Below are 288,358 nucleotides of genomic sequence, written 5' to 3'. Positions count from 1 at the left end.
ACAAACAGAGCAAGTGCAGACAGGTTGATTAACTCCCTCCAGCCCCCATCACAGAACCAATGAGGGTGTTAGAGTATGACTCCAAGTTCAGTCACGGTCTGCCTCACCCTGGAAGCTGTGTCCACTGACGTTAAGCGACAGCCACAAAAGACATAATGTCATTTCTTCATCATCTAGTAATAAAATAATCCATCCTGGAAAGGGCCTCAGACAGAAGAAGAGAAGAAGAGATCCAAGGGTCTCAGGAAGTCTTCATGAAGAAGATGAGCTAGGTCTTGGAAGGAGGGTGAAGATAAGGAACGATTTTATTAAGCAACTACTATTCTAATCACTGGAGGCCCCTCTCGCAGAGCTTTTTTCCTGTACAGCAACTCTGGGCTGGAAAAATGTCAATCTCTTTCACATAGGAACCATGTGAGATATAGAGAGAACTTGGCCTTCCAAAGGTTCTTGTGCACTCAGGGCTAGAGCTAGGGTGGATGGATGAGGTAGAGACCAGGGGAGGGTTGGCATCCTGGGTCATGGATAGATGGCATGTGCTAACATGGGATCTGATGATCTATGGAATGTCCAGGAAATAGTACGATGCCCTGCTGACCTGGGTCCAAAGAAAGTACAAAGAGATACTAAAAAGGTGTTTCCGAAGCAGATGCGTAAGAGGCCCAAGATGATATCTAAGAGATAGTTTGATGTGGTGTTAGGATTACTGACTCCTATGAGTGAATGATTGAAATGAAGACTTGGTCACCAGTCTGCATGATGGACTGGAAGAGCTAACTGGTATACTGTCACCTTGAAAGTCTATCACAGAGACTAGCCTGCTTTGGTGGCATCTGCCTGGAATCCCACAACTCTGGAGGTGGAGGCAGGGTGATCATAACTTTGAAGTCAGTCTGCTACATGGAGAGACTTTGTCTTTAAACCAGAAGGAAGGAAGGAAATCACAAAGAGAAGTCAGAGGGACCTGAAGAGATGGAGATAAAAGGAAAATACAGTCATTTTTCTTTAATCACCTAAGGTGTCTGGTTGGCTCTTGGGTTTGTAGCTGCTTGGTGTGAGCATTCTATAGTGAACTAAAGGACTAGTGGTTGGTAGAATTCTAGAAGGAGAGGTGTTCTCAGTTTGCCTTACAGAGTTCCTTAGACTACTAAAAGAACCCCCAACACACCGGGTGCTTCAGTGTTCTGCCATCCTCTCCATGGACTGAGACACAAGTCTCTCTGGATTCTCCGGACTCCCCTTCTCCATCATCTTTTAAAGGCCCCAGGTCTTCATTTGCCTTTCAGATGTCTTCCTCGCCCTTGCCAGCCTTCATGGAATTCATCTGATCTTACAGAAAAATTATTTAAGTTCTCTTCGGGCAGCTTTGTCCAGTTAGAGGTCGTCATTAACATAAGTGCAGAGACAGTAACTCTCAAAGCAATCCTTTCTCTGTTTTAACACATTCTTCCTACACAAACGCTTTATCTTGCCTTTCTGTTTTGTTTTTTGGTAGAATAAACTTTCTTTGGGCTACTCTGTTATTTGAAGATACAAACCTATCAACCACTGTGCTGTCCTCAGAACATTCAGAGAACACCAAGGGTTAATGTCTCCCTATCAGTGAGGTTCCGACTAGCTGGCCTTTGCAGCTGATAGATGTTTTACTTTGGCCTTATAAAGACATTTTATCCGCTGGAAACCCTTGTCGCATGACAGGATCAAAAATAGCCCGCTGCAGCCTCTGCTGTCCGTCACCACATGCAAACTGGCAGGAGAGGAGGTTCGCTTAGCTGTGTCTGCACATTGTGGACATATCAGCTCTGGGGACAGTGTTTTATACATAGCCACACCTGTCACCAAGGGTGAGCCCGTCACCTGATCTGCCACAGAGGTCTGAATGTGTGCCTGACCGCGCCTGGTTTCTGATATGCAATTAAGAACATCTCCAAGTGTCCTCAGAAACGCTTGGTGACAGGGTTTCTGCTGGCACTGGGAAAGAGCTACAATTCTAGTAAAATGGAGTGTATTTTTATCTCGGGGAGACAGAGTTCACCACCCTCTCTGATAAATTCATCTTTTCCGTGGATGTTCTTAACGAGGGCTTCCAGTAGAATTCTGAAGAGACAAAGAAAAAACAAAAAACTGCTTTTGAAAAGCCTGACCGTGATGATGTTTTGTGTCGAGTTCTTTAGAATTCGAAGACAGTTATTTGTGCTTGTGCTACTAATAAGTTGGTTTTGTTGACAGCCAGATAGCATGCCTGTGTTCTATTTTTAGAAAGATAGGGAGCTGTGAGGGAGATTCGTTTAAAGAAAGACAAAATGAGCCAGATATCCGAGGTAGCACTTTATAAATGGGCGGTAACAAGTGGCAAGAACGGCAGCCACAATGCACAGATCTCATAAACAAACCTCTCGTGATTCATTTTTCTAAACAAGACTTAAGTGAGGTCCTCAGGTCTGTCCTGTGTGTGAGCTGCAAATGCAGCGTTTAAAATGATCCTTGATTTTTGTTCCATGTTCTTGGCTGTTTTCAGGGTGACCCATAACCACAAGACTGAACTGTACAAAATGCTAGCCAGCTGGGCAGATTGAAGGCAGATAGACTAAGAGATCAATTTCTTCTGACTTGGAGGCTAATGTAAGAGCTAGTGGACGTGCAGAGTAAGCGTCACCTTGCAATGTATATCTCCTAAGTCTCTATTAAGCTTCAGAGACATTTGGTTGTGTTTTCCTGTCCCTAACTTTTCCACCAACCTCATCACCCCCAATCCCTTTCTGTCTGTCTTGCATAGAGACAAGCAAGCTGGCTGAGCCTCAGTTGCCTGATAGTCGAACAGGTTTGATTGACTGTTCTGTCTTTATGGAAAAAAAAAATTAAAGTAAAAGAGAGAGCAAAAGCGTGCTGCACACCTCTTGGGGAATCACCGCTGGGACTGTTAGTAGCATTTCGGTAGCTTCCCACAACAGCCTCTGTGAGCCGAGTGAGCTGCACTACTGTCGTTTGAGGGGTGTTGACTGCTGTGTTACCACACTTGTGAACTTTTACACTCCTGGTTTGGGGTTTTTTGTTTTATTTTGTCGCCTGCTTCTTTTGTAATTATGATTTTTAATCAGGGTGACTGAGGTTGCCGAGAGATTAATGTGTGCTGAGTCTGCCTAGCGATTTCAAATAGGGTTGCCATGATAGAGACCGCTCGGAGTCCATTCTCCCGCTTACAGCCAGGCCACTACTCCCCCAGAACTGTAATATCAGACAACCTTCTGAATCCTGTATTCACAGCGCGAAGTTTTCTATTTGGTGGCCATATCTTGTTTATACGAACTCGACAAATCCTCATAAAGCCCCTGTTAAGTCTCTCTTCCATACACAGCCTTGGTGTGTCATGATCCATTTTACAAACCTGGCATACATGATACTGCATGATTCGAAGTCCTAAGTGAAAATTCTAACAGGGAGAATGCCATTCTGTTTTTCCTGATGAATTCTTTCGAGGGTGCATCAAACGGACCTCTAAAAAGCAGATATTATGGCAACCCTATGTTGATAGCAACCACTAAATTTGAGTTTGTCTCCATCTCTGAGCAAAGAGTTCCACTAGAGATGACTGTTGTCTGACTTTGTTTCTCGTTTCTTAACAGGATCCCCGCCCACTACGTCTACCCGCAGGCTTTTGTGCAGCCTGGAGTGGTTATTCCCCACGTCCAGCCCACAGCAGCTGCGGCTTCCACCACGCCGTACATTGATTACACTGGAGCTGCCTACGCACAATACTCAGCGGCGGCGGCAGCAGCCGCTGCAGCCGCTGCCTATGACCAGTACCCCTATGCAGCATCTCCAGCTGCTGCAGGTTACGTGACCACTGGGGGCTACAGCTACGCTGTCCAGCAGCCAATCACTGCTGCGGCACCTGGGACGGCTGCAGCTGCAGCCGCAGCTGCTGCAGCTGCAGCGGCCTTTGGCCAGTACCAGCCTCAACAGCTGCAGACAGACCGAATGCAGTAGGACCAGCCGTCTGATCAAAAGTCAAAGGGTTTCTCTTTTCCCTCCCAATTTCCCAGTTTTTAGTAGTGAATGAGAGGGTTAATGTTGACTTTAATAGCTTTAAAGGGAGAAGGCAAAGCTATCGGGAAACAGCGGAGGCATTACTTTTTTTCACACTCTGGGTAGTGCTGGGGATGAAGAGGGGAGGATGGGGGTGGGGGGATAGAAGCAGTTTTGGAAGTCAATCCCAAAGAGCCTGAGTTACACAGATAGCCGCTAGGACACGATGGCAGGGGTATCAAACGGGACTTAACTTTTGTATGGGGATTTTTATTTTTTGCTCTTTTTATAGTATCAGGGAAGCAAACTGCCTTTTCCAAGTTAGAAAATGCTTTGTGAATCTAGTTGAACCAGGGAAAATGGAGTGAGCAATATGTAGCTTGGATTCTGTGTAATAGTAGATTTTTAAAAACAAACACAAACAGATGGCAAAAGCGCTGGTTGTCCTTCCTCGCAGTCGCCACAGCGGCCTGCAGAACTAAATGGGCATCGAACAATCAGCTGAAGAGTGTGGCAGTAGGTACAGGGGCAGGCAGGTACCAAAGCTGTTTTCTCATCTGTCCTGTGGACTTGTGGGATTGTGGAGCGACTGATACTGTACCCGCCCACCGCTCAGACAATCAATGGCACACACAGTTCGGGAAAGAGTCCATCCCTTGTCCTTGCTGGAGGAGCTTGTCACATTCTAATCCCTCTCCCCAACCTGTTTCACTTGGGGAAACTTTCATCTGCTGGTCGGGCTTCCGCCACCACTTTTCTATTTATTGTACGGACCGGGGATCGTGGGTAAAGGCAGGGGAAGTCAGCGGATGCTCAACCCTTCAGGACCGCCTGGAGGGCCTTTATTTTCTTCCCCTGTTTTAAATAATTTTACACTTTTTAGTATCTATTTCAGAGTCCTATTTAAAACTATTTATTAGTGACTGCAGTACCTAAGACAGCAAGGTTCTTGACATTACAGGTCTTTGATGGTTGATGATCATGTACTTTATAATGTGCCTTAATAATAATCCTATTTAAGATATTTATTTTTAAGTTTTACTATGCTGCACTCTAAAGGAAGGAACTTTAGACGTGACACTGTAAAATTATGTATTCATCTCATGGCATAAGTTATTTAGTAGGTCTAGATGTAGCATATTAAATATTAACCTATTCAACTAAAGATGTTGGCTTGGATTTATTTAAATTCCTATGTGCACTGTTCAAGAGGGTACTCCTACCTGAACGCATCTGAGTTTATTTTAGTCTTGAGATTTTTTTGCTGTTAAGCAGGCTATGTTGCTGGTTCTGTGCTTCCTTCTCTTGGTTGTTTTGCCGCTGAGGATCTCCTCAATCGGGAACTCGTGACTTCCCCACTTTCCTTGTGTAGTGCGTGTAGTTTATTAAAATACGGCTTTATATTTTCCTTCTGAAAGTGCGATATTTGCAATTTTTACTCTTAAACGAAATTGAAATACTATTTTACACTGTATTGGACTTTTATACTTGAAGAACTTCATACAAGGGACAACAGGTTAGCGTTTTTATGGACCTCCTCCATTGTCACTGGATTTAAGTATTCCCATGCCAGACAGTGGTACGCAATGGAGACGTGGCTCTCCTGTACAAATTATTTATTTGTTGTGTATATCGCTTTATAACATTTCAGATCTTCTAATCTATTCACTTGTATTAAATATAATTTTTAAAAACTGCTGTTGCCGTTGGTTATTTCTAGTTCTGCAGGAGAAAGGAGTGGGTCTCTGTAGGATGAGCTTTCTCATTTTGAGAAAGGCCGACTGTGAACTCTTGATGCAACCCAGGATAACCTTTAGCTTTTGATACTGCCCTCACGAGCGCTGGCAGTGCAGGTGTGCCCTGCCACTCCTAGGACTTCTCAAATTTAGGACAAGCACTCTACCAACTGAGCTACATCCTCAGCCCCCAGCTTCCAATCCCCCGGCCCCCTCCTTCTGAAATAGTTTGATTAACTATGCCTAATGAAAAACTTTCTGTGAACATTAAAATCTCTTGGGGGGGGTCCTATTTTTCAACCTTTAAATCAAATTTTACTAAATATCTGCCTTATGTGTATCAATAGACTAAACTAAACCCTAAAGGACCATTTGTGTCACTGAAACTGACAATAGCTGGGAAGGAAAAAGGGGTGTCACCAATCCAGACCTGGATCAGGATAGTGCTGGATTCAGATGAACTAAGGGCTGGAGCTAGCCTTGAAATTTCCTAGACAAGCCAACAGATCCAAAGGCCCTTGCTTTTTTGTTTAAGGTACTAAAATTGAACCCGGGGCTTCACATGGCCTAGGCAAGTGTCCTACCACTGAGCTTTATTCCCATGCCCTTTTGTGACTTCTGACAGACTCTCATGTATACTGGGCTGACCTCGAACTCACTATGGAACAGAAGATGACCTTGAACTTCTGATCTTCTGTCTTCAACTCCTAAGTGTTGGAATTGCAGGTGTGCACCACCACAGTTAATCTATGCGGTCCTGGGGTTTGAATCCAACCGAGGTCCATCCCCAGTCCCAGCTTTCAATTTTCCAGACACAGTCCCACCAAATGGCTCTGGCTAACTTTGAACTCACTCTCTAGAGTAACTTTAACTTGAGATCTGCCCACCTTAGCCTCCCTATAGGCCTGTACCACCAGGTCCCAAATTACTTCTAGTAACCCCGTTTTCAGTGATATTTTCAGACTTCTTCTCTAGCGGATTGAAACAAAATGCCAGCCCATAATAGTCCTAAAAGTGTTCTATAGAAGCCCCTTGACGCAAAGCCTAAGATGGAGGGAGGCAAGTCATGGAAGTGATTGCTGCCACGCGCTGTAGTGATGGCCAACCCGATGGAAAGGCCCCAGTGCAGCTGTTTTACCTTCTAACAACAATGCAGCAATGCCTGGTAAGGTATGCATTAGAAAGTCAAATGAGCAATATGTGTTTAAGAGTCGAGGGAGTGGCTATACTGATTATCTTAAGAGTATGTGCTATTTCATCTTACTGTGCATACTTCATGAACTCTTGGTCCTCATGTCTCCCAGATCCATGGTGTATCTTAGGCGACAGAAAGATGTACAAAGAGGTCATCATGTTTTCGAACCATCCTCCCATTTGGAACCCTTGCAGGTTCAAATGTCAATTGTCTTTCATTTGGAAGAAAATGTAGACAGTTTATCCCAGTGGGAAGTGGCAATGGACTTCGAGATATCAACAATCAGTAGAATCATTTCTGAGCTGCTTAATGCACTAGTGACCCTTTTAATCTTTCAGATTTAGGAAAGGTCACTTTGGTCCTCAGCAAGACATCTACTGCTGAACTTGAAGTAATGTTTGATTTATTGATTAAAAATAGGTCAGACAGTTCCAGGGAAAGCATATTAAAATAGCCAGACTCAGGGAAACCAAAAGTCTACCTATTCTAGCGAGCCGGTACATTTCCTCAGAACATTTCCTGATGGATAGTGATAGAAAGATTGGCACTTTCTAATGCTAATGCATAAATTTCTAAAAAGAAATAAAAAACAATATCCAATACAGAGAAAAGCGATACAGTGATACAGCGTCTCCATCAACCAGACAGGCCACAGGTATTTGAGAGGACCGCGTGTCTGAGATAAGGTGAGGAAGGAGTCCTCTACTTAGCATAGTGAGTTTCTCTGCTTAGCGGTGGAGTGATAACCTTGGTGCCGTGAGTTAGTGATACCTACCGTAGTTGCTCTGCCTCTCATGCCATGTGGAGTAAATGATGAAGGCTCTGGCTTCTCTCTTCTGCAGCTCATGTTGAGATTCAGTTCTCTTTGGGAGATGTTCAGTGGTGAATGCAGATGTGATTGTCGAGAGGACGAGGCTCTGCCTTCACCCAGTTATCCATTCACGGTTTGTGGATTGATGGGTGAATGACCTCTCTTCAAGTGGGTCTGCTATAGAAGTCACCGTGCTTAAGTCGTGTGAACTCCCATTCTCTGACCACAGGATGCCCTGCAGTGCCTTAAGGGTGCCAGCAAGAAAGCCATCACCATATGAGCTCCTTCCGTGTTAGACCTTAGCATGAGCCAAAGCAAACCTCATTTCTTTCTAACATGCCAAATCTGGGGTAGTGTGTTATTGGCAAGAGAAAATGGACTAATGAGGTGGACTAACTGATAGGAAAACATTTTAGAAACTTTAAAGTATTGGGCAAGTGAAAATTAGACCGATACAATGTAGTTTGGGTTTTGTTGTTGTTGTTGTTGTTTTATATTTTTTTTGTTTGTTGTGTCTTTGAGAAAGGGTCTTGTGTAACTCAGACTGGCTATAAACTCTATGTAGCCAGTGGCGACCACAAATTGTTGATCTTCCTGCCTCCACCTCCTGAGTATTGGGGTTCAGGTGTGCACCAACACATTTGGTTTTGTCCAGTGCTGGGGATGGAACCCAGGGCTCAGTGCATGTTAGACAAGTAGTGTTCTACCCACTGAGCTACATCCCCAGCCCTAATGAGGTAATATTAAAATATTAATTTGGTAGCTGGCTTCCACCATCTCGTTAAAATACCCTTCTAAAGAAGACAAGAATTGTGTTTCATGGTGTTCTCTTAATTTCATCCCAATCTAATAATAACCAAATAGCCAAACTGTACAATAACAGCAATTCAGAAGTAACAGTGAAAAAGAGGGAGAGTCTACCATCTAGGGGAAGAGGGAGCAGACGCGAAGATTACAAAATACATCTCTTTCGCAGAGGCACTCACTATATTTAGTCCCTTCCTCGCTCCTGTCAAATGTTCTTAATTCCTTTGGAATCTTAAAAGCATTCATTAAGATGACAACCCAAGGCTTGGAAGGGGCAGAGGTGAAGACTAACAAAAAATAAATAAATAAATGCTTTTTTCATGCTTACTTTTGTCCTCGCTTCTCCTTCAAGAGTTCCAGGCTGTTTCCATGGAGATTCTAACTCTGTTTTTGCTTCAGCACTTTGTATAAAAGAGACTCATTTTGGGGGTTTGGTTCTGAGTGGGATTTTAGTTCAATAGTGATTTTTTCTTTAGTCATTTGTTTGCATGACAAGCTCTTTAGAAGTTCTGGTATTTTTAATTGGCATGGTAATTTTACCAATTTATGGGGTGAATATGATGGGTTTTTTCTTGTGTATATAGTGTTATAATCGAATCAGGGTAATGAGCATATCTGTAATCTCAAAATAATTATCATTTGCTGTAGTGATAATATTTAAAGTTCTCTTGGGCTATTTTGAATATGCATCACTTGAAGGGCCTAAGCTATTTTGCAATATACATCATTTAAGATTTCCTGTCAGTAGATGTGTGAGCTGTGTACCAGCTTCACACACCTGTTTTCCTAAGGTCATGTAAAGTTTTCTTAGACAAAAAGAGGCCAAAAGTAGAAAAAAAAAGTTAAGAAGTTATACAATAGATGGCCAGGACTTCTGCCTGCCTAAGACTTTGCGCTCTTGGACCTGTGTTTCCCCTGTTGTCGTCTAAGGTACATGCAAGCACACACATACGCACATCCTCTGATTATCGTCCTTGTACTCTTTTATGAATCGGGCTGTTTCAGATTCCACATACAAGTGAGATCAGGAAATATTTGCCTCTCTGTGACTCTGGAGTTCAGATATGTCTTCTACAGTCATTGTGCTATCAAAAAGGAAGGACTCCTTTTTAAAGACTAAGTTATATCCCTTGCTGTATTGATGTAGGATGCCCTTCTGTTTGTGTGTTGCTTTTATTGGTTGATGAATACAGCTGCTTTGGCTAATGGCTTGGCAGAGTAAAGTCAGGTTAGAAATTCATACAGAAATAGAAAGAGAGAGAATAGTTGGGGTCAGGGAGATGGCATGTAACTGCCAAAGGAGAAAGACACACTGGAACTTTAGGAACCTTACCGGTAGGCCACAGCCTCATGGCAATACACAGATTGATAGAAATGGCTATTAGCCAAACAGTATTATAATTAATACAGTTTCTGTGTGATTATTTGGGTCTGGGCAGCCGGGACAGGAAAGCGCAGTCTCTGTCTACACTGTATGTATGGCACCTTTGGTCCGTTCATTTGCTGATGATACCTAGGTTGATTACAGACCTTCACTAGTATGGAACATACTCCAATAAACATAGGAAGCAAATGTCTCTTCAGCACACTGCCTTCGCTTCTTTTGACTGTATACTCAGAGTGGAATTTCTGGATCATATGATAATCCCATATTTAGTTAACTGGGCTCTTGAACTCATTTGCAAAGGTTTAGGCATTTAAGAAAATAAATAAATACAACCACAACCATTTTAATCTAAAGCCTCTAGAAACAGTTATGGATATAAATGTGTACACACACACATACACACACACACGCGCACACACACATGCCCAAATACATGAAAACACACACATACAAAAATAAAATAAGTCATTTGTGGCTGAGAGTCTCGGGCCCTTAATATCTGTATTTGTACACTCTGCGTCTCTGTGTCAATAGTTGACAGACCTATGGAGAAATCATGGAAACTTTGTGAGGAATTGGCCTGCCCCTGCTACCCATCAACTGTGTCCAACGTTCTTGTGTTTCATCCTCATAATAACAACTGAAAGGCAAGCTTGCCCCATTACTCCATCAAAGGAGTCAAAGGCAGCCGTGAGTAGCCTTCCCAAAATTATCATGGAGGGATGGCTCAGACCCAGATTTCAATGCTGTTGTGTAATATTAGTTTAAGATGTGTTACATTCATTGGTGCTGTGGAATATCTGCTTAATGATGCAAAGATGTGTTGCATTCTTTTATGTTGCATTTGTTTAACTCTGTAAAGCTGCGCTACTTTGCCTGCCTGCAACACCTGACTGACTAATAAAGAGCCGAGTGGCCAATAGTTAGGCAGGAGAGGGATAGACAGGACTGCCAGGTAGACAGAATAAATAAAAGAAGAAGAAAAGAGAGAGGAGTGAGAAAAGGAGAAAGAGAGGAGGATGCTAGGGGCTGTGAGCGGAGACTGTGTTTCATTTCCTGGCTACCCAGACCCAAATAATCACACAGAAGCTATATTAATTACAACACTCTTGGTCTATTAGCTCAGGCTTCTTATTAACTAACTCCTACATCTTAAATTAACCCATTTCTATTAATCTGTGCATTGCCACAATGCTGTGGCTTATCGGGTAATGTTCTGTTCTGGCGTCTTTCTCCTTCAGCAGCTACATGGCGTCTCCCTGACTCCGCCTACTCTCTCCCTATATGTCTGTTTAGATTTCCTGCCTGGCTTTATTCTGCCCTGCCTTAGGCCAAAGCAGTTTCTTTATTAACCAACAGTAATAAAAACATTTATAGCACACAGAGGAGAATCTCACATCAAGGGGCCAACTGCCCAGCTACACAATCAGCCACAGAATAAGAAGGAAAGAAAGGTATATAGAAAAAAGAAAGGTAAAAGCCCAGAGGCAAAAGGTAGATGAGATAATTTAAGAAAAGCTTGCTAGAAATAGCCAAGCTTTGGCTGGGTGTTCATAAGAAAGAATAAAACTCCATGCATTTATTTGGGAGCTGGGTGGCAGGACCCCAAAGAGCAGATGTTAAAAAAAAAACAGATACACAATATGGTGTGTACTGTGGTTTAGAGCTATACTGTCCCCAGGAGGACATATGCTACAAGCTTGGTGGCCAGCTGACAAGTTTGGAAGAAGTGGTTTTATCATGAGGACTCTGACTGAGTGAATCAATGTGCTAATCCACTGACTGTTTCACAATTAATGGACAATTGGGAGGTACTGAAACTATACAAGACAGTGCCTAGTCCAAAAGGCATGGGCCTCTGTGGGCACTCCTTTCAGATCGTGGTAAATCTTGCCCTTCCCTAACCTCTCAGCTTCCTGGTTGCTTTGAGGTCAGCAATCTCCTCTACCACACATCCCCAACACCATGATGTTCTGCCCTGTCTGGGGTCCTAAGCAATACAACCCATCAACCATGGACCAGAATACCCTGACCTAGGAGACAACATGAATCCTTCTTCCCATCAACCATGACCAGAATACCCTGACCTAGGAGACAACATGAATCCTTCTTCCCATCAGCCATGGACTGAAATACCCTGACCTAGGAGACAACTTGACTCCTTCTTCCCTTAAAGCTGTTTTTCTCTGGTGTTTGTCACAAGGATGGGGGAGGAGTTAGTACAGGGTGACTGACACCAGTGCTGTGCTCACACCAGCTCATATGCTGGGCTCTGTCTCTCTTTCTAAGAAGCCCTATGAACTTCTTGTGTGGTTCTCCAGAGTTACCGGTTCTACCTCCCACCCCAATCAGGCAACCATTGGCAAAATGGAGAGAAAGTCCCTCCATGGATTTGAAACATAGAAGAAGAGACAGAAGATTCCAGAAGTTGGTAAGAGACCTTCAGCATTTTTCAAATGAATTGGCCTCATTCACAAATGCACACTGATTTTTAAAGACCCTTAATTGTACTTTGGGCTCCTGATTCTAATTTGGGGAGTGTATTTATTACTTTTTTAAAAAAAACCTTCTAGTGTAAATTGCACATCAATAATAATTTAAAATGCTCCACGTGCTCCCTCATCTCGCAGTGGACAGTGTTGACATCTGGCAGGATGATGTCACCCACTAGAAAAATGTAAAAGGGAAGCAGGAAAGAGAGGAATAGTCTCAAGTCCCAGAAGGACTCGGAGGGAAGTGTGGGTGTCAGGTAGCTGTGAGCATGACATGGCTCTCCTGGACACGCACTGGCTTGAGGATTTCTCTGACCCTTCTACAACCAATCTACATCACACGTGTGTGTTGTAGAGGAGATGTTAGCTGTAACTGCCATCAAACTGAGTCCTGTCTTACCACTGTTCCTTTTACTTGATGTCTCTGGATTTGGGCTACTACCTGCTGAGTGTTCATTTGTGCCAGATAGTGTATATGCTAAGGATCTTAAATGGCACAGCAGGCTCCCCATGTCACCTTCATCTTAGAGAACGGTTTATGTAATTTACCCCAAGTCACAACTAAAGACGGCCGAACCGCGGAGAACGACAGCCGGGTGTGAATGGCAGCTGCTGCCAGGTTGTCTTGGCAAGCTTTCCTTGTGTTTGTAGGAACTGTGTCAGAAAGTCTATGGAGAGCTTGATAAATGAGCTTTCAGTACTGGGTTTGAAACTAAATTTGAGGAGCCCACGACAAGTTCTATACATGATTAAAACACTTAATAAGAACCATGGGGCATTATATTTTTCTTTCGTTTCTTTGGCAACGTCTGTTTCCTGACGGTACTATTTATTTCAATAGCTAGTCAGCCATGATGACCTCAATCGGCCGCAAATTTGGGAAAATAGATCACTGTTGTGATTAATGATGAGAAGTGTCTGTAAAGCAATAGATTATAGTAAAAGTAAAATAAAAATAAGGACAAGCCAGGCTGGGGAGACATTTCAGTTGGTAAAGTGTTGGCTCCACGAGGGCCTGAGCTCAATCCTCACAGCCCACAGGAAAGGGGCCAGGTATAGTCTCCTGCGCCTGTACTTCCAGCACTAGGGAGATGGAGACGGGAGCATATCTAGGGATTGACAGACAGCGGCCTGCCTAGCCTGAGGCAAGCCCTGGGCCAGCAAAAAAAAAAAAAAAAACCTGTCTCAAAAAAAAAAAAAACAAACAAACAAGAGATAGTACCTGAGGAATGGCATTCAAGCTTGTCTCTTGGCCTTCACATACACAGGCACATACGTGCACGTGCATTCACACACATGTACCTGCACAAGAACACACAAATAAAAATGGATACAAGTCAAACTAAACATGAGTTTGTGCCAAAGGCTGTAGAATAAGGGAAGCTTTAAGCAAAGACCTTTGATGTTAATGATAGTAACATTCGATTTCTACGCAGGATAGAAGACCAAGCTATGTGGATCAAGGGGGGCTCGTTCGGAGCACCTCTGTTACAGTTAAGATGGGGCAGTGTAGGAAGGAAGGCCACTGGAAGAGCTAGGAGCAGGCAGGACCCTAACTTGGGGAGAGTTTGTGGAGCAGACACGTGTGGTCTCCCCAGCACACACATTGCATGCCTGCCTTCCAGGCGCATCAAGAGTCTCGAGCATCCACGCTCTTGGAGCAGTTGCTCTTCTTGTTCCCTTTGGCACATTTTCTCAGCTAGCACAGCTGCTTATCCACTCACGGCCTCTCCCTGGCGACGGCTGTCCCCTCAGCTGCTGGGGGCCGTGTCCTTTAAATCTCTCAACTGTTGTCCCTACCTCTCAACCCTGGCTTCTTTTATCTGCAGGGTTGTTTTTTTTTTTTCTAATCTTTCCCAGATGCCACAATGGCTGTCTCTGGAATCTCTCAGAGTGAAGTGTTTCAGCCGGGAGATAGAAGGGAAGGAGCCCCCATAACGATGTGTTTTCCAAACGAGCCATGAAACTACCAAGAAGAAAGAATGTCAACTTAGGGGCAGCCTATGCTCTATGAATAAAACCCACATGCTTTTATACCAGGTTGAGATCCCCACCAGAGGCCCAGAGAAATGTGGTGTGATAGAGGGCATTGGATTATCTAGAATGAGACATGGCTGCCCTTAGGGACACAGGTTGTGCCTGAGCCGGCCTGAGTCCACCACTCCCTCAGCTCCAAACAGGGCTGGCCAGAATCTCCACAGGATCCAGAAATGGGAATGCTGGAAAGCAGAGAGAAATGTCACATTGGAGTCTGTGAGATGACAAGAAAATCTGTTACCAACTCTTCTCATTAACTCCAACCTTCTTCAGTCGGTGTGATTGTCATCCTTCCGAGTAGAGGTTTCCCAGGTTTTCTTCATGGTATGAGTTATGAATGAGCTAGTTTTTGATATAAGGTTATTATTAAGGAAGGTTGCAAACTTGCCAATAAAGACTTAAGGACTCCGGCAAGCAGAAGCCAGCAGAGAGGGGCAACTCAGGTTGCATACTGTTAAGCACAGCTAGACTTTGGCTTGGCAATGGTGACTCCCTAATCACCACTTAAGAAAATGCCCAAAGACAAATTAAAGAGGTCAGTGCATACCGGCAGCTCTAGCCATTGGGAAGCTGAGGCAGGGGGATTATGAATTGGGTCAGCCTGGGTTACATAGCTAGACCCTATCACAGGAATTAAAAAAACAAAAAAAGGAAAGATGAGAAAGACTTAAAGACGGCAGATGTCTTGGAGAAAATGCTGAGACTGACCAATATTGCTTTCTCCTATATTAGCAGGAGAAACTTAAACAAATTTATTAAAATACCTTTGCATTAATAGCATGCTATTAAGATAATCCTTATCCTAGAGAATGACTTCAGCTACACAGAAGTTGTTCCCCACAATATAAAGAGATTAAACGAGAAATTTTTGTATGTTTAATTAATTCGAAACCTGGGATGGGAAATGTCAGCACAGTAAGGCCTGGCCAAGTTGACTGAGCTGTGTTGATAGTCTTGTTGCTATCGCTTGTTGCTGTCCTCTTTCTGTTCTGTTTGTTTAACTAATAGGCTTATTGTGACTCATAGAAGCATGGGTGACTGTCATGGAGGTTACATCACCAAAAAGTCTCCCGCAAAATTTATGGAAGCTGTATCACCAAACAGTCCTTCGACTAGGAATAGTGTATTCCTCCTATAACCCCGGGGAGAGGCCTGGTGAGCCTCCCCTCCATTAAGCAATCTTCTTAATCCGAGCTAATTACCGCATCTGATGTGTTCTGTTCGAATCTGCACTGATTAAGGACTGACACACTTAGCTATAGGGGCACGCACTACACACACACACACACACACACATGCACGCACGCACTATGAAGGACCCTCAACCTTAGTAGTCTAAAAAGAATACTGCAATGTCACATGAACTCTGCCAGTGAGCCACAAGCTCAGAGAGGACTCGGTGGGACAGCACCCCGCTCTCCTCAGCATCAGCTCTGCAATCAGAAGGGACGATTTGGGATGGCTGAGGACATCATCTTGAAAGTGAGCTTCCAGCATCCTCACTTGGCATCCCCAAAGCTGTCATGCTTCCACATCCAAGAGCTGAGCACTCCAACACTTAGTACTTTCTGGGGACAAATGGAAGCCGCATCTTTCCTTGGCTTAGTAAGTAGTGTCATCTCTGTCACAGTCTCTGCATTCAAATTAACTCACTAAGACCTTCCTAGGCTGAATGGGACACTTGGGCCAAGACTTTAAATGGGAGCCATTCGAAATATTTCATTTCACCTTTTAAACTATCATATTAACAACATAAATTCACAAGATTAAGCTTAATACTCTTTTTTAATACCTTTTTCATTGTGGCATCTAATTTGTGGGGGAAAAAAAACAGCTCTTTCTCTTTATTTGACCCCATTTTCCTTTTCCTTCTCCACACCATCCCTCTTGATGCATCCTAGACAGGCCTTGAATTAAAAGATGGCCTGGAATTTCTGATCGTCCTGCCTTCCGAGTGTTAGGATTACACCACCATATGTGGTTCATCAGGGCTGGAGATCAGACCCGGAACCTCAGGCATGCTAAGCAAGCGCTCTACCCACCCTACATTCTCATATTTGAAAGGTGGAAATTGGTGTGCTGAATTACATACGTCAGAACCCCAATCTGTGCAAGAGGTTACTTCTCACCCAGGACTAATGAGTTCCAATAATAAACTAGAAACCACGTGTTACATTAAACAGTCATCGGATGTAATTCAGCACCTAACTCTGGGGATGACCAACTTACTGGATGTTGGGGTATCAGGGTTTTTTACCTTGGGAAAGGCAAAAGCTGCAGGCTCAATGCTTGCTCCACTGCTGCCATCATCTTGCACTTGGGACAGAATCTGTACATTACATCTTACTTCTATTCATCTCAATTTGGGCTTGGAAGCTTCAGTGGTGCCAGCACTGTGGTATTGGCTCAAGTCCTTCCTTCTTCCCCCATGGAGCAGCTCCTAAGGTAGTCTTGAAGAGGAAATGGAGAAGCTAATTGGGCAATCAGGGTTTGCCAATCTGCTTTATGTTATAACTGAGTTCCTAGACCTCTGTGCATCTCAGTAATATCCACAAATATACAAAAATAAATTTCTAAAGGAAGAGAATGAGGACATGAGAAATTGAAGAGAAGGTATTTCGGTACAATCAGATTACAATCAAGGCTTGTCCAGGGAGAACTCCCTGGTCAACCCAGGAGACATCTAGTAATGGCATCTGTCCAGGACAATGACAGTTACTACCAATGTCCCTTTCTTCCTTTCCCTAGATCACCTGATACCTCCACTATTCACCCATCCAGAGAAAGGTTCTGTCTTTAAGGAGTTGCTTGAACGCAGCCATCCTCAGAATGAGTATGCTCAGCGTCTACCATGGGGACATCTGTGCCCACCAAAGTGGGTAGTGCTTGTTTAGGGTGACAGGAGCCCTTACCTAACAGTGAGACACATCAATAATCAATGGCCCCACAAAGAAAGAACCCCATAAATAAGAGATGGTGCTGTTTAGAGAAGACAGGACCAGTGGGGCTCTTGTTCCAGAGAAACAGGATATGCTCAGAGTAGCACACCACTCTCTGAACTTTCCAGTTACATCACCAGATAGCTTAGATCAGAAGCACCCAACATAGTACTGCCCATCAGCCAGCCAGGTTCCTTGGGGTCAGAGTCTGTCAGAGACACACTTGCCTAGAGAATTTTTTCCTCCTCAGGACTGGTCAAGGGCACCAAAATACGTTGGCACAGTGAGCTTTTTCCCTCTCACTGTTCAAGCAGAACTTTATCTAGGTGGTTTTGCATCCAATGTGGAAGACTAAAAGCCAACACAGTTCCCATATACATTTTCTATCCCATTTAAAGCTCACCATCTTCCAGGTCTGTCTAGTTTTCTTTTTGGTAACGTTTAATTATTAATTCCTCCTGACTTGTAGGATCAAATTTAAGACTGCATTAATAGATTGCTCACTAGGGAGTTTGCCAAATTGCGGCAGGACAAAGTCATTCGAGCCTGCCAACTACAGGAGTGGAGCTGGAGGCAGAAGGGTTTGGAATGGAGTCTGCGCTTCACCGTGTGTCCGCTGTGGGACCTCAGGGAATCACAGCTCCTCCTCTCACCTGAAGGGGTTTGATGAGTCTCACCAAGTGTGAAGACACAAAGCTTAAAGCAGGGCAAGTATGAAGAAATAGATGCATGTTGGGTTAGGCCTGTTGTGTGTGTCTGTGTGTTCATGGGTGTGTGTGTGTGTGTGTGTGTGTGTGTGTGTGTGTGTGTGTGGTATGTGTGTATATGGGGGGGCACATGTCCACATATACATACCTGCATGTGGATATGGAAACCAGAGTCCAGTGGCCCAGTGTCAGATCAGAAAGCTTTCTCTTTTTTTTTTTTTTTTTTGTGAGGCAGAGTATGTGGTTTGAAAGAAAGTGGTTGCCAAAGGGAGTGGCACTGTTAGGAGGTGTGTCCTTGTTGGAGGAAGTGTGTCACTGTAGGGACAGGCTTTGAGGTCTCTTTTGCTCAGGCTTCCCTCAGGGTGACTGTCAGGTGACTTCCTGTGGCCTGCAAGATACAGCACTCTCAGCTGCAGCACCACGTGTGCCCCACACTGCCATGCTCCCCATCGTGATGATAATGGACTGAACCTCTGAAACCATAAGCTGCCGCCTCAACTGAAAGTTTCCCTTATAAGAGTTGTCATGGTCATGGTGTATCTGACAGCAATAGAAGAAACCCTAACTAAGACCCAGGGTTTTTCAATGATTCTGGTGATCACCATTTTGGCCAGACTGGGATCTACCTGTCTCCATCCACCCAGAGCAGGGACCTAGGTACAAGTCATCACTCCCAGCTTCATACATGGGTTCTGGGTCTCCAAACTCAGGGTCTCACGTGTACATAGTAAGCACTCTGCCGCCTGAACCATCTCCCTTACCCCGTGTGAGATATCTTTAATCACTGTTTTCTGTTGACCCAGCAAGTGTTTACCGAATGTGTAATATGTTCTAGTTATTGGTGACACAGAGCTAGAAAATGACACAATCTTGGTACTCTTGGAGCTGCCATTTTAGGAATAGAGGAGACATCCCCCAATATATAAATATGTTTTGTTTTGTTTTTTGTTTTTTTTTTTTTTTTTGGTGGTTGAAAGAAGTAACACAGAATACAAGAGGAAAAGGGATGGTGACCAAGGGCAGAAAGGGGGCTGGCACCCTCTCCGTCTCTCAAATGACATTTAAATAAAGAAGAAAAGATAAGAAAGCAAGATTTGTGAACACTTGAGTGAAGATTATCCCAAGAACAGGGAAGCACTTGGTGAAAAGCCTGAGGCAGGAGTGTGACTGGTGTCTCAGGGAATGAGCAAGGAAGAAAGTATGGCCAGAGTGGAGAAGGATAGGAAAGTGTGGAAGGAAATGGGGCTGGGGCAGGGGTGGTGAGGAAAGTACAGAATCTGACAGCCTCTCAGGGCACTCTGGATTTACCAATGTGATGTTCTACTTGACAGAACCTAGAAATTCCCTGGGGAGAGAATCTCTCTCATTTATATAGGAAACCCCAGCTCACTGTGGGCAATGCCATTCCTACACAAAGGGTCCTGAACTGAATACTTCCCCGGGGAGAGAGTCTCGCTCATTTATATAGGAAACCCCAGCTCACTGTGGGGAACACCGTTCCTACACAAGAGGTCCAGAACCAATAAGAGTGAAGAACAGAGCCCAAGCAGCAACCAAGTGCTTTTCTCCGCTGAGAAAGTATGGCTTCTTTTCTCTTTGCTTGTGACTGTGAATGTGAGATGACTAGCTGATTGAGGTTCCTGCCTTGACTTCCCCACATGATGGACTGGATCCTGGAACTGGAAACGCAAGTGAACCCTTTCTCATCTAAGCTGCTTTTTGTCAGATTATTTTTATCACAGCAACAGAAACAATTATACCACAACTGGCAATGAGACAGAAGGAGATCAGAGGGCTGCGAGCCAGGAGGATGATGGTAGGGCCCTGTTTCAGAAGGATCACTTGCCCATAGTGTGAAGGAAAAGTTATCAACAGAGTAGGAAAATAGCTAGCAAAGGTGTGCCAGTCCCCCAGACAAGAGGGGATGGGTTTTTGTGGACTGGAGTGCCCATAATGAACGGGTAAAAAGAGTGCATCCTCCTTACATAGTTTAGTTAAGGTGCCACTGGGATTTGCACATAGGTAAGGTGTAGGGGTTGAGAACAGAAAAGACTCAAAGATGCCTCCAAGTTTGTGGCCTGGGTTGCAAATGTGTCATCAGGACGACAATAAAGGAAGCCACAGACCACCTGGACTCCAGGGAAGAATGAGAAATCAATTGACAGATTTGATTTGGACATAGTGACTCTGAAGTCTCTGGAAGAAGGTGGCTGGTGGGCAGGCTGATGTCTTGGTCTGCAGTTTAGGGAAGGTACCAGAACCTGGGACAAAAAAAAAAAAAGTGAGACCTTTTGCAACCGATTGAACAGTTCCCTGCCACATTCTGGCTCACTTCCTGAGCACAAAGTATGCTTCCTGCTTCCCTGAAGATGAGCATAGCCATATGACTTGCTTTAGCTAATGGTGTGAAAATCACCAGGTCCCGTTTTCCCACTGACGGAATGGCAGTGTGATGGGTGTCCTGGGCCCCTGACTGAACACAGGGAGCAGATACTCTTGTTGATTCTTGATGGAGATTCTAGAGCAAGACAGAGAAAAAAATTATTTAAAGTTATTGAGACTTGAGGATGGTGTGCATAAAAGTGTATATGAGACATAGGCATAGACTGGGATGCACTTAAAACCATGAAATTAGATGAGATCACCTGTGTACAAAGGTGCTGAGAGCTGAGTGCTCCAGTCACAACCAGATAGTAAGAAAACAGAGGAAACTCCAGGGAAGGAAACTGCTCTCTCATAAGAGACTTCAGAAAGCCACCATCCTTCCTGTTGGGCCTTTGCTGGACACTGATCATGCTTTGCGTCTTGGTCTTGAATTTTCCAAACTCTAGAACTGTGAGTGACCCGTATCTGTTATTTCTGAGAGTCGAGTCGGTGGTGCTTTGCTGTAACAGTGCAAACAGACTCGGTCAAAGCTGCTCAGGAAAAAAGAAATTAGAGGTCAAGTGAAGAAACTGTCTCGTGGACATGTCAGCTGTGTCCAGTGCAGCCTGCAGACTGAGGCCAGAGCTGTGCAGCTTGAAGCAATTGGGCACATCTGCCTCTCTTGGTTTCAGAAATGACAATGGTAGGAGAGGTGGATGGCAAATATAGACAAGAGAGATAAAAGAAACTTTTCTGTTCAAGGGAACAGAGAGGGGGAGGAGGTCAAAGAAGGGCATTTTAATATAAAATATTATTAAGCTGTAAGTGTAGTTCAGTTGGTAGAGTACTTGCTCAGAATGCACAAAATCCTAGGTTCTGACCTAGCATTGCACAAATGAGGTTTGGTGGCAGAAACCTATAATCCCAGCACTCGGGATGTAAAGGCAAGAGGACCAGGAGGAATTCAAAGTCTCCCTCAGCTACGTAGAAAGTTCAAGGCCAGCCTGGAGTACAGGAGACCTTATCTCAAAATTAAATTAATTGCTGAACAGTGGTGGCACAAGCCTTTAATTCCAGTACTCGGGAGGCAGAGGCAGGCAGATCTCTCTTAGTTAGAGGCCAGCCTGGTCTACAAGAGCTAGTTCCAGGACAGGCTCCAAAGCTACACAGAGAAACCTTGTCTCGAAAAACAAAACAAAACAAATTTAAAAATTAATTAATTGACTAATATAAAAAGATAAAGGATGACCAATTTTGTAGTAAAAAGAACAGGAACAGTGTGGAGGAGAAAGAGGAAGAAAAGGAGGAAGACAGGGAAGAGAGAACCACCCTGGACCAGTCAAAGCCACACCCCAGTACATCCCTGCATTCAGTGCCTATGACTTCCCACTGCCATGCCCAAAATAAAGGCTGAGAGAGATAAAGCCCAGTGAAGGATGAGCCACCAAGAAACTCTGCAAGGCTGTCTGCTACACCTGCTCCTTCAAGTCAGAGGCACAGCCTGAAAAGACCCCCACAGAGAAGGGAGAGAAAGGACCTAGAGGGAAAAGGAGGAAAACTGAGTCTGGCGAGGATGGAGCAGGCCTCAGAAGATGCCAAATAAACCAGGCACAGAAAGCCCGGGGCGCTAGAGAGGCCAAGTAAAGTGTGTGCATTTTTGATAGCTTGTGCTTCTGATGACTGTGCAGTCTGAAATCCTCTGTCTTATCCCATTTTATAAAAATGCAGAATTTTGTTTTATTAAAAGAAAAAACTGTGTTGTTCGCACACAGTACACTTCCTTGTTTGGAGGGTGTCCTGGTTTGCTTTCGGTTGCTGTGATAACACCATGACCAAAAGCTGCGTGGGGAGGAGACGGTTGGTCTGGCTTGCATATCCAGATCACAATGCATCACTGAGAGAAGACAAGATACATACTCAAACAAGGCAAGAACTAAAGCAAAGCCATGCAGGAAGGCTGCTTGATACTTTGTTCCCTGTGGTTTTCTCAGCCCACTTTCTTACACAGTCCAGGACCATTTGCGCAAGGGTGGCACCACCCACAGTGGTGCCCTCCTGCATCAATCATTGATCAAAAAATGCCCCCAAAATTTCATGCAGTCCAGTCTGACAGAGGCATTCTGTAAATTAAGATTTTTTTTTTCCCAGATGACCCTAGCACACTAGGAAGGTAGGGGTGGGATTTGTCTCTGACCAAAAGTCACCCAAACCAGACTGACATGGGTAATTGCTTTTCCCCGGTAGAGTTTTCAAAGACTCCACTTGGGACCCAGGAGGATTGCCTGATAGTGACACACCTGGCCACCTTTGCACAAAATTCCTTGTGATATGGGGAAATACGCAGAAGTCATTCTTGGGTCCTCCCCATCTCCATCATCATCAGCACCTGCCTCCATCAGGTGTCAATCATCCTCCATAAACACCCCCTGTGCGGAGCACCGCTGCATGGCCTAGTGGCTTTGTGCATTCATTAGGTTGTCCATCCAGGAAGGGGAGGTTGGACGTTGTTGAGTGTTGCTAGACACTGTCTGCCCAGGTATGACCTCAGGTGACTATTTTCTCTTTGTTGTCCTTTGAAAATCCTTTATCCTAATAAAATTCCTGAGTCCTGACTTGAATCAACATTCTTCTTGTCTTTGTGTCTTCCAGGTATCTTATTGTCACTAACAACCCAGGACCAGTTAAAGTAAATTCCTCCTTTAAGGGAATATGAATTTTTCTAACCTTCTACCAACCATCAGAGTCAAAATACATTTTCGCATTTTTTTTTCTTCTTGCATTACTTTATCATGGCGTTCCCTTTACTAAACTTGCCGTCTCACCCTCTCAGTTCATTCTCTACCTTTCTTCCCTCTCATGGTTTCTAGTGCATTTGAAGATATACACAGCATCTAAGATGGCAGCATGCTTACCGTGAATGTTTGCTTACTGCTTGCTCCCTCTTCGGGGAAGATAAAATTCAAGTGCAATGAGCTGTACAAACCTGAAGTGTTTTAATTCTGTCAGGAAACCAAACATTACCACAACTCAAAAATTGTCCACAAGTCCTTACACAGAGTTAGTCCCAGCACCACCTCCAAAGCCATAATCATCAGCTGCTCTGTCCCCCACTTTTAGATTGATGTTCCAGTTGTAGGATTTCATACTAAATACAATTATACCATTTTTGCTCTGTTGTGCGAAGCTTCTTTCCCTCACCGTAACCATTTTTCTTGGTTGGTTTTTAGCCTTATCTGTGTCCCCTACATAGGTGGGTATTGCATTCCTCTTTGCTGATAGCTAGTGTTCTCCTGCATACAAACCACAGTTTGTTTTTCCACTCTCCTGTTGATGAACATTTTGGCGGCTTCCAGCTTTAGGTTATGATAAACAGAGCTTCTGTGAAGTCATTTTCAGAACCGTGTTTGTTATTCTTGGGCCTGGAGAGTAGGATTGCTGAGTCATAGCAGGGGAATTATGATTAGTTTTCGAAGGATCTGCCAGACAATCTTCAAAAATGGTTGTGTTATTTTATATTCCCTCGCCTGCACTGTCATATAAGTACTGCACGCTAAGTGATTGTGTCACACACTGTGTGTGAACACTGGCTTTTCCTCTGTGTGTAGTAGTTGCACTTCTGCCGGCTCTTAAGAACCACTCTTTTAAGTTGGGCAGTGGTGGCACACACTTTTAATCCCAGAACTCAGGAGGGAGAGGCAGGTGGATCTCTGTGAGATCGATCGAGGCCAGCCTAACCTACATAACAAGTTCCAGGACAGCCAGGGCTGCACAGAGAAACCCTGTCTCGAAAAACAAAAAATAAAACAACAAAAAAGACAGAACAAACAAACAAACAAAAAGATCACTCTTTTCCCTGAGTATCAATTGAGAAAAAAAATTCCCTTAGATAAAGCCAGATACAATGAGATACATACACAAACACACACTCTCTAGATGATAGATAGATAGATAGATAGATAGATAGATAGATAGATAGATAGATAGATAGAAGCTCTCCCTTCCCAAAGCTATTCCCATGCCTTCCCTACCATACAGGGGGCCAAAAGAGAGCTCTCCCCTCCCTTAGGTTGCTTCTTGTTAAGTAACTTTGGATATAGTGTCATGAAAAGTAACTGATCCACTTGGCACTGATTGTGTCACAAAATCCATATCCCATAATTATTACTATAGACACTCAATTGGACCAGCTCTGTGGAAATTTAATCTAAAAGTGGGGGAAAGCAACTGATGATTATGGCTTTGGACGTGGTGCTGGGACTGACTCTGCTTAAGGACTTGAGGACAATTTTTGAGTTGTGTGTGTGTCCTAACCTACAATATGAAGTGTGTTTGTGCTATCATTCCCTGCAATACTTGGTGTACCTGTCCTTCCCTGTAATACTGTGTGTGTGTCTGTCCTTCCCTGCAATGCTGTGTGTGTGTCTGTGCTATCATTCCCTGCAATATTGTGTGTGTCTGTTCTTCTGTACAATATTGTGTGTGTCTGTTCTTCCCTGCAATACTGTGTGTGTGTCTGTCCTTTCATGGAGTACTGTGTGTATCTGTTCTTCCCTGCAATGCTGTGTGTCTATGCTATTGTTCTCTGCACTCTGCGTCTGTCTTAAATTCCATGCAATAGTCACATCACCCTTTATAACTGGCATTACCTCAGTTCTTCAGCCTCCTCAGTCCTGCTCACACGAGCCCACACGCCAGTGTATACCCCAAAGCTGCAGTTCCTAGAATACAATTCTATGCCCCCAAAAGGTTTTCACCGTCTTATTTCCTCACCCTTATATACCCACTCTTGGGAAATCTCTAGTCGTCCTTCAAAATAGAGCTCAGCTGTTGCCTTTCCTCATCGTAGGCTATATTGCCTGAGCCATTCTCTTCTCTGACCCAGCCTTGCAGCACTGAAATCACTGAGCTTTGTTGGGGTCTCTGATGGGCCCAGACTCAGGCACGCAACCATCCCTAACAGTATCCCTAGAGTAGCTCCATGATTCCACCCTTGCGCGTCATTTTTCTCCTAAGGAGTACCATTTCCACTGTCAGCTTTATGAGCTTGGATTGCGATTTTCCCATCATGTTTCCCCCTGACGCTTTAGGCCACGCTTTTTGTGCTTCTTTTATAGGCCTGTAGAGAAGGATTTAATTAAACCGTACTTAATAGAATGGCTGCCTCTCTGCCACAGGCAGAGCAATCTGGGCTTAGGAAAAAAGCCTCAATACTTGGTGTGGCGATGCTCACGTAAGTGTGGAAAGGGCTAGGAAGATGACCCTATGGGTAAAAGGACTTGTTGCAGGAGCACAGGGACTTGAGTTCAAACCCCAGGCGCCCATGTAAAAAGTTGTAATAGGTGTCTGTCTGTAACCCCAGCACTGCAGAAGGCAGAGACAGGAGCATCACTGGGGCTTGCTCACTGCCAACCTAGCTCCAGTCTCAGTGAGAGACTCCGCATCAGGGGAATACGGTGGAGAGTAACAGAGCAGAGGACCCAAGGTCCTCCTCTGGCCTCCACATGGGCACATGTTTGTGTGCCCATGCACATGTATACACATGCACACACACACACACACACACACACACACACACCTATGTACACCCCACAAATAATAATAAAACAAATGTGACAAAAAAAGGCAGACTGGCATTAGTCTGGGGATATGCAGCTCTGAAATTCTGTAGCCTGTCTTTTGTACTTGTAACCTTTGGTGACCAAATGGTTGTTAATGCTCCAGATGTCACATCGCCGATCAAGGCAGGAAGGAGGGCGAGAGAAAGACCCTGGCAAACACATCCATCTGCTGTTCTGTGGACAGAAAGTGCCACTAGGCGGTTCCTGACAGAATTCTGATTTCTCGAAGGCCCTGACACATATTATAGCTCAGTAGGCAAAAAGCTGCTTTTGGTCTTTTAAACTTTTAGAGTGGGGGGTTGGGCGGGGGCTGGGGAGATGGATTGGTGAGTAAAGTACCTGCCTTGCAAGCAAGAGGACCCAAGTTCAACTCTAGCGCTCACATCAAGACCTGGGTGTGATGGCGCACTTGTAATCCCATTGATATGGGGAGATACAAACGAAAGGGTCCATTGAGGCTTCTAACTGCCTAGTAAGAAGCCCCAGGTCCCAGGGAAGGACCTTGTCTTAAAATAATACACACACGTATTACACACATGCACAACACACAAACACTCCCACATAGATTTAAGCACGCACACGCAAAAGCAGGTTGGAATATTGCGTTAATGAATAGTGAACAAGAACTACCACAAGAACCTGCCATTTAAGACAAGATTTAAAAGCCAGGTGATGGCAGCACACACCTTTAATCCCAGCACTTGGGAGGCAGAGGCAGGAGGAACTCTGTAAATTCAAGGCCAGCCTGGTTCTCAGAGTGAGTTCCAGGACAGGCAGGGTAAAGCAGTGAGACCCTGACTCAAAAAAAGCAAAAAAGAAGAAAGGGAGGGTGTAAAGGAGAGATGGGGATTTTACTGTGAAGTTTGCTATGAGCTCTAATCTCAGCACGATGTAACAATGAATGGCTCCTTATTGAGAATTAACTAGATCTGTTTGACCTGCCTTGTGTGCTGTGTGTGTGTGTGTGCATGCTTGCATATGTGTGTGTGTGTGTGTGTGTCCCCACTTACTTTGCATTTCACCGATAGTCTGAAATTGCCCTTAGATTCTGGGAATCTGTGAATCCAGTCATGAGCTCCATTATTTTGGCATTAACCTCAAGGTAAAATTCCACTCTTAAGCTGCCCTTTATGTCTCTGCATTCTTCACCCTTCAGATAAAGAAGATTGGATGAAGCCTCCAAATGCTCCGAAGATTCTGAAGGGGTGAAAATGGAAGCGTGGAGAGTCTATGTGTTCCATATCATCCTTAGCAGCTTCAGTGAAATGACTGACGATTCCCAGAGTCAGAAATAATCCAGACTTAATTGGCCAAGGTATTTTAAGGTTCCATCTTTTTCTATTTTTCTCCTGCCTTGGTAAAGCTAGGAATTATGCTTCAAGCATTGAGAATCTTGGTTCAGTAGTTACTAAGACAACGTATTAAATTAAAAAAAAAAAAAAGACTCTCCCAGTTCATATACCAACATCCTAGTACTGTGTTTCAGTTTGTCCGGGCACCATGTCTGTTCTTTAGGGTATAAGTTAACACTTCCTCTCCTCTAGGCAGAATTCTTCAGCCATCATGAAGAACCTCCCTCCGATTACACACTATGGAGACAGGTTATCTGTTTGTTAGTGTGTACTCAGGCTAGCCTGACCAAATCTCAGCAAATACAGTAGTCAGGAGATGTCTGTTGCAGACTGGCCCAGGCCCCGACCCAACATGAGAGCCCCACAGCCCTTCTATAAAATAATGAATATTCACAGAAAACCTGTACACATCTCCCCTTACATTTCAAATTATCTTTGGGTTATTTCTGATAGTAATAATATGTAAATCCTGTATCATTTTCTATGGAACCACTCAGGATATCCAGAGAGGAAAACAAAAGCCCATCCATATTCAGAACCCACATTTTTTCCTACATGTTTTGGGTCCCCGTTCGGTTGCACCTCCGGCTACAAATGTATCATGTGTAGATGGCTGGCTGAAGCCTGAGATTTTTGTCTGTGTGTTTTCTTAATTCCTTGTGAGGCACGTGGGGTTGAGCTTAAACTACAGGCCACAAGTTTTGGGGTCACGGAACTAAACAAGGAAATCATCAAACAATTGTCAACAGAGAAGGCTTCTGAAAGTCCAGACCTCTAAATCAAAATTGTGATGAATCTGAAGAGCTCCTGGCAGCACCCACCCTTGCCCCCTGGCTTGGGGAAGCCCGGGGTTCTGAACACACCACACTCACCCTTTGTACCATACATACCACCGCAACGTACAACACCCAGAAACACCTCGGCTCAGACCCCAGGCTGTTCCACTTTAGGAATTGCAGAGTTTTTACTGCGCGGGCAGTTTTCTGCTCTTAGAGAAACAAAATAGCTTAACTATTGAAGGCTTGTAATATTGTCGATCCTTGGTATCTGCGTACCCAGCTGGTGCATCTTTCAATTAAAAGGCGTCAGACTGTTTGGTCTTGAAAACCATTGTTTGACTCCCTGACTTAGGTTTTATTTAAAAAAAAAAAAAAGTTGGATGGATTTTTGGCTTGGGATTGGGACAGAATTGTCAACATTGTTCAAGACAGGCCTCGGCGCTACCTCTGCTGTTTGTAGTATGTGTTTATGCAAAATAGCAATCTCAGCACTGACCATTTATGGTAAGACATGAATCAACTCTGAAAATGACAAATATCATTTATAACCTTACATTTTAGTCAAGATTTAATTCTTTATGTAAAAACAGCAAAGCACATCCAGGTATCTCTTTAGTCTGCAAATTTGCTGTCGTTTTTTATAAATTATGCAAATAGATGTATACTTTAGAATTATTTAGAATTAAACTTCTCTATGACTTGTTATCAGTAAACATTTTATTTGTGTACCTGCTTTATGCGCCTTTACTGTCACATAGATGTGAAGGTTTCCCAGGTGTAACAAGTGTAAAATGTTGTAGAACGTGTCTTAAATCCGAGCAATGAAGCTCTGGCAAGTGCGCCAGATGATGTGAGTGAAGTCCTCTAGTAGAATAGAACTGATCTCCATGGAGACGCAAGCCTTCCTAAGACACGGGAGCTTGGGAGCAAAAGATGCCTTAAGAGCACAGGACTCAACCTGTTTGATGTTCCCTACAGAGGAGGGAAGTCACAGAGGAACGAATTCACTCTCTCAAAGCCAGCTCACAAGGGAAACTAAATCCCAGCTCTTCTGCCCGGCTCCTGAAGATTAGGCCGTGGGCTTCTTCCCCGGGCTTCTGTCTGTTCCTGTGCTGGATGTCAGGTGTGCTGCGCTGGGTGCTAGAAACACAGAGGAGACCGAGATAGGGACTCATCAAAGAACTGGCAGTATTAGGAACCTACATGAGGGAAAAGAGAAGTGGAAAGGTCTTGATTTAGAGAGGGACGGGGGGGGGGGGGGGTATGACAAACTGAATGGGCTGGGGATGTAGATGGGGTACCGATGGAGTGCGTGGCAGAACGTGCAAGGCCCTGGAGTCAATCCCAAGGACCAGAATGATTTTTTTAATTTTTAAAAAGTGTGTGTGTGTGTGTGTGTATAGTATATGTGTGTATGGTGTGTGTGTGTGTCTGTGTGTAGTATATGTGTGTATGGTGTGTGTGTGGTGTGTGTGTGTGGTATGTAGTATTGTGGTGTATTTGTTTAGTATGTATGTCTACGTGTGTATAAGTATGGTGTGTCTGTGTGTTTGTGTGTCTGTCTGGTGTGTCTGTCTGTCTCTGTGTGTCTCTGTGTGTGTGTGCTCACGCACACACACTGTGTGCAGGGGCACATTTGGCACGGTGCACATATAAAGGCCAGAGAACAGCTTCCTTTGTAGAGTGAGGTCTCTCCTTCCCCCCTTGTGTGGACTCTGGGGGTGGATCAGACATTGCCAGACTTGTGTGGCAACCATCCCACTGAGCTGACTCACTGGCCCCAGAGTTATCATTTTCAAGGGCAGAAAGTAGCGTTGTGAGCATCAGATTGAAGAAATGAATGTAATTTGCTGGTGGACAGACTGAGTCAGGTGGAGACATTTGTCGTGGGGAGATGTCTGGATGACTGGGAAATGTCATGGTAACATATGAGTGATGCTTTGAAATGATGCCATCTTTTAATTGCAGGCATGCCCTTGAACTGCCAGAAAATTTTTGAATTGAATATGGCTCGTTAAAATGAGGTTAATGAATATCAAAGTTTTGGCCTTATTTTGTAGAAAGCGCTTTTCTTGGTTTATGATTTAAAGTGTCACAAGAGCAAGCAAGATGGCTCAGCGGGTGAAAAGCACCTGCGGCCAAGCCTGAGGACCTGAGTTCGATCCCCAGGACCTACATGATAAAAGAAGAGGACCAACTCCTGCACGTGTCCTCCTCATCCACACTCACCATGGCACCCGCAAGTGCTGCACCCACACAATACAGATGTGTGTGCAAAACAAACATTAATAAATAAACAAAATCAAATAAAGTGTCGCGGTAATGATCATAAGGGCTTGAAGAGACTGCATTTGCACCATTTCAAGCATGTTTGATCTGCACCATGGCACAATATTCAGTTCTATTTGCCTTCTAGACAGCAAACAAAACAAAAATCCGTGTCCTCAAGGAGTTCAGAGCCTACTTAAGGAACAACCACACCACTGATGGCAGACACTGACCCCACTGTCTTACTAACAACTACTGGCTATGGTCCAAGACTCCAAGAAAAGGCACGCCAGCACACAAATCAACTCAATGACGAAGTGATTAAGTTACAGAAGAAATATGTTCGTACACTCACCACCAGTCCTACTGGTTCCTCTCTCTCTCTCTCTCTCTCTCTCTCTCTCTCTCTCTCCCCTTCCCTCCCTCCCGCTCCCCCCACTCATGCTACACTGCACACCATCTTGGTTAGGATTAATGACACGTGACTGAGACTTCATTCTGCTCACATACTAAAATGGAGAATTGGGAAAACGGCTCAGAAGTTAAACATTTGCGGCTTCTAAATTATCAGATTATCCACCGAAAATTTTATCCAAATTACCTAAATATCTGCCTTGATTTCTTTTGTTCATTTCTGTAAGTGGACCCACAGGGTAAGATTAAGTCAGCCAAAGGAATGTGTGTTTACCTACTTATCTGGTACACTGGGAAAGGAAGGTATATTTATCCAAATCTGGGTTGCTTAGCAACCTCATCAGCTTTCCATTCTGGTTAACTAGCGGTGGATGGAGCCTGACAGCGTCGCAGGCTCCAGCGAACATTCTCATCTTCACAGGAGGCTGAGAGCCAAGGTCAGCAGCTGAGCTGCCGTGACAGTAGAATCAATGCTTTTTGTGTTTGTAAAGTAGCAGGGTTTGGGATGTGAAAGGGGCCTGAAGTGTTGGTTTCATCTCAGTGCCGTCTTCGCTGCAGCCGTAAAGATCCAACTCTACCTGAGCATCTGCCAAAATTAGTGAACTACTAAGTTCAAACCTTTACCCCACAAGCACCGGGCTGCTTAAATTTTAACAGAAGTCATGGCTTGAAAATACCAACAGTGTTTAATCATTTTTGTTTTATGATTTTTTTTTGAATGGAAAAAACACTATCAAAGTTTACCTGTTATTTGACCCATAGCCTTCTTTCTAATAATGACCTAAAAATCTCCCCCATCAGTTATAGTTGACCTCCTGGTGATACACAAATTAATAGAGATGGGTTAAATTAAAGCATAAGAGTTAGCCAGAAATATGCTTAAGGTATTGGCCAAACAGTATTACAAATAATATGATTTTTGTGTGGTGATTTCGGTTTTGAGCTGCTGGGCAGCTGGGAAACAAACAAGTGGCCTCCTACAATACTTAACAAGTGCCCTGCAAGAACCAGAGAAGAAAATTAGGATATATTGGCTATCTTCATTGTTAACTTGTTTAAATGAATTGATAATTCAAAGATTGTTAATACAAAGATTATTGAGTAGGTTTTAGATGTCTGATACTAGTATAAGCTTGAATTATAACATGTATTTACTACATATATGGTAAATATATATTTCATATAAATGTATATATACATAAAAACAGGTTGTATATTGAGTGCTGCTGTGCCCATTTCATTTCTGTTGTTGTGGGAAAATATCCTGACCAGTTGGGTGTGGTGGCATAAGCCTTTCATCCAAGTATTCAGGAGGTAGAGGCAAGTGGTAGTTTGAGACCAGCCTGGTCGGCATAACAAGTTCCAGGGCAGTGAGAACTACATGGTGAGACCCTGTGTTGGGAAAAACAAACAAACAAAATAACAACAAAATCCTGACCAAAAGAAACTCCGAGGAAAAAAAAGTTTAGTTGGTTTACAATTCCACATTCTAGTCCATGATTGTAGGGAAATCAAGGCAGGTAAAGCAAACTGCATCCAGAGTCAAGAGCAGAGAGAAATACAGGCATGCATGCTTAGCACTCGGCTAGCCCCCTCTACTGTGATACTGTCCAGAGCCCAATGTCAGGGAATGGTGCCACTCACCAGGGACTGGGCTCTCCTACATTAATAACAATCTAGACCATCCCTCACAGACATGCGCCTAGGTCAACCTGGCCTAGACAATTCCTCACTTGAAACTTTCTTCTGAAGGGATTCCACGTGGTGTCATGTTGATATTTAAAGCTAATTTAAAGCTAACAGTCGTGTGTGCAAACACTAGCCTCCTATTTTGCGGAACAGGAAAGTGAGCCAGAGATGGGAACCAACTCCATGGCCATCACTGAATAGTTGCCAGGGCCAGAATCAGCTCTGATTCCAACCAGGTACCTTTCTTTCCCCCTTCTGCTGTCAGTGCTGAAGCCACGCTCACTACTGTTGTTATTCAGCCTTCGACTGTTTGTTTTCTGTGCGTTCATTCCCTCCTAGTTATAGTCCCATCCATGGTGTCTGTCTCTTGACTCTAAGGAGCAGCTAATTGGGGCAATTAGGTGAATTATAGTGAGTTAACAGGCAGCAAGTACATCCAAAGAAATTGGTCCATGAGTTTATGAAGAATCCTTAGTGCTCTGTGTTATCTGGATGCAGTGTGATACGTGGTATCCTTGTCCTGCTGCAGTTTCTTACACTGATCCGCCTCCTTCAACAATACACAAAAGCTCCAGAGCACAGATCATGGGTGGAGCATGTATGATTTCATATCTGTGTGTAATAAAGTTCTATTGCAGCCAGGCGGTGGTGGCGCACGCCTTTAATCCCAGCACTCGGGAGGCAGAGGCAGGCGGATCTCTGTGAGTTCGAGGCCAGCCTGGTCTACAAGAGCTAGTTCCAGGACAGGAACCAAAAAGCTACGGAGAAACCCTGTCTCGAAAAATCAAAAAAAATAAATAAAAAATAAAGTTCTATTGCGTGTTCCCCGGTCCCAGTTCATACCTTAGTGATGATACAAATTGAGGAGCCCCTGAACTGCCTTTCAGTTCCCAAAGAAAACACATACAATACAAGATTCGGTTGTATCCACTGAGAAAGATACTTCAAAGTACCTTCTTAGAGGATAAAAATTAAGGCATGTCTTTTTGTCTTTCTCAATTATCCTTTTCTGACCCTAACAAAATCACAATTAACTGGATAGCTATTGAAAGAATAACAACATGAAACAGATTAAAATTTCCAGCAGCATCAAAGTGTGTCTACTACAAAGGATGCCACTTGTGTTCCCAGTTCTCTGTGCCTCTTAGGGACAACTGCGGACAGTTACCTAGGTATTGGTCCACACAGGCAAAAACAAACAAACAAACAAAAAACAAAAAATGTGTGCATACATTTTCTTGAGTCTTTTCATGTCAAATGGAGTAAATTCTCCCATTAAAATATTATGTGCATATGTGTGTGTCTGCGTGTGCGTATGTATGCATGAATGCAAGTGTCTACCAAGAACAGAAGAGGATGTTGGATCCCTGGAGCTTGAGTTGCAGGTGGTTGTGAGCCAGCCAGTATGGCTGCTGGGAACCGAACTCTGGTCTTCTATAAGAGCAGCATGCGCTCTTAAGCATGGAGCCGTCTCTGACCTCCGGTTCTTTTTTTAAGCTGGCACTTTCCCATATGAATGTCTCTATTTTATTGCAACAGCGTCTTACAGGTAGGCATTGCTCTTTTCTTCCAGTTTTTACATTGAAACGCATGCTCTTAGTTATTCAGAATGTCCTGAGCTGTGCTCAAGGCCCAGCTGTGGCCCACGCATCGGATAAAAGTGAGCACCCTGAATCTCTGAATTACTCTCTAGGGTGGGTGCTTGTGGCATCTCTGTTTTCCCTGTGAGGAAACTGAGAAAAGGGCCATGAAGTCGCTTGTCCTAGGTCATGTGACTAGTAAAACACAACAGTCACCTGACTCAGGTGATTTTACTCAAGACTCCATGGTGACCTGTGCTGGGCTCTGCTTATTCTTGATTCCTGCAACCCAGCTGTCGGTGCCTAGAGTTGAGCTGCTGAGCACAAGTCATCTGGATGCTGGTCACAGTGGTGCAGGCCTTGGATCCAGCACTCGCAGGAGGAGGAGGAGCTGAAGTCAAGGTCAGTCTAGGCTTTGTCTGCAGGAAGGGAGGGAGGAAGGAGGGAAGAGAAGAGAAAACAAATGAAATAGGAAAAGGACCCAAGGTCAGGGAGATGGCTTAGTTGGTAAAACACCTGTCTTGCAAACCTGAGACCCTTAGTTCAGATGCCCAGAACCCACATAAAAGCTGGGTATAGTGCATGTTTGTAATCCCAGTGACATCAAGGTGGAAGACAGACACAAGAAGATCCCTGCAGCTCACTGGACAGCTAGCCTAGCAGATTTGGTGAAGTTCCAGGCCAGTGAGAGACCCTGTCTCAAACACCACAAAAGTGTCTAAGGAAAAGCACACACACACACACACACACACACACACACACACACTGTTCTTACATGTGTACACTTACCTACACATAAAAAAAAATGCTTTTCCTAAACCAGACAGTGGTTGCACGTGCCTTTAATCCCAGCATTTGGGAAGCACAGGCAGGTGAATCTCTGTGAGTTCAAGGCCAGCCTGGTCTACAGCGTGAGCTCCAGGACAGCAGGGCAGCCAGGGGCTACCCAAAGAAACCCTGTCTCAAAAAAAAAAAAATGCTTTTCCTAGAGTTTTATGTTGAACAAGCTGAGTGAGAAGGAAAGGTGAGGAAATGCTGCCGCGCCCATTCTGACAAGCTGCTGGCAGAGCGAGACAACAGCATCCTCCTGCAAACACGATTAGCTCCCTGCAAATGTGATGTCGCTTTAACCAGACAGGCAGAGGGGGGGGGGGGGCAGCGCAAAGAGCTGTGGCTTTTAAATCCTGCAGAATGGCAGCTCAGAAGTCCTACAGTTTTGACCAAAGCTTCATATGGCACATGGTTTTAAATGAATGGTAAACATAATCTAAGCAGGCATTTAAAGGGAGAGTTTGTGTCAAGAAATCTTGCTTTAAAAAAACCAAACACAGCAACAGCTAAAACACAAGCTCCCCAGACAGAAGACAGACAGTTTTGTGCCTAGGAACAGCTTAAAAGCCAAAGTACATTCAATTCTATTTCCTGGATCCATTGTTTCTGGGATGCCAATTTTGCATTTCTTAAGGATGCTCTTTCAGGTTGCCCTTAGTGATTCTGACTTCAGAGACTTGAGGAGCACCTTGCCTGTGTTTTTGGGTTTTCAACATGGCTCCACCCTCCCCTTGCCAAGCATCAAGTGTAAACTACAGCTACCAGCTCCCTTTAGCACATTCAGTGCTAAGTAGCTCTCTGCTCTAATTTGACCCCTGACCTTCAAGGGAGCCGAAGCCCTGGCTGGTGTGTTAGCTGTGGCATAAACGTATGTGCATTTCGGGAAGCCTGGGAGTGGGAATCACCAGGAGAGTGACGGCTTCCATCTGAGCGTGAGCGCTCTCTTGAACAGTTTATTCACTGTTGTTAGCTGTGGTGGAGAGAAATTTAGAAGATCATAATGAAAAAAAACATAATTAATGAAGAAAGTTCAATGCCAAGTATATGCACTGTTTGGATCGTCAATGGGAAGAGGAATAGAAAAGGATAAATCAATGGTTTCTAGGGAAGGACACTAACTTGTGGATCTGAGGATAGTTCATCACTTCCCAGAGGCATGGTGGCAGGAGTGTGAAGCAGTGGGTCACATTGCATCCACAGTTAGGAATTTGAGAGAAACCATCGCTTAGGCCCATTGTCTTCTTCTTTTCTCTTTTCCCCTCAGCCTGGAAGCTGAGTCTGGGGGGTAGTACCACCCACAAGTAGGATGGGTCCATCCTTGCCCATCGCAGGCATGTGTCTTCCAGATACTCTAATCCCATTGACTTGGCAGTCAAGACTAGCCATTACCCCTACTTCCATCTCTTGACACCCCCTCATGGGTGTTGTATGTCACCAAGCCTCCTATAAAAGACACACCTTCCGTGACAGATTTAAGCTCAGTGACCACTGTCCACCTCTGTATCATTCGAAACAGATGTGTGTGTCGTTTATTTTAACGTAGAATGAAGTTTATTCTGATAAGGTGACCTCTGCTCCAGACAAAAGAACTAAGAAATCGAGGCAATCGTAGCAATGGTTCCTGAGAAGCGTTTGGCTTCACCTTGGCCTTATGTCATTTACACTGGAAAAACACTGTGGAAGACAGCAACCCAGACCAAAAGACCAGTACAGCTCATCTTTCTGCATCATCCGACTTAAGGAGAGCTTTTTGTTGCCTTTAGGCTCTTCCACGTTCTCTAGGTTGGAGAAGCACAGACTCCATGGCAATTTTTCACAGTAGATCTGCCGATAAATTCTGTCTGAGGGAGAGACAATTGCCTTCTCTCTTCATTCTTGAGAAATAGCCAGCCTCGTGTCTCCTTATGAATTTATGTCATGGCCCACGCATGCTTCCTCTTTGGAAATTCTCCTTGGAATCGGTTATAAAATCGTACTCCGTCCCCCACGAGCTAATGGGCTAAATTCCCTAACAGTTATTCATTTTGCATGTGTATGAAAACCAAGATTTTACCTTTTTTATTACATTATCTTTAACAATGTATCCAAGTGCTATTAAACATTCCAATTCAAGTCATTTATAAAACTACTCAAGCCACCCCTTCCTTTCGAGCCCATAAAACGTGGTAGATTCTCTTTGCGAGAGTGGCGTATGGAAATGCAATGACTCCCCTGAGCCCTGCCCAACTTCTCCATCTCTCAAATAATTTCCTCCACAATTTCAAATTCAATAACAAAAAGAGCACCGAGGCATTTTCCACCATTTACCATCATTTATTCAATTCTCAAATTTTCACTCTGGAGAACAGCCATGCACGCATGTGAGTGAGATGCTCCGAGGGCCAAGTAAACTGACCTACATAAAGCGCAATCTCTGGGGCACGGCGGGTGCTGAGTAAACATTTATTAGTGGCATGAAAATCAAAGGTTGGCACAAAAGACGGCATACACTGGGTCAGATGGGCAGTAGGCTAGAAGAAACTCATGCAACTCCCCTACTCCAGCCAGAACAGAAAGGCTCTTTGCTTTGCTACATGAAGTAGACACCAAACAGGAGGGCAGCCTCAATGGAAGAACCCACCAATGAAATTAAAGTCTGATATCCACAATCATCTGGTAAAGGCTCCCCAAGAGCAGCTATGTGCAAAGGCAGAGCATGGACGTCTATCTCCAATATCCTCTCACTGATCTGCAGGATTACCTGTATGTCTGCTCCATAAATGTAGGTCTCCCAACCCAGATAACTTATGTCCCAGGAGACAGTAGGACCAGCATAAGAACTTTCCAAAATAGTTTTCACATGCTTCAAAGGGATCTCGGAGAATAAAAAATACAGCAAACATTAGGAAAATGGGAAAAATATTATCTTCGTATTCATAAGGATGCATGCTGTAAATTATCAACCCATGCATTTAAGAGAGGTCCTAAAATTTTCAGGGAAATGGCATTAGAGAAACAGTTTACCAATACTGGAAAGTGAAGAGAAATGAAGAAAAATTTTAAATATTAATAATGCCCCGTTTGGGCGAGCAAAGAAGTATAGAGAAGACTGTTTACCAAAATTTAAGAACTATGTATCATTGGGGAAGCTGACTCAACAGTCAAGTCTATTTCAATGAATCTGGATGGAGTCTGGTGTTTTCAGCCCTTACAAGTTCCCAGATGATGCCAGTTCTGTTTGAAGACCACGCTTCACAGAACTGGGCTCTAGAGTACCATCTTGCATGCGTGCGATACAAACTGAAGAAAACAGCCTTGGGATTTTAACAGCGTGTACCTCTTAATTCAGCAAAGCTATTTCCAGCCTCACCACCTGAGTTGTTTTCATTTACTTGAGAATGTATGTAAAAGAATGCTCTGCCCTGTTTCCAAAGCACAGAACATGGACAATCGCGTAAATGTCTACCCACAGCAGAGGAACCAGGTGAATTTAGGGAACTGAGATGGACACACTTGGGCGAGCCTTGGGTATTTTATTCAGCAAATATATTAGCTGCTTGTTCTCATTGTTGAGACAAAATACCTGACTGCAGCAACCAAAGGAAGAAAAGATTATTTGATGCATGGTTTGAGAAGGGGTACAGACCGTCATGACGGGGAAGGCATGATCACATTGCAGCCAGTCAGGAGAAATGAATGCTAGCCATTAGCTCATTCCCTTCTTTCCCCCGTTTTATTCAGTCTGCCTTCCCAGTGCATAGGACTCACCTTCAGCTGGGTCATCCCCCACAGCCACACCTCTATAGACAAGCATTCACTAATAGATTCTTAGGTGATTTCAAATCCACCCCAGCTGATAATGAGGATTAACCAACCATGGTGAGGAAACATGGAACATTAGCCAATCTACATTTGGAAGAGATAATGGGTAGATTGTTTCTTTCTCCAAACATGCCCTTTCTGATGTTCCTTCTATACCAGCCTCTAGAAAAAGAGAATCAATAGAATAGTTGCAAGAGGAAACATAACAGATTGGTTCACATGATCAAAGGCAGGACAGATCCATGGTGGTAGTCAGCAGGCCAGAGTGGCAGGAAAAAAAAAACCAAGTAGCCACTCAGTCCAAGAACTGGAAGCCTCATAACATGGGGACCCATGGAGCAGCCCCAGTCTGAGGCCGCAGGCCTGAAGTTCCCTGGAGAAGGAAGATAGGAGTGCACACTGGGAAGCTGGAGAAGCCAGTGGCTGCCAGCTGCCAGTGATGGTGGCAACAACACCCATCTGCACTCAAGAAGAGTGAAGCTTGCTCATCCTGGTAAGCTCTGCCTGCCTTGTGCTCACGTTCTATCCAGGCTGCTGCCCTGTGCTGGGCTGCTCACGTTCAGGATGGGTGCCCCCTTCAGCTACTGTCTTACACGCCAGACATCTCCAAAAACACCTTCACACAGAGGTGGAGCAGCGGCGGCCAGAGCGGCGGCCAGACACAGCAGAGCGACACCGCATACAGGAAGAGGCTTTCGGGGACCGGCTCAGTGGCAGACCCAAGCGGCGGGGACAGGCGTGCAATAAGGAGAGCAGATCGCCCTACTACAATTGAATCAAAGAGGTAGGCCTTTGGTTGGCCAGGTCACTGGCACACGGGGAGCCTGGTCCTGTCCTGAAGATCCTTCGGAGGGGTGAGAGGGTTCTTGGCCTGCAGCAGGAACCACGAAAGAGAGTGAGGGCATTTTGTAAGCGGAGCCCTTGCCCAGCAGGGAAACCTGATCCGGTTTTTAAAGGACCCATTGGATAGGATCAATAGGAGGAGATGGGCAGGCACCAAGGCAAGAATTCACCCAATAATCTGAAAAACAACATGAAAACACCAGAACCCAATGATCTTACAACAGAAGTATTTGAACAACCTAACACAGAAGAAGTGGAAAAAATCGACTTTATGAAGACAATAGAGTCCCTTAAACAACATGTAAAAAATGCCCTTATACAAGTGGATGAGAAGTATAACAAAAAGTTTGAAGAAATGAGTAAATACGTACATGATACCCTGGGAAACCAAGAAAAAAATGATCAAACAGGTTATGGAAACAGTTCAAGAATTGAAAACTGAAATGAAGGCAAGGAAGAAAATACAAACTGAGGACCAGCTGGATATGGAAAATCTAGGCCAATGATCAGAGTCTACAGAAACAAGCATAATCAATAGAATACAAGAGCTAGAAGAAAGAATCTCAGATGCTGAGGACACCATAGAGAAAATAAACGAACAGATCAAAGAAAACAGCAAAGCCAACAAATTCTCAACACAAAACATTCAGGAACTATGGGACACAATAAAAAAACCAAACCTAAGAATAATAGGAATAGAAGAAGGAAAAGAGTCACAGCTCAAAGGCCCAGAAAATATTTTCAACAAAATTATGGAAGAAAACTTTCCCAACTTAAAGAAAGATATTCATTTAAATATTCAAGAAGCATACAGAACACCAAACAGACTGGATCAAAGAAAAACATCTCCTCGCCATATAATAATCAAAACACAAAATATACAGGTTAAAGAAAGAATATTAAGAGCTGCAAAGGAAAAAGGGCAAGTAACTTATAAAGGTAAACCGATCAGACTTACACCTGACTTCTCTATGGAAACTATGAAAGCCAGAAGGTTCTGGATAGAGGTTCTGCAGAAGCTAAGAGACCATGAATGCAAACCCAAACTACTATACCCAGCCAAGCTATCGTTCATTATCAATGGAGAAAACAAGACATTCCAGGATAAGAACAAATTTAAACAATACGTAGCCACAAATCCAGCCCTACAGAAAGTAATAGAAGGAAAATCGCAACCCAAGGAATCCAACACTGCCAACACTGCCTACAATAACCCAGGCATCTAATGACCCTTCACGAGCACATCTCAAAGAAGGGAGACACACAATCTCTACTATCAAAAGCAATAAGAATAACCGGAGTAAACAACCACTGGTCATTAATATCACTTAATATTAATGGGCTCAATTCACCTATAAAAAGGCACAGGCTAAAAGATTGGATACGAAAACAGGAACCAACATTCTGCTGTTTGCAAGAAACACATCTCAACCACAAAGACAGGCACCTACTCAGAGTAAAGGGTTGGGAAAAGGTGTTTCAAGCAAATGGTCCTAAGAAAAAAGCAGGTGTGGCCATACTAATTTCTAACAAAACTGACTTCAAACTAAAATCAATCAGAAGAGACCGAGACGGTCACTTTATACTCATAACAGGAACAATTCATCAGGAAGAAGTCTCAATCCTGAATATATACGCCCCCAATATAAAAGCACCTACTTATGTAAAAGAAATATTACTAGAACTCAAGGCAGACATCAAACCACACACACTAGTAGTAGGAGACTTCAACACACCTCTCTCTCCAAGGGACAGGTCAATCAGACAGAAACCTAATAGAGAATTAAGAGAATTATTGGAAGTAATGAAGCAAATGGACTTAACAGACATCTATAGAACATTCCACCCAAATAGGAAAGAATATACCTTCTTCTCTGCAGCTCATGGAACCTTCTCAAAAATTGACCACATACTCGGGAACAAAGGAAACCTCCACAGATACAAAAAAATATCAGTGTCCACCTGTGTCTTATCAGATCATCACGGATTAAAGTTAGAAGGCAACAACCACGCTGCCCCCAAAAAACCGACAAACTCATGGAAACTGAACAGTCAACTACTGAACCATACCTGGGTCAAGGAAGAAATCAAGAAAGAAATTAAAGTCTTCCTTGAATTTAATGAAAATAAAGGGACAACATACTCAAACCTATGGGACACAATGAAAGCAGTGCTAAGAGGAAAGTTCATAGCACTAAGTGCCCACTTAAAGAAAACGGAGAATGCATACATTGGGAACTTAACAACACACCTGAAAGCTCTAGAAAAAAAAGAAGCAGACGCGCCCAGGAGAAGTAGAAGACTGGAAATAATAAAACTGAGGGCTGAAATCAACAAAATAGAAACACAGAAAACAGTCCAAAGAATCAATGAAACAAAAAGCTGGTTCTTGGAGAAAATCAACAAGATCGACAAACCCCTATCCAAACTAATTAAACGACAGAGAGAGAACACGCAAATACATAAGATCAGAAATGAAAAGGAGGACATAACCACAGACACAGAGGAAATTCAGAGAATCATTAGATCTTACTACAAAAGACTGTATGCCACAAAACTGGAAAATACAAAAGAAATGGACATTTTTTTAAATAAGTACCATATACCAAAGCTAAACCAAGACCAGGTGAATGATCTAAATAGACCGGTTACTCGCGAAGAATTAGAAACAGTTATCAAAAATCTCCCTTCGAAAAAAAGCCCAGGACCAGATGGTTTCAATGCAGAATTCTACCAAAACTTCCAAGAAGAACTAATACCTATACTCCTTAATGTATTTCACAATATAGAAACAGAAGAGTCATTGCCAAATTCCTTTTATGAAGCTACAGTTACCCTGATACCAAAACCACACAAAGACCCAACCAAGAAAGAGAATTACAGACCTATCTCACTCATGAACATCGACGCAAAAATTCTCAATAAAATACTGGCAAACCGAATCCAAGAACACATAAGAAAAATTATCCATTATGATCAAGTAGGCTTCATCCCAGAGATGCAGGGCTGGTTCAACATACGCAAATCTATCAATGTAATCCACCATATAAATAAAGTGAAAGAAAAAAACCATATGATCATTTCATTAGATGCTGAAAAAGCATTCGACAAAATTCAACACCCCTTTATGATAAAGGTCTTGGAGAGAATAGGGATACAAGGGTCCTACCTAAATATAATAAAAGCTATTTACAGCAAGCCAAGAGCTAACATTAAATTAAACGGCAAAAAACTCAAAGCCATCCCATTAAAATCAGGAACACGACAAGGATGTCCACTCTCTCCATACCTCTTCAACATAGTGCTTGAAATTCTAGCAATAGCAATAAGACAACATAAGGAGATCAAGGGGATTCGTATTGGAAAGGAAGAAGTTAAGCTTTCGTTATTTGCAGATGATATGATAGTGTACATAAGCGACCCCAAAAATTCTACCAAAGAACTCCTACAGCTGATAAACACCTTTAGTAATGTGGCAGGATACAAGATCAACTCCAAAAAATCAGTTGCCTTCCTATACACTAAGGATAAAGAAGCATAGAGGGAAATCAGAGAAGCATCACCTTTCACGATAGCCACAAATAGCATAAAATATCTTGGGGTAACTCTGACCAAGGAAGTGAAAGATCTACTTGACAAGAACTATAAGTCTTTGAAGAAAGAAATTGAAGAAGACACCAGAAAATGGAAAGACCTCCCTTGCTCTTGGATTGGGAGGATCAACATAGTAAAAATGGCAATTCTACCAAAAGCAATCTATAGATTCAATGCAATCCCCATCAAAATCCCATCAAAATTCTTCACAGATCTGGAGAAGACAATAATCAACTTTATATGGAAAAACAAAAAACCCAGGATAGCCAAAACAATCTTATACAATAAAGGATTGTCTGGAGGCATTACCATCCCTGACTTCAAACTCTATTACAGAGCTACAGTATTGAAAACAGCTTGGTATTGGCATAAAAACAGAGAAGTCGACCAATGGAATCGAATAGAAGACCCTGACATTAACCCACAAACCTATGAACACCTGATTTTCGATAAAGGAGCTAAAAGTATACAATGGAAAAAAGAGAGCATCTTCAACAAATTGTGCTGGCAAAACTGGATGTCAATCTGTAGAAGAATGAAAATAGATCCATATCTATCACCATGCACAAAACTCAAGTCCAAATGGATTAAAGACCTCAATATCAGCCCGAACACACTGAACCTGATAGAAGAGAAAGTGGGAAGTACTCTACAGCACATGGGCACAGGAGACCACTTCCTACGTATAACCCCAGTAGCACAGACACTAAGGGCATCATTGAATAAATGGGACTTCCTGAGGGTGAGAAGCTTCTGTAAAGCAAAGGACACTGTCACTAAGACAAAAAGGCAACCCACTGACTGGGAGAAGATCTTCACCAACCCCGCAACTGACAAAGGTCTGATCTCCAAAATATATAAAGAACTCAAGAAACTAGACCACAAAAGGCTAATCAACCCAATTATAAAATGGGGCACTGAGCTGAACAGAGAATTCTCAACAGAAGAACTTCAAATGGCCAAAAGACACTTAAGGTCATGCTCAACTTCCTTAGCGATCAGGGAAATGCAAATCAAGACAACTTTAAGATACCACCTTACTCCTGTCAGAATGGCTAAAATAAAAAACACCTATGATAGCCTTTGCTGGAGAGGTTGTGGAGAAAGGGGTACACTCATCCATTGCTGGTGGGAATGCAAACTTGTGCAACCACTCTGGAAAGCAGTGTTTCGGTTTCTCAGGAAATTCGGGATCAACCTACCCCTGGATCCAGCAATGCTACTCTTGGGAATATACCCACGAGAGGCCCTATCATACAACAAAAGTATATGCTCAACTATGTTCATGGCAGCATTGTTTGTAATAGCCAGAACCTGGAAACAACCTAGATGCCCTTCAACGGAAGAATGGATGAAGAAAGTATGGAATATATACATATTAGAGTATTACTCAGCAGTAAAAATCAAGGACTTCTTGAATTTTGCATACAAATGGATGGAAATAGAAAACACTATCCTGAGTGAGGTAAGCCAGACCCAAAAAGAGGAACATGGGATGTACTCACTCATATTTGGTTTTTAGCCATAAATAAAGGACATTGAGCTTATAATTCATGTTCCTAGAGAAGCTAAATAAGAAGGTGAATCCAAAGACAAACACATAGGCATCCTCATGAATATTAACTTTCATCAGGCGATGAAAGGAGACAGAGACAGAGACCCACATGGGAGCACCAGACAGAAATCTCAAGGTCCAAATCAGGAGCAGAAGGAGACGGAGCACGAGCAAGGAACTCAGGACCACAAGGGGTGCACCCACACACTAAGACAATGGGGATGTTCTATTGGGATCTCACCAAGGCCAGCTGGCCTAGGTCTGAAAAAGCATGGGATAAATCCGGACTAGCTGAACATAGCGGACAATGAGGAATACTGAGAATTCAAGAACAATGACAGTGGGTTTTTGATCCTACTGCACGTACTGGCTTTGTGGGAGCCTAGGCAGTTTGGATGCTCACCTTATGATACCTGGATAGAGGTGGGCAGTCCTTGGGCTTCCCACAGGTCAGGGAACCCTGACTGCTCTTCGAGCAGATGAGGGAGGGGGACTTGATCGGGGGAGGGGGAGGGAAATGGGAAGCGGTTGAGGGGACGAGGCAGAAATCCTTAATAAATAAATAAATTTAAATAAAAAAAAATATAAAAATTTAAAAAAAAAAAAACACCTTCACAGACACAACCAGAAAGTGTGTCTTACTGGTTTGCTAAGCATTCCTGAACCCAATCAAACTGACAGTCACAATTAACCACTCGCCCATATTAGCAACCATGCAGTACAGACGCCTTTGCATCTGGCCTTTGAGGTTTAGCTAAGCTGTGGCATGGAAGGATATTGCACTCTCAAAGTCAAACGCTGTGGTATTATTTGTCATTAATACCACATAGGCCAAAGCTTTTGCAAATAGTAATCCACGCAACCATTGATACATTTGTCGTAATGTGGGTTGGGTTTTAATTCTCTTGGCTAGACATCTAGGAGTGAAACAGGAAGATCACAGGGTTGAATTATGTCTGGCTTTTACAGAAATTGACAAGTCATTTTCCAAAGGGACCATACCATTTTACAGTCTCACCAACAGGACGTGAGAGCCACCTTTTCCACATCCCTGACACCAGCACAGGTTTCCTTAAACCTTTGTTTTTATAGTCATTTCTTAGAAAGTGTATACTTGCATCTTATTAAAGCTCTATTTGCATTTTCTTTCAAGTGTAATTATTAGTCATTCATATCTTTAGTAAAATATCTATTTGAGTCTTGTCCAATTTAAATAAATTACTATATCTTATTTTTTACTAAGAATTCTTTATAGATTCTATACAACTGTCATTAATTAGAAAAATGATTTGAAAATGTTGCTCTCTGTTTCCTGATCATCATTTTCTGAATGTCAATTTTTGTACAAGTGATAAATTTTGAATAAGTTCAATTTACCAATCTGCTTTAGTTTTGTGGCTTGTGCTTTTGGTATTTTGCCTCACAAGATTCCTTACTAAAACAGAGATGTGAAAATTTAGTCCCACATTTTTTAAAGAGTTTTTCTGGTTTTGTTTTTTTTTAACATGTGACTCCTTTTGCCCTTTTTTTCCAGTGTAAAGGTAAAATTCCAAGTTCATTTCCTTCATATGATTTTTTGCATATAAATGTCCAGTAGCTTCATTGTTCTCATTTGAAAAGGTACCCTTTTCATATCTTGACACTTTTGTTGGAAATGGATACGCCATAAATGTGAGGGTCTGTGGAGTCCCAATTCTATGTTTCTGATTTATAGTAGGGATTGTTTATGCCTTACCAGCCAAGTCCAACCTACTATATTTTTACAAATAAAGTTTTATTGAACACAGCCATGTGTTTATATGTTGTCTCTGCTGCATTCGCCTGTGATTGGCAGAGTCAGCAATTGCAACACAGCCCTCATCTGCTCAGATATTCACTAACTGGGTATACACTTTACCCTCACTCTACCTGGCAAGAAGCTAGTTAATGGAGGAATTTATTTTAACTCATGGTTTGAGGGCACAGTCCTTCACAGTGAAGAAGGCATGAAGGTAGAAGCATCTTGAAGCTGTGTAGCAGAAGCACAAGGATGCATAGTCACATATGAGTGGATCAAAAAGCCTAAAGAGGAGAATGCAAATTCATATCAGACTTTCTCCTTTCCCATGTTGTTAATTTCCTGACGTGGTAGATGTAGATTGGTCTTCCCCAGTTAAACCTCTCTGGAAATGCCATTAGAGACTGACGGGGAAGCCTTGTTAACCAATTATCTTTAAAAGGTAGAACCAAGTTAGGGTGTGGCTTTCTGTCGGACTTCAAATAGTCAGTAAGCAACAAGATGGTTGGCCATTCCATTGTTCACTGGCTCTTAGTCTTTCCCCACCTGGAGGGCCTTCACAGCTTTCTGCTGAGGTATATTGAAGATTCATAATGTAATTTCATGGATACAAATGTTCCGCTATTATAAATGCAAGAAGTATTGAATTCTAAAGTTGCTTTATCCGGACTGAAATCTCAAGGTCCAAATCAGGAGCAGAAGAAGAGAGAGCACGAGCAAGGAACTCAGGACCGCGAGGGGTGCACCCACACACTAAAAGCTGGCCCGGGTCTGAAAAAGCATGGGATAAAACCAGACTCACTGAACATAGCGGACAATGAGGACTACTGAGAACTCAAGAACAATGGTAATGGGTTTTGATCCTACTGCACGTACTGGCTTTGTGGGAGCCTAGGCAGTTTGGATGCTCACCTTACTAGACCTTGATGGAGGTGGGTGGTCCTTGGACTTCCCAAAGGACAGGGAACCCTGATTGCTCTTTGGGCTGATGAGGGAGGGGAACTTGACAGGGGGAGGGAAATGGGAGGCGGTGGCGGGGAGGAGGCAGAAATCTTTAATAAATAATTAAAAAATGCAAATTGGATGCCAAAAAAATAAAATAAAATATCAAAAAATAAATAAATAAAGTTGCTTTATACCCTTACCATATGTCCGCTGGACACTTGAAATACAGCTAACCCCTGAGCCTGTGTCATAGTTCAGCAAGTAAATAGCTTGCCACCAAGCCTGAAAACCTGAATTCACCTACCAGGATCCGATGAAAGGAAAGAACTGACCCCACAGGTTGTCCACTGACCTCTGTAGGTATGCTGCGGCACACGTGTGCCCTGCCCACCCCCAATCACCACAAATGTGCTTAAAATATCCAACTTGAGATGTGCTATAAGAAAATATAAGAAAAATATATCCCTCATGTTAAAGATAGTATAAAAACGTATCAGTATTGCAGAAATATAACTTATAAGAAGTAATTTAAATATATTGTATTAAATAAAGCAAATTAAACAATATAAAATAGGACTTAAAATATCTGTTAAAATATTAACATTAAATTGACCAAAAATTAATTTAACCTTTTTTTTTCGTTTTAAAACGTAACAACTATAAAAACTAACAGCGCATGTGTGGCTCATGCTGCAGTAGAACTGAACAATGCTTCACTGAAGGCACACTTGATTTTAGTTTAGAATTTGTAGAACTTCTCTGAGAACGCCTTTTGACACACCTGTGCCAACCTGATCACTTTTCCAAGAGAGAGTTAAATTTCAAAACACTAAGAGCTGAAAAGTCTCCCAGAATGAGAAAATTACATATCCATCACGGCACTGAATCGCTCTATTAAAGCATTATATAATTACATTGTTCTACGAGTTTGAAATCAATTCAAGAATCTCTTTAAAGTGATGAGTACTTTCTCCAAATAGTTTCTTGCTTTATGCCTCCCTAAAATATTTTAAATCGTATGAAATCAGGACAATAGACTTCCATAACACCTAAATAATCTTATAAGGAAAACGTAAAGGCAAGAAAAAAAGCATAGAAAGTCAAATAGTTTTTCTAAGTGTTCAAGGTTATTTATTAAATGTAGTAAGTTTTGTACTGGCTCATCTTTCAGTATCAGTAAGTCTACAGTTCAGAATCTTAAATGGGGTAGTTTATAACCGAAAAGTGATAAAGGTGACATATTTTCCTAGTAGGATAAAATGGGGGCATGTGATCATCTCAAAGGATCAGCAAAGCAGAGTTCATTTTTGAAAAGATAAGCAAAATTAACACACTTTAATTAAACTACCCAAAGGAAAAAGAGAAAAAGACCCAAAAAATAAAATTAGAGAAGAAAATGTGGGATATTACAGCAGATACCACTGAAACCCATAATATTACTATGAGTGTTTTGAAAACTGTATGTTAGTTCATTGAAAAACCTGAAAGAAAATGGACAGATTTCTGGGCATATACGACTCACAATGAACCGATAGGAATTTTTAAACTCTAAGTAGACCAATAGCATACAATAAAATTGATTCAATGATAAAACATCTCCTTAAAAATGAAGTGGAAAAAAAAAAGAAAAATGCTCAGGACGGGAGAGATCCATTGCTGGATTTCCATGGACATCTGAAAAACTATTAACAATTATAATGCTTCTCAAACCCATATATAAAATAGAAAGGGAGAAAAACCCTCCAAGGCCACCTCATGGAGTCTGCCTTACCCTACAAAAACTTGATAGGGAGACAAGGAAAAGACAACCACAGGCTAGCATCTTTAATAAGCACAACTGCAAGACCTCCAATAAATACTCACAAATTGAAGTCAACAACACATTGAAATGATCATGCGCTATGACCAAGTTGTTTTCATTCCAAACATTAAAGGAATGGAAGGAAGGGTTTAAGGGTGCAAGAATGGTTCAACACATGCAAAACAATAAACGTTAAGGAGGTATAGAAGTAGAACCAAAGACAAAAGTCTTATCACCATTTTAACAGGTGGGGGCATGGCTTTGGATGAAATTCTCGACATCCCTGATGATCCAGAATTATTCAGGTATGGAAAGCTCTATATGACAGAACATCATAACGGGCAGAACTAAAGACGTCTGCTCTAAAATCAGGAACAAGCCAAGAGCACTGCTTCTTACCACTCTTATTCAAAAGAGCTCTGGAAACGGAAGCCAAAACTTTGGAGGAAATAAAAAATAAATAAAAGGAACATGAATAGAAAAGGAAGAAGTTAATTGATCTTTCTTTGTAGATGATATGATTCTATACTTAGAAAACCGTAAGACTCCACCAAAAGATCCTTAGAACTGAGGACTGCAGCAATCTAGCAGGATATACACAAAATATCTACAAAGTAATAACTTTGGTATATATCAACAATGAACTTGCTAAGAACGGAAATAGGAAGTAAATTCTGCTCACAAGAGCCCTCAAAACAATAAAATACATTAGCGTGAACGTAACTAAGGGGATAAAAGACCTGCACAATGAAACTGGTCAAACACTGACCGAAGACATTGAAAACGGCATTAGGAGTTGAAAGATTTCTCATCTTCATGGAGTTGGAGGACAAAACCTTTAACATGGACATAATACCAAAAGTGACTTATAAGAATCCCCAAGAAACCAATTATGAGTGAGTACATCCCATATTCATCTTTTTGGGTCTGGGACACCTCACTCAGGATAGTGTTTTCTATTTCCATCCATTTGCATGCAAAATTCGAGAAGTCATTGTTTTTTACCGCAGCGTAGTACTCTAGCGTGTATATATTCCATACTTTCTTCATCCATTCTTCCATTGAAGGGCATCTAGGTTGTTTCCAGGTTCTGGCTATTACAAATAATACTGCTATGAACATAGTTGAACAAATGCTTTTGTCATTTGATAGAGCATCTCTTGGGTATATTCCCAAGAGTGGTATTGCTGGGTCCAGGGGTAAGTTGATCCCCAATTTCCTGAGAAACCGAAACACTGACTTCCACAGTGGTTGCACAAGATTGCATTCCCACCAGCAATGGATGAGGGTACCCGTTCCTCCACAGCCTCTCCAGCATAGGTTATCCTTGGTGTTTTTGACTTTAGCCATGCTGACAGGTGTAAGATGATATCTCAAAGTTGTTTTGATTTGCATTTCCCTGATTGCTAAGGAAGTTGAGCACGACCTTAAGTGTCTTTTGGCCATTTGAACTTCTTCTGTTGAGAATTCTCTGTTCAGTTCAGTGCCCCATTTTTTAATTGGGTTAATTAGCATTTTAAAGTCTAGTTTCTTGAGTTCTCTATATATTTTGGAGATCAGACCTTTGTCTGTTGCGGGGTTGGTGAAGATCTTCTCCCAGTCAGTGGTTTCTAGCCATAAATAAGGACCACGGAGTCTACAATAGGTGAACCTAAAGAAGCTAAGTAAGAAGGTGAACCCAAGGAAAAACATATAGTTGTCCTCTTGGCTAAGGGAAGTAGACCAAATTTCCGGGGAGAAAATGGGATCTTGGGGATGGGGTGGGATGGGGGTAAGGGGAGACGGGGAGAGAAAAGGTAGAAGGGAAGGAGGGGGGACCTGGGGAAACAGGAGAATTGGGATAAAGGAAAGGTGGATAGGGGAGCACGGAAGCACAATTCTTAGTTAAGGGAGCCACTTTAGGGTGGGCAAGAGACTTGACCCTAGAGGGGCTCCCTAGTGCCCAAGATGAGGTTCCCAGTTAGTTCCTTGGGCAGCTGAGGATTAGGAACCTGAAATGACCCTATCCTAGAGCAATACTGACGAATATCTTGCATATCATCATAGAATCTTCATCTGGTGATGGATAGAGATAGAGACAGAGACCCACACAGGAGCACTGGACTGAGCTCCCAAGGTCCCAAGGAGGAGCAGAAGGAGGGAGAACATGAGCAAAGAATTCGGGACCACGAGGCGTGCATCCACCCACTGAGACAGTGGAGCTGATCTACGGGGAGCTCACCAAGGCCAGCTGGACTGTGACCGAAAAAGCATGGGATAAAACCGGACTCTCTGAACATGGCGAACAATGAGGGCTGATGAGACACCAAGGACAATGGCAGGGGGTTTTGATCCTACTTAATGTGCTGGCTTTGTGGGAGCCTAGCCAGTTTGGATGTTCACCTTCCTAGATATGGACGGAGGGGGGAGGACCTAGGACTTAACACAGGGCAGGGAACCCGGACTGCTCTGTGGACTGGAGAGGGAGGGGGAGAGGAGTGGGGGGGAGGGGGAGAAGGGTGGGAGGAGGGGGAGAAGGGTGGGAGGAGGGGGAGAAGGGTGGGAGGAGGGGAAGGGAAATGGGAGGCTGGGAGGAGGTGGAAACTTGTTTTTTGTTTATGTTTTTTTTTCTTCTTTTCGCAATAAAAAAAAAAAAGAATCCCCAAGAAATTATCAACGCCATTCTTAGCAGAGGTAGAAAAACAAATCTAAAATTCACATAAAAACACAAAAGCTTCAAGCAGAGAAATCAGTGCTAATCAAGAAGATCACTACTGGGAGGGTTGTCACGCCTGCTTCCAAAATAAATGACAAAGCCATCGTGCCAGCGTGGCGTGGGCACGGAAGAAGACGTACAGATCAGTGGAGTGGAATAAAGAGCACAGCCAGACATCTGATGTTTCTTACAAGGCTGCTCGAACATGTGTTGGAGAAAAGACATCCTCTGACCAGTGGTGCTGGGGAAACCAAATGTCAGAGACAGAGAAGCTAGCCCTCCTTCAGCCTGTACACAAAGCAGTCCAAAATGGATCAGAGACTTTAATGTGAGACCCAAGATGTAAGAGCCGCTACGGGAAACCACAGAAGAAACAGTTGAAGATACCATACCGGCAGGCGATAGTTGACGAGAGAGGATTCTAGCGGGCAGAGAAACAAAAGCAAGGATTAACAAATGGCATTTCACAACGCTAGGCGGCTTCTTCATGCAGCCAGGTGAACAAGCAGTGACTGAACAACAACCCACAGAGTGGAGGCCAGTTCTGCGGCTCATCTGGAGAAGAATTAATGTCTAGGATATAGAAAAAAACTCAGAAATTAAATTAAAAGACAAAAAGCAGTCCAACTAAATACTGTCAAATAATCAGAACACAAACTTCACAAATGAAGTAAAAGAGGACCAGAAAATATATGAAAAGTGATTGATATTTTTATCTTCAGGAAAATGCAAGACAAAATACCCTGATACTCCATCTCACACTAGTCAAAATGAGTATTATCAAATGAATGAGTAAATGAATGAATAAAAAATGTTGTGGAGAAAGAACACTTATGCATTCTTATTGGGAATAGAAATTATTATAGCCATTCTGGAGAACAGTAAGGTATTTACTCAAGAAAACTAAAAATAGGGAGTATGCGAAGATGGATCATTTGGGACAGTGCTTTTCCAGAAAACATGAGGGACAGTGCTTTTCCAGAAAACATGAGGGACCAACTGAGTTCTAGTCCCAGCACTGGGTGTCACAGCCAGCACTTGTGACCCCAGTGCTAGGGAGGCAAAGACAGGCAGATCCTGGGGGCTCATTGGCCGTCCAGTCTCGCCAAATCCGTGAACTCCAGATCCAGTGAGAGATCCTGTCTTGAAAGATGGGGGAGGATTTAAGATGAAACCTAAAGCTGTCCCCTACTTCTGCATGCATGTACATTTATATAGACATATGCACACATGTACAAGCACACACACACATATACATACAAACACAACTAAAAATAGATCTATCGTATGAATAAGATATAACACTCCTGGATATTCATCTGGAAGAAACCTAGTCAGCATACAAAGGCCATATTTGTAGCCATGTTTATTAAAGCACTATCAGCAATCACCAAGAAATGGAATTAGCCTATATGCCAAGCAATATATGTACAGATAAAGGAAATACTGTAGGGCTGGAGAGATGGCTCAGTGGTTAAGAGCACAGACTGCTCTTCCAGAGGTTCTGAGTTCAATTCCCAGGCAACCACATGGTGGCTCACAGCCATCTATGATGAGACCTAGCGCCCCCCTCTGGCATGCAGGCACACATGGAAGGAATACCGTACACATAATAAATAAATAAATAAATCTTTTTTAAAAAAGGAAATACTGTATGTATATACATTTGAGTACTGTTCAAGCATTTAAAATAAACTAATGGTGTCATTTTCAGGAAAATGGAAGAGCTGAAGAACACCATTAAGGGTTAAGGGAAATATGCCAGACACCAAAGGATGGAACGAGATCTGACTCTTGCTCCAGCACAGATTAAACCAGACATTATGCTAAGTGAAAGAAGCCAGCCACAGAAGAGTAAGTACTGTATACGGCCATTTAGGTGAGGTGCTAAAGAAGACAAGTTCATAGAGACGGGAAGTAGAACAGTGTTGGTGGCAGCCAGAGGAAGGAGGTAAGTGACGGATGGGTGCCGAATGGGGACGGTGAGACAATTCGAGAAACATAGTGAAGGTCCCACAACAAGAACACCTAACCAGCTCACACAAGATAATTAAAATGGGAAAGTCAGCAGAACAAAAAAACAAAACAAAACCTAATGGAGAACAGTTTATTTTAAAAGAAAGTCTAATAGTTTTTGTTACAAAGTACCTTGAAATGCTGATACACAAGTAAAATTAAAGCAGCGGCTTTTAACTTCATTTCTAAAAGCTGTATCCTAGATACTGGTAACACCTACCATTGCTTCTTTACAGCAGCCGGCCTTGAGGATCATTTCTGTGACCAGCATGAAGCGCTTGGGGACGAGGGGAAGTGATCTGATAATCATGGCAGAAACAAAAGTCCCTTTATCTGTGCAATATGACAGGAGTCACAGGATAGATGTATGCATGCCACGCCAGCTCTTGTCAGACATCTAACCAAACACCTCATGGGGCCAGCATTACTGACATCTGCCGAGTGGTGTATTTTGTTCCTGTTCTTAGTAGCTCCCATCGCAGGCATTTATAGAAACTGGAAAATGTAATAGACTAAACAAACAAACAAACAAAAAACCAAAAACGATTACATTTCCATTGGCTCAGAAAAGAGAACTTTTTTTCCCATGCCGTGCTGTTATTGTTTCCTTCAGATAAACCTAAAATCGGTGCGTGCGTGTGCGTGTGCGTGTGCGTGTGTGTGTGTGTGTGTGTGTGTGTGTGTGTGTGTGTCAGGGCACACATGTGCTTGGATGAAAGACAACTTTCCAGAGTTAGTTCTCTCTATCCACTTCAGGTTGAACGAAGATAGTCAAGCTTGGTAGCAAGCAACCTTACCAGCTCAGTCATTTCACCCATGCCAGATATTTTTATTGAGATGCCAGTCATATGGCATAAACTTATATTTCATAAACACAGTCAAAGGGCTGGGGAGATGACTCATTTAATGAAACACTTGCCACACAAACAGAATGATCTAAATATAATCCCCCAGCAGACATGTAAAAAGCTGGGTGCTGTGGTGGGTGCCTGTAATCCCAGCTCTGGAGCAGAGACAGGAGGATCTCAAGAACTGGCCTAGTCAAATCAATGAGCTCTAGGTTCCATAAGAGACCCTATCTCAAAAAAATAAGGTAGAGTGTGTTTTAGGAAGACACATGACATAAGTCTCCAGCTTCCACACATATGCACAAACACCCACACATATGCATAAACACACAGACAAAAATAAATACATGTGCACATGCACACAGGAAAAAAGAACACAATTCAGTTTTGATTAGTATATCCACAATTATTCAAGTGACACCTAGAACATCTTCTCAGCCCCCCCCCCCCAACAATCTCCAGACCTGTGTTAGTAACTTTTCTTGACTCTGACCAAAAACTGACAAAATTCATCTTAAAGAACAAAGGATCTCTTTTTGTTTACAACTTTTGCATTAGTTCGACATGGTCAGGAAATCAGGGGTTTCTACAGTAGCATGAGCAGGCAGCAGCTAGACAGATAGATCAGCTCGGCGCTCAGAAAATAGTGAGAGATGCATGTTAATGTTCATCAGGCTTCCTGTTTCCCACTATTTATCCAGACATAGATTCCAGTTCATGGAATGGTGTCACCCAACCTCACAGAGAGTCTTCCTTTCTCCGTTAAGTCTCCTCAGATAACACCCTCACAGATACACCCAGAGGTGTGTCTCCTAGGTGATTTCAAATCTAGTCAAGTTGGTGATGGAGATGAACCATCACAACACCCCTTCATTATTGCTCACCATTGCCTTCTTTTCCCAGACCTGTGGCAACCACCAATTTACCTTCTTTGTGGATTTGCCTTCTCTTCACACTGTGTATGAATGGCGTCATACGAAGCCAATTCTAGAACAGTCTGTCAGAAATGTGTGCAGTTTTCATTCTTTCCCTTTCAAATTGATACCTTATCCTTTTGTCCTCACTGAGAAGTGCAGAGGACTTCTGCTCCAAGGGATGAATCATGAAACGAGAGTAAGGACCATGGCTGAACATTTCCAGTCAACGTGGAGAGTGTCCCGGTTAGTATCCATGTCATTTTGTCACAGCCTAGAATTATCTGTGGTGAGAAGCCTCAACTAAGGAAATGCCTACTGTGGACATGCTGGTAGGAGGGCTTGATAACTAATTGATGCAGGAGGGCCTAACCCACTGTGAGTGGCACCATCATTAGACAGGTGAGCTTAGGCTGTATAAGAAAGCTAGCTAGGCGTGAGCCTGTGAGTGAGCAGGCAAGAGACTGAGCCAGCCAATGGCACGCCTCAACACTTCTTGCTTTCAGGTTTCTGCTTAAGATCCTACCCCAACTGCACTCAGTGATGGACTGCATCCTGGACATATAAACTGAAACAAACCCTTCCATGCCCTAAATGCTTTTGGTCCTGTGTTTATCACAGCCACAGAAAGGCAATGAGAACTGATAGCAAAACCTCCATCATCATGTACTCTTGGACCTTTCTACCATCTAGAGACTAGATGTTTACTAGATGTTTAAACATGATTGGCTTACACTAACACACAAAATGAAACCTGCCTTCTGCTCACTTCCAAAGCCAAGAACTGGAAGAGTGAATGGACCCATGCCTGCTGTGAGTCTTCAGATCCACTGACAGATGCTCCAATGACTCACTCCTGATCAAGGGGCTTCCAGAGCACAGGTTGATAGCCCTTACTCTAGACAAAGGGAGAGAGCTGGGATTTGGGGCACTAATGCTGTATTTGGGCAGCTAGTTGAAGAACTGTTTCCAGAAAGCGCCCTTATGTAATAGATAATCTCCCCCACTGATAAATGCCAGTTTTCCAGTGGACCATGGAAAATTATCTATTTTGGGGCCACTCCGTGGGAGTCCACAAAGTTCTTGCTTGTGTTGTGAAGAGCCATGGAAATTCAAATCTGTGTCAGAATTTGCTCTCATTTGCAGCCAGTTCTCTGTCTTTGGGTGGGTTGGGTGGGTGGGTAGGGATAAAAATCTCTCAATGGAGATTTGGAATGAGATCAAAATAAATGAAAGGCTTATGTCGCTGCTATTCTTAGGGCACTGAGTGAGGAGAGCAAGGGATGATGAAGCATTCTGCATGACAGCTACTTCCTGACACTGCTTGCTTCTAGAATTATGGTTATTTACCATTCCAGTCTTTATTAATTCTCTATCAGAATTCTTGCAAAATACCTGAACAGGGAAAATATGGGATGCTGGAATTCCTCCTCAACTATAGAAGTATGCTGTGGGATAATGTTTTTGTACACTGTAAAGATTTGTTGCTTGTATTGACTTAATAAAATGCTGATTAGCCAGTAGCCAGGCAGGAAGTATAGGCAGGGCAACCAGATCAAGAGAATTCTGAGAAGAGGAAAGGCAGAGTCAGTCACTAGATGCAGAGGAAGCAAGATGAGAATGCTTCACCGAGAAAAGGTACTAAGTCACATGGCTAAACATAGACAAGAATTATGGGTTAATTTAAATTGTAAGAGCTAGTTAATAATAAGCTTGAGCTAATAATCTAAATAGTTTATAATTAATATAAGCCTCTGTGTGTTTCTTTGGGACTAAATGGCTGTGGGACTGGGAAGAACAGAAACTTCCATCTACAAATGACACCCAACAACTGGCGTAGAACTACATAAGACCTAAAAAAGCTTTAAAAAAGAGGTTTCTAGACCCACAAAAAAAATGAGAGCCAAACACAGCTTCTTGGTACCTTCATTTTTTCCAATAGGCTTTGCTTGCCAGTGGTGAGCAGATGCTTGGCTCCTTTGAGGAACAGCTCCCTGGCTCATGCTGGTGGCACAAATGGCTCTGGCTATTTCAGGAGGTCCTGTTATGGAGCACTTGAATGGGGTGTGTGGACAGTGTGCTGCAAATTACTTGGTAGTGACATGGACCAACTGCTTCCTAAGTTGGGGTGGCAAACATGGCTCCCAGAGCAGGTGGTAAACAGACTCTGTCATGCTGGAAAGCTAAGCAGAGAGAAACCAACCGGCAAAGTGACTCTGGTACTAGCCATGCCCACTTAACAGTTTAAAACAGTTATCAAAAAATTACAGATATACAATAAAGACAGATTCAGACAAAAATAAACCTTATAAAGGGGTCACAATGTGTTTAAAAAATGTACATAGGCTTAAGAAAAAAGAAAATAGGTTTAGGCAATTATAGAAAGAAATAGTTTTTTAAAAATAAAATGTCTTTTTTAAAAATAAAATGTCGCCGGGCGATGGTGGAGCACGCCTTTAATCCCAGCACTCGAGAGGCAGAGGCAGGCAGATCTCTGTGAGTTCGAGACCAGCCTGGTCTACAGAGCTAGTTCCAGGACAGGCTCCAAAGCCACAGAGAAACCCTGTCTCAAAAAAACCAAAAATAAATAAATAAATAAAAATAAAATGTCATCTTTAAAGAGACAGTAAAAGTAATATAAAATACAGATAGTCATAGATTAAAGTAGTAAAGATAATAAAATGAATACTAAAAAGTAATAGAGTAAAAAAAGCCATGTAAAGATGGAAAATGCACAGAGAATCTGGACACTGTATGTTATTGTGTTGTGTTTGAATTGTCTGACTGCTGAGGAAGAAGCAACAGCTACTATAAGACATTTGATTATAAATGCTGCTGGATTAATCCAACCTATATATTTTGAAAATACCTTGACTTCAAAATTTAAGTCAAAAGAAATGTTGCTTTATATAAGAGGTTTTTGCTTTTGTTTCCACAGGAAATGAGAGGCTGTGGATTCATTCTGGGTTAAGAAAAACAAGGTTTGATCAAGGAAGACTCCCTAAAAATTTTCCAATGGGAGTTGATGGTTCAGGCACATCAGGCAGTTCAAAGCCCCCTATAGCTCCAGCTCAGAGTCCTTTTCTGGTACTTGCATGTTTGTGGCATTCACACAAATGTACACACACATACACACACACATGCATACATGTATGCACACATGCACACACATTATTTATCAGTTAATCACTTATAATACTCTGTTTTTAAAACTGTGTGAAAGCCGGGCAGTGGTGGCGCATGCCTTTAATCCCAGCACTCGGGAGGCAGAGGCAGGTGGATCTCTGTGAGTTCGAGGCCAGCCTGGTCTATAAGAGCTAGTTCCAGGACAGGAACCAAAAGCTACGGAGAAACCCTGTCTCGAAAAATCAAAAAAATAAAAAATAAAAAAATAAATAAAACTGTGTGAAATAATTTTGGGGCTCTGTACATAATAAGTGAATGTTGTGTTGAAACTTTGGGTTGTATTCTCCAGGCATCTCATTTTGTGTATAGAAATGTTCCCAAAATGGATGGAAGAAATCTGAAACACTGAGCTCCAAAAATTTTGGATAAGGGATAGTCAACCTGGACTTGGAAAAAAATCTTCTATGTTATAGATAAACTATAGCTACAAAAATAAATAATTGCATTATTTGTATATTTGTTGTTTTTTAAAATATGAAATAAAACATAACCTCTTTATTATTTGGATGACTGGATGGATGGATGGATGGATGGATGGATGGATGGATGGAGATAGGGTCTCTTATATGCAAGGCTAACCCCAAATTCACTAGCCTTTTCAAGGGCAAGCTGATAGAGCAGTAATTTCTCACCAATAGGTAGCATTACGATCTTGTGACCAAGCCTTCAACATGTAGACCATTCAAGATCCGAACTATGGCACTTTCTCTGATACATCCTTGTTGCACTGCCCAACCATGTACAGTCAGTTGAGCCAATGCACCTTCACCTTTCTGGTCTGCGTTATTGAGGCTCCAGGTTCTCCTGCTTGTATGATCTCTCCAAAGTTAGAACAGAGGATAGTTTCTCAGTTGACACTGTACCTTCCCAACATTCAAGAAATGCCACATAACCTATAAAATATGCAGAAAGTGCCACATAACCCGCCCAGCATGCAAGAAGTGCCACATAAACTGGACATCATGGCGCACTCTTGTAATCTTAACATTTGAGAACTGGAAGCAGGGGAATCAGAAGTCCAAACTCATTCTAAGCTGTACAGCAAGCTCAAGGCTAGTCTGTCTAAACAGCATAAAACCCTGTCCACCACCCCCAAATATTACAAGTACTGGAAGAAATTCAATGCAAAGAAAGAACTCAGATTTCCTCCAGAAGTGTGCCTACTCCTACATCCATTCTACCATTACCATACCAAGAATATCTGTAGCACTTCTGCAGCAACCCATGTTTTCCAGCGTGTAAATTTCTACAGATGGTAACCTAGTGCCCCTAGATCTCAGACAAGTGTGCAGGGATGCAGATGTGAAAGCAACAAGCCCCTCTCATGTTTACTAAGATACAGTTTATATATATATATATATATATATATACATATATATAATTAGAGTGTGTAAATGATACTCATAGATAGATCTTAAGAAGATAGTAAAAGATAGATAAAATGATAATAGGAGAGATAGATAGATAGATAGATAGATAGATAGATAGATAGATAGGGTTTCCAGTGTTAAAGTTAAATTGAGCTCATTAATATACCCATCACTCACATTCTTGCAATAATTTGTGCTGAGAATATGCAGAGTATTCCCTTGGTTTGAAGCAGAGAGCATTTTACTATTGACCCTTTGCCATTCGGCTCAATACCCCTGCTGAGCTACTTCTTCCTGTTAAGCTGAAACCTGTTTATTTGCTTAAGAAAGGGTCTCCCTATGTAACTCAGGCTGGCTCTGAGCTTGCAATCCCCCTGCCTCAGAACTCCAGATTACTGAAATTACAGGCCTGTGCCACGATGCTCAGTTCCTAATTCCTCCCTGCTCCTCCCAACATCTCTCCTTCCATATGTTCATCCCTCCTCATGCTCCTCCCCACATCTCTCCTTCCATGTGCTCCCCACTCCTCCCTGCTCCTCCCCACATCTCTCCTTCCATGTCCTCACCCTCCTCCCTACTCCTCCCCACATCTCTCCTTCCATATCCTCACCCTCCTCCCTACTCCTCCCCACATCTCTCCTTCCATGTCCTCACCCTCCTCCCCGCTCCTCCCTACATCTCTCCTTCCATGTCCTCACCCTCCTCCCCGCTCCTCCCCACATCTCTCCTTCCATGTGCTCACCCTCCTCCCCACATCTCTCCTTCCATGTGCTTACCCTCCTCCCTGCTCCTCCCCACATCTCTCCTTCCATGTGCTCACCCTCCTCCCTACTCCTCCCCACATCTCTCCTTCCATGTGCTCACCCTCCTCCCTGCTCCTCCCCACATCTCTTCTTCCATATGTTCATCCCTCCTCATGCTCCTCCCCACATCTCTTCTTCCATGTGCTCCCCACTCCTCCCTGCTCCTCCCCACATCTCTCCTTCCATGTCCTCACCCTCCTCCCTACTCCTCCCCACATCTCTCCTTCCATGTGCTCACTCTCCTCCCCGCTCCTCCCCACATCTCTCCTTCCATGTCCACACTGTCCTCCCTGCTCCTCCCCACATCTCTCCTTCCATGTCCACACCCTCCTCCCTGCTCCTCCCCACATCTCTCCTTCCATGTGCTCACCCTCCTCCCCGCTCCTCCCCACATCTCTCCTTCCATGTGCTCACCCTCCTCCCTGCTTCCTGCACTCACCATTCTACTTTCTGCATCTATAAATTCAATGTTTTAGAGTCTATAAGCAGAATCTTTTAGTGTAGCTTTGGACATATTTGGGGTATCCTAAAAAGATAAACAGAGGTACCCTCTAAATAGCACCATCAAAAATCTGTGTGCTGTATCCCAAGTCACATGTGCTGACTGTCCTTCACTCAGGAATGTCCCCCTGTGGATCAGGTTCTTGTGCTAGCAGCTAAAGAAGCCAGAGACAGCTGGGGAGTTATTTTCTCCTTTAGTCACGGGATGATGGAGTTAATCTGGACACGAAATGTGGGGGAGAGGGGGAGGGACAAATGCCTTCTGCTCTGACCAGAAATGGGCAAGGTGGCTGCCTCCGAACTCTTCCTTTCCTGTAGATAAAAAGTGTACATAGCAAGGGTCCTTTCCCTCGCGGTTGGTGGGAAACAGCTGAATCCAATCACCAGACCCTGGGGTGTTAGAAAGGATAGGGTTTTTAATCAGCCTTATTGTTGCTTTTAGAGATCATTACAAAATACTGAATTGAAATTGCATTGTTTCTAAAAGCCGGGAAATCCATAGAAAGTAGAGCATTGTTTTCCAGGTCTGAGGTCTGGCAAGGAGAAAGGTTTGAAGTTAATCCCTCTTGTTCATGATTGTTGAACTAAGTCGGACAGAAACTTGGAGAGCCAGAGGTGTGTTCTGCAACAATGTCTGCATGTGTCCTGGCTAGGAAACTACCTGGCTCGAAGAAGCCATAACCTGGGAATTTTCCATGCTGTGATGGCTATCTTAAAAGTTGTAGGTTGTTTTAATTATGTATGTGTGCATATAAAATTATATACCTATACATAAGTATATATATATATATATATATATATATATATATGCACTTAATACACTTTAGGAAAAAATACATCAATATAATATTTATTTCATAGCTCACCCCTGACATATTTGTTAAAAGTAGTTGGGGGACAGCTGTAATTTCTCCTACTAGACTCGTCCAATCTCGGCCCACAGAGCCACATGCCATGAACGTGGTTCGGTACAAAACTGGAAGCTTAAGGCCTTATAAGCTATGTTGCCATTGTTTTGCAACTTCATTGTGAAGTTCTCAAGCAAAAACTTTGGAGATGACAATATTGTATTGTGATGTCAGAAGTCTGGACACACATGTTGGACAACACCTACTTTCCAGATCATTCTCTGGCTGCTGTGTGTCACATGTTGCGGTCAGCCGGCGTTGACTGCAAGTGCTCTATGTGTCGCATAAGTGGATTCTATGGTATTCACTCCACTTCAGAACGGGGTGTTTGTTTTGGCTAAATCATAGCCATAGCTGTCCGGGCTCCTACACAGTCTCTTGTCTCCATCTCGAGCTCAGCCGCTGCAGCAGTATAAACACTTTCCTCTGCCATACCTAAGGGAGACTGACAAGAAGACTCCACTTTAGAAACATAATTTTGAATACTCATTAAATATGTGTTTGTTTTTATTTTGTGCATATGGAGGCTTTGCCTGCGTGTATGAATGTGCACCAGGTGTGTGCAGTATTAGCAGAAGCCAGGAGAGGGTGTCAGGTGCCCTGGAATCAGAGTTAATGAATGGTCATGAGCTGCCACATTGGTGCTGGAAACCCAATCTGGGTCATCTGGAAGAGCAACACATGCTCTTTACCGCTGAGCCCCCAAAACCAAAATCTCATTCTCTTTTTAAACTATACATTATGATTTTACTTTTAGTGTACTTGAGAACAATACATATAAAAACACATAAAAGACATAAAAACAATTTATTCATTACTGTTCTTATGATTATGAGGTATCAAATACCTGACCAAGACCAATGCAAGGGTGGAGATGCGTGCTCTGACTTGGGTTTGGGCCTATGCAGTCTGTCACGGTGGAGAAGGAATTACAGAACAATAGGTATGGCCGTGGCTGTAGGAAGGTAAAGAGCTGTTTGCTAATAACTCCTCAGACCATCGAGCATCAGATGGGACAGAAAGTGGGGCTGGCAGCTGCTGCACGCAAGAGAGAGGGCCCGGTACCTCGCTGGCCCTGGTGGCACTGGTGAGGAAAAGCTGGCCCCGATGGAATAAACCAGTCTCACTCCTTGCCAGCTGCCACAGGCAGGAGAGCTGGACCCACCTCTAGCCTGAGCAAGGTGGGAGAGCTGGCCCTGATGGCTCAGGTGTAGGAGAATAGACAGGCTGACCAACTCAGCTGCCATCCGGGCCCAAATCCAGAACTTTGAGTTGGCCCAACCCAATATCTACCCCACCCATGACCTGCTGGAGCACGTGAAGGGGCTGGTCCTGCAGTTTGCAGGCACAAGGGTAATGGGTGGATGGAGAGTATTCATGAGCACATTCTGGGGGTCGGGGGACATTGTGTGGTATCCTTTCTTTCCCACTGAGTAATGACTTAAAATAAACCTGAGCTTTGAATCCCAGCTTTTAAGTATTTTGAAGGAGAAACTTCAAAAGGGAAAATATTTTAAAATTGAGAATCATTTCCTTTTAATTGAATGAATAGATTATACATTTCAAAGGCGCCTGGAAAAAAGAAGAGATTGCTATGAACTAAATTTTTTGGGTATGGCTCCAATGAGTCATTGGAATCTTAAAACCATCTATGGGTTTGTAAAGATCTGCTGTACGTGTATTTGACAAATATATCAATCTAAAATATGGAATTTGTGGAGTTCACAGTCTGCTAAAAAAAACAGAACAAAACAACCCCACAAAACTCTTCCCCTCTTCACAAGCTGGAAGTGGTGGCTCAGGCCTAAAATCTCAGCATTCAAGAGGCTAAGGACAGAGGATTGGCAGTTCAAGGCTGGCCTGCCCTTTGTAGAAAACTTTAAAGATAGATAAATGTATGGGATGATGGATGGTGATGGATGGATAGACAGACAGAAAGACAGACAAACAGAGCAAGAAGAAGATGGCTAGAAGCAATGGAAGAGGAGGGACATTTTCTAAACTGTCCTCAGCACAGAGGCACGGTAGGGTAAGAATGGGTGACAATGGCTTGAATACTCCAAAATAGCTAATAAAAAGAATCTTGGGTGTTTCGAACATTAAAAATGATGTATCCCTGGAATGATACAAACACCAATCCTGATATGACTGACCGTTACGTATTATGCCTGCCCTGAAATGCCACATCATACTCCCTAAATGATATCACGACTATGTGTAGGTTGAACAGTTCTTTTACTTTTTGGGATAAGGACTTACTTTGGAGTCCTTCTTGGCTTACAACGTGTGATAATCCCCGCCTCTACATCCTGAATGCTGGAATTATAAGCATGCACTGGTATGCCTGGTTTCTAGGAAGTAGTCTTTGAAACGTATCCAGAGGTCCCAAGTTCAAGAATCCTTGTTCACATGATAAATGAAACGTGTCATATTTAGCCTCTGTGGAGCCTGAGGAAGTCCACCGTTGGCGCCTTCTGTTTATAGTTCATCCATCGCTCTTCTGCACTCTGACTTCCCCAGACTCCAGCTATTTGTGAACGGATATAACCGTGAAAGTGATGTCACAGAACCATCACGCTGGGAAAAGGGGATGATTCCCTGTGACATCCGACCGTTTCACGTGGCCGATCCAGTAATGGAGAGATGTGGAGCCCGGAGAGGCTGTGTCTGTAGATGGTGGTGACGGACACAGGGTGATGGAGGTGACATGGAAGTGACGTGACTTCAGCAAGCTCTGCTGTACTTCACAGCTGCTCACTTGAGAGAGTTCTCAGCGTGGCTTCTCAGGGTCGCTCATCATCGCACTGTGGACCACAGCTGCTGGTTGGGAGACTAAGGTGGGGCGATTACTTTAGGCCCGGAGATTAAGGACAACCTGGACGTCTTTGAAAGACCCCAACAAACACACACACACAAGCACGTACGCACTCACATCAAATGACAAAAGTCTGAACTATTTTAACTTTGTCTAGGGGTCTTCACTTCTTTGACATGGATTCTCAAGGCTCCTCTTTCATTGGGCAGGAGAAGAATCAGGATTCAAGAGTTGAGTTACCAAGTTTCCCTCTTTGAGAAGAAAAGAATTCTCCACAGTCAGAGCTGTTAATTCTGCTGAGGGAGCCTGGGTCTTGCATGGGTTAGGCAAGACTTAGTATACCTGTCTGTCCGTAGCTCATGAACTTTGGAGGACTCCCCCAACTTTCACTACAATTTTCTCTGCCTTGCTGATCCTCATGCATACAGTCGCTCCCTCTGCATCCTTGTTCTACTTCTGTCTCAGTTATTGTTCTATTGCTGTGAAGAGACACCATGAGCAAGGCCACTGATGAAGGAAGGCATTTAACTCAGGGCTTGTTTACAGTTTCAGAGGGTTAGACCATGACCATCATGGCAGGGAGCAGGGTGACAAGCAGGCAGGCTTGGTGCTGGAGCAGTAGCTAAGCGCTTGCATCCTAACTACAGGCAGCAAGCAGAGGAAGAGAGTGAGAGAAGGAGGGAAGGAGGAAGGGAAGGAGGGAGGAAGGGAGGGAGAGAGGGAGGGAGGGAGGGAGGGAGGGAGACTCAGTCTCTCATGGGCTTTTGAGATCTCAACGCCCACCCCTAGTGACACACCTTATCAAAAAAAGGCAACCTCCTAATCTTTCCCAAACAGTTCCACCAACTGGAAGACCAAGAATTCAAACATACGAGACCACAGGGGTCATTCTCATCCAAAGCACCACTTTATCTTTGTATGAAAACTATTCTTTTGTGTGACAAAACTCTAGTTTAAATACATCTGTACTGAATAGGAGCAGACAATTCTCCTTTCCATCATTATTCCCTAAACCACACACTAAAGTAATTTTTACAGCCTTAAGTTACTGTATGAAGTATTTCAACCAATCTAGAGATTGCTCAAGTATACAAGAAGGGTAATTAACACGCAGCTATTATGAGATTTTTATTTACTCAAGGATCTGAGAATTGTCCAGAGTCTTTGAACTGGTCTCCCATGGATACTAAATCAGCTCAATAAAAGGGAGATGTGACAATTTTATTTCTTGATTGATTGATTGTGTGTGTGCATGTTTAAATGTCCATGTGTGAGTGTGTATGTGGGGGCCAGAGGATGTCAATCATTCCCCAAGAGGGACCTCCCATTTTATAGTATCTCACTCCCTGGATGTTAACAAGTAGACCAGGATGGCTGGCCCACAAGCCTCAAGGACCTGCCTGTCTCTGGCTCAGCAGCCCCAGGATTACAAGCAGACCTCACCATACTTAACTCTCTGACACGGATTCAGAGACAGGCAAGCCAAGCATCTTATCAACCATCTCCCCAGCTCGAACTCTCTCTCAATGACGCAGGCACAAAATTAGTAATAATTGGTGAGGTATCTAATTTTGTACTGATCATTTGTGATATGATAAATTGATTTCTTTCATTTTTTTCTTATTTCTATAAAATGTGCTGGTTAAAAGAAATCCAGCCAGACTCTGGGTCTAAATCTCAGGCAATATTATCCTATGATCTTGGTCAATAGCTGCACCTTTCTGTGGTGAGTTCTTGACATACAAATGGAGGATAATAACAGTATCCAAGTCATAAGGTTGTGAAGTTAATAAATATATAAAATACTTAGAACAGGTGATAGTATCACACATGGTAATGGCTTAATATTTTTTCAGTTATTTTTAATTAACACATCAATTGTAATATTTCTACTTAATTATACTTATTTCTGTGAAAAGGGAGAAAGATATTTATACTTATAATTAACAATTGTAAGACAGGTAAGAGAACTTAAAATAAGATTATGGTTCCTTTAATTTAAATGTCAATCTAGGATTGCATTTCTTAGTTAAATTTTTTTCTTTCTTCTTTTCTTAACATTTTTAAATTGATTTTATTGAGCTATGCATTTCCTTTCTCTCCCCTACCCTTCAACCCTCTCCCATGGTCCCCATGCTCCCAATTTAGTCAGGAGATCTTGTCTTTTTTTATTTCCCATGTAGATTTGATCCACGTAAGCCTCTCTTAGGGTCCTCACTATTATCTATGTTCTCTGGAATTGTGAGTTGTAGGCTGGTTTTCTTTGCTTTCTGTCTAAAGGCCACTTATGAGTGAGTACATGTGGCATTTGTATTTCTGGGTCTGGGTTACCTCACTCAATGTTTTCTAGCTCCATCCATTTGCCTGCAAATTTCAAGATGTCATGTTTTTCTGCTGTGTAGTACTCTACTGTGTAAACGGACCACATTTTCCTTATCCATTCTTCAGTCAAGGGGCATTTAGGTTGTTTCCAGGTGATTCTGGCTATGACACACAATACAGCTATGAACATAGTTGAACACATGTCCTTGTGGCACAGTTGAGTATCCTTTGAATAGATACCCAAAAATGGTATTGCTGGGTTTTGAGAAAGGTTGTTTCTTGATTTTCTGAGAAATTGCCACACTGACATCCAAAGGGGTTGTACCAGCAATGCAGGAGTGTTTCCTTTACTCCACAACCCCTCCAGAATAAGTTGTCATCAGTGTGTTTGATCTTGGCCATTCTTACAGATATAAAATGGAATCTCAGAGTTGTTTTGATTTGCATTTCTTTGATGGCTAAGGATGTTGAGCATTTCCTTAAGTGTCTTTCAGCTATTTTAGATTCCACTGTTGAGAGTTCTCTGTTTAGGTCTGTACCCCATTTTTTTGAATTATTTGCTTTTTGATGACCAATTTCTTAAGTTCTATGTATATTTTGGATATCAGACCTCTGTCCAATCTGGGGTTAGTGAAGATCTTTTCCTATTCTGTAGGCTGCTGTTTTGTCTTGTCGACCATGTCCTTTGCTTTACAGAAGCTTTTCAGTTTCAGGAGGTCCCATTTATTAGTTGTTTCTCTAGTGTCTGTGCTGCCAGGATTATATTTATGGAGTGGTCTCCTGTACCAATATGTTCAAGTGTACTTCCCACTTTCTCTTCTATGAGGTTCAGTGTGGTTGGCTTTATGTTGAGGTCTTTGATCTATTTGGACTTGAGTTTTGTGCATGGTGATAGATATGGATCTATTTTCATTCCTCTACATGCTGATATCCAGTTATGCCAGCACCATTTGTTGAACATGCTTTCTTTTTTTCTATTTTATATTTTTTGCTTGTCAAAAATCAGGTGTTCGTAGGTGTGTGGATTAATATCTGGGTCTTTGATTCGGTTCTATTGGTCCTCCTGTATGATTTTATGCCAATACCAGTACTGTAGCTCTGTAGTAGAGTTTGAAGTCGGGATTGTGATGCCTTCAGACGTTCCTTTATTGTACAGGATTGTTTTGGCTGTCCTGATTTTCTTGCTGTTCCATATGAAGTTAAGAGCTTAAATTTTTTAATCAATCACAGTTCTCTCTTGGTATCCCAGGGCTCTTCCACACACCCACACCCTTACTATAAAATGGTGCAGTGTTGCTTACAGCTTAGACTGTCCTATAGTATACTCCGATTGCTTCTAGTACCCAGTCAGTGGAAACATCACAGAAATAATTGCATACAGTAGTGCTTAGAGATTAATGACAAGAATAAAAATTGTACATGTTCCCTACACAGTTTTTATTTCAGAGATTGTAAGCCTGAGGTTGGCTGGATCCTTGGGTGTGGAAGCTGTGCAGGTGGAAGGTCAATAGCATTGGTATTCGACTTGCTGACAGTGCTGCATTCTGGGTACCCGGGATGTGAGCAGCACAGTATAACATCAACTATTTGTAGAACAAATGTTCTCGAGTCGTCTGCTGGTATAAATGACTACTGGTAATTTTCCACTGGGAACTTGTTAAAATAAAACACGAAGTCCTACAGTACACTGGCAGCAGTCTTTTGGTCTTTTGACTCCAGAAAAGGAGAGTTTGTGGAGCGACACCGTCATCTTCTTGGCTTCCTTGGGAACCAAGAAAAGCCTTGGGGAAGAACCGTTTGTTGTGTGTTTTCTATTTGCCTGGAAGAGACCTTACCAGTGGAGCAAAAAAAGATTGCCATCAAACACCAAGGCTCAGTGATCCCATCTTAGATCCTAGCATCCCTGGGGGGAGAACAGGATTTGCAGAGTGGTCTGGTCACCTAGAATAGGTTCATTTGGGGGAACACTCTGGAATGCAGGGGCTCTCCCTGTCCCCATCGGTCATGGCGACTGCTGCTTAGCTGAAAGTATTTTAAAAGACTAACTGGCTCCCATTTAATACACCGTTACAAGGGGAGAATTTTTCACCAAGCAAGTTCAGTGGTGGTTAGCATTCTGTGAATCAGTCAGAGGGCTAGGTGCTTTGGGACCTGCCAGAGCTGAATGCACTCACCTTCCTAAAAGTGTACATGGGGCTACAACCAGATGCCAGAGCATTAAACTTTGAGAGATGCCAAAGTGGGAGAGTCGGAGTGCCCCGGCCCTCTGGGCTGGGATCAGTGTTCTTACGAAGAGATTGGAGGGGGTAGTGGGAGATAGAGATGCTTGCTGCCAAGTCTGCCACCCTGAGCTCCATCTCTAGGACACACGTAGTGGAAAAAGGAAACCAACTCCTGCAAGTTGTCTTCTGACCTCCACATGTGTGCTGTGGCATGCGCTTGCAATTTATATATATATTTGTGTGTGTGTGTGTGTGTGTGTATACACAAAATATATAAATGTAATATTTCAAGAAAAAGGCTGTGGGAGCTCTCATCCCTTTTGCTCCTTCACCCTGAGCAGGCACACATCATTTGTCTGCTTTTTGCCCTTCTGTCTTCTGCAATGTGAGCAAGGGCGCCAGTTTGGAAACAGAATGTGAATTGTCAGCAGACACCAGTCTCCTGGATCTTCCACTTCCCCACCTCCAGGACCATGAGAAATTTAAATTTCTATATTTCACAGACTATCAGATATGTAGTCAAGTTGCCCAGCCTCAGGAGCTCAGTTATAGTAACAAATAGACTAAGATGAGATTCTGGAAACCAGAGTGTGTGTGTGTGTGTGTGTGTGTGTGTGTGTGTGTGTGTGTGTTGTGGTCGTGGGTCATGTGTGTATAGAAATAGGAGCGTGTGTGTTCATGGGTACATGTGTATGGATGCATGTGCATACGTGTGCACGTAGCTGCTATGGAGGTCAGAGGATAGCCATAGGTTTTGCCCCTCTTTATTTTGAGGCAGATGATCTGTCACTAATCTGAAGTTCTACAAATAGGCTAGTTGGACTGGCTGGCAAGCCCTGGGGAATTGCAAGTGTGCACCCCACACCCAGCCCTGGATTACAAGTGTGTACCTCACACCCAGCATTGTATAAGGGGTCTGAAGATCATGCTCAGATCTTCAAGCTTGCAGGACAAGCACTTTATCAACAAACCATCTTCCCTGCTCCAGACTGAGTTTTGAGGTTCTGGAATCCTCTACTATGTGGAGAGTCACAGACAAGAGTTCAGTCAAAACTTTTGCCCTACGTAAAGAAAAACAGAGATTCTGTTCCATATTTTGGGCTCTTTCTTTCCCCTATGACTCTTGATCAACACAGAGTGGATGAAACAGAGAAGAAACGTGGAGCTAGAAGAGATTAATGCTGGCCAGAATTCGCATCTGCTTCCTTGTTAAAGAGATCATTTGCTCAGAACAAAGGCAGGTTTAGGCCTGAGTCTCAGGGCGGGTCAACAAGCTTTAAGGAAGTCTAGCTCAGCCCTTTCTTCTTCCTTCCAGCTCCACCCACTTTCATATTCTGACCAAGAACATTATCCACGAAGAGGACTCAGTGATGCTTCTGTGGACACAGCCTTGAACACAGAAAATGTCACCTCTGATTCCTTGGACTCTGCAGGACTGGTTGGAAAAATGTGGGCCATCATTTTAGAGAGTAATGAAAAGACTCTTGGGATGTCTGTCCCTTGGAGACACACCACGCATGGGTCTTACGGTTGGTGGGACTAAGTGGGAAGCATGGTAAAGATGCTCCTGCAGGCTGCTTTTCTTTCTGGTCCTGTGAATCACCACGGATTGGCCATTGCTATATCAACTCTGCTTTTAAAAGTCGTTAGCAGTCTCCCAGTGTCTACTACTGAGGGTTTAATGTCTTGGGGTAGAATTGAAGGCCTCCTTCCATGTGACAGTCCTCTAATCCAGCTTCCTTTATGGCCTTATCTACCCTCCTGCTTCCTCTTCTCCATTTCTCTCCCCAACCCCTCTCAGGCACTGAGACAGAATCTTGCACCATCAGCCTAGGGAGGCCTCTAACTATGTAGCCCAGGCTGGTTTGAACTTGGCGCCATCTTCCTGTCTCAACCTCCTAAGCTCTGAGGCCATTCTCTCTTCTGTTTTTTCTTCTGCCTAAAATCCCACCTTCCACTTATGCTAGAAAACACCCCGGGCCCTCTGGACCCATCTGTCTCCTCTCATCTCTCCTTCCAGGAGCTCTGTGAATATTTTGGACATTCCTCACCATCTTCTCATTCTGTGGCTACATCCACAGTCTTCCATCTTTCCGTTACATTACAAATTCAATGACAGAACTATGCCTTCATTTTATACTCCACGGTACATCATAGTCTAATATAAAATCCAGCAGGTAGGCCTCTGCATCCATGGAGCTTCCATCCGTGGAGTCAACCAACCGTGGATTTAAGATATTAGAGGTGGAGTTGAACAGCTTCAATCATTGTCTTTGCTGCCCCCCCAGACAGTACATTACAATGACTGCTTACATGGCATTTCTATTGTATTGGGGACTGTGAGTCACCTGGACTTGATCAGCACTCAGGAAGGTTCCAGCAGTATGCAAATGCTATGCCATTTTACACAGTAGTCTTAAATATCTCCAGACCTTGTCAGTGGTGGTGCACACTTTAATCCCAGCACTCAAGAGGCAGAGGTAGAAGGATGTCTGTGAGTTTGAGAACAGCTTGGTTTACATAGTAAGTCCCAGGTCTGTGAGGGCTACGCACTGAGACACTGTCTCAAAAGTTAAACAAAAACCCCTCATTCGTTCAATGAAGAGATTCATGCCCAGTATTCCAGACTGTCCTTTTTCTGAAGAGGCAGTCTCTGACTCCCCTCCCCCTTCCTTTCTTCTCTGTTTCCCCTCTCTCTTTGCCTCAAAACACGTTACCCTTATACCCTTCCCAATATCCACTAAATAAACTCTGTAACACCCCCCCTCCAAAAATAGAAAAAAAAAAGGAAATTGAAAATCATTCCTTTCTAACTGATTATGCTAACCAGAGAGAAAAATTCCCAGGTCTGTAAGTGTGGACCATATACATAGAGGAAGGGGCATTGTCTACAAATAAACAGCTGCGGAAGTAGGATGGCTGGGGTTATATTTGTTCCTAAATAATCAGATGACTTTTTAAAGTTGGTATATTATTTTAAAGTTACTATTGAACAACATTGTAAGGAAGTATCAATTGCCCTGAATCTACAGTCTATCAAATGTGTCTGTAGCCCTTTATCCTTTACCTCGAGCTGAAGGACATTCGAGTTTACCTCATTATCCCTCTCTTTGCCAGGGTCATTGTGTATCACCCCCCAGCCAGTAGCCACTAGACCTTTCCAGACCTCTTTGCAAACCTGGAGGAAACGAAGGAATTTCCTGCTTGTACTGGTCATCGCCTCTGCCCTGCCATCTCTCTTCTCCCACAGCCCATCTGCGCCTCCTTCTCTGCTCCCTTCGTTGCCTCCCCCGCCCTCAGCTGGGCGCTCCCGGCCCCTCCCGCGCGCGTCTGTATTTGGAGCTGCCGGAAGCCGCGGGCGACTCTCCCCGCGAGCAGCGTGACCGGCTCGGGCTCCCGTGCAAGGGGGGGAGGCTGAGGCAGCGCAGGGCCTGCGGGACGAGGGCGCGCGAGTGACCGAAGCCAGCTTTGCATCACCGAAGCCGGAACCTGGGCTCCACAGCAGGTCAGGCTGGAACGCGCGGGGAACCTGGGGAAATTGGGAGGGGGGTGGTGGGCTTGCCTAGGCTCCTGGCGGGCGCTCGCAAGTTGCGCTCTCCGGGTGTGTGTGTGGGGGGGGGGGAGGGGGGGGGATGGCCAGGACGACGGGAAGAAAGGCGACGCGGGCTCAGGGATCTGAGGCCACCCAGATGTGAGGACTGGGGACACGAGGACCTGGGATTCCGGGACCCGGTGCCCGGGCGGTCCTCATCTGGGTCAGTGCAACCCAACGCTCTAGCTGCTCCCCTGGCGCTGAGGACCGCGAGTTCCCGGCTGTAGGGTCACCCATAGCCTGCCGGTCGACAGCCACCTCACCCTGGGGTGGTCTAACTTCGAGGGGTCTCCACTGCCCTACTCTGAACCTCTCACTGGTTCCTGGGTGGGTTTCATTGAGATGGTTCTTGCCAATACCACCTCTATTCGAAAGTGCTGGAAGGGAAGAAACCTGGCTTCTCTGCGGAACCTGACTTGAGACCATGAGTCACTTCTAAAAAATGCAAACGCAACTAAGGCTTTGAAGGGACCGCTCTGAAAATGGTACCCTGCAGCTGCTCCCTGACTGCCCCCAAAGGGGCTTGTTTGTGACATCAGCAATCTTGTCATCACTTAGGCTGTTGGTCGGCTATGCACATGAGAATATTTATTCTCATCAGCACCACAAAGAGGCTGTGCGTTGGCAATATCGGAATCCATGCGTCCTTTGAGTGAGTCTGTGTTTTTAGGATGTTCAGGAAGTGTTATTTAGAATTAGGTCCAAAAAGGCCAAGTGGTGGCGAATATTGAGCAGGCAAGATAAGGGGGCTTTTGCCTATGTAGTCAGCAGAATTCAGAAGCCCAGAAAACTTGGGATAAAACTTAGTTTATCAGAATTGCTGGCAAGCACTGGCATTTACTGCCCATGTCAATTTCATTTGTTTGTGCGGCTGGTTGGCTTGTGGGTGGACAGAGCCTCATTATAAAACTCCAGCCTGACCTCAGACTCCTACCAATAATCCTCCTACTTCATTCAGCCTCTTTAGTGTTGAGATTACAGGTACACATCAACACCTTTGCTTTCTGTGAGGCAGAATCTCACTCTGGACCTAGACTGGCCAGGAACTCCCCATTGGTCCAGGCTGACCTCAAAGTCACAATCCCCCTGCTCCAGTCTTCTGAGTGCTGGATTCCTGATGTGAGCCTCTACACCTGGCTAGATAAATTTTAATTTCGGAAACTTGCCTCAGAAGTCTTGCTGGCGTAGCTGGGACCACGTGGTGTAAGGGGCAGTGGTGCTACCATTTTGGAGTGGTTTCCGTGTGCTGGGGTTTGATTAGAATGCAGGCCTGCAAAGGGCAGGGAGGGGTTCTATAGTTCTGTGAGCTCTGCATGTTAGAGAGCGCATGGCTCGTACTGAGATCTCCAAAAGCTGGCAGAAATAATTAAATCGGTAGCTTGAAGCTAGGACAAGACTGCGCTTTTTTTTTTTCCAATAGAAGACTTATTTCTCCATGAATCCTCAAATCTGAAAATCCTTAATAAAATTAGGGTCAAGTGATGACACAGGATGAAGAGACTGTGAGAAACCGTGACAATTGCCAACCAGTCTCACAAGCAGGGAGTGAGGTTTTCTCCACTTGTCACTGAGAAGGACGTTGTTTGGCTTGTTGATAGGACCAGGTGTGGGATTTGCTATACTTCCTGGCCGAAGATCTGGGAAATTGGAGACTTTGCAACCCGTGTCGTCTGTTGAGTAACTCCTCAGATGTAAGTCAGAAGTGACCCAGGAGGGGTGGGGTGGGAAAGATAGTTCAGCAGTTAAGAGCATTGGCTACTCTCCCACAGGACCTGGGTTCGGTTCCCAGCACCCATATGGCAGCTCATAACCCTCTTCAGGCTTCTACAGGCACAGACACACACATGGTACACAGCCAGATGTATGGATAAAACACTTTCATAAGCATGAAATAAATTTTTTAAAAAAGCGGCCAAGGAGACTATGGCATGGAATGGTACTACCAAGTTTCATTGTATTGACAGATACTGAAGTTTACAGTTTAGTTTTCACCAGTAACAATTATTCCTGCTAACACACACACACACACACACACACATCATTCTTCATTTATAGGGATGAAGGACATGGGAGGGAATAAGCAGATTTTTTTCTCCTGACAGTAGACAGCTTCTTCCCACCTTGGGTTAGAGACTGATAGATAACCTGAGTCTCCAACTGCTTGAATTATGCCCAGAAATTAAATACTCACAAGAACAACATTAGCTTCTTTTAGACGCGATGTTTTATTTTAGACATGTTGCTTTGTGTATCTCCTAACAGATATCTTTATTATGAAGATAATTCTTAATTTCAATCTTAATTCATCGATTATACACCAGAATATGCCAAGTCTATGTAAGTTATAACTATTCTACTTAAAGTAGTCATGAACGTATTGCCAAGTTTACAAGTAGGACTTGGAAACGAGAGAGTTATGAAAAAATAACTCTCAAAACAGAAATATTTCCCGGCAGTGGTGGTGCACACCTTTAATCCCAGCACTCGGGAGGCAGAGGCAGGTGGATCTCTGTGAGTTCGAGACCAGCCTGGTCTATAAGAACTTGTTCTGGGACAGGCTCCAAAGCTACAGAGAAACCCTGTCTCGAAAAACCAAAACAGAACAAAAGCAAAAATAAAACCATAAATACATATCTCTAAGATCGCATATCTGATTAGGGATTTAGTTGTACATTATATAAAAAAGCCTTTCTAATTTACTAATAAAAAGAAGGCCTATTGTAAAATAGGCCAAAGAAGATTATAAATGACCATTAAAGCCATAAAAAGATGCCCAACATCATTATCCACCAGGTAATTGCAAGCCAAAACCACAATGAGATTTCATGTTATACTCACTACTGTGACTGTAATTTAAAAAAAAAAAATCAGATAATCCCAAGTGTTGGTGAAAGCGTGAAGAAATTGCTGATGGAAATATAAAATGATGTTTAATTTGAAAACTGTGGTCCCTTGAGTTAAACAGAGTTGCTGTATGACCTCGAAATTCCACTATAATAAGTCTATATTCAAGAGAAATGCAAGCATAGCCATGAAAAAGAAACATATACTTAGAGTTAGCAGTATAGCTCAGTGGAAGAGCATGTGTGTATCATGAGTGAGGCCTTGGGTTCAAATCCCAGTGCTGCACATAAAAATAAATTTTAAAAAGGAACAACAAAACTACACACAGGTTCATAGATGCACTCATGGTAACAGCTAAGAGGCAGAAACACAAAAAAAAATGCCCATCTGCTGATAAGTGGACAGGAAAATATGATCTATCTGTACAATGAGATATTATTAAAAGGAAGGCAGGGCTGGGGAAATGGCTTGGGACTCAGCCCTAAAGACCCGAGTTTGAGCCCCCAGCCCTCACATAAAAGCTTGCTGCAGTGGCTTGTGCCTGTAATGCCAGCACTGGGGAAGCAGAGTCCGTGAAAGACTGAGGAAGACATCTAACCTTTACCTCTGTCTTCCTCACATACTAGCACATGTGTGTGCACACAGAAAGAGGTGCACTACTGTATGAAACATGCTACTTGTGTGAACCTCGGTAGCGTCTTGCTAAGTGAAAGAAGCCAGGCCCAAAAGACCACATATTGCATGAATCCATTCCTAGAAAAATGTTTCTAAGAAATCTTTTTTTTTTTTTTTTTTTTTTTTTTTTTTATTTTTTTATTTTAATTTATTTATTTATTAAGAATTTCTGCCTCGTCCCCACAACCGCTTCCCATTTCCCTCCCCCTCCCCCGATCAAGTCCCCCCCCCCCTCATCTGCTCGAAGAGCAATCAGGGTTCCCTGACCTGTGGGAAGCCCAAGGACTGCCCACCTCTATCCAGGTCTCCTAAGGTGAGCATTCAAACTGCCTAGGCTCCCACAAAGCCAGTACGTGCAGTAGGATCAAAAACCCACTGCAATTGTTCTTGAGTTCTCAGTATTCCTCATTGTCCGCTATGTTCAGCTAGTCTGGATTTATCCCATGCTTTTTCAGGCCTAGGCCAGCTGGCCTTGGTGAGATCCCAATAGAACATCCCCATTGTCTTAGTGTGTGGGTGTACCCCTCGTGGTCCTGAGTTCCTTGCTCGTGCTCCGTCTCCTTCTGCTCCTGATTTGGACCTTGAGATTTCTGTCCGGTGCTCCCGTGTGGGTCTCTGTCTCTGTCTCCTTTCATCGCCTGATGAAGGTTAATATTCCTGAGGATGCCTATGTGTTTGTCTTTGGATTCACCTTATTTAGCTTCTCTAGGAACATGAATTATAGGCTCAATGTCCTTTATTTATGGCTAGAAACCAAATATGAGTGAGTACATCCCATGTTCCTCTTTTTGGGTCTGGCTTACCTCACTCAGGATAGTGTTTTCTATTTCCATCCATTTGTATGCAAAATTCAAGAAGTCCTTGTTTTTTACTGCTGAGTAATACTTTACCAACGGATCAGTTCTCTGTTAGGATGGGAGAGGTGAAAAAGGTATGAGGTTTTTTTTTTTCTTTGTTTTAATTTTATTTTTATTAGTTTTTTAAGGCTGGGTTTCTCTGTGTAGCCTTGGCTGTGTTGGCACTCACTCTGTAGACCAGGTAGGCCTTGAACTCAGAGATCCACCTGACTCTGCTTCCCAAATGTTGGGATTAAATATGTGTGCCATCACCACCCTACTTCTTTATTAACTTTTAAATACAATAATTTTATTATTTTTTTTAGAATTTTTTACATGCATGCCATGTATTTTACCACACTCATCTCCCACTCCCGCCCCTAACTCCTCCCGTATCCACCCCACCCTCTACCCTTTCCTAACTTTGTGTCTTTTTTTTTAATAGTCCACTGAGTCCAAGTTGTGCTCTCCTTGTACTCACGGTGTAGGTCTATCCACTGCAGCATTGTCAACCAACCAGGGCCCATATCCTTAAAGAAAACTTACCCTCCCTCCCCTAGAAGCCATCCACTGTCATTAACTCCTCAGTTAGGCATAGGGGCTGTTAAGGGCCCGGCCCCCACCATGCTAGAACAAAGACTGTCTTGATCATCATGGCTGCTGGGAGATCATGAGTACAGTGGTCCTATCCTGTCCAGAGGCTCTGTTTCACAGCAACCGCCCCACTCCCTTACAATCTTTTTGCTCCTTACAATCTTTCCCTCCTTTTCTCCATGGCCCCTGAGCCCTTTCTGAACTGATGGAAAGGTTCGGAAATCAGTGACAGTTTCACAAATCCGTGAATTTTTTTAAAAAATAATTGAACTGGACACTTCTAAGTATGTGTGTGTGTGTGTTTTGAATGCTATATAAATCTCAAACAGGCTGCTAAAGAGAATAGAGGCCTTTGGTGAGTGAACTAGGCTGCCGCCTGGCTTGTTCAGCTCTTTGCCTTCCCTTCCTGTGCTGCTCCCCAGCTCCGCCCAACCTTGAATGTCATGTTAATCATCCTGATTTAATTGTGAAGCAATTTTATAGCGTGTGTATGAGATCCTAAATGACCATCATCTAGATCTTAGTAGATTTCCCCTCTACTTGAAGGGTATATATAATCTCACCTTTTTTCCTCTATCACATTTTGTTTGTTCATTTGGTTTCTTCCATTTTTTTTCCTTGTTTGTGTGTTTGTTTTTGAGATCGCTTCTCAGATAACCTAGGGTGGCCTGTACTTCCTATACAGTTGAGATTGGCCTTGCCTACCTTTGCCTCCCAAGTACTGGGTTTGCAGGTGTGTGCCAGCATGCCCTGATAAATCTCATTATCTGAAAACTCACCATTACATTTTTAAGAATGATCTGCATTGCCCCATGAAAGTCATTGTTATGATCTTTGAGAAATATTCTCTAATCTCTATGGTCCTTGTCCAGCTGACAGGCATGTAAGTTGTTTGCCATGGTTTCCCTTTACCAAGAATGATGTTCTGGAGATCTTTCCTATGTGTCTTAAGAGTTACTGTGAACCCCTCCCCGCCGTGTGTGTGTGTGTGTGTGTGTGTGTGTGTGTGTGTATGTATGTGTGTGCAAGGGTACATGTTCACTTGAGTATGAAAATATGGAAGACAAAGAACAACCTCGGATATTGTCCCTTAAGCACTATTTGTCTCGTGTTTGAGATGGGGTCTCTCACTGGCCTGGAACTTACCTACTAGGCTAGGCTGGATGGGCAGGGAGCCTCAGGGACCCATCTGCCCCGTACCGTCTCTGGACTTTTTGACATAGGTCCTGGACAGACTTGGGCTTGGGGTCTCATGCTTGCAGGGTAAGCACTTTATCCGTTAAACTGTCTCCCCTTCCCTGGGCGAGGAATTCTAGTGGCATAGCCACGGACAATGTAAGCCTAGCTTCTTCATTCCTCCTACCCAAGATAACATGACAAGACCCAAGTTCCTGACTTTCAATCTATTTAGATTCTAGTTGTGATGCTGTTTTCTGATAAAGTTCACAAGTAGTCGTGGAGGAGATGGTTCCATGCATCAATTGCATCAAATAAGTGTGATCCCATAAGACTGGCTTTTTGTTATGTGAGTTTCATGTCTAAGGAAGTCTTACTTTGTGTTTGTCATTATAACTCACTTTCTTGCTTGGGAAAAAAGCATGGTTTCTTTCACTAAGAAATTATTTGACAAGTTTTTTTCCCTTTTCAATATTGCATAGGAACTGTGGAATCCCGAAAGGGAGTCCTTCGTTATCACGAATAGGTGTCCATGTTCATCTAGCCTAACTAGTAACCAGACATCTGTCTAACAGTCCTGGCTTCTTGCTGACCTCTCAAGCAAGTAGAGAAGGAGAGCAATGACTTAGTTTTTTAAGATTCCATCTGTGCCTGATGGCTGGATAAGTCAGGGAAACACTGAGGGTCCTGTTGGCCTCCAGCTGCTCCAATTAAAGTCCACACCATAATCAAACAGTGGGACTTTCAAGATCTCTGTTAATATGGAGAGAAAATAACCCCTGTTACTTTGTGTCATAACATGTGGAAATCCAGAGAACTCCGGGATTCGCTGGACATTTGTTTGTTGTTTTGAGTGACAGCTGTCACGAGGCCAAGAATGAGTACCACTGAACAGAAGCATCATCTAAGCCGTGAGTGCACATTTCAAAGGATCTATACTTGGGATGGCATCCCGATTTCCTGTCTTGTTCTCTGGTTTCTATTCACAGCGGACTCTCTGGTTCTACTAATTAACTAATTTATTTATTTATTAATTTTGGTTTTCTTAGACAGAGTTTTTCAGTGTAGCTTTGGAGCCTGTCCTGGAACTTGCTCTGTAGACCAGGCTGGCTTCAAACTCACAGAGATCCACCTGCCTCCCAAGTTGTGCTGGGATTAAAGGCGTGCGCCACCACTGCCCAGCGACTCTCTAGTTCTTATGAGATTTATTCTTTTTTTTCCCCCTCTAACAACAAGAATCAGTCAAACAGGGCCACACCAAGAAAACCGCTGTATTATTTACCTGTCTCATTACTGTAACAAAAGACCCAAATAATACAACTTAAGAAAGGTTTTATTTAGATCACAGTTTGAGAGTACAATCTATCATGGTGGGGTTGGCGTGTTGGGAGGAACAGGATGGTCACATTGACCAGGGAGAGCTTGATGTTGGTGCTCAGCTCTGTTATTCAGTCTGAGACCTCAGCCTCCTCGGTGGTGCCAGCCACACTTAGGGTGAGTCTGTTTCCTTGCTTAACCCAGTCTGGAAACTCCCTCACAGACATTTCCAGAGATTTGTCTTCTGGGAGACTTCATTCAAAAACAATGAAGGCAAAGTGGCCCATCAGTGGATAAAGGCGTTTGCTACCAAGTGTGATGAGCTCAATACTTGGAATCCACATGATGAGGGAGAACCAACTCCTGCCGATTGTTCTGTTCCACAAGTATGATATGGCTCCCAACCTAATCAATCGATGTGGGAAAATAAAACCACTTTAAGTAATACTGATGCCAGGGTACAGTCTAGCCAAACTGTACACTGAGGTCAAAGGGTGTGCTTGAGAAGAATAGAACTGCCATATTGAACACTTCTAAGCTTATGAAATAACCAGAAATACCTTCCTTGGGGTTCATAGGACATGGTTTATAATGCAAGAATGAATTTGTTTAGTGATATTAAATTTGCATCTTCCATAGGAAGGGGAGGTCACTGGAACATCCATGGGAAAAAGTCCTGCAGATTTATTTGTTTTTTGCATGTCTATAATTAATAATTATGTGTTCTACTCTTTTATTTCACAAGTTAACTTCTTTATCCACAGAGAGTTAAAATAACCTAATAAAAATTGGTGAGTGGCTGAAATAACCAAGATGGATGCATAGTTATGGCTCTCTCTAGATTTACAAGCCTCTATTTCCCCTGACACTGATGATTCAAATATTTTTGATGTTTTACCACAGTGCCATGCTTCTCGTGTCTCCTGGGGAGGTTTTGAGTGACATTTCTGTGACAGCATTTTTCATCCATCCCCATCTCTTTATTTAAGCATTACAGTGATGTAAAACAAAACAAAATTGCTGCTTCCCCACTTTAATAATAGGTGTACTTATCCACGTTCATGAAATAATAAAACTGATCAAAAAAGGTGGATTTCTAATAAAATGCTTCTGACTTCTGTTTAGTAATTATTTGTCAAAATTTGTAGTGCTTGTGTTTTGTGGGGTTTTTTTTAAGAAGTTGGGTTATAGGAATGTTAATAGCAACAATGATGGCAAAAGAGTTCTTTTTGTAAATTTTAGTTTCATAGCTTTTTTTCTTTTCATGTGTATGGGTATCTGCCGGCATGTGTCTGCACACACCTGCATGCGTGTGTGGTCATCTGCCAGCATGTGTCTGCATGCATCTGCACACCACCTGTATGTAGTATGTGGTCATCTTCTGGCATGCATCTGCACACCACCTGCATGCAGTGTCCAAAGAGGTCAGAAGAGAGCGTCAGATCCTCTGAGGTTGGCATTACCAGTGTTTGTGAGCTGCTGTGTGAGTGCCAGGAACCGAACCCAGGTCCTCTGGAAGAACACGTTCTGAACCACTGAACCATCACTCCATCCCTTTACACCACTATTTTTTATACAAAAAAAAAAAAGGAATGGTGGGGGTAACCAAAGATATTAAAGCAGAACATAAAAAAAAATCAAAACAGTCTCCTGCAGGACAAACGGAACTGAAACATAACTTCAAAACGAAAATGAAATATTGCAAAGTCACAGATGAAAGTTGTGAGTGCTGAAGAGGAGCCTGGTTTTAATCTTTAATGATGGTTTCATCGGGTGTGTTTCCGTGACAACACCCTTCACTGAACTGAACCCATGTACTGATTAACCTCTGGTGCTGCTGGTTTAGCGGGAACATTACTAACAGTCTTAGTGTTTATTGCGCCTCTCAAAGAGGGTTCATCCTAGCCTGTCACACTTCCTTACTTCCCTGCTTTCTATCTTGGCAATTATTTTTTCATTTGTTCATCTTTATTTTTTTCTCCTTTGGAGGGACTCGTGTGTGTGTGTGTGTGTGTGTGTGTGTGTGTGTGTGTGTTAGTCATCATTGTTTGAATCTATAAATATAAGTCTTCCATTCTAAATTTGTGAAATATTTAGTTATTGTATCTCTCTCTTTCTTTTTCTTTCTCTTTTCCTTTCCTTTCCTTCCTTTTCTTTTTTCTTTTTTTTACTTTTCCTGTTTAAGACTCTGCTGTCCAGGCTTCTTAGGAACTCACCATGTAACTCATGGTAGCCTCAAAATAATGGCTGACCTTCTGCGTCAGTTTGCTTTCCAAGTTCTGTAATTAGAGGTGTGAACCACCATGCCAGGATGTTATTTTTTCATTAAATAGGATTTCTACCTCAGTCTCTTTCTCCACTTAGGGGCTCCAGGGATGCTAATATGAGACCGTTGGTGCGGCCCTTATAGGCCTCTCAGACTCCATTTTTTTTCTTGAGTGTTTTTTTCTTTGTATTCTTCAGATTAAATCTTGTATCAAGTTGGAGGCACCTTCCTCAGCCGTCTCCCTTCTGTCGTCAAGCCTGCCCAGTGTACTTTTTGGTCCTTTGTTGTTGTAGTTTACTCAGTTCTATAATTTTCTTACAGTTTCTATGACTCCATTAAAAACTCCTGTTTTCCAGTTGTTTCTGGACTATTAGCTTCATCTCAAGCACAGTTCAGACAGCTGCTACAAATGTCTCTGGAAATTCCAACATCTGTGTCCCCTTGTGGTTGACATTTGCGAGTCAAGTTTTCTCAGGGTTGAGTGTGTTTCTTCTAGTCCCTTGCATGCCAAACCATTTTGATTTGAAACTTGAACATTTTAGGTTTTGCTTTGTGAGACCCTGGGCCCCTTGGGAAATGTTTTTGGCTGTTGTCATTTGGCTTATTGGTTTTGCTTGACTTTACCAGCCCGTTGGCTCTGTGTTGCATGCAATGGACGGTGGGTCCGGCATCACCTCTGCTTTCAAAGCCCCTGTGTCCCATGTGTGCACTATTTAACGATTGGTATTTTTACTCTAGCAGAGGTTTGTAATAGTTCAGTTCTCAAGGATTTGGGGTTTGCCCCCCATATTCACAACTCAAGGGTGAGTTGGGGTGTTCCCCTCAGCTCTCTACTCTCTGTGGTTCCTTCCTATACTCTCCTGTTCTTCTGCCAGGAATATTGGATTTCTCTTGGAATTTTTAGCTTTTCATCCTGCTGCAGTATAGTTTCCCAAGTCTGGGTTATTCTCAGGACAAAGCTGTGAGATGAAAAATAGCAGCCAGCACAGAAGACAGCTCAGAATGCATTCCCACGCGGTGTTCTCAAGCCAGTGAATGGTGACGAAGAGCTGAATTCATTCATTGGAAATAGGGAAACTGAGACTCAAGTTAGTCATCCATCAGATTCTCATAGATATGTGGGTTGCCACTGAAGGGGCTGTGTCTCAAGGTTCTCTGATTCTCATAATGTGTTTTCCACTGTATCACATGACAAGCCCTAGCTGTCTATAGGCGCAGGTCCCAGTTCAAAAAATAACTTACTCTAAAAAACGAATGGGAGTTGGTTTGGTGGAGGCAGGCGCTGAACCTGTCCCATGGAGGGAACATGAACTGGTGAGCTAATCGCTGTATGTACTCTGTTTTTCTGTGCTCTGCTCCGGATTTGGAGAAAGCATGATGTCAGTACCCTAAGGGGGATGTAGAACCCTGGAAGACTGCAAGTGGAAGGAAGTCCATGGTCATTTGGCCTTCCTGCTTCAGACCTGTGGTAGAATGATGCTTTGTGACAAGAATGAGCCCATAGATACCAAAAAGAAAAGAAACAGGAAGGGACCAAGCCCAGCATCCCTTCAACTTCCTTCCACTCAGCCCCACCTCTTCAAGTGTCTACCTTCCATTAGTACCATAGGCTGGGGAACCAAGCCTGTGACATAATTTTCCATATGACATTTAGGACCCAAACTTAGTGGTGGCTGCTGTGTAGTGATTCTTTGTTTTTAATCTGACAAATAAAACTTGCCTGAAGGTCAAAGTGCAGAGATGAGCCACTAGTTAGCCACATAGGCCAGGCAGTGGTGGCAAACACCTTTAATCCATCCCAGCACTCTGGAGACAGAGGCAGACAGACCTCTGTGAGTTCAAGGTCACCCTGGGCTACACAAGACTGAATCTGTCTAAGAGAGAAACAAAGCTCACACAAAGGTGATCCCAGCACTTGGCATTCCATGCCTTTAATCCCAGGGAGGTGGAGACAGGAGTGAGATGGTTGGGCAGAGAGAGGGATAGAAGGCAGGAGAAAACAGGAGCTCAGATGCAGTCTGAGGATTCAGTCTGAGCATGCAATCTGCGGATTCATAGAGACAGGATCGCCCTTCAGTCTGAGCATTGGTAGAGGTAAGAACTCTAGTGGCTGGCTGCTCTGCTTCTCTGATCCTTCAGCATTAACCCCTATACCTGACTCCAGGCTTTTATTATTAAGAGCAATTAAAATTTGTGCTACACTGAAGTTTGTTGTTTGTTGAAAAGCAAGATCCAGGAGAGGAAGTGAAAAATACAAAGGTGGGCTCCGTGGTGACATGAACATCATCTCTTGGTGAGACTGCCTGACTTCCTCCCCCTAAGACTGCTCATTACGGAAGATATTTCAGACTCGTGTTTCTAGATATAACCTAGCAGAGAGTGGAGTCTGGGAACAACAAAAATAAAGCTAATGTTTTTGTTGGCCCAGCAGGCATGATTGAGTAAAGACAATGATGGTGGGGGAATCAATTAACAATGGATCTCAGGATGACTTCCCTCAGTGACTGGTAGGAGAGAAAGTCACTGATGGACTCGTGCCTAAGAAAATTCAGCTAAGACAGAAGTGGTTTGGTAGTTGCACAGATGTTTCTAAATTCTTGCGTACCCATAGAGAAGTTTGTCCACTGTGACTTTATCTTTGCAGAGGACCGTTTTGTAAGTCAGTCCGTCACCCAAGCGTCATCAGGAGAAAGGTTTGGAAGCCTGCAACATCCTCCCACTTCCAGTCTATCTCTGGTTTACTCATAGGCTCATGCACACAGAATCCTATGGATGTGAATAAGCTTCAAGGAATCACTTGGGACTGAGGAGGTGACTTGGCCTGTACAGTGCTTGCTGTTCCAGTGTGAGACCCAAGTTCAGTCCTCAGAACCCATGGAGTAAATCTGGACCGGGTGGTGTGTGTTTGTAATCGACCCCAGTGTTGGGAGGTGGAGACAGGCGTATCCCTGAGAATTGCTGGTCAGCCAGTCCAGGCCAATCCATGAGCTCTAGGCCAAGTTAGAGACCCTGTCAAAGATATGTAATGTAGAAGTTAAGTGGATAGCTCAGTGAGCCAGAATGCTTGCTAGGCAAGCTTGAGGACTTTGGTTCAAATCCCTAGCTCTCACGTTAAGAGATGGGTGTGGCCATGCAAACCTATAACCTCAGCACTGTGGAGGTTTGGAAATGGGGTGGGTGGAGAATGCTGCCCTTTGCTGACTGCCAGCCTAGCACCATGTCACAAGGGAATAAAATGAAGAAGGATAGAGCAGGGCACCTGGTCACTTCCTCTCTCTTCTTAAACTGCATGGACACACAGAACCACACACCCACAACACACACAAAAATAAAGTCTGCATCTTCTGAGGAATGACACCTGAGGTTGACCCTAGCCCCTGCATTCTGCATGACACCTGGTCATGCAGAGGGAGAGAGAGAGAGAGAGAGAGAGAGAGAGAGAGAGAGAGAAACAGAGAGAGAGAGAGTTTGTGTCACCAGAGAATCTGCACCACAGTTGCTTCTCCATCCTTGATCTAGGAATGGGACCTTTGAACTGGCTGTCAGGAAGCCCTAAAGACCTCACTCTCTTCTATTGACATGGAAGCAATATCAAAGTATATATATTGAAATCATAAATAATAATAATAATAATAAAGGAGCTATGAAGGAAGCTGGGCTTGCCTTTGGCGAGAGCAAGCGCATACTTTTGATCCTGAAAGCCACTGTGGTCCCAAACAGGAAAGACTAATCTAGCACCCACTCTTAAATGGAAATTTCTCCTGTGAAAATCTGGCTTCCAGCTCGATCTGGGGCCGTGCCAGTGAGTAGGCAGTAAGGGAAAAGGCAGTGAGTGGAAGCCAATTCATTAGTCAATCAAAAATATTTATAGACCTCTCTAGGTGTATGGCACCGCGCTGGACTCAGTGGGAGGAGGATGGAGGGAAAGTGAGATCGGCCGCAACTCATGCAGAGCATCCTGCCTGGACCCTTTGGGAGACAGGGTGGGCATGTGCTAAGGGAAGAGACAGCACAGGGAGCACTGTCATTGGACAAGATGTCTTACAGCTGTGAGGATATAACCCGGACAAATCAGCCAGTATTCTTACACTGTTTGTGTGCTGCCATGGGGTGCCAGTGTTCAGAGCAGCTGCAAGAGCTGTTCTTACACTGGTGGGAGTGAGTGAGGGGAAGGCTCAACAGGCCCTGCTCCACTGAGCGGGGAAAGATTGACGTGAACTCAGGGGATGAGTGATGCTTTTCCAAAAGTGTTCTACAGAGATTGCTTGAATTCTTTGCGGGGTGCACGTGCGTGTGTGTGTGCATGCGCGCGCGCGTGTGTGTGTGTGTGTGTGTGTTCCTGTGCGCAGATACACATGTGTGCAGGTGCATTTGGAGGCCAGAGGACAACCTCTAGTGGCATTCCTCAGATGTCACCCATTATATTATTGAGACAAATTCTCTCATGGTCTGTAACTTCTCACGTAGGACTGTCTAACCAAAGCGCCCCAGGTATCAACATGGCTCCACCTCTCTAGAGCTGGAATTACAAGTGTATGCCACTACACCTTTTTTGTGTGTGTGTGTAGGTTTAGGGACCTAACTCAGCTCCTCTTGTTTGCTAGGTGTGGGCTTTACCTCCTCAGCCATCTCCCCAGTCCCTGTGACAGTCATTGTAAAAAATATGTGATTAAAAATTTAATTACAATGATGGGCGGTGGTGGTGCACACCTTTCATCCTAGCACTCAGGAGGCAGAGGCAGGTGACTCTCTGTGCAATTGAGGCAAGCCTGGTCTATGGAGTGAGTTCCAGGACAGCAAAGCTATATAGAGAAACCCTGCCTTGAAAAACAACAAAGAAAACCAATCTGATTACATACCATGCCTTTCATTTTATGGTAATCAACAGAGATCGATAGAGAAAATCTTGGTTAGAAATATTGGAAGAAGGGACTAGAGAGATGACTTAGTAGTTTAAAGCAGTTGCTACTCTTTTAGAGGACTGGGGTTTGTTCCCAGCACCCACATGACAGCTCACAATTGTCTGTGATTTCGCTTGGGGGAGGTCTGACAACCTCAGCTGACCTGTGTGGGCACTGGATACACACGTAGTGCACATACATACCTGCAAGCAAAGGGTCATATGTCTAAAATAAAATAAATAAGGCTAGAGCTTTTTTTAAATGTTGAAGTCATCTACAGCCATACCACTCTGAAGACGTCTCTGACCTTGTCCGCTCTCTGAGCTAAGCAGAACCAGGCCTTGTTAGAACTTGGATGGAAGAAATATTGGAAGAATAAGTAAAGGAACAAGAAAGAATGCAATATTTTTTAAAAATCCTTTCCACTGGCCAGATTTTCCCAGTGACCCCTTTACATCCAAATGGACCTCTTGCCACTGGGACGAGGACTGTCTTTGATATCTTGGCCAGCCTGTCTCTCAGTCTTTCTATGACTCTTTCTGGGAGTGACATAGCCAAGCAAACTTAAGCACTTTCCCCAGAGCTCCATTTTAGTTTCTTTTCTCATTGCTGTATGACAAACCAACAGGAATCACTTACAGGAGGAAGGGTTTGTTTGGCTCGTGGTGTGAGAGAATATGGTTTGCCGCAATGGGGGTGGCTCGGCTGCAGGAGTGTGAGGCGGCTCCCTCACACCTGAGCGGGCCAGGAAGCAGGGACCTCTGGCTCTCAGAACATGTCCCTCCTTTTCATTGAGTCTGGGACTCAGCCCGTTGCACCACCCACATCAGGGTGAGTCATCTCTGCTCAGTTAAGCCTCTCCGGAAACTCCCTCATGGACTTGTCTAGAACTATGTCTCCTGGGTGATTCTAAATCCATTGAATCCACAGTAAAGGTTAACCATTGTAGTCCCTCAACTAACAAGAGCTAGAGGATGGGGTGCATGACTCCAAACTCCAGGTCTCTGTGTTCTTTCCCCAGCTGAACGTGAGCACAAACATGGAGACTCTGTGAAATTCTCAAAAGTGCATGGGACCCTCCTTTCGTGGGAGTCTGTTATGGAAAGAGCACAGACACTCATTCCTTTTGCGTGTTGTATGCAGACTACACTGTGGACAGAGAACCCAACCATATCAGGGGCAAACGTCCCGGTACATTGAGGAAGGGCTTTGCAGAAGAGTCCGTGAGTGAAAACGGCGGTGCTGGTCATCTTTTCTGTTAGGAAACATTTCTTTATTCCAGGTCTCTGCTACTGCAGTACAGTCTGTGGGAGAGCACACACTTTCACAGGAAATACTCCTTTATTCTAGGTGTCTTTATTGTTGCAATTGCAGTCTGTGGGCTAACACACACTGGTTACAGGAAATCTTTGAAACCCAGTTTTTCCTTTTATTTGTAAAATCAGACACAAAGATACCATACAGAATAAGAATAAAGAAGGGAACTTCAGAGAAGAAGGTGACACCAGAGGCCTGGTCCCAGATCAACAGCATGCCTGCAGGACAACCATTTAGATGAGAGAAGGAGCCACCCTTCTCTAAGGGTATAGGAAGCACTTAGAGATTTTCCATTGTGCTAGCCTCTGTTGACTGGAGAGAAGAGCCAACTGGAAGAAGAGCCAAAAGAGCGGCTAGGGTTGGACCAGGCGTGTTGGCACACACTTATAATCTCAGTTCTCAGGAGACCGAGGAGGAGAATTACAAGTTTGAGGCTAGCCTGTGCTACATAACAAGACTCTTGTCTCAAAAGAAAAAGGAAAAAAAGAAACAGGGTGAGAAAGAAAAAATAAAAGAGGGGGGGAAGCAAGAGGCTGTTTTTGCAAGGAACCTCAAAGTTGGCTCAAGACACCCCAAAACCAAGGTCTCAGCACAAAGGAGATTTATTTGTCCCAGTGGGACAGAGGGCAGGGATAAGGGACAGAGACAGGAGATAGAGGAAGAGAGAGAAGCGGAAAGGAGCAAGGGAGAAGGGGAAGGGATATTTGTCCTGGAGAGACAAAGGACTGCCTCTGAATAGAGAGGAGAAGGCATAGCACACAGGAAAATAAACGTTTATAAAGGTTCAAGGGGAAACCCTCTGTTAGGATGCAGTGTTTAATTCTAACTGGGCCTGCTCATTAGGTGAGCTAAGGGGGGCTTTTGATTGTTGGACTTTAATGCTTTCATAGCTAGACCTTGGTAGTCAGCCTTGGGAGGAGGGATTGGCCAAATAAAAGAGTAGACCTTAGGGAGCTAGTTTCAGGAATGTAATTTAATGGTTTTTAGCAAGGCAGAGGGAACGGGGGCGACGGACAAGGCCTGCCAGAGCCACGTGCCCAAGTGGGCCAATGGCCCTTCGCTGTTAACAATAGGTTTAGGAAACCAGACCTGCCAGCAAATACTGACAGTGGACCTTACTACTAGATGTGACTCTGTGAATTACAGCAACCCTCTTACAAAGACGAACACAAAGAACGGTGTAGGCTCAGAGGTCTGGGCACACTGTAATCCCAGTACTAAGGAAGCAGGGACAGGAAGATTGTGAATTGGAAGCCATCTTGGACTCTGTTGTGAATGTCAGGCAAGCCTGGGCTATATAATGAGACCCTAACTCAAATAAATAGATAGATGGATACATTTAGCATGCCCGTGTGCACTGTGCACTGGTGGAACTCAATGGATAATGCCTTAAAATGGAAGAAAACCGGACAAGGCATAGAGATGAAATCATATTACTTGGAGATGAAAAGGTAATTGTCCAAAGAAATGGCTACAGCAATTGAAAGTAATTATCTCTCAAAATGAAAAGCTATGAGCAGGAAGCTATTGTGTTTTTGTAAGAATTTCACGCTGTGTTTTACAAAAAGGTGGACAAAGAAAAATGGGCAATGTTTTTGCCATGAAGAAATAAGTATTTGAGGATGTAGATAAGTTTAACCAGATCTAAATATTACACAGTATCGCATGATACCTTTTTGAGTCTGGGTCCATCCCACCTTGATAAAGGCAAAAATTAAACTTTACAGAAAGAAAATGAGGCAAGATATGGAGTCAGTGAAGGCATATATTTATAGGTGCATGAATAAAGAAATTGAGGAGAAGGCGTGTATTCAGTATTATTCAGCCGTTAAAGGAATAAAATCCCATCCCATCGTCTGTGCCAATGGTAGGAAGAAATTATATCAAGGGAGATAAGCCAGACACCCCAAAAACAAAACCCCATGTTCTCAGACCTATATGGAAGCTAAAAATACTGATTTCAAGACAGGAAAGAGCAGAACAGTGGTGACTGAAAGCTAGGAAGGGTGGGGGAAGAGAAAGAGAGTGGTTGGCTAATGGCTTCCAACATGTATAAAGAGGAATAAGACTGAGTATTTGTACTGGCTGGTTTCGTGTATCAACACAAGCTAGAATCACCAGAAAGGAAGGTGTCTCAGTTGAGGGAATGCCTCCATGAGAACTGTCTGTAAGGCATTTTCTCATTTAGTGATCCATGGGCAAGGTCCAGCCAATGGTGGTTGGTACCATTCCTGGGCTGGTGGTCCTGGGTTCTATACGAAAGCAGACTGAGAAAGCCAGTAAGCAGCGCCTCTCCATGGCTTTGGCATCAACTCCTGCCTCCAGGATCCTGCACTGTTTGAGTTGCTGTCTTGACTTTTTTCAGTGATGAGCATTACTGCTGAAGCCAAATAAACCCTCTCCTCCCCAACTTGCATTTTGATCATGGTGTTTCATCCCAGCAATAGAAACTAAGATAACTTGGTACCAGTATAGTGGGGTATTGCTGGGACAGACCTGAACATGTTTAGGGGAGGATTGTAGGAGGACTTTGGAACTTTGGGCTAGAAGAGTGTTACGATTTCTGTGGGACCGTGGAAGATAAGAATGTTGAGAGCAGTGGAAAGGATAAAATGAAGTTTCAGAAGGAAGTTTAAAGATGCTATCAAGGGCCATTTGTTATTTTGAATTAAGAGTCTGTGGTTCTGGTTAGCTGGGGCTGAAGAATCAGCTGTGATTAACAAGATACCGGAACTGCTGAGGTGAAATTTTGCTCTTCCAGGATGCTTGATGCTGGCTGCTGGAGCTAGGAAATTAGTGGTGATTAGGAAGAGACCAGTATCACTGAGGTGAAATCCTCTGGGATTTGTTTCCTGAGAGCACAGAGAAGCTGTGTTCCAGAGGTGGCCAAGGTTGTACCTTGGGATGGCAGTCAGACTTGGTAATGGGTAAGTATCACCCAGGTGGTACTGGTTTTGAAGTCATGAAGGGGTCATGGAGAGCAGCTGAATCTTAGCGCTGTGAGAGGCCAGGGGAGGCCATTGGTGAAGGTGCAGCCTCAATGACAGTTGAAGGCCCAGGACTGAAGGGGTCATGCAAAGAAGTTGAGGCTCAGCACTATGAAGAGAGCCTGTGAGAGGCTATTGGTGAAAGTACAGCCCGGTTGCAGCAGAAAACCCCAGCATTTTGGAGATGTCAGGACATGGGATGACCACCAAGAGCAGCAGCAGCTGTGGAGTGGAGCCGGCTGGAGCCTAGAATACAAGCTGTGTGTGCTGCGAGGGCAGAGCTGGGGAAATGACTCAGGTCTTTTGGAGGAACCCAGAAGATTGTGAGTGAATCCCAGACATTGGACAGCTGGAATTCGGTTTTGCTTTGATTTGATTGTAACTGTGCCCCGATACTTCCCTGTTGAAGTAAGAAAATATTTTACTGGAGCCCACAGTTGAGAGACTTTGAATTTCAAAAGACTTTGAATTTCAAAGAGGTTGGTTATTTTAAAGGGACTGAAATTTCAATGTGTTTGAATTCGTAAAGACCGTGGGACTTTTAAAGTTATTTGTGTTTTTGACATCAGGTCTTGGGGATGAATAAGAAAGGAAGGACTGTGGCTTTAATAATGATGTATCTGTGTGTCAGGCTGACAAGGGGCCAGTTGTGCTGGCTGGTTTTGTGTGTTCACTTGACACAAGCTAGAGTCATCAGAGAGGAAGGAGCCCTAGTTGAGGAAATGCCTCCATGAGATCCAGCTATAAAGCATTTTCTCAATTAGTGACCAATGAGAAAGGGCCCAACCCATTGTGGGTGGGGTCACCCCTGGGTTTGTGGTCCTGGGTTCTACAAGAAAACAGGTCGAGCAAGCCATGAGGAGCAAGCCAGTAAGCAACACCCTTTCATGGCTTCTGCATCAGCTCCTGCCTACAGGCTCCTCCCCTGTTTGAGTTCCTGTCCTGACTTCCTTCAGAAATGAACAGTAATGTGGAAGTATAAGCCAAATAAACCCTTTCCTCCCCAACTTGCTTTTTGGTCATGGTGTTTCGTTGCAGCAATAGAAACCCTAACACAGTATATTAACTGTACCTTACCACAACCTCTTGTATATAGTTCCTGAAGAACTAAGAGGGGAGCTTGAAGACCCAAGCACACAGAGTGATGACTTGCTGTGTAAGTGGCTAGAAAGGCTAACACAGTCCTGATTCAGTCGTACACAATCCTGAGTCCCCATACTGTGTCCTGTAACTGTGCTAGGTCAACTGAAAGGAGAAAGAATAGCATGGGAGGGAAAAAGAGAAGGGAAAGTTTAAATAAGAAAAATAATAATGCACCAAGATGGGTTTTCCATTGTAATTCATCTCAAGAGATACTTAAAAAATTAACTTACAGAGAATTAAAGATCAATGTTGAGTATGGGCAAAGCAGTGTGGATCTGGAATAATTTCAGGAGGTGAAATATCAGCTGATCAAGGTCAGCCTTGGCTACAGAGTTAGTTCAAGACCAGCCTACTCTACATGAAGAGTTCCAGGCCAGCCAAGCCTACATATCGAGACTGTTTTGTTTTTATTTTTAAGAAAGAAAATTACCCTCAAATACAGTTTCCTAAAACAAATCTTCAGGTGACTGGAATGATGGTTCAGAGCTAAGAGCACTGGCTGCTCTTCCAGAGGACCTCGGTTCGATTCCCAGCACCCACACAGCAGCTCACGGTTGTCTGTAACTCCCATCCGAGAGAATCCAGTGCTGTCTCCTGACCTCTGTGGGCAACAGGCGTGCTCATGGTGCATAGACACACAGACAGACAAAACATCCATACAAATTGATATAGTAAACAAACCAACTTTAAAAACATGACATGTCAGAATGTAACACTTTCTCCTTTGGCTAACCCTCCCTCCCTGGTCTGATGTGCTATAGGCAGTAGAGAGTAACCTATAGGACGCCTTCTTCATGAACAGGATGGCCAGAATTTTGTCGAGCCATGCTTGAGCTACACCGTCTGAGCCAGACTCCTGATTCTTTAGTGGGAGATTTGGCTTCCTGTTCTGAACACTTCTGATCCTTAAACTGTCTGTCATCTAGCTAACTCGCCCCTCACCCTGTTCCACTGGCCTCCTAACATAACTCTCATGTCTGACTCCCTTGCTCAGACCTATTCCTCACCAGACCCTGCTGTTCCATTTGCTGTGGCAACTCTGGGCCTTTCCCCAACCCCTTTAATTCCCTGCTCCTGTCCAAAGTCAGCTAAGAGCATGTTGAAATGCCAGGGCAAATAGACTGGAATGTGGAGAATCGATAGCCATTTTTTTTTTGTTTATTATTGATGGTCTGGATAGCAGCTGAGGTCAAATGTAGACAGAGTGAGAAAATTTGCGTGGGCTGCATGGCTACCTCAGATCCTGGTGTATACTTTCTCCTGTCTGTTGTCGAGTGTCTCTAACACACTGCTTCAGGATTGTAAAGCTGGAGGTGTCCTTAGAAGCTGTGACATGACTTGGTGTTTCTACACGAAGTGGCCTCTGAGTGGCTTTTAGACCACATTCCACAGCAATCTGCCTCAGCCTGCAGCTGATACGCTGAGTCCTGTTGTCTTTCAACATGGGTGACACTCACTACTAGATAGCTTGAGTCTGGAACCGGTTGAGGAGTCTGATTAAGCCGCAGGCTGGGAAGGCAGTCTCAAGTGTGAAATGTAACAGGCTCTCCCAAAACAGCTTGCCCCGATCCGGGAGAGCCAGAGGTGGTTTGGGGACCCGGGTAGCAGAGCAGATGCTTTTCCCTGCTATCATAGACTAGGTCCAGGGTGGTAACATTTGGCAAGTTTGACTAACAGGGAACCAAGATAACTGACCAGATGGGCAACTATTAAAAGATTTAAGGGGCTTTGATCATTCCCAAATGGCCTTCGCCCACCTATGAGATACCCAGTTCCCCTGCAAGAAGATTATGTAAAGGATTCAGTTAAACCTCTCCTTTCTTTTCCCCCTCCAATTGCAACAGCATCAGAAGCTCTGACGTGAAGAGGAAAAGAATAGCTGAGAAACTTCTAATTTTGCAGCCCCTTGGGATTAGATGCTGGATTCAGCTGTGCAGCGAGTCCTGCTCCATATTTTGAGAGAGCTGCTGCTGGCAGCTTCCAGAGCGATGGGTTTCCAAAATAGACCATGAGTTCTGCCTCCCTCTCTGGCTACTGATATTTGAATGCTGACGTACAGAGCTGGGCACATGGTTAGATGTAGTTAACCTTGCTTTTGGAATCTAGGGCGGTCTGTGAGTGTCGTATTTAAGCTGAAAATGCAGGGCTTTTCTCTCCTGGCTTCTGGGGGAAATCTGATGTATTCACGCATCCCATAACATAAGTGACACAGCTCACCCATGCTCCAGGGTAGCTGTGTCTGTGATTCAGAAGCATTCTGCCTCTCCTTTGCTCAGAATGAAAAATTGGAAATTTCATACACGTGGAAGGAACCATAGACCGTGGCTAAAGCAAGCATGTTTTCTTCTCTTTGGGGCAGTGGACTGACTTTTACCAAAGGCTGTCATAAGTAAGTGTCTAGAGATATAGCTCATAGACACCACTCACTTCATTGAATTTAGATGTTCAGGGTGGGAAGTCTAGGACTAGTAATGTTACCTATGGACTCAGTCAAATGTGTGTTTGGAAACAGAAAAGGATGGATGTACAGTCCCACTCTCGTCCCTGATGCCTCAGTCAGCTTCCCTCTCTACTCCAGCCAGAATAGTGGATAACGTAAGATCCAGTCTCTAAAAACCAGCCCACTGAAGACTAACGTGCATCTGAAAGTAATCAGTAGCCTCCACAAGGAAAACAGCCACCTTTATTCCTTTAAACTAAAACCTCTGCAATTCAGAATCATTATAATTTAAGATAATTTCACAGCGGAAACACTGAAACAAACTGACAATAATTAATACCAGGAGGTGATGGTATTTCCTCGCTTGCTAAATAATACCCAAGTCTATAAACTCACGTTTCACACAATTAGGTGAACAAGGATCATCAGTGGGTTTGGAGTTGCCTATGTAATCACACTTTAACAGAATTACTAGTACTAGTTAAAATGTGTTCCCACCGCTTAGCCTAGTAAGCATTTGTGGTGTTAATTTGGGGTTGTGTGTTTTTGGCTTTTAGGTAAGTGCTGTACAAAAATGGTGTCAGGCCACAACATTGGAAGCATATAGGCAGACAGCTGGAGATAATGGAAAGCTGGGTAATATATGTGTCTTAGGTTTTTTACCATGTTTTAAAAAAAATCATCCCAGGCATGGTAGCACATACCTTTAATCCCAGCACTGGGGAAGAAGAGGAAATTGGATCTCTCTGAGTTCAAGGTCTGCCTGGTCTACATTGCAAGTTTCAGGACAACCAGGGCTACATAGAGAGATCCTTGCAAATAAATTATAAATAAATATCTTTGAACTGAGTAGAAAACAAGCCCAATATAATTTTCGTTTTGAATAAGCTTTTTTTTTTTTTTAAGTTTCGGAGGATTTCATGACAGGGAGGTAGCGAAAGCCATTCTGAGTGGTGTTTATCTTCTCTCTCACGGTTCAGTGGGATGATGTCAGTTTGCTGATCCTCAGTATCTCACACAATCTCTCTGCCCATGTCCTTCTAGAATGGCAGACATGCTGGGACTGATGGAGAGACTGGAATGCGCGGTCAGCCGGCTGGAGCAGCTGTCTGCAGGTTCACGTGGGCCTCCTGGAGACTATGGAGAAGTTAATGGTGTCAATGGAGGTAGGGCCATAGCCTGATGTCATTACTGGTCTCTTTGTGGGTCACTTAATCCTGCCTTCCATCCTGGGAGTGATCCGTGGGAAAGAACGTGAAGGGTTACATTCTCCTTCTCCCACCAATACATGCAGATTTTATGCGCCACCTTAAAAAGCAAACTCTGAAAGTTTCAACCCTTAATCCACAAAAATGGTCAAGATCTGTGCTTCTGAAGAATGTAATCCGCAACCAAAGAGGCATTATTATTTTGTTTTAATGTGTAACTATATTATTGAAGTAATTATCAAAGCTAGAATAAGCATGTTCAGTTAGAATACAAACTGAAAAGGATTAAAGTGCTGTGAGTTTTCACTTTAAGGACATTATGGGCACTGCAGCTTTGGCTACATCTTGTCCCAGGTTAAGCCAAAAATGGAACAAGTCCATGCCCACAGCACGTGACCTGACCTCTGACCTTTCCTAGCTAATAGTCCTTTTGAAATGGGAACAAGTGCTGAGGACAGCTTTAGGGTTGGAGAGGTGACAGTAAATACCAGATAACCCATATAGCAAACTTCAAGTTATCTACAATAATTTTTCAGTTTCCTTTTTGAGTAAGATTGTAGTTTAAGAAGTAAAAAGGGAGGATACCCATTAAATTTGAATTTCAAATGGAGAAACTTTTTTGTATCAATGTTTCTCAAATACTGTGTAGCATATAAATGTATTAAAAATCTACTCATTGCTCATCTGAAATTAAAATTTAACAGGGTGATCTGTATTGAATTTGCAGTTCTGTTCTTGATCTGCACACACACACACACACACACACACACACACACACACCTAAGATGTGCCTGTAGTTTTATCTTAAGCCCTTTCAGTTGGTATCTGGACCTCATAAGCCTCATTTCTATGGCAATGACTTTCCAACTTTGTTTCACTTTGTCCTTGACACTAAGTGGCTGCAGACATTTCCTTAAGGGCTCTGACCTTCAATAAAAAGCCTGTAAGTGCACAAAATGAAGTTACAATCCAGGAGATAACAGGTGTCTAAATAAAATAAAGTTACAATCCAGGAGATAATGGGCATCTAAATAAAGAGGGAAAGCCCAAACTTTGACCCTCACACATTCAAAAAGGTAGCAGACAAAACTAAATTATTTCTTTTATTTAAAAAAAAAAATGGGGGGCGGGTGTGGGAAGATGGCTCAGTGGGTCAAATGGATTCAGATCCTCAGAACCCATTTAAAAGCTGGGACTATAATCCTAGCACTAGACGCAGAAATGGGGAATCCAGGGAATCTCTGAGCTCTGGGTTCAGCAAGGATCCTGCCTCAACTCAGATGGTGGACAGTGACTGAGGAAGACACATCAACTTCATACCTCTAAATGCAAACGCACATGCATGCACACCCACACACGTCCAAGCCTGTACGCGTATGTACACATCCCATGTGCACACACACATGTCCAAGCCTGTGCGCATATGTACACATCACATGCGCACCCACACACTTCCAAGCCTGTACACATATGTACACATCCCATGTGCACACACACGTCCAAGCCTGTGCGCATATGTACACATCCCATGTGCACACACACACGTCCAAGCCTGTGTGCATATGTACACATCACATGCACCTATACAGGCAAAGGAGAAAGAAATGTCCCGAGAATTTGATAGGCTAAATAAAATCGGAGGGCACAAAATTCAATTATTTGACATTTAGACAAATATTTTCTGATACAACAAATTATTTCTAATCAGTTATTGAAGCAAAGGTCTCCTGGAAAACTTAACCAACAGTTTATTTTACTTAAAGTGGGGTAATTAGGGAGGCATCTGAATGGTACCTGTTCCTAAAACATTTTATTCAATCTGAAGTAATGTCATTTCTTCCTCTTAGCCAGATCTGGTGATCCGAAACTCTGAAGCAGCCTCTTACCCAGCTGTGGGGGTGCACACCTAGAATCCTAGCACCTGGGGTACACACCCAGAATCTCAGTGCCTGGAGTACACACCTAGAACCTCAATACCTGGGGTACACACCCAGAACCCCAACACCTGGGATACATACCCAGAACCCCAATACCTGGGGTTCACACCCAGAACTCCAGCACCTGGGGTACACACCCAGAACCGCAATACCTGGGGTACACTCCCAGAACTCCAGCACCTGGGGTACACACCCAGAACCCCAATACCTGGGGTACACACCCAAAATCCCAGCACCTGGGGTACACACCTAGAACCCCAACACCTGGGATACAAACCCAGAACCCCAATACCTGGGGTACACACCCAGAACCGCAGCACCTGGGGTACATACCCAGAACCCCAATACCTAGAGAACACACCCACAATCCCAGCACCTGAGGTACACACCCAGAACCCCAATACCTAGGGAACACACCCAGAATCCCAGCACCTGGGGTACATACCCAGAACTCCAGCACTTGGGATACTGAGGCAGGAGGATTGTGTAAAATATTTACTAATTAATTGGGTTCCCCAAAAAATATAGGTACTGTATTATTATCCTACATTGCTCTATTATGTCCTATATTAAATAAAGCTATTTCTTTTACACTTCAAAGGAAATTTAGAGAAAGGACACAGGAACACAGGCCACTACAAACACATACCATCCAAACATCAAGAACTTTTGTTTATGATAAGTTTGGTGTTTGGGGGTTTTTTTGTTGTTGTTGTTTTCTGTTTTGTTTTCCTGGGTAGTTTCAGCTCCACAGCTGGAGAAATGCGTTTGTGTCCCTGCCCTGTGATGAGCATGGTCCTGGATGCAGGAGCACTCAGATGAATTATACACGGTCCTCATCCCTCCAGCATCTCTGCTCTGCCTCCGTAACTATTCAGAGTGGGAGATGCTTTGATTAAGAGACGACGCTCAAAGGATACAGTGTGGGGGAGAAACAGATCATTAATGGCTGCCCGGAGGAGGTGTGAACAGAGTCCAGGGATGAAAGGGGACTGGAAACATATTCTCTTTCATCATTTTACCTTTTGCTAGGCAGCAGCATCCCTCATGTTTCTGGAATTTTCTCCCCCTTTAAATATCCACAGAGACCTCTCACACCTCCCTCAATGACAAACTGGGTTACAGGATAACTCCCGTTCAAGGGGCTGCTGAGTTGTTTGGCCTGAGATGTGGGGGGCTGTCAGTCACTGTCCTCACCCCACTCCAACCCCTCCTTGTGTGTGGAAATGGACAATTGGGATAAAAAGGGAAAGAAGTCTCTCTCTTAGTTTTGTGAGCAGGGATGACTTAGTTGAAAAATAAAAGGGGCTTTGGTTTGGGTTTTAATAAACTACAAGGATAAATTTATCAATATTAAGGACAGAAAGTCAGGATTTTAGGTTTTCTTTCAGTTAATTGAAGAGCAGAGAGGGAACCGAGCTTGCTCGTTGGACTGCTGCCCCTCCAGCTTGCGCAGCGCATTGGCTCACCATGCTCTGTACAGATCAATCCCTGAGGAAACTCACTGACTCTCTGCCCATGCGTTCTCCCCCTGGGAAGTAAAGAAGGAAGAGAATTAGTGGTTTTAGCTCTGTTTCCCCTCTTTCCCAGAGTTCACTTGTCCTCTGAATTCCTGGGGACTCTGGGTAACTCTCTAGGTTGGTATTGTATCTGGGAGGCTATGGAGGCAGAAGCAGTGACTTCGAGGAACTTGGGTCAGCTCAGTTTGGGCATCTACCTTTTGTTTGATCTGTGCCTTTGACCAGTCGCCTGCTATCAGGACTCCTGTTCCCTTATATATAACATAGAGATGCCCCTGCTCATCTTGCTGGGCTTGGGGACGCATCTGTTACTTTTCTCATCGATGGAACAAAATGCCTAATAAAAACCAAATTAAGGACTTGTTTGAACTCATAGTTTGAGCCACAGCCCATCATGCCACGAAGTCTTAGTGGCAGGAGCAGGAGGCAGTGGTCACGTGGCAGCCACAGTCAGGAAGCAGAGAGATGAAACTGGCTGTCTCCTCTTCCGTCAGTGCAGGACACCAGCCGTGCCATCACATGTAGGGGCATCTTACAGTTAACCGTCTCTGGAAGCTCCCTCACGGACACACATGGAGGTGTGTCTGTTTGGTGGTCCTAAGTCCACTTGAGCTGATAATCAAGGTAATGGTCACGGGAGAGAATGAATGATGCTGAGGAAATTGGGCAGAAATGATTGTCCTCAGTAAACACGGGGCGTGTGGAGGAATGCCAGGCTGAGGAAGTGTAGCAGTGAGGATATTCGACCTGTGGCAAGCCAGTCCCAGCTTTCCACGAGACCACCCGGGAGTAATGGAGCCATTCTCTTCGGCAGGCGTGGCACCGTCTGTGGAAGCCTTTGACAAGCTGGTGAACAGTATGGTGGCTGAGTTCTTAAGGAACAGCAGAGTCCTTGCTGGGGATGTAGAGACGCATGTGAGTATTTCCTTACCCCCCAGACGATCCCGATGGCGTCACAATGTCTCTGTGGTTACTTTTCCCTTCACTTGTGCAGTCATTTACATATCTGCCCTACAAGAGTCTACCAAGTCAAGCGTCTGTGAGCACTGTTCTAGAAGCCAGGAGTTCAGGGATGAATGAGACAAGAGAGTCCTGCCCCACCCCCACCTCGTAACTTTTTACCTTTGGGAAACAAAAGACATGCATAACTATACAACCAACTGAGGTATTATAGGTATGACCTAAAAATTAAGGGAATAGACAATGATGTGGAAAGTTTTGAAATTGGGGTTGTTGGTTTAGGAACCGTATCTCAGGAGGTGACATTTGAGCAGAGATCTTAGTAGAGAGAGGGAGCGGGAGGGGTGGTTATGGAGCAGGGTGGTCCAGATAGAGGGGAGGGTTAGAGCAAACCCCTGAGGATGCTGGAACATGCCGTTCCCAGCAAGGCAAACAGCTGCTGGGGAAGGTGAATTAGGGAGAGAGGTAGCTTGGAACCAGAGCCGGATAGGACCTGTTAGTCACAGTGAAGGACTTCCGTGTATGCTTGGTGTGACAGGAAGCTACAGAGGGCACTGAACACAGGGATTAGCGTGAATTCCTGTCACTTTACAAAAAGCTCCCCCAGCAGAATTGACTCAGGCACCCTTTTTCCCCAGGGTCAGACTGAGGCTATTACTAACACCTGTTGGGATGTTTCTGTCATCAGAAAATAGAAAGTGTGGGCACGGAGGTGGTGAAATCGGAACCCCCGGGTTCTGTTTGTGGGAAGGGAAAATGGCGTGCCCGTCAGAGAAAATGGATTGGCAGCGGAGTAAACGTATGAGCTCTCATTCAAGCACCAACCCCAAAGCCATGCAAACAGACTTTCAAAGTGACCTTTGTACCCCCGAGTTCAGAACAGCGTGAGCCACAACAGCCAAGAGGTAAAAGGTGCAGAAAAGAAAATCCTGGTATGTGCTGTAAGATGGGTGAACACTGAGGACGTGGTGCTAAGGGAAATAAACAAGACACAGAAAGGAGTCCACTGCATGAGTCCATCTATATGAGGCATCCAGAGCGGCAAACTGATAGACACAGAGACTAGGATGGGGGTCATCAGAGGCAGGGATGGGAGGCAATGAGGAGTTGTCTAATGGGTGTGACCTTTCTACTTCCAAAGCCTAGAAATCCCATGGCAGCAGGAGTGTAATGGCACTGAATTGCTTGGCTAGAAATGGCTAAGATGGCAATGTGCTCTCGCCGTTTTATTCTCGTGTGTGTGCATGCTCATGAGTGTGTGGCTGCACATGCAGTGCTGGGAGAAAGAAGCTGAGTCAGGGAGTCGCCATGATTCTCCCATTCCAGACAGACGCAGGTTAAGATCATTCCTGGTAAGCCAGCTCTTGGGCTACACAGATTAATAGAAATGGGTTAGATCAATATGTAAAAGCTAGCCAATAAGAAACTGAAACTAATGGGTCAGGCAGTGTTTAAAAGAATACAGTTTCCGTGTAATTATTTCGGAGCATAAGCTAAAGCTAGCCATGTGGGCGGCTGGGTGCCGGGGACGCAGCCCCGCCGCTCCTTACTACAACAATGCAGCTGTGTGTGCATGTATGTGGGGCCAGAGGTCAATCCCGGGTGTCTTTCCTCGGGTGAAATCCACCTTGGTTTTGAGACAGGGTCTCCCTGGGGCCTGATGCTTACTGGGTGGAGTAGGTGGGCAGGCAGGCCCCAGGGATCATCTTGTCGCCCCTTTCCCAGCACTGGGTTTACAACTGTGCACATGGCTGGTTTTTAACACGGGTGCCAGTGATCAAATGTGTTGGTGAAGCCAGCCCTTTACTAGCTGGCATTTCTCGCCAACCCATTTTCTTACTGCATTCTTAAGTCATTATGCAAAGTAGTGTGTTTCATTGTGACATTTTCATACCTGTGCGCCACTCCACTGTGTTCCAGTTTGTGCCCCTCCCCTGCTGTCCCCCTCCGGGAACCCGTGCCTCGAGCAGGCTCCCTTCCTCAGATTTCCCTACTTTCTGCTCTTATGTCACAATATTCCACTGCTCTCTCTCCACGTTCTTAATATCTCTTCTGCCACTGTGATCCCCTTTCTAACCCACACACAGACACATGTACACACACACACATACACACACACACACACATACACACACACACAAATGCAATTTTCTTATGTTGTCTTCTAATGACTTGTTTTTTTCCAAGTACAGCCTGGGAGAAAGGAAAAAAATCCTAGAATCTGGAAACTCCCGTTAGAAGAGATCGTTAAGGATGTGTGTCTGATCTGCTAGCTAAAGACAGTTTTATTCCCCAGCAGTTAGTCACCGTTTACATTCATAGCAAAAACACCAATCAGGCCAGTTAGAAACTTCAGGATAAGTGAAGCATTGGGCTGCTTTTCAGGGCTCTGTCTCGGAGGATAGAAAACCAACTCTTTGTCCCTGTAGGTGTCTCTCCATCAGATGATCCTGGCAAAGACACTTTTGACGTAGGTTTATAGAAAATCCTATGCTTATGCTCACCTTACTAGACCTGGATGGAGGTGGGTGGTCCTTGGACTTCCCACAGGGCAGGGAACCCTGATTGCTCTTCAGGCTGACAAGGGAGGGGGACTTGATGGGGGAGGGTGGAAATGGGAGGCGGTGGCGGGGAGGAGGCAGAAATCGCGGGGAGGAGGCAGAAATCTTTAATAAATAAATTAAAAAATTAAAAAAAATCCTATGCTTGAATAAAGTCCTTTGAGATTAGGGAACCTCCTCTGCTGATAGTGTACTCAGCACTCAGCACTGGTCTTGCTGGGGGATCTGGTAACGTCACCTCACAGTGTATTTGTCTGCCACAGTTGCCCCCCACTGTTCTTAAATGTTTCTCTTGAAATACTCATGGGTGGAAAGGGGAAAGATTGGGTCCATCTGCGGTTCAGGGAAGTCTATTTTGAGACAGCCGCTTCCACGGTTCCTTACTCACAATGAACGCCACACGGGTGTCTTTACACTGACCCTTTGATATCTGGTTGTCTTTATTTCTATGAAGGTTTATATACTGTGAGATAGTGTTGAGTGTCTCATACTTGCTGGCACAGTCTACGTGGAAGCCAAATTCGCATGTCCCCAGTATGAAGTTCTCGAGTGATGCTGTCTCGGTGATTCCCGACCTGTGACCTTCAGTTGCTGACTTTATGTTTTTGGGGTAGGACAGTACATCTGATCTCTGGCTAATAGCATCTCACGAAGCCCTCGGTAGACACTTGAGTCGGAAAACAGGGAGGCTTAGAAATCAGTACTCGAGTTTGTGTTTTTCGGAAAGGGCAGCTTTGCAGAGTGAGCCCTCCCGTTGCGTGGCGAACAGTCCCTTTGAGTTCCTTTGTGAATAAAGTGAGGTGTAAGTATAATTGGATTTAAATGAAGGGTTCTCCCCTCCCCACTCATCAGCTTGTAAACAGAGTGACTCTAATGAAAATCCGTTCTCGATAATGAATATGCAATGTCTCACAAGTGCCGTGCTTATTTTTAATAGAAGGGAAGACTGAAAAGAGAAACGGGGAGGGACTAGGGGAGGACTGGAGAGGAGAGAGGTGCCCAGGAGAAGGGAAGGAAAGGAGAGCACAGGGGAGAGAAAAGGAAAGGAGGAGAGGGAGAAGAGAAAACACGGGGGAAGCGAGAGCCAGGGGGCAATAAAAGAGAGAGGCTTGCCATCTGAAAACTTGGGCCCAGCTCTGTAACACAAAGAAAAGCGCAGGCAGCCGGAGCCCATCTGCCTGTTGCTTTAATGATGTGAACGAGCAGTTTAGGTCTGCACCCTCACAGAGCCCTGTGTCATCAGAGTTAAGCCTGCAGCTGCCAGCTCTCCCGTGAGCCAAAAGTGTGTGTGTGGGGAGGGGGGGGGGTGAACTTTGTTCCAAGAACACACCTGTTGCCTCGAGAAAGGAACGCTCCCATACCTGATTGTACAGTATGGAAACCTGAGAAGGAGGCCAGCACGCATCATGTCCAGTCCTGTCCCCCGGCTTAGCAGCTATTTCACAGATACTAATCATGAGTAGGCAGGCAGGCAGGCAGGCAATGATTTAATGTCTATCTCTGTGTGCTGGCTGCTGGTCCGGCTTTAATTTCCCCAACACTCAATAGTCTATTGACAGAAGAGACCACAAAAAGGGGGAATTAATGGTGACAATTAGGACATTCTGCCGAACCCAAGAACATAACAGGTTTATAAAAGATTAGATCTGCCTAAGCCTTCTTGTGTGCAACATAAACCAGAGGGCTTATATAAATTACTCTCCAGCCAGAGAACAATGACACAGCCGGTGCTTCCTTTAGAAGAATAAACAATGCATAATTTTATGATAGATCTTTAAGGTAAACATCGTTTTGGCCATGAAATGAAGGGGTCCTCTACAATAGAGCCCATATATCACCAGCGAGGTCTTGGAAGTCACAGCAATGGATTGGGGTGACTTGTATGCTGTGTTGTGTTGTGTTCTTGTTTCTTTTGTAGAGCTAGAGCTAGAGCTCAGTTGGAAGACCTGGATCTGTGCCTCCTCACCATATAAACCTCGTGTGGTCGCAGATGCCTACAACTGGTCCCCAGCACTATGGAGGTGGAGGCAGGAGGCTCTGCATAGTGGGGTGGGGGGGTGTTGAGGCCAGCATGGGCTACGAGAAACTTCATCTTAACAAACTAACCCCCAAATCAGTGGCATTGTTATTCCCAGCTTACGGAACTAATCATGAGCCTGTTGCTGAGTGACTTGATAGTTGCAAAGCAGCTGCCAACGACAGCTGGAAGTCCTAAGTCCTTGAACATTTCCTGGGTGTGGAATATTTATTTCCTTTTCTTGATTAAAATGAATTTAAAAGAAAAAGCTCATATTGATTGTTTCATATAAAAAGAGAATCACAATTTAAACAAAAAGACAGTAAAATGAAACCAAGCATAGCCCACATGTATAATGTAGACGCACTGTGAGCCATGCTGTCTTTGTCTTCCTGACCTTGTAGGATAAGCATTTTTAGACAGTTATTGGACAGCCTCCCTTGATGGCTGTTGGGGTGGTGTTTTGAGACAGAGGGTCATGTAGTACACGTTGACCTCAAATTTGCTATGTATCTAAGCCTGGCTTTGAACTCCTGTCCCTTCCAAGTGTTGGGATCACAGATACACACCCACAAAGGCTCACCATTGATGCCTCTTATCACTGTACCACATGCTGAGAGTTCTAACTGTCCACTTAATTAATCTATGGAATGTTTGGTTCATGTCATGCCATGCTGACTAGCAGAGAGATTCCAAGGGAAGCAAAGTGGTCTTCCTTGCCCTCTTCTTCAGCCATGTTGGTCTTCCAGTTGACTTCTGTTTTCCTGCTTGTTGTTGTAATTCATTTAAACACTTGCCTTTAGGAAGGTGTTTTAGTGATCACAAGCCGGCCAAACACGATCTCAACAGGAATTCTGATTCCTGGGCTCCCACATGCTATGAATCCAGCATCACTATCCCTACAGCCTCAGCTGTTAGTGACAGCCCCAATTTTCAGACAAGAAAACATTTGGGTATCATCCAAATTATGTCTTCTTCTATCCCTCCCTCGTTCTATTTCTCTTTTCCTTTCTTCCTTCCTCTCTTCCCTCCCCCTCCCTCCATTCCTTTTCTCTGTTATTTTTCCTTTTCCCTCCCTCTTTTCCATCCTTTTCTCAGTTCTCTAATTTTCTTTCCCTCCTTCCTCTCTCCTTTTCTCTCTCCCTCTCTTTCTCTCCCTTCCTTCCCTCCTTCCACCTGTCCATCCATTCTCCATAGAAAAGAATCTATACCCTAGAGAAAATAATTAATGTGGGGGCAGATTAAAGGACAGCCGAGATTTGCAGCACAGCTGGGAATCTGATCCCAGAGTCCTCTCTGGCACTTAAGCTGATGCCTGCTCTGACTTTTTGGGCAGCTGTGGCTCCCACGACCTTTCTCCTCATGAGAAGAAAACAAGGTGGCAGAACGCAGGGTGGGCACAGGGCTGGGAAGAGGCCAAATGCAAGGCAGGCACAGGGCTAGGAAGAAGCAGAGGGCCTCCTACCTCATGGCTTCTGTGCATCACCTCAGAGCAGTGACCGTGGGAAATGAAGCCCTCCGGGGTCTTCACTTCCTCTCTGTCACACAATCCAGTCCCATCCAGGACCAGTCATTGCCATACTGCTGGCTCCCGGGGTACAGAATTCAGGAGCACTCTCACACCAGCCTATTGTCATTTCTTTCCAAGAACACAGAGACCTTTTAACTCTGCATTGAGGGCATACTTGGCTTCCAGGTATAGACTGACTCACAGCCCACCTCCTGTCAGGTCGCTACCCTTGGGTCGCATGGTGGTTAAACTTCATTGCCACACTGACTGGATTTAAATCACCATAGGACACATATTTGGCATATCTCTGAGGGAGTTTGCAGCAAAGTTTGCTAGGGAAGGAAGCCCCACCCTGAATGTAAGAGCACCATTCTAAACGAATTTTTAAAAGGTTAACCGAGCACCAGCCTTAATCTCCCTCCACTGTGTGTAGACACAAAGCGACCAGCTGCCTCACACACCCACCGCTATGGTCCTCTGCCCGGATGGACTGCGTCTCCTCAAACTATGAGATGAAACCAACCGTCCCTTCCTTCCTGAAGCTGTTGCTGTCAAAATTTTCTGCACAATGGGGATAAAAGTAACAACTACAGTTTGCAAACCTTCCACTCAAGAAAGTTTTTAGGCAAATTCCACCCATCTCTTGTTGAGCATTCCAGTTTGAGATGACACCCAGGGTTTGGGGGATGACCAATAAGAAACCGGACGCAGAACCAAAGTCTCGGTGAAGGACCAGCAGGCACCACCAACCACTAGAATTGCCTCGTCTGTCTGTCGGAAATTAGCTGCCACCAAATATCCTGCTAGAATAACAAATTGGTCCTGTAAATGGCTAAGAAAAGCCTTGCTGCTTTACCTTTCTGGTATACGCAGTAGGTTGCGTATTGACATTTTATACGTGTACGTATGGTGTCTTTAACCACATGCATTCCCATATCTCCTCTTGTCTTGTTCCCACGCCTGCTGATGTCTTCCTTTTCAACTCATCTCCCTCACTTTCCTTCCCTCCCCCTCCTCTCTTTGGTGGCAATTAATTTAATGAACATTGTTTATGGGAGTGTGGGGGAGGGGGTTTTCCTAAACTATCCCTTGAGTGCTTTTCTTCTTTTGTTTTTAGTAACTGGGTTTAATTTAACTTTTTGAATAAATAATGCATCTATTCTTCAGTCAGGAAAAGCTCGAGTGAGCAGAAGCATTTGCCAACAAGCCTAATAACCTGAGTTCAATGCCTGGGACCCCCATGGTGGAAAGAAAGAACTGTCTTTCAGAGGTCCACTGAGCTCCACATGGGCAAAGTGGCACATGCATACTGGCACACGTGTGTGCGTGCATGTGCACACACATACACGGAATAAATGAAAAAAAATTCATTAATATAATTGAAGGGAGAGCTATGTGTTAAGGCATACACCACTTCCCTTGCCCATCTCATTTTCACTCTGCTGCCGTCTGAATGCGTCTCCTAAAAGCCTTATGAAGGAAATTTAATTCCGCCATGTTGGAAGTGTGTTCCAGGGTGAGATGTTCATACAGAGGGGACAGAACCCTGGCAGAGGATTATGGCTTTGTCTCCACGGGCATTCTTGTTGGGACGTGGGCTGAGATAGCATGAGTGTCCTTAAGCTCTGTCTCTTCTGCGTCACCCCCCTGCCCTTGTGGACTCCGACACCCACTGAAGCAGCGGGAAGCATCTGGGGCGTCTGGGTACCAGAGCACATACGTAGTAGTACTGAGAAGTGTAAGGGTCAGTTCTCTCTTTCCACCACGTGGGCCCAGGGCATCAGACTCAGGTTGTCAGGTGTGTAAAGCCACCATCTCTCCAGCCCCAGTGTTTATGTCTTTAATGTGTTTTTCTTTAATACAGTAGTAATAAGATATTGATAGTGGTTTATCTTTTTAATGACTGTTCATTGTACATAATAGTGCATTTCGTAAGAGATTTACTCAAGTATAACGTGTACTTTGACCTTGTTCACCCCATGCATTCCCTTTTCTCCCACCTCCTGTTAATCCCTTCTGTCACCCTCATTTTGTTTCTACTTTCATGACGTATATATAAAAATGATTTTAGAGTAGAGAAATGAATCTTGGATAAATGGCATCGCTCTGTAAAAGAATGGCATATGTGGACAGTTCAGCCCAGGTCAGAAGTTTATTGCAACAGTGTTTGCAGTGGTTGAGTTATGGAGGCAACGTAGGTGTCCAACGACAGAGGAATGGCAAGAGAATGCAGTAGACGTAAATGGGGATTTACTGCAGCCATAAAAAAGATGAAAGTTATTTGAAAGAAAAATGAAAGCAACTGTAAACAGTCATATTAGATAAATCAAGGCAGTTTCAAGAAATGATTGTGTTTCTCTCATTTGTGGCTCTAATTTTATAGAGACAGAAAACCATGTGTGCATATGTGTGGAAGCTGAACTGCCTAGAAATAAAGGGAACTAATGGGGCAGGCTGAGCCGGAGGAGAGAGGAAAGGGGATATGGGAAGAATATGCTCAACATACAGTATACATTACATGAAAACATCCTGTGTGCGCAATGAGTAGACACAGTGGATTTTTAACATAAAAAGAAAGCTTTATGGGTAACCAGCAAATTTTTCCCTAGAGTTTTCTCCTCAGAATTATCCTCTCCTGCCAGGTGATGGTGGTACACATCTTTAATCCCAGCACTCAGGAGGCAGAGACAGGCAGCTGTGAGTTCGAGGCCAACCTGGTCTACAGAGTGAGTTCAAGGACAGCCTCCAAAGCTACACAGAGGAAATCCTGTCTCATTGGATTATTTTCTTTCAGAAGTTAAGTCACACTACAACATTTACTGTTTGCCTTTTTTATTCACTTTGCTTTTGGGTATTGTTGTTGTTGTTTATTTCTTTTTAGGTTTTGCTTTTGTTTTTGAAACCAGGTCTCATGTATCCTGGGTTGGCCTCAAACTCAACTAATAACTGAGGATTGCCTTGGACTGTTTTATTTTTTAACTTGACCTTCTTTGCCCCCTGCCACTCGCTTCTGAGTGCTGGGTTTGCAGGTATATGCTACCATGCCTGTTCCCTCATGTCTCTTGTCGCTTTCCCTCTTTCTACAATAGTGCCAGCGATTGGAACATTTACAGTTTGCCTTTTTTATTCACTTTGCTTTTGGGTATTGTTGTTGTTGTTTATTTCTTTGATTGCCTTGGACTGTTTTATTTTTTAACTTGACCTTCTTTGCCCCCTGCCACTCGCTTCTGAGTGCTGGGTTTGCAGGTATATGCTACCATGCCTGTTTTATTGAGTACTGGGCATTGAACCTGGGGCTTTGTGTTCACTAGGCAAGCCATCTGCCAACTGAGCCATACACGGTTCTTGTTTTTAATCTGGATTTTAGAATGATACTCTCACTTGCTTGGAGGACTTTGGTGTTCATGCTTTGTCCTAAAGAGATGACGTCTTTGTATTCTAATTTCATTTAGATAATCTTGGTATGTCCCCATGAAACACACACATCATTCTCAAAAAATTTCTTCAGAACACCGTATTCAGCACGCACAAGGAAAGCCAGTCTGTCAGCTGTGTGGGTGAATCACTCTGATCCTAAGAGAACGTGTCTGCAGATTCATTACTGCACACACAGAAACAGCAGACTTTGCTCTCCCATCTTGACTATAGTTTTCCCTTCCTAGTTGTATTTCGTAGTAGGTTAACAATAATTGGATCATTCTAAAACATGACAGTTCACATGTATATTCATAAGTATATGTTTATATATAAATGTTTTCAATATGTTATAAGTCAAATCTTTTAAAACATCCAATAAATACCTCAGTGATTGAATGAACTAATCATTTCTTGCTCATGTGGGGTTGCTGTATAGATGTATTCTCTTTCATAAAACTCTTTGAGGAAGGGCCTTACTCTGTAACAAGGGCTGGCCTCAAACTCATGACAGATCTCCTGCCTCAGCCTCCCAAGTGCTGGGAGTACAGGCCTGAGCCGTGCTTCTTGACTAATATTTGGCTTTTAGCTGTTAGATGTGACTTTTCAGGCCTGCTTGCCGAACACGAGGGTTACTGCAAGATTCAAGAAGCAAGACCAGGCGGTGGTGATGCATGCCTTTAATTCCAGCATTCGGGAGGCAGAGGCAGGCTGATTTCTGAGTTCAAGGCAGCCTGGTCTAGAAAAGCTAGTTCCAGGACAGGCTCCAAAGCTACAGAAAAACCCTCTCTTGAAAAACAAAAGAAAGAAAGAAAGAAAGAAAGAAAGAAAGAAAGAAAGAAAGGAAAGAAAGAGAGAGAAAAAAGAAAGAAAGATAGTTTTCCTGCAGAGTTTGCTAAAATTGAATATTTAGGTGAATGAATCAAATTATTGATATGTAATTGAATCAATGGATGGGTTGATTTGCTGTAGCTGGTGATTTCAATTAAGCTAAGTCTAGACTAACAGTCAAAACTAAATGACCAAAGCCAGATTTTTAAGCAATGAACTATTTAAAAAAAAGAGTTGGATTTTTTTTTTTTTATCTCTGTAGAGGTTTAACACACACACACACACGTGCAATCAGTGTTCAGAAGGATAGCTATCAGGCAAGAGTGAACTCTGAAGTCTGGATGCATAGGTTAAGAAATTAAACTTTTAGCTGGGATTTCCCTGTGTATTTCCAATACTCAAATCTCCCTGGTTTCCTGAGAACACGGCTGCACGCATTTCTGTAATGCTAAGCATCTGGGAGAGAGCCAGAAACCCCGCAGATTGTCTCAGCACATCCAAATGCAGATGTCCTGTGCTTTTCAGCCAGATGCTTCCCTCCCGCCAAAATTCAGCGTGGGTGTCATTTGCCCCAAGCCCTAGTGGAAGCCACAGCTGGTGTGCCAAGCCATGGACAGGGCTACCCTGTATTCACTGTGCAGGAGGTGCCACCCAAGCCTGTTTGCTAAGTGATATGGAAGCTGGAAGATGCTGGAGAGTTTTACAGCAACCCACCAGGGTAGTTTGAAGTGTTCTAAATTTAGTAATTTGAAAAAAAAAAAAAAACCCTGAGACATTATTTGTCTGGTTTACTTACATTGTATTTTTTCCAATATTTTATTTTTTACAAACCAGCGATGAAAAGGCAGAACATATTTTTCCAGACCGCACTTATGTTTGACAAAATGCTAGGAAGGAATCCTTCCCACCATGCTTTTGGTTAAACGACAATAACATTGAATGAAAAATGGTCATTTATTATGAATGCTGACACCCGGGGGATTGTGCATTTAATTAGAGAAAGGAGAAGAAACAGGGGTTTCTGTAGCAAGTCAGCCGCATGCTTTCAGCTGAATGGAAGCCTGGGTGCTTTTCAGTTTTCACTTCCAAACTCGCCTCTCCCTTCCCTGTGTGAGTGTAGAGTTACCGCCTTTGATGCCTGGCAACCATTGTGAGGCTGATCTTGGAACTCACGAGTGGGACAAAAAAGACAAGGAAAGAGATTTTCTGTAGATAACAGAGTGGGATTAAAGGAAGCATGGGTAGGAGAAGATCCATGTAGGAAGAAGGATTTGTCTCATTAAACATAAAGTCTAGAAGGATAGTCACTGGACTGCTGACCGTGGGCATCTCTTGGAGGCAGGATTACCCAAATCTTTTGCTTCTAAAAGTCCATGTCTTTGTACATTTTATAACAAGCATTCGGGACTACTATTGGAAAAGGAAGAAAGGACCAGTGAGTTCTAAAGATAGATTTGGGGAGCAGTGTGTCCCTTGAAAGGGAATTTACTAAGAACACCAACAGCAATACAAGGAAAGGGAAACTGAGCACAAAAAGGGTCCCTCACCCAGCACATATGACTGCGCTGTGCCTGGGTGTCTGTGCAACTGGGCAGCCTGTCTTTAAGGGACTTTCCTTTCCTTTTCTTTCTTCTTTCTTTCTTTCTTTCTTCACTTCTTCCTTGCTTTCTTGCTTTTTCTTTTTTCTTTTTATCTCCTTTTTTGGAAAAAAAAGTCTTTTATATCTTATTCAACTTTTTAAATTTTTATTTTTATTTCACATGCATTGATGTTTTATCTACATATATGTCTATATGAGGGTGGCAGATCCCCTAGAACTGGAGTTACAGACAGCTGTGATCTGCCATGTGGGTGCAGTCAGTGCTCGTAACCACAGAGCCATCTTTCCAGCCCCGCAAGGGACTCTTCACAGTCAAGTGTCTATGGTTGATAGGGGTGGATCTGGTTGGAGGGTGAGCAGTATTGGCTGCCCAGCTAAGTTTTCTAGCCACTAGAGATCAACTTCATCCCCCTGCATCAACTTTATCTACCTACCCATCTTGCATTTGCTTTACTGTGCGAGACTGTGTAGGTGATTGCCAAGAATTCTAACCCATGTTGAGGCCTGCTGTATATCTGGACACTGCATTGTTATTAACAAACATTATTTAACTTGGTCCTTGGAAGGAAGGATCTTCTAAGGTAGGTGGCTTTTGAGATAAAGCAATGAGACTAAGGATGTTGAGTCACTTGCAGTGACCATTGTTAGGAGCCAGGTGCTCCCCCAGCCCACCTTCAGCGACTCAGCGCCAGCATCCACATCACCAATCATCAAATGTGACACATCTCCACTGCCACCACAAGTCCCATACACTTTATAAAGTCTCCACCATCAGCCAGGCAGTGGTGGTACATGCTTATAATCCCAGCACTCGGGAGGCAGAGGCAGCCAGATCTCTGTGAGTTCGAGGCCAGCCTGGTCTACAAGAGCAAGTTACAGGACAGGCTCCAAAGCTACAGAGAAATCCTATCTAGAAAAACAAACAAAAAAGTCTCCACCATCACACACACACACCCTGTCCCTGCTCAGACCCCAGTCAGAGGTGCCTTTCTCGCCCCATCCCCCACCAATAAATCTCTTACGTGAGATCTGTTGTATGGTGTGTGATCTTTGTGGCATTCCTTCACCCAGATTCACCACAGTGTTCTTCTGCTGCAAAACCCTAACAACCATGCAGCTCAGGCCTGTGTGAATTCATGGTTTCCCATCAACATCACTCCGTTCTCTCCTAATAATAAGCAGAAAATAAAGGCCCTTCCCTTCTCTTTAAGCAGTCACAGGCTTGATCCTTCACAATGTATCTTCTGTTTAGGGACACGCATGGAATGTTGGGTAAGGATTTGGTTTAAGGAGGGCTAGAGGGATGGCTCAGTTGTTAAAAATGCTCACCTTGCATGTATGAGATTGATCCCCACCACACATATAAAAAACCAAGTATAATGATAGGCACTTGTAATCCTAGAACCAGGAAGGTGGAGACAGGCAGATTCCCGGGGCTTGCTGGCCAGCCAGCCTAGCCTAATCAGAGTGCTGGGTCACACCTTGTCTCAAAATGCAAACTGGACAGAGCCTGAGAAATGACACCTGAGGATGATCTCTGGCTTCCACATGTGTGTACACATGCATGTGTACCTGCACAGACACACACACACACACACACACACACACACACACAGAGGCAGAGACAGAGAGAGAATGTGGTTTAAATAACACAAAGTGAAATGGATAATGCTTAAAACCATAGTGCATCTTAGAATGAATGTTTAATTGTCCCTGACTTTTCTTGGTGTACTTAAAGCAGCCAGACGTCTTTTACTTGTATGGACCCAAGACGCATCAACCATGAAGACATTGCTAGCTTCCTAAGTCAAAAAAATTGGTTTAAGCATGTTGATAAGGCATTTTGATTCTTTAAGTGCTAGGGAAACAAGTGAAAGAATTTGGAGAGGGGCCAAACTACGTAACGACTGAGTTTGAAAATGAAGTTTGTTTGGTAGCATGGTTCTGTTTAGAACACAAACTCATAACAGTATTCCTGCCTTCAGAAGAGCAAATGGGTTGAAACACACAATGGTGTCTTCTTTCCTGTGCTATTCCCAGACCCTGAGAAACACTAATTTTAACTCTTTCTTTCCTGGTTTCTACTGCAGCTTCATAATCTATTTATTTAGCATGGGCCATATGTTCAAAGCCTCTTTCCATGTCAGTATATGGAATTCTGTCTATATTATCAATTGACTACAATATTTTGTTGCACAGTTATTATCAATTGATCTGAACAGTCACAACAGTGTATAGGCACATTAATGTGTGTATAAGAATGTAAGGCCCCAACTAGGTTGAGACGCATGAACCAAGCCTAAGATATGGCCTAAGGAACAGGGACCCTCTTAAACTATGCACTTTAGTGCCTTGCTAGCCTCACTGTGACCCTGTGCTCTCGTGACATTTGGCCAGATTGCAGTGGGTATCCTTTCAAAAACATTATTTTATAATTGTACACTTGTATTCTGAGACGATCCCTGTCACTGGAAATGACATGCCAGTGTCAAGCACGCCCTACTGCAGTTGCCGCATCCCCTTGCCTCCCCCAGGCTGTTGTACTCACCCATGCTCTCACGTGACTCAGAGTGCACTAGGCTGTTTGATGATAATTAAACATTGGGAAAAGAAAGGTTTTAGGAAAACAATGCATGATATGAATGCACATTAATATTCAAGATATTGTATGCTTAAAATATGTTGCAAATTCTGCTGGATATTCAGGAAAATGAAAAACAACTCGTATAAACCATGCCTATTTTCAAAGCAGTCATTTATCCATGCTACCTTGCTTTGATCTATCTCTTCCATGTAACAAGAAATGTGTTTAAATTTCCCTTCTGGAGTTGGATACAACACGTTTGGGGTGTGCTTGTCAGAATATTGAGGCCACCCTAGCTGAGACCAGAAATGCAGCAGAGATATGTCCAAGAAGATTCCAGGCATGGGTACAGAAAAAGACACATGAGAGCCATTCCTTAGTGTCAAAACTGTTCGCTGGCTTGTTATAAATACTTCTGTGAGCTAGAAGTTGCCAAGGCAACAGTCCCATTAATGAAGAATAACCCTCATTTATTATCAGTGCCTGAATCATCTTTTTTTTTCTCAATAAAATGTCCCCAGCAGTCTAACACTGACACACTTGGTCAACCTACTCAGATTTCCTTTCTAGGCAGCACAACTGTTCAGCCTCGCTCAGTAGGTATGCCTCCTTCCTCTGCCACTGGGGCCAGAACTGGAGGGCAAGAAACTCGGCAAACTGTAAAGGCAGTAAAAATATTAATTTATAACAATTACCTAATAGAAAGTAATTGCCTTTTTGATATATGCTTTGACATAGGCAAAGCCTGCAAATGACCATGACTCAATTGTATTTTAACAAGCCGGGTCTTTAAATTAATTCATCTTTATGATTTAATGGCTCATAGCCAACATATTTTTTTTTAAGTAAATGGAGTGTGACATTAGCGCTTCAACCCCACCTCCCAACTCCAGTCAGGATGTAAATTTCAGCTCCATTTTATCATACACACACAGGATATTTCAGAGAGGCAGCTGTGGCTAATGTGGGAGTATTTTGGAACCCCCATTGTTCTGAAGCAGTAGAGAATAATTTAGAGAGATGATGGTTGGGAATGACTGACTACCACAGCGCTTCCCAGGGAGAGTGGTATATGGGCAGAAGGAAATATTTACCCAGAAATAATATTGTATTAGTTACTGATTGACTGCTATGACAAAACCTGACAAAAGCAACCTATGGAAGAGAGGTCTATTTTGGCTCACAGTTGGAGGGGACACAGTCCATCATGGTGGTCACGTTGCATTACCAGTCTGAAAGCAGAGGAAGTGAGTGCTGATGCTTAGGTTGCTTTCTCTTAGTTGTTTTATTTTTGTTTTTTTTTTTTGTTTTCTGTTTTTGTGGTGTTGGGGATTGAACCTTGTACACTCTGGACAAGAACTCTATCACTACACTTTATCTCCATGCTTTCTCCTTCCTATCCAGCCTAGGACCCCAGCCTAGGGAATGATGACACCTATATGCTAGGAGGCCTTTCCTCCTCAGTTAAAACTCTCTGGAAACACCTTTGCAGGCATCCCCAGTGTGTCCCCTAGGTGACTCCAAATCTGGTCAGGTTACAATGAAGCTAAACCATCACAAATGCATTGTCCTCTCCATTCTCGTCCTGAGCTTTGTCAAACTGACCAAATGGAAGAGCTTACCTCTCACCTATCTTTGCTGATCCCAACAGCCCTTTCCTGTCTAGACTGGATGCTTGTTATGTGCTTACAGGAAGTACTTTATTGCTTATTACTCACATGCATGAAATTTTCTCTGCCTTCACATCTTGTTTTGTTAATCCCGAAGATGGGAGGAGAAAGACCACCAACCCAAATAATCTTGGCCAAATTAATTAAAGGAAACAGTTAATTAAAGGACATTTTTTTTTTTTTGGTTTTACAAGACAGGGTTTCTCTGTGGCTTTGGAGCCTGTCCTGGAACTAGCTCTTGTAGACCAGGCTGGTCTCGAACTCACAGAGATCCGCCTGCCTCTGCCTCCCTAGTGCTGGGATTAAAGGCGTGCACCACCATCGCCTGGCTAAAGGACACTTTTTTATTCATGTACATGGGCTGCCTCCCCCTAAGCCTGGGTTTGAGAGGTCAGCACTGGATGTGAAGAAAATGCTTTTGTAGCTCAGGGGTAGGGTGAAGTGTGAATCTGTTTAGTCTTAACAATAGAAACCCAGATATTAAGGGCAAAAGCTGACAGATCAGAAAAGAAGAGCGGCCAGCCACTGGAAACTTCAGACCAAATGGCCGGGATCCTGTCTCTATGAATCTTCAGACTGAATTGATTCACCTTTTATTACTGTCTCTACCTCCCTAGTGCTGGGATTAAAGGTGTGTGCCTCCCAAATACTGGAATCAAAGGCATGAGATCCCAAGTGCTGGGATCAAAGGTATGAGCCACCAGCACTTGACTCTGTTTCTCTTTTAGACTGGTTCAGTCTCACGAGTAGTCCAGTGTGGCCTTGAATTCCTGATCTGCCTGCTTCCTCCCAAGTGCTGGGATTTAAGGTGTGTGCCACCACTGCCTGGTCTCTGTGGTTAACTAGTGGCTAACTCTGCCCTCTGATCTCTAGGCAAGCTTTATTTGTCAGAACACAAAAGAAATATCATACAACAGTAGGGGGTTTCCAAATGGGGGGTTTGATAGGCAAAATAGACAGGGTTACGGGACCATAACATAAGCATAACAAGTTGGTCATAATTACCTCCTGAAACAAAGACATGATTGCAAAGTGATCATAACAACAGGTAGTCATAACAAGGTAACCATAACAACCCTTTTGAAGCAAAGGTAGGATTGTAAGATAGTTATTAGCTTCTTAGAACAAATGCCATTCCTGGAAGAGGTTGTATAGAACCACTTGTAGCTAAGATTACAGGAGGAGCATAGGCCAATCCTTGAGAAACAAAAGTTTAATCATAAACAGGAATGAACCTAATTTGTCTTTACTGTAAGATGGCTTGTAAGCCTAAGATGGAAGCAAGCTGGCTCTTCAGTGTCTCCTGATTTATACTTGACTTGGTTGATAGGTACACAGAGGTGTTCAAAGAGATACATATAAATTTTATTACTTTTATATGTATACATGCTTTTCCTGCATGAGCATAAGATTCCCTGCAACTGGAAGTACAGACAGTTGTGAGCCGTCATGTGGGTGCTGGGAATTGAACCCTGGTCCTCTGGAAGAACAGACAGTGCTCTTAACTGATGAGCCATCTTTCTAACCCCTCAAAGAACTTTCATTTCATTTTTGTTTGTTTGTTTTTTGAGACAGAGTCTTTATATGTACTCCTGACTGTCCTGGAACTCATTATTGTAAACCAAGCTGGCCTCAAACTGAGTTTCTCCTGTGTCTGCCTCCCAAGTGCTGAGATGAAAGGTGTATGCCACCACACCTGACCACAAAAAAAAAATTTTTATTGTGAAATTAAATAATAAGTCTCTATTTTATTTAGTTAAATCTTTTCCTAATAACTTTTTAAATAATCTGATATGGAAAAACATGACAACTGATACAGGAAGAAAAGAAACCACTTCTAATCCCAGCCCGTAAAGCTTCCATGAATATCATGGGTTATTGGTATCATTCATAAGGATGTTTTTCAGAATCTTAAAAACCATTCACTGTTCTGAGCATCATGATGCATGCTTATAATCCCAACATCTGGAGGGCAAACAGGCACATCTCGTGAGTTTGAGGCCAACCTGGTCTACATAGTGAATCCTAGTCCAACCAGGATTGCATGGTGAACTCTTCTCTCAAATCCAACCAAACAAAACATTCATTGCATAATCACGTTTTCTTCTCCTAAGATAGAATCACACAGGGCTGGAGTGATAGATCAGGGATTAGGAGCCAGCATTGCTCTTGCAATGAGCTTGGTTTCCTGCACCCATGTGAGGAGCCTCACAACGCCTGTAACTTGAACTGCTGGAGAGCCCATGCCTTCTTCCGTCCTCCACAAACACCTGCACTCAAACACACAGACACACACACACACACACACACACACACACGTATATACACAAAATTACAAACAATACAAATAAATCATTTTAAAAGATAAAGCCACATTATAATCTTTGCTGACCGTGTATGTACAAGTAACACGTGCCAAGCACTGCAGGGCCCAGGCGTCCCAGACCCTTGGTTGTGTAAAGATGTGATGAAAGTGACCGGGCCAGGCACACTCCTCCACTATGGCAGTTCCAGCCGTTTAAAACCAATCTGGTGTCTTAAGGCTTAGCTTCTGCCCTGCCCCAGGCACAACTTTCAGCACCGGTGTACATGGTAGTTCTGGCTTCTCTGCGCCCTTTCCTACTGGCAGTGGGACAACAGAGATGACTTATGACGCAAAAGTCCATGAGAACCAAAAGTCGCAACGAAGAAACGTTCTGTACTTCTGAGTTTATTTTTTGCTATGGTACTGTAGTGGGGTCATTTGGGGTGTTGTCTTAGCCTCCGCTCACTCCTTGTAAGCACCTCTAATCATCCCCGGATAAGCCTGACAACAATGAGCAGAGAGAATCAAAACCTCATGTACCGAAGAGAAACACATCATTAGAGAGCTTGGCTATTTTTAAAAATGCCAGTAAAGACCGTGCTTATCATGGTGGGTAAATGGGCCTCCCACATCACAGGCATGCCCTCCCCCATAACCGCATTTCCACCTTCATCACACTCCCCACCTTGCTCACAGGGCCCCCCCACATATTGCCAGGAGCTGTTCTGTCGCCAAAAAGATGAAACCAGGATGGATATCCTATAGTGTTGTCTGAAAACAGAAATTAGATAAGCTTTGCCTTGTTTCTGAAAATAGAGGGAGATGTGGCTCAGGCTGGTAGATTCTGACACAGCATGCTTGAAGCCCCAGGTTTGAGTCCCCAGCATATCTATAATCCCAGCAACTAGGAAGTGGAAACGGGAAGCTCGGATGTTCAAGATCATCTCCCAGTGAGGAGTTTGAGGCCACCCTGAGGTACAGGAGACCCTGTTCCCACCCTGAATAAAGTAGTAGGAGAAGGAAGATACCTAAACCCTCAATTGTGGTAGTTGGAAGGGTAGAAAGACCTACTAGTTTTTCCATCAGCTCCTTATAAAGCAGCTCTGTTGGCTGAGCAGTTAATAATTTACCCTCAATTCATATCCTACCCATGCCAACCCATTCCTGTGTCCATCTGCCCGCCAGTTCTTAAGTATCTGGTATCTGTCATGTGTCTGGTGGTAAATGGGATAGGGTTGGAGATTTAAAGAAGGTGGTGGGACTCTGGAGGAGACACGTGAGAGGGGTTGAGAGAAACAGGCAAGACACCGCCTTGAGGGCTGTGAAGGCACTTTGGGCATCTTGAAGAACATCTCTATTCAGAGGTAGATAGGAAGTGCTTCTCAGCTTACTGATATTGTTGGTGTTACCTGGGTGCCAAAGACAACTGTGGAGTTCATTTCTGCCCTGATTTTAAGGATGGGTATAATCTCCATCTATTGTTTTTTTTTTTTTTGAATCTTCACCATGAAGTTGGCTTCCAGTCTTAATTTCCTATGAACTAATCTAATCCACAGGAAGTGGAGTTCATATCAAGCAGAAAGTAAGTAACTGTCAGTCATTTGCTACATGCAAGTCCTCGTGGCTCACTGAAGAAGACAGAAAAGAAAAACTGAATTCTTGACTCTTTGGGGACTTTCGTCAGTGAGGAAACAGTGGAGACGTGTCTCCACAATGTGACAACGAAAGCTAGTGCCCGGTAAAGAGAGGACAGTAGCCCTGTCCATAGATCTGACACTTGCTAACCATGTTAGGAGCTTCACTAGTCTCCCTGGGTCTTGGTTTTTTTTAACAAAGAAATGAAAAGGGTGTGAAAGGAAGGCAGGCTTAGAACGTGTGAACATGTTTCTTGTCCCAAACTCCCTAAAAAAAAGGAAGAAAGAAAGAAAGAAAGAAAGAAAAGAAAAAAAGGTTCTTGGACTCTGGGAAGACTGGGACTGACTGGGACAGAGATTGTTTGTTTGACAAGGAGTCATTGCCCTAGTGTTGATGAAGGTGTGACCGTGCAAGGCTCTGGACGCCAGGCAGCATTCTGACCTCTTACAAGAAACAAGAACCTTTGACATGGTTCTGAGAGGGTCGGTGTGAGGATGCTCTGTTTGCGAGGAGAGCATGGTGCCGAGATAACATGCAGTATTCCCTCCTTGGCCCTTGGCTTGAGCTCCCAGCACTGGTCCCACAGTTTCCCCCAGGCTTTTGCTGACTTTCCTTTCGCTCCCCTACTGTGCTCTCCCATTAAGAGGCTATCTTGCTCTCAGCACAGAGTGCCAATTGCTCATGCAGGGCTCTTACAGACACTTCTGAGAGGTGAGATTTCCCAACACTGCTTAGCCTGTGTCTGCATGTCCTCTTCCATCACAGAAGTTCTGGAAAACCTGAAGTCAGTCTTGGTGGTAATTTTCAGAACCATTGTTAGCCTGACACGATTATACCCAGTCCCCGGACCTACACTGACCGCATTCATGTTTGCCAAACTCGCAGGTTTTCTGTACTTCAGGCCCCTCCTTTGGAAACTAATAAGGAATCAGAAATTAGAAATACTAATACCAGGACTGGGGAGGTGGCTCAGTGGGTAAGAGTGTTTGCCATGCAATCATGAGAACCTGTGTTCAAATCTGCAAGGCCCATGTTAAGAGCCAGGCATGGCTTTGTTTGTCTATAACCCCTGCGTTGACAGAGACAAGCAAATTGCAGAAGCTTTCTGGCAAGTCAACCTGAGCACACAATGAATTTTAGGTTCAGTGGGAGACGGGAGACCCTCTCCCAAGTGAGTGAGGGAAAGATGGATTGATTGAAGGATGACACCTGAGTCTCCACCTCCTGGGTGTGCATGCACACAGTGTCTGCACACTCATGTGATTTATTACACATGTGTACACACAACACACATATATACCAGACCGTGCATGTATGTGCACAACACACACACACACCTACTCACATATAAACACATCAATAAAAACATTTTAAAAAAAGAAAGAAATTATTAATAAATAAAAGAAAGAAAGGTAATAGTAATGCTTGTATTCAGGAGGCAGAGGCGGGCAGATCTCTCTGTGAGTTTAAGGACAGCCTGGTCTACATAGTGAGTTCCAGGGCTTCCGGGGCTATATAGTGAGAACCTGTTTTTTAAAAGAAAGGGAGGGATGGGTGAAGGAATTCTTGTCTCAACTTTCTTGCTTATTATCTGTTGACTCTGGGCAAACACCTTTATCCTTTTTCAAGGGCTGAGTGGTATGTCTCCCCTTGGATAGACTAAGCACATGGGTCCAGAGTGGGTGCCCTCTGAGTTATCTTGCCACTTCAGCTACTGATGAAAGTGAAATAGACGTGCAAGAAAAAAGGCGTTTGGATACCATTTAAGCCAGCGGTTTTCCTGTGTGGCACAGGAAGAGCAAGGTACCTGGGACACTTGTAGAATTGATTCAGGAACTCTGAGTGAGCCTAAGCACTCAGGTGAGATTTAACCAACCCCCTGACTGATTCTCATGCCCAATGGAGACACAGAAACACTGGCTTAAGCCTTTCCTGCAGTTAGTAACATGTCAACCTGAATGTCTTCCGTCGTGGGGCTTTGTATGCTAAAGTTCATGTTCACAACCTCAAGGTTTGCTTCAAACAAAATCATGAAACAGGTAAAATCTGCCCTTGCCTCCCATCCGTCTGTCTTATCCCCTCTTTACCTCTTCAATGGCTCAAACTCAAGGGATTTCCTCAGGGAAGACTGGAGGGACTGAAGAATGAATAGCCCTGAAATGCAGTCTTTGTAATTATGCATGTAAAACATTTGTCGGATGACTTAGGGAAGCCAGTGGGGATTGCACTCTTGGTGGCCTGCCCAGGACCTGGTCACATCCCTGAGGGGACAGCTACCCTGCACCTTGCCCTTGATCATAGAAGTCAGAGGGTCTTTTCTTTTTGGGTTCTGGAAAAGAAGGTTCTAGAAATGCCTTCAGCACCGCATCCTGGCTAGATACTCTTTTGTCTTCCAAGTCTTGCCCCTGCCCTTTCCCCAAATTGTGTCTGTTTATTTGGCTACGAGCATGGGACTCTGCAGCCTGGAGCTTTTCCAGAGAAACTCTCCAAAGCCCAGATGAGCACTCAGAGATCAGCTGGGCTTCCCCAGGGCGCCAGCCCTCTCCCAAGAGGATTAGATGAAAATAAGTCAGATTTAGCTGTTGTCTGCTTGCCTGCCCCCAAACTCGCTTTAAACAGATCCCAGGGACTCATGCTCCTTTGCTTCTCCTGCAACCACAGAACAGGATCCACTCGCTGCCTTGAGAGCCCCAGCTGCCAGGGTGCTCACGATGAAAGACTTCAGATAAAGTACCATGCTTTGGCTTTAGCAGAATGACCCATATCCTCTCTGCTCACACGTACTCACAGACAGAGAGATAGTGTTTCTGTGCGCAAAGATCACGGAACCTGTCTCCTTCAAAGGTCCCTCAAGGGCTCCCAAAGCCCCACACAAACATAATAGGCAAAGTCAGCAAAAACCCTTAAACCTTTGGTCATTTGTCATTTCCCAAAGTCCCTATGTTTGACTTTTTCTTTCACTGTGTGTCCAACAGCCTGAGTGAGCCAAACGGTCCCCTTTCCAGTTACCAGACTCAGCAGGTTCAGAAAAATTACCCCTAAATTGCCTGCTGTCGGGTGAGGGGAACTAACAGAACTTTCCAGAAGGAAGAAGCAAATGGGTCAGAACATCTCAAATGTGTGAATACATGTAAAACTGAGGGGATTCTAAGCGAGTGTGCCTTTGAGTTTGCTAACTGTGCCCAGAGTTCCAGACAACTGAGAGAAGGACCTCGGGTCATCACGAAAGCATTTTCTACTTAAGTCAAAAGAAAGGTCTGAAACAGATCTCCACCCCACCTCAACCCTTATTGTGAAGCAAAAGGCCATTTGCAGGAAAGGACTAATTAATGAAATTGCCCTTCATCCTTATTCAGACCTGCCGGCAAGCTACTTCATTAGCAGCAGGCTCCAAGTTGTTACTGGGAAAGTAGAAAAGGCTAATGACAGTGTTCGTTGTAGGATGACGACAAATACATACATACATACATACATACATATACATACATACATACATACATACACACACATACATACATACACACACATATTGTTAATGCCACCTCTGAGCTGCCGGTTCAACTGTCGAAGTTGGACCATCCTGAATCACTGTTACCATGGCAACTGGAAAGTCAGCCTACTGCTTGTCACGGATGGGGATGGTACCTCTGCGTTACCGTTGCCAAGAGAAGTGCAGGTATTTTATTTGTAGCCGAGCCGTGGAAAGTTGCATTTGGTAGTCCTTTTAAGAAGCGTGGTCATTAGACAGCAGCAGGCGTCTTTTTGAAGGCCTGAAAACATGTTTTGATGGAAGGGCATCTCAGCTCAAAGTTTCGTATTTGTGAGTCATAATGGCTTCCAGGCTGGTGAAATTTTAATACTCTGCTCTTTGCTGAGAGAGATCTGATACAGGAGATTTTTAAGCAACTTAGCCTCAGCCATGAGATGACGAAGACGAAGAGAAGGGACAGCAGCGAACTTCAAAATGACTTACAGAAAACATTTACAAGCCTTGGTATGTTAAGTTAATGAAGGGTTGGATTTGTGTTTTTTGAAATAAGTGGCCTATTAATTTTGATTTGAACACAAACATTTTCTTGGTGGAAGAAAATCCTTAGATGAAAATTATGGTAAAAAATTTAAAAAAAACCTAAAGGTTTGTAAAATTCGTGAGACATCAAAATAATGGCTAGGATAACAGAGATTTGCCATTGCCAGTCTGGTTAATATATTTGCCCTCCTAGCTTAGAAAAGAGTCAAATGTTGTCACTGGAATGAAATTAACTTAATCTTCCCATCACTATGCTAGCAGTGTATCTTGAAAATGTATGAAATCGATTCCCGCCTTTTCTACCAGGAAGTCAAATCCAATTCAGCAGAAATAGAAACTGCCATGAACAGACAGGGAACTAACAAGAGCAGCTTAAAGAAGAAATTAGCAAACAAAAAGAATATTAGCATTAGTATAACTCAAAACCACTCCTTTCAGGGAGGTTTCCTTCAGGCAAAGTGTTTTTCTTTTTTTTTTTTTCACCCCTCCCTCCCTTCCTTATTGGACTATATTGCTGAGTGTGTACCATATGCCATCGTCCCTGAATGCTACATAGATGTCCAAGAAGGGTTGTGGCCTCTCTGCCACCCACACAGCATGGCTCTGTCCCTGTGCCTTGGGTTCAGTGTCCAGTGTTTTGTTTCCTGTTCTATGTTTTCTAATTCCACAAATGAGCAGAAAAGCCAAAAGGAATGGGGGGGGGGGGGAATTTGTAGATGAGAGGGAGCTCTCTCTCAAGTGGGAGAGACTATGTGTATGTAGGGGTAGGGGTGGGTAGCACGTGGGAATTCTACTCTGAATTCAATCTCACTGCAAATACAAAATTACTCTAAAAAAACAAAATCCAAGGTCAGGCGTGGGGCTGCGTGCCTGTCATCCCAACCCTTGGGAGAGGAATGCTGCAGGTTTCAGGCTAGCCTGGGCTATAGTGAGTTCCAAACTATGCTGCTGCAGCCTGAGACCCTGTTAATAAAAAGTCCTCTCTAATAATCAAAGCAAAAAGTCCATAATCTAAAACAGTGTTGGTAACTGACAGATGAACTCTTCCCAACCCATAGGGACTTGCCTTAGAGGAAATGAAATAATCAGAAGAAGAATATGAAATAGGCTGTGTCTCTCTGTAGATGTATAAGCTCTGTGTCTGGGTTCTGCTCTGGAGAAATTACCTAAAACCGAGGGCACTACACCATCCGAATGGCGCATGTCGCAGGTAGATGGAGTGAGTCTCGGCCTAGGCTATGGACAAAATCCCCAGGATGAGAAATACCCCAAACCTCTAACAACTAGACACCACCTCCCCTGAGCATCTCCTTCTAGGGCTCCTTGCCATCATGTATCCATTATTTTTCTGTTGACTGTGACCAAATGTCTGACAAGAAGTGGCTAAGAAAGAAGGACTTGTTTCGGCCAGACATTTGGGAATGTAGCCGTCGTGGTGGGGAAATTGTACAAACAGGAGCAGCTCACAACAGTGATAGCAGACCTACGAGGAAGCCAAGATACAGTAAGCTGTCAACCTCGGGCCCATTTTACAAAGACCCACTTTTTCTAGCTAATCCCCACCTCACCAAACAGCCCCACCAGTGCCTTTGTATGTTCACACACATGCTCGTATGAGAGATATTTGCTTCTAAGCCATAGTACACCAGGCCCCAGAAAAAAGAGGTAGATCATAAAGATTCTACTTTCAAACCGCTGCTTAGAGAGGAAAACACACTGACCTCCAATATGGCTGCAAGAGACCCATGTTTTAGGAGAAGGTTTTAAGTATCAGTGTACACACAAAATAATGAGCAAGATCAAAAGGACCAGCATGGTGGCACAGCAGGCAAAGTAGAAGGGCACAGGCTCATGTTTTGTGTTAATTTCCATTACTGTAATGGAATGTCTAACAAATTAAGCAGAATAGAATCAGAGCTATAAGAGGTTGAGGTACCAGAATCCTCTTCGAGGACACCAATAACCTAAAAGCCTCCTGTTGAGCCCCACCATTTATGCAGCATCCCTTCAAACTAGGGAGCCAGCCCTTCACACATGCAATAGGCAAGACAGTCCTGATCCAAACTTGAGCGCCCTTGAAGGAAACTAACTAGGACACAGAAACAAGGTCCCATGGTGACTTGGTCAAAGTATAACACACTTAAGACATCGACAGGGATAGCAAATCAATTTTTGAGAGCTTTTTAAAACTGGGTAATGAAGCCATGCGAAGGAAATAAAAGGCAGAGAGTGAAGAAATGATATGCATGTTAAAAACAGTATTTTTAAATAAATGTCAGACATGGTAATACATGCCTTTAATCCCAGAACTGAGGAGACAGTGGCAGGTGGATTTATGAGTTCGAGGCTAGCCTGGGCTACAGAGTGAGTTCCAGGACAGTCAGGGCCACACAGAGAAACCCTGTCTCAAAAAAAAAAAAAAAAAAAAAAACAAAACAAAAAAAAAACCACTAACAAAGAAACAATATGTATATAAGACTTGTTGAAACTGTATCTATTGTTAGTGGGGGGCCTGAGGGGGGGTACTGTTCCTATGATCCCAGTGAGCTCAAATCACAGACCAGGAAATAAAAGAGAGAATCCAGAAGACACAAAGACACTCCAGTATTACCCTGTTATCCCCTGAGGATAATAGGATATCCTTGTCAGAGTCCTTGGATGCAGGCGCTCACAAATGGAAGAGAAGACTTGAAACGTGTTAAAACGAAACTTCTGGAAAAGGAAAAGGAGGCAGATATACCCTAAGAACTATAATAGAGGAGGTTCAAAATGCAAGCGTGTCTCAGTTAGGCTCTTAAACCCCAACGGTGAAGAAGTTATTCTTCCAACCAGAATAAGCAAGTTTCCTTCAGGGAAGAAAATCACTCAGCTGGGCTTTGTTCCAAAGCAATGCTCTCACTGGAGCAGGGCTGTGAAGACAGCCCAGGTGGTAAAGGTTGTCTGGTATTTTTATTAAAACTTCAATCGCCGAAACATCTTGACTTAAAATAAAAGAAGAAAAAAATGATCCGAGGCAGGGGCAATCGTTCAGTCAATAATGTGCCTACCATGCAAACTGAGGGCCTGGGTTTCCATCCCCAGCACCTAGTTGAAAAGCTGCACATAGCAGCTACACCTGCATCCCTAGCCCTGTTGGAGGAGGGGCGCAGGTTAGAAGCTGAGAGACAAATCCTTGAAGGTTATTGGTCAGCCAGCCTGTCTCAATAGATGAGTCTCAGGTTCAGTTACTCAAAAAATAAAGAGCAATAGAGGAAGACACCCAACATTCATCTTGAGCCTTCACACACACATGCACATATGTATACATGCACCCCCACATGCACATATAACACCACACGTTAGTTGCTTTCATTTACTAAAACAGTGATACGGCTGTTCTTAAAACATAGACATAATATGCTCAGTCGCTAGCTAAGGTTAATTGTAGACGATAGATATTTAAAATTATTTTCCTTACTATACTTAATTAGAACTATTTAATTATGAACAGAAGATAAGAAAAAAATGACTATGTATTCCAGGACAATCCCACCTATACAAGTCCTTTGTGTTAAGAGTGGAGGAATGGGTGGATCCAGATGATCAGGTCCCAGTGAGACATGTTTTGAAAACTTTGATGGCTGAATCTTTTTTTTAACTGTGTAGCCCCGGGTGACCTGAAACTTAATTTCTATGTAGATCAGGTTGGCCTCAAACCCATAGAGATCTACCTACCTCTGCTTCTAAGTACTGGGGTTTAAAGTATATATTCCCATGCCCAGCCATGAGGTACAAGTCATATATCCTAATAGCCACACTTACAGAGAGTATGATTCTGAGGTTTTTAATATAGACAGGAAGATGTGAAGTCCATCAACTCTGTCTAATTGGGGAACAACCCCCATCCTTGCATGTGTGTGTACGTGCGTGCATGTGGGGGGGGGTGCAAGAAAGAGGAAGACAGGGAGATGCAATTGGCTGGATATTTATATGGATGAGGGTACCGATGGAGACCAGAGGTCAAACTTCAGGTATAGTTTCCCAGGAGCCGTTCATCTTGCTTTTTGAGACAAGATCTCACCGACCTAGAGCTCACCAAATAGGCTAGGCTGGCTGGTGAGCCTCAGAGATCTGCCCATCTCTGCCTCCCCATGTCTGGGATTTCAAGTGAGCACCACCGTGCCTGGCCTTTTCACATATGTTCTGCGAGCTTGACCCTGATCCTCCTGCCTGCGTGGCACACTTGACCCACTGAGTCATCAGCCCAGCCTTAACGGCAGAACATTTTCACCAACCACAAAAGAAGTTATCCGTGATCTGTCAGCAGTTTCCTCCCCATTCCTCTTCCCCTGAGCCCCTGCCACCCATTATCCTACTCTCTCTATAGAGCTGCCTATTCTGGACATTTCTTGTAAATGAGATCACACAGGCACACTCTTTTGTGACTGGCTCCAGTCACTCAGCATAATGTTTTGAAGCCTTGTCTGTGTCACCGCCTGTGACAGCACTTTGTTTTAACAGCTACATAATAATACACCATCTCGTGGCTAAGTCATTTTTTTAAATCTGTTTATGAGTTGACGGACATTTGGTTGTTCCCACGTCTTAGCTATTATGAATAATGAAGGTGTGATTATGCATTTGCAGGTCTTGTGTGAACATATGTTTGCATGCTTTGTGGTTATAGTCACGGCTGAGGTGGAGTGGATGGATGAGCGATACGTTCGATACTTGTCTAGAGCCCAAACGCTGAAACTGCTGCCTTCTCTTGTTTGCAGGCGGAAATGGTACACAGTGCTTTCCAGGCCCAGCGGGCTTTCCTTCTCATGGCCTCTCAGTACCAACAACCCCAGGAGGTAAGAGGGCATCATAACAAACTGGACTGCCTAGGGAGAGGACAGGGTGAGACATCAAAGGAAACTGGAAGCGTCATTTCTTTTAACGCTGCCTCTATCTAGACCATAATGCAGTATCTCTCCCACCTTTATAGCCTTGGTGACAAACGTCATATATATATAGTGACAAGTTTATGTGTGTATCATACCTGTTGCCATGACAAAAGCCCCTATAATATATCTTCTCATTGCTGATAAATTATAATTATGGCCAAGCACATACAATGACAATGACATCACCACTTTAAAGAGCAGCTTACGTATGACGTCTGTGACTTGTTCTTTCCTATTTTCACCATGAGATTTGGTTCCAAATTTGCATTGCCTTCTTATCGGGTTGCTGGCCTTTGATTCCCTGAAAATCCTTAGTCTGACTTTGGTGGCTTTTGTGTCCTAAGTAGCACAGTGTGCTGACTTGGTGCTTCCTCGTGCCCTGTGCTGGCCATGGCTAGGGAACTTGGAAGCAGTTTCTGACTCACTGGGTCTGGAATACGGACTGAGACCCAGTGCCATGCAGTAAGCTCCCGAGTGATGCCCTGGCTATCATATACTAATCAGAAACTTCGTGAGTCTGTAAGGACCTGTGTGGATCCCACCTTGCCTTTCTCTGCCACAGGAATGCAGGTTAACCTCTCTTAGAAGGACTGGGAAAATAACTCAGTAGGTAAAGTGCTTGCCTTGCAAGTCCCCAGAACCCATGTTTAAAAAAATGATTATGGTATTGTACACTTGTAATCTTAGCTCTGAGAAGCTGAGACAGGGGGATACCCAGGACTCACTGGCCAGCCAGGCTAGCCTGATCTACAAACTCTGTAGGGCAATGAAAAGCAGTCTCCAAAAAAAAAAATGATTAATACCTGAAAAAAAAAAAACAATACACAAGGGTGTTCTCCAATCTCCAACAGACACACAGAGATATTAGGGGATTTGCCTGCTCACTGTAGCGGTACCCTCCAGGTAGTAATTCTGATAACCTTTAATCTATCTTAATAGTTCTATGATGCCCAGAGTAAATCTTAATGCGCAAATGAGTAGAAAGACAAGAGCAGATGCTAAGAAAAGTGACATCACAGGGTCTTTTCCAGCACATTACATAAATACAACCTTCCCCATTCTCTACACCCAGGCCCTACCGCCAGCAGCCAGACTGCCCACCTGGTATCGTGGAAATGCCCACATTTCCTTCAGCAGCGACTCATAATAACATTTTCACCAGGCCCATTATGTAATAACGAAATTGTTCAGTAAAATGTAAATCTATTAACAGCCGCCAAGACACGAGAAAGGAGCAATTGTTCTGATTATCTCGTATCTTCAATTTGATAATAATTATACCAGTAAAGAGGAAAAATTGAATATCCTTATGGCAAAGTAGGCAATCATTTCTTTTGACTTCTAAAGCAAATTCCTAAAATGGAAACGGTTGCACTGGGGATCCAGGACTTGGCCTTCAGAGGACAGCACCAGGTTCCTTCATAGTAGCAGCCAAGACCCTCAACCCTCTCTAGAAAGTTCTTCCCTGTCTCACTTTCCAAGGGATGGGTTATGCAGTAACCTGAAATTTTTTTCATTAAAAAAGATCAACTTAATTGTTTCGTGCAATATATTTTGATCATATTCTTTCCCCAACACTTCCCAGATCCTCTGCTTCTCTCCGCTCACCCAACTTCATGTTCTCGCTCGCTCTCTCTCAAAATAAAAATGAAAATCAAAACAAAATCAATAACACAAAAAGTACCAAAACAAAAGCATGCAAAGCTAGAGCCCAGGGACACTCCACTGGAGAACATGGGTTTTCCCTTTTCCAGCAGGTGTCATTACAAATAGCTTCTTGGTAAGGAGTGGTACTTTGTCTATATCCCTTGTTAGTTACTGGGATGTTGGTTGCCTGGTTTGAACCTGTGAAGTTCTCCTGTGCTATTATTATTATTATTATTTCTTTTTTAAAAAGAAAAATGCTTAATTGTTCCTTTCTCATCATAAAATGCATGACAAAGGGAACTTAAGGAAGGAAGGGTTTCTTTGGGCTCCCAGTCTGAGGGTACAGTCCGTCGTGGCACAGAAGGCTTGGTGGTGGGAGCACGAGGCAGATGGTCACTTGCATTCACAGTGGGGAAGGCAAAGAGACAAATACGGGTGCTCAATTAGCTTTCTCTTTTTTAAAATTCTATCTGGGATAGAATAGTGTCGCCACATTCTGAGTGGGTCTTTCCTGCTCAGTTAGATCTCTCTAGAAACTCCCTCCTGGACACCGAGATGTGTCACCTGTGTGATTCCTACTGTAGTCAAATTGACCTTGAGGATGAGACATCACAAGCCCCAATGCATGGGACCCATCCCAAGGAGTTCCTACTTAATTGGTCTGAGGAATGGCCTCGGCTTTAGTACCAGGGCCCTACAAGTGATGCTCACTTGTAAACACAGCTGTAAACCCTTCCTGATATGGGCATGCCTCTGCCTTCTGTGTCAAAGAAGCTACCGCAAAACCTGGGTGGTTCTGCAAGCATGCAATCTTCCAGGTTCCAATCTAGATGACTTTTGCCCCTTGGCTTCTCAACCTGAGAAATGCTTTCTAGACTCTTGCCTTAGCCTTTTTGACTGAGGTGGGATGCGTGGTTTCCACTGAGTCCAAGGTGGAGCAAGAACAGACTTTCCTCCCTGGCACTCCACTTTGTGGGTGCTCGAAACGTAGAACAAGAATTCTTTCCATTGGCCTCACTACTTTGCACTGAAGAAACTCACTCTGTAAATATTAGGTGATGACTAAAACTGATGAGCAAGTGGACGGGGCTTGGGTATAGCTTGGCAGCAGAGCATATCCTTAGCATGACGGAGGCCCTGGGTTTACTCGCGAGCACAAGAAGAGCAGGAACAAGCGATATGTTCACACAAGCTGATAAAGTGGGACATTCCAAGACGAGCCATGGTCAAGGATACTGGCTTTGTATCCTGGATATAGCATCTACACTTTCCCCTTCTTACTATGCTGCCTTCTTGGTAAAAGGTAGAAAGATGGTTTCAAGGAAAGTGTGTGCACTGAGGTGTTCCATGAGCTTTGCTTCTTTGACTTCTGGTGCAGCAAGGCCCAACAGATCGGTAGGCAAATTAGGTAAAATGGAAAGCTGATTTTTTTGCTTTGGTTTGTTTTGTAATTGTCATTTGTGGTGCTCACATCTCTGTCGGACCCCTTCCTCTACTCCCTTTCTTCTTAACCAAGAGCACTATTCTGGAACTTTTTCTGACACAAAGGCAGATTCAGGAGGTCACACCACAGTCGGGAAAGCAGTGTGAGGCTGAGCATTGCTGTTCCCACTTCCCAGTATCAGTTCTAGAATCATAGAGTGTAATTATTCAGCCACAAATAAGGCTGCACTTCTGGGTTCTAGAGCCATGCGTGTTTACACAGGCCCTCAGGCAATTGCCTGAATGTTAAAGGGCCCCACGTGACCCATGTGTGTTCATTCATGGTTCCTTCCACATATGACTCAGCTAAACCCTTGCACGCATGTGTGAGACCACCATCTGCATCATCTGTGTAATACATAGTCACGCCAACCCCCTGTGCACATGCGCTAGGCAGCTTTTAAAAAGCTGGACACGCCATCTTCCTCTCTCTCTGCACACCAATTTCCCAGGCCTGTACGCACCCCCTCTAATAAACTCCTAAGCAGGTTTGTTGCGTGTTCCGTGTTTTCTTCTCGCTCACGTCAGGTAATTACATCGAGTATTGCCACAGTAAAAATGGCACCTTCTCATGGGACCCATGCCCTATCTGTCCCTTTGTGCTGTGATTTCTTCCTTGTTCCAGGAGGGAGAGAAGACTGCTATGACTTCCCCTCTCCCTGACATCCAGCAGAGTCTCTCAAAGCTTTGGCATAGTGAGAATCCCCTGAAGGGTTGTTAGGTTACAACTGGGCCTCGTTTGCAGACTTTCCAGGTCAGTAAGTCTGGAGTGTGTCCCAGGAACCCACAGTTCTAAAGTGTCCCAGAGTAACAGGGAGCCTGCTGGCCCAGGCTGACCTGTGTTGTACGCCTTGCTCTCCCCGTTCTGCCTTGAGCTCAAATTCATTTCAGGGCCTTGAGCATGTCAATTCCAGCTGCTTCTAATCACCTGGAGAACTTGCTGGTGGATGAAGCGAACGAAATAAAAGGAGGGAGAACTTGACGATTCTTAAAGTATGGAAGAGATTTTTATTGTAGATATAATTGGGAAAATCAGGCAGGGGGAAGAGTCCAGGCTGAACACGGCCAGCAGACTAAACCGGACCATGAGAGGAGAGAGGAGGATGGAGAGCAAGAGAGGAGCTACTGACCAAGAGAAACTATGGTTTCTTCTTTATAAACACTCTGTGTGTGTACGCACATGTGTGTGTGCTTGTGTGCATGTGTGTGTGCGTGTGTGTGTGTGCGTGCGTGCACGCGCGCACAGCTCTTCTGTCTTGTCTCTCCTCATCTTTATTTGAACTTGTACTCATCACCAGTGCTGAGGACTGAACCAAGGCCCCACACAACCCAGGCAAGCACTCTACCTCTGAGCAGCTTTCCCATTCCTTGGCCTCCCACGTTAAGATGAAACAGTGCCCCCTCCGCCCCCTCCGTAGAGAACAGGAATTTAGAACCCAGTCTTTCCTTCCACTGTGAGCACAGCCTAAAAAAGTGAGCAATGAAAGGAGGCTCAGAGCTTTGGCCGGCTGCTTCTTGTCTCAGGATGTGCGCTCCTCAGCACAGCATCTGCTAAGCACGCCTTCGCAAGGATTCACCAGTGCTTGGAACACTCTTCAAATTTGTTAATATTCACCCATTTTAAACCAAGCAAGTTCTTGCAGGCAATAGCCTTAAGACCTCCAACTAATTATTTAGGCTCATAGAAGCTACAGAACTCCAGGAAGTATAAATATGCCTGGGATTTGAAAAGATTTAACAACAAAGGGCAAATGTTTGCAGAGGTAGAGGCATTTATCTTCATTTAACCATTATATAATGTATATTGTACTGTATATATGTATTGAAGCATCACATTTTATCTCATAATGGTGTATCATTTTTGTGTTCTGATCTATCAATTAAGGAAATAAATGAAATGTGTGTGTGTACTTGCATGTGCATTTCTTGATATACTCTTATATATCCCAAACTAATTCTGAACTTGCAATGCAGTCAAATCAGCCTTGAACTCTTAATTCTCCTGCCTCCACTTCCCTAGTGCTGGGTTCCCAAATGGTACCACGCACAGCCAGCTCGAAGTCTGGAATGGTATTCAAGAAGAACAACTTATGACTTTAGCCCACCCTGACTTGAGTCCCAGGTCTAGTACACATTAACTCCACTAATCCAAACACTAGAATAACAAAGTGTTCCTGTGCCTTCCATGTCAAGAATCTTCTGTCTTTTTCTAAGTAGCTACTGGAGCATTAGCCAGGCTAAACCCACCAGATGTTTCCACTGAGGTACTCTAGCCAAGCTTGTCAAATAGCCTGGGGTATGGCAATTAACGCTTCTAAGCCATGTTTTCTTATCTTTGAAATATGAATAGTAATCCCTAGAGTCATGAGGACTAGATGAGAAAAAACATGAAAGGGTCAGGTGACTTAGAGAGAGTCTAGGAATAATCCGTATAGCCCAACTGTTCTAGCAAGACGTCCCCAAATCCTAAAGGCTCCTAGGAGTACCCACTTCCTTCTTACAGAAGTTCTACTCTGGTGTTTGCCACGGCTCAGCCTTTGGTCATTCAGGGAGTGGCCGTCTGCTCTCTTGAGTCCTCTGCCATGGTTAGAGCCTCAGCACTGACTTAGGAAAGACAATGCAGGCTTCCTTCTAAAAACATTTTAGTGGGCCAGGCCTGGAAGCAGCATATGTCACCTTCATCTAGTCTCATGGTTAAATGAGGCTGCAAGAAACGCTAGAAGATTTAATCCATTCGTATTTATAAAAGGAAGAATTCACAACTTCTCCCAGCATCTAAGACTACCAGAGTGGGTCACTTGATCTGGCTGTAGAGAAGTCTCTCTCAGAGCACATATATTGGTTTTCCAGACTCATAAGGGTTTTCCAAGCTAGTACTTCGTTTCCCCAGCCATCCGAAAGAAAGATTTTGCTATTAGTTGCTTTTTCTCATTTCCATAAGGAAATACCTAACAGAAGCACCTGAAGAGCAGAAGGAAAGATTTGGTTTGCCTCCGAGTACAGGAGTGTAGCGCATCCTGGCAGGGAAGGCGCTACTGTGGGTGTGGGAGGTGGCTGATCACATCGAGCCTGCAGTCAGGGAGCAGAGAGATGAATGCTGCTGCTCAGCCTGTTTTCTCCTTCTTGCTTGGTTGGTTTGGTTTGGTTTGGTTTGGTTTTTCAAGACAGGGCTTCACTTTGTAGCCCTGATTGTCCTGGAACTCACTCTGTAGACCAGGCTGGCCTCAAACTCAAAGATCCGCCTGCCTCTGCCTCCCGAATGCTGAGATGAAACGCACATGCCACCACCAACTGCCCAACTGCTTTCTCCTTCATATTCAACCTGGAGTCCCGCCCCATGGGATAATGCAGCCCACATTCAGGCTGGGTCTCCCCTCCTCACTTAGATCTTTCTATCCCTTCACGAATGCTCTCCACATTGTGTGTCCTAGGTGACTCCAAATCCAGTTGACAATGAAAAGGAACCATCACTGCTTTAAAAATCCAACAAATGAATGTGTTGATTACATTTGCATATGAACAGAGTTGTGTGTGTACGAATAACTGGTAGCTTCTTTCGCGTGTACTGAGTCCGTCCTTGTTTGCCTCGGGTCACCGGAGCCATAAAAAGTCACATTATTGGACACTATTTTGTGATGTCCAAGTAGTCATGTGGCTTTGATCTCAGAACGTGTCTGGGGTAAATTACTTGATGTTAGTGGCAGGTCTGGACATTGTAAGGGAAAAGCAAATGATTGCACAAATCCAAACTCCAAAGTGTTTCTTAAGTTCATGCCCAGAAAATGTCTCGGCATCTCTGCTTAATCTTCTTGAAGGACTTAACCATGGTGAGCTACGCTAAGCTCTGCTGTCAGGGCCCTCGTGACAGAGAACACCATGCAATGATTAAAACTGGGATTTTTTTTCTAATGGATTGGGGTGGAGGAGGACATGGAGACCATAGATTGGCATCCAGTAGCCTCCTAAAATCTCTTTGAAGTTTTATTTTTCTTTTGTTTTGGTTTGTTTTTGAGAGTTTCTCACTGAACCTGTTGCTTCCTGTGCTTCCTGACTGTGCTAGGTAGGCCATCGTCTGTCCCCTCTACCCGCAAGCCCCCAGGGATCTTTCTCTCTCTACCCCCTCAACACTGGGATTGCAGGTCCAGGACACTACACCTGACTTTTCCATGAGTGTTGGGGGATCCGAAATCAGGTCCTCGTGTTAGCACAGCAGACACTTGACTGAATGAGCCATCCACCCACCCATATTTTAATGGATTTTTTAAAAAATACTTTTTTTCATTTATCTTGAAAACAGAAGAAACAAAACTGTTAGGGAAATAAAAAAGTGAAACATGTCCATGTTTTACCTGTGCTATCGTGCTCGATTGCATTTTCTTTCCAGAGTCATTTTTTCCCAGCAATCTGAATGGATCATTCTGAGGAATAGCACCTCTGAATCCAACTGGTGATTCTTTTCCAAATTGAGCCAATATGTTCATTTCATAAATATGTACACATTTCTGCTCTCACTGTTGCTACCAAATAGGTTGGTTCCCTTCAGGACCAACTCAAAGGCACCCACAGGCAATAAAGCATGTTTTTAATTTCTGGAGAAACATTTAAGCTTAAGCTAAATAAAACACACATTCAGAAGGTCAAAAATCCATGTCTTCCTGAGAGAGGGCTGGATGTTCCTTGGTTTTGATTTGGTGTGAAACGGTCTTGCTGTGTATCTTTGGCTGGCCTGGTGCTCACAATATACACCAATTTGGCTTCTAAGTCATGGCAGTTCCCCTGCCTCAGCCTCCCCAGTGTTGGGATTATAAGCATGCCCACTATGCCTGGTTTCGCAGGTTGGTTCCACTCTGCCTGGCAGGTTGGTTTTTATAACCAGCAGCCTGATGGGCAGTTTCATGTTACAGATAGAGAAATGAGGCAAAAGGAAGCCTCCGCTTTTTCATATGACTGTTGCTACGCAGGGCCCAAAAGTGACCTTGATAACTGCACCCTGGCTAGCTAGCATTGAAAGCTGCTTCCTGCATCAGTATAGATGCCGGTTCATGCAGAATAAAATACCCTGGAAGGAAAGAGAGGCGTCAGTTGTATGATACTATCAGGGTCCACTGCAGTTGACAGCCTGAAGCTAAGCAGGCCGGACTGAATCCCAAAAGGAAAGCTAATCACCGGCTTATCAGGATGCAGTGGGGAGGCTGATCCAAAGAGAGAGGACAGCATCCTGCCCAGACTGTTTGCTTTAGCAGCAGAAAGCGGTGATGGGCTGTGAGCTCTGGCTGAGGCTGGTAGCTTTATAGCTATTTGGAAGCTCGGCATTGTGGAGGCAAAAAGGATTTGCTAAGATCCTGTCCCGCTGAACTGTCACTCAGGGGTGGCTTTTTTGTTGTTGTTTTTAATCTGATAAGGCACACACATTAGCTCATTTCTCCTTGTCTAAGACCCGAATCAGATAATGAATGGCTGTCCAAAGGAAGTGAGGTGATTATCACGCACTGGGGATCTGGGAGATTATCCGAGGGGTGAAGGTTCACCGAGAAAGATGCCTTCCTCTATTTTATCTACTGTCTCGTCCTAAATTTATTAGAATTCCACACAGCCTTGGTGATAAATGCTACATAAAGGATAAGACTGTATTTATGTGAGTAAGGCATTTTTCATTATCTTTTTTTGTTCTGTGTCAAAATCACTTTGAATTCTTCATAAAAATAATTATCGGCCATTTATCATCCTTTAATGAAAAGCTAAACGGCCTCTTGCCTGCCATTGTAAATCCGATATGAAAAGCTGGAAGAGTTGCAAGATCTCTCTCTTAAGACCTGAATCAAAAATCAAATTTGAAAAGAAGTTGCTGACTCATTTAGCAAATTTTAAACACCCTGGAAGAGCCTGCTGGGGCCTTTTCTTCAGATGCATTCTTGGCTCCCACTTCAGCAAGCCATAACTGAAGCGGTCTTTTCTGGACAGAGCTCCCATGGCCTGTGCAGAGCTGTGTATGCGATCCTTGCCAGCGAGGAGAAGGGAATTCCAGCTGGCATTCCGATCTGCATCTGCTGTCATAAATTAGTTAGCCAGGGCACAGTCCGTTACTTTTTATGGTCATGTTCTATATTTGTAGGAGCTGGGGGCTGGATCACGTGACCAAACCACCACTTGATATTGGTGTTTGTGTACACCAACAAGGGAGGGGCCCGCCAGGGGTTCACCGTACCGTGTTTTTAAGGTACATCATCAGCTCTTAATTGGAAACGCATCTTCTCTGAGACCTAAAACTACAAATAATTGTACAAATAAACTTCATCTAATTGTCTTCAGAATGAGACAAACTGCTGTACATGCATCTCATTGAGATACACTGTGCCTTCCAGAGAGTTTTACACCTACGTTCTAAAAATGAACAAGCCAACCTTGCCAAGAGAATAAAAAGCAAAGTACCTTTACACATTTTTAAAACTTATTTCCTGACTTGGATGCTAGAGGATTCTCTTGTCCATTCATTTGAGAGAGATCAAGAACTTCTCAAAACAGCTAAAAGAAATTTTGAGAGGGGGAGAGAGAGAGAGAACTTATTAATTCTTTCCCTTTCTAGTCCCTGTGTGTCTTCCTCCAGCGTAGCTTAATATTTAGTTCCTGGTGGCAAACACCTAGAGAATGCCCCTTAACTGTTATTGTTCCCTTTTGTAAACTAAAAATGGGGGAAATGTTTTGGTCAGGTTTGGTGGATTTGCTGCTGTGGGAGCCCTGTCTCCATATCTGGGACACTTCTGAGGCAGATGTGCCTATAAGCAGTTGCTCCCCAACTTTGCAAGGCCCTGTTCAGACTCCGGCTGCTTTAGTTTCCTCACCCCTGTGAATTTCTTTCTCTTGGGGGTGGGGGCAGCTATTGGGTGCCTGTTCCATAGTGGTCAGAGCACCCGGCAGCTGCTCATCGCTTTATTTCATTGTGTGATTACTGTTGTTCGTGGTTAAAGGATGTTGGCTATGTGATTTTCCATGGCTAATGAATTCCTGTGTTTTGGGATGGCGAGATAGCTTAGTGAGTTAAGCACTTGCTTCTGAACCTAATGACCCGAGTTCAATCCCCGGAACCCAAGTGATGGATGGAGAGAATTGATTCAGGCAAACTGTCTTCTAAAAACTAGTAGCACATGTGCACACATGCCAAATAAATAAAATATAAGGCCTTTTTTTAAAAACAAATTCCTGTGCTTTGCAGTTATCTTGATGATGCTGTCCTTATGCTTCAAACCCCACCATACCCACCAGCAATACTCTCACACATTAAGGAACATATTAATGTCCTTTGTGTGTGTGTATGCTTGTGTAGAGGCATGTGTATATGTGTGTACATACATGTGGAAGCCAGAGGTTACCATCAGTTCTCCTCCCCAGTCGCTCTCCATCTTATTTTGATTTTTGTACAAGTATGCATCCGTGTGAAGAGTCAGTGCCTTTGTATATATGTGTAAGCATATATGGGGAGCACATGTATGGGAATGCACATGAAGGCCCCAAAAGCCAGAGTTTGGTATCAGATGTCTTCTTCCATGCCTCTCCGTCTTCTGTGGCAAGGTTTCTTGCTGGACCTGAACGTTTGAATTCAGCTAGTCCAGCTAACCAGTTGTCCCTGGGGGTCCCGTCTTTGCGTCCTGAGCACTCTGCCACACACACCCCAACTCGTACACCCGCCCACCTTAGGTCTTCATGCTTGCAGGCCTATCATTTTATCCATGGAGCTGTCTCTAGCCCTACACCTTGTTTTTTGATGCAGGGTTGATCATTGACCCTGGAGCTCCCTGGTTCTGCTAAACTAGCTAGCCAGTGGGCTTCAGGGACCCTCCTGCCTCTCCCTTGCCTTCAGTTCTAGGGTTACAGATGTATGCCACCACACCTAGCCTTTATGAAGGTTGCTGGGAATCCAAACTCAGGTACTATAGACATTTTATGGACTAAGTCATATCTACCTTTTGATTCTCTTTTATGGTAGACGCTCTTGGCAGCTAGGTAGTTAACGCTGCCTGTGACCACACAAACGACTTGTTCATTTGTCATCTGGGAAACATCCCACTGTTAGCCGCTCTCTGCACTCTTTCTGTCTCCTCAACAAGACCCGCTAAGAGCTTCAAGGACCTTCCAGCTAATGTGTCTTTGTTGTTATGACACACTGTAGTCCTGGCAATGTTTTATTTGTTGCCAAGTTTAATACAAAGATGACTCAGGTCCCTGGTCACATTTGATTGGTTTCAAGAATAAAAGCTGGGTTAATAAACCACAGTGGCTCATGCAGGGGAGCAGAGCAAAGTGACATTTTTATTTAGTATCATCTGGTTGTCTGTTACTACATACACGTGCGCACGCACACACAGTGAGAGAGGGGGGGAACAAAAAAGAAAAACCGGTATTAGGGGGTATATTTGGTAAGGACTGAAATATCACGTTGGAATGCAGCTAGGAAAATAGGAGCTGCATAGGCAGTCACATAATTTGAGCCTCGAAAGAATGTTGCTAACAGGAATTTAGGTAAGGGAGAGTTAGGAGGAAAGTAATCCTGTGGTCCTTGGAAAGCGCTTAAACTCAAAGATGGTATTTCCCTTAAGACCCTTTTACAAAATGAGGGCGTCAGAGGTGCCGTGGGACGACGCATTTCCAGCCAGGGAGCGCTAACGATGACAAACCATCACAGCCAGATTTGGGCGACAGATGCATCTCAAGCCCTGGGTGATTATGGACTATAGGTTCTGAGAAGCACTCACTGATTAAATTCACAGGGGCTGTGGGGATCCAGCTGGCCTGATATTTAAATGATACGGGGGTGGGAGGGGGAAGTGCCAATTAAAGGTTTCTTCCCTGTGAGGAGTCTTCATGTAAATTGTGAAAAATGATGCTTTCTTGTGACAGCGAAATTGCTGTAAGTGTCCGCTATCCGGCCTCCAGAGCGGTAACGGTGCAGACTGAACTACAGAAACGACAGCACAGAACTCCAGCATCTACCCCATCCCTGTGCAGATGGGCGCTCTGTATGGAATACGGGGCAGCACATCGCACAAATCGGATTTAAACGACTCGAACAACGGGGGTCCCATCATCTTCTTTGGCTGAGTGTCCTAGAGTTGAATGTGGACAGGATTCTTCTTGGAAAGTCATAAATTGGATTATCTTCTCCCATAGGGGGAGGGCTATAATTTGAAACTTTATTTTGCCAGCTGGAAACAAAGCCCAGAGCAGGCCAACTCTACATCATAAAAGCTAAGATACAATCAAACTTTTACAATGACTTAAAATAGGGAAAGTGGCTCCAAGTCCTAGACACGGTTATAAATACACTAATCAGGCTGGCTATTGGAGGTCCTGATATAGTGCATCTGCATATCAGCTCATGGAAAGTCATAGGCTGGAGAGGTGATTTCAAGAATAAACTGCTTGCCATGCAAGGTTGAGGATCAGAGGTTGAACCCCAGGCACAGCAGCAAACATCTGTGACACTGGTGCTCCCGGCACAGACAGAAGGTGGAGACAGGGGAAGCCCTAGAAACTTGTGAGCCAGCTCGTCTACTGTGTACAGTGGAGAAAAACAAAGGGACACTGGCACACACAGGGGAGAAGATAAGGACTGTCATTGAGGTTATCCTCTGACCTACGCACATGTTCTGTGGCATGCGGAACTGGTCTCTCTCTCACACACACATACAAACCATTTTAAAAGAGTCTGAATTACACCTAACAGAAGACCTGTGCCTTTACTCATTTCTAGACAGTTATGGGACCCTCGTCGCAAGCCCTTCTTGCACTGGTGCTGACTTCTTTTGAGATAAAATGTGATGGGGAGATGCTCTGCCTGGACCTGCCCTTCAGTGCGTCTGGGGGCCTCTGCTCACGTACAAGCTGCTGGTGTCTCCGGGGCCAGGTTTCCAGGGTCACAGTCTTGCTTTTCCCTTCTTCCCACGTGCTACATGTCAGTGACCTGCCGGGGTTCCCCCTCTGCAGCTGCTGTGACCTTTCTTGTTCTGTTTCTCTTGGTCAGGCTTGCAAGCAAATCAAGAGCAGTCTGTGGTCCCTGCTGTAATTCAGCCCTTAGAACAGACTGAACCAAGCCCCATACAGTGAAAATTGAAAAAGAAAAAAAAAATCTGTATAAGTTTGCCATCCAAAACATGTAAGTAATAGTTCAGGATGGAAAAAGAGGACTCCAGGTTTAAGGTTGCTTGCTACAACTGTGAGGACCAGAGTTCAAATCTAAGTACCCATGTAACAACCTAAGTGTTCCACAAATATCTATAACTTCAGCTCTGGGGGACCTGAAGCCTTTTCTGACCTTCAAATTTACACACACACACACACACACACACACACACACACACATATAATAGTAATAATCTAATATTACTCTTCAAAATCCCAAAAGGCTTTCTGTAAAATTTCCATTGATCATCAGAATCTTCAGATTTCTTTTTCTGAACAAGTTAGAACTCCTGTATTTTGTTTTTGAGGGGGAGGGGCTAGGTATATTATCCCAGGGAATCTCAAACTCCTGAGTTCAAGTGATTCTCCTGCCTCAGCTTCCCAGTAATGAGCGTGATAGGTGTGCAGCTAACTCTCTAGCTGGCTGCATATCCTTATTTTCAGTCCCTGGCAAGCATCTCTCTAGCCCAAATAGAGACATCAAAAAACCATTCTGTAATTCTCTCATTCTGTATCTGAGACTGAGTTAGCCTGCTCGGAAGTAGCCACCACAGAATCTCAATATTGAGAGACCTCTCCCAGGAAGGCCTTGGGGAAGGTTCTCTGGGCTCAGGACTTCCTCGTTTTCTACCCCTCAAAGCTTACACAAGAAGAGTCAGGCCAGAGCGATGGCAGGCGGGCAAGAAACGTTGGCTATATCCCTATGACTTACAGGAAGACAAAGGAGGAAAGCCTGGGCCAACCCTATGCGCCACAGAGCATTCTGCCCTTGTTTGCCTCTTTGCATCTTTGTCCATAGGCCTCCAAGGCAGGAAGAGCAATGTGTAGGCGTTAATGATTGAGACAGCAGTGCTGAAGGGCTGCCCACGCTCCTGTAGCACGTCAGCCCGCTGCTGTCATCGCCTTCACTTAGGCGTCCACGTAGTTTGGAGTCAGGTTATCCTAATCTGAGTTGTTTCTCTCCCATTGACTCTTTGGGCTTGCCTGTTTTCCCTGCATTCAATCCATTTCACCATTGTCATATACAATAGGAATCGTGGGCAGAATCCCAGGAGCGTCACGGAGGGGCCGCTAGAATAGAGGGTGATGGTTGCCATCCTTCCCAGCAACGAGTGCCTACCCTGTGCTCGGTGCTTACAGCAGGGCCCAAAACACGTGCTTTGCTCATTTCTCACCTAAGAAAACTTGAGGGAGAAAGGACTCCCTTGAGCTGACAGATGGGACGTAATATCTATTGAAGTGGGGGAGATGTGGGGACAGGGGCTGGCGGCAGCTAGTCCCATGGCATCTCCAGTCAGGAAGCGACTTCCGTGGAGAACTTCTCCCTTGCACCACCAGTTTCCTCAAGGTTTTTTTTTCCCTTGTCTTCTATAGTAAAACAGTTCTACATGGTCTATTCCGATCAGTTTTTCCTCCATCTTCTTCCCACCTTTACAGTGCATATTCCTTTAAGATTTCATAACTTGCCACCAGAGAAGGCTCTAGCAGACCTGGTCTCTCCCTGATTTGTTCCATCCCTTCCCACAGGGGTAGTCACTCCCCTGCTGATGCCCACTGCGTGTGTCCAGATAGAGGGGCTTTTTCACTTTAAGCTACGGTGTCCCAAGGGAACCTCATGTGCTGTTGGTCTAGAAATCACACAGCCCCCAGTCACCCTCCGTTCTCATCTTTGCTTGTTCTCCCTAGGTATGAAACCCCGCTCTTCCCGATGCCTGCGTTAGCACTCCCCGGACCCCAACTCCTTTTCCTTTCACTCCTACATCGAGACTCTGTGTCCTGATGGTGCCAAGGCCTAGAGCTCCTTGGAACCCCAAACCTTCCTTTTATTCCAGTTTACCCTTGTTCTGAAAGGAAGGAAGGAAGAAAACGAAAGAGACAAAGAATGAAGGAAATAAGGAGGAAGTCGGAGAGAAAAGAAGGAAAGTGTGGAGACAGGAGAAGGGGGAGGGGAGAGGAAGGACACCAGAGCAGGGGAGAAAAGGAAGCGATGGCTGCTGTTTTGTTGCGTGATATGAAGGCAATGCAAACTTGCTTGTTTTAGTAGTGACATGAAGCCCATAGAAAGAACACAACACCTCCCATTGGCAAACACCGCCGTGGAGAGGCCTTTGTCTGCCCCGGCCTCCAAGCTCCCTCTCCTCAGTCTGTCCCCAGTTCTTTCAGCAGCCATCACCAAAGCAAACAAGCAGAAAATACAACTAAGCCTCAGTCCTGCTGCCGATTCCCACAGCCTGTGGGAAGAAACTTCCAGACCACAGAGGGTGATGTGGGCAGTTCTTTGCCGTCTCCTGTTTGCCGCAGGCCCAGTATGCCAGCCTCTCCAAGCAACCTAAGCTCTCCGACCATATATATCTTGCTGGGTAAAGGGGGTGGCGGGTGGAACCCCCACCTTTATCCTCCTGGTCAACATTTTCCTTTTGCTAGGCACATTTTGTTAGCTGTGTTTGGAGATCCCCACAAAACGTATGCCCCTTGTTGAGTGCTTTGTCATAAATGCTGAGCTGGTAGGGACCCGAGGGAGCTGGGGGCTAGGGGAGCTGCACAAGAGGTCACAGGGAAGGGGCCTCTTAAGCCCGGCCTTGCAAGACAGGCAGAATTCACAAAGGGAAACTGGAGATGGGAGAGCCTGGAGTGTTTATTCTCTGGTATCACCTAAGTGGGTTAAATCTCAGACCTTCCCCAACTCGTCTAGAAAAAATGACTTAGAAAAAAGATTGTTGACTTTATTTTTGTTTCGTGACTTTCTTTTCTTTTGAATCATTAAATTGGGACTGCTCATATTGATTTCTAAGGGTGTGTGTGTGTGTGTGTGTGTGTGTGTGTGTGTGTGTTGACAACTTTCAGAGTCTCTCCTTCCACCGTGGGGATCCAGGAACTGAACTCAGGTCTGCGTCTGTCAGACAAGCACTTTTACCTCCTGGGCCATCTCGTTGGTCCCACATTCACCTCTTGAGACCTAATTTGTCCGCATTTCCCTTCCACTTGTCTGGATTGTCTCTTCTGTTCTGGGGGTCCTGCGGTAGATGTTAGTTTTCATTTCCTTCTGAGTTAGGTCAAAGATAATTTTAGGTGGCATCTTGTTCTCTTGTTCGTATTGATGCATTTCAGGTGAAGAAACATTTTAATTGCTTAAATTTATTTTCACTGATGAAACTGGCTCTCTTCTCGGAAACCAAAGGAGGGCGTCTCATTCCTCATCATCCAAGGTCCCCTGGTGTTTTCTTAATTTACCAGTCTCCTTATGCCATATTGATCTTTGCTTCATACTGAAATTTATTTGCTTCACAAAGATACCTTTAATTTTTTAATTTTAAAATTGTATTTGTGTGTGTTATGGAGGTCACATGACTGAGGAAGCCAGGGATCGAGCTCAGTTGTCAGGCAAGCGCTGTTACCTGCAGGGCCATCTCGCTGGCCCAAGCCAATCTTGCATTTCTGCGCAGTGTAATAACTATCCACCATGTCAGTAAGACAGCATCTGGTTTTGGTGACCAGTCTGATGTTTTAGGTGGCCCGTTGCTTTAGTCTTTAAAGCATCTCCTCTGTCTCCAAACACACACGGTGGTCACAGGCCAAGCGCTGTCTCTTAGTTGAGAGTTGTGCCCAAAAGTCTTTGGCTCCAAAGTCTTAGGAAAGAAGTCTAATTAAAGTATTATCCTCACATCATTAAACGCGACTTTCCTTTTGATGGCTTTGTTGCTGTTGTATTTATTTTTTTAAGTGAGAAGCAGTTAAGAGCATTTCTCTGGGCTCTCCTATTGTCCAAGCCAAAGTTCTGTTTCAGTTCACTCCATGGCTCACTTTCTGTCCTTTCTCTAAGTTTGTACTTAGCACAATTCTTTCATGACACCATTGGTATCCATGTCCTTTAAAGCTTGGAGTAGTAGCCAGGACCAGTGCTAAGCATCTGTAATCCCAGTGGTTGGAAAACTGAGGCTGGGGGATTGTGAGTTTTAGGATAGCCTAGGGTATAAATAAAGACCTGTTAGCAGGAAAAACTGAAAGGCTGAGGTTCCTCCCTCCATGTCTTAAGATAATGTTTCTATAGCTCCACTGTAGCAGGCACCAAGAGCAGAGGGTCCCACATGTAATACTGCTGCAGCAGACACAACCGGCAGAGTGGCTCACACATAACATTGCTGTAACAGGCACCACCAGCAGACTGGCCCACATGTAACACTGCTGCAAGCAGGCACCACCAGCAGAATGGCTCGCATGTTGGAAATCTCTCTTCACATCGTTCTGGGATCTAGAAATCCCAAATGGTGCCAGGAAGACTCTCTGCTCCAGGGCTGTCTTCCAGTCTTCTAGTTGTTTGCTGGCAGTGTGGTGTTCCTTGGCTTATAAACACATCTGTCTCTGATCTCTGTCTTGAGGTTTACCCAGCGTTCCCTGATAGATACAAGTTTCTGTGTCCCGGTCTCCCCTTTTCGGAAGCACAGTGTTTGTCTTAGACCATTTGTACTGCTATAACCAAATGCCTGAGAATGAGGACACACAGTGAGCATAAGTTTATCTGTACATTTCTGGACACTGGACTGTCCAGGACATCTGGTGGAGACCTTCTGACTAGGATACAACACAGCAGAAAGCAGCACTTACTTTAGACACAGGACCAGAGGCTAAACTTGTAAGGTGTCCTCTCTCAGAATAGTAGCATTTATCCATTCTCAAGGGTGGGGTCCACATGCTTTAATAACTTTTATGAGGTTCTATCTTTAATATTGTTAGGATGTAATTACATTTCAGTGGGAATTACAGAAGAGAACATCGAAACCGTAGCCACAGCCACGTAGGATGAGTGGCCCATTCTCCTCCACCGTGTTCATCTCCCAACTGATAATATCAGTGTTCTCTGTTTCCAAGGTCATGTCCTGAGATGCCTGGGTTTAAGCTGTCACCATATGAACCTTGAGAACAGGGGAGTAATTCAACCCACAATACTAATTTTATCAGGGAACATTTTCCCATCACGATCTGTGGACGTAGATGACCTGATTTGTGACAGTTGTCCATGTTCATGCTGCCACATATCCCTCCACAGTGACAGGCTCCTTCCTGTCTGGAAGCTGTTGGCATTAGCTGTTCATTCAGGTGAGTAGCTCAGGGCCACTTGTTCATCTTGCTTTAAGGATTCGAGCTGTCAAATGCTGGCATTTTATTTGTCAGACTGGTTTACTGGCTATGAAACCTGTCATGGTGTATGAGCTATGTGTTGGTTGCTGTTCCTGTCTTTCAGTGATCTTGTAACTGATGACCCAGGAAAGTGTTCCCACTGATAAATTTCACTCTTATCAGTCCAGGGCATATAGCATCTAGTTCTAATTTTTAATTCCTTTTTCCCCTCACCATTATTGCCTTCCTGTATTCATAGACAGCCTCGGGAACATCTTCCCTGAGATGCATCGCGCACATGTGAACACATAAATGCAAAGGAGAGGTTGCAGCTGAGCAGCTGGTCACATTGCGGGAAAATGTACCAAGTTCTGCAGAGTCCAGAGAAGGTGATGGCAGAGGATACAATTGCATGGGGATTGTCTGTGGCAGCCAGATAGCACTGTACATTAGGCCCTGTGCAAAAGAGGCAAGAACACATCCAAAAGGGGAATGTATAAAAGAATGAGTGTTCATACCATCATGGAGCCCAGGGCCCTCTGGTATCGTGTATTTACATGCCAGTTCTGGGCCCCTAGACCACAGAACCCTCAAAAAGTCAAGGGCCTTTTTGAGATTTCTGTATCTATTATGTTGGCAATATTATTTTCAGATCAGGAGCTACCAACTCATTGATCAATAATATAAAAAGTGTTTACAGTCACAACCTATACACAGGACCATCCTGAAGACAACAAAAACCAAGGTGCTTTGCTCAGGAAAGCAACCCCATGGAGTCTGCCCTCCGGCCCCTCCTACTTGAACTTGTGTACGCCCAGTGAAAAGCTGTAGAGGAGAGGATGCATGCCCAGGCTGTGTATGTGGATCATGGTCCAGTGGTCTGAGACAAGAACCACTATTGTGGATTAAAATAAAAAGTAAGCCACCATGGTGGTATTGCCCGGAATTTGGAAGGCAGGAGGATCAGGAATTCAGGGTCGTTCTCACTACAAGGCTGATTGACTCACTTCACCTCTGTGCCCTGGAACTCTTCTCTGATCATGATGATGTCTGTGGCCAGGGACAGACAGACACACCAACAGTTTCCACCTCAGTTTCCCAAGCGTGACAAGCGTGGTTCTGTGTGTTTAACGTGGGCAGGGCTTCCTCTCAGGTGACGGCTTCTAACGAGTGCTTCTGTATGGAATTGGTTGAAGCCATAGCCTGGCTCAAATGACCAACAGGCTGCCTCTTTGTCAGACGCACGCTATGCATCTGGCGGCACCGCCCAGGGTAAAGTGATACCGCCTCACAATTTTAATTTCAACAAAAAACTACATCTGTCATTTCAACTGACAGGATAAATATCGCGTTTCATTGCCAGTTTGTAAACACCTCCCGTTTCATTCTTACCTAACATAGTCCCCGGGTGGCTTACAGATTGAAAGTTCAAGTGGAAGACAAATAGGTCTGAGCCTACGTGTCGTGCTGTGAAGTCTGGGGGCAGTGTTGGTGTGGGCTGAGTCCATGCAGATAAAGTACATGGGGCTGAACAGAAAGGTGTCTCGCATCAGAACCCCACTGCAAAAGAGCTTCTGGAGTGGTCAGCACCTGCCTAGGGCACCTGGAGCTATTTGATTACAGATGGTAGGCACCCTGTGCCACCCTCTTAGGATTCGCGTCCTGTTGCTTCTTTGACCACACACTTTCCCTAGTCAAAGATGCCGTTTTTATCCTCTGTCTTCAGAAATCGTTCTGTATTAGTATACCTTGGACAGCCTCTGAGATGAATGCAACATGCAAAAGTCAAATAGTATTGTCCAATTTTCTCTCTACCCATCCAAAAGGGCAGAACAGCAGATAGAACTAGTAAGGGATCCTCAGTCTTGGGGAGGGATTTCTGTCGTTGTTCCCCCACCCCGAGTGCTGATAGAAATACTGTTGGCATCGTATGTGAATATTTATGAGGAACTTTTTTAATGAGGAACTTTTAAATGCAGAGATCTCCTAATTCTCTTACCACCTGTAAGTTCATTTCCACAGCATCATGCTAGGTAGTAATGTTACACTCCACAGACAGATGGGGAGATCAGCATCCGCAGATGTTCAATTACAGAATGTGCCCAGAGACCGACAGATCCACTGGGCTTCTTCTAAACCAGAACCCAGGCGTCTGGTTACTGACGCCACCCACTTTCCCCAGCCAGTTTTGGTGCAGTGGTGGTTGGAATATGAAAGGTCCCCAATAGAACACGTTGGTGATTCTGTTTTGGTATATCGTGGAACTTTAAGAGGTGGAGCTTTGCTGGGGTAAGTGAATCACTGTGGGATGGGCTTGAGACTTTATATCTCAGCCCTACTCCCCTTCTCCTGTCCTCTCAGTGTCCTGACCATGAACCAGTTCACCAGTTTTCTTGCCCTCTTGTGGCCATGCCTTCCCTGCCTGGGAGGAGCTGTGTTTCCTCAAAATGGGGCCAAAATAGCTTCTTCCTTCATTACATTATTTCTTCCCAGGTATTTGGTCACAATGATGAGAAAAGTCACTAACACTAAGCGACACACCATCCCAAGAAACCTGGGTTTGAGAACCAGTGTTGGGCCAGGCCAGGGACCCAGTGGACATGGTGAATGAGCCTCACCCTCCCAGCACCCAGGGTGGCACCCTTTGCTGTGATATGTATGCCTACCTCCCACCCACTCATCTTGCCCTTCTGTAAACCCCCTATTGCTCTGAGATGCTTTCCACTGTCCGTGGAGAAGGGCTCATTGATAATGAAAGGATTAGTAATTATCAGGAAAGTCATTTTAAAATGAGCATTGCAGTGCCAGCCAGCATTGGTGCTGTTTCCCTGCATCGTCAGAAAGCAGAGCCTGCCACGAGCCTTCCTGTCTCAGGCAGCATCTAAAAAGGGAGGGGAGGAGGAGAGAGGTAAGGCCAACAGGTGCTCCTGTGGTTCAGGCTACCATATCGTCCCCAGAGGGAAGGGAGTAGGGAAAGAGAAGCTTCATTCACTGCTGCTGGGAATATGTGAGTGACTGGACTCTTGGCACTCAAGTTCTAAAACTTCAAAATCCCTCATGCACAGTTCCTAAGTTTGTAGCCAAGTGTATTCTGAAAGCCAAGAAGCCAGAAGAATCTTACAAAAGAACAGGACGTGAAACTCCCAGACGTTGTAATTTAAGCTCCAGTGGACTCCTAATTTAAGTTCAATTTGAATATGTTCAGGAAAGAAGCATAGATAAAAATTTTAGATTTAAGTATGATGAAAGACATCATAAAAATACTCACGTGTTCCATACCAAGCAATTAAAAACCGTTGCCTGATATCTGAGAGACCAAGGATGTCTTTCCTCTCACCCATAACCCAAAGGCCTAACTGACCACCATTCTCATTAAGAGCAGGTAAAATGTAAGCCTTATTCACTGCTGGTGGGTGTAGATGCTCAAGTTTCTGTCCCACCCAGTCCCGCAGCCTTTCGGTCCCAAAGAAACACACAGAGGCTTATATTAATTATAAGCTGTTTGGTCTATTGCTCAAGCTTATTACTAACTAGCTCTTACAATTTAAATTAACCCATAATTCTTTTCTATGTTTAGCCACACCGCTTGGTACTTTTTCTCAGTGAAGCATTCTCCTCTTGCTTCCTCTGTGCCTGGCTGGTGACTGATTCTCTGCCTTTCCTCTTCTCAGAATTCTCTTAGGCTGGTTGTCCCATCTATACTTCCTGCCTGGCTACTGACCAGGTAGCATTTTGTTAAACTAATACAAGTGACAAATCTTTACAGTATACAAGAGCATTATCTCATAGTAGTGGGATTGTAAACTTTTGCAGCCACTTCTTTTTTTTTTTTTTTTGCTACACTACTCCTGATCTATACCCAGACTTCTGGTCTTCATACATGTACAGATGCTTCCCTTACATGTCCCCACATATGGAAACATGCACATACCTACACTGTACATACATACACATATAAAATTGAATAAATAAGGCAGGGAATGGCTAAGACAGCCTGTGTCAGTCTCTAACCAACAAATGATCACAGACACATATACACACACTTGCATATGCCTCTTCCTGTGTATACACACACACACACACACACACACATGCACACACAGCAGAAGAGGGAACTATCTGAGGGGAAGGGAGAAAGGAGAAGTCAGGGGATTAAGGGAGGGGAGTGGGAGAGGGGGCTGAATGAAGACAATGCATGATGGTATATATATTTGAAAATAGGAAAAGGTTGAGGAAAGGTGCCCCCCAAAACTGCATTACACTTCTGTGGACTTCCCAGCATGCTTTGCGGTCTCATGGTCACTGCTGCTGGGCATGCACACCACCTCTCTTCAGCTTCTGGAGCCAGCAGATTCCTTTGATTTCCTTAGCAGATGGCAGCTGCAACGTTTGGTAGCAACCTCCAAACAGGGCGCCTTGGAATACTCCCCTGGCTCCCTCTACCATGCTATGGGCATTAGCCCAGTATTTCATTCTTATGTGTTATAATATTCGTGCATCTTCTAGATTGACTTATGTGTATATGTCTGCATACACGTGAGTATAGGTCTGTGTTCACCTGTGCAAACATGGAGAGCAGAAAAAGACCCCAGGTGTCTTCTTGTTCCCCTCTCTGTCTGCTTCTTTAGGCAGGGTCTCTCCCTGGACCTGGGGCTCACATTTTCTCTGATAGGCTGAAAGCCAGCAAATGCCGGAGCTTCTTCCATCTCAAGGCCCCTTAGGACTAGGGTTACAGGCATGGACCAGATGCCTGGGTGGAGGACCCTGAACTCTAGCCCTTATTGTGGCTTACCAAGCACTCCTAACTGCTGAATCATCTCTCCAGCTCCTACCCCCCCCCATTCTTTTTTCGTAATCTCTTTTTTTTTATTTAAATTTATTTCAAGAATATCATACAAGAGTATTTGCATCATGTCCATCCATGCCTTTCCCCCTCCCAACTTCTCCCAGGTTCCCCCAACTCCCTATCAAATTATTGACCTGTTCTTCTTTAGTTACTGTGGTTCACACACACATACACATGCACGCACGCACACGCGCGCGCACACACACACACACACACACACACACACCCCTGTACTTATGCATATGTATTACCTGCTGAATTCACTTTGTGTTGCTCATTTGTGTATGTGCTTGGAATTGCTTACTATATGCTGAAGACAGCAGAAAAGAAACAGAATCCAGCTTTGTTATGTATACAGGGATCTCTGTCCCTTGTCCCTTAGATGCTCCCAAATCTGTCCCTTCTCCCCCTTACCCTTGCCATTGCCTTCCTCAGTCAAACCTCCTTGACTGGTCTTTGCCTCTGACTTGGGGCTGTCAGTAAATGTTCCCTTCCTGCTCGGTTAGTTAACCTAAACTTCTAACCAACCCACACAGGGCTCCTCAGTGACTCCATATTACTTGATGGCACAACAGGGATTCCCAAGATCACATCTCTGTCTGGCTTAACAGCCTCATCCTCAGAAGGCCCTCAAGGGTCTCTTTTTTGTTTTGTTTTGTTTTTCCGAGACAGGATTTCTCTGTAGCTTTGGAGCCAGCCCTGGAACTTTCTCTGTAGACCAGGCTGACCTTAACCTCAAGGAGTTCTTAATCTGTAGAAAGTGTCTACAATCCTCTCAGCCTGGAAACCTTTTTCCTTCAGACTTCCTCTCATCCTCAAAGAATGAACACTTGTTACCCCTTTGAGTTGTCCCATCTGTCCCTCTCTCTAGACCAGTGTCCTTATCCCCCCACTTTCTGTGGCTCAACCAAAGAGCACCATGGTGACTGTTCCTTTACAAGGCTGTCACCTTCTTCTGTGTGGAACTCAGAGCCAGGAATATGGGCATTGCGGTTAATGTGGCTATTCATAATGCTTCAGTGAGTCTTATGCCCTGTTTAAGGAAAATATGCATATTACAAGCTACAATTAATCTTTAAAATGAAATGTCAAGCTGGGATGTAGGTCAGCAATAGAGCCTGTGCCTAGCATAGGCAAGACCCTGGATTTGATCCCAAGAGATGGAAAGAAAAAAAGAAGATGAGAGAAAGAGGAGGAGGGAGAGAGGGAAAGGGAAATGATAACTCTGCCTAAGCCTCAGTTTCCCCTGCTCGAAAACAGTGAAACCAACAGACTCTAAGACTTTGCCTTTCTGTGGGGAAGCAGTGTTGACTGCATTGCCACATCTCTAGATAACCCCAATTTGCCTTAGTTCTGTTGCAGTTTGCATGATGAGTTAGCGCTCTTGGCCTCTGACCGTAGCTCTGGAGGTCCAGAGAAGAGGGTGAGGAGCACGGAGCCCTGCTGCTGCATGTCCCTTCTGCCATATGCATAGAATTATCTCAGAATCATGACCCAAACTCAGTGACTGAGGTGAGAGTGGCAGGGCATGCAGAACAAGCTCTATGGTGCTACACCCCGAGCTGCCAACACACCTGCCGCTGCCTGTCCTGTCTTGAGCTGCATCATTTTCTGTGACTGGGGTGTAACTGCAAGTCTGAGGCTAAGTCACAGCTTCCTGGTTGGCTGTGACCAAGCATTGGCATGCCCCATTTAGAGTTGAGCACACGACAGTCTCTTGGTCTCTGCACCATCATGAGTCTGTGCTAATCACCATATCCTGCGAAAAGAAGCTTCTTTGCCCAATTTTCTACATTGGGTGTATTTCTGCTCCCTAGATCGTATCTGACTTTCTAGAAGCTTTGTTTTAATGTATCACATCAGCATTCTGTTCATTCATTCATCCATTCTGTCATCTGCTACAGGACACTGTGTTTACTATAAAAACGTAAGCTGTGTCCCAAACTGCTGCTCATAACATGGCTGGCTCAATGAGCCAACCGTCTTAAATACTGTACCTCTGTCCATTGCCTCAAGTAGTTAAAATAAAGTACCGCTCAAGCCAAGTTTAAAGATTTATCTCTGTATAAGCCTGCTAGTTTCGGGAGATAATGAATAACCGACCTGGGAATTTAATAAAAATAAATTCACCGCCAGCCACACACTGTACCCATAAACTCAGGCAATCGATCTCTCAAAGCTCTGCTGCTGGCCAGCGGGGGTGACTGAACACAGTCCACATCCAAGAGAGAAGTGTCACCGAGCCTACCCATGATGGATAGTGCCCAAGAGTACCATCCTTGCATGTGAGGAACAGGAAGTTTATACACTGCGGCATCCTGAATTAGAACTGAATTACACTGACCACATAGCCCGCTTATATGTCTATTAGACCAGAGTGGAGCTGAGATGTACTGAACGCTGGACAACTCATACGTTGATGTGCTGTCCTGAATCACGCAAGAACTCTGTTGACGGGAGGAAGGCGCATAGAACAGTTTATGCCTCGAGTGTAGTGAGTTGAAAATTCCAGATGTGCCCAAGCAAAGTCCATCATCAGAGAAGCTTCTCTGTGTGAAGATGGTGGTTAACACTGAGACCCACAACTGGTCAACAATGAGAGAATAAGTGACTTCAGGGTGTCCAGCTCTAAGCAGGGCATCTGTACCACCTCCCTTCCCCCAGCAGGCTCAGTGATCATCACAGGAGTGAGGGTGGATTGTAGGAGCAGGGAAGGAAAGATCTACAGCAAAGCGGGGTTTGCCTGACGTGACAGCCCCGTGGCACACATGAGCTCACGGATGCCGGGACTGCACACACGGAACCTGCACAGGATCAAGTCAGCCAAGACACCGGCCCAGACTGAGTGAGCATGGACTCATGGAGTCCCCGTTGCAGGCTGAGCAGCTATTGGCAGCTGATGGCTGTCGGGGAGAAAGAGTTAGTTTTCCTCAGGAATGTGGCTCTTGGGTGACTGTCCAGGCTCCTGTGAATGGTCCTACACCCGTGCACAACACTAAATGGACTCTGTAGGGTTTTGTTTTCCCTCAATGGGCATGCTAAGTTGGGAGGGGAAAGCAGTGGAGGTATAGTCTCAAACAATTAAAAAGGAGATATAAAAACATAAAAAGAAAGTAATGCTAGCAAGGACTAGAAGATTGTCAGGCGAAAATGAGATGGAGGGGACACAGCAGATAGTGACATTTATTGCAAATGACACTGGTGACTTGTGCCTCCGTGTTCTAACATCTAACATGCCAATTGACGAATTTATTTACTATGTATCGCTCCTTGGCAATGTTGAACTTTGCACCTCAACTTGACTGGTCCACGAGGCATCCCAGTATTTTGTCAAATATGATGACAGTTGAAGGTAGGCAGTGTGTCTAAGTCTGCTCTCCTTATCCTTCTGCTCAAACCTGGTCCTCCTGCCATTCCCCCTTCTTGGCCAATGGTGACAGCCTCTCCTGGTTGCTCAGTCAGCGAGATGAGTCACTCTCCACTGCGCATTTACTCAGATACTATATCCAACCTGGACCCCGCTTCTCCCCTCTCCACAATGCTCACTCCAACCCCAGGAATTGCGGTGGTCTCTGAGATGATCTTCCTGCTACCCTTTTCCCCCACAGTCTAGTTCTTGGGAAAGAAAGTCATCCCTGTCATTGCGCTGAAAACTGTACCAATTCCCTTCTGTTTGGGATGCAAGCCAGACTCCTTTCAACAGTCCAGAGATATGCTTCTGCTGTTCGCCTTGTCTTCCCGGACCTCACGTTCCCCCGCCGCCACTTTCCCCCACTGTTTCATGCCAGCCACACTAGTTGCTTGCTATTTCTAGAACACAGGAGACAATTGCCAGCCTTAGCTCCTTCACGGTGGCTGTTTCCTCTGACCGGAAGCTCTTCCCACAGGCACCCACATAGTCAATTCCACGTGAGTTATTTAGGTGTCTGAAGTCCATCCTGTTGCAAGCCACTGGATCCCCCCCCCATCTCCCTCTCCTCCCTCCCACCATCTCCCTCCCTTGCTCTTCTTTTCTCTTCCTCTTCTCCCTTTTGCTCCCTTCCTCTCCTTCCCATGTAGCCCACATTGCCTTCTAATTCATTAAGTAACTGAGAATGACCTTGAACTTTTGATCCTCCTGCCTCCACCTCCCAAGTTCTGGAATTTCAGCACCATTACACCCAGTTCATGCCGTGCTGAGAGTAGGACCCATGGGCCCAATGCTTGCTAGGCAAGCACTCTGCCCACTGAGCTAACCCATTCCCCATCCCATCCCATGAATATTTGTAAACTGAACTACTTATCCCCACACCCAGTGACTTTTAACATCTAACATGTTGTATATAATTGAGTTATTATGACCGTGGCTCTTTGTCGGTCTCTCTCTGTGATGGTTAATTTTGGGTGTCAATTTGACTGGGCCCAGGCCTCACACGCAGGGCACCCTGTCTACTTACTGAGTAGTGAAGAGACAAACTCCTTAGAGGTGTGTGGGTGGACAAAACCAAGCAGTCTGCAGTACTGATCAGGGAGTCTGTACAGTTTCATTCTGTTGCTATGATTAAAAAAAAAAAATTCTAACCAAAAGCAATTTAGGGCTGGAAACAGTTTATTTGGCTCACATTTCTAGGTTATAATCCATCATTGAGGAATGTCATGGAAGAAACTTTACCAAAAATTCGTGGCAAATGCTCTTTCCTGTCTTAACCACAGGCCCATGTTTAGCAAGAGCTGGCTTTCTTATACTATCTAAGACAACTTTCCCAGGGAATGGTGAGGATGACAGTGGGCTGGGTCCACATCAATTAACAATAAAGATGATCCCTCATAGATATGCCCCACGACCAGTGTGATCTGGGCAGTCCCTCAGTTGAGACTCCCTTCTCCGGTAACTCTAAACTATGTCAGGGTGACAGTTAAAGTTAATTAAAACAGAGTTCATTATTTGGTAAGATCAAGGAGAATGGCAGGAAGGGGTGGGGGACAAGAAACGGTAACAGAGAAGGAATATGATCAAAGTACATCATATATACATAAAGATGCATGTAGATTTCTAATGTCATAGTGAGACCCATCTTATGCATCATTTATATGCTATAAAAACTTTCAAAGAGAGCTGGAGAGAGGACTCAATTTATCACTTGCCTGCTCTATAAGCATGAGGACCAGGGTTTGCACTCCCAGCACCCACCTACCTAATACTAGGAGCAGTGACCCAGGTCTGTGATCCCAGCAGTGAGAAGATGGAGGCAGACAGATTTCTGTAGGTCACTGACCAGCCAAGCTTGCTGAATATGTGGGTTCTGGGTTCAGTGATGGGCTCTGTGTCAAGATACAAGGTGGAGCTCAACTTAGGAAGATGGGCATCAACTTCTGGCCTCTCTGTGTACACGAAACCAAACACACACACACAGACACACACACACAGGGGGGTGGGCAGAGTGAAGAGAACTAAAAAGAGATTTGGAGTCATGTGATCTATGGAATAAAATAACCTTAAACCAAGAAAAAGCACAGGATTTGAATTAGATAGGTCTTCTTGGCTATTGCCAAGGGGAATTTCTTTATTCCTTTTCCTTTGCGGTGGTAAAACAACTTAAGAGATGGAGAGTTTTTTCTGGCTCCCGGGTGGTGGCTACGGGCTATTCCAGCAAAGAGGTCACAGCAGCAGGGCTTAAAGCAGCTGGTCACATTGCACCCACAGGAAGTCACGAAACTGAGATGCTCACCTCGCTTTCTCCTTTCTGTACAGTTGGAGATCCCATCCTAGGGAATGGTACCACCCCAGTAGGCAGGCCTTTGTACCTCAGCTAACCTAAGGAAGACAGTCCCCACAGGCACGCCCAGAGACCTGTCTCCCATGATTCTAGATCTCATCAAGGTGATCGTTAAAATGAACCGTGACAGCTTCTCAGCCCCAGACGTGGAAACTAAGTCTACAGCCATTGGCTGTCGGTTTGCTCTGTAGGTACCAAGAATGCAGCAGTTGTATGGCGCTGCTTCTTCTTGATTGACCGTGGCACACACAAGGACGGGCAGCAAGAAAGGACATAGGAGATGAGAGAGGAAATTGTGACCCTGCCATTGGCGGGGGTGGTTAGACGTGGGCGCGAGAAGGTCTCACCAAATAATGACAGCAGAGACGGAAGTAAAGGACAGAATCGAAAAACAAAGAAAAAGGCTACACCCTTATTCCCAGATGATGACAGCTCTTGAAAACAGTCCCCAAAGAATGAGATAGATGTCAACCAAAAATAATTGAAAACTGTGTGCATGCAGCCACTTCAGTCACTGTAATTTCATATAAAACTATTAAAATGTATCCTACGTGCCAAATGGAAAAATAGGTAGATATTTGGAATTGGTGGGTCTTTAAAAAATAAGTTCCGATTAATGTTGAGTAAAAAATTACTGAAACTATTTTTGCATGTGTGTGGTAAAAACACAACAATTTAGAAAAATAACCCTACAGCCACTCTTGCGGGGGGTTGGCAGGGAGGAAGGCTTCTTTAACCCCATTAAATGCCCTTAAGAGCATCTCCATGGTAATGACAGAAAATACCAGAGAGGAGGCGGATGAGCGAAAACGGGGTGAGCAACCGACAGATCTCTCTGGCTCTTCAGCCACCCACAAGCCTCCTGTGGATGTGTTCCGTAAAAATGTGGTCTGTAGAACACTGGAGGGCAGGAGGAGGAGTTCAGATCCATGGGCAAAGACGGTTAAGAATCAAGTGAGGTAAAGGATGGGCCTTAGCAGCCCCACCTGAGGTGAACTGAGAGTCAAGAGAGAGAGGCTGTACCCAGCATCCCTTCTCCTGACTCAGTGGACCAGGATGCCCTGTTTGTGTTCATGTTAAGGCTGGCTTTCTACCCTAAAGGAAAACAATGGAACCCTGTAATGATTGCCCTATTCTTCAGAGTGAAAGTGGATTCCGATTAAGGATGGTTGGCACTAGGGTCTGATGGGAAGATAATGGTTGATCTAGCCTTTTGGGGTGTTTTTTTCTTTTCTTTTTTAAATTTTTTTATTGATTTATTGAGCTATACATTTTTCTCTACTACCCCCTTTCCTCTCCCCTCCCCTTTAACTCTCTCCCCTGGTCCCCATGCTCCCAATGCTCCCAATTTACTCAGGAGATCTTGGTTTTTTTCTACTTCTCATGTAGATTAGAGCCATGTATGTCTCTCTTAGGGTCCTCATTGTCATCTAGGTTCTCTGGGATTGTCATTTGTAGGCTGGTTTTCTTTGCTTTATGTTTTAAAACCACTTATGAGTGAGTACATATGATAATTGTCTTTCTGGGTCTGGGTTACTTCACTCAATATAATGTTTTCTAGCTCCATCTATTTTCCTGCAAAATTCAAGCTGTCATTTTTTTTTTTTTTTGCTGTGTAGTATTCCATTGTGTAAATGTACCACATTTTTCTTATCCATTCTTCAGTCAAGGAGCATTTAGGTTGTTTCCAGGTTCTGGCTATGACAAACAATGCTGCTATGAACATAGTTGAGCACATGTCCTTGTGGTACAATAGAGCATCCTTTGAGTATATACCCAAAAGTGGTATTGCTGGGTCTCGAGGAAGGTTATTTTCTAATTTTCTGAGAAATTAACCTACTGATATCCAAAGGGGGTTGTACCAGCTTGCACTCCCACCAGCAATGCAGGAGTGTTCTTCGGGGTGTTTTAGGACTCCCAAGACATTGCTAAAATTCCTTGCATTGCTTGAGTTGCTACAACTTGAGGTGATCTCAGCTGCATTCTGCATGAGACCCTGAGAAGAGATCTGCCCATGTTTTCATCACAGCCACTTAATCCGGGGAGAGAAAATGACTCCTTGGAGACAGATGTGATTGTGCCAGAAGCTTCCAGATGGGGCCTTGGGTAGTTGAAGCTGAGATGTATCATCAGAAAGCAGAGACAATGGGTGGGCAAGCGATCACCATGTGGCACGGATGCAGCTAGCTAGCATCCATAGGATGTTGGCAAAATAAAATACTAGATGCCTGTCAGAAGTCTTTGTATTCTTCCTTCTTCAATGAACTCATTTGTGATTGCTGTACACCGGTGGCCTTTGGCTTTAGAGAACTGGTGGGCTGAAAATGCTTTAGCCTTTCTCTCCAGTTTGCAAACCCAGAGACAATTGGCAAAGCCCATGGAAAGCCCTCGTGCCTCTCAGTGTGCCCAACCTCAAAGTAGACGTGTAGGTGATTACAAAATCCATCACCATCAGCAGCCAGATGGTACGTGCGTCCCAGGTAGCGTGGCAGTTGGTGTTCTCTCAGCTCGAGCAGTCCAGTAATTGAAAGAATAATGAAATGGAGGCTGAGAGTTCTCAGCCTCCCTGTCTCTTCATTTAGGTGGGTGGTGGGTAACCAGGTTAGGTCTTCATTTTCAGCTTCATTTCCTCCTTCTGTGTCTTCTCGTCACTCGATCTGAATGTCCCTGTCATTGCTCAGTACAGACTCCCTGCTTCCTTCTTGGATCCCAGATAATCTCTCCATTCCATGTCCCTGTCATGAACCCAGCCTTCGCCAGGAGCCTGTTGTGTCAAGTCCTGATGTAAGAAAGAGACATCGGATTCCATGTGTGCCCTTTGTTCTTATGAGCCAGCACATGGGTGCAGCCATGGGAAAGACATGTCACCTTCACGTAACCTCTATAGTCTCTGTGCCTACCAGAACAGCCATGATCTGATAGCCCTAGGATTCTACTTTCATATGAACCGTACATATTCTGATAGAACTATACGCAGCCACGTCTACGTTGGGGGTGTGTATGGTGTGTGTGTTGATGGACCACTGTCCCTCACTGTTGCTTCAAGACTCAGGAGCTATGGTGAGGACCAAAACCACTGTGCGTCACTGTGTTTAATATTTGCATAGCCATTGAACTTGGCTACTTCTGTCACACACCTGCTCATCTGAAAAGTGTCTGGTCACCACTTGGAAAATATCCCGGCGCATGTGTAATATCAATAGATCTGTTTGGTTCCATTTATTCTTGTTCAGCTGCTTAGTTTTGTTGAGTCAGGGTCTCTTGTTGCCTAGACTGGCTTTGCACTCACCATGTAGCTAAGGCTGGCCTTGAACTGACCGTGTAGCTAAGGCTAGCCTTTACCATCTGATCTTCCTGCCTCTGTCTTCTAAGCACTGAGGTGACAGTCATGAGCCACCAAAGCCTCAGAAAGTTGGCTGAGAAATTGCAGAACATTTTTCATAAAAAATGCTTTACATGGAAAATTCCCAATTTGTAACTAAAGTTCAACTCTTGTAAGAAAAATGGAACAAGCTGACATCAAACTTCAGTGCCTGCCCGAAGGTCTTATCTGTCTAGTGCTTTGTCGCTGCTCCTGACCCCTCATTTCCAGGTGTTCTTCATCAAAAGCCAGCGAGGGATGTCATCACTTGACCCTGTCATTGTGGCTTTCTATGCTTTTTATTTTTGACAGCTGAGAAAGTTGCTTTACAAGCGAAAGCAAAGGCCATTACTAAAATAAAATCTACTTGTAAGTGTAATATGCCATTAAAGCTTTTCATGGAAAAAATAGGTACAAGAGTGTAGGCGTTACATGCTTCTCTCAAGGGCTGGAGATATGGTTCAGCAGCTAAGAGTGCTTACCACTTTCACAGATGACCTGGGTTCAAGTCTCAGCAACAACAAGTTCCAGAGGATCCAACACCCTCCAGCCGAACACACATGATACATGCACATAAACCCATGTAGGCACTCACACACACAAACACATAAATTTTTTTTCTTTTATTACATCTTTTTAAAAACTAAAAAATTCTCTCCAGGCATCAGGATGTTGACAGTGTAACTACATATAGCAGTTCACCCCCCAGAACTAAGTCACCAAATTTAAATCTTTAAGTCTTAGCTGTTTTTTCAAAGAGAAGCCACAAGACAGTCTTAATAGAGTTGAAAAGAATGCCAACCACAGAGCAGGAAAACTAAATCTTGTTGGCTACCAGCAAAGAGAGAAGGGAGAAGGAAAGCGGGGAGGCATGCCATTTAAGTTCTTCAACAAGGAGCTCAGCCACGTGGCAGGGAGGGGACCACTGGAGAAGAGGGAAGAAGCCAGAGGACCTGAGCACTCGTCCTCAGCCGTAGGCCAGCATCCGAAAGAAAGAGGAAAGAAGGAGAAAAAGGGAATGTTAAGGAACTCTGTGTCAGAAGGGTGGGCAGACCCAACCTCTTGGCAGCTTGCAGCAACTGCCCTTGTGGGAAATTCTTACTAGGTTGTATTCCTAAAGAATGATCCTTAGGGAATGTAAGTCTCTGGGAACCTTCAGTGGTTTGGTTTGGTTTTGCTATTTATGTCATATAGCCCAGGCTGGCCTCCAACCATGTAGCTGAGGGCAACTTTGAACTTGCGGTTTTACCTCAGCCTACCCAGTGTTAAGACCACCACACCTGTTTATGCAGCGCTGGGAATGGAACCCAGGAGTGTGACCAGTGCTAGCTGAGCTCCATGAACTGGATCGCACCCTTAGTTCCCTTGTTTAGAGATCCTACAACAAGGTATTTATTTAACCTGTGTTTTTAAAATTCTAAGAAATGTGTTATTGTTCAATATAATGACAGCAATTATGACACTGTGTACAGTTGTGGAACTCAAAAAAAATAAGAACTAAATATTAGCAAAAGCCAAAGTAATAATGGTTGATATTTGAGACTGTGGTTTGCTAAGAAATATTGCTTGCTATAAATTTCCCAGAGGTTTAAATACAGCAGGATCCAATCACTAAAAGGTCTGTGGGTTTGGGGAGATAGCTCTGTGGATGAAAGGCTTGCTCACAGCATGAGGACCTGAGTTTGGTTAATCCCCAGAACCTCTGTGGAAAAGCTGGGCATGGTAGCACCTGCTTGAAATTCCAGTGCTGGGGGGCAGAAACAGGAGTGATGGAGGAAGGTCATTGGTTAAATAAAAAGAAACTGCTTGGCCCTCATTGGTTAGAAGATAGGTGGGAGCAGTAAACAGAACAGAACGCTGGGAGGAAGAGGAAGTGAGCTCAGACTCCACAGCTCTCCTCTCGGGAGCAGACGCCTCAGAGAGACACCATGCTCCCAGATCCCAGGCAGACACACGCAATGAAGCTCCGACCCAGGATGGACGTGGGCTAGAATCTTCCCGGTAAGACCCGTGCTCACAGATTATTAGAGATGGGTTGATTGGGATATCAGAATTAGCCAGTAAGGGCTAGAGCTAAAGGGCCAAGCAGTGTCTAAAAGAATACAGTTTGTGTGTTGTTATTTCGGGGCATAAGCTAGCCGAGCAGGCGGCCGGGGTGCTAGGAACGCAGCCCCGCCGCCCCTATTACTACACAGGAGCATCCCTGAGGTTCACTGGTTGGGCAACAATCCTCTCCTACTCAGCAAGCTCCCAGCCAATGGGAGAGCCTGTCTCAACAAAACAAAGGTGAGTGGGCCCACAGATTGGCCTCTCACCTCCCACGTGCAAACACACACACCACGTGAATCCGTGCATACAGACATGAATCCGTGTGCACACATGTACCCACAGACATACACACATAAACATATGCACACACATACGCAAGGTTTAAACCAGGCTTGGTGGTTAGAATCCCAACACTTGTGAAACTGAGGCAGGAGGATTACAGCAAGTTTGAGGCCAGCCTGGGCTACCAAGTAACTTTTGGCCAGTTTGAGACACAGAGTGAGACTTCATCTAAAGAAGAAAGGAGTCCAAAGTTTACTGTTTTATTTCTTTAGTTGTTAGGGTTTTTACGTTTGTGTGTGTATTTGTGTGTTTGTTGTGTGCATGTATGCATGTGTGTGTTTTTTGGGGTTTTTTTTAGTTGTTAGGGTTTGGGGGTATGTGGTTGGTTTGGGGGGGTATGTGTGTGTCTGTGTGTGTGTGGTGAGTTGAGGCCTCCTGGGCTTTTCCTTGTCCAGTTTCCATGCTCAATTATGTCATCCTTATTCAGCTCACGTTTGGATGGTGTGTGGTCATGTTGGGGAGACTTTTTGGGTGTAGAATCTGATGTCACCAGGACAGTCTCACAGTAGACTCCCTGATCTCTGGTTCTTACAATCTTTAGAAATTTTTTTTTCTTTATTCTTGAGAATTGCATGCATGGACACAATGAAATATATTTATTGACTGTTTTACTCCTTCAACTCCACCCCCATATTTTTCCAGCACATCCACTTCCCAAGTCCATTCCTTTGGTTTTTATAACGCACTAAATGCAGTTGGTGATGCCCATGTGTGCATGGCTGTGGAGCCATTCTCTGAGCCGAGAAATCCTACCAGACTGAATAGCCAGTATTGGAAATTTTTGAACACACTTATAATATTCCCACCTACATAAATCTCCATGGTGGAACTAGATTATTACATATTTACTTGTATTTCCCATCTATATTTTCCATTGATTCCAATGAGCAAATATTAATTTCATAATCAGAAAAAAACTTTTTATAAAAATGACTTAACCATTTTCTATTTGACATAAAACTATAAAAGAGCAATGAGTTCCAGGGTCTAGAGAGAGAGTTTAGGGGTTAAGAGCACTGACTGTTCTTCCAGACAGCCTGGGTTCGATTCCCAGCACCCACATGGTGACCCATGACTGTTTGTAGCTCTAGTTGCAGGGAATCCAGTGCCCTCTTCTCCCATGCAGAATCCTACACGTATGTGAGGCACATGAGCTCACATAGCTACACATACATACACTAAAAATAAAATAAATAAATTATCTTTAGAAGAACCTTGTGTTCCAAAGGCTGGTACAGTGGTTCCGAGGGAAAGGGCCTGCCGCTGTGCCTGATGGCCCCAGTTTCGTCTCCAGAGCCCACATGGTGGAAAGAGAGAACTGACTCCCGCAAACTGTCCCTTGAAGTGCACACTGGTGCACACAAAATTAGCAAATAAAAATGCAATTTAAGTTTTTGGTTTTTTTTTTTTTTAAGAACCCTTGGCTCTAGAAATAACTCCCTGGGTTCCTTGCTATTCTGTGCCCATCTTTAAGCTCAAGGTCCAGTTTGTTGCATCTCCTACAGAACTGCCTGAGAGATTCAGCTTGCCTTTTTGGGTAGTTTCTCCAAAGCTCACTGATAAAGAACCTTTCCATTTTACTTTCTGCAAAACAATCCAGTTCCTTCTGAAGCTGAACTGAGATGGAGCTGATAGCAGAGCTCAGAGGAGTTGCTAGGGCCTTCAAAACACAGCTCTGAGGTCGTCTCCCAAGCTCAGCCAGCTAGGCCAGCCTTGGAAACGGTGGCTGAAAACACCACCTTGCTCACCGGCCTCTTCCCTTGCCGTAGGACCATGTGTCTGCTCCACAGACACCTGGGACAGAAAAGATTTGGGGGCTCGTCTTCATGGCTTGAAACTTATTTCCTTTCGGGAAATTGTCTTAGAAAACAGAAGCCCGCAGGAAATACAGTTTTTGATAGTTTTGTTTTGGAGGGAATTTGAAGCCATTCCAGAATAAACCAGCTGTGTATTTTGTGTGAATTCGTGTGTGTGTGTGTGTGTGTGTGTGTGTGTGTGTGTGTGTGTGAAGAGCTCTTCCTCAATTACTTATATTTTGAGGCGAGGTCTCTCACTGGACCTGTAGCTCACTGATTGCCATCCCACCGCCCTCTCTCACGTCCACCCTCCCAGAACTGCAATTATAGGCAGGTGCAGCCGCACACAGCTTTGTTAAAAATGTGGACGCTGGAGATCCGAACCCGTGTCCTCAAGCTTGTGCAGCAAGCACTTCACCGACTGAGCTAGCATCTCTCCAGCCCCTGGAGCTGTGTCTTGAGACCACCTCCATTGTACTCTAAGAAAATAAATACCGGAGAAACCAGGACGCCGCCGGGCTCAGAAGTTGGCTCAGTGGAGAAGGCACTTGGCAACTTGCCAGGCAAGGATAAGCAGCACAGCTCAGATCCCCAGAACCCTCATCAAAACCTGAGCAGGCTTAATGGTGGCCCGTGATCGCAACACTCACAAAGCCCAAACCAGGGCCTCTGGGACAAAGCAGCTGCTACACTCGCCAGAACTGGTGAGCTTTGGGTTACGTGGTAGACAGCTTGCCTAGTTTGTGCAAGACTCTGGTTCGATTTATCAACACACACACACACACGTGCACACAATCTCTTTAGTGGGAAGCACTTTTGAAAGCTTAACTAACGTTGATGCAGTTCAAGCCGTGTTTGTTGAGTGTTCCAACAGATGCCTGCTAAGCAGGTAGAGGATGTCTAGGTCCCCCCACCCCGCCTTTCTGCTGACGTCTGCACGCTAAGCTTTGATGGAAATCACATTCACTCTGGTATTCTTTAGTCCAGCTACAAAAGTTCAGGGTGAACTGGAGGAGATAAACCAGTTTATAGCACAAACGAATCTACTGGCACAGAATGGAGGCGAGAATGTTTGTTAGCATTGGTAGGAATAGGAGTTGTTCTTTCTTCTCTTGACATTTCGTGACTGATGAAAATTCTTCAGACAATTGCCAAATTAAGGCAAAAAGGAAACTCTCTCGATATTTACGATGCTCTCATCAGATAACCAATATAAAATATATCCCAGAATTATGCATCTCCTCAGACTTCAGTTTGTTCTTGGGATTTAGAGATAAACAAAGTTGGTCTCAATAAATCTCTCCAGCATTGTAAATACACAGTTTCTGGTTCTTTCTCTTCTTTGGGGCAAGAGGCCAGGTCCCACCAGCAGTTTAGATATCCTGGACTTTCTCAAAGATGTCATTGCATCAAACATACTAGGGTTTAGCCAAGGACTGAGAGGCAAGCAGGAGGTTTTTCCATGCGTGTCACTGCTGAAGATGCCGGCCTCTGGGGAAGCGAGCATCACTCCCTTGAGCCAGTAATTGAATCTGAACTGAGAAAAAGTTCCAAGAGAGAAATATTTGCTCCTTAAAGGTTAAAATTCCAGACTTGGTGGGGTGGTACACACCTGCAGTCCCAGTCCTCAGGAGGCGGAGGCAGGAGAATTTCTGTGAGTTGGAGGCTAGTCTGTCTACATAGGAACTTTCAGGGACCCTTCCTCCCTTGTTGCTTCTTGTGAAGTATCTCGTCACAGCAACAAGAAACATCCCTGCTACTCTGACGTGAGCTATTACACGGCTGCCGTAACTGTCACTTGAGATTATTGTGTATCACCATGGGGCCAGAGATTTAAAATATAGTACCTCCTATAACCTAGAGGCTATAGGGGTTGTTATCTTTTATTTGTGCCAGATGGAACCAAAGATCAGCTGAAGTGATTTGCTCAAAGCCCCATGGATAGTAAGTGGCAGAGGAGAGATTTGAACCAAGATCTTTCTAATTCCAAAGCCCCTTTGTCTAGAGGAAGACATAGCAAGGGGTTTATAGTCAGGAGCAGATCCTAGAAGCTGCTGTGGCAAGCATGATTTCTTGCCCTGTGATCTACTGCTCCTGTCCCAAAGGACTGTCCTTGGGTGTGTGACACAATGCTTGTGATCACCTAGGGAGATTTCCCGCTCCTCTCACTCCCGCCCAGGCTTTCCCAAGCCCAGGTAAATTCGTATTTGTTGGGGAGAGACGACAGATGGCTCCAGTTTGTAGTCGAGGTTGGGAAGCGTCGCTCTGAAGTGCTGGTTTTTAAAAATGAAGGAGTTGTGGGGAGCTTTTTCATTTTCCCTCCTGCAAACAAGACTGTGTACAATCCTGCCGACAGCCCCCGAGCTGCTCCTGAGAAGCAGGGCCTTGGCTGCTTCCTTGGTGTGCATGTGCTGCGTGCACAGACCCCGCCTTGGTATCTGGCTCCTCAGCGCCTGGAGGCAGCTGAGAACACTCAAGTCACCCGTGAGGGGTTGAAAGCAGCCATGGTGCGGTGGGGATCTCGCCCCTGTGGTACCTTGTCACTCTGCTCACATAGTTTTGGAAATCATTTTAATATAACTAGAGGAATCGTTTGTTGAATTAATCAGAAGTGAGTGTGACCATGTGTGGCTGAGGACCATGTAGAAAGTCAAATCAGGCTGAGATCATAAAATATGATCAATCATTAAATCATGATGGTCTTTTCTAGGTGATAGTGAGAACAGGATTTTACCCTCTAGCCCAGGCTGGTCTCAGATTCGAAGCAATACTCCTGCCTCCGCCTCCCAAGTGCTTGGGTTACAAGAAAGAGCCACTATGTCCAGCTTTGTTGTTGCTGATGCTGCTCTTGTTTGGATCCATGTCTTCCTGTCACCCAAGCTGTTTGCTGTCGCATTTTCTGCCCACAGTTAGTTGAACCCACATCAGTAGTACCCAGGCGTACAGAAGACTGTTCTGTTTCAACATAACAGAGGGGTTGAGGCTGAGCTCACTGCTGGAGTGCTTGCCTAGCAAGCCACAGGGATTTACAGTTGGTCCCTAATACTGCCAAGAAAGAAAAGGAGAGAGGGAGGCAGAGAATGGATGGATAAATGCAAGAAAGTGGGGACGAGAGAAAGGAAAAGACTTAGGGAAGGAAAAATGTTTCATTAATATAATAAAGAAAACCACCCTCTTCTGACCTAGGAGGTGTCCTCTCAGGCCAGTGTGCACAGAGGGTTCTGTCTGCCCACAGTAACCAACCCAACATTTGCCTACAGAATGAGGTGGCTGTCCTTCTGAAACCCATATCGGAGAAGATTCAAGAAATCCAGACTTTCCGAGAGAGAAACAGAGGGAGCAGCATGTTCAACCACCTCTCCGCCGTCAGCGAGAGCATCCCCGCCCTGGGGTGGATAGCTGTGGTGAGTCTGGAAAAAATGCCACCCTCACCCTCCACCTCATGACATTTTTGGGGACCTCGGGGGCCACCTTCAGGTTCCTCGGTCTGTAGTCTGGTGCACGGAAGGAGGGCTCCTTCCAAGCTGAATGTGTCAGCTTTCTCTTAGCCTGTGAAAGCCCAGCGCTTCCTACTCTGAGATGGGGAAGGTTCCTCGAGCCTTTACAGTATACAATGTTTTGCTTCCAACTCTTCCCCCATTGTTCCGTTGCTTTTCTTCTGCTTCTTGGAGGTATTGTCTTTCTTATCCTGTTTTTTTTCTTCTATGCTTGGGTGATGGTCCTGTTTTCTCAGTCCCCCAAACCTGGCCCTTATGTCAAGGAGATGAACGATGCTGCCACCTTTTACACTAACAGGGTTCTGAAGGACTACAAACACAGGTATGTACCTTCCTTTACTGGCTGTCTTCTCAGTGGACTGCTTGTCAGACATTTGCTCCTAAAACCTAGTATGTTTAATCACCAGTCCCTGTCCTTGTCTCTGCGTTGGAACACTGAGTAACCTTGAGATTGAAATCCCAGACTAGAGCTTCGAGCCTGTGATCCAGCTCTTGGAAGGCAGAAGCAGAAGGATTAGGAATTCAGGGTCATCTTTGCTACATAGCAAATGTGAGATGTGCCTCGGTCACATGAGACCGTGTCTTCAAAAAATGAGTAGGCTGGCGAGAGGACTTAGCCAGCTTCTTGCTGCCACACTTTGACCTGATTTCAGTTCCGGCAACTCACAGAGAGAATCAGCTCCCACAGGTGTCCTATGACCCCCGCATGCACACCTTCGAGTGCATACCAACACGCACACATTAAATGAATAAGTGTAATAAGGAAACAAAATAAGGGACTGGGAATTGCTGGAGTTAGCAGCAGTTGGTGCTCTTCCAGGGGACCAGTTTGGTTGTATTGTGCAGTTCACAGCTTCGACTCTAGGGGGCCTAACAGCCACATGTGGCCCCTGCAAGCACCTACAAGCACTTGCACATACCCACACAGGGGGACACACATATAAACATACATTTTAATTTTTTTCATTTCTTTCATGCTTAACAGATGTTTTTCTGAGCTCCCTTTGTTTGTTTCCACAAAAACAAAGCAAGCATTCCAAACATATCTCCATTTTTTCTTGCAAAATCCGGAGACTCTCAGACAATTTTTTTTTAATCTTAAAAAAAAAAAATACATTTTAGCCAGGCATGGTAGCACAGGCCTCGAATCCCAGCACTCGGGAGGCAGAGACAGGTGGATCTCTGTGAGTTCGAGGCCAGCCTGGTCTACAAAGCGAGCTCCAGGATAGCCAGGGCTACACAAAGAAACATTTTCTTGAAAAACAAACCAAAAACTACATTTTAAAATTCTAGTTGTGTAGAAAAAGCCACAAGGAGAGGGATGTCAGATTCCTGAATGGCATACCCAATCTATCTATATCTATTTATCTATATCTGTATCTACCTCCATTCTCTTTCAGTGAAGAACCTGCCCCCACTTGACCACATGACACCACATTATGGATATCTGTACTTAAAGAATGAGCCTATGTGATAAAACTTTTTTTTCATGCTTTGAAAGAGTCTCTTGATGTATTCTGAGCTGGCCTCAAACCCAGGTTTGTTCTCCTGTCTTGGCCACCCAAGTGCTAGAATTACAGGCATGTGCCCCCAAGCCCAGTGGAAATTTCCACTGATCAAAGTGGCCATAGTGAGTGGCTACATAGAAGGAATGGGGAAGTCCAGAACCAAGGTGGATGAGACCAGGCAAAAGGGGGTCAAACCCAGATTGAACCTAACTGAAATAGGATCTGGGGGGCAGACAGCTGTTGTCTGAACAACAGTCAACAGCTGTGGAAAGGACAGGTGAACCAAGGGGGGTTGTCTGGAGAACCGGCATGGAGAGATCTGGTATCCGGATAATGGACCCTAGAGAGGAGGCGTTGAGGTTAGAAGGAGAACACACTCAAATGGGGATAGACCAGGTGGAGAAGATAGCTAGGAAAAATGTCTCTGAACCTATTTACCGGTTGTCACAAGAGTCCTCCCCCTCCATGGGCTCACAGCTGGCTAGATGACTAACGAAGGAATTGAGATAAAAATAAGAGAGTGGTCTTCCACTGTCTGACTCTGGACTCGAATAGCTCCCCATCCCAGCTCCTAAGTGGAGCCAGCAGAAGTCATCAGTCACCATGTATGGGGCCTCCTGGGGACATCTCTTCTTTATTCCTGACTGTTCAGATGGGAGGAAGTCAGAGGACCTGAATTCTCTAGATTATCATTACCTTGGTTATCTTACTAATGTGGATCTGAACATCAAAGCCAGAAGATACATTTTACACAGAATATAAAAACATGTATAGCACATACCAATAACTACCCTTGGTTCTACCCGTTGGCCAAGATGGTACCCATTCAAAATTTGCATTTTTTTTTAGAGTGGAATTCTGCCTCCTTTTTCTATGTGACCAGAGCAAGTCACTTGCCTTGGCTTTGCCAAGGTGTAACTTCCCAATTTCCAGACCCAATAAAAGTAGAGGGAGGTTTCTCAGCTTCCATGTGTCTGGGTTCTGTTCAACTAATCTCCTAGAGACTAACTTCAGATAAAAGACACCATGCGGTTAACCCTATAGTTGTTCCTATAATTTTCTTTAAGTCAAAATAATACTGCGATGGTTAAGTGAGAAACATATTTACATATATAGATTTGGTCTTCTTTGGTTGTCAGAATTTATCATGCAAATTATTCCTACCTAGACAGATTTGATCCCCATTGGTTGCTAAAATCTTCAGTAGAAACCATGTCAAATGTGTAATCCAATACCTCTAGTGTGTGTACATTGCCATGTCTGTGTGTTATATAGGGCATACACACAGAGGAGACACGTCTGCATAGGCAGAGCATGTAGGTAAACACGGGTGCTGATTTACATTGAAGTAAGTCTCTCCTTCTTACAGCTGCTGTGCACAGTGTTTTCTGGGTCCAGAGCACTTACTCAAAGCCCCGCAAAACCCTGTAGAACAAGACACTAATGAGGCAGATCCCAGCCATAGAGCCAACAAATCTCAAACTGTAAAAGGAAAGAGCAGAGTTTGAAGAGTGACCAAGATTCCAGTTCTTACACTAGCTGCTTCCTCGTTGATATCACAACTCCTGACCGAAGAGATTCATTATAGCTCGGGGTTTGGGAAATCCAGACCATCATAGCTGGGAAAACATGGCCACAGCTGAAGCAGTGAGCAGTTGCTCACCTCTGGGCCGGTCAGGAGGCAGAGATGGAAGAGGAAATGGGGATAGGCTGTAGACTGGAAGGCCCACCCTACAGTGACCAATCTCCTATAAGTAGGCTCCACCTCTAAAAGGTTGTGCAGCCTCCCAAAACAATGACAAGGCCTTCAGACCCAGTCCTCACAGGACTCTGTGAGGGACCTGTCCCATCCAATCCAAACCATGATCGGCTCCCTGCTCACTTTCCCTCGTGGTATGGCTTATCAAGTGGACTGTAGGTAGACATGCTGCTGACGCTCAGAACATTTCAAGGAAAACAATATGTTTTCAAGAGGTTCCCTTCTATGGCTATCTTCAGATTAGTGACTGAAGTAGATCATCATGTTTTTGCCAACTCTAAACCCAGTGTTTTCTTATTTGCTGACTACTACTTCCTTCAAAAAGTCACAGGGGCAGGAACTGCCCGGGGAAACACAACAAAGGGTGATGATATGATTAAAACATGAATTTCTTAAGGAATTAATAATAATTCTTTTATGAAAGAAGTGCACCCACTTGCCTATTCTAACGGCTCTCTCAGCCCCATGTGCTAGCCAGCCCTATTAAGGCAAGCTTTCAACTTGCTCTTCGTTCGATAAAACAAAATCTGATCAAGCTCCACAAAGCTCGCACTGTCAAGAGCATCCAATTAAGATATCCAATGAGAGTCCCTTTAAAAGTATGGCATCTTGCCTGCTAAGAAGAAAACATTTCTCTTATAATACCAACTTCCTCCACATTCGTAGTGAGTAGACGTCTCTAGTCAATCACACTTCTGAAGCCAAGTAACTCCTGAATTATTAGAAAACCAACTGAATGCCTTAGTTCCCATTTGTCTTTTTTCTACCGTTCCCACTCCTAGAAGCATGCTGTCCTTTATCTTGTATGGGAAGGAACTCAGAAGGAAGGTTCTGCTCTCCGTAGCCACCTCCACTAGGAATGGCACCCTTCCTGTGTGTCAGCTCCATGTGGCCAGGTCCTCTCTCTGTGTCGCTGTCCATCCCTGAAGCTGAGAGCAATGGCCATCCTCCTGCCTCCCTGCAGAGCGCTTGGGGCTACCCGCCTTCTTAGTGTCCTCTTCTGGCTAGAGGGCAATTGCTCTCAACTCGTCTCCAGATCACTGGGTGTAAAACTGTGTTTTCTGTCCTAATGCCGCTCTCATCCACTCTTTTATAACAAAAGTGATCTTCGCCACGTGGATTGGGTGAAATCCTACCTCAACATCTGGAGCGAGCTTCAGGCCTACATCAAAGAGCATCACACCACAGGCCTCACGTGGAGCAAGACAGTAAGTACCAGTCCCTCTGGCGACCTTTCACCTGGGCATCAGAAGGTCATAGGAACACTTGTGAAAACGTGCATTCCATGTGGCCTAATCATCGTAAGCTTTAGAGTTTACCTCAAGATAGGAAAGGAGCTTTATGGGAACAGCATTTTCTTGAGGAAACCCTGAGAATTGTCTGCATGGCATATGTAAAGGAAGCGGCTATGCTGTCTGTGATAGGGCTGCGAAGGGAGTATTATTCAGCCATAAAGGATAAGATCGTGTCATTTGAAGGAAGAATGGTGGGAACCGTAGACCACCATGTTAAAGGAAATAAGCGAGACCCAGAAGTACAAATCTCTTCTGGTCAAACTACGTGATAAACAGCTATACTTAGGAAAATGCCGTAATGAAACCTATTGTCTTATACAACTAATACATGCTATTCGGAAAATTAATGAAAAACTAACACAGTGGATCATACAACCATTAAGAACAGGCCGGGTGGTGATTATATGGAGAACAGCCTATCACTTACCATGAAGCCTCAACTCAAGGATAAAGGTTTACAAGCACCAAACTGGCATTAAGAAGTAGGAATTAAAGGGGACATGAACTTTGAAAATGAGCATAGCTATAAATAAAATATCAATGAAGAGTTCTGAATATTTCTTTTGATGTAGCAAACTTTATTGAACAGTCTTTTATATTAGCTAGATTAATCGGCCTGGTGTTTTTTTTCTTGCTTGGGTTTTTTTTGGTTAGTTTTGGTCAGGGGAGGGTTGAGACAGTACCTCCTACCTTCCGGGCCAGCCTGGGTAACCTTAGATGACTTTGAACTTTTCATTCCCCTGACTCGACCTCCTGAGTGCTTGGATCACAGGCATTCGCCACTATGCTCAGTTTATGTAGTGCTGAGAACTGAACTCAGGGTCTCAGGCATGCTGGACAATGCACCAGTTAGACCACACCTCCCACTCAGTCCTCGGACTTCGGCTGTGCCTTAGTAGTGGGGTAAACCCAGCTTGGTATGTGTTCCCACTTAAATTACATATGGAAACTACAGTGACCCTGACCTCTCAAGCCTTGCTGGGTTCGTTCCTACCTCACTGAGCATTGCAGCAATCTCTGGCTGCCTTTGGCAGCCTGAGCATACGCAATGCTTAGATCAGTAGTTCTCAACCAGTGGGTCTTGACCCCTTGGGGTCCAACAGCCCTTTCACAGGGGTCCCCTCAGAGATTTTACATACTAGATATTTACATTACAATTCATAACATTACAGTTATGAAGTAGCAACAGAAATAATTTTATGGCCTGGGAGTCTCCACAGCATGAAGAACTGTATTAAGGGGTCGTGGCATGAGGAAGGTCAAGAACTGCTGGCTGAGCTAAAAACCAAGAAACTGCTGTTTCCACATTTGATGTCCTCATACTGTTTTGCCTCCATTGCAACGTCCTGAGAGGATATTGTGCTCTGGCCTTGCTTTCCCAGAGGTCGGTACCCTTACATCTTCCCTGTAGCTCAAATCGAACATCACAGCTTTGAAAAGCATCTGTTGCTCTTCATGAGCTCCCCGTCAAGGGTGGCGCTCCTCCTCTGTGCTTGCGTTGTTTCCTGAGTCCACCTTAGCTATGCAGTTACGGTCTCTGGTCTCAACCACTTAGGAAAACTTCTCTGTGTCCAGCTCCTGACTTAGCGCTCAGAGTGCGTGCTCAACAAACGGTATCAAGTACATATCGTTGGTATTCTGGGACCCTTGGGGCCTTCCTTGCCTCCTGGAGTCTCTCTGCTTACTTTCCATGGGAAGCCCCTTCCATTAGAAATGAGTATTCCCTTTAAATAGCCAGCAGTGTAACCAGAGAAAAGGGAAGTCACATATTTGTGTATTCCATCCCAAATCCCACGGACAGCTGTGCTCCAGGACTCGGCCCTCGGTGAGTGCAGAGGGCAGCAGGCTCAAGAGTGGGGTGATTGTGATTTCCAAGTGTTCAGTGCAGTGTGGGGTTCCTCCAAGTGTCCCCCAACAGGTACAAAATGTTAGCAGTGACCTCCCCCCTCCAGACTAATGTCCGTGTGTTTCCTCCTTTGCCTCTCCCACCCCACAACATTGACATGAACCTCACAAAGCACAATTAATTAAGTTGGTGATTTTCCTTCTGCCTACAACATGATGATGTGGGCAGGAGATTTCATGCATTTCTAAAGGGCTTTAAGAAGGAGGGTGTGTGTGGATGGAGTGAGTTTTTTGTAGACTGATTATTTTTCTTCATCTCTTTCAAATGAAAGACTGTTTTGTTATAAATCTATGTGTCATATAGGGGGATTGTCACACCTTGGCCGTGGGGATAAGCCACCCTTGGAGAATAGTAAGCTGAAGATTAGGAGTCTTCGGATTTGCTGTTGTCTTTGGTAGACAAGTCTAAGAGGAACAACAGTCCACTTGTGGAAGAGAATGTCAACAGAGGCTGATTCTCTAATGAGTCTCAAAAAAATAGGTAGAAAACTTCTTTTTAATGGTTTGAATACCCTTAATACCACACGTAAAGCTAGACTATCATTTCTATGAATATAAAAGAAAAGATCTGATTGTTAGTGATAGAAAAATGTCAGTGTTTTCCTTTGTTCCAGAATGAATACTCACGTTATTGCGTTCATTAAAAATACATGCTTCTCAAGACTGGAGATGTACCTCAGTGGAAGAACGCTTGCCTAGCACGTATGAGGCGTGGGCTCATTCCCTATTATTGAGGGGTGGAGAAGAATATACACTTTGTGCCAGTAACTTCCAAATTTGTATTGCAACTCAGGAAGAAATATACTCTCTAGACACATACGGCATGCGTACGCTAAGACAGGTCCCACAGACTCTCCTTTTCTTACCATACACAGTGTATTCAGATAGCCTTCCCTTTATGTCACTCTTGATAAAGCTCTTGCTGAAACTCCCAAAACCAATTTCACAATCTACTAATACATCACATCCCACATATTAAAACACAATGTCATATGCCATGTGTTATATATTCACACAATATATAAGCGATCCCTAGAGCAACTTGGGCCTCACAGATTGCCGTACAACAGCTATTGTTTATTAAGCATATGGTTTTAAGCCATGGGAAAATTCTGTTTGAAACAGTAAGTATGCATGCATGCTATGCACACACTCTAGCCCTCGTGCATGCATACTGTGCACACACTCTAGCCCTCGTGCATGCATGCTGTGCACACACTCTAGCCCTCATGCATGCATGCTGTTCGCACACTCTAACCCTCATGTATGCACGCATGCTGTGCACTCTAGCCCTTGTGCATGCATGCTGTGCACACACTCTAGCCCTCATGCATGCATGCTGTGCACACACTCTAGCCCTCATGCATGCATGCTGTGCACACACTCTAGCCCTCAGCCACACTCCCGACTCTATGCTTCTTCAATGGGACGGTGAAATGATAGTTGTAACCAGATACTAAAAATGTGAAGTAGTTACAATAGGAAAATGTTTATTCAGAACACACATGTACAGTCTTTTGAAAAGCTTCCAGACTTATGTGTGGACCCGTGATCTTTCTTGATTTTTAGCCTCCTTGGCTAAAGTTTGAGGAGGAAGCCATTAAAAAGTATGTTCTAAGATTGGAGAGATTGGCCAGTGGTTGAGGGCACTTGCTTTTCTCACAGGTGACTCAGGTTCAATCCCCGGCACCCACACAGTGCTCACACCATCCAGAACCAGAGTCCCAGAAGGATCTGTTGCTCTCTGACTCCTGAGGAGGGCACCAGGCACTCGATGTGTCACACAGACATCTGTAAGAACAAACTTCTCATCCACATAAAATAAAAAATCTTTTTAAAGTTTATTCTAAAAGTTATGCTTTTTAAGTTGAAAATTCGATTTCTATTTTAAATTTCTAAAAGCTGTTTAAGATCCCAAGTGCAATTTATTGCACAAGTCAAACTAATCTCTCCCCACTTACTAGTCCAACAGCATGCCAGCAAAATGAATGTTAGTGGGAAAACCAGATTCATGGTTCTTACAGAGATGGGACTATTGGAATTATCAGATCAAGTGCCTTGAGAACAAAAATAAATAGGATCCCTTCATTTATTTATCTACTGATCACAAATACGCAAAAAAAATCTGTATTTATGAGAAGACAAGCATCAGAAAGACTGGAAAAAGACATGGTTTGGTGTAAAACACCACAGGACTCAAGCTTTTACTCTGTGTGCATGCGTACGTGCGTGCGTGTGTAGGTTAGAGGATCACTCTGGGGCGTCAGTTCTCCTCTGCCACGATAGGTCCAGGGATTCTACACAAGTCATCAGATTTGCATGGCAGGCGCCTTTACCCACTGAGCCATCCCGCCAGCCCGTTGCATCTTCCCAGGCACAGCCCACGGCAATACTGCCCATGCTTTACAAAGTTATGGGTATGCAATACCTCAGGGATCTTGAGTAATTGTTATCTTCTTCCATTTTCTAGTTGAATTTTGACATTTCCCACTCTGGGTCTTTTTGTATACTACTGAAGACCCTGAGTTCCTCCAGTGGTACATTGTGCTAATAAACAGACACCCCACCTCCAAGATAGCAGTTGAGACTGAATTTTTCAGTCGCTCCCCTCCTAACCTTGGCCTTCAGAGTGCAGCTGTGCCAGGCAGCTGCTGCTCCACCAGTCCACTTGTCACTGAGAAATGTGAGACTCTGCGGCCTGGGATTGTTTGGGACAGCAGTCAGGGAGATAGTGTGAGCACAACTGTGCTGGCATGGGCGGTGAGTGTGTGCACGAGTGTGCTAGGGTGGGCAGTGAGTGTGTGCACAGTGCTAGGGTGGACAGTGAGTGTGTGCACAACTGTGCTAGGGTGGGCGGTGAGTGTGTGCACAACTGTGCTAGGGTGGCGGTGAGTGTGTGCACAGTGTGCTGGGGTGGGCGGTGAGTGTGTGCACACAAATGTGCTGGCGTGGACAGTGAGTGTGTGCACAACTGTGCTAGGGTGGCGGTGAGTGTGTGCACAGTGTGCTGGGGTGGACAGTGAGTGTGTGCACGAGTGTGCTAGGGTGGGCAGTGAGTGTGAGCACAACTGTGCTGGCATGGGCGGTGAGTGTGTGCACAAGTGTGCTAGGGTGGACGGTGAGTGTGTGCACACAAGTGTGCTGGGGTGGGCGGTGAGTGTGTGCACAGTGTGCTAGGGTGGACAGTGAGTGTGTGCACAACTATGCTAGGGTGGGCGGTGAGTGTGTGCACAACTGTGCTAGGGTGGCGGTGAGTGTGTGCACAGTGTGCTGGGGTGGGCGGTGAGTGTGTGCACACAAATGTGCTGGCGTGGACAGTGAGTGTGTGCACAGTGTGCTGGGGTGGGCGGTGAGTGTGTGCAGTGTGCTGGGGTGGGCGGTGAGTATGTGCACACAAGTGTGCTGGCGTGGACAGTGAGTGTGTGCACAGTGTGCTAGGGTGGGCAGTGAGTGTGTGCACGAGTGTGCTATGGTGGGCGGTGAGTGTGTGCACAGTGTGCTAGGGTGGGCAGTGAGTGTGTGCACGAGTGTGCTAGGGTGGACAGTGAGTGTGTGCACAGTGTGCTGGGGTGGGCGGTGAGTGTGTGCACAGTGTGCTAGGGTGGACAGTGAGTGTGTGCACAGTGTGCTGGGGTGGGCGGTGAGTGTGTGCACAACTGTGCTAGGGTGGGCGGTGAGTGTGTGCACAGTGTGCTAGGGTGGACAGTGAGTGTGTGCACAGTGTGCTGGGGTGGGCGGTGAGTGTGTGTACACAAGTGTGCTGGATAGGAGCAGAAGCATTCGGGTCTTCAGAGGAAGCAGCCATGGAGCCGTCGTCCTGTATCTCTTAGTGCATTTACTTTGGTCAGTGGAATCTTGTCATTTCTCTTGACTTTTCTTCAACACGAAGCCAGCGTGTGATCTAGCAGCAGTCCAAACCAGAGGGGCTTGAGTTTTCAATTGGTTGCTTTCTCCCGAAGTCGTCTGCATACTGTTTTGTGTTGTTTCTCTGGGCTAAGGTTCAGACAGGCTTTGTTGACTAGGTTGATCATTTGACACAAACCTGGTAGAGGTGCCACCATCTGCCATTCTTGGGAAGTTGGATAGATGTGTAAGAGCCACTAGCAAGGCCTTCAAAGCAGGTGCCTGCAGCTGGGAATGGAAGCCTGGTCCTCGTACTTGTAATTACACAGACGACTAAACTTTTTCTGTGAATTGTTCTGCTCTTCCCGAGAATTCCATGAACATGAGTTAACAGGCTGAGCTAGTTAACACGCTGATGTGGAGCTCGTGGGCACTGTCTGCTCTTTTGTGTATTCTAAATTACTTTAGCTTTAGAAACAGGTTCAGTTGTCTGCAAAGTAAAATAAATACACATGGATGGATGTATAAAGACTTGTAAAAGGGTTTTAATAAATTTTGCCTTGGTTTTCTGTTGCTGTTGATGATGATGATCATGATCATGATATTTTAGACAGTGTCTTCTCTAACATGTGCTGGCCTCAAACTCTCTATGTAGGCAAGAGTAGCCTTGAACTCCTGGTCTTCTTGCTTCTACCATCCAAGTACTAGGATTTCAGGCACTTGCCACAACACTTACCTCTCTCTCTCTCTCTCTCTCTCTCTCTCTCTCTCTCCCTCTTTCTTCCTGTGTGTCTCTGTCTCTCTCTCTTCCCCTTCCTCTTTCTCTCTGTGTGTCTTTGTCTCCTCCTGTCTCTTCCTCTCTATGTGTCTCTATCTGTGTGTGTGTGTTTGTGTGTGATGGCACACCAGGGTCTCTCCATCCACTTCTCCATGGCTTCCAGGGATCCAACTCAAGTCAATAAACTTGCACCATTCAACCCCAAGTGTCTGTACTTGTGAAGCCATCTCATCAGGCCATGATCGATCCGGTTTTTAATGTTTACCGTGTTGGTTTTAAACATCTTCCCTGTATGTTTATTGTCATCCAGCAGAACCTCCCATGCACAATCAGGGTTAAAATGATAACAATAGAAGGTTTCTTTCCCAAATTAAACCACATAGCGTCATTTCTTTCCTCCCAGGTAGTCATTTTCCTTTCATTCCATTTTTTCAACATAAAACCAAATGTCCATTAACAAAGCAGCAGCCTAACCCTTCGCTTGTGATCCAATTAAGATCTGCCAGAGGGTATCCCGACTCCCTATAAATAATGTAGACGCCACAGCGTGTTGTTAAATATGGATGTCCTGTGAGTGGCAGGTCTTCTGGCCCCTCTGGCCGCCTCTTGATAAAGCTTGTGTAAACCCCTCCTTGGTGTACTAGCCACAGGGAGTGGCCAGGCCTCACATGGTGTGTCCTGGCTTCAGAGCTCACTGCTGCCTTCTTCTGGGGCCCCTCCCCCATAGTAGCTCTAGCCACTACATCTGCCCACAGCTGTCTAGAAAGACTTCCTTGCTCTTGAGCTTCCAGCTCCCTTTAGGGTCTTTGGGGGCAGCCACCCCACACATAGACAGTTCCCTGGCTTACAATTCAACTTGGGATTTTGTTATGGTCATTATGTGATTTTTTTTCAATTATATTTATTTATTTATCATGTGTGTGCATGCATGCACATGTCACAGCTCACATGTGGCACTCAGAGGACAACTTGCAAGAGCTGGTTCTCTCCTTCTGCCATGTGGGTCCCTAGATCGAACTCAGGTGGGCAGGTACCTTTATCTGATGAGCCGTGTCATTGGCTCTTTTGTTGTTTTGTTTTTTGATCCCTCCCCGGCTGACTTTGAACTCATTGTGTAGACAAGGCTGGACTGGAACTTTGGGCAATCCTCCTGCCTCTTGCCTCCTGAGTGCAAAGACATGTGCCACTACACCTATCTCAGATGTTTCTGCAGTTTGGCTTTGGGTTTTGGTTTTTGGGTTGGTTTGGTTTGGGTTTTTTTTTTTCCAGGGGAGTGTTGCTGTCGTTATGGTTTATGATGCTGGAGATAAAACTCAGGCTGCAACACATGTGAGCCAAGCTCTCTCCTGCTGAGCTGTGTCTCTAGCCTCCAACAATCATGTTTCAATTATGTAGGTTGGTGCAAAATCAGTAGAGACCGAGCTTTATGGTGCGAATTTGGACCACACCAAGACGTCCATCCCATCTGCACTGTGCTGTGTACAGTCTAAGTTCACGGCATCAAATGTGCTTTCTCTTAGAATCTTTTGACCTGCACTGAGTTTGCCCAGGTGTTCCCCATGGTAAGGCAAGGAGCCTCTGAGGTAGCCGGATAAGCGCCATGTTGATCAAAGTAGGTTAAATCCCCACCAATAAAACAAAGGAGCCTCCCGTGCACAAATAAAGGCAGGTTGAGAATGGCTGCGTTGGCTTCAAAGAGATCGCTAGGTGCATCCAACACTTCTGAGGCACACACTGTGCACCACATTCTGAGAAAAGTGCTAAAAGTACCGACAGGAAAATGACATGACGGGCATGGGTGTCACCTGCTGCTACTCACATATAGCTGCAGAGCTGGAGTGTGACAGACACGTGTACACACTCTAGAAAGAGAGCCCACACCAGACCAAAGGGATGGCTGCACTGGCAAAGTCCGTCTCGGTGAACCAAGGTGTTTGGGTCGGGATTACTCACAGACATGTGGACCAAGAGTTACAGGAGAGCAGATGACTCAAAAGTAGCGCATCGCCCAAAGCCCATCTGAACCCAGGAGGCCGCTCGCAGAAGCTGCAGCCCAGGGCGCTATGCTCAACTCGCAGACGGCTCACCAGGTCTGAGAATCACCTGTCTTTACTAGGCTGGTGAGAGCCCCTCCCCTAGAAATTATTAGCTCCATCTGTAAAGCGGGGAGGAGCCTTCCAGAATCGCACAAGTTCCCACAGTCTCAGATGTGGAATGTTTTGCTCCCCACTCCAGAGTCTCTGTGTTTTCCCTCCTTCCTGGAGGGAATGTTTCAATTCGGAGAAAAGTGTTGTACAGCGAGACCCTACAGGCGACACAGAATGCTGGTCCAGGCTAAGAACCCTTCTAGGGACAAGCCCAAAGCTCAAGGCTTATGGAGACCAGAAAGATAGAGAGGTGCCTGTCATCTAACAGTCAGTGTGGTTTTGTGCCAGTACCACCCCAAATCCTTGCTAGATAGACATCTTATTCCCTGGCCCCACCTGTGCCCTCCACAACCTCCAGTTGACAAGACTCCCTGGATGATTTCTCTGCATGTTAAAAATTCAAAACCTAAGCCCCATGTTTCCATGAACCCAAAGAAGTTATTATAGGGAGAATTATTATTCCTTTTTTGTTGTAGTGGTTTGGTCGTTTGTTTTTGAGACAGGGTTTCCTATATTCCAGACTGGCCCTGTACCCACTAAGAAGCCAAAGATGACCTTGAACTTCTGATCCTCTTGCCTCCACCTCTCAAGTGCTGGGGTTGCATGCACCACTACACCCGGTTTATGCAGTGCTGGGGTTGAACCCAGGTCTTTGTGACCGCTGGGTGAGCATTCTGCCAACCAAGCTACCTCCCCACCCCCAAGATCATTGTGATCCACAAGTGAATGCAGCCATGCAAAGCTATGATGGAAGATGAGATTGGCTAATTGGACTCCTGGATGTGCAGGAGAGGCTACACAGAGGCCCACACTTGGAGTTTTGAAGGATGTGAATAGGAATTCTCCAGGCAGACCATAAAGAAAAGGGTAATTTCCGGGCAAAGAGTTCAGTGTCTACACATCGGGTATGAAAAACAACTTTTCCCGACAGAGTGTGATGGCCAGGAGTTTTGCAGAGCCTGTGAAGACAACTTTGGAGTTATGCTAAGAAGGTGGGGGCATAGGTAGGATCAAGGACTGCTACTTTTTCTGTAGGTTGCTAAGCAGAAAGTTACAAGCTGTGGGGAATGCTTTGAATGGCATATGATACACGAGAAGGGAAAGAGCCCAGAGGCCCCACATGTAGAGCATCAGGTGAATAAATGGGCGTAGGGAGGAAAGGTAGAAGAGAACTCAGATCTGATACAAAATTTCCAGTCTAGATTTCTAGGGAAAGCAATAAAAACAGGGGCATCCTAGGAGCAGCAGCTCCTAGTGAAGGGAGGAAACTTCCCCTGATGCTCTGTTGTGTTGGAGGAGCCCATAAGGCATCACTGGAAGGAGGGAGAACCCAGCACACTTGCTATAAATCTCCTGCCTTTAATCATTAATTAAAGAGAGGAAGGGAGAGAAAAAGAGTGACAAGGATAAGACCTTGGGAACCCCCCTTACTTAAAGGATCTACCAAGGGGCAAAGAAAAGATGGCGGTAAGATCATAAAGCTCTAAGAAGGATGACCTGGTCACCGATAAGACCTTAGTGGCCTGGGAGAGACCTGAAACTGCTGTCACTATGCAGCATCATGGGCAATTTCAGATGAGATTGGCAGGTCTGGCTAGTATGGCCCATAGACCGTGACTTCCAAATGCCACCTTGGTCAAAGAAAGAAATGCTTAGAGCATAAATGAGACACATTCCTTTGGTGTGCCCATCAGCTCTTTTCCAGAGAGGGTTAAGTGAGGGTGTTACCCCTGCCTGGATGGGAGCTCATCATCCAGTGGGCTGGAGTACAGTGGAACTGAATACAGGGGGAGTAAGGAGAATCCGTGTGGGACAAAGGCCTTACCTCCTCCCTGTACTTTCTGATCCACTGCCAAGTGAGCGAGCTCTCACCACCAGGGTTTCAAACCATTCCCACACTGTCCTCTCCCGCCAAGATAGGCTGTGATCCCTTTGAATTGAGAGACAAAAATAAAGCTTTTCTCCCAGAAATTCGGTTAGCTAGGTACTCTATTGTAGGAATGCAGATATAAGGCATTCAGAATTGCCTGTTTCTAGTGACCTTCAGGGAGGGGCTTCAGAAAGGGGGCAGGGTATAGACACAACTGTGGAACTGAGGAGTCAAGTTTTCACCTAATGGCTCTTGATTTTCTGCAAACCAATTGTCTAAATTGATGGGTTACTACTTAGAAACTCAGTGTCTGCCTGAAAGTTTTAAGATGTTAGTATAGATTTATTTTAACCCATGCTAGATCTTCAGTAGACCATATAATATATGTCCATAGCAGTCACACCGCCTCAGTTTTGTGTAGAATTAGCAAAACTATGGAGCTTTGAAGTCTGTGTTTACAACTGTTTCTAGTATCTCAAAAATACCTTTGAGTTTTAGTGTTTGTTGATAAGGATGTATAAATATTTTTAGAGTGTTTGTCTCTCTCCATAAATCAGAATAGTAGTAACTTTTAAAACTGTCTGATTTAATAATAAAGATTATTTTGTTTACTAGAAAATTTTCATGACCAAGAACTCCAAGCCTCTAAGTTCGAGGGGTCAGAAGTTAATTCTAATTTCTGATTTGTTTGAGCTGTTATCCGGGGAATATTTTAGTACGATGTATTCAGTTAAAATTCCTTCATTTCAGGTGGGCATAATGGCACACACCTGTAATCTTGGCCCTCGGAAAACTGAGGCAGGAGGATGGCTGCAAGCATAAGGCCAGCCCGAGCAGCAGAGAAAGACCCTGTCACAAGAATAAATTTAGTTTGATTTTATATGCATTGATGTTTTGCCTGCGTGTATGCCCATGTGAGGGTGTCAGACCTCCTGGAACTGGAGTTATAGACAGTTGTGAGCTAACATATAGGTGCTGGGGATTGAACCCAGGTCCTCTGGAAGAACAAGCAGCCAGTGCTCCTACTCGTTGAACTATCTCTCCAGCTGCAAATGATTTAGTTTTATGTGTCAGAAAAAAATTAAATAAACAGTTTCCTTATTTATAATGTTAACAGTCACAGTGTAACTGAGGTTCTCTTGTCATTAATTCTTCCACATTCCACAAGACTGTCGCCAGGAAAAAGTGTTCTCCACCATAGATATGAATGTGCCTGTTTGTTCATTTTCTGTTGCTATAACAAAACACTCTAAGCTGGGTACTTTATAAATAGAAAACTGTTCTTTAGCTCACAGTTCTGGAGACTAGAAGTCCAAAGCTGGGAAAACCCTATCTGGATTCCAGTGAAAGTTTCTTGGATATAGCAGGAGAGATGGTATTATGATGGGAGTGGTGTAGCAGGAGAAATGATGTCATTATAATGGGAGTGACATAGCAGGAGAGATGATGTCATTATAATGGGAGTGGCATAACAGGAGAGATGATGTCATTATAATGGGAGTGGCATAACAGGAGAGATGATGTCATTATAATGGGAGTGATATAACAGGAGAGATGATGTCATTATAATGGGAGTGATATAGCAGGGGAGATGATGTCATTATGATGGGAGTGACATAGCAGGAGAGATGATGTCATTATAATGGAAGTGACATAGCAGGAGAGATGATGTCATCACAATGGGAGTGACAGCAGGAGAGATGATGTCATTATGATGGGAGTGACAGCAGGAGAGATGATGTCATTATAATGGGAGTGACATAGCAGGAGAGATGATGTCATTATGATGGGAGTGACAGCAGGAGAGATGATGTCATTATAATGGGAGTGACATAGCAGGGGAGATGATGTCATTATGATAGGAGTGCCTGCAAGGCAGAGGGATTGCATGACTAGAAGACAGGAATGTGGCAGATAAAGCCATCAACTCAGCCTTTCCAGGACACTAGGGTAGAAAACCAGCCTCCTGTAGAAATGCGTTTTAACCTTTCAAGTGAATAAAGGACGTATTACTTCAAATAATTCTCTGTTCAGTCCGGAGAAGCAGAGCAGAGTTCAAAGCATGGATGGTCATTTCATGTGTGTGTTCACAAATAGATCTGGAGGACACTTAGGGGGTGGCTTCTGAGGATCCCACCCAGGGCCTGATGCTAAGGGAATACTCTGTGACTGAAGTGCTCTCAGCCCTGAAGAACGTTTCTGACGAGTGGTTTGTGAAACGTGCACCGTCAGAGGGTGAATTTTGGAAGGACAGTGTGGTATGATCGTGTCCTTTCATGAATGTGGTATGATGATGTGTTCTTGTGTGGTCATTAACAACAGCTTTGTTTGTTTATTATGTTCATGTCCCCTGCTCCTATACTCTCCCCCCCCACCCCGGTTCCCTGTGACAAGGATCCTGCTCATCTTCCAGGGTCAATGTGACTTTTAGTTTTCATGCTCACCTTGATACAGTCAAGTTGAACTCTAGAGAGGCATCTCAGTGAGGGATCGTCGAGATCTGGTTGGCCTGTGGGTATGTCAGTGGCAGATTATCTTATGGGAATTGAGGCAGGAAGACGACTCACACGTAGGTAAGGGGTCCCGAACTTTGTTCAAGAGAAGAAAGTGAACTGGATGCAAGAGTGCATGCATCAATTCATTCCTGTCTGCTCTTGACAGTGGATGCAATGTTACTGGGTACTTCAATTGCCCACCACTTTGACTTCCCCATAATAATGGATTCGAACCTTGAATTGTGAGCCAGATAGAATCTCTCCTTTAAATTACCTCTGTTGGGGTATCTGTATTTTACCACAGCGAAAGGAAATGAGACTAAGAGAGTCTAAAATAATCCTTTCTTTCGAAATTCCCCAGATTTCCATGTCCCACCATGCCCTGCCCCAGCTTAGAAGCATCTGAAGATTTGTACTTCCGTGATGCCTATATTTATAAGTGATCTGTTTATATCCATAAATGTTGATGAGACACCTACTGTACCTCAGGTCCTGTGTCACATTGCTGGTGGCCCTAAGACGAATGAGTAAAGAACTCCAGAGTTGTAGAGAAGACCAAACCCAGATTAGCCAGCAAATGATTGCTATATGATGTACATTCTCCTAAAGGTGTCCTAAGGAGTCCAGGAACTAGAGGTACAGGGGTGCAGGGACTGTCCCCCCGGAAGAGCTCTAGAAGGGGCTGGGAGATGGCCGTTGGTAAAGGGCTTGCTGTGTTAGCATGAGGACTTGCGTCCATGTGCAAAGCCAGGTGTGGCAGCATGCTCTTGTAATGCCAGCTCTGGGGAGATGGGGACAAACAGACCCCCGGGGCTCACTGACCAGCCCCAAGTCCAGCGAAAGACCCTGTCAATAAAGTGAATGATTTCTGAGGATCAACACCTGAGGTTGACCTCTGGCCTCCTCAAGCACATACAACCATATGCATGAACATGCTCCCACACCCACATGAACACATAACACATATACATACATGCTCTACTCAGTAAAACTTATAAAAGGCTGTTGGGGTTGAACCTTAAAGGATCTTTAAGAGTCTTCCAGTTAGAAGAGGAGCCTTCTAAACTAAGACGTTGAGGAGCGGGGTGGAGAATTAGAGACCTGTCTAGGGGTCACAGAATTGTCTTCTCTGTTCTGAGCCTATGAGCTCACTGAAGAGTGGACCCGGGGTCCCTAGCAGGGACTGTCCCAGGGCCTCAGAAATAGGGGATGCCCAGGAGCTTTTCCCTGATCAGCTGCATTCAATTGTGATCAGGTTTCCTCCCAATGAAACCTACGTAGTCCTGCGTCCTTGACTCCACGTTGTGTCTGGTGTTAATGTGCCATTGACCCTGTCTTTGTTTCTGTGCTGACGGTGATGAGAAAGGATGATGCATTATCACTCCGGCCGGTGACCTTCCCCTGTCCTTCCCCTTGCCATCTTCTGTCTCCCATCTCAGACGACATAAATGCAGGAAATTGGATCTGATATTACGTTAAACAGAAAAAAGATTTTCTTAAGAAAAGATGGGGGCTGAGCAGTGGTGGCGCATGCCTTTAATTCCCAGACTCAGGAGGCAGAGGCAGGCAAACCTCTTGAGTTTGAGGCCAGCCTGGTCTACAGAGCACATTCCAGGACAGCCACAGCTACACAGAGAAACCCTGTCTCAAATAAATAAATAAATAAATAAATAACAGAATATATGAGTTATCCCGTCTCCCTACCTGTCATACATACTACTGGGCACATTGCAATCCCCAGGGATGAGCTCAGTGGTAGAACATCTAGCAGGCCTTCTCAGAGCCCTGTGTTCCAGCATCAAAGAAGGGAAGGAAGGAAAGGAAATAAAGAGAGGAAAGGTGCGGTGGGGAGGGAGAGAGAAAGGGGAAGGGAAGGAAGCTCAAACATCAGTTGATCTTTCCCCGTGAAATTTGGAGCTGGCATTGAAACCCACATTAGCCTGCGTAGGACACCTCAGCCTTGAGCTCAAGAGATGGCACCTCTGGATATTTCCATTAAAAAAAAAAAGTCTCAGGTAAAAACATAGATGCGATGTAGGAAATCTCTCTCACAGCTCTCGGCTGGCCTTTGTCCCGATGTCTGCTGCTTCCCAAGTCCTGAGCTTTCAAGGCAGCAAAATAATTTCTTTGGGATCCCCCCAAAAAAAACCTTGAACTTGGTGACAGAGTTAGACTCATCAGGCCAAATGTAGTCACTGTCCAGCTGAGTCAAGGCGCATGTCCCTCTTGACATTCTGCCAGCTGTCGGCCCTCCAGCCAGCTCCCTTTGATGGGTATACTTTGCTATCTTTAACTCTGGGAAGTTTTCCCATGGAAATTTTATTTTTTCCTTCTTTTATCAGAAATTGTGTTTTCATTTGGCTGATGCTGGCAGTCAAAAAGAAAAGACAATTTGGAGATTCCAGATTCCGTCTACGTATCAATTGCAAAGCAAGCTCAGACTCTTAACACAAGCCCATTTCTCTCAAATGCCTAGCTCACATGAGCGAATTAGCCTGTGCCCCTGTGTATTGTTTCTGGTCTCTGCTGGTGTGGCCCGCTCCACTCTTACCAAAAAAAAATCTACTTTGGGCATGTCGAACAGAAGTTACCTCCTACATTTTTGAAAGGGCCCATCTAAACATACGTCAGGCAGGATTCTAATTTTAGTGGTACTGACTGTGTATGTGTCTCTCGGGGTGTTTTCCAATATAAAGCTGTTACTACATCGCTGAAGTGACTTGATTTCGTTTACCCTGTTTTATTTTTCATCAGTTGGCAGTGTTTTGATTTGTTCCTGCCATCACAGGAGCAACATATAAAATCCACGGGAGGATAGCCTTCCTGGAATAGGGACGGGCAAAGCCCCGAGGGTGGAACTTTGAAGCCTGGGACTCAGGGTTTGGATGTCGTTACTTTTCTCTGCCCAGGTTGGATTCAAACTCCCTTTGTAGCCAAGGATGACCTTGAACTTCTGATCCTCCTTCCTCCAGCTCCCAAATGCCGGAACTACTGGCGCTTGCAGCCGCAACCAGTTTGTGCTGAGGATCCAAACCAGGGCTTTCTCTTGCAGAGCAAGCATGCTTCAAACCGAACCACATCCTCACCCTGAGATCTGGGTTCTTAATGACCTCCCTTTGCACATCTCGCGATAAGGCTGTTGGGAGCCTTGACTCTGGAAAGAACCAATGCAAATAGGCCCTGTCTTGTCTCATAGTTGTGCACCCATCTTTTGATAGCAACTGCAAAGAAGTATTAGCACTTAGTGGGAATCCGATCTTTCCATAGTGTTCAATACCCATTAATAAAATGGAAGATAGTCCTTAAATTGACTTTCTAAAAGTTATTAATAAGCATATCCTTAAAACACTGTGTGGCACGTCTCTGTGGTATCATGAACAATTCTGTTTTCTTGGAATGGTTCCCGGGACCATTATTTTCTCTGGCAGAAGTCTCAAAATCCGAATAAGCCGTAAAAGAGAATCCAGCCTGAAGTCCTAAATCTATGTTGGCTTGTGCTTCTGTTGCTAGGATGCTCATCCTTTTTTTTTTTAATATTTATTTATTATGTATACAATATTCTGTCTGTATGCCTGAAGGCCAGAAGAGGGCGCCAGACCTCTTTACAGATGGTTGTGAGCCACCATGTGGTTGCTGGGAATTGAACTCAGAACCTTTGGAAGAGCAAGCAATGCTCTTAACCACTGTGCCATCTCTCCAGCCCCCTAGGATGCTCATCCTGTAGTCACTACACAGTCACTCTTCGTCTTACTGTTATATTCTTACTGATCTGTGTGCATGCAATGTGCTTTGCTGTGGCGTATGGTGCGTGTGTCTGCGTGTGTTGGGATGTGCACTTGTTTGCAAACATGTGGAGGCCAAACCAGGACCTCAGTGTCCTCCTCCTCCTCCACTGCCCTCTTCCTTGAGACAGGGGTCTCTCTTTCCCTGGACCAGGCTCACCACCTCAGCTAGACTGGCTAGTCTGTCTCCGCTCGCTCAGTGCTGGGATTACAGGCACACACAGCCATACCCAATCTTTTCTGTGGGTGCTGGAAATTCGAACTCAGGTCCTCGTGGCTGCAGAGCAAGCACACTTACCCACAGAGCCATTTCCCCAGCCCCTTGGTCATCTTTCTTGGTTTTAATTGTAATGGAACTGTGACATGAAGTGAATGTAAAATCTGCAGGGTTGGTTTTTTGTTTGTTTATTTTGTTTTGTTTGTTTGTTGGTTGGTTGGTTGGTTGGTTGGTTGGTTGGTTTGTTTTTCGGACAGGGTTTCTCTGTGCAGCTTTGCAGCCTGTCTGGAACTCATCTGTAGACCAGGCCAGCCTTGAACTCCCAGAGATCCACCAGCCTCTGCCTCCAAGTGCTGGGATGAAAGGCGTGTGCCACCACTGCCCAGCAATCTGCCAGTCCTTAGAGGAGTTCTTTCTTTTGGAAATGTGTTGATTTCACTGCCATTGATCAAAGTGCAGAAATGAAGACCGTAAAGCCAAGCACACAGTAGCACACACCTGTAACCCCTGCCTGTGAGAGACAGAGGCAGAAGGGGCACTAGGAACCAGCTCTAAACAGCAAGTTTCATGGCCAGCCAGCCAGTCACACAACCAGATCCTGTATCAAATTGGGGGTGGGGTAAGTGTGACCAAGCAACATGATGCACTCTTGAAGACCCAACACTTGAGAGACAGAGGCAGGGGGATCGGACATTTAAAAGTGTACAGTGAATTTCAAACCAGCCTGGACTACAGGGATCTTTCTCTCAATTAAAATAAAAAACGTTTAAAAAATCAAACCCTAAATCAGAAATTTGTGGTCAGAAGACTATTTAAGGACTGTGCTTGAAGCCCTGGGTTCAATCCCCAGCCTTGCATAAACCATAGTACCATGTGCCTGTAATCCCAGCACTGGGGATGTAGAAACAGGAGGACCGAAGTCCAGAGTCATCCTTAGCTCTCTACGTAGTGAGCCAGACCTACATAGACAAGAGAGACAGAGAGAGAGATGGGAGAGGAGAAAGAGGAAAAAGAAGAGAGAGAGAAGGGGGGGAGATAGAGGAGGAGGGAGACTAAGGCTTTAGTCTTTCTTTAGCCACTGACTCCTGTTATGGAAATGAGAGGTTTTATTGCTGTTATGTTTCGTGTGTTATATTATATCAGGTTGTTTGGGGTTCTTTGTCTTTAGAAGAGTCAATCAGCAACATTTATATAAAATGTTAGCTGCAAAACATAGTGAGTTCCTATGGGAACATACACGTGATTGAAATGGCCTGGGGACTTTTAAACATCTGAGGGTCTGACCAGGCACACGTGAGCTGTCACTGCTACCTGGAGATTGTTAATGGTAGGCTACATGATTAATGGGCCAAAACGGTTCAGCAAAGGACAGCCCGAGAGATTCTCTACCCAGAAACAAGGGAGCCAACTGTGTGTGTCCATAAAGAAGGGAGGGGAGAAATAAGACCCATAAACATGTCAGCTGTTCCATTCCTGTGGCCTTATCTGCCATCTCCACAAATACTTTAAGGACAGGTGGCTCAAAATATTCCTGTCACTAAGCTAGTTTCATAGACGAGAAGTCTCAGCAAATGCCCTGTTGTAAGCAACATAATCCACCTGTTCCCAGAGAGGATCATGTGCCAATTTTATGTTCTTGGTCCCTGCTTTTTAAATGATGGTAAAAATACCAACCACAATATTGGTTGCTTGACCTGGTCTCGAAAGTTGGGGGCTAATGCTGTCTGTGTACATTTCCTCTTTACTGCGATCCCCTTAACCTCTTTTCAGGATTAAGGGACTTACAAAGCACCCCAGGGCATGGTCCAGCTCTAAACCACAGCAGCCCCGGGTCTGACTCCCTGACCCCACCTAAGTGAGCCCTATTGACCTTTCTTTATACAAACTCAAAAAGCTGGATAACAGGAATAATTTTTATGGCTTATTTAGCCGTCAGTTTAGACTATATGTGGATGAACTGGTTAATTAAAAAGTCGTGTTGGGAGGAACAAACATGTGTGTTCATTACATAGAATGACCGCCATAGAGCAGGAGTGAAATTCTACTTAAAATTGGAAGTCATCTCCATTTCTAATAAAATCTAAATTCTCAGAGGCCGGCATGGTGAGATTATTGCCTGTAATCTCAGCTCTTGAGAGGCTAAGGCTGAGGCATCACTGGGAGTTTGAGGCCAACGTGGGCTATGTAGTATATTTGAGGCAAGACCCTGCTGTCTCAGAAACACCAAAAATAAATAAATAAATAAACGAAACCTGACTCCTAAAGAGATTAAATGAGTAGCAGCTGCTCTGAGAAGGAGCTGTCAGTGGAAACAAACCACAGGGCCCCCTGGTGCACAGCTGTAGTGCACACAATGTAGGCAAGATTGTAGGTAGCCAAAAACTTCCAGTTGCCCCCTGGGCTGCGTAGGACGCCTCTTGGTTTCCTGCCTACAGTTCATGGCTTTAAAAATGGAAGAGACAGCTGTTCCCAGGACAGTGACACCCATTTAGAAAGATTTATAGAACGTTAACTTTCTTTAAAAAGTCTTTGTGCTAAATAAAAATAAAAAATAAGAAGTTCATAATCAAACATCTGCTCTCAAAATTCATCTTAATAGGCCTTAAAAGTCTCATTTGAGATTTTTGTGTTGCGTTCCTGCAACACAAGTGAACTCTTGCACCGGGAACACAGCCATTGGAAATCATAAATGAATGTACCGCTTGTCTTTTTCCTCTTAAGTGGCAAGCCATTGTTAGATGACCTTTATAGACGCTCTTTTTTAATTGTGCCCAGCCTGAAAACTCTGAGACCCTTAGGAGACTCCTCTCCCCAGCCTCTGAAAAAAGGTTAAGTCATTGTCTGGGGGAGGAGCCACTGCTGCTTTGCTAAGGTAAAGCCTGCCTTCCTCCAAGCCTCTACACTGAGATCCTCACCGTAGGTTCTCAGCAAGGCTTTCTCCGCTAGCGGGATTATGCAGTTGGTTTGTTTGTTTTTCTGGCACAAAGACTTTTTAAAGAAAGTTAACGTTCTGCAAAGCTTCCTAAATGGATGTCACTGTTCCGGGAACAGCTGTCTCTTCTATTTTTAAAGCCATGAACTATAGGCAGAAAACCAAAAAGCGTCCTACACAGCCCAGGGGACACCTGTAAGTTTTCGGTTACCTACAATCTTGCTTACATCATATACACTACAGCTCTGCACCAGTGTGCTCTATGGTCTGTTTCCACTGATGGCTACTTCTCAGAGCAACATCCAGGTCTCATCCCAGTCACGTGACCTCGCTCCCTTGGGTTCTGAGCACTGAGATGTCTGCCTCTACACTGTGACTATCAAATGAAAGTCATTGTTCAAGTCAAACGTATTATGAAAGAATTTATTAATGAAAGCTTTCTTTGAACTGGGGCAGTAGCTCAGCCAATAGAGTACTTGCCTTGCATGCATGAAGGTCTGAACTTCCCACCCCAAGGCCCGTGTTTTATGGGCGGGGGGCGGGGGGGGGAGCCATGGAATGGGTAGGATTGGCAGTACGGCTCAGTGAGTAAAGGCACCTGCCACCAACCCAGATGACCTGAGTTTGAGCTCTGTGATGCACTGAACAGAATTGGCCCCTGAAAGTTGTTCTTTGGCCCAGTCAAGGTTGATGGCTCCTGAAGAACAAAGCCTGTAGGGGGAGTGGGGAGAAGGACGAGAGAAATCAAGGGAGAAACTTTGAGAAATACCCAGAATATCGTGTAATGTATTTAAGAGGACCATACCTCTAAGCATCCTATGGGTGCTTTGCACAGATCCAAAGCTCCACTCAAGGAATGAGTGGCATCTACATGCTAATATAGTAGTTTCCCAAGACCTCAGTAGCACCCAGCAGGGAAGGGAACCCTCTGCAGTGCCCTTCCCTTCAGGTTCCCAAGGCAGCACCTACCTCTTTGGAGACACCGCCAGACAGGCCCGCCCCTTGGCAAGCTCTCTGTCTGTGTCTGTGCACAGACCCAACTCAAATCCTGAAGAATGCAAAATCTGCCCCGGTCCAGTGCCCTGTCCTCTGAACTTTCCCCATCACCACCACCACCACCATCAGTGCCTACAGCCTCAGTTCCCATTGCTGTCAGTGCACACCCCAAGCACCAGGCCCTGGAGATCTTGTTCCCATCTAGTCTGGACCCCCGGTATTTCATCTTTCCTGTTATGGCTACCTTTCAAAGGTAGCATGCTGGGGATCGCTGACTTTCAATCTCTAGTCTCTAGGACATCAAGCCCTCACCCCAGAACAACTTGAGTACTCCATCGGGAACCAGGGTCTGGGTGCAAGCGTGTCATTCCTGTCATCAGTGGGGACAGAGATAACTGAGCAAGAGGCCAGGTTTTCCAGAAGAATCCTAAAGCACAGCAAGACCAGTGTGGAAAATGACTTGATTCTGCAGTGCCAGTGCCAGAACCAAGAGGTCCTAATCTCCCCCGACCCCGGCAAACGAAGACCATCCCAGGCCATTCATAAGGCGACAACCGGGTACGAGTGAGAAAGACCCATGAGGCACAGTGACACACGCCAATGACCCTTGCACTAGGAGGACTGAGGGAAGAGTAAGAGGATGAGGCTAGCCTGGGCTACATAGCATGACCCTGTCTCAAAAAAACTAAGTCAAAGCTATTGTTCCTCCCAATACTTAAGTTACACATATTCTAAGCGGAAACCCATCAAAAACGCTATTTCATAAGGTAATCCATGCCTCTGGTCTTTGCTTTTTAATATAATATTTGTATTAGTCGTTTGAGAATTTTATACATGCTTGCAATGTATTTTGATCATATTCACTCCCCCCCACCACCACTCCTCTCCATAACTCCTCCCAGGCTCACCCTTTATCTCCCCATCCCCTCCCAACTTCTTGTGGACCAGTGACTTTAAACAAACAAACCCTAGAGTGGTAAAATGGCTCATACGGTTGCCAAGCCTGATACCGGGTTCCATTCCCAGGACTCCCCGTGACAGTAGCTGGAAAGAACCCATTCCTATAAGTTGTCTTCAAACTTCCACACGAGCCGCATGGCAAACATGAGCACATGCATAAATAAGTAAGTGTAATTTTTTGTTAATAAAGCTGGATGTGGTGGTGAACACTTCTAATCCCAGATCATCACGGAAGGTGGAGGCAGAAAGATCAAGAGTTCAAGGTCATCCTTGGCAACCTTGTGAGTTCCAGGCCAACGTGGGCTGCACGAGACCCTGTCTCTGAAAAAAAAAAAAATCTGGATATAAATAAAGGATTTCTGTAAAGAAGACTTTAAAACACAACAGACATATGCAAAAATTATGCCTCTGGCCCTGGCTGCTAGTTTGTTATTGAATGCAAACGGCTTTTCAGAGTTCCTGCTTTCTTTTCTGCCAGGGGATTTCCGTACAGCCCAGGTCACATTGCCCTATTTAGGGTTCATCTCAGTCCATAGGACAGGGTGGTTGTTCCCACACTTATTTCCACACTGCACTCAGATAGAGCGGTGGACACACACGGGCACACACACACACAGGAGTGTGTAGCGTACCCTGCTTTCATTCCCCAGCTCATGTTTCTGCCACACAGCCTGAGCTCAGGAGGTTTTAACAGATCCGTAGGTACTTCAACCATTACAATAGATGAGAGCCCTGGCATGGAGCTGGTGGAGCTGGCATATGAGCCCTGGTGCAGTTGAGTCCTGACTGAAAACCTTTGACACCTGAGAGTCCTTCCTCAGAGCCCCGCTCCCCCAGCCGGCTTCCTCTCTCCTTCACTGGGCATCGTGTGGGATGTCTTACTGGCTACTGCCCACTGGATGCCAGGTTATAGGAGGGCATGGAAGGCACTGAGGCTGTGGCCTGTAATGGCACAGAAAGAGAAGGCCGGCTAAGATAAGTGCCTCCCCTCCTGGGCTTCGGGGGCAGCCTGAAGAGATTGAATTCAGGGAAGGCCTAATCAGTTTGGTTTCAAGTCCACTGTTGAGTAAAGCCCCTGCATGCTAATTGCAAAGTAACCTTGGAAACCAGAGCCTGATACCCAGCGAATGATGTGGAAATGAGGCTGCACCTCAGAAGGGCACGTCCAAGGCAGCATCTCACAAGCCCCAGGCGTCCTTGATTCGGGAGATTCTTATTTTCCACATTCATCTCCGTCCACCCTCTGTCCGCTGTCACCGGGCAAACCGCATGAATGTGTCAGCGTCCCCAGAAGATGGGATGCGGTTTGTTATTGTTGTTGCTGCTCTCGGGCTCGGAGACTGAAGAGAGATGTGTTTCCAAGGCAGGGCCGGCTTCCTTTCTCACAAAACAGGAGCCCTGCAAAGCTCAAGTTTTCAGAGGTTGGGGGAGGGGCTGCTCCCCCTCTGACTGCAGGAATAATGACACAGTTATGAGAGAGTAATATTTAGTGGCTCTCGGTGTCTCTCACCAAGGCCTGGGATAGGGTTTGATGCGAAAAACTTGTCCTGCAAATCCTTTACTAGTCTGAGCAGTTCCTCAGCTTTCACCTCAGTAGCAAGATAGAAATCCTTTAGGATCCTGGGGGAGGAAAAACTGGCTGCTCTCGGGAGCTGTGAAATCCTTTTCTGCTGGATCCCAGAATCCTGACAGAGTCGGGGTGCTCCTCCTCAGGAAACAGAGAAAGCAAAAGTGCTGCAAATCCCAGATCTGAAGAGGAGGCTTCAGCCTGCTGAGGCTCAGACACACGTTCTGAATGAGAGGAGAAGCTTTTCTCCTCCCAGCCATTCTGTGCTGAATAGAGATTATGTAAGAACTCAAAATTAGCTGCCTTAAGAGACGACCGAGGATTAAAACTTCCTGACTTTGACATCTCATAATACCAAGTTGTTTATGAAAATGATATTATGCTGTTCTCATTAGCATTTAGGGCTTATATAATGTTTCAAGTTTTGTATTTTGGTATTGAAAACACACACACCGTTCTGTCTCTCCCAATTTCTTAGTTCTCCATTACATCCTATTTTGAGACAGGGCTTCACTATGTGGTCCAAACTTAGCTCCATATAGTAAGCCCAGGGTTGTCTGAAACTAGTCATTCTCCTGCCTCAGATCCTGAGTAATGAAATTCCTGACATGTTCCACCACCCCGGCTCTGCCTCTTGAAAATTTAATTGGCTTCTAATTCCTTTTCATAGGTATATAGCCATATGTCAGTATTTACAAAGATTCTCCGTACATAAGAGTACTTGATGCTCTTCCAGACCCGAGTTCAATTCCCATGTCAGGGAGGTCACAACCGACTATAACTCCAGATTCAAGGAAGCTTATATCAGTAGATACTCACACACTATTACATATACCCAAACAGACATATATATATTCACATAAATAAGGCTGTTGCCTGTGAACCTTGACATTCGCAGAGCTGTCAGAGGGTCCCAGGTGCCTCTGGATCTGCCCGTCACCCAGGTCACAGATGGCAATTTGTTTGTCCTTGTTTGAGGCATGCGTATTCATGAAGCAAGTTCCAGAGAATTTTAGTGTCTCTTTACCTGCTCAGAAGTGCTCAAAAATGTCTGATAACTCTCTCTCTTTCTCTTTAGTGGTTGTGGTTTCCACTGTCCACAAAAAACAAAGTTAATTTTCTTATCCTTTGAACCACCTTTTCTCACCATTTTGTAGTCAATGCTGGTTCCATTTTTATCCAGAGCCTTGCACATGAATTTGGGACTGTGGACGTTTGCTGATGACCTAGTGGTGGGATTCCTACATATGCAGGGCCCACCCAACAGACTGTACGCTTCCAACACAGATCCCACCCTGATCCAGGGCCCTTCATACAGGCTCACCATGCTTGGTACTGCCACTGGGACCCGGTCGGAGAGTCTTGACCCCCGGACAGAATCCCAGCCAGACCTTCAATCTCAGCCAAGCTCCCATCATCTGTCTCCCACAGGGTCCTGTAGCATCCACAGCATCTGTGTTTTCCGTCCTCTCCTCTGGGCCTGGTCTCCCACCACCACCGCCACCACCGCCTCCTCCTGGGCCACCTCCACTCTTTGAGAATGAGGGTAAAAGTGAGGAGTCTTCTCCTTCTCGCTCAGCTTTATTCGCCCAGCTTAACCAGGGAGAAGCCATCACAAAAGGTAAGAACGCAAGTCCTCGAAGCTGGCTCCCTCTTCCTCTGGCTCTAGACTTGGGTTCTCTAGGGCCCCCATAAAATGCACATCACTGCACCCCCATTAAGACACAGGGAGAGAGTTGCCTTTGGGAGGTGAGCACTCCAGGACATAGGCTCCATGGGCTACCTCATGGACCAGCAAGAAGAATTCAGAGACTCTGGGTTCTCAGTTGACCAATGAGTGGTCCCTCCTTAGCTCCAGTGCTTCCCCACCATCTTCCAAAACTAAGTCATCAAGACCAAATAAAATAAAGTTGGTGAATGGTACTCCTGTCCTGCAATATGACAATTAGTTGATTTTTTTCAATGCAAATCCTTAAAATGTATCAGGATCAAAAGTACATGTATGCTAAACAACATAGTCACATTACCAAAAGGTGTGCTGTAGGTATTTCCCATCCCGTCCCTCCGCCCAACTAATAGGATTGAGGGTGTAGATGGGGCTGAGAGCTGAGAACTCAAACTTTCCCGATTTATCCCTGGCTCAGACCTGCTCTGCTGATTCTTCTGAAACTCACTTGCAAAGCAAAGGAATGGACTTCTAACTCTAAAGCTGCTTCCGGCTTCTAAAAACTACTTACTGGGGTATCATAGCCTTTTAAACTATACCTAGAAAATTAGTTGGCTATGAGTAAGCCAAGAACCCTTTGGGGGTAAGATGGCTTGAGGGTCTGTAGGAATTTTTGTTTACTTTTTGTGGAGGGAGAGGGGTAGTCATTTATCTTCACTGTACCACCTTCTGTTTTAGTTTCTTTTTTATTGATTTCTATTCTATTATTCTGTTATATATTGCTATTATAAAATACCCTGATGTCAGTGACTCTAAGGGAGGGAAATTTCTATTTATTTATTTATTAAAGATTTCTGCCTCCTCCCCGCCACCGCCTCCTATTTCCCTCCCCCTCCCCCAATTAAGTCCCCCTCCCTCATCAGCCCGAAGAGCAGTCAGGGTTCCCTGCCCTGTGGGAAGTCCAAGGACCACCCACCTCTTTCCAGGTCTAGTTAGGTGAGCATCCAAACTGCCTAGGCTCCCACAAAGCCAGTACGTGCAGTAAGATCAAAACCCAGTGCCATTGTTCTTGAGTTCTCAGTAGTGGGAGGGAAATTTCTTTGGAGCCCAGGTTACAGTCCCCCAGTGTGGGATAGTCAAGGCAGGAACTTGAAGCAACTAGTCACATCCTTGTCAAGAGGAGAGAGAGAATAATCACACTCGTGCTTAGTATTCAGCTGGTTTTCTCTACTCTTTTATAGTCCAAAGTCCAAAACCAGGGCATGGTTTTGATGTCACCCATTTTTAAGCTGTTCCTGCATCAATTAAGGCAATCAAGACAACCCCCCACAGACATGTCCACAGGCCAACCTGATCTAGACAGTTTCTTGTTGAGATTCTCTTCCCAGGCGAGCCTAGGTTAGGGTAAGTGGACAACTAAAACTAACCACCCATGTTTCCTAGGGCTCCGGCATGTCACAGACGACCAGAAGACACACAAGAACCCCAGCCTGAGGGCTCAAGGACAAACTCGGTCTCCAACCAAAACTCACACGCCAAGCCCTACGTCTCCAAAATCGAATTCTCCTCAGAAGCACGCTCCGGTGTTGGAGCTGGAAGGGAAGAAGTGGAGAGTGGTGAGTCGGGCCCTGTAGCGCTTACTCTGATTCACACGACTAAACCGACTCTAGACACCTAAGCAGCGACGACACGGGGACTCCTAGGTGACGCGCCACGAGAAAACCCTGGCTAGAGTGAGAAGCCAGGTGCTTCTGCGGGCCTGCAGGTTGTTTTCCAGTAGCTCCCGTGAATTCTTTCCCTCTGCTTTCTAGAACTGTTTTTTAAATATGGTAAAAGCGTGAATAACATTTACCATTAACCACCTTTAAGTACACATTCCAATGGTGTGGGGTGCGTTTACACTGTTGTATTTCCAGCCTCGGCATTCACCTCAGACGACCTTGCAGAACTCTACCCTCTACCCCAGTCACTGTCAGTGTGTTTTCTTCCTAGAAACGTGACTACTGATTTCCGGAACTTTTAATCAGACAGAGGAGAAACCATCACCACGTGGTGTTAGGAGTCTGTGCCTTGTGGTGAAGGACTGATTGTTTCATGCCCAGCCATAGGCCAATGCTGCCACCCCCTATTCTCAGGGTTAATTCTGTGAGCAGATCATAGATGCTTTGAATATGGATGTTAGCTAGAGTCTTTAAGGACCCAGAGAGCTTCCTTAAAGATGAAGGAACAACATCCCCGGAAAATTGTCAGGGCCTGGGTAGACACTGGAGCTTAGACCACTGTTTGGATGTCATCAGTACCATCTCCTGATGGACACAGCAGGGTCTGCTGCAGCATCAAGTGGAATGTCAGCCTCCAGGTCTCCATAGCAACCACACCTCTGCTCCAGCCCTGCCCTCTAGGAGGACTGCTAACATCTGACTCTTGGCAAACTGATAGCCACTTGTAAGCTGTGGTTCACCCACTTCCATAATTACAATTGACAGCTAAGACCTGGAAGTTTCTCCATAAGGAGAATGTTCTGGAAGAAAGCAGACTGGAAGGCAAGAATTCTGTCGAAGTCTCCAGCAGTGTCTACACTGAGTGGGTTCAGCCTCTATCTTTCTGTCTGTGTTTAACATCCATGTCTGCCTTCCTTTCAGGAATACCAAGAGGACAAGAATGATCTTGTCATCTCCGAGACCGAGCTGAAACAAGTGGCTTATATTTTCAAATGTGAAAAATCCACTCTTCAGATAAAGGGAAAAATAAATTCCATCACTGTTGGTAGGCGAAACTAAGGTTGTGTGTTTGCTGTGATGAGCTGTGCTACAGAAACACGCTATGCGTGCTTACTGGAGCTTCCCTTTTTTCTTTTAGATAATTGCAAGAAGTTTGGTCTGGTGTTTGATAATGTCGTGGGCATCGTGGAAGTGATCAACTCCAAGGACATTCAGATCCAGGTGAGTGGGCTCTACAGCCATACTCTGTACTGTTGTGGCTTTGCATGGGCCACTCATCTTCCTGCAGGGGACAGAGGAAGGGGCTCATTCCTCATGTCCACCCAGAAGACACCCGATTCCTGTTCTTTCTAAACACAGCTCCATCGTCGCCTCTCTGGGGAAGCCCTGCCTTTACTCTCAATCGCCATTAGTCTATCTTTTTTTTCTTCTCCCTCCTATTTTGTACTGAAAGAACACATCTTACCATCTCCATCTTAGGGATGGCTAATGAGCTGGGGACGTAACTCAGCAACAACCGTGCAGCACACGTAAGACCCTGGGTTCTATCCACAGATCGAAAAAAGAAATCAAAGCCAGCTATACAACCTTTGGAGTTCTAAATACATTTAGCACCTGAATACCATATGCACCCAATAAATGTTGCCGAGCTCACGATTGGATGAGTCAGCTGCTATGGATAAAGTATATTGAGAGACGACCCTAGAATAATAATAGTCCCCTGCCAAAGGGAGTTTCCGCTATGTGGAAAATGGCCTTGAGGAAGAAGCGGGGGACATGTATAGAATGTAGATAATCAGAAAAACAACCCAGGGAGTAGGATTGGAATTGAATTTTCAGGAACAAGAGAAAATCTGTACTCCTTTAATAATGCTTACTTTATTAAATAGACTTTTGCAACATACAAAAGTCTACAGGACTTCTGACTTTGGGCCAAGTCCAACTTTTCTCATTGATTATACTATTGGCATATTGTTAATTACCCCTTACAATCTGGTGTTTCCTCATGATGACTGACAAAATTAGATTTCAGTTTTATAAATCTTTCTCTTTCCTGGACTTCTCTACATCCATGCTTTTAATTAGAACTCATTAAATTGCATATATAACATTTGTATATTTACCTTGTTATTTAAGAAATTGGTGTTGTTTAGGCCCACTGGATCTAACGTGTAAAGGAGCTGTACGTGCAAGACTGAGTGTATGCTCAAATATTAATGTGGGAGCTGTCATGAAAGTGGAACACTGGTGTCCCCGATACATCTTAGCGACATAGTGAGCCTGGCACACTCACTGAAGGACAAATTGGCACCATGTACTACTGAATACCCCATCCATAGCCTCTGGCTGAGTCATCGGGTGTTTGTGTCCAGACAGTAAAGCTCTAGCCACAGGCTGAGGAAACATAACACATGATTTGTAGTGTCATGGTAATGGCAACAATAAAAAAATATATCTAAGTGTGCATCAACTGGCAAATGAATAAACAAGTCTTTCTAGTTGAATACTAGTCAATAGTTAAAATGAATGAACTGTACGTGCAGGCGTAAAAACCAGGTGAATTTTTAAAAACAGGCAAATAAAGCCCTTGAGCAAAAGAGAAAGTTATAGGATGGCAGGGGCTGTGTGATATATCCAGTCATTAAAATATAGCAAGTGTGTGCAAACCAGTTCAACATGAAGCCTGACAGATCTAGGTGCCCTCCTGTACGTTTCGCCCAAAAGATAGATCATAAACAAAAACCAAAAGTCAACTATCAGAACAGCAAGGAGAGTAGTTACCGATGGGGAGGGAAGCAATGAGAAGGAAGGGGAGGGAGAGGGAGGTGGGAGACGGCACTCAGGGGACTTCCAGTGATACTGGAAGACTTTGGTTCTCAAGAGGAAAGCAGAACAGAAATTGAATGTGTGCTGCACACCTGTAATCCAGCACTTGGGAGGACTTCATGTAGTTAGAGGCCAACTTGATCTGTATAGCAAATCCCAGGCTAGCCTGGGCTGCACAGTGAGACCATGTTCAAACAACAAACAAGCCAATGTAATAAAGCCCAGTGTAATAGTGTACGGCTCGCAGCACTTGGGAGGCAGAGGCAGGAAGAAGGGTCAGCAATTCAAAGCCATCCTTGGTCCCATTGCGAGTTCAAGGCCAACCTAGCTATATAAGAAAGGGAGGGAGGGAGGGAGAGAAAGAGAGAAGGAGGGAGAAAGGGAGGAAGGAAGGAAGGAAGAAAGGAAGGAAGAAAGGAAGAAAGGAAGAAAGGGAAGGGAAGAAATTGTCAAAAACGCCGAAAAGGAAATAAGCCAAAATGTAACACTGATAAAGTTGTTGCAGGAAGTGTATGTATCTATTATTCTTTGTTTCCATGCCTGAAAACTCTTGTACCATCTTTAAGGATGTGAACCTGCACTGAGAACAGTGGCCTCTGGACGGATGAGCCGCGGGTTCCCTGTGTAGAGAAATAGAAGAAGCGATTCAGAGACAAGAGAAAGATGTTTGATTGAACACTTAGTGAAATTTTGGGTGATCAAACCAAGAGAGTTCCATTACCTAGTTAAAGTGCCCATTAAATTGTTTCAAAAGGGCCTGGGCACCACCGAAGCAGAAATCAGGTCGCCTGCCTGGGGCTGAATCCGGACCGCCTGGAAGTGGCCATTAGCGATACTTTTAGAATGATGGGACTCTTCTAAAAGTGGCTTGTGGTCCTGATCACACAACTCTAGTACATCTATGAAATAGCATCCAATTTTACACTTAAGACGGGTGAATTACTGTATATATTTCACTACAATCATGTTATTTTATAAAAAAGAAAAAAGCTAAAGTTCATGTAATTTGGCCTAGTATTCCTATTTTTGGCCAGATGGTCTAGGAAAATATTCAGATTGGAGAAGGCAGACAACAATAGTCAGTGGAAATTTCTTAAGTTGTTAGGAAGAAATAATACTCGTAAGTCAGCCCTCTAGGACGCATGGCAGTGGGGCTTTCCCTTTGCTTGGCTGGTGGGATTCGTGGTGTTCAGAGCTGGAGTTAAATGCTTTTCATCATTGTAGCATAAGCAAGTCTAGAAATCATCAAAACAAGACTACCGGCACATTTTAAAACACATACATGTATAAACATGCACACACACACATGTATACACATATCTGCACACACTATTTTATTTCAGGCAGAGCCCTGCTTTTACTTACCTGACCTTGAGCTACCCCGCTTTCTCTACCTTTCTCTCGGTCTGGGGTTCAATTCCAACTCAGTATCCAGTTTCTATGGAGCAAAAAGAGGAGAAAGAGAGAAGCATGGTGGCCCGGCTAGACACCCCACCCCCACCCCAAGGAATTCACTGGGGCACCTGTACTTGTGACACAATTTGTCCCTTTGGTTTGCAAACTAGCCTTTTCTTTGGGTTGAAAGGAGAGATGTCTTTATTGCTTTAATTACCATTACAAGAAGAAAACTTCTAGAGTTATAATAAGGTCTTTGGGGGAACCATATATCCCTGTGGACATGGGGGGGGGCAGGTCTGGAAACTGATTGTTGGAGGAGAAATTCAAAACTGGTCTGCATTTTTACCGGGCTTCGATATTTGTAAACAGTACAGGGCTACAAAGCGCCGACCCCTCTTGCGCAGGGTCCTGGTTATCTATGGGAATGTCCTTGTGTTATCTTTGGGAATGTCCTCCATTTGAGCTTGAAACGAATACATTCTGAAATACCTAGACACCTTTCTCATTTGAACTTCACCTTCAGCCCCAAGATTCTTACTCAGCAAATGACTTGCATGAGAAGAATGGCAGAGTCCCCTACTTATTCTGGAGTTTGGGAACAATCTACTTGGCTTCTGTTCAAAATTAATCTTATTGTGCAGCACCTGTGTGCATACTTGTTTCGGCCCCAGGCTCACAGATAACTGTCAAAACTTAAATTTTAAAGCAAATGAATCCTGTTTCTCTTATCGTGAAATCAGATACACATTTCAGAGTCACTAACCAGGTTGCCAGGCTTTTCTGAACGTTTTAGCTGCTGCTTCCAAATTAATCCCTTAATTTCATCTCAAGAAAGAGACCCTGAGCGTTTAGGATTCCGTCTTGTATAGTCCTTTCATTGTATCCCCAAATGACACCTATCCTGCTCATAGACAGAGAGAGAGAACACACTGCCCATGAGTCCTAAAACTTAGTTTAGCTGAACTCACTATAGCTGGAGGAATTCAGGAGAGTATCTTCTTGGGTACATGCTCATTTTTATTTTGTTGCTTTGGTCCCTTCCGCCCCGCCCCCCTTATTTCAGGTAATGGGGAGAGTGCCAACAATTTCCATTAATAAGACAGAAGGGTGCCACCTGTACCTCAGTGAAGATGCGCTAGACTGTGAGATCGTGAGTGCCAAGTCATCTGAGATGAATGTCCTGATCCCTCAGGGTGATGATTATGTAAGTACCTTCCAAAAGCCTGTCCAGAAACGTCACGTGTAACGGTCACATTAGCATTCTTGGAGAGTGGCTCGTCAGCTACTCTCTAACAAGCGTAATCTGTAGACAGCTTCACAGGCCGGTAAGGGAAATGGAGAAGCACCTTCCGTGTGGCCCCTCTCCTGTTAGCTCCTGTGTTTGTGTCTGGAGACTCTTTGCTAATCATTACTGGAATGAGCCAGCTCTTTGCGCCTGAGGTCCTTTTCTGTAGGACTAAATGTTTTCCTTTCCTCTGATGGAGGTAAACAAATGAGGAGAGATGCTTTGGGGGTTGCGAGGAAGGGAGGAGAAGGAATACAAGTACACCTTCATGCTTCTGAAGCCAAAACTGTTATGATCCTCTTAACATAAGGATCTGCTGGGAAGCTTGGTAGAAAGGTGGGCTCCAAACCCTGGAAAAACCTAGGGCTGGATTCAGGAGCCTCACAGTGGGGCTCGGAATCTGGGTTCTTCATGTACGCTATGGGGGCACGCATGGCAGAGGAAAACGTCAGATGTCAGTCCTTGCCTTCCACTTCATTTGAGACAGGGTTTCTTGTTCACTACTGTCTAAGCCACAGTTCTAGCTTCTGTGAGTTATCCTCTCTCATCTCATCTGAGAAGGGCTTAGATTGCAGGCATACAACGTCACAGGTGTGCAACATAGCATCTGCTTTATGGATGGGTTTTAGGGGCTTCAAACTTAAGTCCTCCTGCCTAGACAGACAAGCACCTTGCTCATCTCCCCAGCCCCAAAATCATGTTTCTCAGCAGGCTCCCAAGTAAGTTCTTATACTATCAGCCCATGGAATTCCTCATTTGGAAACACTAGCCCAAGTAATTCAGCCAGAATTTTCTTTCTTCACATCTCCCCAGTGAAGCAGCTTCTAAAGGAAGCTTCTCTCAGAACCACAGCTTCACACGTTAAAGCTGAGTGAGACTGAATACATCCCGTTTCTTTGGAGTCTGAAATATGGCATCTCAGTTTGCGGTTGTTGCTGCAGGGAAGCAGGAGGAGAAGAAGCACATGGAGAATGCTAACTGTGTGAGGCAGGAGGAGGCAGCAAACCAAGAGCTTTAACGAGCATGCCTTGCGGAGAGGGGCCATGCCAGCCAGATGGGTCAGTTAGCAGCTCTCTCAAGAGCAGTCAACAGACAGGTTGATTTCCTTAAGCAGAGATTATCCACACCCATCCAGGCTTGCTTCAGCTCTACCACACCTACCACATGCTGCAGCCTAGAGTTCCTCATCCGAGTTTCAGGCACGATATTTTGCAAACAATGGACGTTGATTCGCCACTTTGGGTACAGAGACTGACTTTAGGGTGGATAAGCATTCCCTCTTGGTCTCTCAGTCAATACAGACGGGGAGCGGAGTAGAACAGCTGACTATATACTGAGCCATCCCTGGTCTTTGCAGGAATGTAAGCAGAACGTTCGGCTGTAGGGGAACTGTACCAACCATGACGAGCAGTGGGGTTTGGGTGAGCACTTCAGACTCACTGAGCTGGTCTCTGAGCCTGCTACCAGGCATCTGCCATTGTTAAAGATGTTCAGGTGGATTCCATTATGGAGCCCAGATGGAGACCCAGCAGCTTAAAGAACGTCTATAATCAAAACCTAAGCTTTTGTACTGAAATGTAGTCTTGCCTGTTTGGGTCAGTGGTATTGCTCCCTCAAGTTGTTGGATCCTCTTTACACATTTTCCAGCCGGAAGTGGGAGGGAGCAGTGCAGACCCTGCCTTGGATGTTAGAATGTCGGACAGTGGACATGCTTCATGCTGATAGAAACCAACCTCCCAGAGAAGAGCGGTGGATGTATCTTTGTCTTTGATGCTGCAGCATCTTACTATCAAAGGGCCTCTTCATGATGGCACATGCACCTAGCATACAGCAGACCCTGGACTCCGTGCCCAACTTGAGGTCTGTAGCATACCTGAGAACAAAGCCAAGGCTTTGGTTACACTTGAAGAAGAGTGCCAGAAGTGATACCAGGCACACACATGCATTAGATCATTCAAGATATTTCTACTGTAGGTTAAAGACCAAGACATACATTTATAGTCTTAGTACTTGGGAGCTTGAGGTAGGAGAATCATGAGTTCAAGGCCAGCTGGGGCTACATAGCGTAAGACCTCATATCAAAAATCACTTGATTTTTCTATTGAAGCTCTCATTCTAGAATTCCTTCATTATTGCAGCAAAATAAGTAAATAAATCACTTCTCAAGACTGTACAGGAAGTCTAGTGAAGATAGAAAAGCTAGAGCTGAGGGGCATGAGTGAGTGAGTGAGTGAGTGTGTGTGCGTGCGTGCGTGCGTGCGTGTGTGTGTGTGTGTATTCTCATGCCCGAAGAACACTTTTACAGTGTCTCAAAGAATAGACAAGTTTGGGCTCCATTCACACACTGATGTCCCCTGAGAGTCTGATGACCAGAGCTTCTTACTCTCTTCCCCAGCCCTGCCGAATCAGAATTAATAAAATCATGGGATGATTCAGGGCATGTTCAGGTTTGATGGAGAACAATGGCTAAGAGAGACTGGCTGGGCTTATACACTGACTGTTCTGTTCATTGGTGCTGCCATCCCAGGCCAGTTGCTGAACATCTCATCTCAAGCCTCCACTCCCTGCAGGTGGCATCTCAGTAGCACCAAGCTCATGAGGCCTTTGGAGATCACCTGAGTTTGGTGTCTGGTTCTCATAAGAATGCCTACTTTGGGCTCGGGGTATAGCTCACTTGTAGTATTTGCCTTTCATGAATGAGGCCCTGGGTTCTACCTCTGGCATTACCTTAACCCTCGGCCATGCCTGTAATCCCAAAACTCAGGATCAGATGTTGAAAGTCAGCCTCACTCAAGTACATAGTGAGTTCAAAGCTAGCCTGGCTGCGTGAGACCTGTCTCCAAAAGCAAGCCTGGCTCTTTGTAAATACAGTCAGGATGACCCCGGCATGCAGTCACAGAACACATGGGTCTGCATGTGACTGGGACCTCTCAAAAGGTGTAGATCGGGATTTGATGCAGTTTTTCTCACCTACCAGATGACATCTGTCAGCCTTCCACCTGTTTGCAAAAGGAAGCTTTCACGTAAATAACTCTGTCTTCTCAACTTCTTCCAGAGAGAATTTCCAGTTCCTGAGCAGTTCAAGACTGTATGGGATGGATCCAAACTGGTCACCGAACCTGCAGAAATCATGGCCTAACCTGCAGGAGCTGTCCTTCCCTGAGTCTCCTCTAGCAAACAAGCAGAAGCAAGCAGCTGCTAGGAACTAGACGTCACCCTTGTCCCTGCCTCTATGTCAGCCTCCCGCCCTTCTGTGCTGTGGAAGCGGTGTCTTTCCTGGCTCGCTTTTGTGGGCATTCGGAAATATTTAGCATTAGATCATGATTTGTGTGTGATTTTAATTCCACATGACCGCAGCAGAGTTAAAGGAGAAGGAATTCTGTTCCCGTCGTATCCTGAACACCGTAACTGACAAGTAAGATCCCTGCTCGTGTCTTCGCTTAGGTTTAGCTGCTAGTTGAAACATGAAGCCTTAGAGAATCGATGTGTGTTTTCACCTTATGGACAAGCTTAACATGATAAAATAGTCTCGTGCCCTGAAAAGTATGACTCTATTTTTAATTTTTACATGTTCACCTTTATCAGTGTGACTGTCCTGTCAGCATGAACACATACTTCAATCCATGTTTTTATAAACACACACACACATACACACACGCAGGAAATTCCAAGGACCAAACTCGGTTTCTTGGTCCTGGGAAAGACAATATACCCTTTGCAATTTCAGAAAAACAAAAGAAATTCTAACTTTTCACCTTAAATATTTCCCGCCGCAGCCCCTGAAAACTCTTACTTGTCTGACGGTCCTGAAGCCAGAGGGCGGGAGGGGACGCGGTCCTCATTGCGCTCTATAACACCTTGCAGCTCTGCTCCGAGAATGGCTCAGCCTTTGCTTTCCAGTTTCCAAGTCGCTCATGTTAGCCAATGCCCCATACAGTCTCTAATGCTTGTTAGAGATCAGCTCCTTTTCCATCCGCGAGGCTCGCCATGCTGAACGCCAGGGAGCCAGGCGATTGCTTCTTGCACTGTTGTTTGGCTCCGCTCCGCTTCTCTAGTCTTGGTAGTCCGTGCTTTTTCAAGGGAGCAGCGACGCTTCTCCGCATCTTCTCTGCAGTTTCTTGGGTCATATTGTCGCATGACGCTTTCGGAACCAATAGGAGCGCCTAGATTGTGCCGATGAAGGCCTCTGCATATCATTTTCATTTTTTTAATTGCTTCTATATCCATATAGTATTCAGATCACTGATGTTCGTGTATCAAAAAGTTTTGCTATAAAAGTTCTGTCCTTACGAATAAAGTTGTGGCTTTAGTAAATATCATTTTTGAACAGTAAACTTATACTAAATAAAAACTAATTGTTTAAAATACTGAGATGAATTCTGGGTGGTTTCATTGGTTGTTGCTTGCATGCTTGCTCGTTTCTTCATTTATTTGGGGTCATCCCCGGATACAAAGTGAGACACTGTCCAGAAAAAAAAAGGTTACAGGGCCAGGGAGAGCTCAAGGGATGGAGGTGCCTAATGTCAAACCTGACACCCTGAGCTTGACCTCCAGGAACCATGTGGTGGAAGAAGAGAGCTGACATATGCAATTTGTCCTCTGTCTCTACATGTTCGTCATGAATATGCATGCCAGCACACACACACACACACACACACAGTGCACACATAAGCAAAAACAAAATTACTTTTAAAAAGTCAATATGTAACTGGAGACATGGCTCAGCAGTTAAGAGCTTTGCTACTATAGTAGAGGACCCAGGTTCGATTCCAGCACCCACATGACAGATCAAACCACCTGTAACTCCAGGTCCAAGGGATCTGACATCCTTTTCTGGCCTCTGTGGGCATCCGCATGCATGTAGTACTCTTGCACACTCAGTCACACACATACACATAAACTTAAATTTTTTAAAGTAAAAACAAAAATCACTCTCAGAATGCTACATATTAGCATTTAAATGGCCTTATCTGACCAGTTTTTTAAAAAGAAAATAAGTGGCCGAGAGTCAAGCATCAAGGGCCTTCCGTGCCTCCTTAGTGTTTCAGGATGAAAATGAAAACCCCAAAGCAAGGCTTTGTTGTAAACCCTGTCCTGGATAACACTGCCCCCAACCCTGATAGACTGTTTCTGAAAAGTCTTCCCTTTTACAGCGAGACCTCTTGAGGTGAGTCGGTTCTAAGTCACATGTCTGTGGAAATGGTAGGGAACACGTACCATGTGGCTCCTTTATTCCTTCACTCGTGGAAGTGTCTACTTCATCTTCTTAGACAGCATGACTCTGTCTCAGGAATGTTGTCGTTGTGAAGAGGAGGAAGCTGGAATCCAGGGGCACTAGCGCCTTGCACGAGGAGAAGCAGCAGCAGGCCGAGTGGAGGCCGCCTCAGCTCGCTCCAGCTGCGATTCTTTGCTCCGCCTGGCCCCTCTCTGGAGTGCTTAGCAGTCACCAAATCCAGTGGTTCCTTCACACTCATCAGTGAAGTTCTAGATACCGGCCTGTCCTGTGTGCGAAGTGTCCCTGCCTCCTGTCGTCCCTACCTCTTTAGCTACTCGATGCCCATTTGTCTCTCTTCAGTTCATCACCTGTGTAGATGATTCTGGCGTCTACGTGCATCTGGACCCATCTCCCCAGATCCATATCCGCTTGTCCCAACCTCTCAGCGTGGCTACAGTCACACACATTTCCCCACAGTTATCCAGTCTTCCTCAGCTACGTCTCCAGTTTTCGGCCCTGCATGAGCCACTTGTTTAAATACGTCATAAGAAACCATTTCAGAAGGGTGCGTTTATTTTGGCTTCCAGTTTTAAGGGACACAGTCTATCTCAGTGGGGAGGGTGTAGCAGGAGGAATGTGAGGTAGCTGAACACTTGGCGGAGAGCTAGACAGGAAGTGGGCCCTGGCTATCAAATCTTGAGGACCGTGGCCCACAACCCCTAACGATGCTCCTCTCCCTAAAAAGGTTCCATTACCTTTAAAATCAGCATCACTTAGTGGAGATGAAGTGTTCAAACATTGGAGTCTGTGGGGGCATTGCACACTTAAACCAGAAGAGGCCCCTGATACTTTCCGTCATAGAGTTATAATCGCCCATTTCCAGTGGTAGGACACACGGGTAGGAAGTGAACAGGGGAAAAACAGTTCAGTGTTCTTTCTTTAATACAGTGTTTGAGAGAACTCCAGGCTGAGTTCCATAGCCCGTGCTGGGCCTTGGATTCACCGCAATTCTCCCACCACAGCCCTGTGAGCACGGCGGATGTCGGCACGAGCCATCATGGCTGGCTCATGGTTCAGTCTTAGATGTGTGTTTTCAGGATACCTTTGTGGCATACAGCTGAAAATGTCAGCCAGTAAATAGATGCAGCTCAAAAGTCCTTGTCTCTGAATCCAGCTCCTCAGGAATCATTTCATGAGCTGAATATTCCCCAAATGAATCTCATTAAACATGCTTGTTACAAAGAACTCATTTGAAAACGTTGGGACTGTCTGTTCCACGGTAGGTACAAATGCAGTTTTGACAGCCATTTTGAGGGCTTTTGTCCCTGCAATGGAGACACGCTGGTTTTATAATGTTAGCCTTCTTGAGCACAGTTCAGTAATTCTAATTCTGTGCAGAGTGAAGTGTCTGTCTGCTCTGCTTGTAGGAGAGAAACCAGCCCGAGTCACCCCACCGATGTTCACTCGGGTCGCTCCAGATGGCTTTTGTTCCTCTGTTTGTTTAGTAACTTGGCACAGAATAGACAAGGAACAAAGGGTAATGTTTGCCGAAGAGAATTTGTGTTCGGGTTTCCCTCCACACAGTCTGGTTTCATAGTCTAAGATAAGTTTTTGCCTAAAGCTGCAACTTTAGATGTTTGGGATCCGAGCCGCTTTCTTTCATTTGAGACTTTGCATTTTAGAAGCAGTGTGTGGTGACACAGGCCTGGAATCCCAGCGCTTGGGAGGTAGAGGCAAGAGGATCTGGCTTTCAGGGTCATGGTCAGGTCCCTAGTGAGTTCAAGGTCATCCTGGGCTACAGAAGTTGTACAAAGCGACAACCAAACCAAAAAAAAAAAATTAAAAAAACACTTTTAGGACCATCAGTCATAATTTTTAAAAAATGATTCCTCATTATGACCAAAAGAACCAAATGAAAGATATGACCCTTACTAAACCATAATGCCAATTTTTAAATTCCATTTGCCAACATTACATAAAAAAATATTTTAAAAAAAATCAGATAACCAGGCAGTGGTGGTACATGTCTTTAATCCAGCACTTGGCAGGTAGATCTCCTAGTTCGAGGCCAGCCTTGTCTACTAAGTGAGTTCCAAGACAGCCAAGGCTACATAGAGAAACCCTGCCCTGAAAAGCAAAATAAAATAAAAAAAATAAAACTCAGCTAATGCTGAATGTTAAGTCTGGAGCATAGCCCCCAGCCCCTGGCATCCATCCCAGCCTCCCTGACCTGGGAGTTGCTTTGGTCTGGACTCCAAATCCCAGCATGCCAGGTCCTGACCCCAGGGTGGGCAGTCAGGACCACTCCCACAGGGTATTTAAGTGGGTTCCCAGAGGAGTAACACGTGATTTTCAGGTCTGCATGGGCTCTCTGCTTTCCTGTCTCCTGCCATGCCCTCTGCCACCCGAGAGCATCATGCTTAATAAAACAATGGGCATTTTGATTTGGTTTGATTTGACCTAATTGGATTACTTTGCGCTGGCAGAGCTGCCCTTTTTCATATTATTCTTATTAACACTGAGAAGGTAGCTAAGTTGTTAGAGTTTTGACTCCTAGGCATGAAACCCTGGGTTCAAACTACATTAAACAGGTGTGGTGACCAAGCTTAGGAGAAAAGAGCAGGAGGATCAGAAGTTCAAGGCCATCCTTGGCTACTTAGCCAGTTTGCAGCCAGCCTGGAGCTACGTGAGACCCTATCTATAGATGATAGATAGATAGATAGATAGATACATACATACATACATACATAGTAGGTAGATAGATAGATCCCATTGATAATTCCCTAAGATCAACAATTTATTCTGGCAACTGAACAGAAACCAAGTCTGTTTCAAATATGCTTAGTGACAACCTCATGAATTGGTTAGTTTTACTGGAAAGTCAGTAAACTCACCAGGGAAGTCTTTCTATGAGTATAACAATGGTGTAGAATTGATTAGGAAGCTCAAGATTTGCTTGCAATGACTGATGGCCTTTTCTTTCTTGTTCATTGTTCCCACGGGGCATAGTCACATCCACACAATGAACAAAATGCCTTTCCTGACAGGGCTGACACTAAGAACATGTGTCCTCCAGCAGCCTGCCCGGCTTTGAGATGATCAAGTCTCAAATTGTGACACAATGCCAGAGTCAGGCAGGCACAGAGCACAGGAGCCAGGAACACAACTGCTTTCTGCAATCCAGTTCCAATAAACCGGTCTTTTATGGACGTTGAAGGCCTCTCCTGTGGCATCACAAAGATGGGAGACACCGAGAGAACTATTCACAGGAACTGTGTAAAGTTTCTTCCTGGGAAAGGCCAGGGGTGGTGGTGTACTCCTCTGATCTCATCACTGAGAGGAAAATGTTGAAGTTGAGGCTAGCCTAGGCTATCTTGCCCCCAAAATACCAGAGAAGGGGCAGGCTGGGTGATTCAGATGGTAAAAGTGCTAGAGATCTCAGGGCCTGAGTTCAATCTCTGGAACCCACAGTGGGAAGTGGGAAGGCTCAGCTCCTCAGAGCTGTCCTCCTTGGACAGGGACATGTCAAAAGTTAACACACACACACACACACACACACACGCACATGCACACATTTCCTGAAATACAGTTTTTAAAGGGGGTGTAAGTGTGTGTGTTCTTCCTGGTCTGGGATACACAGAAACTCTGAATGAATCCCCAGGCATCCCCTATCCTGTTATAAACTTGGCGCCATTTACAATGGCAAACTAAAGCATAAATGTCAGTATTTATTCGACAGACTTAATCAGAAGGAAGCTAACCATGCATATCTACAGAAAACTGTTCTTGAACATCTGAGTGATCTAGATACCTGACCAGACTCTTTAGGTTAGGGTCCTTTGTTTTTTAGGGTTTGTTTTCGGTGTTTTTTTTTTGTTTTGTTTTGTTTTTTGCGCAAGGATGAGAAGAAGGAAGATGGAACATGGTGGCCCTGCATGCCATGAATGTGAAAAGGAATGGAGCCCTGTTGTCAGCAACCAAGATCCGCTTCCCAGCGTTCGCAGAAATGCTTCTCACTTGTTAGCGTCTAAAATAATTATGCCAGCAATATGGCCTACATTCTGCATGCTGCTTCTACCAACTGGCTAAGACAGCCACGTTCTCTAATTAAATTAACCTTCTCTACAGTTCACAGAAGTGTACGTCTGTTTTCCTCTGATATCCTAGGAGAGAGAAGCAATCCCAATAGCTTGTCATCAATTAAGAAGTAGGCCCACTGCTCATTAATCCTTTAAGAAAGCCAGCATGTTCTTGCATTCACTAGACAGAGGTCATCATGAGGGTCACGTGATCTGGTTTCCATCTGGGAACCACCAGAGATGGTATGCCCATCCAACCAACACCTGACACCTCTAAAGAATGAGGTAACCCTTTAACAGAACCAGTGCTGGCGAGAGAGACCAATAAGCAAAGCGCTCACTGTGCAAGCATGAGGATCTGGGTTCAGCTCCTCGAAATTCACATCCACAAAAAGGGTGGGGGGCTGGATGTGGCAGCAACACAGGCCTGCAATCCTTGGGGAAGCAGAACGAGGAAGGGCACAAGCCGTTCACCCTGGGCCGTGAGTGAGAGAAATGGTCTCAACTCTTAATGACCCCAGGGTTCAATGCAACTGATACAGTTACAAGCCAAGCCCCACATCCAAGGCGCAAAGAACATCACAGAAGAAGGAATGGGAAGATTGTAAGAGTCAGAGGACCAGACTCTCTGCTGAGAGTCTCCTGTGTATGGCAGGAAAGCTGCATTCATGAAACCTCGACAATATGACCACCTAAAATTAGCAACATAGTGACGACACCAGCTGAGCGCTCCACAGTGTCTTCTCTGCGCCCTGACCAGTCAATGGACCTCTGTGGTCGTCACCATCTACTATAAGAGCTTCTCTGCTGAGGCTGAGAGATGCACTAATCTATGAGTATACAGATAACTTAGGGAATGGTTTACATTATGTCCACTTATAGGAATAACTGTAATAGATTTGCCCCTAGAGCCTGTGAACTAGCCAGTCATGGGGTTTTGACCCAGTCAGCAGTACCAGGAATGAGTCCTGTTTTAGGGAGCGGTCTATAAATCCAATAAGAAAGTGTCTGGTTACTCTTAAAACACTTGTGCCGCTATTGCACCGGAAGCCGATCTTGTCAGGCTAGCCGTTATAGAGCTCATAGGGGTCGCAGCTGTGTGAGAGTGTTGAGTACTCTCCTCCAACAGTAGCATAAATCGAAACTTCTAGAAGTATGAAAGCTAGTCTGTATGAGAGGGACATCTCCATGCTCTAGGGCTCCACTATGTGGTGTCTTCAGCCACAGAGCCTTCTCGCAAAATTCTGGGGACAACCAAGAACAATAGTCATAACATGTCGTGTTTGGTGGTAACTAGGGCTCTACTGACCAACAGCTCAAAAGGAGGGAACCCTTCCCTGCCACCAGACTTTTTATTTGATAGCCTATGGTGTCTGGAGAGGCATTGTCCCAACATTTTCTTCCACAAAGCTCAGAGATTACTGTGGGAAAGGGGACAGAAAGGTTGTAAGAGTCAAAAAATACTGCGTGTCCAAAGCTAGACCTTAAATCCAAGGTTGTTCTCTGAGCCCAGTACATATGCCTGCTCATTCATAGTCTCTCTTCTTCCCCCTTCTCTCTCTCTCAAGTTGGCTTTAAAAAATTTATACAATATATTTTGATCATAGTTTTTCTCCTCTAGTCCCTCCTACATCCTTCCACTTCCTTACCAACCCCATTCCATGTTCTTTCTCAAAAAAAATAACAAAAATCAAAAAAAAAATAAAATAAAACTTTAAAAGATAAAAAAAGAATGCCAAGCCTCCCACCCCCCCCCCAAAAGTATATGTACATACAATAAAATGGAGTCTATTTGGTGTTGGTAAGCTAAGTGCTCCTGGGCATGGGGCCTGCCATGAAATGTGGTTGATACACCCAGTGGTTGATTCGCCTGCCAAGTTCTGGGATTGAAGGCAGTAGCTACCATTTTTTGCATGTAGCCAGTTTCAGATTAAAAATAGATTAGAGGTAAGCAAACAAGTATGGGTTTTTTTTTATGTTAAGTACAAAGTGCCAATGGTAAGTAGACTCTCCAATATTTTATGAAATTAATCTTTTACAATTAATCAAATGTCCTGGCTAGAGAGATGACTCAGAGGTTAAGAGCACTGACTGTTCTTCCAGAGGTCCTAAATTCAATTCCCAGCAACCACAGGGTAGCTCACAGCCATCTGTAATGAGATCTGGCGCCCTCTTCTGGTCTGCAGGCCTGCATGCAGACAGAACACTATATACATAATAAATAAATAAAATTAATCAAACATCCATTGTCAATTAATATCTCCAGCTGGATATGATAGCAGACACCTGTGACCCTGGTGCATGAACGGTGTAGGCAGAACAATCTGGAGTCTGAGGTCATCCTCAGCTGCATAGCAAGTTTGAGGCCAACTTGAGTTTTATGAGACTCTGTCTCATAACAAAAAATATTGTATATGTAAATTATATATTCTTGATCAAACTTAATGCCCTACACTTTTAATGCCTCCTTTTCTTCGTAATTAACCGTGAAAACTTTTCTGTGTTATACTGCGTTACTTTCAAAGAGCCTGATACTGGGTTTACTGACAAACCTTTCTGTCCTTCTGCCTGCTACTCTGGATTTTTGATGGCGATCTCACAGAATTTTTTTTCTTGCTTTGCTTTTATAAATAACCCTGCAGGAATGTGCTTGGTTTGGTAATGTTTTGTTACGTAGTAGATTCCTAAAAGGAGGATTACTGAGGGAAAGGTCTTGGTTATTTTGAATTTTGCTCAACTTTGCAAGTTATCTGTTTTTAAATTTGTACAATTTATCTTCTTCAAAATGAATGAATCCTTTCTCCAAATATCACCAAAACTGGGTGCTTCCTTAGCTTTCTAGTCTGCTACACAAAACCTTGTTGGTTTAAAAACTGATCTGGGGGTAACCTGTTGAATTTAAAAAAAAAATGACGCTTTCATTTATTTAAAATAAAGTCAACCAGAGTATTAATCTTAGAAAACACTGTACATGATGCCAATAAAGTCCCCAAAGAGATCAAAAATAATTGTGGGAATTTTGTTTTCATTCTTTTGACTGCAAGAGCAAGACAGGCTAAGAACAGAGCAAAGATTTGGTGGGTGAATTTAATTTTGTTGTCACTTTATAACTGTAATTTTGCTACTGTTATGAATCATAATATAAACGTCTCTGCTTTCTAATGGTCTTAGGTGACCCCTGTGAAAGTTCATTTGTCCCTCAAAGGGGTCACGACCCCCAGGTTGAGAACCACAGCTCTGGGCAATGGGCCTTCCAGTTATGATCATGGTAAGACCCAGTAAGAAGGAAAACCTGCAGGGTTGAAGAGGTGACTCCGAGGCAAAGGGCAGCGTGTCACCCTTGAGGAGCACTAGAGTCCACTCTGGCATCTCATAACTGCCCATTACTCCCGGTTCAGGAACTCTGATGTCCTCTTTTGACCTCCACAGACAGACACCAATGCCCATGTTCACACACACACACACACACACACACACACACACACACACGTTAAATCAAAAAGAAATAGTTTTAGAAATGAAATAGAGTTCAGTGGCAGGCATTTGCTGATCATGCATGAAACCCTAGGTTCCATCTCAGCACAGCAAAAATAAAGAAATAACCATGGTATTAAGAAGCAGGCAGGGGAGAGGGGCCCTCAGGCTAGTGGACTCCACCTCAGGGGAAGACTAGGAAGAGATTCAGGAGAGGTGGAGCCACTGTCAAGGGTGAAATTCCAAGGGAAAGACGTGAGTTAAGCATAGGAGGACTGACTGACCTGATCTCTGAGATCAAGAACTTTGTGCTTTTCCCTGAGGCTCACTTCCAGTGTGACTAAGGGAAAGAACAGGGCAGAGCAATGTTTCCATATTCATTTGAATTGCCCCTTTTATCTTATAAATGTGTGCTCTTCATGATCGCTCCCCCCACCATGTTGGGGATGGAACCCAGTGCCTTCTGCATGTTAGGCAAATACTCTTTGGCTGAGCCACAATCTCTCTCTCTCTCTCTCTCTCTCTCTCTCTCTCTCTCTCTCTCTCTCCTCCCGTATGTGATAGTCATTTTCTCCCTCTATCCTGTCCCATTCAGCTGATAATGATGCCAGGCTTCATACAAAAACCATACTTTTGCTTCGTCCCAATCTTATATTTCAAAGTCAAATCTAATCTTACCCTATAATAATCTTTCCTTGTGCCATATTTCATGGGCAATGTATATGGATAGATCCTGGAACCAACAAGCAAGACTGGGATTCTATCAGAATAAAATAGAGACAAGAGCTGGGTTTGAAACGCATAAACTGGATGCAGTGACACACACCACGAATCCCAGTGCTGAGGAGACGGCAGGGGAAGCAGAAGTTAAAGGTCATCCCTAAACACATATCAAGTTCAAGGCCTGCCTGGGCTACGTGAGAACCTGTCTCAAATAAAAGAGGATAGGGAAAAAGAGAAGAGAAGAAGGGAAAAGAGGGGAGAGGGGGAGAGGAAAGAAAACAGAGAATTAAATTAATCTGTTGAGAGTCTCAGTTTTTGAAGGCAGGATTGGAGAAAGAGATTAGCTTTGGAAATTCCTCCCCCTACTGGCTGCCTGAAGTCCTGTCTGTTTATTTTACACAAGGCAGCAGGCTATGGATTGAGCGTGACATGTTTTTCGGAGTTAACAAAAAGTCTGCTATGAGTGAAAACACAAATATAAGTCCCCTCAAATTCCCATAATCAATAAATCTATAATAAGGAAAATATTATTTTATTGCTATTTGTTGTATGCTTTTTTGATTACAACTGACAATAAAGTTTGCTTTAAGTCAGAGGAGAAGCCATCAGTGACCTCCTATTTCTTCCGTTCCTCCACCCAAAGGGAGCAATGGCTAAGTTTCTTAAGGCTGCTTAGCAACCCCGGGTAGAGGGCAGAAAAGCCTTATTCAACATTTCACCCCAAGATTAGTTACACAGGAGAAAGATACTTCATTACATGTTTTCCACAAGTTAGTACAGAAATCAAATTATTTTTAGGATACATATTTTATTCAGTGCACTGGGCATCCTATTTATTAAATGTCGCTGGCAAGAATTACTCAAATAGAATTATAAATTTATCAAAATAAAAACCCTTTGCTTATTGATGTGGGATTCCCCACTATATGTTGTGAATACCATTGGTTAATAAAGGAACTGGTTTGGCCTGATAGGGTAGAACAAAGCTGAGTGGGGAAAACTAAACTGAATGCTGGGACAAAGAAGGACAGAGTCAAAGAGAAGCCATGGAGCCGCCAGAGACAGATGCGCTAAAACTTTGCTGGTGATGCACAGATTAATGGCGATGGGTTAAATTAAGATGTAAAAGCTAGCCAGTAAGAAACTCGAGCTAGCCAGGTGGTGGTGGTGCAAGCCTTTAATCCCAGCACTTGGGAGGCAGAGGCAGGTGGATCTCTGTGAGTTCAAGGCCAACCTGTTCTACAAGAGCTAGTTCCAGGGCAGGCTCCAAAGCTACAAAAAAACCCTGTCTTGAAAAAAATCTAAAAAAAAAAAGAATCTCAAGCTAATGGGCCAAGTAATGATTTAATTAATACAGTTTTGTGTGATTATGTAAGGAATCTGGGCATCCAAAAAACAAACAAGTGGCCTTCTTACTACAAACCAAGAATAGGTGTTTGACTCCCCAAATGTCTAGAATGTTCTTTGAAGTTCTTTCAAAGCATGAATTTAAATCTGGATAAAAAATAGCTATTTTTCTAGTTGTGGTAGTACATGCTTATAGTCCCAGAACTCTGAAGGGTGAGGCAGGGGGTCGCAAGGAGTTAGAAGACTAACAAGACCCTACTGAAAATAATAGTGAGGCCCGGAGGGATGGCTCAGCCACTAAAGGCTGGGCTCACAACCCAAAATATAAAGAGTTTGGTTCCTAACACTCACGCTGTCCTTCCAGGTTTTAACAAATAATATTAAAATAAACTTTAAAGGAAAAGAAAAATCAAAAGACTGAACATCAAGGAAACAAGTCATTACTCCATTTCAGAGCTTTCATAAGGGTAATGTCCGTAATGGGTGCCTGATTCAGGAGCCCAAACAGCAGGAGAGAGATGGCAGCTTAGTGATGAGGCCTTTTGCCCAGGTTTTCTCCAAGCTGAAAGGTTCCTGCATACAGAGAGCTTGTCTTCCGCTAGCCAATCGCCCTTTACTTCAGTCCCATTAGAATCCCTTATCGCCCCCTATTCAAGTCATCGTGTGGTTCCACGCCCTGACGGATACAGACACCCATTTAGTTTCATCTCTAAAAGTAACTGAACATTTAATGCTTACCAGTCCCGTTCTAACATAGTCCACTGGCCAGTGAGTTTACTGAGTTTCAAGCTAGAACCAATTCTTCAGAAAGATCTCGTGCTTTTTAAAGAATGGCTAATGGGGCTGGAGAGAGCTGTCTCTGAAGTTTAGAACGCTCAGTGCTCTCACAAAGAACCCAGGTACAATTCTCAGCACTCGCATAGTGCCCTTCCTGACTCCGTTCCAGAGTATCTGATGCCCTGTTCTGACCTCCGTGGACCCCAAGCATACATGTGGTGCACAGACATACATGCAAGTAAAATAGTCATATACATACTATTTTATTTTCTTTTATTTTATTTTAAGTGTGTGACTGCATATATGTCTGTCCACTCATGTGTGCAATGCCCAAGCAGGCCAGTAAAGGGCATCAGGTCCACTGGAACAGAAGTTACAGATGGTCGTGGGTCACCATGTGGGTGCAGGGAATTGAACCTGGGTTCTCTGTGTTCTTAACTACAGAGTCATCTCTCCAGCCCCCAGAAATTTTATTATATAAGTAAATATTTAAATCACATGACAATCCAGTTTTCTTTCTCTCACAATTATTTACTATTTTTTGCCTCTGATCATTTTTTTAAATGGAAATATAGGTCTTTTACTAGAGTACATATATCATTTTTCATTCTCAGTGTTCCCAGGAATGCCATATACTGTATGTATATTGCATATACATACAATCAGTAATATATGTGAAACCTCACTGTAGATGTGTGTGTGTGTATGTGTGTATACATATACGTATATGTATGTATTCAAAAAAAGTTCTTCTGGGTTATACTGTATTATATTTATTTTACCTATTTTGGTTTATGACTCATTGTCTCAGTCTTCATGAGGGATAGTTTTTACCTATGTTTGATTTCAATTCTTTCAAGTATTTACATGTTTTTTCTTTCACTTATGTGTGTATATGTGCCCGTGTTTTGTGCAAGCAATTGTGTACGCACATAGAGAGTATCATATGTCCTCCCCTGTTACTCTCTGTCTTAGTCCTTTGAGGCAGGATCTCTCTCTGAGCCTGGAACTTGTGTTTTGGGGGGCTAGGCTGGAAGCCAGCAAATTCCTTTTCTCCACCCACTCAGAGATGGATTACAGCTGTGCACAGAACAAGACTCTGCTTATTTTATGGTTGCTGGATCCAAACGCCAGCCGTCATGCCTGAGCAGCAAGCTCTTTTAATGGATGAGCTATCTCTCCAGCCCCTCTGCATTTCTTTTGACTTAAGGCATTTCATATTTGATTTCTGTTCAATCTCTTGATTTATACTTGCCACATTGCTTCTGGTTTTCTGAAATAATATTTACTTGCTTCTACTTCTTCTCAGATTATGTAGCTTCATTTCTGAGGGGCTTTTATTCTTTGCTGTCTTATTTTTTTTTTTAATATCGTTACTGTGTCACATACTATGGGACCATGGCTATTCAAAACAAAGTCTATATCCCTGATAAGCATGATATTTCATCCTCTCTCCAGGTCTTTTCCCCTTCACTCCTGCTATTCCTGCCTCCCCACTCTAACTCATAATGATTATTTATTTAAACATTAAAATATCTTAGTAGCTGAAGAGATAGCTCAGTGATAATTTGTTTAGCTGGCTTGCAGAGATGGCTTAGTGGGTAAAGGCAATTGTTGCCCATGCCTGGCAACCTGAAACACATGTAAAGATAGAAAGAGAAAAACAGACTCCATATGTTACAACATAGCATGTGTACTTCCACACACATGTGTCCTAAATACACATTAAAAATTATTATAATAAATACAGTTAGAAAATACAAATAATTTGCCTAGTATGTCCTAAGATACTGAATTTGATCTCTGGAATAAAAACACCAACAATGAAATCTTTCTTCCAAATTGATTTTGAAACCGAGTGGTCAGACATATGCCCTTGAGTTTGTCCCGTGGTCTTCTTGCATACAGCCTTAGAGGAGACTAGAAAGACAAATTTAAGGGAACATATCAAAGAAAGAAAGTCCCTCTTCTCCCTTACCTGAATTGCCGTGTTGCTTGCTGACAGAGAGAAGAGTGTTGACCTATATGTCTGGGGACTTCCTTATATAAAAAGTGTGTACAGAAAATTATATTTAATTCTCCCCATTAAACTATTATTATTAGCTAACTAACTATACTCAGGGTTAAAAACGAAGCAGTTTAACCTCTTTTTTTCTGGAAGGTCAATGAGGGCCACATGTATTACACATTATAGGCAAAGGTCAATCACTAATGCCCTCAATCTTTCTTTCTTTCCTTTTTTTTCTATGTGTGTGTGTGTGTAAAAGAGAGAGAGAGAGAGAGAGAGAGAGAGAGAGAGAGACTGACTATCTGCAAGTTGCCCAGGCTGCACTTGCGATTTCCTACCTCAGGTAGCTGGGAGTACATGCCTACACTGTCAGACCTGGAATGATCTATGATCTTGTCTTAACTATATTTCTTTCTCATATAAGAAATGTATGCTAGTACAGCCATACACCATCTTAAATTTTCACTTATATATAAAGCATCTTCCCATAAGAAAATGAACATAGCCCTACATTTTCCTCTCAGCCTTGTAGATTACATCTTCCAACGAGGTAATGGCCAAATCCCCCAATCACTCACACTGCTACCTGCTGCAGAGGCTAGTAGGCGCATTCTTCTCTTAGGAGCCACACTTGATTCCCATTGCCTGTGTTCTTTCTCCTATAAATTAACTCGATGCACTCTGACTCATTTTGAGATTCTTTTTATGCAGCATTGTTGAAGAATCTGGGTTGTACCTACGTACAGTCCTCCGGGGCTCTGAAGGGAATGCCACAGATTGCACAGTGGTGATGGATGTTGAGTTGTGTTTCCTGTTACTAGTGATGGTCTTGAGTAGGTTTTCAAGTGTTTCAAGAAAAGCTTTCCCTTGAAGCAGATTGTTAGTTTCTTAAGGGCAAAAGATAAGCTTTTTTTCTGTCTCCCAGACTATCTACATCGTTTCTCTAGTTGTTACTATTGCTGTGATAAAACACCATGACCAAAAACAAGTTTGGGAGGAAAGTGTTTATTTGACTTACAATTCCTCATTGTAGTCCGTTACTGCGGGAAGACAGGACAGGAACTCAAACAGGGAAGGAACTTGGAGGCTTGGAGCTAATGCAAATCCCATAGAAGGGTGCTGCTGGCTTCTCTCCATACCTGTCTTTTTATACAACCCAGGACTACCAGGCTGGGTGTGGTGGCACCACCCACAATGGGCTGTGCCCTTCCGCATCAATTACCAAATAAGATAATGCTCTACAGGCTTGCCTACAGGACAGTCTTAAGGAGGCATTTTCTCAATTGAGGCCCCCCCCTCCTCTCAAATGCCTCTAGCCTTTATCGAGCTGACATTAGCTAGCACGACCATCATCAAGTATTCTCACATTTTTGGCTCTTGTATATTTCTTGTACGACCCTGGGGATATAAAGTCACGCTGCTACTCCCAACAGGCTTATAAACTTAACACAGCAACGTGTATTAAGATGTAAGTATGTGAGATGTTGCGTATAGATGAAAAGACCAAATCATACACGGACTAAGGTATTAAGCAAGAAATAGACGCTGTGCTTGGAGGTCTGGGCCCGCTTGGAAATTCCGGTAATAAGGTTGCAGTTCCAAGAGGGACAACCCCGTCCTAACCCCACAGGAGCGTCTCTAAGGCGTTGGTGATGGAATTGTCAAGAGGAATGAGTGATGCCGAAGGTCTCACAGATGTAGCCTAATTAGGTACGTTCACAGAGTCCTGCGCGAAAGCAGGATCTAACACGTTTTGTTGTGTCGCGATGTGTTATGTTAACGAAGACGTCACAGTTTATGATTAAAACACACAATAGAGCGGCAGAAACACCGTTGCATAACCGGGAACCAACTTCCGCAGGAGTCCCACCACCCGCCCGGCTCCCCCCGCGACGCGCCGGAGGGGAGGGGTTTCCGCTTCCGGCGTCGGATTGTTGACGCCCGCCCACCCGCCCGCCGCTGTGGTGGCTCCCGGGCGGTTGGGGAGGGGCAGCCGAGGGAGAGCGACGGCGCAGTGACAGGCAGCGCGGAGGGTGCCTCCGAGGCGACGATGGCAGAGGGGCCCGAGGAAGCCCGGAGCCGTCCCCCGGGCCAGGACGGCAGCGGCGGCGGGGACCACGAGCCAGTCCCTTCCGGGCCTGACCCTCCTGCAGCGGCCGCCCCCCAGCCCCGGGCCCTCGCGACCATCGGCCCGGCCGGCTCCGAGGCGGAGGCGCCTCGAGAGCTCCGGAAGCGCCGGGAGACGGCGGCAGCAGCGGTGGCCGGGCAGCAGGAGCCCGGGGACTGCGAGGCGGCGGCCGGGCCGGGCCGCCTGAGCGCGCGCGAGTACTCGCGGCAGGTGCACGAGTGGCTGTGGCAGTCGTACTGCGGCTACCTGACTTGGACCAGCGGCCTGGCCGCCCTCCCCGCCTACTGCGGCCCGCTGCCCGCAGCCCCGCAGCCGGCCGCCCTGGCTTCCCCGCCGCCGCCCCCGCCGCCGCCGCCCCCGCCTCAGCTCGCCTACTACAACCCCTTCTACTTCCTGAACGCCGCAGGGCCCGGGCCGGGGGCGCCCACGGGCGGCGCCACCCCGACCGCCGTCGCCGGCCTCACGCCCCGGGCCCCGCACGTGCAGCCGGCGGCCCGGGCGGCCCCCGTGACCAGGGCAGGCTCTGCGACCCCTGCACGGACGGCGAGCGACGCCGGGCGGCAGGCGGGTGAGAACGGAGGTGAGCCGGGTGAGTGGGATGGAGGAGGGGCGGAGGAGAGGGTTCTGTTCGCTTTGAGGTTTAGGCCGGGATTCACGAAGCCCTTGTTGAACTCGAACTCTTGATCCGTCTAGCTCCACTGGCCGCCTGTTAGGGGTACTGGTGGCTCATGGCCCCTTTTTAAATGACTGCTACCCCTACTGCTCTTCTTGTGGAAGGATTTCACTCTGTAGTCTAGGCTAACCTTAACTGTGTAGCCAGGTTAGCCTCGAACTCGCAATGCTAGTTCTGTGTCAGCCCACAAGGTTAGCCTCGAACTCGCAATGCTAGTTCTGTGTCAGCCCACAGAACATGCCTTGGCAGAGCGATCTCTTGAAGGAGTGACCATTGGGCAAGTAAATGCTCGCTTTTGAGATATGAAACTTCCACAGACATCAGCTATGGTTTGCCCAGACCACGCAGAAATGTCCTGCCACGCAATGCCAATTGTTCTCCCCTTAGACGTGGCTCTAGTCCTTCCCGTGTCAAACCGTTCTCTAAGTGATCTCCATGCTCCGGAAAGAGAGATCCCAAGTTAAACTGAGATGGCAAGCCCCGTTGTTGGAGGAGCTAGTCTACAATACTATTTATCACCTGGACTTGGGCTGCGTTAGGACAGTGGAACTGAAAGGAGCTCATTACAAATAGAATAATGAGCTTCATCTGGGCCCAAGCTTACTGATCTTAAATATCATCTAACTGGTTCTGTTTAGTAACTACAGTCTTACTGTAGCAAATCTTGCAGTCGGTCTCCTGCCTCCAGGTCCAGAGAGCTAGTTCCTGGTGTGGGTCTCCGTGTCCCGCTCATCATTAGATAATTTAGTAACATGTTCTCTTGATGACATCATTGCCATTGGCTGCTCAAGGCTGTAATTTTTTTTTTTTTCAATTCAGTTGGACCTTGACTTTACTTTGCCCCTGCATTTTCGGGCTTGTATTCTTAAACCTATGTGAGTGATTCATTTTCCTCTCCCCTGCCCCTTTTCCTTTTCTACAGGCAGAGAGTATGTCATTCCATCCTTGGCGCACAGATTTATGGCAGAGATGGTGGATTTCTTTATTCTCTTCTTTATAAAAGCGACCATTGTCTTGAGCATCATGCATCTCAGTGGGATAAAGTAAGTTAACAATGGTCACCGAAAAGGCTGGAGCTGCTACCCAGAGATATTGCTTTGTAAAATCTGCTCATTCCTGCGAGTGACTGGGGTGATGGGTGCCCAGGGCCAGGATTTCTTTGTGAAATCCTCTAGCAGTTGTATTTGCTTTGTTTTTTGTTTTATAAAACTTTTTTTAAAAACTGTGTTTATATGTGAACTTGTGAAAGCCAGGAGGTCAACTCTGGGTGTCTTCTGCTCTCTGCTGTTCTGTTTTGTTTGTTCTTGAGATATGATCTTTCACTTAACCAGGGGCTTATCATGTAAGCTAGACTGGCTGGCCATCAAGTCCCCGGATCAGCCTGTCTCCTCCCTTCCCCCTAGGTGCTACATAGGTGTATGGTACTTTGCCTTCTGGATGAGTTCTAAGGACAAGCTCAGGACTGAGCTGTCACCCCTCTGCTGGTTTAAGAAAGGAAACTTCAGTATGTTAAGATCTGTGGGAAATACTCCTATTGAAAATATATAAAAAGAGCGAGGCTTTGTTGGCACATACCTTTAATCCCAGCATTCAAGAGGCAGAAGCAGGCAGATCTCTGAGTTCAAGACCAGCCAGAGCTACAGTTAGAGCCTATCTCAAAAAAACAAACAAAATTTAAGAGGCAAAAGGAGCCTCCAAACCTGGCTTGTTCTATTAACCATTCTCTTTGGCCAGGAATTTATTGGTTTTCTTCTTGTTGGCCAATTAAGCACAAAGAGGGGCTATTCAATGGTTAAGAGCACCACTGATTGTCCAGAGGTTCCAAGTTCAGTTCCCATGTCAGGCATCTCATAACTACCTGTAACTCCAGCTCCAACCCCTTCTTCTGCTTCTGCACACACATGCCATACATTTGTGTACACACACAAACACACACACTCAGTGATCAATTAGTAGCATTTCAATGGGGTTGATTACAGTTGAGCAAATTTCACTCTACTGCCAAGTTTGGCATTTTCTTGAGAATTGCAAATTCTTAGGATAATGGCTCTTATCATTTACTAAGCCTTTTCTTATGTGCAAGACATTGAACTTGACTCTTTTGTTAACCTTAGTACCACGAGGTAGACACTATGTTTATGACAAGTTAAGGCCAGAATTGGGAGAAAAGGTTTAACAGTTACAGTTGTTAAACCTTATAGAGTCCTTGTCAGGTGTTATGGTGATTCCTTCCTATCTCATCTCCTCACCCCCAACACAGCCTTTATTTTACATTTTTATTTGGAAGTCAGAAGACAATTTGGAGAACTTTACCTCTCCACTCTGCTATAGTTTCTTTTTTTTTTTTTTTTTTTGGATTTTTTCGAGACAGGGTTTCTCCGTAGCTTTTTTGGTTCTAGCTCTTGTAGACCAGGCTGGCCTCGAACTCACAGAGATCCGCCTGCCTCTGCCTCCCGAGTGCTGGGATTAAAGGCGTGCGCCACCACCGCCCGGCAGTTTCTTTTGACTGATTTCATCACCTGTGTTAAACTGTTTTAACAGGTGCCCAGTTTTTTTTTAATATTTATTTATTATGGATACAATATTCTGTTTACATATATGCCTGCAGGCTAGAAGAGGACACCAGACCTCATTACAGATGGTTGTGAGCCACCATGTGGTTGCTGGGAATCGAACTCGGCACGCAATGGAAGAGCACGCAATGCTTTTTAACCGCTGAGCCATCTCTCCAGCCCCCCAGGTGCCCAGTCTTAACACAGTCTCCACACAGAGAGAAATTGGGGCCCTATCACTTGCTCCAAGGCTTTCTCTCCTGCCAGTCTTTCTCTAAAGTGTCTTCCATCCTCTTGGTGTGGCTGACTTCTCTCCATTCTTTATGTTGTAGGAAATGTCCTTTCTGAGAAGTCTGCACAACAGTCTTATGTGGTGCTTGTTTCCTGACACAGTTGGCATCCTAGTTTATTATTCTTTATTCTATTTTCCTTGCTAGTTAGAATCTCAGTGGAAACTGAGACGTTCAGCATTCCCTTGCTGTCCTAGTCTGCCTTCTGTTGCAGTGATAAACACCATGATCAAAAGGGTTTATATTTTATAGCTTGTAGTCCCACTGAGGGAAGTCAGGGCAGGAAATCAAGGCTGGAACTAAAGAAGCAGCCCTGGAGGAATGCTGTCTACTGCTTTGTTCAGCCTACTTTCTTAGAGCACCCAGGACCACCTGCCTAGGGGTGGTACCACCCACAGTGTGCTAGGCCCTTCCCACATCAATCATTAATCAAGAAAATACCTCACAGACTTGCCTAAAAGCCAGTCTGATAGAGGCATTTCTCAATTGATTTCCTCTTCCCAGGTGATCCTATCTTATTTCAAGTTGATAAAACCATTGACATCATGTCCTCAGGTCTGACATCTTACTTGTTCTACAGTGTTCTACCGCTGACGTACAAACAACCACACCTTTTGCTTTTATATACTTATTGCTATTTGTTGAATAAACTCATAGGTATTTTATACAATTAGATGGCATGAACCTAACAGCTTAGAATTTCATTTAAAACTTATGACTTAGACTGATCAGGGGGAAATGACACAACTGACCTGGTAACTCTAACTAGTTCATCTATCCCCAAACCCTCCTTTGTGCAGGGACATCTCTAAGTTTGCCATGCACTATATAATAGAAGAAATCGATGAAGACACATCGATGGAAGACTTGCAGAAAATGATGATTGTGGCACTTATATACAGGTTGTTAGTTTGTTTCTATGAGGTAAGCTGCCAACTGAAGCAAATACTGCTTTAATAGTGTAATTTTAGGTTTCTACCAAGAAAAAGAATGAGAATTTCTGGAGCATCTGTACACACTTGTATTTTTTCACAATTTTTTAAATTAACACTTTTCAAGTTCAAACTTAAATTTTAGAAATTTAATAATTGTTTTGTTGTGTTTTTCAGTTTGGGAAATAGAATTACATTCATAAAATAGGTTAGGTCCAAAAATATACTTACAGACTGGTTATAGAAATATATTTTTACTTGTGAAACAACTTCATAAACTATGAGCCAAAAAATACAGTAGATAATTTTGATATTGAACATTTTTTAAAAACTGTAAAAAATGTTTTAGTGACTAATTGGAGAGGGGTGGGTATTGGAGATCAAACCCAGAGCCCACACATGCTAGGTAAACCAAGCCTCTTTTTCTTTTTTAGAAACGTCTCAGAGTTCAAGGGCAGATCTTGAATGCAGTTGGGACTTCTTGAATCACAGCCTACCCAGTAATTGGGATGACAGGCCTTGTGCCATCAGGCCAGACCTTTATTTAGGGTTTTGTATGTCAAGACAGGGCCTCATTATGTAGCCTGGCTTAATCCCAAACTTGCCAGTCATCTCTCCCCAGCCTCTGGTTGGTTAGTGGGCTTCTAGAATTCTATCTATTGGCACATCCAGTGTAACTTTATTTTTGAGACAGGGTCTCACCCTGTAGCCCTCTCTGACTTGAACTCACTGTGCTTACCAGGCTGACTTTGAATACAAGTTTCCAATCCTACCTGCCTCTACTCCCAAGTGCTGAGACTAAAGATGTGTGCCACCATACCTGGCCCTCTGACAAGACATTTTTATAAAGAATGAGGTGATTTTAATAGAAAAAATTTTAATCTTTAAAATTGATTTAATTTTCTTTAAATTGTCCTTCTTTCCTTAGATAATTTGCATATGGGGAGCAGGGGGAGCTACTCCAGGAAAGTTCCTACTAGGGCTTCGAGTTGTGACCTGTGATACATCAGTACTCATTGCTCCAAGTCGGGTTTTAGTGATTCCTTCCTCAAATGTTAGCATCACAACGTAAGTTCTTTGCTTATCTTAATCTACTTGCAAAAAGAGTACAGTTAAGTCATCTTCTACTGTATAATGATGTCAACTGTACATGGCATATTCAGAAATGATTAAGATTCTACTACATGCTAATTTCAAGGTATCTTGAGCTTCTGGAAATGCACTGATTATTGCATTCTCAGGATCATTCATACATTCCTCAGAATGAGTTCGTTAAGTGGCACAGGATTGTGTTCAGTATTCACTAGTTACAGGTTCTATACAGTGTTTTAAAATACTGGTCTTTTTCTTCATCATATACACTGTAATCATATGGACTTACATGGAAGTTTGTGTGTGTCTCATTGCCTTTGGCATAAATGTTCAAAATGATTCTATGAAATGTGTCGCAATGAGGAGATACTTGGGTGTTTTCAGTGCCCTGTGCCTAGCTTTCTTCTCTGGCTCTGTGAACTACCCACCACAACCCTCTCCTGGCTCCAGCTCTTATACGTAGCACCCATAATGCCTGTAGTGAGGGTGCAGTGGCAATGGAAGCTGGGGAGGTGAGTGAGCTGTGATCGCTTGAATCAAACAATTTGGCTGATTCAGGGGAACTAAGACAACAAACTCCAGAATTAGGCTAGATTTTGCTGGCATATGCACATTGCCTTAGAGCTTTGTGTTTTAATTCAGCTTTTTTTTCCCCCCAAGAGTTTGTGTAGCGCTGGCTGTCTTGGAACTCGCTCTGTAGACCAGGGTGGCCTCAAACTCAAAGATCTGCCTGTCTCTGCCTCCTGAGTAGTGGGATTACAGGTGTTGCACCACCATTGCCCAGCTCTGGCTACTTCTAATAATGGTTACTGTTTACTGAACACTTCTCAGATACCAGGCATTTTATTAATTTAACGCAGCATTTTGATCTCATTTTCACAGCTGTGGAGCATTAGTAATTAAAGAATGTGAAACCAACCAGTTTGGATTCAGAGTCCACACAGCTGCTGACAGGCAAAACTAACATTGTTAGGATAATTCTCCATTTTGAGCTATTACTGAAAGCTTTTAAGACTTCTAATTACTGGAGCCCATACAGGAAAATGGATAAAAGAATAGATTGTGTTTCAGATAAAATAGAAAGTAGGACTGCAGTAGCATACTCAGTTCAGAAGATTCTAGAAACCCATGGGAATATGTGACTATGGAAAAGGGATGTTCTTGTCTTCTAACAAAATAGAAAGTAGGTGTGTTGTCTCCTTGTTGGTGTCCCGAGGTATTTAAAGCCATGCACGTCAAAGTTGTAGTCTTCTAGGAAGCTTTCTTTAGGGGCAGAGTAAGTAGTTTCACTGTATTGTGTGAAAGGTTTGTACTGTGTCCTGAAGGTAGAGACAGCAACAAGAAACCTAGTCAGGAAATGACTCATACGACCTGACGTGCTGCTTCTGCTTGCTTCCTCTAGGTCCACCATACGAGCTTTGATCAAGAATTTTTCTATTGCTTCTTTTTTCCCTGCTTTCATCACACTACTGTTTTTTCAGCATAATCGAACAGCCTATGACATTGTAGCAGGAACCATAGTGGTAAAAAGAAATGGAGTCAGATGATGCCCCAGAGCCCAGAATTCCACTCTTTGGAATAATAATGACAAGTCTAAATTATGTATTAAGGCCATCAGTATCTCTAGGTTACATTAATTGATGATTTTAAAAATTAGAGCAGTCACTACATTGTGATGCAGGAGACTGTTCTGAAAGTGTTGACTCTACTTATCCAGGAACTTTCCAGAAGGAAAACCTATTAAATTCAAGTGTTAAATATTTGTAGGATAACAAAGCAAATGGTTTTAATCAATATAGATAAATACATACTTTAGCATTTAAGATAACAAAAATTTGCTGGAAGGATTTTCAGCTTTAAACTCTCCATTTTCTTTTGGCTTATCCTGGAGTGAAAATGTCCAGTTGTGTTTTATAAACACCTACATAACTCCCACAACTCTTCTTAGGGAAGTTGTTTTATGTGGGCATTGAGAAAGACCATCAACTCAACATCCCACTGGCTCCATGGTAGGTATTGGAGAAAAGGGCTAGTGAGGAAGGCCTACCAGTCCCTCACGTCATACTTCCATGTTGTTCTAGAATTCACTGCAGTAGTGGTGGGATTTTACAGCTTCTTACTGCTTATGTATTTGGAGGCAAGAACTTTTGTGATGATGATGAAAATATATTGTCATATCATTTATATTTAAAAAAAAAAAGGTAAGTTAGTGATTGCCTTCTGTGAGGGTAGAGCGGGGATGGGGATGTGATTTTTCAATGTAAATTCAGCTTAGAATTCATGTGCCCTAACATCCAACTATAAATAGGGGGGGAAACATTCAAACATTCCCAGTGTTTACGCTCCAGTGTTCTAAATGTACCTGTAGATTCTATTTCTGTACAAGCAAATTCCTAACTATATTCTGTACAGTTCCATGACTGTCAAAACATCAAGGTATTAAGAGTTCCAGTGTTTTGTAATAACTTAAATACTAGCAGCCTGTGAAATATTAGTTTTCCCATGATAAATTGTTCTCTCTAATGCAAGACAGAATATCATTTCCAGACATTATTCTAGCGTCTTTAAGCTCGTTTTGAGCCTGCTAGAGAAGAAATTTGGGGGAAAATATTAAAGCAAACTTTTGCGTATAGTCATTGTACTTTGCTCTGTTGGTGCAACATTATCGGGTTTTTGTCTCTGTGCTTTTGTTGTGTCCCAGTTAGCTCGCTGTACGTTTTATAGTTTAAACTTTATTCTTACTCGTTCTTCTATGTGATTTTCTCAAGAAACACTAAATTGTATTGTACACGACGAAATCAATCTTTGTTCCTTGGTTTTAAATAGCAAGAATAAGCCATCTGTTGTATTATTGTATCAACTTTCAGTGGGCTTTTGACATTTAAAACTGAAAATGCATTTACTGTCTACAGACACTTTAAGAATCTAATAGCTTATTGTAAAAGTTCATAAACCATGATTTCTAAAAATAATTTTACATTAAATCCAAAAAAACCCTATTACTTGTTAAGAGCAGCACATAGAGAAGACTTGCTTGTGGCTTTGGCAAGACCTGATGGCTCTTCAAACTCTTACACTACAGATCAGGAAATTGGTATGGACACTACTTTTGCCACTGATGAGAAAATTCAAGTTGAAATGTGCTTCATCCACCCAGCTCTAGAGTATTTGATTATTGTAGTTTTCACTGAGGGTATTTTTATTTGTGCAGTAAAATAAACAGTTTCTTAGTTTAAATACTGCAATTTGCTTTGGGCAAGTTATTTAGATCCAGCTGTGGATTCAAGCTGTGCCATATAGGTGGTAAGATAAAAGTATTGCTTTGCCTCTACAATAAAACCTCAAACTAAGTTCCCTTTAGGGAAGAAATCTCAAGAGTTGAAATAAAAAGGAAAAAAGGGAACCTGGCATGTTTCTTCTTCATAGGGTTGTAAAGTGGAGCTTCCTTCGCAGAACATGAGTGTATTCAATTACAGAAATACTGATTTCCTATGTCTCATGCTGAAGCTGTAAAAGGGCAGAAATGAAGATGTTCTTTTAATGAGCATGAAACCCTGTGCTGAAACCTTAGGATTGGAGTCTTGTTGATGCATTACCATTCAATCCAGACAACTGGGAAGAGATTTTATTTTAGGCAGTGAGAAAGTCTCAGCCATCACTGGCTAGATCTTGTTCCACCTTCTAGGTAGGAAAACTGTGATAACTGACCATAAACACATGCCAGTAGACAGTATTCTAAAGCATTGCCCAACTCCTTTTCTAGCACTGGCTTAATTCTCCCCTACTTCTCCAAGAAAGAGATCCTAAAAGTTTTAACTTAAAAAAACTTGTTCACATCAGTGATTTGAGTGTTTCACTTAAACAACTGTTTCTGGCAAAGAGAAGTTGAAATTTTACACTTGCTATTTAGAAGGTGGGACAATTAAAGTTTCTCATTGTTTGAGGACAATGCCTAAATTAACAGTATTCATAAACTCCAAGAAGTACTGTTTCAGCTTCTTTATTCACATAACCAAAGGCCAAAGTCCTTACTCATGCCTGGGTGAAGTTCCTCATTTCAGTTGGTATGTGCAGATTTCCTTGTAGTTCACTTTAGAAAGGCTTCCCTTGCAAACAGTATCTAATGACCCACCTATAAACAAAAGTCACCATTCTATTTTTAATGTTTGTATGTCACCAGTTTGTATTTTTGTCTCAATAAATATGTCAACAGTGTTATCTGTGTTTGTCTATTTCTTTGACAAGTTTTCCTAAATTAAACTAATAGGGCTGGAGCGGTGCTTCAGGGAGCTAACACTTGCCTTGAATATGCAAGACCCTACACTATCTAAACACCTATGAAAAAATTATATCTAAAAAGTTACCTGCAAATGAATGCTACTTCAGGTTAAACTTACTGGTAGGTACTTGGAGCCATTACAACAATCAGATAACTAAATTTAAACTCCATCTTAATGGGAAAAGCCTTTACAAACCAGTCCGTATGGGCTGCCTTCCTCAAAAAAGACATGTTAACTGTAAACCCACAACTCGAGGTTGACACAAGCATACTGATGCAAATTTAAGGCCACCCTGGGCTACAGTATAAGACCCTATCTTTAGAAATTAAAGGGCATGGCTGCATTGGTGGTGCAAGCCTTTAATCCTAGCACTTGGGAGGCAGATGGATCGCTGTTGTTCGAGGCCGACCTGGTCTACAAGAGCTAGTTCCAGGACAGACTCAGAAGCTACAGAGAAACCCTGTCTTGAAAAACCAAAAAAAAAAAAAAAAAAAAAAAAAATTAAAAGGCATGTGTGCAAACTGTTTAATGCAGCCTGGTCGAAGTATTGCTCCAGACAATTTACTGTTCTAAACCAATCTACAAACTGCATTTGGAGGCTACAGTAGATTTTGGAGGGGAGGGGGAATGACACAGTTCTATACTACAAATATAGTTGCTATCTAGAAGGTCTTCACCATCCTCATTTTTCAATGTTACAGCAAACAGTTTCCATTAAAGATGCTACCCTTTCTAGAACTCGTTGAATCATTCTTGGTCTTTGGAGTATATCAAGTGTAGTATCTGTTCATTTACCCCTTCAATAATTTCCATTGAATTTTAAGCTTCATACAACCCCCAAGAAGGATATGCTAACAATAAAAACAAGTAGTTCCCAAGTTAAATCTTTACTTTGTTAAAAAAAAACCACTTTAATAAAAATGCTAGTTATATTAATAAAATTTTTTTTCATTATTTAAAAAAAAGGAATTTCAGTTGTTTGAATTATAGTTTTTTTTCCTTAAGGCCTGAAATTATAATCACTACACGCAACCTAGCACTTAAATGCTTAAATTGATATCCACAGACCTGACAGAGTTAGAAAAGGATTGTTATCCAAAGCCAGTCTGTCAGTCTCTGGGAATATCCCCTAAAACGTACATGTACAAATCCCACTAATAATAAGCACTCTCAATCCCAGCCAGTACAATGAAGAGTTTACCATTGCTGGGCCAGAGGAGTACAGCTCCAGAGATGGAGCTGCCACCAAGACTGGAAAGCTACATGCAGCCCAAGAATCAAAAGTCTCAAGATCTTAACAGTCTTGCAGACTCTGGAGAACCAAAAGATTCCCAATTTTCATATAAACCAGAGTTAGTAGGAATTTAGTAAACTGCTTTTTAAAGTGTGTTTAAGAGGGGAGATACTAAAAGTAAAACTATTTCCTACACATTTTAAAGAAAAGGGATATGCCCTATTAAACCACTGTTTGGACCTAGATAATGCCTAAGAACTGGACTCCAAGGTCACTGTGAGGTCAGACAGGTTCCGAGTTACCTCTTCCAGCATTCACCGGACTCCAATCAAGCTTAAATAATCAGATAAATATTAAGGAGAATATTAGAAAAACAAAACTCTACCCTCATATCATTATGTGATGATGGCTTAAGTTATTTTAGTTAGAAAAACACTTTTTTCATGAGGACAAAGCATTAGAAATTCTCAATGTAAATTAAACTCAACTAACCTGAAGTGGAGCAAATTAAGCACAAACTAACAATAAATGCCAATCCTAATTACACTAAAGACAAAAGTAAGATGTGCTGGCCCAAGAGTTCTCTCCTGGACCTTAAGTGAGCAAAAAGTCTAGTCATTCAAGTAATGCAGTAAAAGGCCCATTACAATGTTACAAGCTTTCAGAATGCCTGAGACATATCTCCAAGAGTATAAGCAATGAACATTGTTTAGGCATCTAGCAGGGAAGCTAGGATTACAAACAGAAAGGGTTGTATGCTTACCTTCGACTTTTAAAGGTGTGCTATACATACAAATTAAAGATAGCAGCAGGCAGAATGCAGGGGCTCTTCTGTAGACTGCAAACTCTGGTAACTCTTGGGCCTTGCCTGATTATACTCTTTGGGATTTCTAATCAACCACCCTTCCCACTAATATTATGTGCCTCCACTATGAGAACTGTTAGCGAAACGTGCTTCATAAAGTTTTATTGATGGCATTTATCCCATGGTTTAACATGTTAATTATACTGTAATAAACATGGCTTTAATATTAAACTTTTCCTTATTATCCAAAGTCACCACAGTCCATTTCAGTAAATATAAAAATATATGCTTAATACTTTGTACAATACTGGTTTTTGGTCCAAACAAAACTGGATCAGAAAAGCCAATAAATTCAACTTTAAGAATCCCCAATTTTTTTTAAAGATTTCCAAATGGATTTAGGCAACTTTGAATAATGGGATTTACATAATAAAATCTGAGACAAGACTAAACAAACAACAAAAATATGTCTAACATAAAATTAAAATTTCAAGTTCACAGATTTATGTTATGCCAAAAAGTACAGAAACAATATTGTATTTACAGAAGTTTCATAATAAAATAATGAAAAAGGCAAGACAGTCGATAGAATGAAAATATAGAAATAGCATATACTTATTAAATGGAGAATGAACTAGATCTAACAAGTCCTTAGCATGGACCATTCTTTAATCAGGCTTTCTCTATCAGAATTTTTCTGTGCACAATACATCCAACTCACTTCACACATACACCACCACAAACTCCGCATAGAAATCATTCATCTCAAAGTCCTCTAATCTATACAGGATTCTAATCTATACAGAATTCCCCAGATATAATTACAATTTCAATGCGTTCCATTAACGCTTTATCAACGCACATAGCGGTGCAGACAGGATCTATACAAAGCCATTCACCGTGCAGGCTCTATTCCTGGGTACAGCCAGACTATGCCAATCAGTGAATAATGTGCTGGGTCATAAAATGTTTTTGCTGAAGAATCAGTCAGTCATCAGTCTAGCTATTATTTTCAAAAGAGAATGAGATACGGGAATGGGACTTCCGTAAAGAAAAATGAGGGCAATTCCAAAATTAAAGAAGTCCTTGGACAGATCTGACTTCCGATAAGCCCAGCCTGTAGTACAATCCAGTATCTGAAAGCAGGCACTCGCTGCTGATAAACGGTTGGGTATAACACCTTTGTGACCTTTATTTCCTGCGTCTAACAGCAGTCTTTATCTTGCGACCAGAAACTGAAGTCCCGGAAGAAGAGAACATATTTTTCCCATTTGACCTGTGAAAATAAAACATTATGATGTTACATAACGCTCAGGACAAGAGAACTCATAACCACTTAACACAACCGGCAACAAAATGGGAAGAAGTGAGGAAAATGCTGTTGTTACAAGCAAACACTTTCTGCTATACCTGGCCTATAACTTGCTGCTCCTGTTTCAGATTATAATTTAATCCCCAAAATTACAATATCATAAACTGATACTGGGTAATATTTACTATTACCCTAACTATATTACTGCCTGATTTACTTTTAGAAACAGACACATCTTTACCAGTGTAAATTCTCAATGAAATAAAATCATCTCTTACCCCAATGTAAATGACGCTGGAGACTGGCTGAATGGGAAGCCCCCTGAACCTGAGGGTTGGGCTGAGGCTGCAGGCGTGCTGGGATTTGCACCAAATGTGAACACTCCTGATGGATTATTATTTGTGAAGTTGAAATTTGTAGTGCTGCTGCCAAATTGGAAAACAGAACCTATACAAATTAAGCAGAAATATCCCATTAATGACACAATATTGTTTAAGATAAACTTTGACCTAGACATATTAAACTTGGGAAAAATTAAGATCTTAGCAAGGCGTGATAAACGCACGCCTCTTGTCCCAGCACTCAGGATGCAGAGGGGAGAGAATCTATGTGAGTTCAAAGCCAGCCTGGGTCCAAGAGCCAGTTTCAGGTCAGCCAGGGCTGCCACAAAACAGAAATTTTAGAGTACACATGACCTAAGTACAAACACCAGAATGATGAACCCTAACCAATAGCCAAACAAAAGTAAGATGAACCTTATAAACCAATAACAAAACAAAACAAAAAAAAAAAAAAAAACTAAAGGCCGGGCGGTGGTGGCGCACGCCTTTAATCCCAGCTCTTGGGAGGCAGAGGCAGGCGGATCTCTGTGAGTTCGAGACCAGCCTGGTCTACGAGAGCTAGTTCCAGGACAGGCTCCAAAACCACGGAGAAACCCTATCTCGAAAAAACAAAACAAAACAAAAACTAAAGGACAGAATACTCAGAATTCACAAAAATAGAAAATGGTTTAACTTTCTATTCAGAGTGCACCAAGAGAAACAAATATGCTCCCCAAGATCAATATCCTCTACTCTATAACATGCAAAATAGCATTTCCAAACAGCCAAAACTGATGCTAAGACCCAACAGCAAATGAATAGGCTGCCATTCAGTGATTCACTCTGCAACAGTGACAAAACCACATTCAACATGTAAAATTTAAGAGCCAAAGAAGCAAGACTGCATCCAACATGAGCCCACTTATATAGATAAGTTACCAGGCAAAACTTTTATTTTCTAGGTGTCAGGAAACAAGAGTCCAACGGACAGAGCAGCAATCACCATTAGAGTGAAGAGAGAGGACTGTGATCAAAATGGCCTCTGATCACGTGTCCTCCAGTTGTCTGTACACACATGCAAATGTCCATATTAGATGACTTTCATGTTTGTAACCTTTTCATGAGCTCATATTTCAATTAGAACGATCAAAGGGTACAATTCTGAGAAAATACAGCACTAAAATACAGTGTAATCAGTTGTATTTAAAAAGCCACAATAAAGCCGGGCGGTGGTGGTGCATGCCTTTAATCCCAGCACTCGGGAGGCAGAGGCAGGCGGATCTCTGTGAGTTCGAGACCAGCCTGGTCTACAAGAGCTAGTTCCAGGACAGGCTCCAAAACCACAGAGAAACCCTGTCTCGGAAAAAAAAAAAAAAAAAAAAAAAAAAAAAAAACACAAGAACTTTCGATGAGATATGAGAGGTAACTAGCAGCATTATCCAAATGCTGTGAAGCAACTAAGCACACAGCCTGGTCTACGAGAGCTAGTTCCAGGACAGGCTCCAAAACCACGGAGAAACCCTGTCTCGAAAAAACAAACAAAACAAAAAAAAGTAAGGTGAAACTTCCCAAAGGAAATCAAAACACTGTTCCACTGCAGCCTACAGGAAAACAGGGTGAAACAACCCATACCTAAGTCAGAGGAAGAAATGTTTTAAATATACTTTAATGCCATCAAATGCTGTGATATTTGTAGGTGGATGTAAAACACCACACTTCACTATTGTGTTAAGTCTAAAACATCAGAAAATAAGATATGCACATGGTTTCAAAATTAAAAAAAAAAAAAAAAACAAAAAACAGACACCAGACTCAAAGTATAGATTCCACGAGTCATTACACAACTTACTGGAATTGGGAGCTGTCCCAGAGCCAAATGCAGACTGACTAGGCTGCTGCCCAAACACAGGAGGTTGGCTGCTGCTTGACACTGCCCCAAAAGTAGGTGGTGCTGCGGGCTGGGAACCAGCAGAAAACAACGATGTTGAAGACGATATAGAGCCAAAGCTTGGAGGGTTCGGTTGGCTGGCACCTTGACTTTGTCCAAACGTTGGGGTCTGGTTAGCACCAAATGCTGGACTGGCAGATGGTGTTGAATGTCCAGTGCCAAATACAAAGGAGGATCCTGAGCGAAAAAATAAATCAACAACATCAAAGTTTGTAGTGAGATTGCTCTTGAGAAGCTCTGCAAACCCACAAACTAATTTCAGGCCACTTTACAGGCTCTTACCTCGATCACAAGCATTGAATGATTAGAACAATGACACTATTTTCTAAAACATGCACTAATGTAACAAAAACTTTAAAGAACAAAACTCTCTATCTTTGCAACCAACAACCTTCTACTAGAAGAAGGGGTGTACTTAAGACGGAGTCTGACTCAGGCTAGCTTGGAACTCACTTAGCAACTTAGGCTCAACAATTTTTTTTTTAAATTCTTTTCATTTATTTATTTATTTAGTATGCAATATCCTGTGTGTCTGTGCACGCCAGAAGAGGGCACCAGACCTCATTACAGATAGATGGTTGTGCGCCACCATGTGGTTGTCGGAAATTGAACTCAAGACCTATGGAAGAGCAGGCAATGCTCTTAAACACTGAGCCATCTCTCCAGCCCAACAATTTCTTTCTAAAATGATCTATCTTATATGTTGGGGAATATTATTTCAAGGTGTGTTACTTTTGTTTATGCTGTGGAATATTTGTTTAATGATGTAAAGATGTGTTGCTTTTGTTTATGCTACATTTGATTAACTGTGAAGCTGTGATCTTTAACACCTGATAGTCTCATAAAGAGCTGAACGGCCAATAAAGAAGCAGGAGCAAGGATAGGTGGGGCTGGTAGGCAGAGAATATAAATAGGAGGAGAAATGAGGAAGAGGAGGAGCAAGGAGAGAACAAGGGGAGGAAGACATTGGGGGCCAGCCAGCCACAAAGTAAGAGTGAAAATAAGATACACAAGAAGAAAAGGAAAAAGCCCAGAGGCAAAAGGTAGTCTGGATAAGTTAAGAAAAGCTGGCAAGAAACACGCCAAGCTAAGGCGGGGTAATTATAAGTAAAAATAAGCTTCTGTGTGATTTATTTGGGAGCTGGGAGGCAGGCACCCCAAAAGAGCAAAAAACAACTAACAACACTTTTAAGTGACCTATAGGTCACTGTATGAGAACTCATATCCAATACAATCACTATCATTATCTGGCTGCATCAGAATTTGACATTTCAAAAGGCAACTTGGAAAAATTATATATTTTTCCTAAAAATCAGTTTTTTTTTTGCTTTGATCTTTCTTTTTTGAGACAGGATTTCTCTGTGTAGCCTTGGCTATCCTAGAACTCACTCTCTAGACCAGGCTGGCCTTAAACTCAAAGATCTACCTGCCTCTGCCTCTTGAGTGCTGGGATTAAAGGCATTCACTACCATGCCCAGCTTGAAAACATTATTCTTTTTTTTTTTTTTTTTTTTTTTTTGGATTTTCGAGACAGGGTTTCTCCGTAGCTTTTTGGTTCCTGTCCTGGAACTAGCTCTTATAGACCAGGCAGCCTCGAACTCACAGAGATCCGCCTGCCTCTGCCTCCCGAGTACTGGGATTAAAGGCGTGCGCCACCACCGCCCGGCGAAGAAAACATTATTCTTAAGAGTTAAATATATTCATAGGCTGGCGAGATGGCTCAGTGGTTAAGAGCACTGACTGCTCTTCCAGGACCCAGGTTCAATTCCCAGCACCCACATGGCAGCACACAGCTGTCTGTAACTCCAGTTCCAGAGAATCTGACATCATTATACCAATGCGTATAAAATAAAAGTTAAAAAAAAGTTTAAAAGTTAAATACATTCAACCTGAACATTATTATGAACTGCATTAATATGAACTGCATTATTTCTCCACAGGTGAAAACTTACAATATTCTAGATATGGGTGACTTAGAGGCACTCAAATGTCACTTGATCAAGATTATAACCTGCAAGAATGTGCTACAACTGTCACACTTTACAGCAAAAACAATTCAACTACAAAACCTACTCTCCCCCATCACTAAGTTACCTGAAGAGCTTGATGTGGTAGCTCCAAAACTGAACCCGGAAGATGCAGTACTGTTACTGCTGGCTCCTGATCCAAACACAAATGGAGGGGCAGCTGAGCCAGTGCTGGATGTGGTGGCTGGCTTGCTATCTTGAGGAAATAACAAAGACTGAGATGTACTGGACTCTGTAGAGTTACCGAAGGCAGAGCTGCTGACAGGATTGCTGGCCTGTCCAAACACAAAGGCTGCCACAGGAGGGTTGGAGGAAGAGGTGGAACTACCAAATAAGCCACCACTGGATGAAGTGGCTGGTGCACTGGAACTAGAGGAACTGCTATTCAAGAAGCTAAACACTGGCTTTGCTACACCTTGATCTGTAAAACAATAATTGAGAAACAAACATAAATCCTTAAGAACAAATTGTCTAACAAAATGTTCCTATTATATAAATTAAGATTATTTTATATAGTTTGACTCATCAAATAAACATCTATTAACACTTTGAAATGTCAAAGTGTCTACCTTTTATGATTTATGGATTTTCTCTTTAGACAAAGACCTTCAAACATTCAAATAAAAAGTCCTGTGGCTATGTATATAAATTTAATAAGAAATACACAGCGCCTCACATACAAATCTAACTTGACTTTGTATTCAGAAACCAAATCCTGATAGAAGAAACGAGGTGTACTTTTATGTGTTTGACCATACCGTTTGTCATTTTACAATAGCAGAAATTTATCCACATTAACAAATCAACCAGTTAACCTCCTCACAATACTGACTGGACCTCAGCATTTGCTAACTCCTGCTAACTAGTGCACAATGTCACACTTGTGGCACCCTAAATTAGCAATGTACACATCTATTTCCTTGGCTGACACTGTCATCAGATTGTTAATTAGTGCCTGCATGCCATTCTCAAATTCCTTGTCCATTCACTTTTCCTACAAATTCCAGAAGTAGCTTAGCTTGACAAGATGTATAAAATCTAAGAACTGAAATGAGGTGAACAGGAGAACTACTTTCCCCCAGGAATGGGTTCATTTTCTATGCTCAGCATCATCACCATTGTAAATTAGAACACTTCGAACATACAAGTCATGTTTATGCTGTACAACTACTGATTATCAACTTGGAGGGAACCTTTAGATTTTTACATGGTAATCATGAATCTATAACCCAACAAGCTTTCCTTTCCACTTTCCCAGTATCTCAGAGCTCCAATGCTGCACAACATGCTATAGGTGAAGGTAAGGTCAAATCTGATCAAATGACAAGTAATTTTAATTCTCTTGTTTTTTGGTGGGGGGAGCAGCCTGTTCACAAATTTCCAAGTAAAAATAAAAACTGCTCGTGGCTATGTGAATTTCTCATTTGGGGGTTAATAATTCATTGAGTGTTTCCAAATTACTTTTCAAAGATGTTAATGAAAGGGTCCAATTTACAATCTTTGCATGTCTGAAAATAGCTACATTTTGCTTTTATGTCTGATTGAATCTGGCTAGTTACAAAATGGTTCAAGATTATTGCATTTGTAAGTCACTGTTTGATGCTGGGAATAAAACCCAGGGCTTTGCCCAAGTCTTTGAGAGTATTCTCTTTACCACTGAATTAAGAGCTAGCTCAGTCATTTCCATTTTTAAGACCAGTGTCCTTTTAACTTAATTTTTAACCGAATGTGTGTAGGCATCAAATATCTCTGAAGCTGGAGTTACAGGCAGTTCTGAGCCACCTAAAATGGGTGCTGGGATCCAAACTTGTATCCTCTTTAAAGAGCAGTATGCATAGCTCCAGCCTCAGTGTCTTATTTTACATTCAGAAAATATTCACGTCAATGTTCTAACATTTCCCTAGACCATTTAATTTTAAAGTCCCTACAAATGCAGCTGTCTGTCATTGCACTGCTCTGGGAAACCCCATTACAGTAGTCAGGCTTTCTAGATGATGTTCTTCCTACTACTCCACCGGCCAGACAGCTTTACTTCAACAATCTTCTTTAGCTTTTTAATGGTTTTTTTTTTACCCTCCCCCTTTCTTAGTTCTCAAAATTATCTGTTTTCTTAGAGTTTGATTATATTTACTGCCTATGTTTCTCAAATGCTTTGACTCATTATCCATGAGTGATTGTTTACAAGTGATTATACTTATAAACAAAAACTTAACATAAAAATGCATCAATTTTAATTATAATGTCCAAATGATAGAAAGACATATATAAAGTGTCCCATCTTGCACTTTCTATTACAGCTGTATTTCACAAATTAGATCCCATCAGAGCCATGGGTATTTGGATTAATTAAAACAGAAAAGTCTGAGCTCTTTCCCTCAAGACTTCTAAACACAACTTGTAAAAAACAGTTTTTTAGTACTTACCAGTTGTAGTACTGGTTTGATTTCCAAACGAAAACGTGGGCTTGGCTAGCTGCTCCGACTCTTTCACAGATGGTTTTGCCACACTGAAACTAAATGTTGGCTTGGAAGAACTCTCATCTTTGGTTTGCTCCGAATTTCCAAAGGAAAATACTGGTTGACACTTTGGCTCCTCATTGTCAGCTTTCTTTCCAAATACCAAAGAAGTAGAAGTAACAGGTTCTTGCTGTTTCTCCTCTGTCCTTCCCAAAACAAACATTGAGGCAGACTCTACTTTACCAAAAGTGAACCCACCCTTGGTAACAGAAGAATCTTCTTTCTTTGCTTCTGTTGTCTTGTATGTAAAAGGGGTCACCGAGACACCCTTAGTTTCTATGGGTCCAAAATTGAAGCCACTCTTGTTATCTGAGGTCACTGTGGTGTCAGTAGCAGCAGTGGGAGGGTTACTAACACCTGCACCAAAGCTAAAGCCTGCAGATGAAGACTTTGGGAGCTCCTCTTTCTTTTCTTGCTGCCCAAGAGTAGATACCCCAAACTGAAATGGAGCTGAAGAAGCTGGGTTGCTTAAGCCAGAAGTCAGTCCAAACTTAAAATGATCATTCTTGCTGTCATTTTTAATTTCTTCAGGTTTGGAATCAGAAGACACTCCAAATTTAAAATCTCCAGTTGGTTTAGAAAACTTAAAGTTTGTATTCATGGAGTTTGTAGACCCAGAGTCTGATGAAGTGCCTAATTTGAATCCTCCCTGATCTCCAAATTTAAAATTTCCAGTGCTTGTAAAAGTTTGAGAAAGTCCAGAAGAGGATGATGGGATACCAAATTTGAAGGCTGAGGGTGCTGGATTTAAAGATGAAGATGTCCCAAAGCCTTCAAAAATAGAAAACACAAAAAGACACCAAATTAATGTGCTTATCCTGAAAACCACATCATAGGACAGCTCTGAAAAGGCCTATATGCCACTTCCATCTCTAAGACTGGAAGGTCCACAAAGGTAAGAGAACATGTGTTGGTGAGGACACTGAGAACAGCAGGTACTTCCCCATCCAGTAGCTAGAGATCGAAACTATGAATGATTACAAAAAAATCGAAATCATATATCCTCTAAAACTCAGCAATTTTAGAGCTGAGATTTGTCTTATGATAAATTGAGACACACAAAATACTATGAGGTCCAGGCAGCCTGAAGGATAAAAACCAAAAACATGGCAAAAGTAACCCTGAATAAAAACAAATGTGAAAACAAAAGGTAGGTGATATACAAACTTCCTGACAAGAAAGAAGGAAATCACAACATCTAAATGGCAGTGTTTGCTTACAACAGGTATAAAAAGCCCTTTTGGAAGGTAAAGCATTGCACTAGCCACTGCTACTACCTTTGGGGAAAGAGTTTGATACCAGCCTGGACTACAGATAGAGTTCCAGGACAGGCTCCAAGGCAGAGAAACTCTGCCTCGGGGGAGAAAAAAGCCAGGGGGGAAAAAGGTCAGGCTTTTGGGTGATGCAAATACTAGATTACTGGCCTATGCCACCATTTGTGCCAAGAGTTCTCTTGTACTCAGACATAATCAGAGGCTAAATGATTTAAAGTAAAGTCCTAAGGGTGTTAAGTTTTCAGTTATAGAAGAGTCAAGTTCATACCCCAACCTGGAAACTGAGTAACACAAAATTCCTTACCCAGATACACAGATCTTAACACTAAGATGCAACTAATTTGATTTTACTATCATCCACAAATACAACAAAAAAGAAAAACAAAAAACCCAAGGACCATGTCTCATTTTCCATAATTACTCAGAGAATGGGTTCCTTGAAAAACAAATCTGCCCCCATATATTCACTTGTAACTAGGTATTAGAGAGCTTCTTTCAACGCCTTACCTTTAAACTCTGACTTTGTGCCTGGCTTTGCACTTTCACATGCTATGCACTTGGTAGAGTCCGCTTTATTTTGCACTAGGCACACTTCACAGTCCCAGCTGCCCTCAGGTTTTTTGAACTTATCCAATCCTAGACAGCCTCCAGAAGACAGAGAGTCAGAGGCAGGGCTGCTATTTGAGGCAGATACCGAACCTAGAAGCAATGGGAAAACTGATGAAAAATTTAATTTACATTATCATACCATCTTTGGGTAGCCCTGGACATCCTGAAACTCACTCTTGTAGTACCATCCTTAATGACACCACTGACTACACATTTTTTTTTCAAATTTCCTTAACGCTTCCTATTAAACCATACACACAGCCAGAAAGGGAGCCTTATATTGTTCTAAATAGGACAGACTTCTCATATTTCATTTAACACTGCAAATGAACATCTTGCTATAACCTTAGTGAGCTTACTCTTAAATTCAAGTTTGAGCTAATCCCAGTTTATCTGTTTAAAATTTGGGACTGGGATAATGGTTTAGTGGTTCAAGTGCTTACAAACAAACGAAAAGACCACAGTTCCCCTCTGAGATCCCTGAGAATTATAGGCATGCCCCACCTATAATTCCAGCCTTGGAAGGTGAAAACAAGGGAACCTTAGAGCAAGTTAGCTAGCAAGCAGACTAATCACATTAGCCAGCTCTGTGTTTTAATGAGACCCAGCATCAAAATATAAGATAGGGGAAAAGACCAGGCCACCACAGACACGCATACCATATACATGTACACAGCCCACACAGACACGTGGAATGAGAAAAACAGGTGGGCTATATTTTCACAAATTAGGGGCTAAGACCTGGGGAGATGGCTTAGTCAGTCAAGTACATATCTTTCAAAAACAAGAAACTTGAATTTGATTCCCAGTAACAGCATTTAAAGAGAAAATGTGAAAAATTAGGGTTTCTATGACTAAAGGGCTGGGTTTGCTGGCACATGGCTTTAATTCCAACACTCCAAGAGGCAGAGGTAGGCAAAGCAGCTGAGTTCAAGATCAGTCTGGCCTCTGTAACAAGTTTCGAGCCAGCTAGGGCCACACATGTCCTTAATAATGTCCAAATTCCTTCAATTATTACAGACATGTAAAATACAAGATGTAAATTTCAGGCAAAACACAAAATGCATGGCCATCTACATTGAAATTTTTTTTTTTTTTTTTTTTTGTTTTTCAAGACAGGGTTTCTCTGTGGCTTTGGAGCCTGTCCTGGAACTAGCTCTGTAGACCAGGCTGGTCTCGAACTCACAGAGATCCACCTGCCTCTGCCTCCCGAGTGCTGGGATTAAAGGCGTGCGCCACCATCGCCCGGCTACATTGAAATTATTTGAAAAATAATTTTCCCACAGACCAGTCCCAAGCCTATTATTACTTTTACACATTCTCACTAGAAGCTATTTTACAGGTATTTATTAACGTAACTGAATTATAAGACATAAAGATTACTAAAATAATATGAAACAAATATGCTCCTGGTCTAAAAGGGAAAAAATATATAAACAAACATATGGTAACACAACCAGCAAGTGACAGATCTTAAGTGTGCAAAAGAGGAAGAAAACAGAAAGGAGTAAGAAAATAAAGGTAATGACTCACTCAAATGACACTGGAAAGAGGAATCAAGGTATGATGTATAAACCAGAGCCCAGATACAGCCACTTATCCTTGGGTCCATCTACACAACCTCTACCTGTTCATTCTCCCATAGTCATGGAAACAGTCTCAACAGTTTTAAATATGTTCTATTCTCTTTTGTCAGCAAAACTGCTGTCTGGTGTCCGTCACTGATCCACTACCTACCTGACAAAGTATCTCTCACCTTCAGTGATGGTTTTAAGCACTAGTGTAACCATTTCCTCATCTCTATCTGCAACCCACACTTCCCTGCTTTATAAGCTTATCTAGAAGGCCCCAGTCTTTATATTTCCCAAGTACAATCAATCTGTCTGAGCCTTCTGCTATTGTTGAGTTTTCTCATTTCTTTTCGAGAATTTCATGAGTACAATGTATTTTCATCATATCCACCTCTCCTATATTCCAAGAACTCCCATGACCTCCACCCACGTCTAAAAATGTATGTCCTCTTCTATAGTTGTTATTTGGATGTATGTAAAACACACATGTAGACTAACCACTTGGACATGAGCAACCTATCAGGGGGCTCATAACTGAAAAAACAGTCTCCCTCCCTCAACAGCCAAAAGCAAACAGGAACGGGACTTCATAAGCCCTTCTCCCACTTGTGCTGGAATGTTGGCAGATATGCATGGTCTTGTGCAGGTCTTATGCATGTCATTGAAGGTTCATGAGTGCAAGAACCCTGTCACATCTTTTGCAGTATTCTTCCCAGCCTGGTCATCTTTTCTATCTTTTCTATGAATAGTTCCCTTACTAAAACACTTAGTCTTGGTCTTATTCTAGTCACCTTCTTCAGAGATTATTCTGCCACAGTGTTTTCCTCTATATGGTTAATCCAAGTTCAATGTTTGATTTCTTCCAGGCCCTTAAATTAGCAGAGTTCAGCTTGGAGCTCTATCCCTTAATTCACTCAACTCACATCTACTCATTTGACTTCAAATATCAAACTATTTCCTATGATCTCCTCAATCTACACCCCAGCCCTAAGTAAGGAGCTGTAGGCCCTATGATGTAGCCAAAGGCCTCACAAATATATCTGAATGCCAACCTCAGCAGTGTGAAGTTAATCTATCTTTAACCATACATTGTTCTAAATCCTCCCTTATCAACTCCATCATCTCATTCCTTATCACCATTATCTGCCATTACATTACTCATAATCTTCTTAAGATGCCTTTGAAAGCCGGGCGGTGGTGGCGCACGCCTTTAATCCCAGCACTCGGGAGGCAGAGGCAGGCGGATCTCTGTGAGTTCAAGACCAGCCTGGTTTACAAGAGCTAGTTCCAGGACAGGCTCCAAAGCCACAGAGAAACCCTGTCTCGAAAAACCAAAAAAAAAAAAAAAAAAAAAAAAAAAGATGCCTTTGAAGTACACTGTTCACAACCATTCCTAATTCTAATTCTAGGGGATCTGATGCCCTCATCTGACCTCCATGGTACACATACATACATTCATGCATGCAGACATACATATAACATATACAGGCAAAACACTCATAAAATAAAACGAATAAATCTATAAATAATTTTAAAAATAAAGTTTAAGCCTAGAAATATGACTCAGCACTTAAGATTGCTTGCTGCTCTTTAAAAGATTTTAGTTCCCTCTAAGTCTAGTTCCAGGGAATCCAATACCATCTTCTGGCTTCTACAGGCTAGCACACATGTGCTTATAAACAGATGCACAAACACACAATCCCCCCCCCCCAAAAAAATGAGGGCTGGAGGCAGAGGCAAGTGACTTCTAGTTCCAGGCCAAATTTGGTGTGTGTGTGTACATGTATGTGTGGTATGTATGTTATGTTTGTATCAAGTTCCAGACTAGCAATGCTTACATAGTTAGAACCTCTGCTTACGTAGTTAGAACCTATCTAAAAACTAGTAAGAAAAAAATTAAAATTTGACCAAATCATCCCTGTGCTGAAAATGACAGGGCATTGTGCCCAGAGTAAAGCTGGTGTCGTTTTCATAGGATTCCGTTGTTCCTGCATATATTTACTTCCTGATTCAAAGTTTGACAACTTTGACAACTCAGAGTTCTAGCTTCCTGCATGCCTTTTCTGAGGTGAGGAGACAGTGCCAGATGGGAAGAGTCAAATATTTAGAATGAGGATTCTGATAGCTCGTTTTTGACACCAGAAGAAATTAGAAATAGGGGCATGATTTAAGAGTTCAGGCAAGGAATCTGGCTAGTAACAGATCCCCACATTACAGAATACAGCTAATGTAATGTAATATAACAAAAGCAGGAGTCTTCACTCCTAACACAAACATGTTAATTACTATCCATATTACCACATACTCCCAAAAAGAATTTAAAAATGAATCAGTAATTCTAACTTTGAAAAAAGACCTCAAACCAAATTCCATTTCTCTAACCAAGCTAAGAATTTTTCACCAATTAATTAAATTGCAATCACTGTACAATCTGGTAGACAGCACATGGCTACAGGTAGCACCAATAATATTAAGAAAACAGACACTAGCATAAAGCATGACTGCCTAGCTCTTAACCTCCTGTAAATGACCACTCCCCATCCTCATTTCTACAGACAAAAGAAGACAAGGCATGAAGGTCTGAGAAAGACTACCCCATTCTGAGAGCTTTCAGTTATCTTCATTGGTCAACCACATCAATTATCACAAAGAGGAATATTCCCAATAACAGTACACAAAAAGAGCAGGTATAGTATAGAATGAACCAGTTCACAATGTATTCTAAGTGAACAGGTAGTCTAATATTAACCACAAGGTGGTTTTTAAAAATTAGGATTAAGAAGAAATGTTCCATCTGCAACCGCTTAAAACACCAAGATTGTTACTGTTTCACAATTAAGCGAAGCGCAAAACTATTCCATACAAGTGTAAAACATACCTGGTTTCTCAGACATACAGGAGACACATTTATTGTCTTCGGCCTTATTACAAACACAGCATACTGGACATTCCCAAGATCCCACAGGCCTTTTGAATTTATCTCCAAATCCTAGTGTACCAGTGCTCACAGTGCAGCTAGAAGAGGAAGCAGTCACAGGACTTTCTGAAGACACCGCCAACGTGAGGACTCGCTTCACACCAGTGCCAGGTTTGGGTGTTTCACAGGCTACACATTTTACGGCTTCAGGCTTATTTTGTACTAAACAGGTATCACAATCCCAAGTTCCTACTGCTGGTTTAAACTTATCTGCAAAGCCTGTCCCTGATGTAGAAGCTGGTTTGTCACTTTTGCTTGGTGTCCCAATTCCAGCCTGTTTAGCAGTTTCTTTCGGTGACAGTTTAGCTGCTTGACAGGCTATACACTTATTGTCTGTGACTTTGTTCTGGAGGAGACATGTGTCACACTGCCATGATGATCCAGCTTTTAAACTTTCTCCAAACTCAATTCCACTAGAAGAAAAAGTACTTATGGCTGGTCTTGTATAAACCACTGGGCTTGTAGTGGTGGGCTGAACAGCAGGAGAATCAACCTTTGGTGATAAAAAACCTACAGTGGGGAAATAAAAGAATGTTCTTTTAAAATGAGGCAGTGGACTCTGCTAATCAAAGCATTAACTGCAATATTATGGGAGGAAAACATTTATATTATCACCAAGTTAATACCATCCAAGAACTACTAAGGTTTTTATCGGTTACTTACACAATCATATTTAATCTGGGTACATATGGCACTTAAACCTACTTAAAATTCTGTTAAGTATAATGAAGAACAGATCATCTTTACACTACACATCACTTTCTCCCTCTAAAACTTTCTAGTCTAATGTTCTCGTTTGAACTTACTGTCAGGTACCACTGCTGTCCACATTTTATTCTCCTCTCTGCAGCAATGAACTTAATACTCTTCTTAGCCTTCCTCCTCATCCATCCCTTGTAGGTATTCCCACAGCTAAGTGAAATGACCTTAATATCTGTAATCTTTGAGTGCTGCCTAGTCTTAATCCATTGCTGTGGTAATCTACCCTCAGTAACTCTAGCTAAGTCAAACAGGCATTAACTATCTGACAGAAGTTCCTCCAATGCAACAGGATTATTAAGGATATTTTGTTATACCTCACTATCTAGCTGAGGTCAACCTTGAGTGCATCACCTCCTGCCTCAATCTCTTGAGTGTTGGAATTACATTGTACACCACCAAGCCTAGACAAGGATTATCTTTAATTGCAGTAAACTTTAAAAAGGCATAGTTTGATGAAAATCCCAAAGATGTGGCAAACCCTCTGGGCAGGCCTACATATACAAAGTGATTAAGATCCAATCTACACTCACAAAGAGGAATTTTGGTCACATAAACTGAAGTCAAATGCATGAAATCTCTCTTCAATACAATTTCAGAGTAATGTTTATTAATGGTATATTTTGACAACCAAGAAAAATATTCACATGGAACTATGGGTTAGAATGGTAGGGTACCTTTCATTAAAATGATTCACTGAACTACTGGGCTATTAGGTTACCTTATTTAGAAACAACCTTACATCTATATACTATTCATTAAAATTCAAACTTTAAAAATTCTCTTTAACTTCAAACTGAAAAATGTATTCCTATTTAATTTCTAGTCATCCTCTTCAAATTACCTATTACCCTGACCTGATTATTACATGTTTTTATATGTAGTCACTCAGGTATATATAATTAAACTATACCTGAGTACATATAAAAATGTTAATAAAAAAATAAACATTGCACTAACTACTAACTTTCAAGTCTTGAGCATTATCCTTCAAATAGATAACACTTTGGCAAACTTAGCCAATTTGTACATATACCAAACTAGAAAATACTGTGAGATAGTAGTCCAATGCTCTCATCAGAAAAAGGCATGACAATAAAAAAGACAGAGGGGCTGGAGAGATGGCTCAGTGGTTAAGAGCATTGCCTGCTCTTCCAAAGGTCCTGAGTTCAATTCCCAGCAACCACATGGTGGCTCACAACCATCTGTAAAGACATCTGGCGCCCTCATCTGGCCTTCAGGCATACAGACAGAATATTGTATACGTAATAAATAAATAAATAAATAATAAAAAAAATTATTAAAAAAAATAAAAAAGACAGAAAAGGGTGGCATCTTCTCTTTCAATATCCACAACTTAAAGAGATAGATTTCCCTGTTTATGGATTCCTTGAATGACAAAGAACTAAGTGAAGGTTTCTAATACAGTTCTCATTAAAGAACTGACATGGTACAATATCTACAAGAATCACAAGTCACCTTTCTATGCATTTAATGTATTTTTTTAAAACTTAAATTTTAACAACATTCATGACACTGTTAAGTTTCAATAGAGATTTTTACAAGGGCAGCCACTCACTTACCAGGGGTCTTCAGAATGTCTAGAACACTTCCTTCTTTCAGAATCTTTGCAGGTTTAAAAGGGTCCTCACAAGTGGCACTTCGCTTCTTATAGTTTGAACTATTCACTACAGTGTTATCTTGAGCTGTAATTTTTTTAAATTATAAAAGTTATTAAGCCAAGAAAAAATACCAGTGGATTAGAGTTAAAACAATTTCAAAAACAACTTTTTGATCAGTTTCTAAAACTTTGAAAGTCACTGCAATTCAAAAATAATGGGCAAGTAAAAAAGAGCAGAGGTAATCTGCCATTGCAAAAGTAAAAACTATTTCTTACATTGTACATTCCCTTCAAGCCCCCACGCAGAGAAAAAAAAACTGTCAGCCAGTGAGCTCCCTGGAAGACAAACTGAAGCAATAGCCATATATGACAAATGGGAAGTTTGTCCAATACCTGAAATAATAGATCTGATCAATAGCAATTGAAAAAATCTAACCAAAGTCATTTTCAACTGGTTTCACACCGAGAAACCCATGCTATGATTAAAAATATCCCCGTTGTAGTACAACTGTGGTAAAACAGAGCAGAAAATAAGATTTATATATAGAGATTAGCAGCTGCTGATAATGGCTGAATAAGTGATTATCACTTTGCTTTCACATTCAATAATCATAACTTTACTGATTTTAGTAAACATAAGGCAAAGTAATTTTTACTAGTTTTAATATTTGTATGCTTTGCCTACAAATATGTATATGCACTATGTGTATGTCTGGCATGCATAAAGGTCAAAAACAAGTCAGATCTCCTGGCAAAAGTATTAAGAGATGGGGGCTGGAGAGATGGCACACAGACAGAATATTGTATACATAATGAATAAAAAAAAAGAATTAAGAGATGGTTGTAAACAGTCACGTAAGTGCTGGGAAATGAACCCAGGACCTCCGTAAGAATAGTCAGTGCACTCAAATGACGAGACAATCTCCAATCCTCTAAAAACCAATGTGGCCAGATGTGGTGATGTACAACAGCCTTAACCCCAGCAGTAGAAGGAAAACACAGAGGCAGAGGAACAAGAATCTCTTTGAGTTGGAGGCCAGCCTGGTCTACACAGTGAGTTCCAGGACAATCAGGGATGTACAGAGCCTGTTGAAAAACAAAGTGTCAGAATAAGTGACCACCTAGCATGAGCAAGGACCAGTAGAGGTGGGTGAGTGAGGAGTGGGGGAGGAAGAGAAGAAAGGAGGGAGTGAGGGAGTAAGGGAGAGTGTGTGTGTATGAGAGAGAGAGAGAGAGAGAGAGAGAGAGAGAGAGAGAGAGACTCTCAATCAAGCCATTTCTTCAGCATGGAAAACAGGAGTTTTTAATTTAAGACTTAATGCTACTCTCCAGCCTCATGAAAAGCACAAGCAAGTAAGTCCACTGTGCTTCTGTTCCTATCCCTGTGCCCCGTTTTCTTCCCTTCTTGTCTAAATTATCTTTGCTCAAAACTCTTGACCTAGAGATCTCAACTCAGGTGTTTTCTTATTTCCCAAACACCAAAAACCACCACTACCACAAAAAAACTGTTTTAATGATCTGACTAATTTCATCACTCGTGATGCAGTGTTTCTTCTGTTCAGAAATGACGCATCACTTATCTGATGAAGCCAAAAATGCATAAATAAAAACGTTTATGAAGTGAAAGTAATCAACACTCAGGTTCATCACAACTACAATGTAAATAAATCTTCGGATTGTACTAAAATGTGACAAAAAACTTAATACCTTATTCTGCCTACCTATAGTGAAAAAATGCAACATCATGACCAGTTCACCATAAAGCAAACTACAACAGTTAAATGTGACTCACTATAACAAAGAGCACTGCTGGAATAGCTTCCACTGACTTTTCCGAGCTGATTTTCTTCAAATGTAAATACTTTCAAGAATGACTAATGGAGAATTTGAAATGCTCTTCTAACATAAGGGTTTGTTTGTGGTTTTGTTTTTTGGTAAAGATTGTGAAACATATTTTTCACTTACCTGAACTACTTAAAATTGGTTCTGAAGAACTATTAAAACGAGAAAGTTCTGTTTTTGCAACAGGCACACTAAATGTAAATCCAATCTATAATGAGAAAAGATATTTTAAGCTGTCAAAATATCATGAAATAAAACTCAGCTTTACATTAATCAAAGGGGATACTATATTTTACTGATTATAAAAGATAAGTTTTTCCTATTTTGCAATTCCTAAATTTAGAACTCATGAACTAAATAAGTACTGAGTACCTTGATGCATGGCTCTAGTCCCATATCAGGGAGGCTAAAGAAGAAAGAAGTACCTGAGCCCAGTTTGAAGTCAGCCTACACAACATAACCAGATACTTTCTCAACTAAATAAATTAAAAACTGTATGTAGTGAATAAAAAAATTATATTAACAGCACGGCATGTAGTTTGACAGCATCTTAAATTCTTATGCATTTTCTTCTTTCAAAGCATTGCATAAAACATTTAGGAGATCTTAATCCCCAGGTCCTGGACCTTTGAACACCATCTTACAAATATGAGGTTTGGGAGACAAGGATGCAAGAAAACTACATTTACCTGTAATGTCTAGCTATGACAAAAAGAAATAAATAAAATAAAAAACAAGCATACAGCCAAAAACCTGAAAGCAAGCCAAGTGTGGCCTCTGATCCCAGCACTCAGGAAGCAGAAGCAGGTGATCTCTGTGAGTTCAAGACTAGACTAGCCTATATAATGAGTTCTAGACCAGCAAGGGCTACACGGTAGGATCTTTCCTCAAAAAACAAAACAAAACCCCTAAAGACAGTATGTAAAGATGATATATATGATGGAAATTTAGTCAGGAGGAACATTAAATGTATATATTATTCTTACCCAAATAGTTCCCAATTACAAAGAAACAAATATATACTGTATAACAATACCCCAAACAGAATTTTCAAGATTAAAAGTGATTCAGGAGATTTTAAATGCAATGATGTAATTGCTAAGGTCTTTTCATCTAATCTATGGTGGATAGCAATTAATCAGCATTATAGGACTCTCTGAAGTTACAAGGGAACCCTGACTATACACTACAACAAAGTCATGTTAAATTTCTAGAGTATAAATGAATGCAAATGAATGTCCTTCTTTGGGAATAACTGGAAAAATGCTAATGAAATCAAAATATGTTCACTTTAACTGCACAAATGATACAGAAGAAAATGCACACACACCTATCTAAATATGCACTAAAAATTTCAAAACACCTATTTGCTGTATACTGAATTTTTAACTTGAAGAAGTGTTTGACTACCAATGAAATCTTAGGTTTGATTTAAAAATAAAACACTCTGGCTTTGGAGTCAATCTTGAACCACTCTTTTTTGGGTACTTACAGACGCTGGAGGTAGCACATCTGCCTGCGTAGACTTTACAATGGGAGATGAAAATGTGAACACAGGACTGCCAGTGCTGCCCAGAGACGTCTGTGCCTGCATTTTTCATAGTAGTGAGAAATGTCACAAAAAGATATTATTTATGAATGATAAAATAGACTTTAAGACATTAATTGAAAGAAATAACAGCATTCTTTCCACTTAAATCTAAAATACTTTTGACTTCTTAAAACAAAACACTAACAACTGCTTTTTTGAACTGGGAACACTGGAGATCAACTTTCTCACTTTCAGTCTAGAGCATAGACAGTTATCAGATTGGAATAATCCCACTGTAAACATACATTTTAACAAATAATAAAACACCATTTTCATTCTTGGGGTAAGAGTGGAGACTTCCCAAAATGAAAAGGGCCCTAGAATTAATTTCCAGCACCAAATCCCCAATATTTTTTCATTTTTCTCTTTTTACTTTGAATTACTGACTTTTACAGTGAAAAACCATTTTAACATAAAGTACTGGATTAAAAGGAATAAGAAAAGAAGTCACTCCATTCAGAGTGGGGTTCTGTACCTTGTTTGGTAAGGACTGAGAAGAACTGACTGGTGACGATGAGGAAGCAGGGGTCACAGGGGAACTAAAACTGAAGACAGGCAGTGAGGAGCTGCTGATTGGTAGAGAGATCTGCGGTAACACTGGTACTTCCACTTCCTAAAACACAGCATGTTTTGTAATGATGTCATCTTTCATGTCATACTTTTATCTACTTATTTTCAAGGAGAATTGACATAGTTATGAGCAAGTTTAAACAGGAAGAAAATAGGCCCCATGCAATAACATTAACAAGAGGTCTTGAGTTAAAAACCTAAAGACTTAATTAAATTCCCAGTTGTGCCACCAACTGCCATGTAATTTAATTTCAGCGCCAATTTTCTACTTTATAAAAATGAGAGGGGAGCTAGCAAGATGGCTGAGTAGGTAGAACTGCTTGCTGCAGAAGCTTTGGCAACCTGAGTTCTATCCCCAGAGCCCAAAAGGGAAGAAGAGAACCAACTCGTAAAAGTTACCCACTAACTTCCACACATGCACCATGGCACTTGTGTGCTTCCCTCTCTCCAGCACCCTCAACCCCTCCCTCTCCTCCTCCCTCTCTCATTCATGGAAGGCCATGAGAATAATTTCTCTCCCCGCCCCCCCAAGTATTTTTTAAATGCAATGTCTTCCTCTGTACCACAATTATGGTTCCACTACAACACAAAGCCATACATGGTCTTAGAAGAACAACCATGTACACATGTCCCACTTACCAACATATGAAATATCTTTTTAAAAAGCAAAGCAATACACCATAAAAACTACAAATTGTACCTATTTTATGATCAAAAGACATTCAAAGCTCCAGTTTTCTTTCAAGACAGAGACATGTCCGTCAATTCACAACACTCCAGTGACAATCAGAAACAACCTCCAGACCAGCAAGGAGCCAAAGCCCTTTACATCTATAATCCCAACTCTCCTGACGGGGCACATAAACTGCCAAAGTTTCCATTCTAGTGCTTGAAAGGAACAGCAGAAAAACTAACCAAGAAAATGGTAGAGTAGAAAAACTGCCACTTCCGTAACAAACTATAAAACCAAACACTAACAGATATGGCATTCAACTTTAAGTTAAACATAAGCTGAACTGGAGAGATGACTCAGTGACAAAAAGCACTTTCTGAAGTGTGAGGACCTGAATTCAAATCTGAGAATCCACACAGATCCAGAGGCAGGTGAACATCTGAAATCTCAGTGTTCCTTTAACAAGATGGGAAGCAGAGGCATGAATTCCCAGAACTTTGCCAGCCAACCACCCTGGCATGCACAGCTATGAACAACAAAGAGACCCAGTCTCAAACAAAGGAGAAAGCAAAGATCAATGTCTAATGTTGTTCTATGACCTCTACACATGTACCCTGGCACGTGTGTGCCCACATTTACACATACCAGAAAAAAATTCACCATCAATGAAATATAAGTTTAAAACTTTAAAATATACTTCTGGACACACTATGGGTCAATAAGCATACTGAGAAATATTAACTAGAGACAAGTGAGTCAAAGCATTATGTCCCTGGGTTTGGAGAGATGGCTCAGTGATTAAGAGATCCAGGTTCGATTTCCAACACATAGAGAGTGGCTCACAACTGTCCATGGCTCCAATCTAAAGAATCCAATGCCCCCGTAAGTATTCCATGCACAAAACACCAATACATGTAAAATTTTAAAAAGCCCTACAGTCTAAAATTTAAATGAACTAGTAAGTTGGACATCTTCTTAGAGGGTAATGAGGACCTTAAATGAGTTAGCTTGGCTGAAATCACATTTAAAGAATGAAGTGGGGAGGGAGGGCTGAAGAGATGGCTCAGCGATTAAACTGGCTGCTCTTCCAGAGGTCCTAAATTCAATTTCCAGCAACCACATGGTGGCTCACAACTATTTATATAGTGGGGTCTGATGCGCTCTTCTGGCATAAAGGCATACATACATATAGAGCATTCATACATAAGAAAAAAATAATGAATCTTTTAAAAAAAACTGAGATAAGAACTGTTTCAACTCAAAAGGTAGAAAATGAGCAAACTCCAGTCAACTTAACCAGTCTTCAATTAGTCGCCATCCTCTATATCCAAGCAACACCAAAAATGCAATTATTTTTAAAATTGTATTTCAATTGTGTGTGGGGGTGCCCACACATATATGCCACAGAGCACATGTGGCAGTTAAAAAAACAACCCACAGAAGTCAGATCTCTTCTTCCACAATGTAGGTCCCAGGATGGAACTCAGGTCACCAGACTTAGCAGCAGGCACTTCCCACCCACTGAGCGACCTCACCAGTCCAAGAACTTAGCCTTATTTAAAAAATAATCCCATAGGGGAAAAAAATGAATAAAGAAAAACCTAAATGGCCACAAAACACATCCAAAAGTCTACTTCCCATTAGACAAGAAAATGCAAAATAAAACCCACTGACATTTTATAGCTATCACACCAGCAATGAGTCAAAACAAAAACAAAGTGCTAAGAAGAAAAAGGAATAAATAAATGAAAGATCCACCTATGATCATGTGAAGTGTTGTGAAGAGGAATACAGTAAAGTCAAACACATTTAAAGACATGTGCCAACCCCTGCAGTCCAACAATCCCATTCCTAGGTAAATATCCTCCAGACCAAACTGCACATGGCAAAGGAGAAGTGTATAAATATTCACCTTAGCACATACTGGGAATCAGCCCAAATGTACCCTGATGAGAGAATGGATTAATTGTAGTAAATCTGCACAAAGGATAAATAGCAGAGAAATTTAAAACCCATCGTTCCATTTAACATGAAGTAACACACTTACAGAGAGAGAGAAAAGGCTAACAAAAGTGGATTGAGAAAGAGACAAGAGAGAATGTTAACAAAAGCACGAAGTGTTAATCATACGTACATTTGATAAACAAGCAAAACTGTAAGGCAGTGCCCAGAGAGTCAAATAATTTCAATGGAAATTACCTCACACACACACACACAAAAAATGGTATTTCTGTTTTAAGTTATTTTATGCAATTCATGAAGTGGAGGCTCCTAGGTTAAGTTTTGGATAAGCACATCTAAAGGATGGTTTCAATAGTAGATAATTTTCTATCCAAATCTTCCCCTAGCCCCATTTCTGTGGGTCTCGCCTCACTACCACAATTTCAAAGTTTATAAAATATGAGCCTACCTCCTCCTCTGGAGGTTTAGAAGCAGCAAAGCGTGTTCTCTCTCTTCTCATCTTGCCACCTCCAGAAGATAAACCGTTGGCTGCAGGAATACTGAAACTGGGATATGAAAAGCCACTAGCAAATAAAAAGAAAATCAAAACAATTGATATATTATTTAGTCCCAGAAATTGTTAAATGAATATCCAAACACCGGAACAGCTAACAAGACAATCAATGTATAGCAAAATACACTTTAGACTTTTTCTACATTTATTTTGTTCATGTGTGCAAGCACATGAAAGCACACAATCATTACACACAAAGCTTGTTAGGGCAATGAGGCAGATTTGGGGAGTCAATTGTCTACTTCCACTATGTAGGTTCTAGAGATTGAAAACAGGTTTTCAGGCTTGGTAGCAAGTGCCTTGACCTGCTTAGCCATCTCACTGCCCCCCTAAATATACTTTTTAATTTTCTTAAAGACTGTTATAAATATGAACCTTACCAAAAAAATAAAGAAACCCAGTTGTATATGAAATGACGTTACCTTTCTTGCTCTCTATTTTGTCTTGAAATATTTTTTTCATTTACAGCCTGCAAGAAAAAGAATGTAATGAGGATCTTATTTAAAATTCATTGTTTGCTGGGGTGGGGTAGTAATTAAGATAGGCATGCCTCGCACTCAGCATGTGGCTGAGACTAGACTTGAATTTCAGACCCTGTCATCTACACTCACCAACTGCTGGGATTACAGGAATGAATATGCCTGGCTTAAATTTTTCTTTTTTGATGCAAGGATTGACTTAAAGCCTTAACACATGCAAGACAAATACCTCTACCACAGAAGGCTACATCCATAGCTACAAATTTTCTTAACCTTCTTTATCCTGGAATATGTAAGGCATGCTCTTTGAACGCTAATCAAGAGTTACAACTGTACTATGTATTATGAGTATATATACAAAATGTCATTGATCAAGTATTTAACCAAAACACTAGTACAAAGTTCCCAGTGACCTTGAGAGAGGGGAGGAACACTACTTTCCTTTTTGCTATACTAAATGCACAGGTAACTTTATAAAGACAGAATCTCTGAGATGCAAATTCCTTGCACTGAAAAGAACTAAGGCTTCCTGTAGAAATGGCCAGTTACAGGAATAGAGAGCTAGAAATGTACAAGACTCTATGTAAAAAGTAAGGTGCTCAAAAATGGTAGGGCATAGTAAAAGAGCACTGGAGTCCATTCAAAGACAGATGCAGGGGGACAGAATCATCAAAGTAAACAACTCTAACAAAATATTTTAGACTATTGAAACTAAGAACTCAGTTGAAGTAAATCAAATACAGAAAAGAGATTATATAGCAAAGGGTTAACCAATACATGGAGAAAGAACAATGGAATTAAAGATCTACTACAGCAGAATCAACAAACAGCTTCAGGCAGGAACTTGCAATGATGCTAAAAAAGATCAAAAATAGGCACACTATGTCTCACCTGAGCACTAAGAGCCCAGATCTTCTTCAGTGGTTAACCAAGAATAACCAGAATCTAGAACCATCCCGGACAATCGGACACTGCAGGACATTCTACAGTTAACTAACTTCTGCTTTTCAAAAATATTCTGGATTAATGGAGACTACAAATAATAATCTTGGGACATTTTTCTTTTGGGACATCTGCTTAACATCTAAATAAAACCTGCAGATTCGTGTTGCATCAACATTCCTTCTAGGGTTTGAAAACGATTACAATCCATTTTATGAAGTAATATTCTGCCTTCTAAAAACAGTAAAATATTTGTGTATACTGTAATTACATAAACCCTGAGAACACAGAAAGTTATTAAAAACTTTAGGAGAGAAATGATGATGAAAATGTTCTAAAATGGAACATAGTGATGGTTCAACACCTTGTGGATATGCTAAAATCACTAAACGATAAACACAAAATAGTTAAATTTATGGTACATAAAACATCTCAAAAAACCCAAAAGTAGCATTTGAGCTTTGTTTGGATCTTAGTTTAGAGAAGTAGATATAAAAAACATTTTAAAATATTATTTCCATTTTAAGGTGCAGGAGAAATTCAGTCAAAAGATATGACATTTGAAACACCTTTTAGAATTTAGCAACACAAATAAGACAAATAGATAAGTAAATCTAATAAAACTTATCTAGGCAATGAATATGTAAAATTTACCCACAAAGATTTAGGATTTGATCAAGAAAGTTATTTTTAAAGGTTTAGCAATTCTAACTCATTAGTTAACAGGCATCATATAATTACTAGACTATACCAGCAGAGAGGTCTTCTACTTTAAATAACTTTTTTATCTTTATTCACTCCAGCTAATACTAAAAGATTAGTTCAAGAAGAAACAGACTGGTAAAAATTAATAACAGAGACAGACATGGTAGTGCATACCTATAATCTAACACTTTAAAGGTAGAAGCAGTAAAACTGACATAAATGAGGCCAGCCCAGTTATGTCCTGAGTTCCAGCCCAGCATAGCTACATAGCAAGACACTGTCTTAAGAAAACAGAATAAACAAACAAACTCACACTGTTCTTTTTATCTATCCTTTGATTAGTCTTCCTTAAATCACCAGATGGGGTCAGAGATGGTTTAAAATAGATAGTTCTATTTGTTGCTATGGAAACTGGCTTTGGGGTCATTAGTCTCTGAACAGGGGGATACTGAGAGTCCACCTTATAAGAAAACAGAAATCAAAAATAGACATTTTTATTTATCAGTGGCATATCTAAAAATTATTTCAAAATAACTAATGTGACCTAGAGATTATTACATAGAGAAATTAAATAAGCAGATTAAAATAACAAAAAATTATAAACCAAAGGCATTTAATCTATTATTAATACATAAATATACATATATCTAATTCTAAACTATTTTGCAGGACTGAATTTTACCCCAGATTCAATAGCTTTTCACACACAAGCATACATATACCCACACAAAATGAAACTATACAATATTCAAGACAATTGAACAATTCTAACCTTAGACAAGATGACTGTTGGACATGGCTAAAACTTATTTTTATGCATTTCCCCAAACCTCTGTTTCTATTATTTTTTCCATTGAAAATTAAGATTGTTGTTTACAGGGGCTAGAGGGATGCCCCACTAGTTAAAAAGTACTTGCTTCTCCACAGAGGGCTGGGTTTGGTTCTCAGCACCTACAAGGCAGCTTTAGCCTCCAGTCCCAGGAATATGAGGCCCTCTTCTGGCCTCTAAGAGTACCAGGCACATACATGGTGCACACATAAACATGCAAAAAACACTCACATTTAAAAAATAACTTTTTAAAAGTGATTTATAAATAAGTTATAAAAATTTACAAGTTCCTAAACACATATGCAAATCTTCCTCTCCAAAGTGGTTTATCATTATTTTAAAAAACAAATGAAACCAAAGGGCTTATGTAGGAAGAAGTTTCTGTCCTGCCCTGCAGCTGTTCAAACCCAAAGAAACACACAGAGACTTATATTGATACAAACTATTTGGTCTATTAGCTCAGGCTTATTGTTAACTAGTTCTTATAACTTAAAAAACCCATAATTCTTACCTATGTTTAGCACGTGGCTTGGTACCTTACTCAGTGAAGCATTCTCATCTTGCTTCCCTCTACATGTGGCTGGTGACTGCAGACTCAGCCTTTCCTTTTTCCCAGAATTCTCTTAATCTGGTCCCCCCACGTGTACTCCTTCCTGCCTGGCTACTGGCCAATCATCATTTTATTAAACCAATATCGGTGACAAATCTTTACAGTGTACAAGCGCATTATCCTACAGCAGGCTTATAATGTGAGTCTAATTGATAAAGCATTTAAGACTTCCAGACTATGACATGACCTAGCTTTGGGGTCTAAGTAACCAAGTGTTTTGCACATACTCCTTTGCTACACTGAAATAAAGTAAAAGTTTTATTGGTGTAAGATAATTATACTGTGTCCATAAACTGCCATGCAACACATAGTCCATTCACTTAGCAACAGCTGACAACAATGCTGGTTTCTAGGGCAAAGCCTTCGGTAAAGTTCCTATAGCTCTCTCCTTAAATCCTCAACTCAATGAGACAATTTGTTACACATGACACATGACCAATACTGTACTCTGGCTTTTTAATTTCCAGCAACTTATAAAATAAACATTTGTAGTACTTTCATTGACAAAAATGGCACAACCCTAAAATTTTACTTTTCAGATTCAAGAGTCTGAAGAATGTTAACATTTTATATTAACAGCATAACAGAGGCTCAAAGCAGATCCCTCTTACCTAACTACAAACATCTAAGTAACCCTAGGAATTCAAACACTCTTCCAAGGGGAAAGAAAACAAAACTGTAGCTTTCGTCTTTTACCATACTCAATAAGAATAATTATAAAGACATGGTAACTCATTTAATCTCCACAAATAATTCATATAATGTTAATTCTATGATTTTTAATTATTTTCAGAGAGCTTAATGTTATAATAAATTCTTTTATAAGTAAGGATCCAGGAATCTACTTTTCCTGGAGGACACTTAAATAGCTATAAATAAAACACAGGAGACACCTCTCCAACACCATTACTAAGCATTAACCTCCCTCACAATAATTTTAAAAGCTAATTTAATCCATAGAAACTACACAAAAAGGCACCAAGACTGTATATTTTATTAACTCCAATATCCTCAACTAGTATTTCAGCTGATGAAAAATATGTACTGAAGCTCTATGATTCACAAGATTTGACATGTTGGATAATAAAATTTCTTCAAAAATGACTATTTCGCCAGGCGGTGGTGGGACTTGCCTTTAATCCCAGCACTCGGGAGGCAGAGGCAGGTGGACTTCTGAGTTCAAGGCCAGCCTGGTCTACAACTAGTTTCCAGGACAGGCTCCAAAGCTACAGAGAAACCCTGTCTCAAAAAACAAAAACAAAACAAAAAAAAATTACTATTTCAATGAGGGGATAAATTTATTGCACTTTTAATGACAAACATGTGAAATGTTCACTCCTCAATTTATATCGATCTATAAATTAAGAAAAAGCTGTAAAGACAGTCATGAACATGAGGACAGAATATGTTGTTCATCCCAAGGCTGTAAGAAAAGTTACAATGCCCAGGGTAAAAATAGCTCCTTTTTCAAACACGTTCCTTAGCGACTACTAGTCTATGCACTTGCTAACTGTAAACACAGAGCTGCTGACGTTTTTACACAGCTTACCTTTTCTTTTTTGGCCTGAAAAGCTGTGCTGTCTATCCCACTCCTATCAAGAGGCTGAAAAAAAAATGAAAGAAAGAGTTTTAGAATAGGTAGGAAACTGAAAAACAACTTTTGTTTCATTAAGATTTAAAAGTTAACGTACAGAATTCAAAGGAGAAGAAACAGCAGATGGAATTCTTTTCGCATCCTGTAACATTACAATACAAAAAGTTAATAAAACTCTAAGACTTTTTCACTAAATTCTAATTCTGCTACATTATTTCATTTCAATATGATTTCAAATTTTTACCGCAAGAGGGCTTGACATTTTCTCTAATGACTGCAATATCCGCCGTGCTGTTGAGCTGGTCACACCGTAAGACTGTGCATTGAGCTGCTTAGCTTTCATCTGTCTTCTCACTGGTGCCTAGAAAATAATATAGTCTGTTACTTGCTGCAACAGACAGTTCAAGGTACATAGTCCATACAATGAAAAAATAAAAACAAAATTGTTATTCAAAATAAAACAAGATTATGGTAACAAGGGCTGTGGAATAACTTTAATAATCCGAAGTGAAAAGACAGCATGTAGCTGGGTACTAGTAGCACACACCTTTAATCCCAGCACTTGGAAGGCAAAGACAGGTGGGTCTCCAAGTTCAAGACCAGCGTTCCAGGACAGCTAGGGCTACATAAGAGAAATCGTGTGTGTGTGTGTGTGTGTGTGTGTGTGTGTGTGTGTGTGTTTGCACAGGAGTAGGGAGGATTACATGCACTCTTCTAAAGAAAAAATTTTTTTAGGAATATCTTGACCTACATACCCCATTATTTAATTTTTTTTAAAAAGACATCCATAACACTGATTATTAAACAATGTTTATTTAGAATTAAAGTTATGAATCATTAGTATGTTTCCTAACTCTTACACTGTATGAAAGGAGTAACCAGTAACATCTGAATGTCACTTACTGGGCTGGAGCTGTCATTCGTAGACAGAGTACTTGCCTGTCAAGCAAGACATTCTACATTTGATCCCTCAGCATATAATAAAATAAAAACAAGCAACCACAAAACCACAAAAACTCACCAAATTTCAATTATAAGTGTTAGAAGTCTACACTGAGAAAGATTCTAAGTATATGTAACATATTTCTATGCTTGCCCTCTCCAAAAGCATCCATGTAGTAGTCTCTCCTATCTTTAAAGTATATCATAGAATTAAAACGTTACACCAATATATGAATAAGACTTGTACAGGAATTTCTTTCACATCCTATATAGTTACCATAAAAGCCTTGAATGTAATTGTATCACTTGATTTACACTTAAGTATTCATGCCATTTGTTAGCTATAAACAATCTGTGTGTGTGTGGGGGGGTGTTTGTTTTCTGTTTCTTGAGTTTAATCTTTAGACTAAATGTAATCACATTGCAAAACCAATGTCAATTTTTTGAAATTTTTATCAATTTTTATGAAATTCAAAGAACTACAGAAAACCAAGTGCTCTCCTATAGCTGAGCAGAAATGAGTCTTCTATGTTCCCGGCCCTCAGTTCAATCCCCAGAACCAAAAGAACCTAGCAAACCTAAAGCAAGCTTGTATTGAAACAAATTAAAAACCAGGCATTGCCAATTTCAAAACTTCCTCTCCATCCACAGCTATCACAAAGGAAGTACCTACCAGTCTAAAGACAGACAATGGGATATGCAGAAAAACACAAGTCCCAAACGATCCCCCACTCAAAAGTTTCGACAACGGAGAAAGGACGAGTCTTCAACAAATGGTACTTACAACAAATGCTCAAATGTAAATCAAATCAACATTGATGCACACATCATACATATCAGACACAAATCAACTCAAAATAAGACAGACCCAAATTAAAGCCTTAAAAAAAAAACTATGAAATTTTTAAAATAAAACCACTATGACATTGGGTTATATATAGATAACTTATAAAAGATACCAAAAACATAAAATAACAATAGAAAAAATATATATATTAACTAGTTATCACCTGTAAAACACACCCCATAAAAACAAAAATATCTCATACACACAAAAAATAAGCTCTCCTCATTCATCAAGAACACAACACAAGGGCTGGAGAGATTCAACAGTTAAGAGCACTGACTGTTCTTCCAGAGGACCAAAGTTCAATTCCTAGCACCAACATGGCAGTTCACAACTGTCTGTAACTCCAATTCCAGGGATCTGGTATGCTTACACCAACACATAAAATAAAAGTAATTATTTAAGAAAAAGAACACAAACAATTTAAAAATGAGCAACATTTGTAAAAGTAAAAAAAAAAAACCCATACTTCTAAAACATAAACACTTAAAAAAAAACTGACAATTCTACCTGTAAAGCAAGGACACAATACAACTGCTGTAATATTACAAGAAGCAAGCAGGTACTAACACACCAGAAAACATCTGTCTTGTTTATTATGTACTTAATCATATGATGAACAATCTACCATATGTCTAAGGGAAATGAAAAATGAATGTTAAAACTGGGAATATCCAGTATCTTTTCAATAATAAACTACAGCTCACTACCAGCATAAAAAGGAACCAAGGTGTTCAACCTAAGCCAGACTGATGCCAATGAACTATATCAGCCCATGTATGACTAAGTTCATTTAACATTCTGAAAAAGCCCTAAATACAGAAAAACTGGAAAGGGGCTGTCAGAGAATGACTGTGAAAGCTGGCTGAAAATGGTTTTCAACATTTGGATAGCAGTAGTGACAACACTCTTTTATCACAATTCTAATAAGCTAATATTAAGGCAAATTTTATCACGTGCATTTTTATCTCATTTTAAAGAGTGGAATTGTTATACTTTCTAAAACATGCACCAATCTAATATTCTGTATGTTCAGTTCAATTAAAATGTTCTCATACTTCAAATTATTTAAAGTAACATCCACAGTTCTACCATTAATAAAAATTCAAGTCTTTTGGGTATTAGTAGTCAGTGTCTGGTAATGGGAAAGTTTATCACCACCCTCCTCTCACACGAACCTGGTAAGGCGTATTTCGCACTTTGTTCTGTCTTACAGCAGCAGCTGCCCCACCGTATGTTGTTTTGCCAGGATAGAAAGGAGAGTCTCCAAGCTGACTTGTTTTAAGAACTGAAGAATTCCCAAGTGACTGCACAGAAACACAGTGACAAATTATAAGCAAAAATACTAAAAACTTTGTGATTATATACAACAAAGTTAGTACTCACGGTGGAAAGTGTTCCAAAGGCAGACAAGTTGAATGCTGGTTTTTTGGAGCTGGTGGCAGTATGATGTGAGAGTGAATGAGAACGCTCTGCTTCGGGGGACCACAGCGGTGGCAGAGAAGTACTCTTCGAAACAGCTATATCTAAAACAAATATTTGTAATTTGAGGTAACCACCAATTTTAAGACCGTAAGGCCTAGAATTTTATTAAAAAAATTAAAATTAAAACTAAAATTAAAAGAGGGCCAGAAAGATGGGTCAGCAATTAAGAACATGTATTCCTCATGCAGAGGACCTGGAGCTAATTCTCAGCACCTCCAACAACCACCTGGAATTCCAATACCAAGAAATCTGATGGCCTCCTCTGGCTCACAAAAACTCTTATAGGCAAACATATATACATATATTAAAAAGAAATCTTAAAACAAAACAAAACAAAAACAAACGCCTAAACTAGGAGGATTGTGGTGCACTCCTTTAATCCTAGCACTGGGCAAGCAGATGCAGGTGAATCTCTCAGTTCAAGGACCTACAGAGCAAGGCCATGGTTACAGAGTGAGACCCTTTCTCTAAAAATAAAAAATAAAAATCAACATATAAAATGTATCCCTACTGACTACTACTTACTATCCAGTATCAAGAATACCTTTATCAGAAGCTCTTGAAGAAAAACCACTGGTAGTTGAGATGTTATCATCATCATGCTGAGAGGTAGAATCTTTAATTTCTTTGACGAGGGAAAATCCAGAACTGCCAACTGGGAATGCAGAGGACGTGGAAGGCTGACAATGCAACGCAGGGGATTCCAACATGGAGAAATTCAGATGGCTCCGATGAAGAGAAGGCCTTGTTAACACATCTGGATAATTTGAGGCGGTACTGGTTGTCGAAGGTTCTTTAAAAGAATAATAACATTACAAATAAAACTGAGAAAAGACATTGCACTAGTCCATTATTTACCACATTTGCACAATTAATGTCAGTCTGGACTTCAAAGCAAGTAACATACTTTATTAGTAAGTAAGATGTCATCACTCAGGACGTGATATATGAAAACTGAAACACAACTATGTTTTCCCCAGCTGGCTAAACCTATTCACAACTTTTACATTTCTTGAGTGGGCTACCTTTATACATAATACAATTCAATGGCTAATCTTTAGTCCAACTAGGATACAACATCATTTAGGATACACGAGTGAAGTGTTTAGCTTCATTGTTTTCAAAAAAGCTAGTGTTTATTATGACCGAAAATAATTTCTTAACCTAACTCTTATTTTCCTCACAAATGAGATGTCACTTTCATGCTCTCTGATTTCAAGAGGCTTCCCTCTTCTCTGTGACACTGTCAAGACATTTCTGAACTTGCCCTGCGTTTTTAAATTTTAAACACTGCGCTTTTATTACTCCCCATAGAATTATTCACCTCCCAATTTCACTTTATTCTTCTTTTCCAGAATTTCTCTTAACCATCTTACATCTTACAGTATATCTTCAAGAATCATATTTCAAGTTCCAAAGGAAGATTCCCCTTAGAATGGAATTAAGTAGGACCAAACTAGCTCTTCTAATATAAACATGTACAGAACTAGAGAAAACATAAACAACTATTTTCAAACCATAGAAGAAAACAGCACAAGAAAAATCAAGGGCAATCGGACAGCTCAGTTGGTAAAGCATTTATCTAGCACACAAGGACTCAAACCCCAGCATAAAAACAGAGCATAGTGGCAAACACCTGTAATACCTATACTTGGGAGGTTCAGAATTCAAGGTCAAACTTGCTCTTTAAGATCAGCCTGGGATACCTGAGACCCAGAACTGAAGTTCAAGTTGGAACACACGCCAGGTGGTGAGAGAGGGATGGGGAATGCTGTTCTATCAGCTTTGTAAGATAAAAAAGTTCCAAGACAGTGTCTGCAAACAAGGTCTACATACTTAAAACAAGACCTAAAATGATAAAATTCATGTTTTAACATTAAGAACTTTACCACAATTCAAAAAAATCTTTCTCTAAAAATCAAGGTATACCAGACATGGCAATTAAGAATTCTCCAAGGGTGAAAAGCACATCAAGAAAAAGAAAGGTTGTTTCTTAAAGTTTTCTCCTTTTTTTGTATTTTTTTTTATTTTTACATCTAATACAGTGCTAATGCTCATTGTGAAGAGCTTGATTGCCTAGAATAGATGAAAAGTACTTGGTTAAATCCCCAGCATCACAGAGACACAAAACAATCCAGCAGAATACCTCAACTTATTTAAATATAATCTGCTACAAAACATGTTAAGAGAAACATTAGCTGAAACTTAGGAATTAATTGGTATTGGCATTTAAACATCACAGAACTTGTCTAGCATAAGCAATACCCAACACAACATGAAACATGTAAAAATTACTGGGCATGCATTGGGAGGCAGAGGCAAAAAGAAGGATCTACATGAGTTCAAGGTCAGCCTGGTATACAAAGTGAGTTCCAGGGCAGCTAAGGCTACACAGAGAAACCCTATCTTGAAACAAAAACGAAAAAGAAAATCTAAAAATTAAACAAGATGGGGATGTAGCTTAGCATACATAAGGCTCTGGATTCAGTCAACAAGAAAGCCAAAACACACACGCACACACAAAGGTTATAAATATTTCAACTTCTCTATGACTGTATTCATACACACATTTATTATGTTCAAGTCTGTATGTGCACACACACACCATATTCCACTTGTGGGGTCAGAGGGAAACTTCTAGGAGTTAGTTCCCTCCTTCTACCATTGTGTCCTGGAGATTTAACTCTGGATTAGTAGGCAAGTGCCTTAATCCACTGAGCCATCTCATCTGTCCTGAAATGTGTCCTAGGTAGGTACAGGTACTCTAATTATTGTGACTCATCCTAGAAGGTAGTGCTTTTTAGCCACCCCATTCTCTGATCCTTGCATCCATTTATCCTATAGGTAAAAGTGACCGGACCATTTCTAGCAGTTATCTACTAAATCGTATATGTGTAAGTTTTATTGCTTACAGATAGCTCCTTCCACGCCACACCAAGTAGCAAAAGGCAAAGGATGAGACAACCCTATGATTTACAGATTCACATCAGCCATGAATGCTGTATTTCTAAGATAACTATAAATCATGACAATATAAATCAGGCAACTACAAGTACAATTCATTACTGACTCACTTATTAGATATGCCACTATGGGGTTCTCTGTGACCTAACTCTCACTTACACTTATATTCTTGAGGTTTTCACTAACCTAGTAGAGATGAAATCTCAAGAACCAACATTGAGTAGATGGCTCGAGTGGTAACTGTGCTCACTATGTAAACTTAAGTTTGTATCCCTAGTATCCATACAAAAAAGCTGAGTAAAGTGTAACCCCACTAGGGAGGCAAAAGACCAGAGAACTCATTACTAGGGTTTGCTAACCAGCTAATTTCATTATATAAAAAAAAAAAAATGTAAAGAGCAACTAAGGACACACTACGTTCACCTGCACGTGCATGTACATATACACAAATATGTACACACACAACACATACACAAGTCAACACAGGCAGTATATAGGCAGAATGCTCTAAGGAAGAAACTTGAAACTGTCATAATTCTGTTATTGCTAAGTTACTTAAATGTTCAATACTCTCCAGCCTTGTTTTTACTAACATAAGTTATTTGTAAAACTTCCTATTTAGTAAACAAAACTCAGGACTATTATATTTAAGCTATTTTAGCTTCCTGCAATTAGGGGAGGGGGTTTTGAGACAGGATTTCTCTGTCTAACAGTCCTGGCTGTCCTGGAACTCGTTTTGTAGACCAGACTGGCCTCATATTTATTCACTGAGATCCACCTGCCTCTGCCTACCAAGTGCTGGGATTAAAGGCATGCACCACCACTGTGTGGTGCTTCCTGCATTTTGATACTAGATGGTAACTATATCTAAGATTGTATTGTTTTGAGAATGCATTTTACATTTCAATGTTTCAGAAAATAAATGCAAACTGATTTTTTCAGCTCTATCTATCAAAGGTTCATATTCATCTTTGTAGAGAGTCATCAGTGGCACTTGACTCCACACACTGACCACAGAACCAAATAAATAAATACCTTGAGAAAAAGACTGTAAGAACTATCTGGGACTGACAAGTTTTAAGACAGGAGGGAAGATCAAATCTAAAAAGTGAAGGAGAGGAAAAAATGCTGAGTTTTTAAAAAAAGGAATCAAAAAGCTGCCCTCCTTGCTTCTAAATGGTAAGAGATAGGGCTCAATGTTAAGAGTGCTTGCCTAGCATGTACAAAGGCTTAGGTTTTATCTCTAGCACCGTGGCCTGAAGTCTCATTTTAGTGAAAACATAACATGTACATTCTTGAGGATTTCCGTACTGGTCTATTCCATAAGCGTGTATGAAATATTACCAACATTAAAAAGCAACATTGGGAGTTCATTCTAACATCTATTTTCCCCCATAATTTACATTTAAAATTTACAAAGATATACATAACCAAGCCAACTTAGAAATTGAGCAATTTAATGAATAAAATATAAGTTCATGAAAACACACACAATTAAAATTTTAGATACAAAATTAGAAACTCAGGTTACTTATTCCTTACTAATATGCTCATCAAACTGGGAAAGGGCCTTCTGCTACTATGGGTGCACTAGTGCTCACCAGAAATCTCTTATCAAAAAACTGAAAGCCTGAGCCCCATCTGATGGAGAGAAAGTGAAGCTGAAGTAATCCCCTTAGAGATCTACCAGATAAAGCCTGTTGGTAACATTTGAAAGAAATTTTGAGAAGTGCAGATATCAAAATTCAATTTATCCTAATAAAAACCAGTAAAACTTCAAAGACCATGCCAAACTGACTATCACTAAATGCCCTGGTTTATGTCAACCCAAACTGGAGTCATTTGAGAACAGGAAACCTTAACTAAGAAAATGCACCCACCACGGTGGTCTATGGGCAAGCCTATGGTATATTTTTCTTTCTTCTTTCTTGCATTCTGATATTTTGTTTATGGGGGTGGGGTTGTTGAGATAGGGTTTCTCTTCAAACTGATATCCATCTGTCTCTGCTTCCAGAGTGCTTGAATAAAAGGCACACATCACCATGCCCAGCTAACACATTTGTTTGATTGATGGTGTGGGAGGGCCCAGCTCACCATGGGCGGTGTCATCCCTGGGAATGGTGGTCCTCAGTGCAATAAGAAAGCAGACTGAGATAACCATGGGGAACAAGACAATAAGCAATATTCCTCCTTGAACTCAGCCTTTAGGTTCCTCCTGCCTTGACTTCCCTGGATGATGTAAGCTGGAAGATGAAGCCAACTCATTCACAGCAATGGAAACTACAACTATGACACTAAAAACACTAGATTTGTAATTTTCTTCTAAGTAACCATTCTTTCAAGAAATGGTCACTATTTCTCTTTACAGGCCAATTAGATAGGAATATACATTACTAATTACACTAGCAGTAACAAGCCTTACATCTGTGTCAGTTATTTTTATCACTCATGCTACAAACACACACATACACACTCACATTGTGCCATGATGGCCCATGTGCACAAAACACAAAATAGTAATTCTTTAAGACTGCTAAGTAAAACATAGGTTAAAAATGATTTCCATATATTCCATAGAGGATTTATACACCACTCAATTAGACTGTACCATAGTCAGGTAATATAAAGATATTTAAAATTAGACATGAAAGTCTGATTTGTCACCAAATATCCATGCTCACCTTCTGTGTTACTGCCTGCTGGCTCAGGAGTGATTCTCCCATCATCACTGTTTGTGTTGTCCTCACTAGCATAAATTACCCGCTCATCTTCCCTATCTTCCGGCCAGTGTGGAACTTCACCTGTACCTGTTGAACAGCTACATGCATTTTCGTTCTTGTTGAAGTATCTTTGTAGCCACCCTGGAACAATATTCTTAACAGACTCTGTAACCCTGCTAAGAATGCCCTGTTGGAGAAAACATACATAAGACTATTTTAGAAAATTTATTTTTGTAAGTAAGCACTTATAGAAAGTCATATGCCAACCAAAACACTAGTGTTTCCAACAAAATTTACTAAGTTCATACTATTATGGCATAATATTGTTTTTATGAACCAACAAGTCAAGATCTAGACATAGTAATAGGCAGTAAATGTTTTCATCCTTCTGTACCTTAGAGGATTACAATACACAGTATAAACCATTTCAACAGTTATTTTGTGTCACATTTGTCAAGAAGGATAAGAGCTGGAGATATATAGTTCAGTGCTTGCCTCTCATGCTTGAGGCCTGGGTTTAGATTCCTTAGCACTATAAAGGTAATAATAATAATAATAAAACAACAAATAGAGTAAGGAATCCCTCTTAAAATAGGAACTAAGACAACTAATCCAATATAATTTAAACTCAAGAAATAACCTAAGACCTCTTTTTGGCGGTCAAATTTTCATATTATGGAATCTTCCCTTTAAAAATCTGAGGAATTAGCTTTAGGATTGCAATTTCTAAAGGAAAATCAATGACAAAATACTACAGCTAACATTCACTGCAGCTGGTGATCTGGGCTCCTTTCTAAGCAATTTACAAATATTTGTCAATTTAATACAATTACTTTATGTAGTGAGAATATGATACTCCATGAATAAAGAGTCAGGGACATAGCTCCATTGTAGTATTTGCCTATAAGGGCAAGACCTTGGGCTCAATGCCCAATGCCCAATGCCATAAGAAAACCAAGGCATGAAGAGAGGCAAGTAATGAAGTAGCATGCCCAAGATACAAGTGTGAGTAACAGTAATAGCATGGCATCCTGGAACTATGGCACAACTTGAATACTAACCTCCCTTTTCTTTGATTTACTCTAAGAACATCCCTTCCTACTAACGCCCATTGGAATGACGATGAAAATTAAATGAAATAACATGGAAGTACTTCTCAAGTACTAATTTTACTAGTAAGGGAAAAAAAGCTACCATAAGCAAGCTGGGATAAGGTAATTTCAGGCATAAATTTTCTCATAAAGCAGCCTTAATCAGGTTTCAGAGAATCACAGAAAGGAAAGAAGGGCTTAGTAAATACAAAAATAAATTAAGGCGGAATATGTAATTCTACTTTGGAAGGAAATTCCGCCAAGAGAAAAGATGGAAAGTCTTTCTGAAACAGACACTTGAATACTAATAGTAATTGCTTTGTTATCTGGAAAGGCATAAATATCAAGAAATACAACAAAATTAATATTCTATGTGGTCTCTGAACAAAAACAATAAAGCAATTTATAGGACAGGCTAGAAACATCACATATCTAACCGAAGTCACAGACAGTAGCATTAAGCACCTTGAAGATCAGAGAACAAAACTGAAAGGCAAAGAGATAAAAAATAAGGAAACACTGCCATACAGCAACTGTACTTAAAGAGACCTTCATTTCCTCAACTAAAATTTAACGCGCATACTAGCCTCAGCTCAACAGGACTCACAGAGAACGACAGCACAAAAAATGAAAAAGAAACTGACTTTAAGCCGGGCGATGGTGGCGCACGCCTTTAATCCCAGCACTCGGGAGGCAGAGGCAGGCGGATCTCTGTGAGTTCGAGACCAGCCTGGTCTACAGAGCTAGTTCCAGGACAGGCTCCAAAGCCACAGAGAAACCCTGTCTCGAAAAACCAAAAAAAAAAAAAAAAAAAAAGAAAGAAAAGAAAAAAGAAACTGACTTTAAGTCATTAAAACTAAAATCCTTAAGCTTCAGTAAACAAATTCTTAGATTAAATGACTCCCAAGGCGTGAAGAAAAAGTGAACTCTGGTCTAAAATGCTCTATCTACAGTTTTTAGCTACAGGATAAGCAACTACTTCAAGTCCTTCATAATGCTACCAAAGCATGAACTCTCAAGATAAGGCTATGTTTAAGCTCTCCCGTGTGATTCTAATACATTATCAAGTCTAATAACCACTCTAGTTGAAGAGATTAGGAAACAGATTCATCACAGGAAATTAAGTTACATTTCAGGAAAAAGCCCCCCCCCCTGCAGAATGCAAATTTAAAAAAAAAAAATCACACAGTCAGTCATTAGTGAAAAACTGAGAATGAAGATCAGAAATTAAGTCTCCAGCCTAGGCTCCATGAGATCAGAGTGAGAAAAGGATGAAAGGAACTAGAAAAGAGAAAAAAATGTTCTTAAGGAGGAAGACTCCATGCCAAGAAGAGTCCTAAATCAGGCCTTCACAGAAATGAGTCAAACTTGATGCAAGAATGCTTTACAAGCTGGACATGGTGGTGCACACCAGCAATCCTAGCATGAGGATGGAAGTAGGGCCACAGCTGGAGGACAGGCAAGGCATGTGAGGATGCTTTAGAATTAATTTTAATTAAAATTATATATAAAATAAAATTATATACTATATACAAATCACAGCACTGTTGAACAGTGTTTAAAAGTCTGTTTAACCCTAGTTCATGATAGAAGTGGGTGCAGGGAGAGAGAACGATTTACTCTATACTAAGACTTCATTTTATAATTACAAACTTTCTTCGCACCAGAAGACAACTTCTCAATTTGGCCAACTCCTCAGTCCTGTGTATTTTCCTTACTTCAGATCAGTATTGTTTCCACTCAACTCCCTTCACATTATTCCTTATTAAATAGTATTCTAATTTTACACTCTTTCCTAAGTAACTTCACTGGCTCTCTGAACATGACTCCAAACTAAGTCCAGCATCAATTTTACATCTATCAGGCCTTACTCTTCCAAAATACTCCACCCATTTTGATTTCCACATTTTTTTTGATACCCATAATACATTAAGACCTCTGTCTGTGCCATGGGAGGCAGAGGTAGGCAGTTCTCTATGAGTGTGAGGCCAGCCTGGCCTACAAAGTGAGTTCTAGGTAGGCCAGGGATACATAGAAGGGAGGGGGCACCTCTCTCTGACCCTTAAGCATTGTCTTCCAGGGCTCTTGCACATGCTTCATCCTCCCTACTTACTCATTCAGTACTTATATTATTAGACTTTTACCCAGTTTTTTTCCCAAAGTCTTTATCAAGCTGCTTCATCATAACATTGATATTGGGCTATTTCTATGAGTACAGAATTAAGACATTTTACTATATCTAATTTTAATAATCTGATTTTAAGTTGCAAACCTCAGGTCTATCTTATTTTATAAATGGTTAAATTTACTCTATCTACCCAGTCCAAGTTCTCCAGCCACTTAAAAATACCTTTGCAGCAATAGAATTAAATCCAAGTGGGCTGGGCATGGTAGCATATGCTTGTAATTCCAGCACTCCCAGCACTTGGGAGGCAGAGGTAGAACGATCCAGACCAGTTTTGGTTACATGGCGAGTTCAGACCAGCCTAGACTATAGGAAGACCCTGACTCAAAAATAAAACTAACGGGACTGGGAGATGGCTCAATGGTTAAGAGTTCTTGCTCTTTCTTCAGAGGTTGCAAGTTCAGTTTCCAGCATGTCTGTCAGAGTGCTCACAACTGCCTGTAACTCTAACTCCAGGAGCTCTGACACATACACACACCCACACACATACAACTCATATATACAAATAAAAGTAAAAGCAAGTCTTTTGAAAAACAAAATAAAAATTAAAATCCTTAAAATGCAACAAGAAGAAACACAATCCATTAATAGCCCACAGTAGTTAAACCCCCAAAGCTCTCTTATATCCCACATTTCAATACTGAGACTAAGAGTTTAGTTCTCAAACCACACTATGAAAAAGGTAAGTACAATCAAACAAACTGAAATATTTATAGATGAGAAAAGCATTCTATCCTTTCTGTTCATAAATTGTCTGGAATCAAGGCTGTAAATACACCTTTTTTGTTTGGTGAACACAGGAAGGAGAATTGTCAGTTCAAGGCCAGCCTATACTACTCAGAGTTCCAGCCTAGCTAGGGATTATAGGAAACTATATCAGAAAACAAAAGTTAAAAATACAGAATTATTGCAATGTTCCCAATACCCTGTTCCTAATAAAATGGTATCTTTAGTGGCATCTGACCAAAGGCTTCATTTTACCTCAAGCTAGACACTTGTCCCATTGGGACTTTCCAGAAAACAGAGATATAATTGGAGGGTTTTTGTTGTTACTGTTGTTATTGTTGTATTAAAAACCTGGTGAGAAAAGTGAACACACCAGAAGGAAAAAAAGAAGCCCCCAAACCCATTTTCTATTTATTAATCAACACTCAGACTTTTCTACCTATATACTTAAGTGACTGGTACTTCTTGAGAAAAAGACTAAGTACTTAAAAAGTTGTGATAATGTTTGATTTTTGTCAAACTTTGTGATTAACTTTTGGTGCTATAAATGAACTTTTCTGGCCTTGAGTTAAGGGAATCTACCTTGCATCCTTACAGAACCTTCCTAGCTGAAACAGGTAACCATATTCAACTGTTTAAAAAGTTGAGGAATGGGAAGAACTCCCCCTTCATCAATAGACCACTTTAGTGATAAAGCTTGACTTTCTCACTCCACAAAGACCATAAGTTTAGTATGACTTTGGAAAAGACTTGGGTAACCAGGAGAAAAAACCTCTAACTATAAAAGAAAATGCAAAGATCACTTACATATATGAAATTTTGCTGGGCAGTGGTGGCACGCGCCTTTAATCCCCCGCACCAGGACACAGAGGCAGGTGGGATATCTGTGAGGTCAAGGCCAACCTAGTCTACACACAGTTCCAGGACAGGCTCCAAAGCTATAGAAAAACCCTGCCTCGAAAAACAAAAAAAAAATAAACAAATAAATAAATAAATTTCAAGGCTCTATTTAATCACAATTTCAAGTGACTTCTAACTATCCCATATTCTAACTATGGGACGTGTTTATGTCACTCTTGGCAATTTTCTAATTTACAGGTGACAAAATTAAGCAGAATTTTTCATTGTTCAATTCAGGGCAGAGCAGGGATTCAAACTCATCTGATTCCATTAGAATCTTTTAAACCAATTATTTATACTTCTTATCTACCAAAAGCATTAGCATCTAGAATATAGAAAGCAAAATTATTTAATGACATCTGGGATTTATAAAATACTAGGAAATATTACTTTTCCAAAGCTGAGAATACTCTTTAGCCATCAAATGTTAGGCAAGACATATCTGTGTCAATAAATAAATAAATAGACAAAATAATAAAGGGTCCTATCACATAAACCAGGTTCTACAAACTCGGTGACTGGGCGAATCTAGTCTCTGGGCAGCTCTTAAGAGCTAAAAATGGTTTTTGCATTTGCCAAAAACCTGGCAGTCAGTTACAGTGCCTCAAAACAGTTTTGTTTATTTAAAAAAAAAAAAAGATTTATCAACCCTTGATCTAAAATACTGATGGAGGGGGAATTCTAATTCTCCTTCCCCACCTGTTTTAACTGCTGAATATGGTCACTGACTTAAGCCAGGAAGAACAAGCTATCAGCCATTCTGTTTCTCTAAGAGTGGAAAGAGTCAGAAAACCTAGCACCAAAAGAGAAAGGGAGGGACAAAAACAAACAGGTCTATCTCACCAGGAGGTGGCAACAGGTTCTTGCAGAGGTTAAGTTCTGCTTATAAACTCAAATGTTCTGATAGCCACTAGAAAAAGCAGCCACTTAACCTACCCACCTTACTACACACAATGGAAATGGGGAAGGAGACTGAATGAACAGGTGCCAAGAACTAAACACATTACCTTTAGTGAACAGAACTCCCAACTAGAAAAATAAGCCATTTTTAAAAGTACCTGGGTTAGTACTCAGAAGACTTAGGCAGGAAAATCTCAGGTTTAAGGCCAGTCTGGGCTACAGAGAAGGGTCCTATCTCAGAAAAGCTAAAAAGTAACTGGCTAACAGGAGAGGTAAAGAGGCAAGTGAAAACAACCATCTCACATTGTTCATTTATTTCTACACTGCTACAGTCCAGGTCAGCTTGGAGTCACTGGCTTCAAACTTAAGAAAATCTCCTGATCTGACTCTTAGCAGATGAGATTGCAAGTATGTGCCACTATACCCAGCTACTTCTACTTTTCTTTAAGTTACTCCCTTTATCTGGTTGAACAAGACAGTAACTTTCTAGCTCCACAACATCAAGCAAGGTGGTATTTTTTAAGGTAAGTTAAAAGCAGAAAAAAGTTAAAAAGTTTAGACATTTCCCAGAAGAGCTAACCTCTAACCAAGTCTAGCTAAGTCAAAACGGGAAATTAGAAGTCAAGTTAAACCAGGAATCACAGGTACTGGGTGACTGACTGCCCTAGCTATTTGACCTGACATTTGCTGTCCTGCATCCACTAATAGTGCCAGCCTGCTTATTCTTATTCTAACCTTCTACTACACAACCAAAGGTTTCATTTGCCCAGAAGCCCTGGACACTTATCAAATGTTAGTATGAAACATGCCATGTCATGAAGCTCCTTTATTATATCCAGGATGACTCAGCAGCCACTGCAAAACATCCAGTTGACAAGCTCTGCTAGTAGATGACAATGAAGTCCACTAAGGTAAGACTAGTTACTTTAAGACAAACAAAAACTGAGATGTATTCTTTTATGTGACCCTGAATACTTTTCTTTGGTCATTTCTGCCAAAATTAAATCTGCTAATCAATAATTAAATAGCTGGGGCTACACACAGAAAACCATGTCTCAAAAAAAAATGCTGAGGCGAAAATCTAGTATTTTAGATGATGTAACTACTGAGCTCTAAAGCCGTTCAGCTTGAGACCTGGACCAGTTCTAAACTCGGGCTGTAGTTGTTAGCTATCTTCTCTCCCAGATTAGATTTTCATCTGAGTACATTTTAAAATAAATTGTGGCCGTAACTTTGTCACTTAGAATATGTATTAGCTCCCTTATAAACTCTATCCAAGTCATCCATTTCTCTTTTTTTCATTTTCCTTTAATAGGCATTCGCTGGTGATTCGTTATTCTTTGGTGAAAAGTATGCCTGTCTTAACTTCTACTGTAAAATATTAGGTGAAGTAAAATGGCCAAGCTTGTGACTTGATTTTAATCTTAAAATCGGCTTGCAAAATACTCCTGCTCCTCAGCATTCTGTACACATCTAGGGAAAATGGTAATAGTGCCAAGATTCCCAACCAATGGCAAGTAACTTTTGAGTACATAATCAGTTTTTACTATTCAAAACTTTTTCTCAGATCTTTACTTTTTAAACTATCGAAAGTGATACAATTTAACATTACCAATCAAAACGCTAAGAATTCAATTTCAGCACTACGGAGACTAAAACAAAGTCTACATTTAACAGTATGCAACAAGTTATTAGGACTTCTTCAACAATACTAAAATGCACACTTCCTACTTTAGTTCACCGTGGTACTTTAAGTGGCTTTGTTTCAGAGTTTTTAACACTCTCTTAACTCACAAGCAATTTTTAAACACTGAAATCTTTCTCAGAACCAAACATCTCATTTACAAGAGGAAGCAACTTTTTAAAAAATTATAAACATCCACAAAGGCACACGACGGCTTAACTATAAAAGACCACTATGTGTGCCCCAAGTGCCTTAAAATTCTAGAAAACGCCCAGTATTAAGAATATTTGGTGTATGAGATCAGAGCTGGAGAACTGGTTAAGCGTTCTCAGAATGGTTGATGCTAGCCTCCCAAAATACAGAGCGGGGAGGATAGGAGAGAGGAAGAATCGCGCAGCAGAGACCAGACGTAAGAATAGAGAGGGACTTTCAAAACGCCTCAGTGCCATAGTAACTATAACTCGGTTAAGAGTGGCAGAGGAGAGACTAAGGCAGCGTGTGCAGATCCGGGAAGGCCAACCCGGGAGATAAGCGGACCGGATAACCAGTAACGTCTCAATGCAGCTAAGACTGAATTAGTCCACGATGCGGGGAACAGCGCCCCCTCCCCAAGTCCCTCTGGGCCGCAGCAACAACTACCCTCGCCACGCACCCTCAACCCGGAGCACCGGAAAGAAAAAGAAAAGAAATAAAGCCTGCTAGCCGATGGGCCTTGTTGCCACATCTCTTTCCCTTGTTCCCGCGCGAGGTCATGAGTAATCCCATCAAAACCCCAAAACCCGCCAAAAAAAAACCCCGAGTATCCGAAGTCTGGAATTTCTTTTCCCGCCCAGCGCCCGCCGGGGAAAGCCCCAGGGCGGGAGGGCTGGGAGAGGCCGCCCGCACCCCACGTGTGCGCCGCCAGGCCCCGTCAGGCTCTGCCCACTTCCCGTCGCCACCCCGGTCCTGCCTCACGCCCTCTGGTCCCCTGATCCGCTCCACGTGGGGAACCGGGGCCTCGCACCGTCCCCCCCCCCCCACACTTCACTGCGGCCGCTCGGAGCCGCCCAGTCCACCGCGGCGTGCGGGTCCCCGTACCTGATGCTGGGGTCGCCCCTGCTGGTAAGGCTTCACCGGCCCCTGGTGGCAACGACGCGTCCGGATCTTGCCGCCGCCGCCGCCGCCCCCTCCGATGCCTCCGGCTCCGGAGGCCATGGTGGAGCCTGGGCGGCCTCCCACTCCCGCTCCCGGGCGGGAGAGGCAGAGGCGGCGGCCTGAGGGCCTCCCCCGCCCGGCCCTAGGCGACACACAGACACAGCGAGAACCGCGAGGGAGCGAGCGGGAACTGAGAGTGCGCGCACGCCGGCGGTGAGGAAGGCGGTGGCGGCGGCTGAGGGCTCCGAGCTGACTGCGGGTCACCGGCCGCGTGCGGACCCCCCGCGTCTGTGTTTGTCACCGTCTCTATGGAGATCTCCCGCCGAGGCCGGCGCGAGTAGCTCCGGGCGCCGCTGAGGCCTAGCTCGACCGCCGGCTGCTGAAGGCTCCTCTTGAGCCGCCCTGGCCGTCGCTGCCGCAGTCCAGGCCGCTGGCGCCGCCCGCCTACCCACCCCTGTGCGCGCTGAGCCCGCCCCGCCGCCGGCCGTCGTCGTCGTCGTCCCTGCAGTCGTCGCCGCCGCCGCCGCCGCCGCTCTTGCGCCTATTACCGCTGTTGAGGCCGCCGCCGCGGTCGCGAGTCAGAACGCCGTCAGTTCTCTGCGCCCGACGCGTTTGCATCATCAGGCTGCGACGACGAGGGGGGGAGATGAGCAAAGGAAGGAAGGGTTGGTCGAGCCCGCGCTCTCGGCCGCGGAGCCCTCTGGGAGATAGAGTTTTTCGCGCAAGAACGCGGGTTCTCGGAAAGGCAGGCTGTCGCGGAAGGACACCCGCGAAGCGCGGCAGAGGCACAAAGCCCGGTCGTTTGGCGGCAGTTGGCTACTTGTTTAGATTCGGCCTAACACTCGACATGAAAATAGTAATCTCCTCTCATTCATCAGTTATAAGCGGAATGGAAGTAAACAGTAAATAGAACGATACTCTATCAAAATAGGAAAAAAAAAAACCTGCGTTTAAATTAACTGTGACCGTGAGCCCCAGGCCTAAATAAGTAGAAAAGGCGATCGGCTTCTGCTTGATGTGCTGTAATCCCAGCTCTTGGGAGGCAGAGGGGAAGGGTTAGCCTCTGCTTCATTGTGAGATTGTGTCTCAACAAAAGCAAAAAATACAATTTCGTTACTGTTTCATTAAACATGTAAGGGCTTTGTTGTCAACACCCAGGCTGCTAGCATTCTGACTTGCTTCACTACTTACATACTTGACCTTGGATGACTCCGCTCTTAAATAGGAGCTCTAAAATCCACCTTATAAAGTTGTGGGGAGCTAGTGCGGTCATCTGGGTAGAGCACTCAGTAGATTGCCTGGTATACGAGAAACGCAGGAAACGATTGCAATTATAACCTATGCAATCAACACTCATTAAGTAAGGGTGACTAATACATTCCTAGGAAATGTATATTTACTCCAGCTAGTGTTAGGAAGGTGAATAAACACTACCTTCAAAGGCTGAATCCACAGTGTTAAGAGGCAGGCTTTAGACAAAAGGGCTGTGTGATCATGTGACCCAGCTATCCGTTCAATGGACTATATAGAGACGCAGAGAATTTAAGGGACACCATTAAGGACATCAAGTAAGGCGCTCAAAACCAGGACTATAACCCAGTTTCCCATAAGAGCTGAAACAAGTAGCTAAATGATAAGGAAGAAGAATCAATTGTGAAGAATCGCAGTCGTAATTGTTCCATTTGAGATCCTTGTTCTACGTTTATAACAACTATAAAATCAAATAGATGATTTAAATCTGTCACTTACTAGCTGTATGGTCTTGGGGAGGCTACTGATCCTCTTTCTAAGCTTCACTTTCCTCATCTGCAAACAGAATGAGAATTTACCTCAGCAGGGACACGTTTCTGCTTATCATAGCTGTTCAGATAGAAGGCACGGACTACCAACCAGAAGTCAACTACCAAGAGTGACCTCCACGTGCCCAAATTGTACAATTCAAATCGCTACTAAAATCAAATTAATAAAACAAAAGTTACAGTACCTTCAAACTTGTCGTAACTTTCAGCCCATAAAAGGCCCATGCTGTAACCAGTTGGTACAGGCTTTGTCTGACCTTAGCCATTGAGACAGGTACCAGAGATGATCGAAAGAATTCACATCTTTCCTGTCCTGACCCACCTACAT

General features: G+C 43.3%; 4 protein-coding genes across 8 annotated transcripts in view; 3 read left to right on the top strand and 1 right to left on the bottom strand.

Annotated features, from left to right (window-relative positions):
• Rbm24 (RNA binding motif protein 24) overlaps nucleotides 1–5,709 on the top strand; it is a 12,158-nt gene extending 6,449 nt beyond the window's left edge. The window contains exon 4 of the mRNA XM_041632589.1: nucleotides 3,624–5,709. Coding sequence (XP_041488523.1) covers nucleotides 3,624–3,987 — 364 coding nt within the window. The 3' untranslated portion in view covers nucleotides 3,988–5,709. The remainder of the gene's footprint in view (nucleotides 1–3,623) is intronic.
• Nucleotides 5,710–73,282: 67,573 nt separating this feature from the next.
• Cap2 (cyclase associated actin cytoskeleton regulatory protein 2) lies at nucleotides 73,283–212,131 on the top strand. Of its 2 annotated transcripts, XM_041633002.1 has the most exons (14): nucleotides 73,283–73,453; nucleotides 75,139–75,231; nucleotides 97,081–97,202; nucleotides 101,516–101,616; nucleotides 130,576–130,653; nucleotides 170,574–170,717; nucleotides 171,047–171,132; nucleotides 175,180–175,285; nucleotides 200,296–200,485; nucleotides 201,974–202,146; nucleotides 203,173–203,296; nucleotides 203,390–203,472; nucleotides 207,539–207,679; nucleotides 210,816–212,131. In XM_041633002.1, the coding sequence occupies exons 3-14, from the start codon at nucleotides 97,082–97,084 to the stop codon at nucleotides 210,897–210,899; spliced, it is 1,431 nt and encodes a 476-aa protein (XP_041488936.1). In that variant the 5' UTR covers nucleotides 73,283–73,453; nucleotides 75,139–75,231; nucleotide 97,081; the 3' UTR covers nucleotides 210,900–212,131. The 2 variants fall into 2 exon arrangements, with proteins under 2 accessions (XP_041488936.1, XP_041488935.1); XM_041633001.1 differs by lacking the exon at nucleotides 75,139–75,231 and having other exon boundaries at nucleotides 73,284–73,453.
• Nucleotides 212,132–227,305: 15,174 nt separating this feature from the next.
• On the top strand, nucleotides 227,306–245,054 carry Fam8a1 (family with sequence similarity 8 member A1). 3 transcript variants are annotated; one of them, XM_041633012.1, is made up of 5 exons: nucleotides 227,306–228,100; nucleotides 229,107–229,227; nucleotides 231,827–231,950; nucleotides 232,887–233,026; nucleotides 244,890–245,054. In XM_041633012.1, the coding sequence occupies exons 1-5, from the start codon at nucleotides 227,434–227,436 to the stop codon at nucleotides 244,891–244,893; spliced, it is 1,056 nt and encodes a 351-aa protein (XP_041488946.1). In that variant the 5' UTR covers nucleotides 227,306–227,433; the 3' UTR covers nucleotides 244,894–245,054. The 3 variants fall into 3 exon arrangements, with proteins under 3 accessions (XP_041488946.1, XP_041488945.1, XP_041488944.1); XM_041633011.1 differs by lacking the exon at nucleotides 244,890–245,054 and adding an exon at nucleotides 234,453–237,265 and having other exon boundaries at nucleotides 227,308–228,091; XM_041633010.1 differs by lacking the exon at nucleotides 244,890–245,054 and adding an exon at nucleotides 234,453–237,265 and having other exon boundaries at nucleotides 227,308–228,100.
• Nucleotides 237,867–286,786, bottom strand: Nup153 (nucleoporin 153). 2 transcript variants are annotated; one of them, XM_041633008.1, is made up of 22 exons: nucleotides 286,175–286,786; nucleotides 277,573–277,798; nucleotides 272,472–272,720; nucleotides 271,829–271,968; nucleotides 271,621–271,749; nucleotides 268,898–269,014; nucleotides 268,751–268,795; nucleotides 268,609–268,662; nucleotides 265,934–266,080; nucleotides 263,917–263,963; nucleotides 263,390–263,504; nucleotides 260,212–260,349; nucleotides 259,638–259,733; nucleotides 258,269–258,353; nucleotides 256,266–256,388; nucleotides 253,825–254,433; nucleotides 249,274–249,465; nucleotides 247,400–248,263; nucleotides 245,044–245,397; nucleotides 242,851–243,126; nucleotides 240,960–241,128; nucleotides 237,868–240,645 (listed from the first exon to the last, which is right to left on the bottom strand). In XM_041633008.1, exons 1-22 carry the CDS (start codon nucleotides 286,289–286,291, stop codon nucleotides 240,561–240,563), a joined length of 4,377 nt encoding a protein of 1,458 aa, XP_041488942.1. In that variant the 5' UTR covers nucleotides 286,292–286,786; the 3' UTR covers nucleotides 237,868–240,560. The 2 variants fall into 2 exon arrangements, with proteins under 2 accessions (XP_041488943.1, XP_041488942.1); XM_041633009.1 differs by lacking the exon at nucleotides 265,934–266,080 and having other exon boundaries at nucleotides 237,867–240,645.
• Nucleotides 286,787–288,358: the final 1,572 nt, after the last annotated feature.

This window comes from Microtus oregoni, unplaced genomic scaffold (genome assembly GCF_018167655.1).
Source record: "Microtus oregoni isolate MIOR12 unplaced genomic scaffold, Mior012 000042F_ref0000377, whole genome shotgun sequence".
NCBI lineage: Eukaryota > Metazoa > Chordata > Mammalia > Rodentia > Cricetidae > Microtus > Microtus oregoni.
The sequence above is the reverse complement of the archived record's forward strand: the minus strand, read 5'-3'. Positions and strand labels throughout refer to the sequence as shown.

Excerpts from the sequence above, each read along its gene's own strand:
- Nup153 (XM_041633008.1), bottom strand. The coding sequence starts at position 286,291 with ATGGCCTCCGGAGCCGGAGGCATCGGAGGGGGCGGCGGCGGCGGCGGC. Across the intron at positions 263,964-265,933 it reads GGATAGATAAAAAGAACAGT|GCTGTAAATGAAAAAAATAT; the intron begins GTGAGTTTGTTT and ends TTTTTCTTGCAG. Across the intron at positions 243,127-245,043 it reads TACCACATCAAGCTCTTCAG|GATCCTCCTTTGTATTTGGC; the intron begins GTAACTTAGTGA and ends TTTTTCGCTCAG.
- Cap2 (XM_041633002.1), top strand. The coding sequence starts at position 97,082 with ATGGCAGACATGCTGGGACTGATGGAGAGACTGGAATGCGCGGTCAGC. Across the intron at positions 175,286-200,295 it reads GCCTCACGTGGAGCAAGACA|GGTCCTGTAGCATCCACAGC; the intron begins GTAAGTACCAGT and ends TGTCTCCCACAG. Across the intron at positions 203,473-207,538 it reads CCAAGGACATTCAGATCCAG|GTAATGGGGAGAGTGCCAAC; the intron begins GTGAGTGGGCTC and ends CCCTTATTTCAG.
- Fam8a1 (XM_041633010.1), top strand. The coding sequence starts at position 227,434 with ATGGCAGAGGGGCCCGAGGAAGCCCGGAGCCGTCCCCCGGGCCAGGAC. Across the intron at positions 229,228-231,826 it reads ATGCATCTCAGTGGGATAAA|GGACATCTCTAAGTTTGCCA; the intron begins GTAAGTTAACAA and ends TCCTTTGTGCAG. Across the intron at positions 231,951-232,886 it reads TGTTAGTTTGTTTCTATGAG|ATAATTTGCATATGGGGAGC; the intron begins GTAAGCTGCCAA and ends TTCTTTCCTTAG.